The 288,358-nt window shown below is 42.1% G+C and overlaps 2 protein-coding genes and 2 long non-coding RNA genes across 4 annotated transcripts; 2 read left to right on the top strand and 2 right to left on the bottom strand.

Annotated features, from left to right (window-relative positions):
* Positions 1-104,596: 104,596 nt before the first annotated feature.
* On the bottom strand, positions 104,597-192,592 carry LOC131275964 (uncharacterized). The gene is made up of 3 exons (XR_011647464.1): positions 192,411-192,592; positions 181,513-181,654; positions 104,597-104,724 (listed from the first exon to the last, which is right to left on the bottom strand). It is a non-coding gene; the product is annotated as an uncharacterized lncRNA (long non-coding RNA).
* A 328-nt stretch (positions 192,593-192,920) lies between these two features.
* Positions 192,921-209,765, top strand: YPEL5 (yippee like 5). Its single transcript, XM_004452342.5, has 3 exons — positions 192,921-193,064; positions 206,119-206,283; positions 207,830-209,765. The coding sequence occupies exons 2-3, from the start codon at positions 206,143-206,145 to the stop codon at positions 208,052-208,054; spliced, it is 366 nt and encodes a 121-aa protein (XP_004452399.1). The 5' UTR covers positions 192,921-193,064; positions 206,119-206,142; the 3' UTR covers positions 208,055-209,765.
* Positions 209,766-221,740: 11,975 nt separating this feature from the next.
* On the top strand, positions 221,741-224,064 carry LOC131275963 (uncharacterized). The gene is made up of 3 exons (XR_009183431.2): positions 221,741-222,068; positions 223,013-223,152; positions 223,978-224,064. It is a non-coding gene; the product is annotated as an uncharacterized lncRNA (long non-coding RNA).
* A 3,493-nt stretch (positions 224,065-227,557) lies between these two features.
* Positions 227,558-254,419, bottom strand: LOC101438083 (tumor necrosis factor receptor superfamily member 10A). The gene is made up of 10 exons (XM_004452344.4): positions 254,146-254,419; positions 244,336-244,420; positions 241,334-241,447; positions 240,508-240,619; positions 239,531-239,604; positions 239,339-239,443; positions 238,680-238,711; positions 238,173-238,346; positions 236,566-236,641; positions 227,558-235,542 (listed from the first exon to the last, which is right to left on the bottom strand). Exons 1-10 carry the CDS (start codon positions 254,236-254,238, stop codon positions 235,181-235,183), a joined length of 1,227 nt encoding a protein of 408 aa, XP_004452401.2. The 5' UTR covers positions 254,239-254,419; the 3' UTR covers positions 227,558-235,180.
* Positions 254,420-288,358: the final 33,939 nt, after the last annotated feature.

Here is a 288,358-nt window from a genome sequence, read left to right as displayed (position 1 = left end):
AAAAAAATCAATGTACATACTTTCATTAAAATGTGACACAAAGACACAAAGTGAGGACGTGCTGTTGGAAAAATAGAGCCAATAGACTTGCTAGATGCAGGTTTGCCACCAACCTTCAATTTATATAAAAACACAATATCTGTGAAATGCAAAAAAGTGAAGCACAATAAAATGAGGTATGCAGGTACTAAGAACACCAGGGTTTTCACTTTTGGCTCATATCAAGTCAACACCCCTAGCAGAAGCACTGCTGTTTTTCCTGGCCAGGTCAACACTGATGAAGCTACAGTTCTTGTCAAAACATCTTTGTGGGTGGCGGACTTGGCTCAGTGGTTAGGGCATCCGTTTACCACACGGGAGGTCCACAGTTCAAACCCCGGGCCTCCTTGACCCGTGTGTAGAACTGGTCCATTCGCAGTGCTGATGGTGCGCAAGGAGTGCCCTGCCACACAAGGTGTCCCCCACACAGGGGAGCCCCACCCGCAAGGAGTGCGCCCCATAAGGAGAGCCGCCCAGCACGAAAGAAAGTGCAGCCTGCCTGGGAATGGTGCTGCACACACAGAGAGCTGACACACAAGATGACACAACAAAAAGAGACACAGATTCCTGTGCCACTGACAACAACAGAAGTGGACAAAGAAGACGCAGCAAATAGACACAGAGAACAGACAACGGGGGGGGGGGGGGAGAAATAAATAAATAAATCTTTAAAAAAAAACACTTTGTGTGTGGCTTGGGAGGGGGTGATGGTAGCAGCCTGAGCAAGTAGGTTGCACACTCTGCTGTTCTTACCCAGTGCTCTGGCAGATTTTATGAATAAATGTTTCTCAATCTGTTGTCTGCTGATGGTTGATTTCTAGATCCCTAAAATGATTTTTATTACAATTTTGTTCAGTTTTATGCTTATATTTGGGGGATAGAATATGCCAACTTCTTGTTGCCACCACAGCCAGAAATTCCACTCTCCTGGGCCATTTCAAGTTTAGTCCTTTGGGTGATAAAGAACTAATTTTGTCTTTTACTAGATGGCTATCTAGTTGTCCCACATTATTTATTAAAATATGCATCTTTTCCTCAAGGATTCCATGTGCCATACAGTAAATTTCCACGTGCACTTGGCCTATTTATGGACTTTTTATTTTATTCCATTGCTCTATTTGTATTACTGTATTACATTTTTAATTACAGCCACTTTGTAGTATATTTAATATCTGATAAGACCCTCCCTCTCCTCTTCCCCCTTACCCCCCAAATCACCATCACATGGCTACTGCATAGCTACAAAAAAAGCATGTTAGCATTTTTATCTGGATTGCATTAAATTTGTACATTAACTTAAGAGGAATGAATATATTGGAGTTATTGAGACATCCTATCTAAAAGCATGGTGTGTTTTCCACATGTTCAAGTCTACTTTTATGTCACACAGAAGCATTTTATGGTGTTCTACTTATAGGATTTGCACATTTATTCCTATGCTTACTCCAAAATATTTAATGTGTTTGGTTTAAAAGTCTAACAGCATGACCAAGATGGCAGCATAAGATGATCCACAGTATTGTTTTCCCCAACTATGTCAGAGTCATCTTCCTCAAAACTCCAGAAAACAATTTAAAGGTAACTGGGTGAGAGCCAAATCAAGAAAATTCAGCTTTGAAAACAGTAGGAGAGGCTTGAGGTGCCTTGCTGACTCCTTTCCCACTCACTGTCTGGTGCGGTGTAAAGCCAGCCTGTGTTCCCACTGCAGGTCCCTGGTTCTGGTCTGAAGAGAGCGCAATAACCCCGATGCACCTACTGGGCACCTGTATGTTGGTGCCAAGCTATCAGGTGGAAGCCTGAAGACTGCACAAGGAAACTCATCTCTGACTCACCCTTAAGTCCACTCAATGAAGAAAGAATAGTCTGTTCAAAAAACGGTACTGGGAAAACTGGATATTCACATGCAAATGAATGAAGGTAGATCCCTACCTAACACTATGTACAAAAATTAACTCAAAATGGATCAAGATCTAAATATAAGTACCAAAACTATAAAACTCCTATAATAAAACATAAGTAAGCATCTTCAGGACCTTGTGTTAGGCAATGGTTTCTTGGACTTTATATCAAAAACATGAGCAGCAAAAGAAAAAGTAGATAAATGGGACTTTATCAAAATTTAAAACTTTTGTGCATCAAAGGACTTCATCATGAAATTTAAAAAGACAACCTATAGAATGGGAGAAAATATTGGAAAACCACATATCTGATAAGGGTTTAATATCCAGAAAGTATAAAGAAATCCTATAACTCAACAATGAAAAAGCAAACAACCCAATGAAAAATGGGCAAAAGACTTGAATAGACATTTCTCTAAAGAAGCTATACAAATGACCAATAAGCACATGAGAAGATACTCAACATCATTAGCCACTAGGAAAATGCAAATCAAAACCACAATGAGATACCATTTCACACATATTATGACTACTATCAAAAATAAACAAAACAGAAAATAACAAGTGTTGGATAGAACATGAAGAAATAGAAACACTCATTCATTGTTGAGAATGTGAAATGGTACCTCCCCTGAGGAAAACAGTTTGGTGGTTCCTCAGAAAGTTACATATAGAATTACCATATGACCTGGCAATCCCAATTCTAGGATATACCCACAAGAATTGAAAGCAGGAAGTTGAACAGATAATTGTGCATCAATGATCCCAATTGCCAAAAGCAACCCAAATGTCTATGAACAGATGAATGGATAAACAAACTGTGGTATATACATGCAATGGAATACTATTCAACCATAAAAAGGAATGAAGTTCTGATATATGAAACTACAGAGATGAACCTTGAAGACAACATGTTGAGTGAAATAAGTCAGATGCAAATGGATGAATATTGTATGATCTCACTGATATGAAATAATTAAAATAAAAATTCATAGAGTCAGAAATTAGAATACAGGTTACCAGGGGTTGGCATGGGAGTTGAGGATAGAGAGCTAATATTTAATTGGTACAGAGTTTTTCTTGGGGTGATAGAAAGGTCTTGGTAATGGATAATGTTGAGGGTAGCACAACAATATAAATGTAATTAACACCAATGAATTATGTATTTGAATGTGGCTATAAAGGAAATTTTTAGCTTGGGTATATGTTACTGAAATGAAAACTAAAAAAAAAAAAAACCATGCAACTGTACAACACAAACAGGGAACCCTAATATAAACTATGGGCTACAGTTAATCTTATAATAATCTTGATTGATCAATATTAACAAAGGTACCACACTAACACGGTGTTAATAACAAGGAACACTGAATGTGTGCGGAGTTTATATGGGAACTCTGTTTTCTGCATGACTTTCCTGTAAAACTACAACTTCTCTAATAAAAAAAAAAATTTTTTAATATATAAAAAAGGTAAGCCTAACACATTGACCTTCAGCCTCAAACCCAAACTCAAGCATGGTAGGATAAAAAGAACACGGCTTTCACAGTCAACTAAACCTGGATTCAAATCCTGCGTCTTCCTCTTCTTTACCATGTGACCTTGAATAAATTATGACCTCTCTGAGCCTCAGTTATTCATTTGTAAATTGGGGACAATGGTACCCACCTCTAAAGGGTATCATGGAGATGCAATGAGATGATCTATATAAAATGACCAGCACCCAAAAGTATCATTCTCCCTCTCCTTTATGATGCAATTGCTTATTCTTGAACTCTGAGCTTTTAAGCTTCTCTAGTTCAGATTTTGTTGCTTGTCTGAGGATAAGTTCTACCTGCTGGCTTTCTTGCTGAGGTCTTATGAATGAATTGGTGGGAGTAAACAAACACAGCATGTTTTTATTCATTATTATCAGGAACTATTCAACGGGGGGAATGTGCTTGCTTTTCAGACTGTTAGTAATCATGCAGCCCCTGCTTTAGGATTATTTCATTGGGGATATTTTGAGGAATGAGAAATGAAATTCAAAAGCACATGCTCACCCCTTTCCACAAACGGGTTAAAAAAGAAAAGGAAGAGAACCCATCAATTTCCAACAGCACTTCAAGGTCTCCTGGGGCCTCAGGATTCCTTCACCACTCACATTCCCCTCACCATCTCATCCAGCAGGCTCTGTTCCCTCCTCTCTTTTCTCTCTAGACGGCTGAAGTAATCACCCTTCTTGCCAGGGAAGGTGCTTTGAGATCCCAACATGAAGGGATTGGGTGCATGAAACAAGGAGTTTGGGACTTTCTGACAGCGTAAGTCGCCGAGCCCCTCGTTCAGCCCTGATCATCTCTGTAATCCTGCTCCCTTTCAAAGCAAACGTACCACGTGGGAGCTGGCGCTCTACTGCCTTTAAAGACATCAAATGTCCTATTTTCAGAAAACAGCCTGTTCGTTTCTGAGGCAGCCCTTGGCTGCTGCTCCGGCCTCTCGAAGCCAAACAAAACCTCCCAGAGCAGCTGGGAGAGGCAGGTGCTTCCCGGCTCCTCCAGTTTTACACCTGGTCCCACTCTTTGCTGGCCCCTGCCTTCCCGCCGCCCCGGCTGCCCAAGCCCTGCGCGACCCCCGCCCCCGTCACAGGCCTGGCACGGGGGATTGTTTCCTTTAAGGGGGGGGGGGGCGGTTTATACTCTATTTTTCGGGTGTGGAATCTCTTTTCAAATTCAATTTTCTTGTGAAACCCCAGACTATAGGAGAAAAAAAAATTAGAGCAGTTCTACATAAAGGGAAGCCAAGGATGCGGCACCTGCTGATTCGCAGCCCCTCCAGACCCTCTGGCTCCACAAAGTCACGTGGTGCGGCCAAGTCACCTTCACACAGCTCTGGGTCTCTTTGGAACATAATCGAAAAATTCCCGGGAGGGAGGAAAAAAAACCACAGTCAGCTCTCTAAGTGAGGTATGAAAAAGAAATGAAGGATGATGTAGCACCAGATGACGTTCTTGACAAAATTGACAGCAATAAGCAGCATTTTAACTTTAGAGACCAGAGGCGGCTTGGAAGTCAGGGCCTTAGCTTGCACAAGCCTCCCTGCCACTGCTGCACTGTACGACCTCGGTCAGGTTACTAAAGTTTTCCAGGCTTCTGTGCCTTCTTCAGGGAAGGGTTACTCTTGTCCCATCCTCTTAGGTCTTCGCAGAGCAGTCATTTGCAAAAGGCTTTTTTCTTCCAATAATATTCTACAGTGAACAATGGGAACTGGTGACAAAATGTCTTTACTGCATAAAATTCACTGTTTACAATATCTTGTGTGAGCCAAAACGTAATCCTGATTATAGCTGTATTTAAAGTAATTATTCACTCACATATAATCCTTCTCCTTTATTGCAGTCTAAGGTTGCACATGCAGGTGATTAAGGTTTCTATATTTTATAACTTTTCTCTATATGATGTATGTATTCTCTTTGCTTTGCAATAATATATCCCCACTAAAATTTGTTCAAGGTAAGTCTGACATCTTTAGGACGTGATTTTTAAGTGGTATCTATGTGCAAATTACATTAGCACATCCAATTAAATTATTTTTCCTTTAATGCATAGTGTCAAACAGATAAATGCCTAATTTGCATTCTTGGGAAGAGAGCGATATAAAAAATATCAACATAATAACATGCTTAAAATCAGAAGTTCAAGGAAAGTGAAAAATATACAATGGGGTTTTGCCTCATAAAATCCTTTTCATCTTAAAACTGGTTTTGAGGTTTCTGGACCAAATAAGTCAGCGCCGTCCATGCAGAGAGATCAGCAAGTAGACAGAGGATGGAGGGAGAGGAGGGGAGAAAACCAGCTCCACAGTAACACTTTTTCTTCTTACCTTTTTGTTCTACTCAGTAAATTTACCCCAATCTAGTCTTCGGCTTGCCTCGATGTTAATTTTGCTATTCATTTAATAGTTGTTTACAATTTCCAAAATGCTTTCACTCCTCTTGTTTAATTTTATTCTTACAACAATCCCAGGACAGCTGGGGAACAGCTCTTTGCATTTCCATTCTTCAGAGGAGGAAGCAGGCTCAGTGGAGTAATTTGACTGCCTCAGCAGCCAGGCCAAATGGGGGTGCACAGCCCTTTCAGTGTCCTGCCCAGCCTCCCATGTCCTCAGGTGGCAGGTGCTGGGCCCAGCTGCCTTCCAGGGCCTCTGGGAGATCCCATCCTGGGAGTGGAGGAGACCTCTGGCGGGCGGTCCCCGGGCCTGCCTGCTGCCTTATGGCAAGCCAAGCCCTAAGTTCTGCTCGAGCGGTGGCCCTGCCTCCACCCCCTCAGCAACCTTGAGCTCCTCAGGCCTGGTCCTTAGTCCTCCCACCCCCATCCATGACCTGGGGCTGTCATCGTCCTGCCCACAGCGCAGCCGTATTAGGGAGCTCTACACGGTGCACAACACACGTGGGGTGCTTCCCTAGGCCGTGTTTCCACTTCATTGCACCCCGGGAGAGGCCCTCCTTGGAGGCCCAAGTCTAGGGACTCAGAGTCACCCAAGCCCCTCCGGGTACCCCCCAGGCAGAGGACCTTGGGGATTGGAAGTGCTGCTTTGATGCTCTGACCTTGCCCTAAGGGACTCTTCCTGGAGGCTGCTCCCAGAGGGTGCAGCCCTGTCAGTCCAGCCCTTCCCCAATTACATCACTGATTGGTCCCCACCCAGCGCCCCTGCCTCAGCCACAGGGAGCAGGGACTTGATGGAAGCTGCAGCCAGCGCGCAGACGAGGTGAGTGGGTCCCAGCGCATGCCCCCAGCGAGCCTGCTTCAGAGTCACGCCTCCAAAGGGAGCTAGGTGGGAGCTGAGCAGGGAGAGCCAAGCAGAAGCCGCTTCTCCAGCTCTGGTCCCAGGCTTGCTCCCAGAGGTCTGCTCCGCTCTCTCCTGACACCCTAGAGACAAAGGGCTCACTGTGCTACGCGCTCATTAAATCTGGGTTAAGCTTCAAAGGCTGGGATTAAGCAGGTCCCAGCTCAACTCAGGAAATCTGCAATGCTAATCCGGGAACTGGCCAAGCAGGATATCGGAGTAAGGAGAGTGAGGGGAGTGAAGAGGTAGGTGGGGGGCGGATTAGTGGGGTGGGAGGCCCTGGGGCAGGGGTAGGAGTGAGACCGAGAGAGGAAACCTGTGCTTGGTTGAAGGGCCAGGGGTTCAGACATGCCTTCCGTGTTACAGGCATGACGCTGCCCTGGTCCACCTCCATCCCAGGCCCCTTTTGCTTTCATCCCGGCTGGGGGAACAAGCTCAGAGATGGCAGCAGAAGCATCTGCAGGGAGAGCAATATCTCAGACACCCCAGGGAGCTCCTCCTTTGGCAGATCCTCACTGTCATCTGTCTAGGGTTTTCATGGGATAGTAATTGAGCCCGTAATAGTTGGCTCTGATTGAGAGTTTACAAGGCACTGAGCCGCTGTACCCTTGGCATTTAGTATTTCATTTGCTCTTCACAGTGGCCCTACGAAGTCAGAACAATGAGGAAACTGAGCTCAAATGTGCACGTCGATACAGCCTGTAAGTGGCAGATTGGCGCAAGTGTAGGGATCTGACTTCAGAGCCCGCACTCCTGACCCGTGTAGTGCTTTGCACTGCCTCCCAGGAAGAACGGGCTATACTAAATGATCGCTAGAGGCTCTTTCAAGGAGAAAGGCCAGAATGTGTCTTGATCACCTACTTTGTGCTAGGCATTTAATATTCATTCCTTCACACAATCCTACATGGTACCTACTCATCTCCAGTTTGCAGATTTAAAAACTGAGCCACATATGGCAAATGACTCACCCAAGTTATCAGACTGAGAACCAAACCCAGGTCGGTCTGACTCCAGTGTCTGTACTCTTTCCATTCGGCTGCTCTATGTTTGATGATTTGTAATTCTCACTCAGCTTCAGGAGCTCCCATAGCCCCTTAGTAAACCATTAAAGGAGAGGAAGCCTCTGAGGATGCATGAGATTAAGAGGGAAAGAGATCATGAATTCAGACTGGGTAGTGACATTCCAGGGAAGTTTTCTACAAATCCCCAAATTCCAGGACTTACTGACCCACATTTTGAAAATCTCATTTTCAGAGCCATTAACCCAGAGTACGCGGAGACAGAGTCATGTCTTTCTGAAAAGCTCTCCAGGGAGAAAATAGCAGTCAGAACTTGGGTTAGATTCTCCCACTAACTCTTGGAGTGAATTTGGATAATTCACTTATCCTCTCTGGGTCTGTTTTCTATTAAGACCTCGTAAAGACCCTTCCAACTCTCTTCTCTGATCCTCTGATAGTTGAATCTCTTTTAGCCTGTGCAAGCGACCCCCAAGAGAGATGACCTGACATGTTCATTGAAACACATATTGAAAATAGTTTGCTACTAATTTTAGGTTAGACACAATTCAAGTAACAACATCACTCTCACTCATGACGATGGTGAGAAAGGAGTGGCATTACAGCTAACATGAGGAATGGCATAGGTACAAATTGCTCGTGGTCCAAGGCAGATGCAGGTGAAGGATCAGAGAATTGCAGAGTTGAGGCCTCAAGAAAGGATGACCCAAAAGAAGCGTCATTTGTGCTGGGTGTTGAAGACAAGGAGTTTTCCAGGAAGGAAGGGCCTTCCAGATAGAGGCCACATTAGATATAGATGCTTTTTACCAGCCATTTTGACACTATTCTGTCTTACCCAAGATTGAACCACTCCTACAGCACCCTCAGGGGAGACCTTTGAACTTGCACTACCCTTGCCAGAGTTCACAGCCTACAGTGGATCTAGGACAGGCTGAATCCAGATACCCAGGGGAGGATGCATTCTGGGGTCATAGTTTCTAGGGACTTCTTAGACTAGAGGACATTCTTCCTTTAGCAACTCCATTCCACAGTCCAAGACCTTGTCCTGCTAAGCCTCGTTCCCTTCCCAGGCCTGCCCAGCCTTGTTCAGTCCTGCCCAGCCCTGCCCAGATCTTCTCTGACCTGCACAACCCTGTCCAGTCCTGCTGAATGCTGACCTGCTCTGATTAGTTCTGCTCAGCCCAGGCGTCCCTGCCCAGTCCTGCTCAGCGCAACGCTACCTCATCCAGTCAGCGTCCTGCTGAATTCTGTTCTGCACAGACCTGCCCTGCCAGTTCAGTCCTGCCCAGCCAGCCCCGCCCTGCCCTGATCATTCAGCCCTGCCTTCCCCTGCCCTCCCCTACCACGCCCTGTGCAGCCCTGTTAGCCCAGTTTTCTGCCTTGGTTTGCTCTGTCTTGCTTTGCCTTGGTTCAGGACACCACCACCCCACCTTTTCCAGGGGCATAAAGGAAGCCTCCTTTCTCCAAATCCTATTCCTTCTCCAAGGCTGTATTTGGGGACATCTGAAGAACCAGCCCTGTGAAACCCACTACGGCATGTACTACATCCTTGAGGACATTGTTTACTGAATGGGCTTTCTTTATGGAAACCCTTGGGAGGTGTTTCCCTCTGGACTCAATAAGGTAACAGTTATGTGCTCTGTGAATTGTTGCATGAGCGGGGTCCTGCTCGTTTGCACATCTGGTCATGGCACATGGGAATTTCTCCTGGTGACTGTGGTTCTCACTCCACACAATCCCTGTGGACTAGACTGGCCTCCAGGCAGAGGGAAGAACTTCACTCAGCAGGGAAAGATGGCTCCCACAGGGGAGAACGACACGTTGTCAGCACCTAAATACTGGCTGTACTTGCTTTAGGGGTTTTAAAAGAATCAGCTCTGAAAAAAAAATTCTGTAAAAGATGAAATGATTGACAGCTTTGGGTTTCCTAGAGGCAAAGCTCACAAAATGAGTGATCATTGTCTGATAATTAGTTATCTTAAGGCAGAGGGAAAGAGGAGGTGATCAGACACAGAAGGGAAAAAATACAAATGAACCTCAATTTGTATGCAGTAGGCAAAATATATACTTCAGTACATCTTTATCATCAAAAATGACCAGAATTGGGAAGTGGACTTGGCCCAGTGGTTAGGGCATCCGTCTATCACATAGGAGGTCTGGGGTTCAAACCCCGGGCTTCCTTGACCCATGTGGAGCTGGCCCATGTGTGGTGCTGATGCACACAAGGAGTGCCCTGCCACGCAGGGGTGTCCCCCACATAGGGGACCCCCAAGCGCAAGGAGTGGACCCGTAAGGAGAGCCGCCCAGCGCGAAAGAAAGTGCAGCCTGCCCAGGAATGGTGCCGCCCACACGGACAGCTGACACAACAAGATGATGCGACAAAAAGAAACACAGATTCTGGGTGCCGCTGACAACAGCAGAAGCGGACAAAGAACACGCAGCAAATGGACACAGAGAACAGGTAACTGGGGCGCAGGGGAGAAGGGGAGATAAATAAATAAATAAATAAATAAATCTTTTTTTAAAAAAAAAAGACCAGAATTTGTAGTGTTAGCACTAAGGGAGAGTCTGAGGGTACAGAGGGTCAAAAAGATGATTTCTGTCCTCAAAGATCTCATATTCTGGTTGGGGAAAGAAGTCAAAAGGTTAAAAAAAATTTTCATAGTACAAAGTTGTCTGTGCTGAGTGTCCAAATGGTGATTGCAGACCAGAGACAAATCTTTCATCGAGGAGGTAATGATTGCGAAACATTTTAGGAGCTTTATTTGACTCCAGTGTGAAGAATGGATGGGGGCATGGAGAGACCAGAGCAGGAGGCCAGCTCTCCAGGACTCTAGCAGAATCCAGGAGAGTGCAGCAGGGTGGTGATGGGGGGGTGGCAGAAAGGAGGTGACCAGTGACAAAATAGGAGTCACATCATGCATACATTTAATCTACATATATTCAAATATAGGATAGAGTATGCACTTGCATGTGAGGGTGAGGAGAAAATTAAATATGCAATTTCCTCTGTCTGCTTCTCCTTTCAGTGAACATGTTTTAGGAAGTGAGCATGAACCAAAGATCTAATTCTTTCACTTTGTCTCAGATCCCACATGCTTCTTGGAATGTGAGCATCTCACAGTAGGACTGTGTGAGCCTAATGTTTAAAGCTACTTTTTTATATGTGACATGGATCCCAAACTCAAGTCCCTGTGTCTTCATAAAACCACATAAATAGTATTTTATGGGGGAGAGCTAAGGAATTTTCGGGGGTAACTGTGACTCTGTATAATTTCCTACTGTCTCCACTTCAGACATTAGAGCCCGATCCCTGAATAAGATGGAACACAGTAAAAATATCAAATAAGTGGTAATAAAATTTTGATGAATGAATGAATCAATCAATCAATGACCAGAGAGGAGAAGGCAGAGATGAAAATAAGCCTGGGGTTGTGATCTGGTATGACTGAAAGTGTCAATGACAGACTCATAGATGTCCAGAGCTGGAGCTGGTTTTGAAGAAATGTCAGCAAGTTGCACTCTTGCGGCCTTTATACCATTGCATATGTCATTTCCTCAGCCTAAAGTGCCTATCCTTCTTCTATCTCTAAAGTACTTCTACTCATCCTTCAAGGCTCAGCCTAAACATCACACCATTAATTAAGTCTTTTCTGAACTCATTGTGGAAATTCAGTGACTGTGTCCCCTTAGCACATGGACATACTTCTTTTGTCGGACCTGTTTATAAGAGCTTTATGATAATTTATTGCAGTGTGTCCACCTCTACTAGTCTGGGAACACATCAGGAGCCACATATGATCCATTGTTTATTATCGGTTCCCCAAAACAGCACGTGGAACATAATATAAATGAAGCGAATGAGTCTGGTTAGAGACAAGCTGAGATTGCTAGAACACCCACCATGGTACACTGAATTATTCTCCTAATATTTCACTCCTCTGAGTAGCACACTTGCACCATGGCCTCAGGGAGGGCAGAGTGTACTGCCCTGCCATTTGATTTTGATCTTCTCCAGTAGCTTTAAAGGTGTGGGTGCCCTCATCAGGAGGGAGGGGGTTCCCTTTCAGGGCTCTGTGAGTTCAAAGCTATTTTCATAATAATACAAAGACATTATTTGCTCTTTTCAGTGAGCTGACATTTGCATTGATATGCAGAAGCAATTTTGGATATAACTTCTGGAAAACATGTTGTTACCAGTATAATAAAATGTCTGACTCCATTTTTTTATGTTTGGCAGGCCCCACCCCTCTTTTTCCCTTCTTGACCCCACTTGGGCAAGCCAATAAGAAGCCCAGGCACCTTTCCCTGAGTACCAGGGAAAACCCCAGTCCATGCATGGGAGTGTTCACTCTGGTCCCAACCACAATAAAAACCAAAGCCAATCTCCCCTTGCTTCACTCAAGCCATTTCAGGTCAGAATTTACCCTGATATCACCAGAAAGCTTCAATATATGACTAATACTTCTTTCATATTCTCTTGGTGCATGTGTGGCATCATCAGTCTTGATGTACAAATCAATTTTGGGTGAGTTGTTGATTCAGCCCTCTGTGGGCAACCACAAGACAACTGGCACTGTGAGCAGGATGGTCTAGACAATGACCACCATTACCTGGTGGCCATTCTTTGCTTGCTGTTTGGCTTACTAACTAGCTCTGCTGCCTGCTGGAGAGAGTGATCTCTAAGCTGTGCTGCTGCCTGCTGGTGAACTTGCATTTTGGAGCCAGGCTACTTTGTGCTGCATTTGCTGAGTCAGAGAGACTCTGTTATAAATTTAACTGACCTAAATTGGGAGTTTCAATAAATGGCATATAGGGACAGGAGACTGGTGCCTTCCTTAAAATGGCTGTGGGTAGCATGTCTTTACCCAAAGCTATCCCTGTCCCTCAGACTGAATCATGTGCCTCCATTCTAGCATAAGCCAGGACTGACTGACTCTGGGCCCAGGGGAAGTACTCTCACCATGTGACCTATGGTTGTGTGTACCAACCAGGAGTTGACCCCTGTTTTTCATGGAGTGGTTGGGGGAAGACGATACCCCCTGCAATGTGTGAGGAAGAGCAACTAACATGTGACACGCTGAGGTCCAAGCCGCAAAGGGCACCTGGCTCATCAAGACTCTGTGAGACACTCAGCTAAGATGGAGTTGAAGAAGGACAACCACCACACCATGGAGCCTAGAGTGATTACAACTGAAAATGGGAGGATTGCATCCAGCATCCAGGTGGAATCTGACCCTCCTCTTGACATAGAGGTGCAATGGACACAACCAATCCAATGTCCACATAGAAGAGGTGGCATTGGATTGGGAAAAGTGGACATAATGGACAAAGGGTATGGGGAAAGGCAGGAAGAGATGAGAGGTGGAGGCGTCTTCGGGACATGGAGCTGCCCTGGATGGTGCTTCAGAGGTAATCACCGGACATTGTAAATCCTCACAGGGCCCACTTGATGGAATAGAGGAGAGTATGGGCCATGATGTGAACCAATGTATATGAGGTGCAGAGGTGCCCAAAGATGTACTTACCAAATCCAATGGATGTGTCATGATAATGGGAACGAGTGTTGTTGGGGGGGGGGAGAGGGGGGGTGGGGGGGGTGGGGTTGAATGGGACCTCACATATATATTTTTAATGTAATATTATTACAAAGTCAATAAAAAATAAAAAAATTAAAAAAAAAAAAAAAAAAAAAGACTCTGTGAGACTTAAAGTGCGTTCCCTGTTGTTCCTCGCTTCGGTCACACAAAGATCTTGATCCTTAGTCTTAGAGAGGAAAACGTACATCAGAATGTTTCACCCCAGCCTCCATAAAGGGGCCGGGGAAAGCTATGAATTTACTGGAAAATAGTAAAAGTGACCACCAAAGACTCTGGGTCTGGTTGAGTGCCTCTACCTATCAGTAGGCTCAGTGGCTATTCTAACTTAGAAAGTATGGGGAGGGGGTTTTGGGGAGAGGGGGGAAGATTCCTGACCCTGATGACATTACCTGGGATTACCTGCATAAAGAAGCTTACAAATATGAATAGGCAAGAGCCCCCTTGAAGTCGTCCCCATAGCCACTCAAAAACCTTTTGCTTAGGCAGAGGAAAGAGAAACTGAAACAGAGGTCTGCAATTTGACCTAATTGGAAATTCTAAGTTTACTAAAAGAATGTATGCAACAAGAGGATAAAAAGGGAGACAATTGACCTTGCACCTCGATAACAGAAGGGCAGAATTAACTTTAACACCTACTGAGATGCAATAATTGGCAGGGATATCTTGTAGTCCCAAAATTAATTATTTATTAGGAAATCCATTAAATTTATTGAAATGGGCCCATAATACATGCCCTTTGAAGCATTTAGAGCTCACCTCTCTGTCTTTCCTCTCATCTGTGTGTCATGGCATAGATGATAACCCATCCTTCTGCCACCATTGTAAATGCTCATGCCTTCATTAGTTGGAAAATCTTAGGGAAAAGACCTAATGTTGAGGAAAATTGGCATGGTACAATGGATTTATTATTATTTTGCTGAACATTCCAATAGATGAGAGGCCCTTACTAGGTTCAGGCAAGCCTTTTTTATGCCAATACAAGGCAATTATTTTTTAGAGGGGCACCACCAAATTATCAGACAACCTTACTTTCCTTCTCAGCCAGGCTGCCACTATTAGAGAAGCGGAGATGGCCTAAGTTATTAATTGTCCATGAAAGACAAAAGGAAATCTAAATAAAGTTTTGCCTCTCAGAAAACAATCTAGTATATAAAATTTGTAGAGAAGGAAAAGTCCTCAAAAGGAACCTGTAGGCAATTACCCTCCTCCAAGCTAAGTTCCTAACCAAAAGGTCTGGAGTATTACAGACTCCAAGCTCAGGGGTTCCCAAATCACTTGATCTAATGCAAAGCCCCTAAAAAGTACAAGCTTTACTGCAACAGATTATGGGGAGACTGCAAAGGCCTCAATGCCAGGGCTCACCAGATACGCTGTAAGGTGCCTGCAGACCTCTCACCACCACCAGGGCCCATCTCCCAGGATCTTCATTTTAGGCAATGGCAATCACCACAGGCCTGTTAGCTACTCAGTATGTCACCAGAGCTCCAGCCACCACCCACCAATAATTGTCCCTATACCTCTCTGGTGGTTCATAGATCTCCCCACAATCAGCATTAGAACTCCCTTTATTGCCTTAATTTATATTGGGTTCAAGTTACAGTTACATCTAGGGATACCACCAAGTTTAAACAAGCTACCCTATATGCTCTTACAGGAGTTAAGAGACATAAAATATTGGACAAACTGGTATGCCTCACCTTAACCATCAGAACTATTACCTCACCAGAACCTTAATGCTATAGTACCTACAATTAAGGCACCCATACCTAAAATCATTGAAATTACTGAGTCTATCCAATCAGCAGCTAGAAAGCACTTTGTGTTAGAGGTTTGGATAATGTATTATTTTCAATTTGCCTTCATCTTTGAGGGAGAGAATATACCTTCACTTGCTTCCCCATGGGGTATCTTAACAGCCCTGACATCATACTCAGTCTTTTCAAGCAATATCTTAACCATATCCAACTTTCTCCAGGAATACAAGTATGAAATCACACTAATGGCATTATCTGCCAAGGAGATACAAAGGATACTCTCTCACAGAATATATACATATCTGTCACAGACATTTCCAATTGGGGCTGGCCATTGTAACCCATAAGTTTCAAGGCCATAAAAACCAGTTGTGTTTCTATACACTAGCAATGAACAATCTGAAGAGGAAATTAAGAAAACAATTCCATTTACAATAGCATCCGAATGAATAAAATATCTAAAAATACATTAACCAAGGATGTGAAAGACTTGTCTATGAAAACTGTTGTACAAAACACTGTAAGAAATTAAAGAAAACCTAAATAAATAGCAGGATGTCCCACGTTCATGGATTGGAGGACTTAATATTGTTAATATGTCCTATTACCCAAAGTGATCTACAGATTCAATGCAATCCCTATCAAAATTCCAGCAACCCATTTTGCAGAAATGTTCAAATTTGTATGGAACTTCAAGGGGCCCCAAATAGCCAAAACAATTTTGAAAAAGAATAACAAAGTTGGAGGACTCACGTTCCCTGATTTCAAAACTTACTACAAAGCCACAGTAGTAGCTTTGCATGTATGAGGTCCCAGATTCAATCCCTGGTGCCTCCTAAAAAACAACAACAACAACCAAAAAAAAAAAAACCTGTGTGTTGCTGGCATAAGAATAGGCATCTAGAACAATGGAATAGAACTGAAAGCCCAGAAATAGACCTACCCATCAATAGCCAATTGATTTTCAACAAGGATGGCAGCAAAGTACCTGCAATGGGGAAAGAATAGTCTCTCTAACAAATGGTATGGAACATTGGATATCCACATGCAAAAGAATGAAGTTGAATCCCTACCTTACACCATATACAAAAATATCAAAATGATCAAGGGTCTTAATATAAATATTAAAACCAACCATAAAACTCTATGAGATAACATAGGGGGAAATCTTTAGGACATTGGATTCAGCAATGAATTCTTAAATATGACACAAAAAGCAAAAGCAACAAGAAAACAATAAATTGGACTTCATTAAATTTAAAAGTTTTGTGCATGCAAAGTATATTATCAAGACAGTGAAAAGGCAACATACACAATGGGAGATAATAGTTGCAAATCATATATCTGATAAGGACTTACTATACAGAATATATAAAGAACTCTACAACTCAATAATGAAAAGACAAACAACCCAGTTAAAAGATAGGTAAAAGACTTGAACAGAAAATATTTCTAAAGAGCATATACAAATTGCCAATAAGCATATGAAAAGATGTTCAACAGCATGAACGATTAGAGAAATGCAATCAAAACCACAACAAATATCACTTCACAACCACAAAGATGGATATTATTTTCTTTTAAAAGGGAAATAAGTATTGTAGAAGATGAGGGGAGATTGAAACCTTCATGCTTTGTTGATGGGAATGTAAAATGATACAGCCACTGTAGAAAGCAGCATGGCAGCTCTTCAAAAGTAGAACTTAGAATTACCATATGACCCAGCAATTTCACCCTTAGATATATACCCAAAAGAACTGAAAACAGGGGCTCAATAGGTATTTGTACACCAATGTTCGTAGCATCATTCTTCACAATAGCCAAAAGATGAAAGCATTACAGAGTCCATCAACAAATGAATGGATAAATAAAATGTGTTACATACACAATGGAATGTTGTTTGACCATAATAAAATATGAGGTTAGGAAACATGCTGCAACATGGAAGAATCTTGAAAAAATTATACTCCACAAAATAAATATGCAAGACATATGAAGGCAAATTCTATGGTGTCACTTCTAAGAGGGTCCACCAACCAAATAATGAATAAGCAAAATATAGTATATCCATACAACGGAATATCAGCTATAAGAAGGGATAAAGTTATGGGGCATGTTGTAACACGGATGAACCTTGAAAACATTATACTGAGTGAAATAAGAAAGGCACATAAAGCAACATTTAATCGGGATAGCTCCCTCTCAGTCTGATCTCCAGACTTTATAGAAAACTCCAATCACACAAGGGCTGGCAGCTCTATTGCTAAGGGAAACAGAGAAACTGTTCTTTGCCCACCTCCCCCTCTGGTCCCACCTGGCCCCTGCCCCTGCATTTTGCCTCCACTCAGCAGTCATAGGGGAAAAAACATTGTAATTAGTTCTTTTTAAAATTTTTATTGGGATATAATTAACATACCATAAAATTCATAAAAGTGTACATTGTATTCATATATTCAAAGTCGTGCCACCCTCACCACTCTCTAATTCCAGAGCATTTTCATGATCCCAACAGGAAAGCCTATACCCATTAGCTATCACCACTCCCCATTTTCCTCCAACCCCCCAGCCCCTGACCACCACTAACGTACTTTCTCTTTGGCTTCATCCATGCTGGATATTTCCTGTGACCAAATATTGCCTCTCAATGTATGGCTTCTGTGTCTGGCTTCTTTCACTTAGCATAATGTAGAAGCCCACTCATGATACAGGAGTGATCAGCACTTCATTCCTTTTCATTGCTTAGTCATGTTCCAGGGTATGGCTAGACCACATTTTGGCCCCTCTGCATCCTTCCCAGGGAGGCTGTCTTGTGTCCACAATATGATGGTGTGCACATATTTACAGGAAAATTGTGAAAAGTATTTGTAAGGAGGCTGGAGAGGGCATTTATAACAAGAAAGACATTCCAGAAGCTATCAAAGGAAAAGAAAATGTTTGACATCTTTTAATTTATATGGAAAATGATATAAACAATGTCAAAAGATAAAAGATAGGTGAGGGGAAATATTGCAAATCATGATACATTGCATCATGCTATGGATAAGGTATTTCAGTTTGGAGAGAAAATGGCTTAGGGCTATGAAAAGGCAAGTTGCAAAGATGTCTTATCTAAATGGCTAGTAGATACCTGGAAGAACGTCCAACCTTCTAAATAGGCAGGAAGTGAAAATAATGTGATAGCACTTTGGGCTCTGCAGATTTAGAAATAATTAAGAATAGTGGGGGGGGTGGGGTTGGACTTCCGGGAAAATGGCGACGGAGTAGGTAGGCAGGGACTGACCCTCTCACACAAAAAAAAGCCAAGAGAAGGCAGGGACTTATCTAAAGCAGGTGCTTTGGATATGTATAAAACAGGAACATGCTATAAATCATCTAGGAGGGTAATGCAAAGATAAAGAAGCCAAACCAAAACCATGAGTTTCTCACCCCTGTGGGTGGAAATGGCACATATACCCTACCCTCAGGGTAAGTAGCCTTGGTGCCCCTGGCTTGCTGCTGTCAAGGGACTGGGAGGGAGCACTCCCTGGGAAGAAGAGGGGTCTGGCAGAGGATGAAGGTTGGTTTCTTTGCAGTGAGTTTGGCCAGCTGAGCCCCCTTTGAATCTCAGAAGGGACCCGACCTGGAGAGGGGAGGGGGATCTGCTCAGGCAGGCCAGGGGAGAGTAAGCGACTAGAGAGGGGATAGGGACAGGTGCCTAATAAGTGGGACTCTAGTAAACTGTAGAAGTCTAAAAATGCCTGGGGGAAAGGGAGTAGATAGATCTCTGAAGACTGACCTAAGGAGACAACTTAGCTCAATGGAGGAATTCCTGCCTTGCATATACAAAGCACCTGGTTGGATTCTCAGGTCTCTCAAAGAGTGATCCATCTAGTTATCAGGCGTCCAGCTGATACTTTATGAGAGGGACTATATAGACATTCTTTTTGTTTTAGGCTTTCTTGGATCCGTTATTTTTTTAAAAAGGGGGGGGGAATCCTTTTTTTTATTTTATTTTAATTTTTAAAATTTTAATTGCTAAAACTCGATACATCACTTGCAGAGGGCAGGCTGCAGGGTAACTGATGAACATGAGCAGCCTGAGGACCTCTTTAGTGGTCTAAAGGGGAGGTTGTTTTTCCTTGGTTGTTTGTTGGTGTTGTTGTTGCTGCTGCTGTTTTGTTTCTTGTTTGTTGTGTTTCCCCTTTCTCTGTTTCCCCCATTTTTTTCCTTTCACCAATTTTTTCTACCTACACCTTTTATTTTCTTTCCTCCATTTTTCTATCTTCTGTTTTCTGTTGTTTCTCATTCATTCCACCTCTTTTTGTTTGGTCTTCAATTTTTTTTTATTTTATTTCTCTCTCACATGCTTGCTTTCTATTTTCCTTCCTTATATTTTCACTTTTTCTTTTCTATTTTTTATTTTCTTTTTTCTTTTCCTCTCTTCTCATCATTCTGGCCTTTCAATTAATTATGTATCTTTTTCTCTATTTTGTTTCTCATTTCATTTTTTCCATTCCAATTTTTAAATCTTATTTCTCTGTACTTCTTACGATTTTTCACTTGTGTTAATTATTTATTTTCCTAAGTCTTGTGCAGCTCCTCTTCTATGTTTTTTATTTCTATTACTATTATTCTTTTCCTCTTCTTATCTCTTTCATTTTCTCTGGTCCTAAATTTTTTCCAAGGGAAAACAAACAACAGCAAGGAAATAGAATAAGAGGAATAAAGTGTCAAAGTGAAACCTTACAACACACAAAAACAACAACAAAACAAAACCTTAGAGTAGAAAGAGAAGCTAATCAACTGAATAAACCCGTCAAGATAAACAGATGCCTAGAAATCAACAAAAAATTACAAGTGATACTAAGAAGCAGGAGGACATGGCCCAGGCTACTGAACAAACTAAAAACAGGAGGAGATGTAGAACATGGAACAAGTAATCAAAAATGTCTGAACAAATATCATGAATCAACTTAATGAAGTGAAGGAAGAGATTAAGGATATTAAGAAGACACTGTGACAACATACTGAAGAAATTGTAAACATACATAAAAAGATAATGGATATGATAATAATGAATGGCACAATGCAAGAAACTAAAAATACACTGAAAGCACATAACAGCAGATTTGAACAGGCAAAAGAAAGAATCAGTGATGTGGAAGACAGTACATCTGAAATCAGACAGATAGTAGAACAGATAGATAAAAAGATAGAAAAAATCCAGCAGGGACTTAGGGATTTGAATGACAACTTGAAATATACAAACATATGCATTATAGGCATCTCAGAGGGAGAAGAGAAGGGAAAAGGGGCAGAAGGAGTGTTGGAGGAAATAATGGTTGAAATGTTCCCAACACCATTGAGGGAGATGGACGTACACATCCAGGAAGCACAATGCACACCAAACAGTATAAACCCTAATAGGTCTACCCCAAGACATATACTTGTCAAATTGTCCAATGCTCAAGACAAAGAGAATACAGAAAGCAGCAAGAGAAAAGAGGTCCATCAGATACAAGGGAACCCCAATAAGAATAAGTACTGACTTCTCATCTGAAACCATTGAGGCAAGAAGGCAGTGTGTTTAAAAAAAAAAAAAAAAAAAAAAAAAGGCAGTTGTATGACATAGTTAAGGTGCTAAAAGACAAATACTTCTAGCCAAGAATTTTCTATCCAGCAAAACTGACATTCAAAAATTAGGGAGAGTTCAAAATATTCACAGGTAAACAGTAATTAAAAGAGTTTGTCAATAAGAAGCCTGCCCTTCAAGAAATACTAAAGGGACTTCTGCAGGATGAAAGGAAAAGACAAGAGAGAGTTGGAGAAGAGTGTAAGTATAAGTAAAAAGATAAAAAGAGAAATAAAAACAACATATGGCATACATAAACCTAAAGAAAATATGGCTAATGTAAGTAATTCCTTGACAGTAATAACACTGAATGTTAATGGCTTAAACTCTCTAATCAAGAGACACAGATTGGTAGAATGGATAAAGAAATATGACCCATCTATATGCTAGCTACAAGAAACTCACCTTAGACCCAGGGATGCAAGGAGGCTAAAAGTGAATGGTAGGAAAATAATTTTACATGCAAACAATAACCAAAAAAGGGCAGGAGTAACTAATATCAGGCAAAATAAACTTTAAATGCAAAATCGTTTTTAAGAGACAAAGGACACTATATAAAATAAAAGGGGAAATCGATCAAGAAGAAAGAGCAATCATAAACATTTATACACCTAACCAGGGTGCCTCAGAATACATGAGGCAAACATTGGAAAAACAAAGTGGAGAAATAGATGCCTCTACAATTATAGTGGGGCACTTTAATGCACTATTATAACCATTGGACAGACCATCTTGACAGAGAATCAATAAAGAAATAAAGACCTTAAATAATACATTAAAAGATCTGGATCTAATAGACATATACAGAACATTACACCCAAATATAGTGGGATATACATTCTTCTCTAGTACACATGGATCATTCTCCAAGATAAACCACATGCTAGGCCACAAAACAACTCTCAATTAATTCAGAAAGATTGAAATTATATAAAGTAATTTCTCTTACCACAATGCAATGAAACTGGAAATTAATAAGGTCAGAGAGGCAGATTAGGCACAAAGATATGGAATTTAAACAACGCACTCTTAGTCAGTGGGCCAAGGAGGAAGTTGCAAAAGAAATCAGCAACTACCATGAAACAAATGAAGCTGACAACACAATGTATTGAAACCTATGGGATGCATCAAAAGCTGTACTAGGAGGGAAATTCATAGCCACAAATGCCTATATTAAAAAAGAAGAAAGAGCTAAAATCAAATACCTAACTGCATACCTGGGGGAACTAGAAAAAGAACAACAAATTAACCCCAAAGAAAGTAGAAAGAAGGAAATAATAAAGATTTGAGCAGAGCTAAATCAAACTGAAAATAAGAAAGCACTAGAAAAGATAAACAAAAGTGAAAGCTGGTTCTTTGAGAAGATTAATAAAATTAATAAACCCTTAGCTTGACTGACAAAGAAAAAAAAAGAGAGAGAGGATGCAAATACATAAAATAAGAAACAAGGAAGGGGATGTCACCACTGACCCTACAGAAATAAAGAGTATCATAAGAGGATACTTTGAAAAATTGTATGCCAACAAGATGGATAATTTAGAGGAAATGGACAAATTCTTAGAAACACTCAACAGCCTACATTGATAAAAGAAGAAATTGATGACTTCAAAAGGCTAATCTCAAGCAAGAAAATTGAATTAGTCATCAGAAACCTCCCAACTAAGAAAAGCCCAGGACCAGATGGTGCCACAGGTGAATTCTACCAAAAATTCCAGAAAGAACTAAGACCAATCTTGCTTAAACCCTTCCAAAAATAGAGGGAACATTGTCCAACTCATTCTATGATGCCAACATCACCCTAATACCAAAGCCAAACAAAAACACCACAAGAAAGGAAAACTATAGACCAATCTCTCTAATGAACCTAGATGCTACTAAAATCCTCAAGAAAATACCTGCTAATCACATTCAAAAACACACTGAACAAATTATACACTGTGATCAAGTGGGTTTCATCCCTGGTATGCAAGGATGTTTTGACATAAGAAAATCACACCACATTAACAGATCAAAAGAAAAAAAAATCACATGATCATCTGTATAGATGCAGAAAAAGCATTTGACAAAATACAGCACCCTTTCCTGATAAAAAACACTTCAAAAGATAGGGCTAGAAGGAAACTTCCTCAACATGATAAAGAGTATTATGAAAAACTCACAGTTAACATCATATTCAATAGGGAAATTCCTCTAAGATCTGGAAGAAGACAAGGATGCCCACTGTCACTGCTCTTATTTAACATTGTGTTAGAAGTACTTGCTCAAGCACTTAGGGGAGAAAAAAGGCATCAAAAAAAAAAAAAAAAAAGGAATCCAAATTGGAAAGAAAGAAGTAAAAATTTCACTATTTGCGGATGACATGAACCTACACCTCAAAAGCCCTGAAAAATCTACAACAAAGCTTCTAAAGCTTATAAATGAGTTCAGTAAAGTGGCAGGTTATAAGATCAATGTGCAAAAATCAGTAGTATTTGGGTAGACCAATAATGAGCAATCTGAAGAGGAAACCAAGAAAAGAAAAACTTTTACAATAGGAACTAAAAGAATCAAATACCTAGGAATAAATTTAACTAAAAATGTAAATGACTTGTATGCAGAAAACTACACAACACTATTAGAGGAACTCAAAGAAGACCTAAATAAACAGAAGAATATTCCCTAGTCATGGATTGGAAGACTAAACATCATTAAGATTTCTATCCTACCCAAACTGATTTACAGATTTAATGCAATCCCAATAAAAATTGCCACAGCATTATTTACTGAACTGAGAATTTTTTTGGTAAGTTATGATAAGATATATAATGGCCTGATCTGTCATTGCAATGTCATTCAGGACAATTCCCAAGTCTGAAAAATGCCCCCATATTACATCTATTTTTTCCCTCTTCCTCACCTCAGAACCTCCAGTGACCACTGACCACACCAATGATAAAAGTTCTTCCATTGCCAGAATCACAATAAGTCTATAGTAGAATAACAATAAGTCTGCTCTAGTCCATCATTCATTCCCCTATCCTAAGAATTCTGGGATGGTGATGTCCACTCTAACTTTAATTGAGAGGGGGCTTCGATCCCATAGGGCAGAGGGATGGGGCTCTCTTGCTTGTGGTTGTAGACTCTCTCAGTTCCTTGAGATGGTCATTTTCCATCATTATCTCCTTGTTAGTTGTCCTGGGTGAGTCCAATGAACAGGAGAGTAGGTGTTGCAACTCCATTGAGATTCAGGGTCCAGCTGGTGTATGGGCAGCCCAGAGGTTTTAGTCTCTTGGACATATACCTATCAACTCTAGTACTAACTATAGGTTCAAACAGAAGGGACAGAAGAGCCATGTATAGGGAAACCACAACCAAGTCCAACCCTGTTACATGCGGGAGCATAAATTCCAAATGGGGCCCACCTGGTGGAGCACCAAAGTCCTGAGCTTTCTGCCCTGCCCATAGTGTCTGGATGTCTCCAGATCCCTCAGGAGCCCTGCTATTTGAGGCAATATTTACTTTGGCTGAGACATACATAAGCGTAACCTCTGGAATGACCTCCTGACTCACTTTGAAATCTCTTAGCCATAAAAACTCATTTGCTTTACCACTTCTCCATTTTGGTCAAGGTCTTTTTCCAGTTGCATTGCTAGTTGATTCTTGGTAGTAATCCTTTGGTGCCAGGGAGGCTCATCCACAGGAGTTATGACCCACCAGCAATAGTTATTTTTAAAGTACAAATACTCAGTCCTCTTAACCCTTAACCAGATGCTGGCAGCCACATTTCAGCATAAGCAGCCAACAGGAATGCTTAAATAAAGTAAAGTGGGGTCTTTCTGCAAAAAAAAAAAAAAAAAAAAAAGAAAGGCACCTAAGGACAAAAACTGTATATCACTTATATGAAGTATCTAAAAATAACAAATTCATAGAGATAGAAAGTAGTTTTAGAGTTACCAGAGAATGAGGGGAGGGGAGAAGAGGGATCTTTGCCTGAAAAGTATAGAGTATTTATAAGTTTTGCAAATTTAAAAAAGATTTAAGGCCTTGCCATTTCAGTAAAATTTTTGGCCATTATTTGTCACAGTGGGATGATCCATACACAATGCAATGATAAATCAACTCCTTACCACATCAGCACCCATTACTTAAAGCAGACCCAATACTTATTTGGTCTATTTGAGATTTGAAGGCACATATTTCTCATTTGTAGATCTGTATACCATTTATGCCGTTACTCACAAATAAGCCCACTCTGAATGGGCATCCCTACAACAAAAGTCTCTACAATCTGTCCAAATAACAATATAACAGGCAACCACATTAATCCCTCTCCCCCAAGAGACCTCTTCACTGTAAAGGAGTTAGCAGCCTCTGGAGTCTCTGGACCACCCATGATGGCCACAAAATGCCCATGGGTTTCTGGTGCAAGAAAACCCTTAGTCATGTACCAAACACACTATTATAGCAACAACTCCTGACAGCATACCGAGTCCTTCAGGAGATGGAAGCTCTCAGAGGTACAGAGCCTATGATTCTCTTTTCCCAGGTGCCTATTATGCCTTTGGATCATGGAGGCAGGACCCCGCAGGGTCAGCATGGCCACAGAGGCCTCCTTATTGAAATAGAAATAGTATTTACACAATAGAGCCCAACCTAGCCTTCTGACATGTCCCACCTGCAGAAGGAAGTGGCTTCTCCAGTCCTCAGTTCCTTGCCAGATGGAGGTCACCCATTACCAAACCCATTGGTCACCTCGGGAATGCTTTGGGATCAACTGAATGATCAGAAAAGGGAGTCTGGATACTTTATGAATGTAGTGCCACCATCACATATGTTAGAATCCTCTAGAGGCTGCTACTTTCGGTCACCTAACCAGGATATTCCTGATCAAGGATGGGATCCAAGGGTCAGCACAGTTGATGATGAAATGTCAGGCATGTACCTTAGCACTAGAAAATACCCTGGCCAACAATCATGTATTACAGAACCTTGGACATTTGCCCAAGTTTTTACAGAATCTGCATGTTTTTTTAACAGAATCTTGGGCCATGGCCAATGATGTGGCTTTCTGATATGACCAATGGCAACAATAGCAATTCTTTATCTGAGGTCACATCCTTTGTGATAAAGAACTCTGGAAATGTCTTGCCTCATGAATATCCAAAATATAAATCAAGGCCACACATTTCTGTACATACTAAAGCCACAAAGCAAGACCTCACTGAGATGTTCCAAACATTATTGATAGTAGCAGAGGCACTAATTCCACTTCTCAAAATGAAAAATACTGGTCTTGTAATCATATTTTTATACACTACTAATTCATTCATCCTTCAATTATTCATTGAACATCAGCTATATGCCAGGCACTGTGTTAGGTCCTGGGAATGCAATAATCAATAAGACAGGCATGGTTTTTGCCACTACAAGTTCAGAATTCTGAAGGGGAAAAAGTCAAGTCAGTAATAAATTACAGTACTGATAAAGGTGAGCATGGAGTGCTAAGAATACTCAGAGGGGAGATATCTAGGTTGAACTGAATAATGAATAGAAGTTAGTCATGTTTAGGAGGAAAGAGAGAAAACTGTTTCAGGCAAGCAAGAATTCATGGTTTATTCCAGGAATTAAAAGATGTTCCTCAGTTAGAGAATAGAATGCTAGAAAGATTTAGTAGCCAAGAAAATAGAAACAGCTCTAGATATCTAAAATAGAAGAAATTTAACAGAGGGAAATATTTATAATGGTGATGGAAGACTTGAGAAGATAAGCAAATGATGGGGAAGTAACTCAGAGATCAGTAAGAGCTGGAAGCCAGGAAGGAGTGGGTTTACCAGAGCCCTAAACTGGAAGCTCCTGACAAGGGCACACCATGTTGGTGACTGCCAGCAGGAGGGGGCTTCAGAGGAGATGGCAGAAATGTAGGCATTTCTGGAGATAGAGTGGGGGGTGGGCAGAAATACTCTCCCACTCTTCATCTCCCACCAGTGCCTCTTTTCAGGAGTCAACTCCACTGTGGTACAGAGCTAAGCAGGGGAAGGAACAGATCAGAGGACCTACAGGCAAGAGACTAATGCTGTAAAACTGGGCAGTGGTTTCCTCACTTAGGGTCTTGTAAGCTTTTTATCCTAAAAACCACTGAAGAGCTATTGAAGAGTTTAAGCAGAGAATAGATCATTGGGTTTGTGTCTTTAAAAGAGTACTAAATCTGTCAATAATTTATTTTAGCTTTTAATAATGAGCATAAAAAAATAAAGGCATCATTGTAGTGGATGCGGTCAGAAGACATCTGAAACCATGATATCCCCATTTAAAAGCTACACTGGTACGTTAAGCTGTATCTAGAGACTGGAAACAAGAATAATGAGGCATCTGGGAACCGTGACATTGAAGAAACCATTTGAGGGTATTAGTCACATTTTGCCTGGAGAAGAGAACTCTGACGGCAGGCATGACAGCTGTTTCATATTATGTCAAGAGCTGCCATGGAGAAGGAGATGCAGATTTCTCCTTTGATTATCTAGAGGGAAGAATGAGGAGTCAAGGGGAATGATGGGAAAGCAGATTTTATTTCAATTTTGAACGAAGAGCTTCCCAACAATTGGAACTTTCTAGCAGTGGAACAGACTCCTTTCAATTTCTAAGTCTCTCACATGATAGTAAGCTCCCCATGAAGAAAGGGGATTAGATGGAACTTTGCTTTAGTTGGGGAGGGCCAGGTTATAGGACCGTCGCAACACCATGAAATTTCAGCAGCTTAACATGACAAAAGTTTAATTTCCCTCTCACAATATAGGTCCAATGTGGGGCAGCCTTTGCCCACTGTGGCTACTTGTCAAGCCACAATGGGCACAAGAGCATCCTCAAGCATTCCCTCAAACGTGGAAAGGGAAAGGTCTTCTAAGAGCCTCTATCCCTAAGTGACATATGCTATTTCCTCCTTGAATTTCTTTGGTCAGAGGATGTCACAATGGCACAACTACTTAAAAGAGATCTGTTTAGAAAGCAGAAAGAAAGATTTTTGAAATAGCACTAATGACCATCATAAACTCCAGTCTCTTGAGTTATGCTTATCCTGCCTTCTTTGCAGCATGATTGAAAGGATAAAATTGTGTGCATGAAAGTTCTTCATAAACAGAAAAGTGCTATGGAAATGAATGACATGCTGATGATGTGCAGCATCTATTTTACTGCTCTGTTCTCAGGGCATAGCACCAAGTCTGGCAAGTAGTAGAGGCTCAATAAATGTTTACTGAAAAAATTATATGGATTAACAAACATTTTTAGTCAATCTGATATCGTACTTGGGAAGTGAAATATGTACTTAAGAAATGTACTTAAGAAAAGGTGGCTCAGCCACCATCATTGGTTGGGATGTTGAAAAACAGATTACTGTATTCAGAGGGAATATGAATTACAAGATTTCATAGGTACTTTTTAACAACAACAAAATGCTAACTGCACAGTTTCCTCCTGGAGAGATAAAAATACAGTGGTTATCCTGAAAACTAGGTTTCATGACTTGTGAAAGAGTTTTTATTCTTTCTAATAAACCTCTTTCCCAGCCACTCTTTACTGTGGTGCCTTGTTTTACTACCTTGATGGCTGGAAACACTTTCTGAACTTTGTTTACCTCCATCCATAGAGCATAGTAATAGCACGAAGCAGGACATTGTTTACTTCTCTCTGGTAACCCCACTGTCAGAAGAGTGCTGGCCACATAGTAGATGTTCAGTGTTTGTTGAATGTTTGCTGCTTCACCCAATAAGAAGTGAGAAATTTGAAGCTTAGAAAACCAAATTAAAAGCCAAGGATTCGGATGTAGAGATGTACACAGCCTAAGAGTTGATTGAGCTTCTTGGGCTGTGAAACAGTCTCTGACCTCCAAACATCCAAGAAATGTCCTGGGCAAATGGAACTTTGCTCCCAAGCCCAGTCATTTCACCCATCAAAGAGAAACAGGGACCTCACTGGTAAACACAACCTCTTTGGGGAAAGAACCTTGGCCTTCACAATAGCCTTTTTCTGCCGAGGTGGCATTTTTCCCAACATATTATGCAAAAGCCAGTTGGAGAAGATGCTGAGGACTGTTATTTCCTAATTTGATTCTGCCATTTCCAGTAATGGAAAGCTGCGCTCTAGCCATCCATCTTAATAAGTGACAGATGCATTTCATTAAAACTTCTTTAAATAATTTCGTGTGGTTTTAGAAGGAGAGAAAAACAAGAAAGAGTGCTGTTTTGTGTTCCCATGGATGTCAACATGTTGAGAGCCATTAAATACAGAAAGAGCTTGTCTTAGGCTGAGAATTAAGTGGTTAACCGATGCCAACCCAAGTGTGTTTCTCAAATGCTGTTGCTCATTGAACAAAGTCATGAAAGACTGCTAGACTGTTGGCAAATGAATAATAATAGTAATTACACAGGATTTGACAATTCATATTGTACTTTCTGTCCCTAAACACTTTGCAGAATGGAGATAGGTCATTCTCTAAATGGACTCCTCCCAACTTTGCAGCTCTCTGCAGGTAAATAGATATATAAAAAATCCAGTATTGTGAAAAAAGATTACATTGGACTCAGGAGATTTCAATTCTAGTCTTGTTTCTACTACTTAGGAGCAATGTGACCTTGCCCAAGTCAATTAATTAATCTCCTTCAGTCTCTTTCTCCTCCTTTGTATGGTGAAGATACAATAATTATTGAAACAACCTCACAGGATTATTATGAGGATTAAATGAGACAATAAAGAGAAAGAACATGCTAAACTTTAAAGAAACTTTCACCAAAAAAAAAAATTTTCATAAGGAAAGGGATTTCTTTCTTTTTCCTGCTTTTATTTTTTACTTCCTTAACCCCAGTGCCTAGAGCAATACCCAGCACACAAGAGGTACTCAGTGAAAAATTTTGGATTCATGAATACAACACAATAAAATGTGTTATTATTAAGAAGGCATTAGAGTTGACCTGAGCTTCTAAGATGTAGTCTCAAAGAACTTAATGTTGAATCTAAATAAGAGAAATATGGCAAGAAAGTTCAATTTAAGTCAGGACACTTGAATTCCTGGGAAGTGCCCTTCAAGGTTTGTAGTTTATGTCAGTGCTTTTGTGCTACCTTTTATTGAGCTCTCACTATATGCTTAGCCGTTTACATGCATTATCTCCTTAATCCTCCCAAGCTAATTATTGTTTTTACTTTGCATATGAAAAATACTGAATCTCAGAACTTCCAAATAACTCACTCGATGTCACAGAGCTGGTGATGGAGTGGTAGAGCTAGCAGCCTATCCACTAAGCCTCTGCCTCTCAGTTTACAGATTTGAGGGCAGAATTGTGCCTGTATCGCTTAGTGTATATTCTGTTGAGTATTAAAAATTCCAAATCAAACTAGAATGCATTCCTTCATAAGCTTTGATTCAGGTTTCTCTGCTTCTGCCCCCTGGCACGTGCTGATTTCATCTCTGATTGACTTCCCTCGTGGAAGCAAACTGGTACAGGGATTCTAACATGCTACTCATGTTCTACATCATCCAGAGGGAAGAGACAAAATGGAATCTTCTCTAACCTTGGAAAAGACTGCTAAATGTCTCTCAAATTTGGAGCAACTTGAAAGAATCACAAGGACCAAGGTATGGATATGCACTGATTAGTTTAGGCCTGGGTCATCACCTGGCCTTAGACCAACACTGAGGTATGGAAGACAAGATTGTGCTAATTGGCTGAGGGCCAGGTAATCCCCGCCTAAGCCACATGTAGAAACGTCTGGGTGTGATTAGTGAGAGGGAAGGGCAGGAGTAGATGGTAGGAGAGCAACCAACAGGTGCCTACTAAGACATCCAAACTCCTGACTCACCAGGAGTCAGGACCATCTTTTGAGAAATGACAAATGGCTATGTTTTTCTCAGTCCTCTATGCCAGCTGTGTTCTGACAACTCAACATCTATCTTCTCTTCCATTCATTCAACAGTCCAATAAACATGCATTAAACACCTTAGCTCCGTACAAGCACCCGTGGATTGATGTTCAAAGACAAATAAGGAAAGATGCTTCTCCTCAGAGGACTTGCAGTCTTGTAGAACTGGAAACTGGCCACAATGAGTGTGGAAGAGAAGAAGAGGAAATAACTGAGCAGAGGATAGATGGACATAGATGCATGGAGTCTTATAAATCTGAAATTGAAACAGACGCTTCAAGTATTTCTTCTGCAGGAGAATCAGCCTGACACTTTTAACCTGCCTTCAGAGAACTCATTTTACCATTTTCACTACTTTCCTTTGGACTGCTGCCTAGTTCCCCATCTCTTTTTTCAGACTTAGAGCCCCACAGCATATGCAGTGCTCTGTAAGGCTCCTGGTTCATGCTGAGTCTAATCTCACCCCCCTTCTACCCTAGGGCTTCTCTCCATTTATTCATGCCTGGCTTGTTTTTTTGTTTTGTTTTGTTTTTTATCTTTAATTGTAGACACTGGGGAGGGGCTGTTTTTAAATGCTGTTACCTGTAGCCTGCCTGGAGCATAGCTGTTTTTTAATACATGTCTATTAACAATAGTAACTACTGATAAAGGATTTCAGTTCCTGGAGCTGTTAATCAAATGCCTTTTGACCCATTATAAATTCATTTTTTCCTGCGATATTTACTGCTCTCGATCATTGGCAAGTTGCTCTGGCTGGTTATTTTCTACTTGCTGATACAGTGAGATTAGAGACTGGCCTCTTCTCTTTCCTCATTGTTCTATGGCTTTTTCAGTACCAGAAGCTAAGCACATTTGCCAAGCCTTGTGAGGTTAGAAGGGTGTAGACCTAACTCCCTACATTTTTATGGATGGAAAAAAAACCAATGCGCAGAACTATGGCAGAACCAAGATTACAGGTTCAGTTGCCAGGTATGTCTTACCAGCCACCCACAGTACCTTCATCTCCAGGGACAGAGTTGAGGAATAGTTGAGTGCATTGCAGAAAAGAACATAGAAGGAAGCAGGTGTTTATTGAGTACTTGCTACATGTCACATTCTTTGCCAGATTATTTATGTGAACCATGTCATGTATTCTTCACAACAGTCTTAGAAAGACAGTTATGTTATTCATACTACACATAGAAGACAGTAAATTTCAGAATTATTTAACTAAGTTGCACAGAGGAAATAACTGGTAGAACTAGGATTCAAACCCCAGTCTTACTCCAAGTTCTGCCCTTTCTCTGTACCCTGATTCCCAGTATCAACAAACCCCAGAACTTGAAAACTCTTTGAAAATGGCATCTGAGAACTGATTAAATGAGCAGCCCTCAAGGCTGGACCCCACCATCTTTCCATGATGATCTCTGTTAATGGTTTGATGATGGCAATGAGAGCAGCTGGGGTCTAATCATTCTCTGCCACTACCTGGCTGAGTAACAAGAAGCAACTAACATCACCTCCCCACCCCATCTCCATCGCCCCAGACTTACAAATAAAGAGATTGAACTAGATCATTGCAACGTCCCTTCCAATAACAAAGTGTCTGCGATTCTAAATAGGTTGAGCCATTCCTGTGTTGCTAACCCACGAGGAAAGTTTCAGGGTAACCATCCCCTTCTGTTCCCATCCTCCCTAAAGGAAGGGCAATGACCCCTTACACTGCAGAGGTAAAAGTGCTTCTGAGCTCTGAATGAGTATCACTTTGTCAACAGGAGCATGAGTCCAGCAACCTGGAGCTCAGAACCCGCACACATCTCTTGGAAACTGGAGCAGATATTGGAAGAGAATATGAGCCCCCTAGGAAATAATAGATATGACTCCCCCAGCTTCACAACTCACAGAGCAGTCTCCAGGGAAGGGGTTGTGGAATATTAATCAAGACTGTCAGCACTGGAAGTCATCGAGCAAGCATCTAGCTCAGTGGTTGGCAGACATTTTCTGTAAAGAGGCAGAGAGTAAATATTTTAGGATGTGTGGCCACGTGGTCTCTGTTGTAGTGCTAAAACATCCAGAGACAATAGGTAAAATTTATTTATGAAAACAGGCAGTGGCAGGATTTGGCCCATGGGCTATATCTTGCTAATCCCTGACCTAGCCCAATGCTCTCATTTTATAAATGAGCAAACCAAGGTTCAGGATGGTCAAGTGACTTGCCCAAAGTCACACAGTAAGTTAAGGATGGTGGGACTCTCCACAGAACAATTTAATTGGTGTGTAAAGATGCTTCTTTTCCCACTAACACTCTATTTTGGAGGGGTCAACAAACAGTTTTTGAGCATCTACTACATGTAAATCTGATAGGATACAAAATTATGAAATAATACTCTGAACCATTTTCAGAAATGGGAATACCTACCTATACACATATCTCATTTAATAGTAAAACAAGTTTGGAACTTTGGTGGGTAGAACAATGACCCCCAAAGATGTCCACATCCTAATCCCCAGAACCTGTGAAGATGTTAGATGCTTTCATTTCCTAGGCTGATTAAGCAAATACATGTAATGGGTTGGGTTCAACAATGAGAATTTATTCACTCACTGTTTTGAGGCTGAGGAAATGTCAAAATCAAGGCATCATCAAGGTGATGCTTTCTCCCCAAAGACTGTGGCATTCTGAGGCTGGCTGCCAGCAATCCTTGGCTCCTTCGTCACATGGCAAGGCACATGGTGGTGTCTCCTGGTCTCTGCCTTCTCTTCTGTGTTCTGTTGATTTCAGCATCTGGCTGCTGCCCTGTGGCTTTCTCGCTATCTGTCTGAATTTCACCTGCTTATAAAGGACTCCAATAATAGAATTACAATCCATCGTGGCTGAGATGGGCCACACCTTAACTGAAGTAACCTCATCACAAGGTCCTACTTATAATGGGTTCATACCCATGAGAATTGATTAAGTTTAAGAACATGTTTTTCTGGGGTATATACAGCTTCACATAACACATCTGGTTACATGGCAGAAGGGAATCAAGTCTGCGAATGAAATTAAATTTGCTAATCAGCTGACCTTGACATGGGGAGATTATCCTGGAATATCTGGGTGGGTCCAATGTGATCACAAGGGTCCTTATAAGTGGAAGAAGAAGGCAAAAGAGAGATGGCAGCATGAGATAAATACTGCCTAGTGCTGCTGGCTTTGGAGATGCCCCAGTGAATGGGACAATCTCGAGAAGATGGAAGAAGGAAAAGAAGCAGATTCTGCCCTAGAACCACCAAAGGTAATGCACCCCTGATAATAACTTGATTTTATCCCATTTGGGGCTTCTGGCCTCCAGAATTTAAGATAATAAATTTGTGTTGCTTTTAGCCACTATGTTTTTGGCAATTTGTTACAGCAGAAATAGGAAACTAATACATGAACTTGGTTTGGTTTGGTTTTGTATTTAAGTTGGGAATACAGTCCTTCCAATAACCTTTGCAGTTAGGTCTCTTTTTTTCTAAATGTTTTTGTCTCTGAGTCTTTCTCGACAGTCACCATTAAGAACTAATTTTCTACCAATGAAATGGCAGCCAGAATATAAGATATATGTTACAGTTATCTATCACTGCTAAGATATATGTTTGAGCTACTTATTACAAATTACCCCACAATTAAGTGGGCAAAATAGACATTTATTATGCTCGTGGATTTTGTAGGTCAGGAATTCAGACAGGGCACAGTAGGGATGCCTTCCAGCCTGTGGGTCCTCAGCTGGAAGGCTAGAAGCCTGGAAGTATCTTGACAGCTGTGGCTAGAATTTTCTGAAGGCCCATACACTCATATGTCTCACAGTTGATGCTATCTGTCACCAGGGACATTAGCTGGCACTGTTAAATGAAATTCATCTCATGGTCTCTCCCTGCAGCTGGGACTTCCTTACAAAATGGTGATGAGGTTCCCGGGGCAAGCATCCCAACAAAAGGAACAAGTGAGAACTGTACTGCTTTTGTAATCTAGCCTTGTTTTCGTTTACTAAAAGCTTCCTGAATGCAATATACCAGAAATGGGTTTGCTTTTACAATGGGGATTTATTAACATATAAGCTTACAGGTCTAAGACTGTAAAAATGCCTAAATCAAGGCTTCATCAGGCAATGCTTTTCTCCCTGAAGACTAGCTACCAGCAAGTCTGGACCTCTCCCTTCATGGCAAGGCACATGGCAGCATCTGCCGGTTTCTGCCTTCTCCTACACTTCCGTGTTCCATTGTTTTCAGCTTCTGGCCTCCTGGACTTTCTCTCTCAGCTTCTGGGGGTTTCTCTGTCTCTGAGGCTCTTTCTCTCCATATTCATCTGGTTTATAAAGAACTCCAATAAGAAGATTAAGACTCATCCTGGGGCATGCCCAACTGAAGTAATTTAATCAAAGGCATTTCCTACCCACAATAGGTCTTTACCCACAGGAATGGATTAGCTCTAAAGACATGATCTTCTAGGTACATGCAGTCTCAAACTGTCACATAGGTCACGTGGCATCACTTCTGCCTCATTCTTTCCACTGAGGCAGTCACAAAGGTCCACCCAGTTTCAAGAAAAAAGAAATAAACTCACCCTTGATGGGGGAGTGGCAAGTTTTTGGAAAAGGATATGGAATCAAATATATTATTGTAGTCATTTTAAAAATAGACCTTATTTTTCTAAATGATTTTAGCTTTACAGATATTTGGCCAGCTAGTACAGAGAGTTCCCACATACTCTTTCTCCCCCACTCAGAGTGTCCCCTATTATTAATATCTTGCCTTAGTGTGGTTCATTTGTCACAAATAATGAACCAATATTGATACATGATTATTAACTAAAGTCCATAGTTTACATTAGGCTTCATGCTCTTTTTCTGTTCTATGGATTTTAGCAAATACATAATGCTATGTATCCACCATTACAGTATCATACAGAATAGTTTATCTGCCCTAAAAATTTCTGGGTTGCACCTATCCATTATCCCCACTCCTAAACCAGTGGAAACTACTGATGTTTTTACTGTCTCCATAGTTTTGCTTTTTCCAGAATGTCATATAGTTGAAATAAGTTTATGTTCAGTTTTCTAAGAAACTGCCCAACTGTCTTCCAAAGAGGCTGTACCATTTTGTATTCCACCAGTAATGCAAGAGTTCCCATTGCTCCACATCTTCTCCAGCATTTGTTATATTGTCAGTTTTTTTTTAATTTGAGCCATTCTAATAGGTGTGTAATGGTATCTTATTTTAATTTATAGTTCTCAATGGCATAAGATGTTGAGCATTGTTTCATATGCTTATTTTCCCTATGCATATCTTCTTTGTTTTTTTTTTAAGATTTATTTTATTTATTTCTCTCCCATTCCCCGCCCCAGTTGTCTGTGTCCATTTGCTGCGTGTTCTTCTTTTTGTCCGCCTCTGTTGTTGTCAGCAGCATGGGAATCTGTGTTTCTTTTTTTTGCGTCATCTTGTTGTGCCAGCTCTCCGTGTGTGTGGCACCATTCTTGGGCAGGCTGCACTTTCTTTCGCACTGGGCAGCTCTCCTTACGGGGTGCACTCCTTATGCGTGGGGCTCCCCTACACGGGGGACACCCCTGTGTGCCACGGCACTCCTTGCATGCATCAGCACTGCGCATGGGCCAGCTCCACACGGGTCAAGGAGGCCTGGGGTTTGAACCACGGACCTCCCTTGTGGTAGACGGACACCCTATCCACTGGGCCAAGTCCACTTTCCTGTGCATATCTTCTTTAGTGATTTGTCTGTTCAGCTCTTTGGCCCATTTTTAATTGAGTTGCTGTTTTCTTACTGTTGAGCTTTAAGTGTTCTTTGTATATTTTGGATACAAGTCCTTTATCAGGTATGTGTTATGCAATTTTTTCTCCCATTCTGTAGCTTGTGCTTTCATTCTCTTAGCAGTGTTTTTCACAGAGCAGAAGCTTTTAATTTTAATGAAGTCTAATATCAATTTTTTCTCTCATGGGTTGTGCTTTTGCTGTGTGTCTGAAAGTTCACCGTCAAGCCAAAAGTCACCTAGATTTTCTCCTATGTTATCTTCTAGAAGTTTTAGTTTTTCATTTTACATTTAGGACTGTGGTGGTTAATTTCATGTGTCAAATTGAGTAGGTTATGGTGTCCAGTTTTGGTCAAGCAAGCACTGGCCTCAGGATTACTGTGGGAGTATTTCATCAGCAGATTTAACTCATTAACCGATTGATTGACTCTATGACTGATTACATAACAAGTAACAAAGGAGATTGCCATCAGCAATGAGAGAAGTCTCTTCCTTCAATCACTTGGAGACCTTCAAGGAAGAAATGAAGATTTCAGAGTCAGAAAGAAAAATTTCTACCTCTACTTCAGTCAGCTAGCTTCTCTTGGGGAATTCATTGTCACCTTCATTGGAATTCCCAATCTGCCACTTCTCCTGTGGAATTTGATGCTGATGTCACATCACTGAGCGTCCAACTTATGCCCTGCCCTACAGATTTGTCAATCTTCATGGTCATGTGAGCCAATTTCTATAATAAATCTCTTTATAGTTAAACATACAAATATATACATACATATATATATACATACTATATATGTGTGTATAGACATATATATATACTGCCAATAACTTGATTAATACAAGATCTGTGATCTATTTTGAGTTAATTTTTTGTGGAAGGTGTAAGGTCTGTTTCTAAATTCTTTTTTTTTTTCTTTTTTTTTGCATGTGGGTGGCCAGTTATTCCAGCACCATTTGCTGAAAACACTATTCTCCCTCCATTGAGTTGCCTTTGCTCCTTTGCCAAAAATCTGTTGACTTTATTTGTGTAGGTCTATTTCTGAGATCCCTATTCTCTTCCATTGATCTATTTGTTGATCCTTTCACCGATACTGCACTTTCTTGATTGCTGTAGCATTAGAGAAGCCTTGAAGTGAGGTAGTGTAAGTCCTCTGACTTTATTCTTTTTCTTCAGTATTGTATTGGCAATTCTGAATCTTTTACCTTTCCATATAAACTTTAGAATCAGTTTAGTCAACATTCACAAAATATCTTGCTGGGATTTTGATTGGGGTTGTGTTGAATTATAGATCATATAGATCAAGTTAGGGAGAGTTGATATCTTATCTTAACAATATTGAACCATTTCGGAAAATAAATCTGTCCACTTTATGTGGGCAGGGATGTTTGACTATTTTATGTACTATCCCTACAATCTGGAATTTCACTCAGCACATAAAAGTGCTTAATAAATGTTATTGCATGAATATATGAGTCTTCCCCACTCAATACCCAACCATGCACTCTATATTTTCAAAGGTATCACCCTGCCCCCAAGCTCTGGGCCAAACCTGGAGACAGTAGTCTCTATGTTCATTTGGACCTCTCTGAGTCCTACTGGTAGAATCCAGAGCCTGAAGCTAAAACCCATTCCCATCAAGGAGCACAGCATGGAAGTAATTATCATATGTATGTTACATCCATCCTCTTCTTAGCAGCAACATCAAGTAGATGCAGGTCTCTTGTCCTGACCGTCAGGACAGGCATCTATCTTCTGTGATTACGTCCATGTGCCTTATCGGGAAAGGGCTGTCACCAAAATTGCCCACTGACATCTGCTCCCCACCCAATAGGGCTATCTCTTACCAGAGGCTCGTGATATCAGTCCTTCATGCCCCTCTATCTTGGGAAGAGGTTCAATTTTTCTTCATTTGTTTGTTTTTAGAAATAAAATCAGAGAGGGGGCATTCTGTCATCCAAAACTTTTTTAATATTCTCTTGGGAATTTCAGAGAAAAATAACATTGTCCATATAATCTAAACAAGGCTAGGTTTGTGTTCTCTTCCCTCTCAGCTTTCTTTGTAAGCTACCTTGCATCAAACCAGAGGATTTAAACCATTCTATAGAACTCTTTTAAACTCAGTTTATCACTAGTGCATAATGTTCTCCAAATCAACAGTGATCTTCTGAGAATTTATACTCATCTCTGCCCACCAGTTTTCCAATAGGACTACAGCCATCACTTAAAAATGAACTGGTCCCACTGCTAGGGTCAAAATCAATCTGTGGTACAGATATGTTCTGCACCGGAATTCTTAGCAGTCCTAGATGAGGTCACCATGTGTAGTGGGTATGAATTTTCTCACAGCATGAGACATAAGAAATTTTATATTATCTCCTGAATGAAAAGTTAATCTTCTCTGAGCCCCATGCCACTGGGTTGGTGACAAATTTAATTTTAGTTACTACTGAGCAGTGCTTTCCTCATTCAGGTCTGGCAAAGTTTCCATGGATCTTACACAGTGCATATCATTCAGGAATGGTTCTTTAGTCCGTGGGCCATCACAATGAAACTGCACAAAGCCAAGGCTGAGTGTTTAGAGCCCCAGGTCCAGCCTCCTTGCATGCCTCCAAGTAGCCATTCTCTTTTGAGATCCTGCCACCTCCCTGTAGTAACTTTAGGGACAAGACATTCTTGCCTACTACCCTAAGAACCCGAAAACTTTTCTTTCTCTCCTAGTCTTAGGGTGTACTCTAAACATCTCTTCCTTATATGGCAGCCTCAAATGATTTGAGCCTCTTGGAAGTCAAGTGCTTTCCTCCCTCCTCTTCCCTTCACAGCTCAGCGCATTTTCTTTTGGAGCATAGACTTTGGCAAAACAAAAGATAGAAGAGCCATTGTCTTCTGGGATCCTGGGCATTGCTGCTTCCTGCAGAAACATATAGAGCCAGGGAACAGAGGCCTTGGCAAGGTACAGAAGATGCCAGCTGTATAGCATCCCCATTGCTATTTCAGTAAATCATCCTGCCACAAGTAAATTAGTGTAATTATAGGAAAGAACCTCTTCCCCAAGGGTTCTTATCACCTGTACATCCCAGATTCATTTGGAAAGGCCTTGTAGCTATCTGCCATCTGAATCATCAGGCCTTCCTCTGTCCACCAGCAGGTTGCCTTCAGTCTGCCTCTGATTAGAGGTGGTTTTTTTCTGGGGCTATCTCTCCTACTGGAGTGTGAATTTCTAAAGGTCAGAAGCTGAGTTTTTCTGTATCAGTCAGATCCCAGTAGAAAACAGATGAGACTTTGAATTGGAAAATGCAAAGAGGGTTTATTTACAAAGGAACTAATTCAAAGGTATGGAAAGGATGTTAAGAATCTCAAGGGATGTGTGTGGGAATACAGAGAGGGCAGAGACCCAAAGAGAAGCGAGATGGCCAGGTTAATGGAACCCTGAAGGAAAGCATGGGAAAGAGTCAGTCTCCAGGCCAAGGGGACCATAGGGAGGAAGTCATGGAAGACCAATGCCCTGGCCTCACTCTCTTCCCTCCCTCTGACTTGAGCTCTCCATCGACCAAACCCAACCAGAAACCAGAGAACATGGGGCGCCATTAATGCCACCAACAGAGCTCAGCCTTGGGACAGGGAGCAAGGTAGTCTCTGTGGGTTCTAAATACTGTAAGTAGATTTTCTCTCAGTTGAATCAGGTCTAGTCTGTGTTGTTGGGAGTCTTACAGTCTAGTGATGGAGAGGGATTCTAACTCAGATCTTTTCACTGAAAGTCCATGGTTTGTTCCATTCTTTCTTTGCTGAACTAACCCACCTCCATCCTGGTGATTCTGAACCCTACAGTACTTAGTCTGAGGTATGCTATCCATCATATTTCATGAGCTGTTTTGTACAATGCATGGACTATTTTGAACCCCAAAACAACTCTAAGCTCTGTAAGGGCAAGAACTGTGTCATATACCTTCTTTTATTTCTTATAGCTCTGAACGTAGTGCTGGGCAAAGAGTGGGCACTTGATCCTCATCAAATGAATGAGTCATTGAAGGGATCTTAGAGTGTCCAGACAGATTTGAGCTGCAAGAGTGAGGAGGAAGGTATCCTTTGAATGATGGTTACACCCTGTTGCTGTAGAGGTTTCCCAGGGAAAGAACCACCTAGGATCATGCATAGCTTCCCTCCAGCAACTGAAGGTCCAGAAGAGTTCCAGACATGCCTCAAGAATAGAAAGCTGTTTCAGGAACATGGAATCATTCATTCAGCCATTCATTTATTCATTCACTTAACAAATAATTATTGAAGATCTCCTAGGTTCTAGACACTGAGCTAGGTACCAAGACAGACTTTAAACCTTTCCTTGTGCAGCTTAAGTGCTGTGATAGAAAAGACATTAAACATACTGTATTAGTCAGCAAATACCATAAATTGGTTGGTTTTATAAAGGTATTTATTTGGGGTAGGCGCTTACAGATACCAGCCATAAAACATAAGTTACTTCCCTCACCAAAGTCAGTTTTCAAGTTTTGGAGCAAGATGACTGCTGACATCTGAGAGGGTTCAGGCTTCCTGGGTTCCTCTCTTCTTGGTGCTTGCTTCTCTTTCCTCTCTGTGCTTACTTCCTGGGGCTTCAGCTTAAGGTTTCAGCATCAAATTCCAACATCAAAACTCCAACATAAAAAACCCTCACCTCTGTCCTTTGCCTTGCCTTTTATCAGTGAGTCCTCACCCCTTGGTTCCCTAATGACATGGCCCAGTCATAACTCAGTCACACCCAGGTACAGACCAGATTACAAAATAATCCACTATCTATTTTTGGAATTCATAACCGTATCAAATTGCTACACATACACATTTTCAAATTAATGTAAAATTGAAAGGTGTCATATGTACAGTGAATTAAAAAAAAAAAAAAGAATGGCCTAAGAAAGACTAACAGAAATATGGCCAAGGCTGGCAGTGTGTGCCCATACCCCCAGCTTTCCCTGGAGAGAAACAACTGTCTCTTTCTCTCCACAGAAACACAGAGCTCAGTTTCTTTTCACAGCCTCATGGGCCATTTACATCGGGCAAGGCTGAGGTGAGCATACTATTACAGCAAATGATGCTACATGTGGGTTTCCTTCAACAGACTCAAAGAACTGGACTACTCATGATCTTGCTTACTGTTTATGTTTAATTACTCCACCACTCCTGGTGTTAAATTTTGGGGGAAATATTGTTAGCAATTTTTCTGATGACCAAGAGCACATCTTATTTCATCTTTTAGACCCCATTTGCCAGTGCTGGGAAAGAAGGTATTAAAACATGTTTGATGGACAAATGAATGAGTACAGAAGGTGAGTGTGGAGAGCATGTTTCCTCCCCTCTCTAGGTTTTCTTCCTTGTGGAGGGAGCTCCATTTACACTGCATTTCTGGCTCTCCCCACCCTTTCTCACTGTGCCCTGGGAGATACTGATTGACCCATATGATCACTGAGTTTAGAAGAACTTGGGCAGGAGTAGCCTGGCCCTTTCTTCTATGCTTTCTCTTCATGCATTCTCAGCTCTAGCACCTCGTGGACAGGGTGGGCAAGTCAGCCTAATTCTGGAGGTCAGCCTTCATCTATGGCAATAGCCATGTTCTCCACCACCAGCTATATTATTAATAAGAGCAATATTTTGTCTCCCCTCCATTAACTTTTTCATCGTATCTCTTAATATTCAATTGGTTCAATGCCCAACATTACAGAAAGAGAATTGGCATCACTTTCACGGAACAAGTTTGCTCTGTCTTCCTCTTACTAGTTGAGTAAAGTTAGGGTTTGTTTTACTTTACTTCTCTGGCACTCAGTTTCCTCACTGTTACAAGTGGTGCACGAAAGAATTTCCAAGGTCCCTTCCATGATTCTAAGCATCTAGGATTTGCGGCGTTTTCTGGGAAGCTTTCCCTGTGCCATGTAGTATGTGTTGGCGGCCCCTTCTTTGTGCAGCCTGCTCTCTCCCTCATGACAGCATTTACCACATTGTTTGCAGTTGCCTGTATCCTTGGCTGGCCATCCCCACTGAGGCAGGAGCCATGCCTGCCTTATTCCCTGCTGTGTCCCCAGTACCTGGTACATCTCGTGGTGGGTATTTAGTAAATAATGGCTGGATTCATAACTGTGACATAATTCAGGGGGCCAGAGGTTTGTGGCACAAGCAGCCACTCCTTTGCTTTGGGATGGGAAAAAAAAAGGATCACTGTGGTCCATCTAGCCACATCTCTCATGCCATGTATCTTGCTAAACTTTAACCCAAAGAATCTGGTACATCAAAGGCTAGAAAGCAAGGGTCTAGATGATGTGTCTATTTCTGAAAGGAAAAACTATCTTCTTATATTGCTTTGCAGGTTAATTTGCTAATGCTGGGGAAACAGCAAGTCATCTTTAGAGGAGAGGCAACTTCCTCACTCCCACTGATTCATTCATATTTATGGGCATCTGGGTTGTGGCTATTTACTGTGATGTGCTCAGATTGTCAGTGAGGCTTTTAGCCATTTGGAGAGCACAGTCATCTCCTCTCTGCCTCCATCTGCACAAGGCCATGCTGTCGTCATTCTCCTCAGCAAAGTCTACCCACCATCACAAGACTTCCTTCCCTTGGATTGGAGGAAATGAGCAAATCAACCCCATCATGCTTCAGGTGACTCTGTGACCTTGCATTCCTCCCAGTAACCTTTCTCAGGTTGCTCTTTGCATGGGCAACTCCAGCCATTACATTAGCAACACACAATTACACCTTCAAGGTAGATTCAAGTTCAGGCTCTGCAAGAACATAAATACCTTAATGAGGTGACAGCCATGCAAAATTTCCAAGTGGTGTAAATCAGGGTTCTGAAAGAAAGCAAAGATGTCTTGGCAGGTTCGTGCTCCAACACACACAAAGAAAAAAAGAAAGAAGAGAGAACTAAAGAGAGAGCAAGAGAAAGGAAGTGGGCCTTTCTATGATTATTACAACGCAATTGTCATTAACTACTCAGAGTTCATCCAAGTTCACAAATATGGGGGTTCCTACCACCACATCAGTTTCGATGATTTGCTAGAATGGCTCACAGAACTCAGGAAAGTGTTATACTTACGATTGCAGTTTTATTATAGCAAACAAGATACAAATAAGAAGGAGCCTAGAGCAGAGGCACATAGGGTGGGGTCTGGAAGGGTCTCAAATGCAAAGTTTCCGCCGTCCTCTCCACATGGAGTCAGGATGCATCACCCACGTGGCATATCAAAGTGTATTGTCAACCAGGAACACGCACCTGAACCAGTGTCAAATTTGTATTTGGGTTGCATTACATAGATATGATGATTGAATAAAATGGCCAGCAGTTGAGCTCAATCTTTACCTGACTGAGAGCTCCAACCTTCTAATCACAGAGTCAGTGCTACCAGTATGGCCAGCCCCATCCTAAGACTCCTTGTCTGGTGGCCCTTCCTGGAGTCATCTCATTAGCATAAACTGTCAGGTGTGAGGGGCGGCCCATCAAGAATAATCAAGGGAATGGTTGTGGCTCAAGCAGTTGGGCACCTGCCTCCCACGTGGGAGTTCCCAGGTTTGGTTCCTGGTGCTTCCTAAAGAGAAAAACAGACAAAAAGCACAAACAATGAGCAAAAACAATGAGCAAGCAGAAGAGAGAGCCATCTGGGGGATGGGCAGAATTACCAAGACGCTCATATCATGTGGGGTATTCCAGAGATTACCAGCCAGGAACCAGGGAAAGGCCAGACCTCTCTAATTTATAGGCCAAATTCCTGACACTACAATTATGCTGCTGGTAGCATGCAGCATGATGTTTTTAAGTGGTTTTTAATGTTTTCATCTAATACCCTTGCATCCTCATCCTTATTGCTTTGATTCCTCTGCTAGTTGGAATTCCTGCTGGCCATTCAGGGCTAAGACATCCTTCAGCTGTAGTTTTTCTTTGCCTTTATAGGCACCCCCACATACTTTGACCCATGGAGTGGGGTGTGACGTAGGGTCTCTATTGCATGGACTCCTAATTTCTGCACAGCCGGGAAGGGGACACTGATGCCAGTGCTCTGGCTGTAGGGTGATAGAAGGGTCTTCTCATCCCTGAACCTGCGCACTCAGACTCAAACAGCAGGTGGGCCAGTTGTGTATCATCTGCAGAACTGAAGGACTGTTATTCGAAACAGCCTGGCCTCTCCCACAAACATTCAGTCCAAACACGGAGCTGTGACTTGTGCCAGATCCTGAGATAGAAGTAAAAGGGAGACTCAGAGCCAAAGGCCAAAATAAAAGGAATAGCAAGTAAGAGCTCTGTGGCGATGTCATCAGCCTGGAGTTGTCTCCTTGGACTGCCACTTCCTTTAAGGATTTGGCGTCCACTCTCCCTCTATGGGCATACATTCACTCATCTTAAAGACACAGTTGTCTAAGGTGATGTCTGACCTTTCTAGACCTGCTTATTCCCCTCCCAACAGCTCCACCCTCTCCCATAAGCTGTAGAGTGGTTGTTCCCAGGATGATGAGAACAGAATGCGCAACTGCCCTAACTCAACTTACCCTGGGAAGCGGGGGCCTGTGCAGCATGGCCCAATCTAATATCATGTGTGCCACATATGTAATTTTAAATTTTATAGTTGCCACATGAAAAAACGCAAAAGCCAACAGGTAAAAATTCATTTTAATAATATATTTTATTTTACCTAATATATCCAAAATGTCATCACTTCAACATGTAAGCAATCGTCACAATTATTTATGAGATATTTTGCACTCTCTTTTTCCTAGCAAGGCCTTTGAAACCTGGTGTGCAGGTAATTTCTACCTAATGGCACATTTCAATTCGGACTAGCAACATCTCAATTGCTCAGTAGTCATCACATGTGTCCAGCGCTGTCATAGTGGACATTACAATTTTAGCAGGATTTCCAGAGCATCGCGCTCTGTTCTGGTCTCCAGCCATTCTAGAGGTGCCCGCTCCTGGTGTATGAGCAGAGGGAGGAGGAGGGGGCTACAGGGAAAGCAAGAGCAGGAAGTATGTTGGGCCACATGAACCAGGAACAGCAAGTAAGTGCATGTCGGTCTGATCCCACGCAAGAGGAACAATTTCAACTCCAGCAGAGACGCGCTAAGGCTCCCTAAGGGCCGAAGGTACAGCGAGGCTCCCACAGGCTTTCAAACCTGGCCTCCAAGCCAACGATGTCTGGGTCCTTTTTACTGGTTGCAAAATGTGTTGGCTGCAACTGGTGGCTTACAGGTTTATTTGATTTGGTCTGCAGACCAATAGCCCACCCATTCTTTAAAAATAATAATGAGTAGGGTGCACACTTAAAAATGAAGTGATTTTTCGGGGCTTTTGAAAATTCAGAGGATTTAAAACACCTGGCCCACATCACTACATGGCAACAGTCTGTGGGGCCAAGACTCCTGCTGACCTCAGGCGAGCACCTGGCTGTCCTGGTCACCCCAGACCCCATCCGTTTCTATTGTCTCCTACTGTCTGCACTGCAGTCAGGATGCCAATTATCATTGCGTTTGCACTGCCACTTGTTTTGAGTTAAGAGAGTATGATATTTCTGGTCCCATGTGTTATAGTGAAAGTGGGAGAATCAAGACTGACCAAGCAGTCCCCGTGTTTTCTACGACTGGCCTTTCCAGTCACGATCTGCTCTGGCCCCTGTGCGCTTTGAGCTTGTGACTCTGTGATGACTCTGTGCTCACAGTCACCACTGAGAGGACAGATGCAGTGGGGTCTCATGCCACTCTACTTAACTCCTCCATTTCTCTGGAAATTTTTATTTTTTCCTCTAAATGTACTAGCTCTTCTTTCTAGCAATGAAATGATCTCAGAGGCTGCATTGCTCTGTGTTGAGCCTTGGAAAGAAAGAAAGGAGAGGAAACTGAAGAAAGAGGAAAGTTGTCCTTCCCTTTTTCCAAACCCAAAAGAAAGCAGGGGCTCTGGCCCTTTAAATAAAGGGCCCTTTAAAGACAGACCACACAGCAACAAAGCTCACTGGGCCCTGCTAGCATCCCACTTTCCTGGTAATACTCAGATCCATTGCAAAGTAGAGAGAATTTTCCCCTTCCCAGGCTCCACTCCTCACCCTCATCACCACCCTCACTTCTGCACTCCAGCTGTCCCCAGTACAAGAATCTAGGACAGCACCTGTTCTGCTCTGTCTCATTTGTTTGCAGGTCTCTTTCCCTCTACTGAGTGAATTACTTGAGAACAGGGTCCAGGGCTTATCTCTCTTATTCATTTTTGCATCCTTTGCATCCCTGTCATCTGACATAGGGACACTCTTTCAAGGGATAAAAATAAAGCAAAACAGAACAACTTAGGGTCAGTCAGCCCTAGAGTTACATCCTTGCTCTATTATTTTATTAGTTGCATGAAATCAATACTCATTCTAAGCCTCAGTTTTCTCATCCATAAAGTGAGACCACTGATTCTATCTCTTGGGTTAAGGTAAAGATTTGGTGGAAAACTCCCTTAGAGCACCTTAGTCCAACTCATGATATATGATTCAGTAAAAGTGAGTTCACCTTTCCCTTTATCTGTGGCCAATGGAGAGAAACAAGAAGTAATAGGAGCTGGGATGAGTTGAATACCAGCCCTCCTCTGGCCACCCATAGGGTGCCCGCACTGATACGCATCTCTGTTCAGTCCTTTATAGCCAGGTTGTTCTGACCCTCGGTCTAATTTGATCCTGGCTAAAGAGGCAAGTAGCAAGAGATGTCTTCCCAATTTGTGCCATGATGTAGAGAGCACCCTGCAGTTCGAAAACATGAACAGTAATATAAATTTAAAATATATATATATATATTTATAACAGTAATATAAAATAAAAGAGTAAAAGATGAGAATATAATTTCCTTGCCTTGGTGGCCATCTATGTTGTTTTCTTATTTTCTTATTTTGATGCATGTTCATTAGCTTGCTTATCTGTTTTGCTCCATTTCACTATATGTGTTTTTTATGTCTCTCTCTATATATATGTATTAGCTAAAGGGGTGCTGATGCAAAATACCAGAAATCAGTTGGTTTTTATAAAGGGTATTTATTTGGGGTAGGAGCTTACAGATACCAGGCCCTAAAGCACAAGTTACTTCCCTCACCAAAGTCTGTTTTCATGTGTTGGAGCAAGATGGCTGCCGACATCTGACAGGGTTCAGGCTTCCTGGGTTCCTCCCTTCCTCAGGCTTCTTTTTCCTAGGTTCAGGGTTTCTTTCTTCCTGGGGCTTGCTTCTGTTTCCTCTGTGAGCTTACTTCCCAGGGCTCCAGCTTAAGGCTTCAGCATCAAACTCCAATTTCAAAAACCCTCAACTCTGTCCTTTGCCATGCCTTTTATCTATGAGTCCTCCCTCCCCCCCCCCCATTGAGTGGCTTTTACCTGTTGAGTCCTCACCCACACGGTGGGGACCCAATGCCCTAATGATGTGGCCTAATCAAAGCCCTAATCATAACTTAATCACGCCCAAGTTCAGACCAGTTTACCAACATAATCCAATATCAATTTTTGGAATTTACAACTATGTCAAACTACTACAATATAAGTCTCCCTCACTCCCCACCCCCAGTGTCTGTCTTTACATAATTTTCCTCCATCTCTCTCTAACAAAGCCTTCTTTTTTCTGTTGTTGATTTTTTTTTCATTGTTTTTCTCTCTCTAGCACACTTTTCCTCCTTGTCTGGCCATTATATAGAAATAAATACATACTTTAAACTTATTTTATGTATTACTTGAATATGATAAATTTTACAGTGGAATGGTTTATATTTTTCTCTCTCAGAAAAAAAAGATCATATATATTTTTGTTTTTGTGTGTTTCATTTCATTGGTTATTTTCTGCATGCCAGTATTTCTCAGTAATAATAATAATAATAGACATTTGTCTGGCACTTACTATATGTCAGATACTGTTCGAAGCATATATTTCTCCTTTGATCCTGACAAAATCCTATGAGGTGTTATTATCCCCATTTCACAAAATAAGAAGCTGGAGTATCTGAACAGCCTATAAACTAGCACTCTCCTCCTTTCTCTGGGAACTGCTCCTTCTCATCTGAGCCCCCAAACAGACACTTAGCCATATTTACGCTGAGGAAATCCAGACCTTAGCTACAGCTCATTTGACTGGAAGAAAATACTTGATTCAAGCTGGGCACTCAGATTCTCTTCTCCTAGGGTTTGGAAATGACACAGTGAGAGACTCCAGTCAATTGCTGTGTGGAGTTGGATGCATATTGCATAAATTTGTGAGCTGAATGGTGGAGTGGGCATAGCTCAGTGGTTGAGTGCCTGTTTCACACATATGATGTCCCAGATTCAATCCCCGGTACCTTCTAAATATGTATATTTGAGCTGTGAGGGGGGCCATATTCTAGCTCATGGACCTGAGAAGGAGAGAGAAAGCAGATATGCAGAGAAAGAGAAGAAGGGAGAAACATGCAAAGGAGATAGAGCTGGGAGAAGAGGACTGAGAGCAAGCTCCGACATCTTTCCAGTTCTAACTCCTGCACTTACTGGGGCAGTGCTTTCCTGCTCTCAGATCCCTTGGGACATGCTTTGCCCTGTGTCGTAATAATAATGTTCCCCTTTTTGTTTGACTTCTTAAGATTGCTTCACTTGCATCCAAAGAGTCTGGCCAAGTACACACATTTATCTATAACTGAAATGTGGACTGTCCTCTGTCATATTCTTTCAGCTTCCCTACCACCACTCAGCAGCATGCACTGCTGTTGTCCTGTCTGCTGCCCTTGCAAACCTAAGAGCCAATCAGACTCCTCTCTCTCCTTGGGCAGTTTGTCTCTGAATCATGCCAGTTCACCCTCTGAGGTCCTTCTCAACACCACTCTTTTCTATCCATATCCAGAGCCCAGTGCCATACTCTAAGCAGGATCCACCCCAATCTGGGATGACTCTCTTTATAGGGCTCTCTGCTTCCAGTTTCCCTAGACAGGAGGGGAAGCTGATGTAGTGTGAGTTTAAGATGACAGAGTGCAAAAGACTGTACAGCACACTTTTGCAATTACATGAAAAAAGAGGAGAAAGAGAGGATGGTACCTGGAAGGAGATAGAGCATTATGGAAGGTTTTCTTTGAAGGTGGAAACCATTTGAGACTATTTCCAGGATGAGAAGTTTAGCCATCATTCTAAACCTGGCCACTTTTAGGAGCATGTAACCTGACTACCTCTCAAAGCCACTCCCCTTTCCTGTCTAAGTATAAGCCCTCCTTCCTTTAAAATTTGATGAAGTCATTCCACATTAACTCCCTCTTTAACTACAACCATTTCTGCCTTCTGGTATAATCCTTGGAACGAATTATTGTTGTATTTGCTATGTAGAAAGACTACCTGGTAATGTAAACAAAAATTATACACACACACATACAGATACAGATACATTGCATGCATATGTAGATACATACACACACACATACATATATATAAGAAATGTATTTTTAAGGAATTAGCTCACATAATTGTGGGTACTGGCCAGTAGGAAATCTGTAGAGCAGGTCAACAGGCTTGAAACTTAGGCAGGAGTTGTGGCTGCAATCTTAAGGAAGACTATCTTCTTCTCCAGGAAACCTCCATTTTCAGTCCTAAGGCCTGCAAATGATTGGACAAGGCCACCAACAGTATTGAGGGTCATCACCCTTATTTAAATTCAGTTGATGGTGGATGTTAACCACATCTATAAAATACCTTCGCAGCAACATCTAAATTAGTTTTTGATTAAATAAATGGATGCTATAGCCTAGCCATGTGACACATAAAACTAATCATTACGGGGGCCTTGAAACACTGTGACATGTTCTTGGGAATCTAGAAAGCCAGGCAGTATGCATGCCCAGGTCTATGTACATGCTCAGGAAAGACCTGAGAGGGGCCTCTGGCTAAATTTGAGACCGAACAAGCAGGAAGTAAAGGTTAAGGCAAAGTTGTATAGTGCCTGGCTAAGGGCTGAAGGCATGCACCAACATGTACAAAGAACCCCTATCAAAGCCTGGAAGATTGATTGGTTCTGGGCATGTAAGGAAATCTTTATCTGTATTAGATGACCACTAAGTAAATCAAGAAGAGACTTCAGTGAACTAAGCACAGACTTAGTTCAGAAACTTCACTAAGCCAACCAACAACAACAAACAGCACCAATAATAGATCCAGAGGAGGAGGAGGCTCTAATCTCCAGAGTTTCCACATTACATTATTTTAAATGTCCATTTTTCAACAACAACAAAAAAAAAAAAAAAAAAAAACCATGAGACATGTAAAGAAACAAAAAAGTATATCCCATACACAGGGGTAGGGGTGAGAGAAAGAAGGGGGAATCAATCAATAGAAACTGTGCCTGAGAAAGCCAAGATGTTGGACTTACTTGCCAAAGACTTTAAATCAACCATTTCAAATATATTTAAAGAATGAAAGCAAACCATAAATAAAGCACTAAAGAAAAGTATGAAACTAATAGCTCACCAAATAGAGAATATTGATAAACAGCTAAAAATTGTGTTTAAAAAAGGAAGGAGTTGAGAAGTACAATAACTGAAATGCAAAACTCACTAGATGGGCTCAACAGCAGATTTGAGCAGACACAGAAAGAAATAGAGAATAGAAACACAATACAGAAAAATCAATAAAACTAAAAGTTGTTCTTAGGCCAGATCAGTAAAACTGGCAAAACTTTAGGTGAACTGATCAAGGGGGAAAAAAAAGAGAACAGACTCAAATTACTAAAATCAAGAATAAAAGAGGGGACATGACCACAGCTCTTACAGAAATAATAAATGAACAATTGCATGCCAAGAAATTAGACTATCTATATGAAATGGACAAATTCCTAGAGAGACTCAAACTTTCAAATTTGACTCAAGAAGAAATAATCTGAATATAACTATAACCAGTAAAAAGATTGGCTTAGTAATCAAAAAACTTCCCATGAAGAAAAGCCCAGACCCAATGGCTTCACTTCAAACATCTAAAGAAGAATTAACACCAATCCTTCATAAACCTTTGCAAAAAATGGAAGAGGAGGGAACGCTTCCCAACTTATTCTATGAGGCCATTATTACCCTAATAACAAAAGGAGTCAAAGACATCTCAAGAAAAGAAAACTACAGACAAGCATCCCTTATGAATATAGACTAAAAACTTCTTAATAAAATGCTATCACACTAAATCAGGCAACCTACAGACATGATTATACACCATGACTGGGTGAAATTATTTAAACCTACAAAATTCAATCAAGAAAATACACCATATTAACAGAATAAAGGATAAAAATCACATCATCTCAGGAGACACAGAGAATGCATTTAACAAAATCCAACATCTCTTCAAGATAAAACACTCAACAAATTAGGAATAGAAGGCAAGAGCATGGCAGAGGACTTAGTGGTAGTTTTTTTGATGCTGAAGCCCTGGGAAGTAAACACATAGGAGAAGAACACAGAGGAATAGAGACAGATCCATAGACATGACAGAGGTCCTAGGAAGAGAAAGCCTGATAGTCTACAGCTGACCTTTTGGAGAGAACAGAGCAGCTGGGCCCAGAAAGGATCAAGGCCTGGGGAGAAATACAAAGCCTGAAGGAGTTGGGACCATGGAGCATTAGGAGGAAGAAGGAAGCTGAATCCTCACAGAGACCAGCAGCCATCTTTCTCCAACACGTGACTACAGACTTTGGTGAGGGAAGCAACTTACACTTACACTGACTGTAAGCTTCTACCCCAAATAAATACCCTTTATAAGGGCCAAAAGAAAAAAATTTAAAAATAAATAAATAAAAGCCAAAAGACTTCTGGTACTTTTGCATCGGTACCCCTTTTGACTGACTAATACAGCAACGTCCTCAACCAGATGAAGGACATCTAAAAGAACCCCACAGCTAGCATAATACTCAATGATGAAAGACTCAATGGCAAAAGTTGAGCAAGGTTGCAGGATATAAAATCAATACAGAAAAACCTATTGTACTTGTATATACTACCAATGAGCAATCCAAAAATAAAATCAAGAAAACAATTCAATTGATAATATCAAAAAGAATAAAATACTTAGCAAAGAACTTAGCAAAAGAAGGGCAAACTTGTACTTTGAAAACTACAAAACCTATTGAAAGAAATTAATTAAGAAAAATGGAGAAAGACCCCATGTTCATGGATTGGAAAACTTAATATTGTAAAGACGCCAAATACTCCCCAAGTTGATCTACAGATTCAACACAATCCCTGCAAAATCCCAGTTGCCTTTTTTGTACAAACTGACAAACTGGTACTAAAATTTATATGAATAAATAAAGGATTAAGAACAACACAAATTCAAAACAGAAAAACAAAGTTGGAGGAATTGCACATGATGATTTCAAGACTTATTACAGGAAAGCAGACGTGACTAAAGCAGTTGGGTACCCACCTACCACAAGGGAGGTCCTGTGTTCGGTTCCCCATGCCTCCTAAAAAGACAAGCAAGACAGCGAGATGATGCAATGGTCTGGCATGGCGAGCTGACACAAAGAGATGATGCAATAAGGAGACACAAAGTGGATGTGGCTCAAGTGATTGGGTGCCTCCCTCCTACATGAGAGGTCCCAGGTTCGGTTTCCAGTGCCTCCTAAAAGAAGACAAGAAGACACAGAGAGCAGACAGTGAGTGCAAACACCAGCAGGGGGAGATAAATAAATAAAAAATAAATATTTTTTTAAAAAGACTTACTTCAAAGCTTCAGTTATTAAGATAGTGTAGAACTGCCATAAAATAGACAGATAAATCAATAGAATAGAACTTAGAGAACAAAAATAAATACTCACATTTATGATTAAATGATTTTTTACATAGATGCCAGGACAACTCAATGGAGAAAGAATGGTTTTCTCAACAAAATGGTTCTGATATACCTGGATATCCACATACAGTGGAGTAAAGTTGGACCCTTATCCTAAATCATATACAAAAATTAACCCAGGATAAATCAGAGTTAAATGTAAAAGCTCTTAGGCACCCTGCAGCTCTGGGTCTAGTGCCTCCTGAGAACCTTCATGTTGCTCAAATGTGGCCAATCTCAAAGCCAAACTCAGCATGTAAATGCATTGCTTCCCCCCGCCCCCCCCCCCCAGCATGGGACATGACTCCCGGGGATGAGCCACCCTGGCACTGAGGGATTACTACCAAGTACCAGCTGATGATGTAACTAGAAAACGACCTTGAATAAAAGGGTCAACTCAGACCAGCAGAATATCTCAGCCTACATATAATATCAGGAGTTAAAAATACTTTTTGACCATGAATAAAAGGGGGAAATGGAAAGGACAAATGAGTTTATATGGCTATGAATCTCCAAAAAAGAGCCGGGAGGTCATCAGAAGTGTTGCCCTTACACACACCTCAGCAGAGTCCCAGAGACAGCTAAAGTATATACTAGTATTGGTTCTTCTGAGGGCTACAGAGACCCACAGGTTCTATGATCATGGCAGATGGAGTTCGGTGCCATGTCAGTTGACTCTACTTTGGAGTTTGTGTTCCTGAGTGTGATGGAGATGGATTCAGATGTGATTTTTGTTCACAAGCCTCTCCTGTTACTTTTACCAGACCTGTGGTTGGTGCTGGCATTTAGTGCATACTCAGGGGACCTGAATCTCTGGACTGTCCATGTGATAGCCAGGCTCCTGAGCCTCAACAGACTTGCAACTCCTACCCTCTGGTTTATTGGACTTACCCCAGCCAGCTTACAGGAAGGTGAAGAAGGTCAACCACCATACCAGGGAGCTAAAAGTACCTACAACTGCAAGCAGGAGAATTGCATCCATCATCCAAATGGAATCTAAGCTCCCTTTCAATATAGAGGTGGAGTGGACATAACCATTCCAGGGTCCACAGGATGGAGGAATAGAGTATGGATTAGAGTGGACTTACTGATATTCTATTCTGGAACTATTGTGATTAGGAATGGAAGAAAATATAGCACTGATGTGGAGAAAGTGGCCATGGTAGCTGCTGAGGGTAGGGAGTGGGAAGAAGAGATGTGATATGGGGGCATTTTCAGGACTTGGAGTTTTCCTGGGTAGTACTGCAGGGACAGTTACTGGACATTGTATATCCTCCCATGGTCCACTGAGTGGACTGAGGGAGAGTGTAAACTATAATGTGGACCATTGACCATGTGGTGCAGCAGTGCTCAGAGATGTATTCACCAAGTGCAATGAATGTCCCATGATGGTGGAAGAGGTTGTTGTTATAGGAAGAGTAGGGTGAGGGGGGTGGGGGGTTTATGGGGACCTCATATTTTTTTAATGTAACATTTGAAAAAATTTAAAAATAAATTTAAAAAATGTAAAAACTAAAACTACAAAACTCCTAGAAGAAAACATAGAGGTAAATCTTAATGAGCTAGGATTTGGAAATGGTTTCTTAGATAAGACACCAAAAGCACAAGCAACCAAAGAAAAAATAGATAAGTTGAGCTTCACCAGAATTTAAAAAATTGTGGACCTCAAAGGACATCATTAAGAAAGTGAATAAACAACAATGGAATGAGAGAAAGCATTTTCAAATCATGTATCTGATAAGGACTTTGTATTAGTCAGCCAAAGGAGTTCTGATGCAGAATACCAAAAATCTTTTGAGCTTTACAAAGGGTATTTATTTGGGATAGAAGCTTACAGTTATCAGGCTGTAAAGCATAAGTTACTTCCCTCATCAAAGTCTTTTGCCACGTGTTGGGGCAAGATGGCTGCCAATGTCTGCCATGAGCTCAGGCTTCTTGGGTTCCTCTCTTCCTTCCATTTCTCTGTGGGCTCAGCTGCTATGCTCTCTCCACAAGGTCAGCTGTAGACTATCAGGCGAATGGCTCTATCTCTCTTCCTGGGGCATCTGCCATGTCTAAGGAGCCATCTCTATTCCTCTGAGTTCTTCTCCTGTGTGTTCACTTCCCAGGCTCCAGCTCAAAACTCCCAACTCTGTCCTTTGCCATGTCATTTTCCCCTTGGTGGGTGGGGACTCAATGCCCTACTGACGTGGCCCAATCAAAGTGCTAATCATAATTTAATCAATTAAAAGTGATACCTCTGACAGACTAGTTTACAAACATAATCCAATAACTATTTTTGGAATTCATAAACAATATCAAGTGCTACAGGTTTTATATACAAAATATACAGAGAACTCTTACAACTCAACAATATAAGGACAAATAATCCAGTTTTTAAATGGGTAAATGATTTGAGTATATATTTCTCCAAAGGTGATATATGTGTGGCCAATAAACACATGAAAATATGCTCAACATCATTAGTCACCAGAAAAATGCAACTCAAAACCAAAATGAGATACCACATCACACCCACTATGCTAGGTATAATTTTAAAATATGGACAATAATAATAAGTGTTGACAAGACTGTGGAAAATTGTAACCCTCATACATTTCCAGTAGTAATTAAAAATGGCCCATTGCTTTGGAAAACAGTATGGCAACTCCCCCAAAAGTTAAACATATTTACCACATGAAATAGTCATTCGACTCTCAGCTACATACCCCAAAGATATGAAAACATGTCCACATAAAAATTTGCACATGAATATTCTTTGCAGAATTATTTATAATAGCCAAAACATGAAAATAAGCCCAATGCTCATCAATTGATGAATAAATAAATAAAATGTGGTATATCCTTACAATGAAAAATTATTCAATCATATAAAGTACTAATTCATACTACAACATGAATGACAGACACAAAAGGCCACATATTGAATGATTCCATTTGTATGAGATGCCCATAATAAGCAAATCTATAGAGACCAGAGTGGTTTAGTGATTATCAAGGGCTGACGGGAGAGGAGTAGGACATGGCTGATAATGGGTACAAATTTCTTTTGGGGGTGATGAGGATTTTCTGGAATTAGTAGTAATGGTTGCACAGCTCTCAGAATATACTAAAATCCACTAAATTGTACATTTTCAAAGGACTGATTTTATGGTATGTGAATTATATCTCAATTTTTTTTTAAATGCCTCCCTTTGGGCCAAGTGCCATTCAGCTACCTACCCCTCCTTGTCAATGCTCTAGTCAACTGGACAGTTGGATACTCCTTTCCTTCACATAAAACTTGGGGACCTTCTCACCATAATCCCACCAGTCATTTGGTTTCGCTTCCTCAATTTCCTCAACTTCCTAGTACTCACATGGCACCCACTCTCAGCAGATGACCTTACTTCTTGTTTCTGTGAAACCAAAGCCATCATGACTGATCTTCCTTAAGATTCCCCCACTCAATTATTAAAACCCAGACCCATCCTAAAAAACTTCCACCCCATTATTGGGACATGAGATGCCCTCCTCCTTTCCGAGGACGTTCTGTCGCCAGTGCCTGCCCACACCCCCTTCAGCCTCCAGGATCTTGATCCATCCCCAAACTCTCTAATTTTGCATATTAAATCATCCCTTTTCTAGCGGGTCTTTCTTACCTGTCCTCCTAGAAATATGCAAAAGTGACTTTCACCTTTAAGAGAAAACAATTTCTAGTTACTATCCCATCTTTCTCCTCTCTTTTCAGGTAATCTTCTCAAAGACTGGTAATTGTTAGTATGTACCTTTAATTCTTTCCACTCTGACTCCCCCTTCCACCCTATGTGTATTGAACCCACTTTAAGAGCATCAGACAACTTCCTTACTCACAAGCACAAAAGATAGTATTAAAGTACAAAATTTTTTTCTAGGCGCTTCTGCTGCAGTACTATGATCACTCCCTCGGTCTTGAAGTACTAGCCCTCTGACTTTTGGGATACCACACTTCTCCTGTCTTTCCAACCATTCCTTCATGGCCTCTTTTGGGGATTCTTTTCCTTTAGCACAATGATTCTCTATCAGTGTACCCTGGCTTTTTCTTGAATGAGCTGATTTTTATATCCCATTTTTCTTCCCTAGCCAATCTCATGGCTTCAACTATATGCTAAGATTCCTAAATGTCTCTCCTCTCCAGTCTAATGTCAGGCCATGAAGTCACACACCCAACTGCCTGCTGGGCGTGTCTTTTAGGTTGTTTCCCATTACCTAAAATTCAGCATGTCCAAAACAAAATTTGTCATCTCAGTTTGCAATCTATGTTCACTAGTAACATAAGCCAAAAAAATTGCTCTTTTATTTTCCTCACCTTCACATCCAAGCACAAGAACTACAAAGCTTACCTGAAAAATATTTTCTTAGTCTCCATTTGTCTCTCCAAACTTGATTTTGACTGTTATCTCCCATAAGAGTTAGGACAAGACCGCTTAACTTGTCTCCTTCCCTCCAAGTGTGTCTTTTTCAAATCCATTCTCCATATAGCTACTGGAATGACCTTTCAAAACACTTCCCTGCTGTCTTATTTTATACACTTCAATGGAGCCCCATGACCTGCAGAATGAAGTGAAAACCCTCTAACATGCAGTAGAAGTCCCAAATCCCTTCATGGCTAAAAGTCTTCCCTGGCTCCTGTCATCATTCCACCATTTTCATTATTCTCTCCAGAAACTTAGACTTTGTCATAGTTCTCTTCTGCACCTCAACCTTATACACACACACACACACACAAATATTCATAGACAAAAACACACATATCTCATTCTATGTATCACAGAGATAAGATAAGTAGGTATCTTCTTTCCTTTCCTTCATTCCTTAGCTACTTCCTACTCAGTCCTGAAGTAGCCTCTGAAGGTTTACCTCCTCAAGTAGGCTTTCCCACACTTGGCCCACTCTTAGATGAGTTGAGTACTTCCACCTTATTATCTTCAATAACTCATACATACATCATTCGTCATATTTACTAGGTTGTATTTTGATAATATATCTCTCCTGCCGGTTTGCAAGCTCCATGAGTGGAGAACCCATGTCTTATTTATCACAACTCCCTGCACAGGGCCTGACACAAAGAGGTATATTTTGTAGTGAGGAATTAATCTTACCCAAAAAGGTATCTGGCCTTTGCCCTCGACTACTGGGAGGTAATTTTTACAGTATTGGAAAGTCATGTTTGATAGGCATATGTTTACCTGGGGACCTTGGCCACCAGGAACTGGAGACTAAAGGTATCAGCCTGACTTCCAGAAGTTCTAGAGACTAGGGATCAGCCATGTGGGTAGTATATGATCAATCTGCAATAAAAACTCTAGACGTCTAGACTTGGGTACATTTCCCTGGTTGGCAATGGTCACACATCAATGCCAGGAAAGTAATGCTATCCTAATATATATACCTCTCAGACTCTGCCCTTTGTATCTCTTCCTTTAACTGATTTTATTCTGTTTCCTTTCCCTGTAATAAACTATAAACATGAGTAAAACAACTTTCTGTGACTTCTGTGAGTCTTTCTAGTGAATTATCAAACCTGAAGGTGATTTGGGGAACCCCCATCCTGAACTAGCAATTGATGTCAGAAGGGGGTTGTGTGGATTGTTCCTTAACTTCACTGTTGATTAATTCTTTGCAGTTGGTGTCAGAAGTGGGACTTATTAGAACAACTCTCACTCACTGAAACATGTAGTCTGGAAAGAGGAAAGATGAGAAGGTGGAGGATGATGAACTTATAGTCACCCACTTGTACAGAACTACAGTCATGCTGCATTCAGAGTTACTGGAGGTAAAAGTTACCAATGGAATAGAAATGATGGATCCACTCTTGAGGACTTGGCTCACTGTATAAAGAAATGCAAAGTAACAAGAAACAAGCTAAGTGTACAATCCCTTGGTTATTTTAACTGTAATAGCTAAAATAAAGGTAGGGGAGTGTGCTGGGGATAGATCCTGAACCTGGGCCCAACTTGGATTTCAGCTGGTCAGAGTGACAGCCACTAAACTCAGGGCCACTATCAAAGGGAAAAGTTATGCTAAACAACAGATAATTACGAATGTGATTCACAACAGAATGGGAAAATAGAAAGGGGAGGGTAAAGGGACTCATTCCAGAAGGGTGAAAATCATTAACCAGTTATTAAAAAATGAGATGAATAAAGTGAGCATTGATGGGGGCAAAACAAAGGTCTTAATGCAGCATTATAAGAGGTTGGGTGGACAGATAGGAAAACTTACTGGTCCTCCAACATTCAAGGGTCTAACAAATCAGATCTATGTACTCTAGTTTGGGGGAATTTAACAAGCCAGAAGGCAAAGACGTCAATGAGAAACACTGTCCCCTGAATTGATGAAAGAGTTGTCTGGTGGCCAAAGGTCATACGGACATGACTGCCTAAAATTAGCAAGAGATAGAGGAGTTTTCTGGGAATCCTTTTTTTTTTTTTTTTAGTTTTTTTTTTTTAATTTATTTATTTAAATCCCCCTCCTCCCCTGGTTGTCTGTTCTCTGTGTCTATTTGCTACATCTTATTGTCTTGTTTCTTTGTCCGCTTCTGTTGTCATTAGCGGCACGGGAAGTGTGGGTGGCGCCATTCCTGGGCAGGCTGCACTCTCTTTCACGCTGGGCGGTTCTCCTTACGGGGTGCACTCCTTGCGCGTGGGGCTCCCCTACGCGCGGGACACCCCTGCGTGGCGCGGCACTCCTTGTGTGCATCAGCACTGCGCATGGGCCAGCTCCACACGGGTCAAGGAGGCCTGGGGTTTGAACCGCGGACCTCCCATGTGGTAGACGGACGCCCTAACCACTGGGCCAAGTCTGCTTCCCTGGGAATCCTTGATTTGGGAAACCTATGCAATATGATTTCAAAACCTGTTGATGGCCTCCTGGTGAAGGCAAGCTGGACCACACAGTGAGGAGGCCTGAGCGGAGAGCTGGCCCATGCAGAATGCTGAACCACATGGCATGCTGACCCATGCAGGAGTGCTGACCCACACAAAAAGCTGGTACAGCAAGATTATGCAACGAAAAGAGACACAGAGGAGAAACAATAAGAGATGCAGCAGACCAGGGAGCTGAGGTGAAGCAAGAGATTGAGTACCTCTCTCCCACTCTAGAAGGTCCCAGGATCAGTTCCTGGTGCCACTTAAAGAGAAGAAAAGCAGACACAGAAGAACACAAGCGAATCGACACAGAAAACAGACAGCAAACATAAAACAACAAGGGGGTGGGGGAGAGAAATAAATAAATCTTAAAAAAAAAATTTCTTGCTGCTTATTAGAAATTAATGGTAACTGCCCCTATGACTGAACAACATAATCTTGAAATCTGAAATATACATAATGTGTTGGGTGATGTTAGAGAAATGCTTTAATAGGCAAGGAAGTGCCTAGAGGAGTTCTACTATGAAATGGAAATGGTTTATATAGGAACATGCTACCAGGGGAATTCAAGGAAGTTCTTGAAAGCAGGTAGCCTTTTTTTTCCCCTAGAAAACCAATGTTGGAACCACTTGGAGTTGGCAGATCCTATTGTCACTTGGGTGGTGCCCTATGAACAGCTCTTGATTGACCAGCAAAAAGCTACTTGATTTATGGATAGCAGCTCCAAAATGAACAGACAGCATCCTGTTTTGGAGGTCAACACTTTTATTAGAGAAGGTAAAAACTGATCTGTGGGTTAAATTGCATGTTGTTTGCTCCTGTTTGGGTTTTTACCAACTCATGAGCAGTGGCCAATGGCCTGGCCATATGGCCAGGCAGATGAACTATCAAAACCTAGACAATTAGGGAAGCGGATTTGGCGCAACTGATAGAGTGTCCGCCTACGACATAGGAGGTCCAGCATTCAAAACCAGAGCTTCCTGACCCATGTGGTGTGCTGGCCCACACACAGTGCTGGTGATTTATTTAAAAATAAATCTTTTTTTAAAAAACTAGACAATTAAAGGGATTCCATAGTTGGGCACAGTCCCATGGAAATCACTATGGGAATTTAAGATATGCACTAAAGTAGGACATGTCAATGCCCATTAGAAGCACTCCCTTCCAGGATCAGGACGTGATTGGAGTTGGCAAGTGGATATCCTGATGCACTCATTTGAGGTGGCCACATGGGTCCATGAAATGAGTGGACATGAGGGTTCTACAGCAATGCAGCCACAGGCTGAATCTACACATATTCTTCTTGTACCCTCTGAGGCATACATTCCTAAAAAGAGATGGATACTGCGATGCCTAGGGGGCAGACTCCCTGTGGGGCAGGCCCTGCACCTAGCTGGCAAGTCAGACTGATGCCAGTAGCCCCCAGGAGGCTAAAACGGGTCCTGAAGAGACAGTTACTCTGGCCTGGGCTTTGCTTACCCCACTGTGGATGAAAGTGTTTGGTGCATTATAAAAGGACTGCAACAGAAGACACCACACTGATTTGGACCACTGCGCCACATATCTCCAGACCAAGGAACACACTTGACAGTCCATAATGTTCAGTGATGGGCAGATAGTGATCATCCTCAGAGTCATGGCTTGATGGAGAGTGGGAACAGGCAACTAAAGCAGCTGTGCTCTAAAATGGAACCTATTAGTTTCCCAGGGCTGCTGTAACAAATTACCACAAACTGGGTGGTTTAAAACAATAGTAATTTATTCCCTCCGAGTTAGGGTGACTAGAAGTCTGAAATCAAGGTGTTGGCAGGGCCATACCGCCTCTGAAACCTGCAGGGGAGAAGCCTTCCTTGCCTCTTCCTAGCTCCTGGTGCTTGCTGGAAATCCCTGACTTTGCCCGGATTGTAGATGCATCACTTCAACCTGCTTCTGTCTTCACACGGCTTTCTTCCCTGTATCTCTGTGTCTGGGTCCAAATTTTACTCTTCTTACAAGATCATTAGTCATTAGCCCACCTTTTCCTCTTCTTGTAAATTTACCCCTCATTACCCCACCCTAATCCAGTGTGAGCTCATCTTAAGTTGATTGCCTCTGCAAAGATCCATTTTCCAAATTTGGTCACATTCACAGGTACTGTGGCTTAGCTCTTGAACATATCTTTCTGGGGGACCCACCTCTACCTCCTACATGGGGTGGGGGGAGATAAAGGCATAAGGGACTGACTTACATTACTTCACGATTACGTACTCACACTAAACAGAGGTACCCCGCTAGATAGATGCTGCAGCTTTTCTGGGGGACCTGGGAAAGAGAGGGCAAGGGAAGCTATGGGTATCACTATACAATTCAACTCATAGGGGAGGATAATGATACGATTACCATTTTTTTCTTTTTTCCCTACATCACCTCAACTTTCTTTTTCCAATGGTCCCACATGCCAGAAGCAGGGATGATCTGCAAGCAAGAAACTCTAACTATCCCTTTAAATCATGTCTTAATTCCTAAGGGCCTGATGGGGTAGATTATGCTCTTATACTTTACAATCTGGAAAAGTTGGGGTTGAGGGAAATATGGCTGTGTCACCTAGCGGTCGACATAGCCAGTAGTCCTGCACCTATGTGGCCCTCCCCTGTGTGGATGGGGGGTGTGTGGAGGCACTTGTTAGACTAGTATTTCTCCAGCAGAGTGAACCAGCCCAGGGGCTGAACCTACTAACATCCCTCCTAAAGGTGGAAAGGTTTGGGTAAATAAATGACAAATGGAGAGAAAGAAGAATAATAGCTAAGGATAAAGGAATGAATAAATGCATTATGTAGTGAGGAAAACCCCATATTACATTGTTTCTTGAGAGAGGCTCAGAGAAAGAAATGCTATCACCTTTAAGCTCAATTATGTCAGATGCCTAAAGAGGGCAGCCACATGTTATTGAGACCACTCCTGCTTTTGGAACCTGCAAGGCTGAATGGAAGCCTGCAAACCTCAGTGGCATGACTTTGGGAGACGTTTTGATCATACAGTGTGATGATGGACTGGACTAATTGTTTATGACTGAGTGGGAAACTAGTAATGTACAGAAATCTTTGACTCTGGTTTTTCGGGTTACATCTACCACCATACTGTGATACAGCATAACATTGACATGGTTGGTAAAATTCAACCCCCCTGTGTAAATAAGTACTGGATTTAGTTACCATCAGCTAATTTCTATATTAAATAGTTCTGTACAAGTTTATCATGAGGTAAAAATAGTGGTAGATCAAGGGGGGAAATAAGTAATTAAATGAGTATAAAAATACGAAAAAATGTATGTGATGGCTTTATAGAATGGATCAGCTGTTTCTTTAAATCTAGCCCTACTTCACACTGGTTCCTTCAAATATTAGGCATTTAACACTGATACTATTGCTGCATCTGTCATATAAACACTACACTAAATGTTGATGCCCAGAGAAACATGATCATTTTGCTGTAAGAAAGTGTTGGCCAAAATCCAGGAAGAGTAGTGAAGAATTCACCTTACCTGAAGACAGATACGGCCTTTGCCCTCGGCTACTTGAAGGTGATCTCTACACCTTTGGAATGCCATGTGTGACAGGCGTGTCTTTTTTTGCCTGGGGGACTTGGCCCCCATACTGTCTAACAGTGTGATTTATGATGGGGACTTTGAGCCACTTGGTATCTGCCTGACCTGCAGAAGGGCCAAAGGCCAAGGTGAGCCGTGTGGGCAGTATGTGATCAAGCCCCAATAAGAATAAGAATTCTGGACACCTAGGCTCAGGTGAACTTCCTGGTTAGCAATGGTCACTCTTCAATGCCAGGAAAGTAATGCTGTCCTGAGTCCATGAGGGCAGGAGCACTGGCAGCCTTTCCTGCCTTTAACTGAGTTTCATCTATATCCTTTCCCTGTAATAAACTGTACCCTTCCTTGAGTGTAACAGCTTTCGGTGAGTTCTGTGGATCTTTGTAATAAATTATCACACCTGAAGGTGGTTTTGCCCCCTTCCATCCCCACACCCTCTGCCTCAGAACTTGCAATCAGTGTCAGAAATGAAGATGATCACATGGACCATGTGGCTTGTTCCCTAACGTCACCATTGGCTAACTCTTTGCAGAACCCTACAAGTTTGTGTGGGCTAAAAGAACACACACTGCCATAGCTTGTTATATGGCTATGTATAATATGTTCCTGACTGGATTAAAAAGGAAAAAAAAAAAAGAGTTGGTTGTTTGGGATAATGTCAAAGTCCAATGGAAGCTTCAGGCTCAGGTGGATCCAGGTGTGCAGAAATATCACTAAGAAGTTATTTCTGGACACCTTGGGGCTCAGGAAAAGGCTTTTGTCTCAATATTGAGCAAGAGCTCTGCACCTGACTTTCAAAAGGCCAAACTGACCTGCCCACCCTAGAACCAACCACAATGGCTCTGAGAGAAGGCCTGGGTTATGTGCCCACTTCTGGAGCAGAGGGCTGAGACCAGCCTCGCCCAAATACCATGTGGACAAGAGTGGGGGGAGGGTGTTTCACAGAAGGAAATTGGGGTTTTCTTATCAGAAGAGGGAGAATGAAACCCATGACAGGTCTCTGAGGTTTCCTGCGTCTTTGTGTTCTTCTCATCCACTCACTGAGCTTGTCATTTCTTTAGGACAACGTATATCCTTCCTTTGTAATCGTCTACAGATCCCTGCAAGCTGCTCCATACACAGGGGCCATTAACTCAGTGCTGTTGACAGACTGATAGACGGGTCGCTGGAGGCGGCGCCAGCAGCGTGTGGCCAGGCCCGTTAACACGCTTGTCAGGCAAGCAGCACAGAGCAGGTGGGATCTCTGGCTCAGGAACATTTTGCTTTGCAGAGGACACAAACTGAGTATTTATTTGGATTAATGGCTTTCAGGGTTGCTAGATTTTGAATGTAAATCAAATGTTTATTGGTGGTAGGTGACAAGGAGAAAAATTACACTTTGGGGATAATTATTCGTGTACTACCACTCATCTGTCATTGGAGCAGCTGAACTTCAATATCATAAACTGGGGACCCAAACGATAATAATCATATTAATAATTCCTCCCACTTATATGGTGATTTAGCATTTACATGTTATTTCATTTTGTCTTTAAGGCACACAGTTGTGCAAGGTGGGATATGTTACCCCCATTTCCCGGACGAGGAATAGGAAACTCCAGGGGCTAAGTGATTTATCCACAGGAGGCAGAGTGGGGATTAGAACCCATGCCATGCCACATGCAACCTTGCCAAAGCCACAGCTCTCACCAAGATGTCATTCTGCCCCCTTGCCAGTCCCCCTACAATGTTAGTTGAGGGTTTTCATGCACAAAATCGCATTTTGTTTTAACAGCCTGTGAGCTGAATATTACTATCCCTGTTTTTTCCAACAAGGGCTCCCAGCCCAGGGATTGTGACTGTGATTAGACTACAGAGGTGAGTCAGAGACAGAAGGTATTGCTTGACCAGTTACCATTTTCCTCAAAAATAATTTACTGTGCCCATCTCCCCTTGAACGATCCAGATGAATGACAAGTCTTGATTGTTTCTGATGATTCATCAAAAGCATAGCACAGTCATCACAGAAACTGCCTTCCTTGGACCTTCTCCCCAAATAAATCTGTTCTTTCATCTAAATTTAAGTCCTCAACCGTCATTCTCACAGATAATTCTCTATTTGTACAAACCAAATTTCTGACCTTTTTGAATTTTCATCAGTCTTGCAAATGATGGCCCGCCACTTCAAGTTTGTGTCTGACCTCTATAAATCCCTCAATGTCTGCCAACAAATTCTTCTTTGACCCACTTAAGCTTCCTTTTACATGTCAAGTATCTCATTTGAAGATTTATTTAACTACACAGAGAATTTGATATGAATTCTTTGCTCTTGATAATAGCCAATCATTTTCCACCTTCATGAAATCAAGCATCTCTCCTTGCTGTGGCTGCAGTACTAGGCTTACTTGTCGACCTTGGACGACCTCCTATAGCGTAAGATCAGCCACATTCCCACATGACTCGGCTGGGACCGTTCCCGAGTCTACAAGTGACAAGGGAAGTCATTCTTTTTACTTCATATCACGTTATATTAGATTTTTTTAAAAGATACATTTTATTTATTTCTCTCCCCCCCACATACCCCTGTTGTCTGTTCTCTGTGTCTATTTGCTGTGTCTTCTTTGAACTCTTCTGTTGTCAACGGCACAGGAATCTGTGTTTCTTTTGGTTGCGTCATCTTCTTGTGTCAGCTCTCCATGTGTGCGGCGCCATTCCTGGGCAGGCTGCACTTTCTTTCGCGCTGGGTGGCTCTCTTTACGGGGTGCACTCCTTGCGCGTGGGGCTCCCCTACGCGGGGGACACCCCTGTATGGCACAGCACTCCTTGCGTGCAATAGCACTGTGCATGGACCAGTTGCACACGGGTCAAGGAGGACTGGGGTTTGAACCAGGGACCTCCCATGTGGTAGACAGATGCCCTAACCACTGGGCCAAGTCCACCGCCTATATTAGATTTTTATATCATAGAATGCTAGTGTTGGAAAGGGCCAATCATACTCCAACATTTCCTCTCTTTAGGTGATGAAACTAAGTTCCTCTTCATGTAGCTGATGGAAAAGTTGGCTGAAAGGTAAAACCAAGACTTGCCAAGGTTACAGATAGGAACCATCTTCTTTAGGTTCTCTGGAAAAATAATCCCTTAGGGACAACTTGATCTATTATGAGATCTGAGCCTTGCACATTCTCACACATGTTTCTTTTCTACCAGTGCCATAATGGCTTTTTTTTTTTTCATATTTTGCTTTGGTTATATTTTCGCCTGATATTAACATCTTGTAACATTAACATACATTTGTTCAGTTTCAAAGAAAAAGTCTTATGTATGATATAATACCCATATTCACATTTCACATGAGGTTTTGCTATGCTATACTGTTCCATGTTATACTTTGTAGTTTTCCTTCTAGTAAAACACATGACTTTGGACTTTCCCTTTCAAACACTGTCATGCCTATATATTAGCTCTGCTAGTTACAAATACTATGATGTGCTCTCACCCAGTGAGTAATGTCTTAACAAGATAAGCAGGCAGTATTTTATTGTGGAAGGAAGAATGCTAAGCCTGGACATGTCAGATCTGAGTTCCAGTCCTGGCTCTGCCACATCTGACCTTGGGAAACCAGAGAGCCTCTATGAGTCTCCACTTCCGGACTCTAAATCTGGGGTGATGCATCAGTCTTCAAGGGATTGTTGTGGCATTGGATGAGGTCATGTATGTAGGTGGAAGACTCCACTGCAACTGCCACCAGCACTCCCCTCTGGAGGATTGTGATAGGCTGGGGGAGGATGACATCGCACTGGAGAACTTGTTTGGGCCAAAGGTCAAGAAAAAGTGATAACTTCTAAATAAATGAATGAATAAATAACACTAACAGTCTTTGGCCATCTTTCTTTTTAGAGCAGTGGACTGGGATATAGGAGGCTGAACGAGGAACAACTGGCCCTGTACTCTCTAAGCTGCTGGCAGAGCCATCTATGCAGGTGATGCTGCAGCAAAGAGAAATGTTGCTTTTTCCCTGATAGGGATTTATATCACTGTCTCAGAAATATGGTGCATCTCTGTGAGATGTCCATTGTGTGTTTGTGTGTGCAGGTTGGAGGACTAGGAATAAAGAAAGGCCATAGCTTCATCCTGGCAGGACTCCCCAGCCCTCCCTGGACTTACCTTTATGCTGTTAGGAGACAACTCCTTGGATTGAGGCATGGTGTACCCTGAAGTGAAACCATTCCATGGGCTAGAGAATGTGTATTTTAATTTTGGGGGGAAAAGGATGTGTTACATGTTGGGTACGTGATGAAGTCTCTCAGAAAGGGGGTGAAGAAGAAGCCTCAAGAACCAGGAGCAATGAGGTTGCAGAGTGTACCCAAAAGGGACTCCTGTGAAAGTCTAATTATTTGGTTGTTTTTTTCCCTTGCATTATGGAAACAGGCAAAACAAGCATTGGTTTGTCTTTTTTGCTCCAACTCGATAATTTCCTTCAGTTATTGAGCCATTCAGCCTTGTGTTGTGATAGGGCCGGGGATAGAGTGGGCATGGAAGTGGATGGAAGTATGGCCTTCCCTCCTTCCCCCTCTACTGGGTTCCAGCTAGTGACAGCAACAAGGGTCCCAAGGGGAAACCATAGCAAAGCTGGGAGGGAGCGAGGCAGTTCTGCCATGGAGAAGTGGATGCCGATGGACCACTCAGCAGCAGCTGCTAGTCAAACCCCCTTGTCCTCTGCACTTACCTGGGGAAGGTGCATCTTGACAGGGCGGAGGCTGACACAGGTAACAGGTATGTGACCGTGTTCTCTGAAACGCTAAGCCTCCCCTGGTGAGGAATATTAGCAGAGTGGCAAAGTTCTCCCTCCTGTGGCCCCAACCCCCAGGCCTCCAATGGTGCCATCTAATTGTCAGGGAGCAGCCACCTGCTCCCAACCCCTCCACAGCCCCTGCTCCCAAAGGTTCCAAATGATGCTCTCCTGGTCCCCAGCAGGATGGTGGAAACTCAGCCTGCTGGGATGATATAGGTGACTGTCCAGGTTTTCCCATTTCAGTCACTGGGCATGGACAGAGGACTTCTGGGCACTCAGCTATTCCTGTCTTAGGTGACCTTGCTATTCCCACTGCCTAGAACAACAGCGCACATCAATTATGGTCAAATAGCTCCTGTCCCCTGGCTCCCCAATGCCACGAGGCCCTCTTGGGAGCAATAAACTGTGTGCTGATCTGAGACAATCATTGCACTTCCTCTTGATTAACCTTTTTAAAAACCAAGCACTATTCCCCTGAGCAGAAAGTCCCTCCTTGAAGTGAAGTCATGAGCCATCTCCAGTGCCTCTCTGTGCTCCCATCTCCAAATTGACACACCTGAATAAAGCCACTGCAGTGCCAGGACAGCCATCCCAGGGCGATTTCCCATCTTGCAGAGGCACCAAGGGATCATGGCGCTTAGCTGAGGTCACAGAGCTGGGACAAGGGCACTTACCCATAGCAGGGATCAATAGACGATGCCTGAAGTTCATAAATCAAGAAATGGAAATGCACACATTATTCAACGGTATAGAAATAACCTCCAGGAGAAGTAAGACCAGATATAGGCATGAATAGTAGTCTCTGGGGAGTAATATTAAGGAGGAGAAGAAGTAGAGAGCAGGGCACTGTTTTTCATTTTCAGCACTTGTGTATTATTCAAGGTTTTAGCCACATGCATTGATTTAATTTTTAGGACTGATCCAAACAAAAAGAAAAGTTAATAAAGGAGATGCAAAAAGTCAAAATATAATGAAACAAAAGGCTGAAAATATAATCGCGTGTGTATTTTAGATTCTGAGAATAGGGAGTTGGAAAAGATAATGTCTAATGAGTTCCTCTTCCAGTTCACCCTTAGCCCACTACTGATTTACAGATGGGGAAAAGTAGGTTCAGAGGAGGAGAAATTACTTGCCTAAGGTCTCCCAGGGAGTTGTTGTGCAATAAGTTTATTTCAACAACACAGTCCAGGAGCAGGGGCTGAGGCAGGAATGTAGAACAAAGAAGACCGAAGACCAAAATCCTCCTCCGTCATTGCTCCCTGATAGTCACGCGGGTTGTATTAGCAGAACTAACCCCCACTCTAGCGACCTCAGGCTCCGGTTGCAGGCTTTGAAGCAGTGGAGGGATGCTGCCCTGGGGAGTTGATGCTGCTGAGGCTGGGCTCCCTGGCTGATAAGGAGAAGAATGCAAAGGGACACTTCATAACTGGATTTGAAACAACTTAGTTTGGAAATACTCTGGTTTCATGATCTTGGGGAAGCCACTTAACATCTCTGTGCCTCACACTTCTGATCTATAAGATGGGACTAAACAATAAAACCTACCTCATAAGGATGTTGTAAGGAAGGAATAGATTAGTATATATTAAGCAATTTAGAACAGTACGTGGCAGATTGTAAGTGTTATAAAAGCATTCATTTTCCCGTCCACCCACCCCAAAACCCTCAGATTTTATTTTTGGGGAAGAGAGAGAGAGAGAGAGAGGAATTTTGGGTGGATCTGAAACTGAAAAAAAAAAAGCAGATGTGATAAACTGAGCTGTAACAAATACCCAGAAATCAGGACAGAGATGAAGAGCAGAGCATATAAAATATGATTGTGGAATCTAAGCCCCCTCTTGATATAGATGTGGAGTGGACACAACCATTCCAAGGTCCACAAGATGGAGGAATAGAGTATGGATTAGAGTGGACTTCCTGATATTCTATTCATGAACTATTGTGATTAGTAATCAAAGAAAATGTGGCATTGGTGTAGAGAAAGTGGCCATGGTGGCTGCTGGGGGTAGGGAATGGGAGGAAGAGATGAGATGTGGGGGTGTTTTCGGGACTTGGAATTGTCCTGGGTGGTGCTGCAGGGACAGTTACCGGATATTGTATGTCCTCCCATGGCCTACTGGGTAGAATGTGGGAGAGTGAGGGCTATGATGTGGATCATTGACCATGAGGTGCAGCGGTGCTCAGAGATGTATTCACCAAATGCAATGAATGTCTCATGATGATGGAGGAGATTGTTGTTATGGGGGGAGGAGTGGGGTGAGAGGGGTGGGGGGTATGTGAGGACCTCATATTTTTTTAATGTAATATTAAAAAAATAAATAAAGACAAAAAAAATAAAATAAAATAAGATTGTGGTTGTGGTGGTTTGAAGCTGTATATACCCATTAGATTTAGATGTCCTTAAATCTAGTCCATTCACTCCTGTGGGTATAAACTCGTAAGTAGGACCTTTTGAAGAGGCCACTTGAGTTAAAGTGTGACCCACCTCATGCAAGGTGGGTCTTACTGGTGTCCTTTATAAATAGACAGGGAGAGAGCAAACCATGGAAGCAAGAAGCTAAAAGCAATGAAACCCAGAAGAGAAGGGAGAGACCAGCAGACACATTGCCGTGTGGCAGAGGAGCCCAGGATCACTGGCAGCTGGTCTTCAGGAAGAAAGCATTGCCTTGATGATGCCTTGATTTGGACACTTCTCAGCCTCATAACCGTAAGCTAATCAATTCCTGTTGTTCAAGCAAACCATCACATGGTGTCCTCTGTAAGCAGCCTACTAAACTGAAACAGTGGTAGATTAACAAGGATGTTGAGAAACAGGGTAGTATTTCCCCACAAGATTTTATTAATAACAAATTAATAAATTAATGAATTCTTATTAATTACAAGGTGAAAAGTAGCGATTTTACAATAGAGAAGCCTGGTAACCCCATCCTATCAAAGTTAACATTACCAGTAAAAAGACAAAATCAACATCATGTTTCCCCCAGATATAATGCACTGAGAAAGGTACATAATCACATCTGTGGTATTCTTGGCAAAATATTTAAGCTCAATCTATTTCCAACAGAACATCAGACAACTATAAATTGAGGGACACTCCACAGAATAATTAGGATGAGTTCTTCAATTGTTGAGGTTATGAAAGACAAGGAAAGTCCAAGGAGCTATAACAGATCAAAGGAGTCAGGGAGCTATGCCAGTTCAATGTGGAATCCTGGATTAGATACTGAACCAGAAAAAGGATGTTGGTGGGAAAACTGGAGAAAATTCAAATAATGTCTGTAGAGTAACTGGTATTATTACATCAATATAAATTTCCTGGTTTTGTTAATTGTACAATGGTTATATAAGATGTTAAAATTAGAGGAAGCTGGATGGAAGTTATATTAAAACTCTATGGGGGAAGCAGATGTGGCTCAAATGATAAGGTAGGCCTCTGCTGACCATATGGGAGGACCCAGGTTTGATCCCTGGGACCTCCAGGTGAAAAAGAAGAAGAGAAATCTGCCTGTATGGCAAGCCAGTACCCATGTGGCGAGCCAAGTACCCACACAGTGAGCCAAGTGCCCACATGGCAAGCCAAGTGCCCATGTGTGTGTCCACGTAGTGAGCCAGTGCCCACATGGTAAGCCGAGTGCCCGCATGGGTGCCTGCATGGTTAGCTAGTGCCTGCACAGCAAGCCAGAGCCCACGTGGCAAGCCAAGTGCCCACACAGAAAGCCAAGTGCCCGCAAATGAGGCATGCAGCAAGATGATGACACAAGGAAGGAGAGACAAAGGGGAGAGTCAAGGTGAAGTGCAGCAGAAACCAGAAACTGAGGTGGTGCAGATTACCCGGAAGCTCTCTCCACATCAGAGGTCCCCAGGATTGAATCACAGTGAATCCTAGAGGAGAAAAAAACAAAAAGAGAAATAGGTACAGAAGATCACACAGCAATTGGACACAGACAGTAAAATAGCAGGGCAGGGGCAGGGGAGGGGAAGAGAAAAAAGTCTAGGGAAAACAGATGTGGCTCAAGCAGTTGAGCAACCACCTCCCACATGGGAGGTCCCAGGTTCGATTTCTGGTGTGTTCTGAAAAAAAACAAAAACAAACAACTGCAGAGACAACCAGACAGATGGCAGGGGAGTAAGGAGCTCCTGGAGTCAGCTCCTGCTACAGGGCAGTTGGTGGACACCCAGAGCTCTCTGGAGCTAGCTGATGCACCTGTTTGGGGCTCCAGACCAGAAGAGCATCCTGCAACATTCTTGAAGGAATGGAAGGAGGAGACTGCCCATTTGCAGAGAAGATTCATAAGTAGAGGGCTCCATGCCACAAAGGCTGGTGCCCATCCTCCACTGGAGGCACAAACCACCTCAGGAGCTGTTCTGCAGCTGGAATTGAGAGCTCCACTTCCCAAAAATGGGAGAGGAAGAGACAGTTGGGCACCAACTTCAGCTACTGATGAGTAAATTCAGCGGGCTACAGTATAATCCTGAGAACAGCTAAAGTTTGAGCCTGTCCAAGTCAGAAAGAGGCCAGTAGCCGCCATCTTAACTCCAAGCCTGGCATGAGGGGAAGCAGGGTGGACTGAAAATCACAGTGCTCGTAGGGACAGGCTTCTTTCCACCCAAATCAGATTGCAGTTCTAGCCTGGGCCCTAGTCCCTCCTCTAGCAGGGAGGAAGCTGGGGGGACCTGCACCAGCCTCTCTGGGAAGTTACTGGTCAAGCCATGAAGCCAGTCATTATTCTACTTTGGCAGCAGAGGCCACCCCAGGCGCTATTCTGTGGCTGGAATTGAAAGCTCCATTTCCCAAAAACAGAGGAGGAAGAAAATGACTTGCCACCGATTTCAGCTACTGATTAGTAGACTCAGCTGGCTAATGTATAATCTGAGGAACAACTGGGATGTGAATCTGTCCAAGTTGGAAAGAGGCTGGTGGCCGCCATTTTTACTCCACCCCCAGCATGAGGGGAAGCCAGGCTGACTGAAAATCACAGTGATGGCAGGAACCGATTTCTTTGACCCAGATTGCCCTGGAACCACAGGCTAAGTAAGCTTCAGTCCCACCTCTGGCAGGGAGGAGGCTGGCGGGCCCTGCACCAGCCTATCCAGGTGACTGTAAATACATTTAGCTGGCACAGACCAAATAATCAGAAGTCTGCCAGGGCAACTGTGGTCATCTTGGACCCACACTGCATAGATTGCTGCCCACACCTGCAGCTCCATCCCCACCCCAGGCAGGGGAGAAAGGATGTGAAGCTTCATCAGTCTCTCTGGGCAACTACAGTCTAGGCCTGCATGACTTGGATTATTCCACACAACTGTGACTCTGTCTTTACCCCTAGCAAAGGAAAAGTTGGGAGAAGATTCATCGGTCCCTGGGGCAACAAGGGCAGCTTGAGCCTCCACAGCTTATAGCACCAACTACATCCTTGGCTCCTACTGCACAACCAGCAAGCAAGAAAGGGCAGGAAGGCCTAAACCAAAAAGAAAAACTGCACCCAGAATAAACACTCCAGTAAGCCAGATGCAAAGACACCACAAAAAATTGCCATCCTCACCAAGAAACAGGAAGATATGGCCCAGTTAAAGGAACACAATAAGCCTCCAGATGACATAAAGGAGTTGAGACAACTAATCATCAATATTCAAACAAATCTTCTTAATAAATTCAATGAGATGGCTAAAGAGATTAAGGATATTAAGAAGACATGGGGGTGGCGGACTTGGCCCAGTGGTTAGGGCATCTGTCTACCACATGGGAGATCCACGGTTCAAACCCCGGGCCTCCTTGACCCATGCGCAGTGCTGATGCACACAAGGAGTGCCGTGCCACGCAGGGGTGTCCCCCGCATAGGGGAGCACCACACGCAAGAAGTGCGCCCCGTAAGGAGAGCCGCCCAACATGAAAGAAAGTGCAGCCTGCCCAGGAATGGTGCCGCACACATGGAGAGCTGACACAACAAGATGACGCAACCAAAAGAAACGCAGATTCCCGTGGCACTGACAACAACAGAAACAACAAAGAAGATGCAGCAAATAGACACAGAGAACAGACAAACAGGGTGGGGGCGGGGGGGAAGGGGAGAGAAATAAACAAATTAATAAATCTTAAAAAAAGACATGGGATGAGCACAAAGAAGAATTTGAAAGCATACATAGAAAAATAGCAGATCTTGGGGAAACGGACTTTGGCCCAGTGGTTAGGGCGTCCGTCTACCATATGGGAGGTCCGCAGTTCAAACCCCGGGCCTCCTTGACCCGTGTGGAGCTGGCCATGCGCAGTGCTGATGCGCGCAAGGAGTGCCGTGCCACGCAAGGGTGTCCCCCGCGTGGGGGAGCCCCACGCGCAAGGAGTGCGCCCGTGAGGAAAGCCGCCCAGCGTGAAAAGAAAGTGCAGCCTGCCCAGGAATGGCGCCGCCCACACTTCCTGTGCCGCTGACGACAACAGAAGCGGACAAAGAAACAAAAGCAGACAAAGAAACAAGACGCAGCAAATAGACACCAAGAACAGACAACCAGGGGAAGGGGGGAAATTAAATAAATAAATAAATCTTTAAAAAAAGAAAAATAGCAGATCTTATGGGAATGAAAGGCACAATAAATGAAATTTTTAAAAATATTGGAATAATAGCAGATTTGAGGAGGCAGAAGAAAGGATTGGTGAACTTGAAGAAATGGCCTCTGAAAATCAATATACAAAAAAACAGGTGAAGAAAAGAATGGGAAAAAATGAACAAGATCTCAGGGAACTAAATGACAGCAGAAGACTTGCTAACATACATGCCATGGGTGTCCCAGAAGGAGAAGAGAAGGGAAAAGGAGCAGAAGGAATTTTTAAAGAATTAATGGTAGAAAATTTCCCAACCCTATTGAAGGGCCTAGATATCCATGTCCAAGAAACACAACATACTCCCATCTGAAAAAATCTGAATAGACCAACTCCAAGACACATTGATTCAGAATGTCAAATGCTGAAGTCAAAAGAGAATTCTGAGAAAAGCAAGAGAAAAGTAATGCATAACATATAAGGGATACCCAAAAAGATTAAGTGCTGATTTCTCACCAGAAACCATGGAGGCAAGATGACAGTGGTCTGATATATTTAAGATACCACAAGAGAAGCACTTCCAGTCAAGAATCTTATATCCATCAAGACTATCTTTCAAAAATGAGGGCAAGATTAGAATATTCACAGATAAACAGAAAGTGAGAGAATTTCTAAGCAAGAGACCAGATTTTCAGGAAATACTAAAGGGTATGCTAGAGCCCGAAAAGAAAAAACAGGAGAGAGAGGCCTGGAAGAAAGTCTAGAAATGAAGATTATATCAATAAAAATAACCAAAAGTGTCAAAAGAGTGATGAAAATAAAATATGACAGATAAAACTCAAATAGTCAGGAATAAACCAACAATGTAAAGCACTTGTATCCAGAAAACTGCAACTCAACGTTAAAAGAAATCAAAAAGTCCTAAATAATTGGAAGAGCATTCCATACTCATGGATTGTAAGACTAAATATCATTAAGATGGCATTTCTACTCAAATTGATACACAGATTCAATGCAATCCCAATAAAAATTCCACCAGCATTTTTTTCAAAATTGGAAACACGATTATCAAATTTATTTGAAAGGGTAAGGGGCCCTGAATAGTCAGAAACATCATATAAAGGAAAAGTAACCCTCATCTCCAGACTTTAAATCATATTACCTAGCTATAGTGGTAAACACAGCATGGTACTAGCATAAAAATAGACACATAGACCAATGGGACCAAACTGATGGTTCAGAAACAGACCCTCATATGTATGGTCAAGTGATTTTTTACTGGCCTGTCAAACCCACACAGCTCAGGCAAAACAGTCCATTCAACAAATGGTTCTGAAAGAACTGGATATCCATAGCTGAAGGAAAGAAAGAGGACTCCTATCTCACACTTTATCCAAAAATTAACTCAAAATGGATCAAAAACATAAAAAACAAGAACCATAAAGCTTCTAGAAGAAATTGTAGGAAAATATCTTCAAGACCTGGTGGTAGGTGGTAGATTCTTAAAGGAGATAAGGGAAGGACTGAAATGGACTACTGATGTTTAATGTACATAGAAGTTTTAATTAGCTTTACTGTACAAGTGTGGAAATGTATAGAGTGGATGGTAACAAATAGTGATTAACAGGTATTTTATAAACGGGGATGTGACTGAAAATGGTAGGCTAGGTATGTAAATGCCAATTGACAGAATGCTAGAGAATAATCTAGAAACTGAATAGCACAGTAAACCAAGAGGTGGATGAGAATTGTGGTTGATGGTACAGATGCAAGAGTGTTCTTTGTGAGCGAGAGCAAATGTACAACACTACTGCAAGGTGGTAGGAATGTGGAGAAGCATGGGAAAAATACAACTGGAGTGACCTAGGGACTGTGGTTAGCAGTAATAATATAATATTCTTGCAACTATGCTAAAGATGTACTGTGCTGATAATGGGATAGTATGGAAAATGTGAGCCAAATGTACACTGCAGACATGGTATCAATCAGATATTACCTTATCTGTAACAAATATTCCATTACAGTGTGGTGTGTTGATAGAGGGGTATTGTTTGGGAATTCTGCACTTGTGCATGATTGTTTTATAAGTTTACAACTCCTGTCATAAAAAATACATTAAAAAAATAATAATAGTGTGGGTTGAAGGAAAAACACATCAAATGTAAGATAAGAACTATACTTAGTAATAAGATTTTGACAATATTCTTTCATAATTTGTATCATATGTCTCACAACAATGCAAGGTGTTGGTGGAGGGGTGATGTATGCGACCCCTGTATGATGTTTTGCATGTTTGCTTTGTAAATTCACAACTTTTCCTATACACTTATTGTTTATGCGTGTTCAAATATAAACACTATAAAGATAATCATAATAATAGGGTGGGTTGGAGGAAAATATTTTGGTTAGTAGTAATATTTTGCTCTTTAATCATCAGTTAAAAAGGTTTAACAACAATGCAAGGTACTGGTGGTAGGGTGAGTTATAAGAGTCCTGTATGATGTTATATATATTTGTTTTATAAGTTCACAACTATTACTATACACGTATTGTTTATGTATGTTTATGTATGAGTGATATACTTCAATAAATTTTTAAAAAGATAAAAAGAAAAAATTAACAAGCAAGACAAATGAAAAAACCTACTCAAGGAAGCCCGTGTGGCTCAGTAGTTGAGCGCTGGCTTCCCATATACAAGGTCGACGGGTTCAATCCCAGGTCCCCAGAACCTCAAAAAACAAACAAACAAACCAAACCTTATGTACTATTTTTACAAGTTTTCTATAAGTCTTATATAAAAATAAAGACTTTTTTAAAAATCCTTAAAGCAGTGCCTAACACAGAGTAAGCACACAATATTTTTGTTTTTGTTGTTGTTTGGTTATTTGGGGACGTGATATTCAAGAAGCTTGCCTTACATAAGGAAAGTTGCTAACCTGTGAGCTGAGATTTCTAAAATTCACCTGAACACCAAATATTGTCTGTAAATAGAATATGTATTAATATTTTTAAAAGTCTTTGTTGATTAAAAAAAATGCATACACTTTAAAAATATATCCACAATATTTTGTACTTTCAGTACCAAGAGGCTGAGCCTCTTTCCCACCCTCTGAATCTGGGCTAACTTTGTTACAAGTTTTGACCAACAGCATGTGGTGAAAGGGATGTTTCACCAGGTTCAGAGCATAGACCTCAAGAGCCCTTGAAGCTTCTGCCTCTTGGAAAACTCCCACCACCATGTAAGGAAGACCAAGATTGACCAAGGAAACCAAGGAATACCAGGATATATACAACGCAAGTGTGAGAGACCACATGAAGAAAGAGGCACAACCAAGGCACAGAGAGTGAAAATAAATCATTTTTATTTTAATCCACTGAGTATAGGGTGATTTGTTAAGCAGGAACATAAAACTGATTCACAGAGCTAAGCAATATGATAGAGTTAAAAGACTCTAAGCGATAGCTAATCAGGGGTCCAGCAAGGCATGCTACAGAAATGGGGAAGAGGCAATAAGGGAAAAGATAATGACCTAGAAATTTTCATAGCACATTAAGACACAAGGGGTTCAACCAAACCCAAGAAAGAAAAGTGTTTAATAATCTACATCTACACATATAGTAATGAAGCAGATACCCCAAAGATAAAGTGATTTCAAAAACTGCACAGAGGCTTGCAGGTTGGCATGAAAGGGATGACAATTAGTCTAACAGTTGACTTCTAAATAGCAATAATGGAAGCCTGAAGACAGTGGAATAAGATCTTCAATAGGCTAAAAGAAAATATCTGTTAAATTAGAAAATGACGTTGAAAACAAAATCGACATTTTCAGACACAAAAAAAAAAAAGATGAAAAAATTTGATAAAATAGACACTACACAGAATCCAAAAGAATTTAATTCAGATTAAGGAAAGTGACCTGAGATATAAGAAGAAACACAGAGTACAGATATGGTAAAAATGCAGGTAAATCTAAAGAAATATGGTCCGTATAGTATAATAACAAAACATCTTGTGGGGTTGGAAATAAACAAGAAAAATTCACAACAAAAACAGAAATAAGTTAGGGAAGGGGTGAGCAGAATTAAACTGTTTTAAGATACTTTTATTGTTCTGTAAAATGAATTGGCTACAGCCGTTCTTAACCTTTTCTGTCCCATGGACCCCTCTGCCAGTCAGGTAAAAACCACAGACCCCTTGCTAATACTGCGTATTATTTAATAAATATATCACACCCACACCAACACATCCCCACAAACATAATGTTTTTGAATTTCAATTCAAGCTCACATGCCCCTTGTTAACCCTTGGCTAGGGATTGGAAGCAATTTCACACATATATGTTTAAAGCAAAATTTTATCTGTACATGTTGAAATCACCCACACATACCTAAGACAATTTATCTGTGAGTCAAGTTATCTGAGACTCTCCAACCTTGCACAGCTACGAGGACATTTTGACATTCATTGAATCAGGGTCTTGATTTCCTGGAAACCAGGACTTTGTTTCAAAGTTGAATAAATTTTATCAGTTAGCATTCCTTCATTCCATTCCTTTGTAAGGCTTGCTTTGATTTTTTGGGGGGGAGGGAGGGCAGGTGGTCCTGGGGCCAGGAATTGAACCCAGGACCTCGTACCTCGTATGTGGGAAGCTGGTGCTCAACTGCTTAGCCACATCAGCTACCCTGAGTTGGTTTTTTTTGTTTACTTGTTATTTGTTTTTTGTTGTTGTTGTTGTTTATTTTTTAGGAGGCACCGGGGACCAAACCCAGGACCTCCCATGTAGGAAGCAGGCGCTCAACTTCTTGAGTACATCTGCTCCCCTGATTTTTTTTTTCTTAACAAATCATATTTTCCTTGTGTAACCTCATTGTATTTACTATATAAACTGCCTGTTTCTCGGGGGGGGAGGGGGTGGGTATGGAACACGTTGGGCATATAACACTCCCCAATTAACAAATTGTCTCCTTTTGATAAATAAATGTTTCTTTTCTAAATTCTTAAAATTTGTCTTTTATTTGACTGTTCTAAAGGGGGTAAAAATACTGATAAACTTTAGATTTCATAAGTTAAGTATAAACGTTCAAAATTCTAGAGAAATTACTAAAAATAGAAATAGATGGGAAATCTGGAATGAGAAATTATACTCAAACCATCTGTATTCGTTTCTTGCTTACTAAAACAAATATCATAAAATGGATTGGCTTACCAGCAGGAATTTATTGGCATAAGGTTTCACAGCCTAGATGTCCAGGATTGGTATCTTCTGGCTAGCTGGCCATCTTCGGGGTGCCTTGGTTTTTCCATCATATGGCAAACATAGCAACGTTTTCTCCTTATTCCTCTGGGTTCCACTGACTTCCAGCTACTGGCTGCTCCCTGAGGCTTCTCTCTCTATGGCCTTCTCTGTATTGTCTCCAGTAATAAGATTAATACTTATCTTGATTCATTGGGCCACACCTTAACTGAAAACCTCTCAAAAGGTCCTATTTACAATGGGTTCACACACACAGGCATGGATTAAGATTAAGAACCTGTCTTTCTGGGGGACATAATTCTAAACAACCACAGGCCACTCTGGACCCCAAAAAGACATGTTCTTTCCACATGCAAGGAAATAGTCATTCTATCACAGCATCCCAAAAGCCTTATGCCATTTTAGAAGGATGCTAAATCCAAAGTCTTATTAAAATCATTTATGGGTCTAGTTTGTCTTATGGCAAAATTCCTCTGTCTAATGGAAATGTGAAACCTAGAAAAAAGGCTATCTGCTTCCAATATAATATAGTGGGACAGGCAAAGAATAAACATTCCCATCCCAGAAGAGAGAAATCGAAAGAAAACAGAGGCCATGGGGCCCACACAAATCTAAAACCCAGCAGGGCAAACTCTACTAGATTTTAAGGTCTCAGAGTAAGTCATGAATCAATGTTTTGTCCTCTAGACCCGATGGAGAGGCATTCCCACACTTTCTAAGCTCCTGTTCAGCAACCATGCTCTCACCCAACATGGGGGGAAGGCCTCATCCTCTCCGAGCTTTGGAATAGTGGTCATGCTCTCCCCAGACAATGGATAAAGGCCCCACCCTCTCTGAGCATTGAAATGCTAGGCAGGCTCTCCAAGAATGCCTGGGCCCCACCTCCTCCAAGCATCGGGTGGTAGCAATCTCCCTAAACAAGAGGCCCAAGCCCACCCCCTCTAAGTTCTGGGGCAGATGGCTTGTCCCTTCCAAGCAAAGGACTGCCTTTCCCACACACATGGGTGGGCCTGTGCTCTTGACCTGAGGAGATCTTTTTGGTCCAGATCTTTGCTTCCTTGGTTCTCCCTTGAAGTCATTCTTCCTTTAATTTTACTCTGCTCATAAAGGACTCCAATGACAGGATTAAGACCCATTCCTAATTGAGGTGACCCACACCTTAACTGAAGTAACCTCATCAAAAGTTTGTTTATAACGGGTTCAGAAACACTGGCATGGATTGAGATTAAGAGCAGGTCTTTTCTTTTTCCTTTTTTTTCAGTTGAAAAGTTGTGAGTTTACAAAACCATCAGGCATGCCATATAGGATCCTCATACATTGTCCCACCAACAACACCTTACATTGTTGTGACACATTGGTTACAATTGATGAAAGAACATTGTCATAATATTACTGCTATCTATAGTTCATAGCTTATATTTGGTGTATGATTCCCATAAACCATCCTATTATTAACACCATGAATTAGTATTGTATATTTATTATAGTTTGTGAGAGAAGGTTCTCATATTTGTACTATTAACTACAGTCCATCATTCACCTCGGAGTTCCCTGTGTTATATGGTAAACTGCCTTGCTCAATCTATCCAAAGTGTACCCTCAGTGGCTCTCAGTTTCATCACAGAGATGTGCTGTCATCAGTTCAGCCCATTTCAGATCATTTTCATTACTCCAAAATGAAAATCCCATGCCCTTTTATACACCCCCATTACTGACCCCTAGCACTGATACAATAGCTTCTTTGCCATTGCTGTGAAAATATTACAGTACTGCTATTCACTATAGTCTCTGTGTAACCCTTGCTGTATTTTTCATGTATTTCCATATTCTTTAAACCTTATAATAGAGGAATATTCTTGTGTTTGTACTATTAACCACAGTCCCCATCCACCAGTGAAATCACTATGTTATACAGTCCCTAGATTAGCCTCTAGCTTTCTTTCAATTGACATTAACTTGCCTAGATTACCCCCATTATCTTCTCTATAATGTGTTAACATCAACTCTATTCATTTCTCCACATTTACAATCTACCTTATTAAACATTCTACATACATTCAGCATCAGCTCCCTATCTCAATTCACATTCTATCTCCTAGCAACCTATACTCTAGAGTTTAAGTCCATGAGTTTACTCATTGTATTTTGATTCATACTAGTGTAAATGGACTAAAATATTATATAAAAGACAAAGATTGTCACATTCATTATAATATATAGTTCATTTAGAACACTGCACATCAGTAGGAAAAAGTTGACCTTTTCAATAATATTGTTGAGACTGTTGGTTTTCTATTTAAAAAAAAAAAAATGAAATAGAACACCAAACCTCACACAACACATAAAATTCAGTTCTAGAATGATTAAAGATTTAACAGTGAAAGCAAAACTTTTCAAAGATAGTATAAGGAGGATATCTATATGTCCTCAGGGTGAGGAAAGGATTCTTAAAAATTACACCAAAAGCAAAAATTACGAAGGTCAAAATTTTTAAATCAACTACATAAAATTGAATTGATTTTGATTTTGATCATCAAAACATAAAGAGAATGAAAAGACAATACTCAAAATTCATAATGCATAAAACTAAAAAAGATTAAGGTGCCATATATATATACACACACACACACATATATATATACATATATATATTAGCATTTTATTTTTCCCCTTCCCATTCCCTTCCCCCCACCCTACTGTTTTTTGCTGTCTGTGTCTATTCACTGTGTGATCTTCTGTATCTGTTTCTCCTTTTTTGGTCTTCTCTTCTTGTTTTTTCTCCTCTAGGATTCACCAGGATTCAAACCTGGAGACCTCTGATGTGGAGAGAGGTTCCCTGTAACCTGTGACACCTCAGTTCCTGGGTTCTGCTGCACATCACCTTGACTCTCCCCTTTATCTCTCTTTTGTTGTGCCATCATCTTGCTGCATGACTCACTTGTGCGGGCACTGGCTCACCACGCGGGCGCTGGGCTCGCCATGAGGGCACTCAGTTCACAGTGCAGGCACACTTTTCTTCTTAACATCAGGAGGCCCCAGGGATCAAACCCAGGTCCTCCCATATGATAGGTGGAAGCCCTATCACTTGAGCCACATCCGCTTCCCACTGTATATTTTTAAAAACACTTCTAAATAGCAGTAAAAGAAAACAGAATCGAAAATGAGAAAAATATTTGAATAGGCACTACACAGAAGAAACAAGATTGCAAGGACCAGTAAACAAATAAGAATAATGGGGTAATTGCATTAGAAATCAGAGAAGCAAAAAATAAATCATAAAAAGGTACTATTATACAATATATATACTATTATGGAAAATTTTTAAAAAGCAAACCATGCTCAAAGTGTAATTATTGCAGCCACTGTAGAAAAAAACCTGGCATTATTACTAGCTGAGAATGTTCATACCCTATGATTCAGCATGTGCACACAGCCACCAGAGGGCATGTGTTGGGATATTCACAGCAGCACTCATTGAAATAGTCAAAAATGTCCTTTAGCTGTTATATGGATAAATAAATTGTGGCATATTTATACAACAATAATAAACAATCTTTATAAAGTTTTTATAATATAACAGGCATTGGTCTAAATACTTATAGTTTTTTAACTCATTCACAACCAACCCTGTGTGGTAGGTATTAACACCCATTTTACACATGAGAAAACTGGAGCACAAAGAGATTCAAAAATTTGCCAATGTCACAAAGTGAATAAATAAATGATGGACACAGGATTTGGACCAAGGTAAGAGGGCCCTTGAGACTTCTCTAAACCGCTAATATTTCCTCCCCCACGTAATCAACCATGGAACACAATACAACAGTGCAAATTGAAGAATTAAAGCCAAAGGGGAAAATGTGGATAACCTTAGAAACATAATGTTAAGCATAGGAAAAGTACACAGCAGAAGAATACATAATGTGTGAATTATTTACATAAAATTTAAAACTTCTAAAACTTAATAAAAGTTTAAGGATATAATGTAATAAAGAATGATTTCATTTATTTAAAAGTAACCTTGCAAATATAATGCTTACAGATATAAATAACAACTTAAAATGCATTAGTGGGAAGTGAACTTGGCCCAGTGGATAGGGCGTCTGTCTACCACATGGGAGGTCCACGGTTCAAACCCCGGGTTTCCTTGACCCGTGAGGAGCTGGCCCACACGTGATGCTGATGCACACAGGGAGTGCCGTGCCAAGCGGGGGTGCTCCCCGCCTAGGGGAGCCCCACGCACAAGGAGTGCACCCCGTAAGGAGAGCCACCCAGCGCAAAAGAAAGTGCAACCTGCCCAAGAATGGTGCCACACACACGGAGAGCTGACATAACAAGATGACACAACAAAAAGAAACACAGATTCTTGTGTCACTGATAACAACAGAAGTAGACAAAAAAAAGAAGAACACACAGCAAATGGTCACAAAGAACGGACAGCTGAGGCGGGGGGGAAGGGGAGAGAAAGAAATAAAATAAATCTTTAAAAAATATAAATAAATAAAATAAAATAAAATGCATTAGTAAAAACCTTGAGGGAAAGAAAGGGAATGATAAACATAAAATGTGGAAAACGCTTGCCTTTGAGTGGGGGAAAAGGAAAAGAACAAGGAAGGTCACAGATAAGACTTCAAATGTGGTAATGTTCTTTTCTTTACCCTGGATTTTGAGTATTTATGTGCTCATCGTATTTTTTGTACCTTATACACTTTTATAAATATTATTTTGTATATACAAATAAATAATTTAAAATAATGTTAAATTGTAATGACGTTGGGAAGCAAATGTAGTTCAGCGACTGAGCACCTGCTTCCCATGTAAGAGGTCCTAGGTTCAATCCCCAGTATCTCCCAACAGAAACATCATAATGATGTTAATAAATTCAAGTTTATAAAGAAATAGTGGTCAGGAAGCAGACTTGGCTCAATGGATAGAGCATCCGCCTACTACATGGGAGGTCCACGGTTCAAGCCCAGGATCTCCTTGACTTGTGTGGAGCTGGCCCATGTGCAGTGCTGATGCGCGCAAGGAGTGCCCTGCCATGCAGGGGTGTCCCCTGCATAGGGGAGCCCCACGCAAGGAGTACCCCATAAGGAGAGTTGCCCAGCATGAAAGAAAGTCCAGCCTGCCCAGGAGCGGCACTGCACACAAGGAGAACTGATGCAGCAAGAGGACGTAACAAAAAGAGACACAGATTCCCAGGCCACTGACAAGAATAGAAGCAGACACAGAAGAAAACACAGCAAATGGACACAGAGAGCAAAACAACTGGGAGAGGGGAGAAAAATAAATAAATAAATCTTTAAAAAGAAGTAATGGTAATGGAAAACTCAGAAAAGCTTATTTTTAAATCTAAATAAGTATTGATTGTAAAAGAAAAAGAGTTTTTAATAAAAATCTGAACCCAAAATTCCAGCCAATGGCAACATGGGGTTTGAGTAATGGAAAGCAAATAAAGGGATGCTTTTTTCCGTATTCATAGAAAGAAATATAAATGCTAATTAACTCTAGATTTTTTTTGCTTTATTTTTTTGTCTTTATTTTTTTAATGTTACATTAAAAAAATATGAGGTCCCCTTATATGCCCCACCCCCCTCACCCGACTCCTCCCCCCATAACAACAACCTCCTCAATCATCATGAGACATTCATTGCATTTGGTGACTACATCTCTGACCACCACTGCTGCAGGGACAGTTAACTCTAGATTTTGCTAGAAAAATATGTATTTATGTATTAAGTCAAAATGGAAGAGAGACCTTGAAAAATTCAAATAAAGTATATAACTTTCTAAACAGTGTAGGAAATTTTTCAAAAAAAATTTTTTTAATTATAGTACAAGCATGAAATTTTAAAATATAGAAGCAATACAAGAAAAAAACTGCCAAAAGAATTGGAAACTGGTTGCCTCAGAGAAGGGGGAGTAGGAGTTGGGAAAGATACGGTTAGGAAAACTTTTTTTTTAAATTATAAGCCTTATAGAACTATTTTCTTTCTAACATATATACATGTATAACTTTGAAAAAAATTAAAATACAAATTAAGATTATCTCCAAAAATACCAAAAAGTCTTTAATACAATTCAATACTTATTTATTATCCCTTAAACTTTTAGCAAATGAGGAATAGAATTTAAAACCCTTAATTTGATGAAAATACCTATCAATATCAGGAAAGACAAGAATGATTATTGTCACTGTTATTATTTAACATTATATTGGAGTAGTAGCCAGTGACCAAATAAAATGCAAGAGAAAGAAATAAGAAGTATAAAAAATTGGAGGGAAGCAGACCTGGCTTAAGCATTTGGGCTCCTATTTACCACATGGGAGGTCCAGAGTTTGATTCCCTGGGCCTCCTGGTTAAGGCAAGCTGGCCTGCATGGCAAGCTGGCCCAAGTGGAGAACTGGCCCATGTGGAGTGCTGGCCTGCACGGCAAGCTGGCCTGAGTAGATAGCTGGTGCAGCCAGATGATGCAACAAAAAGAGACACAGAAAAGACAAAAAGAGACACAACAGACAAGGGAGATAAGGTGGTGCAAGATATTGAGCACCTCTCTCCCACTCTGGAAGGTCCCAGGATCAGTTCCTGGTGCCATCTGAAGAGAAGACAATCAGACACAGAAAAATGCACAGCAAACAGACATAGAGAGCAGACAATGAGGGGCAGAGAAGAAATAAATAAATCTTTGAAAAAATTTAAAAATTTTAAAATTATTAAAAATTGGAAAGAAGAATATAAAACCATCATTATTTGCAAAGGAAATTATTGGAAAATTGAAGAAAGTAAACTGGAAAACCACTAACACTCATAAAAGAATTCAGCAAAGCATGATGCAAAATCACCACACAAAAATCAATAACTTTTCTATAAACTAGCATTTACCAATTTAAAATATTTGAGAAGAGATCTCATTCATGACAGAAACAAGAGCTATCAGCTACTGTGGCAGTTTGAGATTATTTATGAATCCCAAAAAAGAGAAGGACTATGTTCATGAACTGGTCTGTCCCTCTGGGTGTGATGCCCTTTGATTGTATTAGAGTCTGTGAGGGCCTCTGATTAAGTTTACCAGATAAAATCAGTTTGGGACTTCTGATTGGGCTATGTCAGTAAGGTATAGCTCGAGTTGAATCCCCGCCCCCTTGTCCTATATAAATGGACACTCACTCAAGAAGGCACGCAGAAGACACAGAAAGAGAGAGAGCTCCATAGATGCCAGAGGAGAGAACTTTGTCATTTGACAGAAAGGAGATGCTCAAACAGCTAAAGCCCTGGGAGAGATGAGCCATTTGCCTGATAGTTTGCAGCTGAGCAGCGAGAAATGCACTTTATGTCAGACTGATATAGGAAATCCTGAGAGATGAGCCCCATGGCAGCCTATAGCTAAGATTAGAAGAATCTGAGCCCATGGAGCCTTAAGAGGAAGAAGGAAGGAAAGACCAGGCAGAGATCGCCCGCCATCTTGCTTCAACATGTGGCAGCTGACTTTGGTGAGAAAGCAGCCTTGTATTGGACTCTTTTCAGCCTTGTAGCTGTAAGCTTTCACCCCAAATAAATACCCTTTATAAAAGTCAACAGATCTCTGGTACTTTGCATCAGCACCCCTGTGGCTGACTAGTACAGCTACCTATGGAGAAATCTAACAAAAATAAGCAAAAACTTTTGAGAGAAAAAAAAACATTTTTTTGAAAGACATGATTAAAAGAAAAAATCTAGAGTGTTCATGGATGGAGAGACTCACTATTGTATTTCATTTCTCCCCTAAACAATCTATATATTCAATGCAGTCTCAGTCAGAATCTCCATGAGGCTGTATGAGTCAGGAATCAAGCAGGAAGCTAATAGAATGCTCAGATGAGCATGATTCAAGAAGGTTTTAATAAAGGGACCATTTATACAAGGTGTTATAGACAGGATGTAGTGAAAGCAGACGGAAAAGTGCCAGGAATCAGGACAAGGGCCAGCAGGGGTATTACCACTCCAAGGATGAAGGGGCAAAGGGAGAGAGCAGTTACCAGAACCCACAAGGAAGGGGTCAGGAGTAGAGGGCTGCCTCAAGATGAGCTACAGCCTTCAGCTGAGGTTCACAGCCAGCCTGAAGCAGAGATCCAGGGGAATAAATCCCCCAGGTCCAATCTCCTCACTACTTCTATCTTCTATTAGAAATTCCCATTGGCCCAACCCACCTGGAAGTCCCACGGTGCCCCTCGATGTGATCCATAAGTTGCATACGATTTCCAGGAGATCAGGCAGGTAAAGAAGGGTAGAGAGTGGACCTGGAGGCATAAATAAAACCTATTTTATATCATGAGGACTAGATCAATGGAACAGATACAGAGTCAGAAAAAGGTCTTTGTATATATGGGAAGTTGATAAATTATAGAGGTGGCATTTCATATAAGAAGAGGAAAAATGGATTACTCAAAAATGGTATGAGAACAGTAGGCCCTCTCTTTGGGAAAAGAGAAACAGTTAGATACCTATCTAATATTGTAATAAAAATAACCTCTAGGTGGAATAAATGTATCTATAAAAATAAAATAAAAAACTATAAAAGAAGTAGAAGAAAATATACGAATATGTTCTTGGGCTAGGGATGCAAAAAGCAAAAATCATAAAAGACACTTTCATGAGACAAGGTGTTGGAAACTGAGGCACAGTGGTCTCACAAGGAGAGACGTGCTGTTTCCATGGCTACGCATGCAACCTAAGGACTGCAGTAATTAAGAGTTCCTGGCAAATGGGATGAAGCTGTTAAAAGCTGGAAGAAACGATGAGCACATACATTTTGTAGTAAATAGAACACTTAGACTTTACCTTGAGATAAATTTTTTTTTAATTCCTCAGACTATGAGTAATGCTGATAGTTAACTGCATGTTGCTGCTTGTTGTCACATAGCTTACATGTTGCTGCTTCTTGTCACATAGACTGGGGTGTATAGAGAGCCCCTTGTAAACAATAAAGTTGTCTGACGAGTCTCTACTCACAGACCCCCTGATCCCAGCTCTCTCGTTCTTTCTCTCTCTCTCTCTCTCTCTCTCTCTCTCTCTCTCTCTCTCTCTCTCTCTCTCTCTCTCTCCCTTTTCTCTTTCTTTCATTCCTGATACCGTTCGGGTCCAAATCTCCAACAACAGAGGTTAGGACTTATATACAATTTTTTTTTTTTGAGAACTCCATTCAACCCACAACAGATGTCAATTGGCAGTACCTCTTAAAACTAAAACTGTGCCTACCTACTGACCCTCTTATTCCATTATTTATCCTAGCCATTATATGTAAGATTTGTATTTGCAAGAAACACAAGACTGCACAAAGAAACAAGTAAAAAGATGCCCATAATGGCATTGTTGTACTACCAAAAAAGTGGAATTAAACCTCTCTGTATCCATACCTATCAAAGGGAAACAAACAGATAATCTGTAATAAATCCATATACTGGGGTACTGTGCAGCAGTTAAAAGGAAAGATCTAGGTCTGTGTACAACAACATGGATATTTTTCTCAAGATATGTTGTTGAGGTTAAAAAATAAGCAAATTTCAGAATAGAGATATAGAATTCAACCAATGAATGGATAAACAAATACGTTATATGCATACAATGGAGTACTATTCAGCCATTAAAAGGAAAGATGTTCCACTGCCCAACTACACACCCTTCTACCATATCATAGATTTAGCCCATATGGTATCAGCTGACCACCCTCTTCTCCCTTTCTGTCTCCTCTAAACCTATCTTCCAGACTCTGCCTCTGTGAGTCTGCTCAATTTTCTTAATTCTTATCAGTGAGGTCATGTAATATTTGTCCTTCAGTGACTGACTCGCTTCACTCAACACAAGGTTTTAAGATTCGTCAATGTTATCCCATGTGTTAGTACTTTAATCCTGTCTGTATATACCACATTCTGCTTATCCATTCATCTGTTGATGGACATTTGGGTTGCTTCCAACTTTTGGCAATAGTGAATAATGCTGCCATGAACATGGGTGTGCATATATCTGTCCATGTCCCTGCTTTCAGTTCCTCTGAAACTGTTCTACAGTTAACTTCCTGAGGAACTGCCAAAGTGTTCTCCATAGTGGCTTTACCATTCCGCATTCCCAACAGCAGTAGCTAAGCGTTCCCATTCCTCCACATCCTCTGCAACACTTGGAGTCCTCTGGTTTTTAATGGCCGCCAGTCTAACGGGTGAAAGGTGATATCTCGTTGTACTTTTGATTTGCATTTCCCTAATAGCTAGTGATGTTGAGCATCTTTTCATGTGCTTTTTAGCCATTTGTATTTCTTCTCTGGAGAAGTGTCTGTTCAAATCACTTACCCATTTTTAAAGGGGGTTGTTTGTCTTTTTATTTTCAAGATATAGGCTCTTTGTATGTGCTGGATATTAGGCCCTATCAGATAGATGGTTCCCAAATATTTTCTTCCATTTAGTAGGCTGTCGTTTCACTCTCTTGGCAAACTCCTTTGAGGCACAAAAGGTTTTCATTTTGACGAGGTCTCATTTATCTATTTTTTTCTTTCATTGCTCATGCTTTGAGTATAAAGTTTATGAAACCTTTTCCTACTAAAGGTCTTGTAGTAGATGCTTCCCTACATTATCTTCCAGGAACTTTATGGTCTTGGCTTTTTTTTTTTTTTTAAGATTTATTTATTTAATTACCCCCACCCCCACCCCGGTTGTCTGTTCTTGGTGTCTATTTGCTGCGTCTTGTTTCTTTGTCTGCTTCTGTTGTCGTCAGTGGCACAGGAAGTGTGGGCGGCGCCATTCCTGGGCAGGCTGCACTTTCTTTCACGCTGGGCGGCTCTCCTTACGGGTGCACTCCTTGCACATGGGGCTCCCCTACGCGGGGGACACCCCTGCGTGGCAGGGCACTCCTTGCGCGCATCAGCACTGCGCATGGGCCAGCTCCACACGGGTCAAGGAGGCCCGGGGTTTGAACCGCGGACCTCCCATGTGGTAGACGGATGCCCTAACCACTGGGCCAAGTCCGTTTCCCTGGTCTTGGCTCTTATATTTAGATCTTTGATCCATCTTGAGTTAATTTTTATATGGGGTGTGAGATGGTAATCCTCTCTCATTCTTATATAAATAAAAGGAAATATTTGTGAAGAATACAAATCAAACTTAAAACAGCAATTACCTCTGGGAATCAAGGAAGGGGATTAGGATTTGGGATGGTGGTTGGAAAGTCTTTAGGTTTATCATTAATTTATTATTTTGTCACTTTATTTTTTTTAAGAAAATTGTATTAGTAAGTTTTTTGTATCAATTAAGATGCCTTGGGAAGTAGATGTGACGCAAGTGATAAGGCCTCCACCTAGCATATGGGAGGACCCAGGTTCAATCCCTGGGGACTTCTGTGAAAAAGAAAAAGAGAAAGCATGCCTGTGTGGCGAGCCAGTGCCTGTATGGCAAACCAAGTGCCTGCATGGTGAGCCACGTGCCCATGCGACGAGCCGAGTTCCCACGTAGCAAGCCAAGTGTCCACGTGAGTGCCCGCATGAGCCAAGTGCCTGCGTGGTGAGCTGAGTGCCTGTGCGAATACCCACATGGTGAGCTGAGCACCTGCATGAGTGCCTGTGTGGTGAGCCAGTGCCCACATAGCAAGCCGAGTGCCCACATGGTGAGCTAAGTGCCCACATAGCAAGCCGAGTGCCCGCATGGTGAGCCAGTGCCCGCACAAGTGAGCCACGCAGCAAGATGATGACACAACAAAAGAGAGTCGAAGGGGAGAGTCAAGGTGAAGCACAGCCGAAAACAGGAACTAAGGTGGCACAATTGACAATGAACCTCTCTTCTCATCAGAGGTCCCTAGGATCGAATCCCAGTGAATCCAAGAGGAGAAAGATGAGAAAAGAAGACCAAAAGAGAAATAGATACAGAAGATCACACAGCAAATGGACACAGCAAAAACAGCAGGGCAAGGGAGGGGCAAAAAAGAAAATAAAAAAAGATGCCTTAGGTTGCTCATAGTGGAAACCTCAACTCAAGCAAACAGAAACAATAAAGGGGGACTTAATGGTTTATATAACATATAGACTCAGTTTGATGAGGGCTCTGAATCCCTTTCTCTGAAAGTGTCAGCTGTGCCATCCTCCAAGGTCATCTTTAGCCTCAGGGTGAGGGTGACTTTCCTCAGTGTGGTAGTTTGAAATTACTTTAAGACTCCCAAAAAGAAAAAGATTATGTTTATAAACTAATCTATTCCTGTGGGTGTGACACCCTTTGTATTAAACTCACTGAGGGGCCTTTGATTAGATTACGTGTTCAGATTAGAGCTTTTTGATTCAGCTATGTCAGTAAGGCATCACTCAGGTTGAGCTCCTGTCCCCTTGCTGGGTCTGATATAAATGGACACTACTCAGGAAGACACACGGAGGAGAGAACTCTTTCGTTTTTGATCCTGCCATGTGACAGGTAGCCCTGGGGAGAGATGAATCTCATTGCCTGAGAGCTCACAGCTGATCTCGGAAAGAGAGCTGAGACTGATGGAGGAAGCCCTGAGAGACAAGCCCTATGCCAGCCTGTAGCTGAAAATGGGAAGAAGCAGATCCTCAAGAGGAAGAGGAAGCCCAGAAGAGGAAGACAGAGAGCAGCCAGAGATGGGCGACAATCTTGCTTCAACAAGTGGCAACTGACTTTGGTGAGAAAGCAAACTTGAGTTGGACTTTTCACAGCCTTGGGACTATAAGCTTTTACCCCAAATAAATACCCTTTATAAAAGCCAACCAATTTCTGGTGCATTGGCAGCATTTTGGCAGACTAATACACTCATGGTCCCAAAGTGGCTGTTTAAATTCCAGACATCACATCTACATTTTACACTTGTCCAGAGAAAATGCTCTCAGAATTCCTAATCTAAATCCTGAGCTTTGTGCATGTTGAATTACCTTAAACCAGTCCCTGTAGCCAAGAGAATGTTAGGTGGTCTTCTGCCTCCATTATCTGAACCAATCAATGTGCTAAAGTGGAATGAGATTTCCTTTATTGATTAATAACAATTCAGAAACCACACCTGAAGGTGGGTAGGGGCCCATTGCTCTCTATAATAGAGAGGGATGATTCCCCAAAGGAAAATATTTCTTAGGAAGGGGAACAAATACTCATGCACCTGCCCAATTTAAGACTAATTCCTTTTTATTTAATATATTCTAGGGTCTCACACAGAGCAGAAACTTCAGCAAAAGGGATTTTCCTTCTCCCTTTGTTTTTCTTCAGCCCTTTCCTATTCCATGACACTTATTAAATATTACCCCTTAATTGGCTTTTATCTGGGGATTTCTCAAACTGGGATTCCAAGACTTCTAATAAATTCTAGGAGTTTTCTACAAGTCTTTTAAATTTTGTATTTCCAATTTGATAATAGGAGAGAAAGAGAGAGAAAGCATGAGAGAGAGAGAAACCAACCAATCAGAGGTAAAAGCAAACTTTTTTTATTAAAAGGCCAGACAGTAAATATTTTAGGCTTTGTGGGCCATTCAGTCTCTATTGCAACCACTCAAGTCTGCCATTGTAGATGAAAGCAGCCACAGACAATATGTAAAAGAATGGGCAGTGAGTCCTAATACAAACTTCTTTCTTTTTTGCCCACAAAAACAGGCGGCAGCCTCTCTCAGGCCACAGTTTGCCAATCCCTGATATATACAATAGATAGATATATGTTCAGAATCGTATGGATGTGCTTCTTAGAACCAACCTTTGAGAAGAGATTTCAGTGCCTGCAAATAGGCTTTGCCTAATGGCACAGCTAATGGTCTCCTCTCAATCCTCCAAGTACCCCATGACATCCATCATTTCTCCCAGTCTTGTATTTTGTGACTTACAGATATCTGCGTGTGCCCAAACTTGACTGAGAGCTCCCTGCAGTGGACAGATATGGTTACTTTCACCACCCAGCATCTATTTCCTTTATTTTGGTAACAATATGAAATTTTCCCTTTGTGGACTTACCCGCTTTCCCACGCTGAGCTGCAATGCTTGGATATAGCTGACTGCACCCCAAGTCTAGGAGTGGGCAAGTATCTTACACCTAAGCCAATCAGTGGATTCCATTTCCCTGCCCACAGAGATTGGTTAAGGGATGGGCATGCAATCAACATTGTCCACCTTTATATTACTTATATATAAAGCTCTAAGTGTTTTTATAAACTGTCCATTTAATCCTCACAACCACCTTATGAAGCAGATATTTATCATTTAGATGAGGCAACAGGCACAGAGAGATTAAGTAACTTCCCCAAGGTCAAACAGCTAGTAAATTACAGAGATAGAACTCTAATTCAGTCTAATTCCATCACTGCCTTTTATATTTACATATATTCTGCTGTACGTAACATCTGCTTGTCCAGTAGCTCAGCTTCCAAGAAACCATGGCTTTCTGAATACCTCTTTTTTGCCTTCCTGCTCTTTCACCCACCCTTTAAATCCAGGGTTCCTAACCTTTTTTTGTTCCATGGACCCCTTTGCCATTCAGGTAAAAACCACGGACCCCTTTCTAAGTCCACACTGTACTGGGTATTATTTAAGAAACATATTACACTCACACCAACACATCCCCACAAGAATGATGTGTTTTTGAATTTCAATTCAAGTTCACAGACGCCTTGTCAAGAACCCCTGTGTTACATGTTGGTCTCCCTTGTGATTCTGTCCTTGGCACTTTTCACTCCACACTCTCCTCCAAAATATGTCATCCATCCTTATAGTTCCAGTGGCCACCGATATGCTGATGATTCCCCAATCTGTATTTTCAGCCCTGCCCTCTTTCTTACGCTTCAGACTCACATGGTTATCTGCCTGCTGGATATCTCCACTTGAATTCCATCAGGATGATGGTGGCCTAGACTAGGGAAGGGGCAATGGAGATAGAGAAAGGGAGACTTCAGATATAATGTGGGAGGCTACGGACATTCACCTGAAGCTGTCAGGTGGACAGCTGGAGCTCAGAGGAAAGATCCCGGCTGGAGGTATAATTTGGGAGTCACTGGCAGATTGATGGGGTTTAAAGCTCAGGGGATACGTGATATCACATAGGGGGAGAGAGAGGAGAGCCCAGGACCCAGCACGGGGGCAGCCAATATTTAGAGTTCAGGAAGGAGAAGAGCCAGTGCAGGGAGCTGAGGTCAGCCAGGCAGGTAGCAAGAAAATCAGGCGATTGTGGTAGCACAAACAACCACTGTAAGAGGGTCTAAGTACAAAGGACTTGGAAGGCTAACAGTTTCTGTTCTCCTGACAGCTGGAGCAAAAGAGGTTCCGGATAACTGTTAGTTTCCTTTCCTCCCCTACCCTTGAATAGTTATACATTAATGAAGTCAAACCTTTACATCAAAGGAATTGTCCTCTGTAGAATTTTAAGCATTTGTCTACATGCAGGGAATTTAGGGGAAGGAAGAAAACAGTGATGATGAAAGTACATCCTATGTAATTGATTATAAATAAAATTGTTTGTAAATAAAATTTGTGTTGCCAGGAATGACCTCAGAAATTATCTCGTTGCTGCCTTTTAGGAGTAACACCAGCCAGGTGACAAGAGTAAGGAGTGGTCACATGACAAAGACACTCAGGTGCTCAGAATGTGTGAATCTACACTCGCTGTGGAGGTGGGGCCAGCAATCTGTTTACACAAGCCCTACAGATGATTCTGATGCACACTCAAGTTTGAGAACCACTGTATTATAAGTCTCCTGGACTGTTATACCATTCTCAGCTCTTTGGTATCACAATGGCCACTCAGGAGTTGATCATCAGGCAACTCTTCGCAGTCAATGGCGAGATAACAAAGGGAGCCCTGCTAGGAGCTACCCGGGGGTCTTTGGACAGACCCTGGAGGTAGCAGAGCAGTGAGGTTTCCTGAGCTGCAATCCCTCCTCAGTGGCGCTGCTATACCAAGGACTATGGCCAAATAGAAACAGAGTAAATTGTAAGTCACCTTCCCAGAACAGGGCCAAGAAAAGTCCTGGAAGAATTCATTAAAGTCTAATGACACCTGCACCTGTCATTTTTGCACACCTCACCCAGGTAGGCCGAAGAATACAGATTATTCACCCCAAATACAGTCACTTTGTAATGAGCTCCTCCAGGGTTGCCTCCTGCTGCAGTGATGGGAAGAGGGAGGCAGCTACTTGCAGCAAAATGTTTCCAGAGCAGCAAGGAAGCTGGGCTGGAAGTCTCGTGCCATCTCCATGCTCGCTCACTGCGTGTCCATTCTGGTCTCTGTTTCCTCAACTGTGAAAAGAATTGTTTCCAGTGCCTCAGGCTTTACAGTCTAAAAGCCACCTCAAAGGGTGACCGGCCAAGTAGGTTTCCTGGAGCCAAGGGGGCTCCTGGGAGGCAGGCGTTTTGGTGCCAAAATCAGGCGAGGCCCCGGAGAACTGGTCACCTTATACCTGGAGGGCTTTTGAAACAGAGTGCTGTCTGTTTCCTGTCTGTGTCCTGTCCCAGAGATTCTTATTTAGTGGGTCTGGGCTGGGGCCCTTCAGTTTGCATTTCCAGCAAGTTCTGGGGACGCACTGTTACAGACTAGATGGTGGCTCCTAAATGCCTTTTTGCAGTCCAGCTACAATAGATGCACCTGAAGAGCTGGTTAAAAGTATAGATTCCTAGGCTCCAGCATCAGAGTATCTCATTCAGCGGGGCTTGAGTTGAGCCCAGGAATCTATGCTTTTAACAAGCTTCCTCGGTGATGCCAGGTTTGAGAATTACTGAACTATGTCATCTTGAAGGTTCCTTCCAATTTGGACATTCTATTGTATTTTAAATATCTGTGCCCATCTTGGTAAAAACCCTCCACAAGTTAGACAGACAATCCCCACGTCGTTTGTGCTGTACCCAGATCAGTCAGCCTGGCATCAGGCAGTTCCGTTTTTGCCCTGAGCAAATGCAGCTGTTGGAAACAGCACGGGGGACCCCAGGAGGCAGGAATGCACGCTCAGATTGGGCCAGCACACACTTACTCAGGGAGATAGCTCTCGTTTGCCCTCGGGGAGCCCCAAGCCTGCGTCAAGGAGCTCCAGCGGGCTGCCCGGATACGAGCCGGTCACTGGGGCCTCGTTGGGGATGAATGTGCCCTGCATGTGTCATGCCAGGTGAAGTCAGCTGCAGGCAGAGAGGGAGCAGCAAGAGCTTCCTGTGCCCAGGGCTTGGCACGCATGCCGGGATCCATCTAATGACCCAGCAGATTACAAACAACTTGCAATGGAACATAACTAAAGAGTACAAATGGGAGTTGCGCGTGATGTACACCCCAGCCTTACAGATGACAGCCCGGCGGCTACAGCGACGCCACCTCCTGGCAGCAACTCGGGCTGAGCCACAGCAGTCTTTCTCAGATGCATCTGAAATCTTAAATCAGGATTCCTGGACTGCTTGACCTAGAAAAGAGCTCAGAGCGCACCCAGCCTCCCCACCAACCCTCATGGATAGAAGAGGAAATCGGGCCCCTTATCTGTTGATGGGTTTCACGTATCCCAGTGTGTGGCAGAGCTAGAGTAAAGCCCCATCGGGTGCTCTTTCCCCAGCACCTTGCTGATTTCCTGCTTCTTTAAACCAAATCACTATATCCCAACAATCTCAGCCACAAAGTGAGGTGGGTTTGTAGAAGTGAGGTGGGTTTAGTAAGAAGAAAGCCTTGGTTCCTATTCACCGTAATACCAACTTGCCTCCTCCCTGGAGATGGCCAGGGAAGATCACCTGTTGCTTCTCAGAGAGAGAAATGAACACTCCACAGATGCATATTTTCCATTAGTAAACTCCAAAGCATTAGTATGCACTGTATGGAAAAGGATCCCGATTTCCCTGAGACCAGACTACTTTGAGTATACAGGTTCTTTGTCATTGTTTTCTTTAAAAGTTGTCTTGGGACCATGGCAAGCTCCCCGTCATGGGTGGGCAGCAGCCTGGAGAGATGGAGTGTGCCTACAGAACTATTTAGAGTGCCAAGATTTGGGGCAGGTGAAATAAAAAAGAAGGAAAAAAAAAGATAAAGAGAGAAAAGGGAAGATCAAAAAAAGGGGGATTAAAAAGTAGGAAGGACAGATGAAATATTGGGTGCCATCCAGGGCCAAAGACTGCTAACCCTTGCCTCAGTAAACCTCTCATTCAGTCAGTCAATATTTTGGGGTACCTACTTTGCCCAAGGCAGCCTGCCTGACCCAGAGTGGACACAACTGTTTTCAAAGAACATATGAGGTAAGGCATGCAGATGGAAGAGTAACTCTTCCAAGCAACTTTAATATAAAGTAGAAGGCAAAGGTTATTATGATAAGAAAGATATAGTCATGTGGGAGTCCAGAGGAGGAAGGGGTGGTTTCTAGTCAGGGGAGAGAAATCAAAGAAAGAGGTATCATTTCAATAAGGCTCTAAAACAGGAGGAAGAATAGGGGCAGACAACCATGGATTAGGGCATTTCAGGAAGGAAAGAAAGGAAAGGCCTGCCCTGGAGATGGAGGGGGGGAGAGCAGAGGTTGGGCTCAGGACCACAGCGGGTCCTTCTGGCTGAAACACAGCGCCCTCTTAAGACAGGAAGTGTGGGCAAGAAGGTGGACAGGCAGGCAGGGGACCAGTGAAGGAGCTGGATGGGGAAGCAAATGTGAATGCCAAGCTAGCTAGCTCCATGCCTTCCATAAGCCAGAGGGAGCTCCTGCAGGCCCCGTTTGGAAGGAGCGCAAGATCCCGGGGCGCCTGGGGAAAACTATTTCGGCGGCAGGGTAAAAGAGAACTCTTCTGTGAGCGCGGCAGCGCGTGCAAGGCGAGGGCATGAGTTCACGGGAAGGGGGGTCCCGTCCACGGGGATTTTTATTCTGCAATTCAACTTAAACGGCTGAACAGGGTGTCCCTGTGTTCATATTGCTGGGGCTACATCCACCAGTTACCGCTTCCTTGTGCGCTCACGGCCAGGATTTCTCCGACACGAGCAGCCCCAGAGAACAATGACAATATTCTCCGCTTCCTCCTCGGCGCGCGCTGCTGTACTGTCTGAAGGCGGCGCTTGTCTCTGCCCCTCGCTGGGAGAGGACTGTGCTGCTGATCGCTCTGACAACCCGTGTCAACGGCAACTGCCCTGGAGTGGCTGCCGCCGCGGCACCGCCACAGATAGAGACCCGGGGCCCCTCGCACCCACGGGAAGCCAGTGGGAGCCCACGTGATGGGGCGTGCTGGGCTCCTCGGACGCCTTGCCTTCCCCACTCCTCGTCAAACGGTGGCACCGAACAATTAGAATACCTAAGAAAGCATCTCAGAACGTCCAGGGAGGGAAGATGAAGTAAATCTCATCAGGGAGGGCCATGACAATTCACAAGGGATTGGGCAAACCTGCCAAACGGCTGAACTCTGATTTTACATGACTAGGTCCCCTTGTCATTCCCAGTCAGGTAATCAGATTCAGCTTGTTGGAAATGTGTTTCGGTCTTCTCTTGGTTGTTCTTTATTTTCTCCAGTTTTACATAGATAAGGGTTTCTTTCCAAGGCAGCGTTTTAGTTCCTTGCCTCCACAGCCTGATGAATGCACGGCTCAGCTCCACAAAAGCCAAGGGAAGAGAGGAAACAAGTGACGCCAGCCATCTCAGTTCTCCGCCCGCCTGCCCAGAGAGGTCTAACGCCCACCTCTGCCCCGAGACGTGGCCTGGGGCTCGGGCCTGACGTAGACCTCCTCGGGCAGGGGCAGGACCAGCCTACGTAGGGGCTGAGCTCATTATCCTTGGGGGTCTGGGCTGATCAATCATCTGAAAAGCCAGGCGGAAAGCACCAGGATGCCACCGACCCCTGACTCCTGGCTTGGCATTTCCGTTTGTGGGATACATCTGAAGTGGTCATGAGCTGGCACAGAGCGTGGTGGATTTGGAGGGAGAGCCTGGCTTGGAGACTCAGGTCTCCACCGTCAGTGGGATTTCAGCCAAGTCACTTACCACTCTGTACTTCAGCTTCTTCTTCTCTGAAAAGGAGCTTCTCTCAGGCTTGTCAGAAGCATTAAATAAAGTGGGCAAAAGCACGATGCAAAAATACGCTATGAAGGCGGACGAAATGCATCTTCTTCCTACCACGGGAGAGGCTCACATCTGTCAAGGGTGCTGAAATCTTTATAAGTTTCCCTTAGAAACAGCATGGTGTAGTGGAAGCAGCTTAGGATTGGAAGTCAAACCAACCTCATTTAGCGGCCTGGTCCTGTTGCGTTAACTCAAACAACTCACAACCCATTCCTGACTGTAAGTACGTAAAACGAGACTAATGATCCCCACTTCGCGGTGTTTAAAAGCTGATGGTGCCCAATCTCCTCTCCAGGAAGGTCGTTTTTGTAGTAAAACGTCCCTGAGAAGCTAACCTGACTTACACGCATCCTATGGGGCACAGATATCACTGGTGTAAAGTGCTCGGGAAAAGTGGCAAAACTCTCCATGAAGAGGAAACCGTGAGGGGGCGGGGGGGGAGGGCCAGGGAGGTGGCCAGAGGCCATGATGGGCAGGAGGCACCTGCCACCCCCCACTCCCCACCCTACTGGCCCCTCGGTTCCTCAGATCTATAGTAAAATTACCCAAAAACAAACAAACAAAAATCCTTAGTGTAAGTGGAGTGTGTGAAAGCGTGATGAGGCTGCCTTTTACATCTGACCATTTCAGCTCAGCTTAGAGGTAGCACCAAGACTTAGCGGAAAGGACATGAGAGAGTGAGCCTGCAAGAATTTGCAGAAATCTTGAGGACAGGCTTAGGGCTTCACCAGGCTGTGGAGGCACCAGTTGACATCTGTGTTGTATTATTATTGTTGCAATAAGAAATGAGTGTGACAAAACAGGAGCACTTGATTCAATAGTCAAATTTCCAAAGAACGGACTTACGTTGGACAGAATGTTGACACATCTCTATTCCTTTTTTTTTTCAATTTTTCATTTATTATGCATGTAGTTTTTTTCATGTCCTTTTTTTTTTATTATCATCTCCCCCCGCCTTTGTGGCTTTTTGCGTGCTGCTTTCTGTGTCCATTTGCTGTGTGTTCTTCTGTATTTATTTCCCCTCCCCACTTGCAGTTTGCTTGCTGTCTGCTCTCTGTGTCCATTCGCTGCACACTCTTCTGTGTTTTTGCTTGTCTCCCTTTTTTTTGTTGTTGCATCACCTTGCTGAGTCTGCTCTCCATGGCATCTGCGGGCTGGGTGGCTCTCAGTAGCGTGTGAGCCTGCCTTCACAAGGAGGTCCCGGGACACTAACCCAAGGCCTCCCATATGGTAGATGGGAGCCCGACTAATTGAGCCACAGCTGCTTCCCTCCATTCCATTTTGCACCATTTCCTGGTGAACACAGAATGGCTCGGAAACCTGCCCTGGACAAAGTAGAATCAGGTGACTCATTTCCATTTTCAGTCTATATTAAAATTCTAATGGGGAAAGAACACAGTACTAACACATGGGATAACATGGATGAATCTTGAGGACCTTAGGTTGAGTGAAGCAAGCCAGGCATTGAAGAACAAATATTACATGACCTCTCTGATATGAATTAAATAAATCAAACTGTCTCAGAGAGTTAGAGACTGGATGATAGGCTTACAGGAAATGGGGGAGAGGAAGATTGTGAGCTGATGCCTACATAGACAAAATCTATGATAAAGTGGATTTAAAGAGTTGTGCAGTGAAGGAATAAAACAGGAGCATAGGGATACTATTGGGTTAGGCTTTTCAGCTTTGAGGGGGGCTAAGGTTGGCAGGATGGGTCAGATGGCCCATGGAATTGGGGGAAGGGTTTGGAGGGAGCAGAAGAACACGGGAGATTGTCAGGAACGTGGTTGAAACTCTATTGTTGAGAAAACTCTTTAGAAAATATAATAAGGAATGGCTACTTGTTTAAGGTATTTGACGGGGGGCATCTAGCACAGGATGCACCTGAGGCAGGCTTCTAGGGAGTGTGTGAGTGCTCCTCTTGTCATAGTGTGTTCTGTCAGTGGGTGGAGACCCATACAATGAGTGGGAAGTTGTTGTACCCCCATCCTGGGAAGGCCTGATATTCTCAAACAGAGAAAAGTGTGTCTCTTGAGAGCATGGGTGGCTCCCAATGTGGAAGGACAGGTGTCAAGCCCTCAGCATCGTTGCAAGTATCTATGACTCTTGTCCTTCAATCAGTGAAGCTTGGTTGTCACTGTGGGCCCTGAGGGGAGAGGGAGAAAGGAATAGAATAGTTGGAAGAGGGGGCAATGCGGGGCAATGGAAGTGCCCATAAGATCATGCAACAATGGATATAGACCATGTTAAATGTCATCAAAAATTTATAGAAGTGTATAGTCTAAAATGTAAACCATAATGTAAACTATAACGTAGCCAAAAATTTATAAAAGTGTACAGTCTAAAAGATAAACCATAATGTAAACCATAATGGAACCATGGTTAGTAGCTATGTTTCAATATCTGTACATCAGCTGTAGTAAATATAACATCTACATGTAAAAAGATCATTGCTGGGGAAGGGGGAAAAGGGTTTGACATTGGGTATATGGGAGTCCCCTATATTGTATGTGTGACCTTACTGTGATCTAAAACTTTTTGAAGACAAAATTTAAAATTAAAAAATAAAAGGATGTAGACACTGAGGAAGGAATGGAAGAGATTGCCTTGCCACTGTACCTACAGGGCAACACCTATCACAGTGATGAAAGGCAAAATGTCAAAAACAAAGTTTTATGATATTTTTCATTTTTTAATACCCCAATTTATTTTTTACTTTATTTTAGCTTTTCTAAATTATTATGCATTCTATTTCTAATCTTTAAACCTATAATTACTATTTCATTTTCCTACTAATTTAATTTGGCAATATGCTAGGCTTCATTTTTTAAGAAGTTTTGGATCACAGAGGGGTTCAACTATGGCAGGGGAGGAGCACGGGTATGGGGTGTCATTGATGGGGATGCATGGGTGGGAGGGAGTTCTCCAAGGCAAGTATATAGGGTATATAAATATGTTCAGATAGTCATTGGGTGTTGTCATAGTAGGTAGAGTTACACACGACAACTGAGGGAGTGCTGAGTTCCTAGCCAAGGGAGCCTCTGTCACATTCCCCAAAGGAACAACAATCCCCCAAGTGCAGGGGCAAATACCAGTGAAGAAGGATGGTTGAATGAGGGGCCCTTGATACTTATGACTATACTTATGAGCCTGTGTGCTTGAAATTTCAACTAGGCCTAGAGCTGCAGGGTGCCTAAGAGTTACCTCCTGAGAGCCTCTGTGTTGCTCAAATGTGGCCACTGTCTAAACCAAGCTCAGCACATAAATACATTACCTTCCCCCCAGCATGGGACATGACTCCTGGGTATAAGCCTCCCTGGCGTCAAGGGATTACTACCAACCACCAGCTGGTGATGCAACTAGAAAAAGACCTTGCATAAAAGGGGGAAATGGTAAAGACAAATGACTTCATATGGCTAAAAGACTTCAAAATGAATCAGGAGGTCATCAGAGGAGTCGCACTTATACACATGTCAGCAGGATCCCAGAGACAGCCAAAGTTGATACAACCCCAGGTACTGGTGATCCTAAGGGCTACAGAGACATACAGGTTCTATGGTCATAGCAGATGGCTCTGGAGTTCAGTGCCTTGTCAGTGGGCCCTACTTTGGAATTTGTGCTCCTCAGTGCGATGGAGTTGGACTCAGATGTGACCTCTCTATGCATGCCTCTTCTGTCACTTTTACTGAACCTGGGGTTAGTGCTGGGATTGGTGTATACTTAGGAGACTTGAATCTCTGGGCTGTCCATGTGCCAGCTGGGCCCTGAGCCTTGGCAGAGTTGCAACACCTACTCACCAGTTCGTTGGACTTACTCAGGTCAGCTAACAGGGAGGTAAGGATGGTCAACCACCACACAAGAGAACCAACAGAGTCTACAACTGCAAGCAAGAGAATCACATCCATCAGACATGTGGGATCTAAGCCCCCTCTCAATTTAGAAGTGGAATGGACATTGCCATCCCAGGATCTACAGGATGAAGGAATAAAATATGGATTAGAGTAGACTTACTGGTATTCTACTATAGAACTTTTGTATCATTACAATAATATTGTAATTGTATCATTGATGTGGAGACAGTGGAGACAGTGGCCATGGGAGTTGCTAAGGCAGAACAAGGGAAGAAGAGGTGTAATATGGTGACATTTTGGGGACTTGGAATTGTCCTGAATGATATTGCAGGGACAGATGTAGGCATTATATATTTTGCCATAACCCATTGAATGGACTGGGGGAGAATGTAAACTACAATGTAAACTATAATCCATGAGATGTAGCAGTGCTCCAAAATGTATTCGCCAAATGCAATGCATGTGTCACACTGACGAGCAAGGTTGTTGATGTGGGAGGAGTGGGGGGGGAGTAGGGTATATGGGAACTTCTTATATATTTTCATGTAACATTTTGTGTGATCTATGTAACTTTATTTTTTAAAAAGACAATAAATTTTTTTCTAAAAAAAAAAATTCTGGTGGGAAGAAGACGGAGCCTCTGCTTCTGGGTCTCAAATGGTAAGGGATGGAGCTTCCCCTGTGGAGAGAAAGAAAAGAAATTCAATCCCATTTCATGAGGAAACAGAACTAACCATTTTTCTGGCAAGTTGGTTTTACATTGCACCTGTTCTATAGTCTACCTTATTTCTGCTTCAGTGACATTTTGCATATTTTACCCATCGTGCCTTGCAGCGGTTTCACTTTCAATGGATTGCTTTTTGGCAGTTCTCCTACCCTAATTAGGTATCTGCCTAAACCAAGGGAGTGACACTTTTTTTCTGGCTGAAGTTGCCTTCCACAGGCCATGGGCTCACAGGCCCAACCCATCGGATCCAGGCTTCTGGTGGACGTGGCTTACATAGCTCCACAAAGAAGGCCTGGATCTCTCCTCTCTGCCTGATGTCTATAGTCTATTCAACCTCATTTGGAGAACATTAGCCATGGTACTGCCTGGCAAATTATTTATCCATTGGGTTATTGTAGTAAACGTGTAAGCAGATGGGGTTTTAGATTTTCCATCTTGTCTCAAAGAAAAATGAACAAGGAGCGCGAGACATCTAAAGTCCCTCATCCATCATCACCAGCTGGCAGGTGATCTGCTTTAGCTATTCAGGCTGCACGCATCTCCTGCAATTCTCTTTCATTCTGCTACAAGGGAGAGATGTGAATCAACAGCTCCTCCGATGTCAGCAATACCCAGCTGTAGGGCCTGCTCCTCTCCCCGTGTAGCCCACGTTTTCTGGCCTCTCCTGCTTGTTTTTACAGAGCCCCGGCCCTGACATTCTCTTATAAGCCCCAGCTCTGACTCTCCTCGCTTTCCTCCTCACAGCCCCAATCCTGGCTTCATCTTCAAAGCTTCTTAGTGCTCTGCTCTGACAGACCCAAATTCCCTTACTTCCATCAGGTCTGTCTATACTGGGTCACTAATTACCTTCTGGCTCTCCAAGTTACAGGGCTCATTTGCTGACTCACAAGAGACAGCCAAAGGAAGCCCTTCATTAGCGTTCCTCAGCTGTTCATTAGCCACTGGGAGAATCACACCATCTAGCCTGTCAAACCCACTGACTGCACGATGGAAAATCTCTCAACTTGGATGAAAGGCACCTTAGCTCGACAACCCAGGCATCTCCCAGGGAGGGATATGAAGTCAGCAAAGCAAACCCCTGCCCTCCAGAGTACAGGGGCTAGACCCACAAGCATGAAGCAAATACAGTACAATACAATGCAGCATATAAAAGACTTAAACTGGTACAGACTTTCTTTTGGGGATGATGGAAAAGGTTTGGTAATGGATGGGGAAGATTAGGGCACAACTTTGTGAATGTATTTAACACCACTGAATTGCACATTTGAAGTGAATAAAATTGATTAATTTTAAGTTGTATATATGCTACCAGAGTAGAACTGTACAACATGGTGAACCCTAATGTAAACTATAGACTATAGTTAATGATCTAATTTTATCAGTTATGTTTCATCAGTTGTAGCAAAGATACCACAAGTGCAAAATGTTAATAATAGGGAAAACTGTGTGTGTGTGGCTGGGGAGTATATTGGAACTCTGTATGTCATAACCTGTAACTGCTCTCATGAAAAAAAAATTTTTTCTAGGTTATGGATCCCTCATTCCCCCTAATACCTCAGTGCCTATAGATAGTAAATAAATAATTGCTGCATTTATTATGTTGAGGTTAACTTTGAAGGATAGACAGAGAACTGTGACTAAAGAGATTTCATGGCAAAGGTTTGGCTGACAATATTCCAAATTGACTAAGGGTCAAATCCCCAGCCTGGAGCAGGAGCCCCGAGGACCCCCATAGAGCTGGCTTCTGCCACCACCACTGCTCACAACTCTCCATCCATCCTGGTCTTCGTTCATTCCTTGAACTTGTCACAATCACTCCTCCCTGGCATCCCTTTCCCCCAATTTTCTCCTGGTTGGTATTTATTCATCTTTCAGGGCCTCCATTGAAATTGCTTCATAAAAGCCTTTCCTGACCTCCCAATCTAAATGAGTACTCCTCACACATTTTCACAGTGCCAGTACTTGTCTTTTATAGCATTTAGCACAGACTGTAGATTAATATATTTGTGAAATAATGTGTTTAATGAATGTTGAGGTGGGACTGAAGAGGGCCCCAGGGAGGATAGTGGGGACCAGGTCTACTTCCCTGTCCTATAGAAATGTGACTTAGTTGACCTCTTATGGCACTGCTATTGGGCAACCAGGCTGGCCCACATGCATTCCTTTCTACATTTTTTACTCATTTCCATCTCTTGCCCAGGATTTTCTCAATACTAAATTGTTCTCCTTTATATACCTCCTAGGACTGCCAGGAGTAGGGTTTTAGCAAATAAAAATACAGGATGTCCATTAAATTTGAATCTCAGATAAACAATGAATAATGTTTCAGTATGTCTCATACAATATTTGGGATATACTTATACCAAAAAAATTGTGATTTATCTGAATTTCAAATTTAACTATTTGTCCTGTATTTTATCTGGCAGCTCTCTGCTAAGAGCTTTTCTAGAACAGTTCCTAACAATGAAGATACTAAAGAGGTGACTGTATGACCATGGATTTTTCATTGTCCTTTTCTTAATTTTTTTTAGATTGGAATGCCCAGGGAAGGATTGTACACTCTTCTCTGCTCAGGACAGCCCCTAGCTTCTCTCTGGTTTTTCAGATACAAGCCATCATCATAACAAGATATTTCAACAATAGTGGGAGGTAGGAGCCTGACAGCAATATCACAACTATATCCAAGGTTTGTTTTCTCTGATCTCTGGCTTCCCCAGAGGCCAAATCCACTTCCATGATTAAGGTGAGTCATGCTTTCCCTTAGCCCCTCTGATCTTGAAAGAACATCAGGGATTCCCTTCCTTTAGAAAGGTTGTTTAAGGTTACATGTAGGGCTTTGGCCAAAAGAAGGAAAAATTCATGCTAAGAATAAATGGCCGCTTCCACAGAAGAGAGACAAGGAAAATGGAAGAATAGGAACACATGAGAAGAAAAGGTAATGAAAGAAGGGGGACAAAGGTCAGACCACTCGAGGATATAGATCCTCCTGTGCAGTGTGTCAGAGGGAATGAACTGGAGGTGGGAAAAACCACACAGAATGTATAACCCATTGGGTATATTAAACCCAAAGGAACTTGACTAAAGTGATGTGACTTCTCCACTCAACTGACAATGGAACCTTGTTTGTTTTTTGTTTTGTTTTTGTTTTTTAGCAAAATTTTTATTAGCTTTTTTTTTAAAGACACATAGATCACAAAAAAGTTTACATTCAAAAATATAAGAAGTTCCCATTTACCCCACTCCCTCCCCGCCCCCTCCCCCACTCCTCTCACATCAACAACCTCTTTTATCATTGTGGCACATTCATTGCATTTGGTGAATACATTTTGGAGCACTGCTACATCGCATGGATTATAGCTTACATTGTAGTTTACACTCTCCCCAAGTCCATTCAGTGGGTTATGGCAGGATATATAATGTCCTGCATCTGTCCCTGCAGTATCATTTAAGGACAACTCCAAGTCCTGAAAATGCCACCATATCACACCTCTTTTTCCCTCTTCCTGCCCTCAGCAACTCCCATGGCCACTGTCTCCACTGTCTCCACATCAATGATACAATTATAATATTATTGTAATGATACAAAAGTTCTATAGTAGAATACCAGTAAGTCTACTCTAATCCATATTTCATTCCTCCATTCTGTAGACCCTGAGATGTGATGTCCACTCCACCTCTAAATCAAGAGGGGGCTTAGATTCCACATGGCTGATGGATGCAATTCTCCTGCTTGCAGTTGTAGACTCTCTCGGTTCCCTGGTGTGGTGGTTGACCATCCTCACCTCCCTGTTAGCTGACCTGGGTAAGTCCAATGAACTGGAGAGTAGGTGTTGCAACTCTGCCAAGGCTCAGGGCCCAGCTGGCACATGGACAGCCCAGAGATTCAAGTCTCCTGAGCATACACCAACCCCAGCACCAACCACAGGTTCAGTAAAAGTGACAGAAGAGGCATGCAGAGAGAGGACACATCTGAGTCCAACTCCATCACACTCAGGAGCACAAATTCCAAAGTAGGGCCCACTGACAAGGCACTGAACTCTAGAGCCATCTGCTATGACCATAGAACCTGTGTATCTCTGTAGCCCTCAGGAGCACCTCTACATGGGTTTGTATCTACTTTGGCTATCTCTGGGATCCTGCTGGCACATGTATAAGCATGACCCCTCTGATGACCTCCATAGGGATACTACTGGGTGGGACTTTGCAGCCTTGAGGAGGACTAGGGTTGGGAGGATGGGTCAGATGGTCCATGGAATTGGGGGAAGCGTTTGGGGGAGCAGGTGAATACAGGAGATTGTCAGGAACGTGGTTGAAACTCTAATGTTGAGAAAACTCTTTAGAAAATATAATAAGGAAAGGCTACTTATTTAAGGTGTTTGACAGGGGGCATCTGGCACAGGGTGCCCGTGGGGCAGGCTTCTAGGCAGTATGTGAGTGCTCATCTTGTCATAGTGGTTTTATCAGCGGATGGAGACCCATACAATGAGTGGGAAAGGGTTGTACCCCCATCCTGGGGAGGCCTGATGTTCTCAAACGGAGGAGAGGGTGTCTCTTGAGAGCATAGGTGGCTCCCAATGGGGGAGGGCAGACTAGTGAGTCAAGCGCTCAGCATTGTTGCAAATATCTATGAATCTCAGAGTCTTAAAAATGATGACCAGTTACAGAGGCTGCTGCTTGTCCCTGAAGAGGTTAAAAAAGCAAAAGTAAATGGCAACTTGTTATTTTGTAAGTGGGAATGTGCTAGAGAGTGCCAGTGTGATGTTTTGTTTCTTAAAGTGTGGTTCAAAAGTCCTATCCAAGATGGTATGGTGGTTTCACCCAGAAATCCTGAGACCTACTCCCAACGCACAGAAATGATGGACATCAGAGTTTAAAGACTTAAACTGCTCAGAAGCAATGTAAGCATTTTGAAAAAAAGAAATGGAAGAGAAATGACCAGAAGAAATAAGGGCTATAGCCGTAGATCTCCTGGGTATAGGAGGAGCAATGAGCAGAGGCTGTGGGGACTCACCACACCTCAAGATGGGAAATCAGAGCTAGATTACCTTTGTGAAACCTGGAGTTGAAACTGAAGTATCCCCATAAACAAAAAGAGACTTAAAAAAAAAATCTGCAACATTTTTCCCAAGGTACAGAAGATTCAGACTGTTGCCTGGATTAACAAAATGGTGCAGAGAGAACCAAGAAGCTGGGATCTAAGCAAGCCTCCTGCTGGCTCAGGACCAGGTTCTATGACACTCCCAGACGAGAGTCCTGAGCTGCAACCTTAAAACCTCCTGGCACAGAGGGTATAGATAGAGGTGGAAAACAAGCATACAAGCAAAAACTCTTCACTCAAGATGGGCTGGCTTGTAAATGTAAATTTCAACCAGGAGTTAGAAAACAAAAACATGAAGATAGAAATCAAATGCAGATGGCTATAAAAAAAAAAAAGCCAATTAGAAATTCCAGAAATATAGAGTCTTTGAAATTAAAAACTAAATAGACAGAATAAACACCATTTTAAATATCCAGAGAGAATTCATGAATTAAAGATAGAACTTAAGAACTGACAGAGGATACAATACGAAAAGAGAAAGAGATAGAAAAGATGGAAAATAATTACTAAAATGCATGGAGATTAGATTAAGAAGTGTCAGCATACACTTGGAAAACTATTCTTGCTTTCTCTCATTTCCCCAGAGCTTGCTCAAAGAAATTGAATAATAAAAAATATTTAATCAATTCAAAGCCAAGAAAAGAGTTTTCAAAGTATGTTCAGATATAGTATTTTGTTTTATTTCTTGATCTACTTTATAAAGTTGGCAGAGACTGTATTTTTCCTTTCTTATTCATTATAAAGATAAGCATTTTTTTTCAAGGAATTTGGAAATTAGAAGAAAAGAAAAAACTATCCATAGGTCACCATCTTTAACATTTTGTTATAGTATTTCATGTTGTATGAATTGGTTTTGTGGGTTTCTTTTCCTCTTTTAAGTTGTAAATCATATTAAATATGACAATATGACAATGATTATTATGCCCATTTAAAAGATGAGTAACCTGTGGCTCAAAGAAGTTAAATTACTTGTCCAAAGACACGGGACTACTGAGTGAAAAAGTCTCTGTTCTGATGAATTTGTGAGACAATAGAATTTCATTTCTTAGTTATCCTACCAGCTCAGGCAAGTCATTTCCTCTTTTATCTGCCTTTCCTGGCAGGAAAAGAAGGAAAACACAAAGTCTCCACCAAGAAGAGCCAGAAAGGCAGCTGCTGGGGAACTGGAATGGCAGTGGTGGCAGCAAGTCACACAGTTTGCTTCCTACTCTTCCTCCTTTGGACATGCATTAGTCAGGGGCTTGGCAGTAAACAGATGCCCCCTTTAAAGCAGGTAAGTCACAGGACTTTGTCAAAAGGGTGAAGAGGCAGCCAACTCAATGGGAGAAAATATTTGGAAATCACATATCCAATAAGGGTTTAATATCCAGGATATATAAAGAGATGCTACAACTCAAAAAGAAGACAAATGACCCAATTTAAAAATGGGCAAAAGCCTTGAATAGACATTTGTCCAAAGAAGAAATACAAATGGCAAAAAAAAAAAAAAACACATGAAGAAATGCTCAACATCACTAATGATTACAGAAATGCAAACCAAAACTACAATGAGATATCATTTCACACCTGTCAGAATGGCCATTATTAAAAAAGACAGAGAACTACAAGTGTTGGAGAAGATGTGGAGAGATAGGAACACTTATTCACCATTGGTGGGAATGCAGAATGGTACAGCCACTGTGGAGGACTGTTTGGCAGTTCCTAAAAAAGCTTAACATAGGTTTGCCATGTGACCCTGCAATACCACTACTGGGTATATACCCAGAAGAACTGAGAGCAGTGACACAAACAGACATCCACACACTGATGTTCAGAGCAGCATTATTTACGATTGCCAAAAGTTCAACAGATGAATGGATAAACACACTGTGGTGTATTCACACAATGGAATATTATGCAGCTATAAGGAGAAATGAAGTTGTAAAGTATATGACAACCTGGATGAACCAGGAGGACATTATGTTGAGTGAAGCAAGCCAGATTCAAAAGGACAAATACTCTATGATCACATTACTATGAACCAAATATATTATGTAACATATTGTATGATTTTTTTAAATTTTTATATGTATCCAGTACATTTGAGAAATGTACATTTTCATTCAACTGTTTTCTTTTTATTTTTTAATTGTTTATATTTTCAATTTTTAAATATAGAAAATAAAGTTAAAAAGAAAAAAAAGCAGGTGAGTAAAGCAAGTTTAATGAAGGGATGATTTACAGAAGTGTGGAAAGAATTAAAAGAACTTGCCACTGGGATTCCTGTCCTGGGGTTATATGATGGCCAAGCACCCAGCACCCAACACTGGGCACAGGAGATCAGAGATGACAGCAGTTAATCACATATACTCACAGTCTGGGGGAGGAGGACACCCCACGCCATGCAGGGCACATAGGGGTTGCACTAGAGAAAGGTAAGCATTGCAATATCAAGAGGGTGAGTTGCCCCCAGTTCCTTTAGAAGGATGTGATTGACTTGAATGAATAATTCTGTGAACTGGCAGGAAACTGAAACCCACTACTAAGGAGTAAGCACCTGGTCTATTTGATAAGGGGGCTCAGGGACTTTATCCAGGGAGCAGAGTGGAGAGAGTTAATTGCGGTTAGGCCAGTCAAGGCCCCCAGTTTCACCAGATGCCAAGGCAGCACATAATATTGGATCTTAATGTTAGGCCTTACACCCCAAGAACTAATCAAAAATGAAAAAGCATCCAAGCCTAGACACAGTAGGAACAGAACCTTAAGAGAACAGGGCTGAAGGAGAGCAACTCAGCCTCCCCAAACCACAGCCGGCAGGAAAGGAGCCGGGACATATACACCCCAACCTCTCTCTCCTTTTGTGGTCTGAATTCCTGGCAGTGCCTCTCAGGGACTGAAATCAACCAGAAGCAAAAGGCAGAAGAATTCAGATGAAGCTCATTTAGAAGTCAGCCTCCTGGAACAGGGATGGGGTGGGGAAGGGAGGAGAGTGCTTCTGGAGGGGCAAAGAGAGCATATCCAGGAGGAGTTTTCCTGTTTCTTCTTCATCTAAGAGGCCAAATGGGCTGTTCCTGCAAATAGAATGACTCCTAAGACATAACACATGAGAAATTAGAAACACTGAATGCATCTACATAGGGGACAGAAAAACTACAACCTGTGAGCCAAATCTAGCTATAGGTCTGATTTCAAAAATAAAGTTTTATTGGAACACAGCCCCACCCATTTGTTTATGTATTGTCCAATTGGGGCTGCTTTCATGCTATAGCAGCAGAGTTGAGTAGTTGCAACCAGACTCCATGTTTTAGGCCTGCAAAGCCTGAAGTATTTACTATCTGGTACTTTACAGTAAAAGGCCATTGATTTCTGGTCTACAAAATTCACATTCATTCTCCAAGTATTTATGGAATGCCTACTATGTACCAGATTCTGTTACTGACACTGGGGATATAGGAGTAAAAAAATGAACAAAAATCCTCCCTTTGCAGAGCTTATATGGGGGGAGATAGATGCTAAACAAAATCAATATCTAAACTATATAGAATTGTAAAAATTGATGACTGCTATGAAAACATAGAGTTGAGTAAAGGGAAATGGGACTTGCTGCAGTATGGAGGGGAGATTGTAATACAATGCCTAATCTGCTAGATGCTTTATCAAAACCACTTCATTGAACCCCAACATAATGCAGTAAGGTGGTATTCTCCCACTTCACTGATGAAAAGATGAGACTCAAATACAAACTGGCCCAAGGCCACATAGCTAATCAATTATTGTGCTGGTACTTGAACCCAGGCCTGTCTGCTCTGAAGTCCATGCTTCACACCACAACTATGCCACCCCCCCAAAAAAATTAGAGCATAACTTCAGAAAAGTAAAGTGGCTTCTGATAACGTTTCTCTTTTGATGCTGAGAGCTACCCAGGGCTAGTCTTCTTTTTGAGGGTTATTTGCACAAGTTCACGCTGTGAATTACCAGTCAAGCAAGGCTGAAAAACCAGATCTTTAAAACCAAACCCAAAACATTTAATCTACAATAATCAAACAGAGTTCTTAGCAGGAAATGATTTGAGGGATTGATTGGAATTGAGAGAAGTTAAAGATGAATATGTAAGAGTCTTAGAAGGAAAGGGAGCCCTTTTTAGGCCATAAACCGGTTTGCCTAGGGATGCAATTAAGCACGTAAACCTACCAGGATAATTCTACTAAACATATACTTCCCCCAAGACAGAGTGAGGGTTCTAACAACATCATAGCTCTTAGTTTGCCAAGGTCAGGCTTTCCCAAATAGCTGTGATCAATCGTTCTCCATCTTCTAAAGGCCAGAGGGCAATCACCACGGCATATAGAATGTGGACCAGGGATGTGATGAGGAGGACTATCTCGGGATGCATAACAACATAAATACATTTTTATCTCTCAAATGCCCACTCCAAGATGGCAGCAGCCCCTGTCCTTAGAGGGCAAGGTCTAGGGAGCTCGAAGTAGGAAGCCCTAGGTCATAAAAAGCCTGCCATTGATTCTCCCTTCAGTTAATGAAGTCCCTAGGCTAGTGGAGCTATTACATTTCAGTGCCAAGTATTAGTTCCTTTTCCTGATTTTAATGATTCAACAGCCCCCAGTGAGGGTGAATCACAGGAAGAGTTGGAAAGCTGAATGTGGCCTTGGGGCCCAGGCAGTCATGTTCACAGACATCACCTGGCATTCACATAGGCCAAGCAGCTGGCGCTTGAAACAAATATCACCAGCATCATCCCTTTGGCACCATCCTTCCAGCAACCATGGCCGTTTGGTCCTTGCCCACAAAGCCAGGGCACACCAAGGTTGGGGCGCTTTCAGGACAGATGAAACGGAACGTACTGGGGACCATGTGGAGCGAGGAAATATATTTCTTTGAAGGCCATCCATGAATATTCTAATCTAAAGAGGAGAGATGAAAGCGTGAATGAGAAAGAGCTGAATTAAAGATTGAAGGGTAAAGGATACGACATAAATGGTCTCTGGATAATAGGGTTCATAGACAATGGGAGGGAAGAAAATGGGATTTTTATAACCAGGCGGAGGCAGTTTCTTAACAGAGCTGCACCAAGCCAGACAACAGGCCCCCTCACTTGGCACTTGTAATAGTGAGCTCTATAAAATACTTGCCATTCACATCACCTTCTTAGAGGCACTGCCCTACCCGCAGGCCAGGAGTAGACAGCCCATCCCAGATGCTGCAGTTTCTCTCCTGAATGAGACTGAGTCAGTCAATCTAGAGGAGGCAATCTACGGGTGGTTTCCATTCAGAGCCTCCACTTTGTGGTGGCCGTCGAGAGCTATGGACAAATAGATAGAGGAACAGATGCACAGGAGAGCTGCTCTGGAAGCAGAATGGAAAGTAGGCTTATAGCTTTAGGTTCATCTTTGTCCAGTTAGAAGCCAGATTCCATCATCAGAAGCTCCCCTAGGACTTGAGCTTGTTTGAATGAGCTCCTCTTCCTTGAAACTGAACAATCCTGGAATAAAGGGTGTTGTCCTCCATTGTCCCTTGTAGAGTTTTACGAATAAAAGACAATTGACCATTGTCCCTAAAACAAAAAGGAATATTTTGCATGATGATATCTTCTGGACTCTAACTACATTCCGACTACAGAATGATTTACTAGAATTTAGTTCCCTGAAATATTTTCATTTCTTTCAAACTTCAAGGTGCTAATACTAGTGTCACAAGAGCATCATAGCAGAACATCTGAGGAGACTACCTGGTACGCTCATCACCAGGGTTCTCTCTCCCCCTCGTGCACAGACACAAGACAATCCTCACTAAACAAATGTGCTTGGTTATGCTCATAGCCTTTGGAAAGAAACATTTCTTTGACAGCATGTGCAAATCATGTTTTGTTTTTGTCCTCCAAAATAATGTGCAGTGCAGAAATTCTTCCATATGTTGGTCTCATCATTTTGCTTGGGGGAGGGAGGTAGGGAAAAAGACTAAAGTTAAGGAGCTAGTTTAAGCCAGAGCAGGTATAAATATTGTAAAAAGATCCTCTTGGCATAACACTCGAGAACTTTCTGAGTGCTCCTGCAGGCTTCACCTTATTTCTAAAATGTAGGTTATTTTTGCATTAAACATCAGGTTCTGACATGAAAAATATGGCAATAGAGCTGAAATATGGCTTAATATCCTGAATTTTTATAAGACTCTCTCCTTAACTGTTATGGCACATTATACTTTCTATTAGCTAACTGATTCCCATAATAACACAGTGAGAAGTATTACCTCTCTGTATAAACTTGCATTGTTCTATAGATGGTTGTGCACAATATTTATCAACCCCACTTGATTGTAGGCATTTTGAGGGGAGGAACTGATGCCTGTTATATCCATTGAGCAATGTCGATGGGAGATGGGCCATATCATAAAATGTCAATGGGACCTGCCTCTCTCTCTTTTTTCTCTCTCTCTCAGTCTCTCAAACCTGGAAACTCAAGCACAGCAAGTGCTTTCACGACCACTCTCCACACACAGGTAGAACAAACAAGATCCAACCATGTCTCTACACTGTTCCAAATTCTTTGTCTGCAACTGCATGAGCAAGCCTGGATTTGGCAAGATATAGGTCTCTGCTCAGCAGTAAGGCTTTCCTTCCCCTACTGCTTTCCGTCTAAGAGCCTCCAACCCAGACACAATTCTGGGCTAACTGCAATGCACCGTTATTGATGGGGGGGGGGGGCGGAGTCAAGTTGGCATCTAATTAAATAGTGAAGAGCATGTAAACAAATATTTTGAATACTGCATCCTATACAGTGTCCTCATTTTGCTATCACTTGCATAACTTTGCATACACACCATTTTAAGTCTTCCTAAAAGATGTCTCTGTCAAAGCAGTTCATATCATGAACATCAGAAGGCAGCATCCAATCAGGATTCCAGGAGGACAGAAATCTTAGACCTTTCTGACCTGCCTGGAAGCCCCATGAGGCCAGCATGTTTCTTGCTCTTTCCTAGCTCCATGTCCGTTGCCTGGGGCCTGGGGCTGCTCTCACTGCCCTTTGGATCTCCAAGGCCGACAATCTTGCTCTGTGGGCTTCTATAAATCCAAGAGCCACTACACCCTTATGTCCCTGCATCCTATGTCCCCAAACCTTCACATAAGAACACTACCCATGGGATCAAGAAACTAGGAGGGTAGCCACCTGACACCATCCCTTGCACAGGTTCAGCCCGTCCTCCAAGCACAGTTCAATTCAGCTGCAGCAGTGTCTGCCACACCATCATTTTATCCCTCATTCTTGGCATTTCCCCTACCTTGCTTCCACAAAGCTATCACTATGGGCAGTCCCACTGCTGCCACCAAGACCTCTTCCCAACTGGTCAATTGAATTGTACACTAATGATCAAGCCCTCACATGTATCATAGTTTACTTAGGACATGGTTTATTAGCAGTTTCACAGCTGACTTAGCTTTAGTCCATTGGTTCTCAACCCTGATTGCACATTAAAATCACCTGGAGAGCTTTTAAAGCACAATGATGCTTAGACCTCACACCCAGAGATTCTGATTTTTTTTTTTATTTGAGTCGTTGTGAGTTTACAAAACAATCATGCATACCATCCAGGCAGAGATGCTGGGTTATGGCCTGGGCATTGCTATGCTGTACAAGGATTCTAACGTGCAACCAGGGTTGAGAACTACTACTTTATGATGCTTATGTCCCTACCTGTATGTGAGGTACAAACAGTGCCTATGAACTAAACAGGCCAAGCCAAACACATAAAGTTAATCAGATTCCCGTTCAACTTAGCATACATCTGCAACATCTTCCCAACTTTATGGCATTGCAAAGTTGCCCTTTGGTGTTCATGATGTAAACACCTCATGGGTGGAAAGCAGGGCACTTCTTTCAACATTATTCCCTTTGTGGCATCTCCTCCCAGAACTCTGAGGTCTTGGAAGCGATGACTAAAATTTATTCACATAGTTGGTCAACATAGAGCAAGACATCATCCATAAGCCCAAGAAGGTAATGAATTTTCATCTTCTATGATGACGATGAAGTTCTCCTAGGTGGATCTTTCTCTTACATTTAAGAGTGGTCTTCTACCACCTGTTCTCAGTAAATGGGGAGTGTAAAGATCGGATAATGTAGTCATAAGATAATTTGAGAGAGGCGAAGAATTTTTTGTTATTGTTGAAATCATAAAAATGCTCTAATAATTATTGGTGTGATGAATACACAGCTATGTGATTATACAAAATACCATTGATTGTACACTTTGGATGAACTGTAGGCTTTATTAATATGTACCAATAACATTGATTTGTTAAAAAAAAAAAAGTGAACTTGCTGCACCTGGATCTGACGGCCTGGTCTGAGCACCACAGTGGCTCCACAAAGAGGGCGTGACTGGGACGTGCCGCCGTGCATGAAGCTAGGCCCTACTCCAGGCTCGCTGGTCAGATTCATCTTTACTCTCTTGCAGGGAGCTGAGAGGTGACACAGCTTCAGGGTTAAGATCACAGACTCTGAAGTCCTAGGCAACATGCCTCTGTTTGAATTTCAGCTCCCATACTTCCTCCCTGTATAAATTGGAGGTAGCAGTGATCATCTAATTGCTAGATCTCATTTAAGGATTAAATGAGATCATCCATGTTAAGCTACTTAGCACAATGCCATGGTAAATAATCAATGTTTGCTAAAAGAGCATATAAAATGTTTCACTGGTGGCAGCGACTTGGCCGCTGGTTAGGGCGTCCATCTACCACATGGGAGGTCCTGGCGGTTCAAATCCCGGGCCTCCTGGACCGGTGTGGAGCTGGTCCATGCGCAGCACTGATGCGCACAAGGAGTGCCGTGCCACAAAGGAGTGTCCCCCACATGGCCCACGCACAAGGAGTGCACCCCACAAGGAGAGCCGCCCAGCACGAAAGAAAGTGCAGCCTGCCCAGGAATGGTGCCGCACACACAGAGAAATGACACAACAAGAGGACGCAGCAAAAAGAAACACAGATTCTGGTGCCGCTGACAACAAAAAAAAGCGGACAAAGAAGCAGCAGCAAATAGACACAGAGAACAGACAACCGGGGTGGGGGGAAGGGGAGAAAAATAAATAAATAAATCTTTCAAAAAACAAAAAAATGGTTCACTGGGTATAACTTTAAAAATCATTTAGGGGAATAAAAACACTGATAGGCAATGGGAAGACCTTAGCCTAAACATTATATTCACTGTTCATTTTTTAAACAATTTGGAAGTAGAAGCAGGGAAACCCTCTTGAGGAAGAAAAAAATTGACAGCAGGGGGGCGGGGGTAGAAGGTTTTTCTATTCCTTGTCCAACACCTTTCTCTTGTGAGTAGTGGGGGAAGCTCCTGCATTCGGCAGAAATCATCTCTGCAATTCTAGATCAGGGGGGTAGGGGTGAGTCTCCATGACCTCTGCTGGGTGCTCATTACACAGGCTGCTTCAATCTTCCCCATTTCAGCCGCTAACCTCCCAGAGGCCACAGCAGCTGGAACCACAAAGAAAAGTTAGCTTTGCTCACTAGACAGTAGCATGAGGTTGTTCCACTGCTCCACAAGGGCAGCCTCCCAAGTGTTTGTGGGCCAGGGCAGCAGAGCCAGGCTGTGATTATTCCAAATTGACTCCATCCAAACCTCTTAATGCCCTTAACTTTACTCGTAGCTGAACACTCAAGGAAGAGAAATTCTCTCTTACCTTTAGTAAATAAAAAGGAAAGAATCAATAAAATAATTTCCAATCTGTTCCTTACAGCTTGATGCCCCACTGATCAGAATGAGTTGGGAACAAATACATCAGCTCAGAGAGAAAACAGCTTTTAGAAATAAGATTTGATCTAGTTGACTGAGCAATCACTGTGCTTGAATTTCTCTGTGCCATGTTTGCCAGTCAATAGAGCACATGGGGATGGAGACCACAGGGACAGCTCCTTTTGTCAGGCACGAGCTCCCAGGCAGCATTTATAATTGCTATGAAGATCATCAAACCATCCAGCTACTTCGGGGAAAAGCTTAATTCTCACCAAAATGAAGCAACAACTAGTTCGTAACAAAATAATAGAGTGCCTCTTGGGGCCCAATTCTTCATTTGAGCTTCTCAAATTGGAAATGCTATCTTTTCTTTTTACTAAAGATTTAAATCTAAGTTTAGTTGCTGTTATCCCCTGCCTTACCCAGCCCTGTTCAACAAAGTCTTCAGGGCTCAGCCCCATGCAGTCCCTGAACCAAGCCTATCTAAGACAAGAAATGTCAGAAGTCCCATTGCTCTCAGCAGACAGGGTCAAAACAAGTTGAGCTGACATAGGTCCTGAGTTTGGAATTCTTGGGATGATCCCTGGACCCTTTGTGTCATGCTCTAGAATTACTATAATATTACCCGTCTGACCTGAAGCATGCCATTTTCAGGAAGTGGATATGGCTGATTGAGCACCTGCCTACTATATGGAAGGTTTGGGTTCCTAAAGAAGACAAGGACAACAAGCTGACACTACAGGCTGGCATGACAAGCTGACGCAACAAGATGACACAAGAGACACACAGAGGAAAACATAATGAGAGACACAACAAAGCAGGGAGCGGAGGTGGCTCAAGTGATTAGGTGCTTCCCTCCCACATGGGAGTCCCAGGTTTGGTTCCTGGTGCCTCCTAAAAAAAAGACCAACACACAACAAACAGAGACAGCAAATGCAAACAATGGTGGAGGAGGCAGGGGTGGAGTGGAGGAGGGAAAAATAAATAATCTTTTTTTTCTAAATGCCATTTTCTAGAGACCTCACTGTTGTGTCCAATTCACTGGATTAGACAATCTTTGGATATCGGCAGGCTTTCCTGTCCAGAGACTGTGCTCTACCTGGTCAGTTCCAGTAGGGCCAATCTTGACTTCATTCCCTTCTACTTTTGCCCACTGTCCACTCCCAGAATGCTTTGCCACCAAGCCTTCCTGAATTATGGCAAATGTTTGTTTGGTTTTGTTTTCCCTCCAATCCAAATAATTTAATCTCAGATAAAGCACTTGAATTATAACTATATGGCCTTGGGTAAATCAACAAATATCATATAAGCTAGGCTAAATTTTAAGGGATACAGGACTATATCTGAAAAGTTCTGGCTGTGGACTTCTAGTAAGTCAATTTACCAGCTGTCAGCATTGAATTTGGATTTGAGGTTTATCTAGCGTAATGAATGCAGCTAGCACCCAGCCCAGCCCCTTTACTGAAATGGGCTATCCATGCCCCAGCTGCTGTGAGTGGTGGCTGCTAGTGCTCACAGCTGCCCCCATCTTTGAAGAATTGCCCTTATCCTTCTCCTCACTACCCAGTCCATGGCTTGGATGAGGTACAAAAGGCCAACCCCATTGCCTCAAGGTGGGACCAACTGTGTGTGACCGTTTCTACTCAAGAGCCATGAGCCCAAGCTGAAGCTAGGCTCCAGCTGAGACCACATCCTCCCTCCCAACCCCCCAGGCCCTCACTCCCCTTCTCCTGAGAGCACACTCTCAATAAATCACTTCAACAATCCCCATCCTCCCCCTCAGGCTTTCCTTCTAACGACGCAAGACAACTATGAGGTGGTGTGGAAAATGGAGTGAAGCCGCGAAGAGTGAAGGTGTGGAAGCAAATTCGGAGGCAGCTGCAATCATCCAGTTTAGACATGATGGTTCTTTTCTGTTCTACTCCAAGATTCTGTAAGTCTCTGACTAGGGTCTGGCTGGTTGTCATAACAAGTTCATTAATTCTGTCCCATATGTTAGAACGGGTATAGGTCAAACAGGTAATGAGCTGTTTAATCAATTGAGGCTAATGGTCAGAGAAACAATAAGCAGAAAAAGACTGAAGTGTTTGATTTACCAGACAACCAGATTGGAAAAAACCCTCATCTCCCATTCTTCAATGAGAATTTAAAATTAAATTCTGCTGAAGTTCCAAAGACAGGTCTCTCAGCTTGGAATGCTGTTTACTATACACAGATTATCTAAGGACAATTCGCAGTCCTGAGCTATCTGCTCCCTGCCCTCAACACATTCTTCCCTGGAGACAGCAGGTATTATAAGAATGTAACTTAAAATTAACAGGAAAGTAAACCTATTTCAAAGACATCAAGATGCACCCAAAACCAGCAGGTTTAGGGATTATCTCTAATTTCCAATCAACTTGGAAGTTCATGTCTTTTTTTTTTTAATAATTCTGGATTAATTTTTAACTTATTTTGAAATACTTTGAAACTTAGAGAACAACAAAACACATATACACACAAACCCCATACAGAGACCTCCAGCATGCCCCATCCCCCACACACCCACATCTACCAATTTTAGCGTTTTACCACATTTGCCATATCATTTTCTCTCGATCCATCAATCCTCTTCCATCTTTCTGTTCATCAATCCACTTTCTGAACACGTGAGTCAGGGCTGTATGCATCATGCTCCCTGAACGTTTAATACGGCTAAGGCAGGTTAGTATAGGGAAAAAGGGAAGACGAGTCACAGCTGGGACCCAGCAGAGAACATGGCTGTGAGACCCCACCGGTAACCCCCTGAGGGAAGACCACTAAGAACAAAGCCAGAAAGACCCCACTAAGCCCCTGGCCACGTGGTCCCATTTGGAACTCCTTCGGGGTCAAGGGGAAGCCCTGGCCTCCCCATTGGTCCTGGATAACTCCAAAAAAAGCCTCCTCATTAGTCTCCTGAGAGCTAACAGGTGGGGGTCATAAGGCAACTAATCAGAACAGTGAACAGCTGGGGCCCCTCCCCTCCATTAGGAAAGGGGAGGAGGAAAGCTCTTAAAAAAAGAAGACTTATCCTGGGGCCCCATGTGCCCGTCTCACCCTGTAGCACTACCACACCCATGTCTGGGGTTGTGTACCTTTTTCTTTTCTTGTTTCTTAATAAACTCTTTACTCCCTTGCCTGTGCTATGCTGTGTGCTTAAATTCCTTTCTGCAACATGGCCAAGAACCTAGAAGCATAGAACCCAGAGCATTCCCCTTACACTGCCTTGCACATTTCCTACGACCAAGGATGTTCACCTTTGGATCCGCCTTTCATGCAGTTATCCAGTTCAAAGAAATTAACACTGATATAGAGCTTACAATCCATACTCCAATTTTTCATAGGTTCTAATAATGTCATTTTTGTTTTTTAAGTTTTTTTGCAATAATATGTTGTTTTGAGCCTTTTCACCTCCCTTGTTTGATCCCATCCAGGATCGTGTATTACATTTAAATGTCATTGTCTCTTTAGTTGCTTTTTGAAAAATTGTGGGAAGATATATGCAATATAAACTTTCCCATCTCAACTATCCCCAAGCATACCATTCAAAGGAATTTATCACCTTCACAATACTACGGTACCATCGCCACCTTCCATTACCGAAACTTCCCCATCTCCCCAAACAGAAACCATATATCCATTATTCATTAACTCTCCATGCTCCCTGCTCCCCACCCCTGGCAACCTGTACTCTAATTTCTGTCTCTACGACCTTATAGATTCTCTGATTTTTTTCTTTGTTGTTACAGTGGGGCTTAAATTTAACATCCTAAATCTATAAAAATCTCATTTGCTTTGATACCAAATTAACTTCAATAGTATATACAAACTATGTCCCTACACTCCTCCATCCCTCCACCTTAATGTAGTTCTTGTGACAAATTACATGTTTATACATTATGAGTCCAAACCACTGATTTAACATTATGAATTTGCCTTTTAGATACAGTAGGAAGTAAAAAGTGGAGTTACAAACCAGAAATACAACAGTACTGGCATTTATATTTACTCATGTCATTGCCCTCACTGGAGATCTTTATTTCTTTATGTGGCTTTGATCTACTATCTTGTCAACCTGCAGGCAGAACTATCTTTAGCATCTCTTGAAGGCCCAGGCTAGTGGTGTCAAACTCCCTCAGCTTTTGTTCATCTTGCAATGTCTTAATCTCTCCCTCATTTTTTAATACAATTTTGCCAGATGCAGAATTCTTGGTTCACAATTTTTTGCTTTCAGCACTTTAAATATGTCATCCCACTGTCTTCTTTCCTCCATGGATTCCAATGGGAAATTGGCATTTAATATTATTGCAACTCCTTTGTATGTGACACATTGCCTCTCTCTTGCTTCTCTCTTTATCTTTCACATTTGACAGTTTGATTATATTGCGTTGCATTGTTGGTCTATTTGGGTTTGGACTCTGGAGCTTGTTGCGCATTTGGATGTGTATATTCATGTCTTTCATTAAATTTGGGAAAATTTCAGCCATTATTTCTTTGAATATTCTCTCTGCCCTTTTCTCTCTTTTCCTTCTGGGACTTGCTTAATGCATATATTGGTATGCTTGATGGTGACACAGTTTCCTCAGGCTATGTTCTTTTTTCTTCATTCTTTCTTCTTTCTGCTCCTCAGATTGGATGATTTCAATTGCCTTATCTTCAAGTTTACCAATTCCCTCTCCTGCTAGCTCCAAGTTGCTGTCAAAACCCTCTAGCGAATCTTTCATTTCTATTACTATGGTCTTCAGCTCTGTTTTGTTCCTTTTCATAACTTCCATCTCTATACTGATATTTTCTTTATGTTCCTCTATTGTTTTCCTGAGTTTCTTTAGTTTTTTTGTCCATATTTTAACTCTTTGAGCATAGTTGGGACCATTTCTCCCCCCTGAGATGGCTCCCTCATCTGTTTGCTCATTGTTTTTGCTCATTGTTTGTGCTCATTGTTTGCGCTCATTGTTTTTTGCTCATTGTCTGCTCATTATTTGTTTGCTTTTTCTTTAGGAGGCACCAGGAACCAAGCCTGAAGCACCCATATGGGAGGCGGGTGCTCAACTGCTTGAGTCACATTCACTCCCTGCTTGTTTTTGTTCATTTTCTGCTCGTTATCCTGTTCATTATTTTTGCTCAATGTCTGCTCATTGTCTGTTTGTTGTTTGTCTTCTTTAGGAGGCACAAGGAACCAAACCCAGGACCTGCCATGTGGGAGGCAGACACTCAACTGCTTGAGCCACATCCACTCCCCAGGACCATTTTTTAAGTTTTTGACTGGCATGCCCAAGATCCAATCATCCTCATTGATGGTTTCTAACACTTTAGTCTTCTCCTTTGCCTGGTTCTTTATGTTTTGTAATCTTTTGCTGAAATCTGGATATTTTGATATTTTAGTGTGTTATTGCCATTATTTAGACTCTACAGCATCTGTTCCTTAAGCTTGTATCCAGCTAGTATTATTTAAAAAGATTTCCTTGAATACGAGGTGCTAAGAGGAAAAAAAAAAAAAAAAAGTAAAAAAAGAAAACTCCTTTCCTGGTCTTTGCAGATTGACCTGGTAAGTGCAGTCCATACAATAATCTTATTTTGGGCATGTGGGAAAGACCCTAGGAAATACCCTGTTTATAGGAATACAAATGTCCCTTCTTTCCTATGAAAGTTTCCTCCTGGTCCTAGGCACCAAAGTGTACATCCTACAGCCAGCAATCCTTTCCCCAGGCAGCTACAACTTAACTACTCTTCCACAACTTTCTATAGAAAAGCTCATCTCACCTTCTGCACTTAGGGCAAGTTCTGGGATAGCAAGCCAATGACAAATATCCTAGTTTAGACATTCATGCTGCCACCAGTCAGATTATGTCAGAAATACATATTCCCAATAAATATGCAAAGGCTATTCTGCTCTCTGGAACTGAGACCAGAGATCCACACAGGGAGCATGGGCCATCTCTGAGCTGAGCTGGTGAGGGGGTGGAAGGAGCTAGTCAGGGCATCAAGAGATTCTACCTCTTTTAAGTGGTCTTTTTCTTGATTCAGTGCTTGCCTTGTTTCTGCAAACTTTTAATTCTTTTCTGGGCCTTTGAGAAACATGTTTCTGCCAGTTCATAATGGCTGTTCAAGCCTTCTGTTGAGGGACAGAGCCCTGAAGCTTCTCACTCCACCATCTTGATCAGGGTAGAGTCCCAATGCCTTTCCTTTTTTTTTTAGGAGGTGCTGGAGATTGAACCCAGGACCTCGTACATGGGAAGAAGGCACTCAACCACTGAGTTACCTCCACTCCCCTATGACCAATGAGAGTTGTTTTTTTCATTTGTTTGTGTTTAGATGGTACTGGAGATAGAACCTGGGACCTTGTATATGGAAAGCAGGAGCTCAACCACTTGAACTACATCTGCTCCCCAATGCCCTTCCTTTGACAAAGGTATATACATCAGTGCTTCTCATACTGGGGTCTATAGATATATTCTTAGACATCTAAAGTTCTCTACGAGAAATTTTTCCTATTTTCATTTATTATAATACTTTAAAAACTAATCTAAATGTATATAATTAAGTACATAATACCCGAAAATTAATCTAAATGTACTCTGTACCTCATGGTTGGCCACTGATAACTGAATATTGCCATTAGAGTTCAGTATTAGGATTTTAATTGAGATTGATCACATTGATGCCAAATGATAACCCAGAGCTACAATTGCTTACCGTTTTTTGTGTTTTTTTTTTTTTATTCTCTCTTTAGGAGGTACCAGGGACTGAATCCAAGACCTCTTATATGGGAAGCAGGTGCTCAACCACTGAGCTATACCTTCTCCTCAAGTGCTTAACTTTTAATGCAGGGTGTGGTGGGCCACTGGGCCTGAGCCCCTTCCAAGCTGCATGGGACCAAACCAGGCAGAAGGAGTGGACCAGCAGGTCCAGGGTGGAAGTTTCCTACCCGGCGTTTTTCTCTTTCTTCGCTTCAGCATTTGTGGAGTCCTTCTCAAGTCTCTACAGATCTCCAGGGGCACGTCACAGCCTCACAATTAGGAGGCACTACAGATGTTTAGGGATGGAAAAAAAAGCAAGAAGGGAGCAGGGAAGAGAGCCATTCACTTGTTAAATAACATTTTATTAGATGCTTCATGATGTGATGGAGCCTGGGAAAAGAAAGAAGAGAGTTTTCTCTCTAGATTTCTGCATCTATTTCTGTTTCCTTTATTTGTTTCCTACCTAAACTTAATCTACCTAGGGATTATCTGATCAATTACAATACACTTTAATTAATGGCATTGTTCACACTGGTCTTTGTTCTCTCAAACCCCAAAAGAAAACCTCACGGATATAGTGGGGAACTGGAGACTCGGGAATTTCAGTATCCCTCCTGTCAGTCAGTCCTGGATCCTCATGGTGTGGACATCTTCCTGGAGAACAAGGTGAAGACAGGCTTTTGGGGCTGGTGGAGCCAGCAGGACCAAACTCAAAGGCCTCTGAGGAAGACGAGTCAGCAGACCTGTGTGAAGCTGGCAGGGGATAGGAGAGTAGGTGCTAGGCTGTTTGTGTGGGACACAAATATAATGAAGACCGCCTGGTGTCTATGCTTTTTATAACTTTGTGTGGAATTTCTCGTTAAACATGACAGATTAAAGCCGTGCATTTATCTCTGCTTCTTCTTCCAACCATAGTAAAGGGATAATAAAATAATTTTTTCAGTGTGAATCCATAAAGACAAAGAGAAAGAGAGAAAAGATGATGAGAAATAAAGGATATCGACATGACTAGGAAAGACGTAAGCGCTAGCTAACGTAGTAGTATAGAGAAAGCTGGAAATTACGCATCAAGGAAGGAAAGCCAGCAAGAGGCAAACCAATTTGCACCTCAGAACCAAAGGAAAGCATCCAATTTAGAGGAATCATATAACTCCAGTGGCTGGGGTAGGGAATAGAGCTGAAAACAGGAGGATTGAAAGCAGTTAAGGGCCTCATACCTAAGCAACTAAGTGAGTGTGCCTCCCTATTTGGGGAGAAGGCTAGAGATTTACCCATTTGATGTACTAGAAACAGAGAGACTCTCTCTTGAGCACACCATCAGAAAATGGCTGAGGTATATCACTGCAAACAGTGATATTACGGGAAAATCTACGTAATGAACACAGAGACCCGCCATAAAGGTTTTGCACATCTTTCTTTAAACTTATTCCTAATATTTGATATTTTTGATGTTATGACAAATGGTATGTTTTCAACATTCCATTTTCTAACTGTTTTTTTGCTTTTGACCACTGACCTTGTATCCAGCAACCTCGCTAAATTTACCTTATAACGCTAATCAAATATCTGTGGAGAGCAGATGTGGCTTAGGCAGTTGAGCACCCACCTCTCACATCGGAGGTTGTAGCAGTTTGATATTATTGATGAATTCCAAAAAGAAATATTGGATTATGTTTGTAAATTGGTCTTTTCCTCTGGGCATATTAGATTATATTGGATTCAGAGATTTACTTGATTAAGTAACCAAGTAAACCTCTTGCGCCAGTAGGGCATTGAGTCCCCACACCTTGGTGGGTGGGGACCCACAGATAAAAGATGTGGCAAAGGACAGAGTTGGGAGTTTTTGATGTTGCAGTTTGACTCTGAAGTCTTCAGCTGGAGCCCCAAGAAATAAGCACACAGAGGAAAGAGAAGCAAGCCCTGGGAAGAGAGAAACCCTGAGCCTAGAAAGAAGCAAGCCCCAGGAAGAGAGGAAGCCAGGAAGCCTGAACCCTGGCAGACGTAGGCAGCCATCTTGCTCCAACACATGGTACTTTGGTAAGGAAAGTAACTTATGCTTTATGGTCTGGTATCTGTAAGTTCCTATCCCAAATAAATACCCTTTATAAAAAACAATCAATTTCTGGTATTTTGCATCAGTACCCTTTTGGCTGACTAATACAGAGGTCTTGGGTTCAGATCCCAATACCTTCTAAAGAAAATAAACAACAAGCAAAACAAATGAAAAAAGCCAATTTATGCAGGCTGATGTGATTCAGTGGTTGACTGATGGCTTCCCACATACAAGGTTCCAGGTTCAATCCCCAGTACCTAAAAAAAAATTTTTTTTAATCTGTGAATTTTTGCATACACAATGATGTCATCTGCAAATCTGCAAATAAGAGTTTTATTTCTCCCTTTTCAATCATTTTGCCTTTTATTTCTTTTTCTTGAGTTATTGCCCTGGCTTGGACTTCTAGTACAATGTTGCAGAAGTGGTGTTAAGGGGCATTATTGTCTTCCTAATCTTATCGGGAACACTCTCAAAATTTCACCACTAATTACATTTGCTGTCAACTTTGATTTTTTTGTAAATTCCTTTTATCATAATAAGGAAGTTCCCTTTTTATTATGATTTTGCTAAGACTTTTTTCATGAATAGGCGTTAAACTTTATCAAGTATTTTATTTCAACTATTGAACTGATCTTATGAGAGTTCTCCATTACTGTGCTAATTTGGTAAATTGCATTGACTAATTTTTGAATGCTAAACCAACCTTGATTTCCTATATGACTCCAACTTGGTCATGATATATTATTTTCTACATTCTGTTGGATTAAGTTTACTAACATTTTGTTAGGATTTTTGTATCATAATTTAAGAGATTGATTCATCTATAATTTTCCTTTCTTAGAATGGTCCTTAATAGGTTTAGGTGCATTACTTAACATCTCTGAACTTCTATTTCCTCTTTTGTAAAATGGAGGCAATAACCAATATGTATGGGGTTTTATGAAGATTAAATGAGAAAATACATGTGAAATCAAAGATTACATTTCCTAGATGATAATAAGTGCTCAATAAATACTTAGTGAAAGACTAAAATGCATTCTGGCTCTAATCAGGGAAGACGTGAGAGTAAAATGTACACAAAACAATGCCAATAATATTCATAAATAAATGAAAGAAACAAAATTTTATTTCTAAAATCAATTAGTAGGATTTTGGAGCAGTTTGTCTTCTGTGAACCCCAGAAAATCCTGTTTGTAAAGCTAATCCATTCCTGTGCATGTAAACCTATTGTACGTAGGACCTTTTAATTAAATTACTTAAGGGCCTTTGATTAGACCATTTTACCCAGGGTGGGTCTTAATCATCTCACTGGAGTACTTTATAAACAGAGGAATAAAAAGCCACAGACATAGAAAAAAGCCACAGAGACAGAGAGAAGCCTCCAAAAGTTGAAATCACAAACCCAGAAGAGAGAAAAGCCACAGATGAATCAGCCAGAAGTTGGAGGCAACAAGGCCCAGAGCTGCCATGTGCCTGATCACTCAGAGCTGCAGCTTGGGGAGAAAGGATCTCTGGATGATGCCTTTATATGGACACTTTCACAGCCTCAGGACTGTAAGCTTTTAACCTCATACATTCCCATTGTAAAAATCAACCCATTTCTGGTATATGGCTTGAGCAGCATTTAGCAAACTAAAACAAATCGGAAACACAACAATCAAATTCATAGAAACCCAGTCTCTATGCATACCAGAACTTAAGATCTCTAGAGCCCAGTAAAGGCAAACTCCAGACCAGAAAGAATGGAAGAGAGAGGGTACAACCCTTACAAAACCCACTCTTTCACTCCCCAGGGAAAATTTCTAATTTCAGTTTTCATAAAACTGGACTGGTAAGAAGCAGCCTGAGCAGGCAAGCAGGAAACTATCCTTTATTAGCTCTATGACTTTGTACAAATCACCTAACCTTTTTGGGCCTCAGTTCCTTCTTCTGTCATAAAAGGAGCAATAATCCCCATCCTGCCCATCTCATAGAGTTGTTATTAGAATAAAATGAAATGCCAGTTAAAGAGCTTAAGTCAGCTCTATCCAAATATAAGGCATTATTATTATATTATAATCAATGGTATGCTAACTCCTTTATCAGGTAATGCTTAAATAAGCCTATATTAGTCAGCCAAAGGGGTGCTGATGCAAATACCAGAAATCAGTTGGTTTTTATAAAGGGTATTTATTTGGGGTAGGAGCTTACAGATACCAGGCCATAAAGCATTAGTTACTTCCCTCACAAAAGTCTATTTCACGTATTGGAGCAAGATGGCTGTCGACGTCTGTGAGGGTTCAGGCTTCTTGGGTTCCTCTGGGCTCAGCTCCTCTGTTTTCTCCAGAAGGTCAGCTGTAGACTATGAGGCTCTCTAGGCTTTGCCTCTCTCCATAAGGTCAACTGTAGACTACCAGGCAAACAGCTCTGTCTCTCCCCCTGGGGCTCCTACTTCAGCATCAAACCCCAATATCAAAACTCCAACATCAAAAACCCCCAACTCTGTCCTTTGCCATGGCTTTTATCTGTGAGTCCCCACCCTTTTGTGGGTGGGGACTCAATGCCCTACTGGCACAAGAGGTTTACCTAATTACTTAATCAAGTAAACCTATGAATCCAATATAATCTAATATGCCCAGAGGAAAAGATCAGTTTACAAACATAATTCAGTATTTCTTTTTGGAATTCATCAATAACATCAAACTGCTACAAAGTCTATGAGGAAGGTACCGATCTAAGGCACAGGAGATTAAGCAACTTGCCCAAGGTCCTAAAGCTAGTAGATGGTATAGCCAGGATTTGAATACAGACAGTCTGAAGCCAGAGTCTGTGTTTCTAGCCACTGTGTCATATAGACTAAGAAAAATACTGGTCTCCCCTTAAGTCGAAATCAAAATATCACATTATGATAAGATTCATAATCTTATGGTATTAAGATTTAACATCATTTAACACAAGAACACTAAGAGGAGAAAGAAAAAATGTTCCTTTTATGACTATCCTTTCTCTTTTTTTGAGAATCATTTTTTCTTTGACTAATAAAAAGAAAGGGAATTTTTTAAAATACAGGAAAAAAAGAAAAAGGGAAGAGAGGAAAAAATCCACCACTGTCAAAGGAAATGTTTCATCCCATAAAGCTCCACTAGTCCAAAGTTTCCTTGGCCAATTGCCACAGCTGTACAAGTAGAAGACATTAAGACTTGAGGGAAATCACAATTCTCCTGTTAATCTAATATGAAATTGTTCTAACATTTCATTGACTCAGAGATTGCTTTCCAACCTACAGTAGCTTCTGCCTCTGGACATTCTTTCTCAGGTCTCTCTTGTCTCATTGGAGTCTGCAAATAGCCACAGGTCTTCTCATGCACATCATCCCCAAGTACCTGATAGTGACAACTCAACGCAAGGGCCCACCTTAGAGAAAGAAGCTGTACCAGGCAGTGTTGCAGCCCTGGGGCATGGGAACTCCAGGCTCCCTAAGCCCAGAGTCTCCATTTGTTAAATGGGATTCATCTATCAACTCCACCTACTTCGCTGGGTTTTTGTGCAGACACAATGAGACAATGCTTGGGAAAGGATAAGAAACGGCAGGACACTGTTCAAAGTAAGCAACAACTGTGATCCACCCAGAAAAGAACACTGTTCTGGGATAGAGGAGTCCTGCTCTTTCATGCAAAAAGCTAAGTACGTATGCTTCTCTCATTTTCCTTGCTGTCTCCAAAGTTTAGGCTCTCTTTTGCTCTTGGCCTTCCCTCATTAACATCCTTTTTACTTGTTCAGTTAAAAACAAGCTGTTCCTTCTGCCCTCCGTCAGACACTCTCACAGCTAGAATCAGAAATCCAGACATTTGAACTCACTTCTTCATTCTACCCAATTCCCACCCTAACTCTTTTCGATTTTTCACAGAAGATAGAGTCATCTGTGATCGAGGCCTGATGAAAAATGGGGCATTTGTTTTCCACACTGGGTCTTCCTGACCCTCGCCCCTGCCTCCTCATGAAGCCTCAATCCCTCTCTCCATCCCTTTGCCATTTAGACAAGGTTCATTGGAGGCCTCTTATGTACCTGGCCCTGTGCTAGGAACAGAAGATTCAAAGTTGAATAAAACATAAACTCCTCAAGGAACTCAGAGTCTAGTGAGAAGGATGCATCCTTCAACAAAAAGATCGATACCATCCGATATGACTGGTGATGAATTCCATGATGGAGAGACCACTTTGGAGGACTCCCTAGCCCAGTCTGCAGCTGTGACTAGGGAAGGAATCACAGAGGAGGAGTCACTTGAGTTGGCTTTTAAAGCATGACTAGGAGTAAGTTAAGTGAAGGAGCGGGAAAGGGCACACCAGGTTGAGGGAACAACCAGGGCAGAGGCATAAAGGCAGGACAAGCATGGCCCCTGCAAGAAAATTACCAGCAACGGCTACACGGAGGCTGTGTTTGAGGAAGTTCTGGAAAAGAAGATTTAGAGATTAGGCAGAAATAAATCAATTCATGAAGAAGGTCATTTGCTAAAGAAGTTTGAACGTTATTTTGAAAGCCAAGGGGATCCAGTGAGGTAGGAGTTGTCAGATCAGATTTGTGTTTTAGAACGCTCACACGGGTGGTTGTGAGTGGGCAGGATGAAGAGGCCCTGGCTGGAGTCCCCAAAATTCATGAAATTACACACTTGGATGAATCTTACTGTACGAAAATACTTCAGTAAAGCTATTTTTAACACATGATGTACCTTGGGACACCCAGGTAGAGATGGCAATAGGCAGAGTTTGGATGTTAGATATGGATTTGGAACCAGAGTGAGAACATTGTATAGGCAAGAAGAAAGCTCGACAGCACCGTTAAGAAACGGTGACAGACAAGGGGAGGGAGCCTGGGGGAAGAGGAGCCGAGAAAGACAGCTGAGAAGGAACAACCAGGGAACTAAGGGACACACTAGGAGAAAAGAGTGACTAGAAGTTGAGGGAGGGGAACGATGTGGCTCAAGCAGTTGAGCACCCACCTCCCACACAGGAGGTCCCAGGTTCAGTTCCTGGTGCCTCTCAAAGAAAAAACAGGCAGTGAACAGACAACAAACAGACATCAAGCAAAAACAACAAGCAAACAATGAGCAAAAGCAAATGAACAGGGAGCAGATGTGGCTTGAGCAGTTGAGCACCCGCCTCCCACATGAGAAGTCCCAGGTTCGGTTTCTGGTGCCTCCTGAAGAAAAATTGGACAATGAGCAGACAAAGAGCAAAAAACAACCAGCAAAACAGACAAGGGAGCCATCTCAGGAGGTGGGGGGAAACATTCATCAGTGGATTAAAAGCACGTTTTTTTTAAAAATGTTGCGGGAAAAGAGAGTTTGTTGTTTATCGGAGCAGTTGTAGGTTTACAGAAAAGTCATCCTGCAAGTACAGAGTTCCCACATGCCCCCTCACCCATAGTTTTCCCTATGATTAACACTTTTTATCAGTGTGGCACTTTTGTTAAAACTGATGAAACCATATTATTATAGCTATGCTACTACCTATAGTACATAGTTTACATTAGGGTCCATTCTTTGTGTTGCATAGTTCTATGGGTTTGTCCACTTTTATTTTTATTCTGGTAACATACATACAACCTAAAATTTTCCATTTTATTCACCTTCAAACATACATTTCTGTGGTATTAATTACATTCCCAATGTTGTGTTGCCATCACTACCCTCCATTACCAAAACTTGAGAAGAGAGTTTTTAAAAGGGGAGGGGAATCGACAGAGAAAATGCCCCAGAGAGCTCCAGAAAGATAAAGCTAGGGTGTCCACTGGCTTTGTCAATCTTGAGGACTTTGGTGGAGGCGAAGCCAGAGACTTCCCTTGCCTGTGTGCTATATTAGGATAACCAGGCTGTCCTGAAGCAGTGGCTTTAAAACTTTTTTTTTTTTTGGTAGCAAAAACATGGAGAGGAAGTTGGTAAGGAACTTGCCAAAATGAATCCCAAATCTGCAGACATTTTAAAATTTACCGACCTTTGGTTCTGAAATTCAATTCATGAACATTTGGGCCATGGATAGGTGAAAATTGAAAAACTAAAATCGTACAGTCGCCCTTTCCCTGAGAGCAAAGGCCTAGATGGGTGCTGGGTGATGGCTCCAAGCATTGCTGCAGGAGTTTCTAAATTGTAAGAACACCCACGTAAAATCAAAGCGAGCCAGGCTCAATTCCGAGAACCAAGGCTGACCAGAAGAAAAAATTTACAGGGCCAGAGATATTACATTTTAAGACCAAGTGTGACACCCAGTGGTCATGGAAATCACTCCAGGCTCTCAACAGCTTCCCTTTTGGTTCAGGGAGCAGAAGAGTAGCCTTGCCATGAAGAGTGTGGGAGTGGGGGGGCAGGGCAGAGGCCAGAGGTACAGGACAGCAGGCAAGCTCACTGAAATCCGCAAAACACAGAATGACTGGCTCTTCCCTTCCCACGAGGCCTGGGGAGAGAGGGCTTTACCGTTTCCAAAAGACTTTCACGTTCATTTCCTCACTCGACCTTCACTACAACTTCATGAGGTAACAGCCTCACTTCATAGAAAGATTCAGATTACAGAAAGGTTCAGGTATTTATCTACAAACCAGGCCTCCTGATTCTAAGCCAGGAGCTCATTCCTTACCACTGCCTCATCAGGACCTAGCCAGGGAGATGACTTAGAGGTGGTAGCGGGTATCTAGAATCCCTCATCTAAGAGAACCCCAAACACTAAATAAGACACAGCTTCTGAGTCATCCCAAAGTCATTCAGTAAACAAATATTTCTTGACCATCCATTATGTGCCAGGCACTATTTGTACAAAACCAAAAGATAGTCTCTGCCCCGAAGTTTTTAGTCTAGCCAGGGAGGCCGACAGGCACGATGGGATGGGATGGGGTGTGGTGAGCAGACGTGGGGTGCAGCAGGAGCACAGCTTTCCAGAGGAGGACAGGGGGTTGGGTAGGGTGCCCCTGCACCACACACCCCATGAGGCCTCAGCCATGACCACCCCACAATGTGGCAGAGTAAAAGCATTCCTACACCCTCTCCTTTCCAGAACGAATGAAACACAGAGAAAAAAATTCATCCTTAATTAAACTAGGAAATAGCCAGAACCCTAACACTGGCAGAATAACTGCTGTTTGGGCCAATCAAGTGAGGAGGCAGAGAACGGCCAAGTACCTCTGCAGCCCTTGGGTCGTGTACAGTACTCTACCATCACAAAGGGCCAAACCAGCAGCCTTTAAGGCTCAGCAATAAAGGAGGAGCACCTGGGAACTCACTGGGCATCACTAAGAGGGCTGGGGAGCCAAGCAGAAGGAGAAACCAGGCAGGCATTCTATCTTTACAAAATGCAAGCTGTCAGTGAGGCGAGATGGCCAACAGCCCTGCCACTACTGATCAAAGATAGGTGAAAAGAAATAAATGCCAAGGCACCATCCAAAAATCCTGTGGCAATGCGATCGAGGATTTTATGTCAAGCAAGCAGACTTGCTGCACACTCCAAAAACAGGAAGACAGAAAATGGAAAGCATGAAGCAGTGGTCTACCCTCTGCAGAAGGCAGAGCAGAGCTGGGTAAAAGGTCGTCTGCAGACTTCCTCCTTTGATAAAAAGGTGACCAGATGGAGGTAAGGACCCTGTGCTATAAACACCCAAAAACATGATCGATCTAACAAATATCTTTCTAAATGCTCAACAGAGCACATAAGAAAGGGAAATTCACAGAGTCTGAAAATGAAGTGAGAACTGAAAGGAGATGGATGAGAGAGGCTTGGTTGGCCTGAGGTTTTCTACCCAGAACCAAGGGATGCTGTTTCAACAGCCACATGGAAGATCCAAGCCCAGGCTAAGAGCTACCCAACTTGGAAGCCGGAAGTGAGACCTCTATGAAGCCAGGATCTCTGAAGAGCTACATCCTTACGGAAACAGAAGCTGGGGGGTAGAGGGGGTGGGAATGGATGCAGGAGCTGACAAGGAAACTTGTCTCAGGCCCTAGCTCCAAGTTTAAAAAATAATCATAATAATAAGGCTCACTGGAAATTCATAAACACAAGCCTTCCCTCCCACAGGAGGGGTTTAAAAATACACTATCTGTATGCAGGGAACCCCACAGGGAAGGTCAATTTCAAGTGCTTCTCAGTCAAAAACACCCAGGATATCTGGCAGACACACACAAAAATCACTCATTCCCTCAGGATTCCTGGTCAGCAAAGTACGGTCAAATCAAAAATTATCAAAAACAAAAGAAAACATGAAACCACCTGGAAAAAAAATGAACAAAAAGCAATGTAAAGATTTAGATCCCAAATGATTCAGATCTTACCAGTTGAAGAATATAAAATAAGTAAAAATAGAAGAGGACATATGCCCACCAAATGGCTTGTCCAAGAGTGTTCTCCATAGGAGAATGGGTAAAAAAGTTGAGCTCTTCTCATTCAACAAAATACTACTCAACAACAAAATGAATGAATTATTGATACATGCTCCATGAATGAATCTCAGAAACAGTGTGTTGAGCAAAAGAAGGCAGATACAAAAGCCAGACACACACTGTATAATTCTGTGTATATAAAGTTCAAAAACTGGCAAAACTAATGTATAGGTGATAAAAATCAGTGCAGGGGGCTGGGGCAGAATTAACTGGAAGAGGCACAAGGGAGCTTTCTAGGATTATGGCAATGTCCTAGATGTTGATTGGAGTAGTGGTTTCATAGGCACTTAAAATTGTTAAAACTCATCAATATGTACCCTTTAGATTTGTGCATTTTATTGTATATTAATAACATCTCAATAAAATACACATACATTTAATGAAAGGGGGAATTGAAATCATGTACCAGTCTATAAAAATTATTGAAAATATTTGAAAAAGAACAAGAAAGAAATTCTAGAAATAAAATATATAATTACTGAATTCAAAAATTAAGTAGGTTCTGCTTCAAGCTGTGGTTTTTATCATACAAAGCCATCTATCAAGAACATCTTTTTTTAAAAGCATGATAACATTTTTATTTAAAAATACATTTTCCAAAAAATGAAAAAAAACAAAAATTTTTTTAAGTAAAAAGAAAAAAATATTTAAAAAAGAGAAAAATATGTTTTCAAACATCAGAGAGCTACCAAAACAGCGAGAACTTGTGCCTAGACCTCAGAGAGAAGAATAGAGATGTTAGTCAGATATTCAGCTATGATTTTTCTTCTCAAGGCATTTACGGAAATTTGTCAGCTGAGAACCTAGGAAACTAAGAAGAAAATAGCAACAAAAATGCTGAGAAGTTGAGCAAAGCTCTTGGTAGTCTCGAGAGCTAGGGAATTCAGACACCCTGTTAAATGCTCCGTGCTTTCAGGGAGGAGCTCATCAGGGCTACAGCCTCGGAGGAAGGAGGAAGAAAGGAAGCCCTCTCAAAGACTAAAACTAGTGTCAGAGCAGCTGAATTTCAAAACGGATCAAATCTTTGCCTAGCACAACTGCCTGCCTGAAGCAAAAGTAAATCAACTTTGGAGAAAGATCTAACCCAGAGATCCAAGCTATGCCTGTAATTTTTCATGCACAATATCTCTCATTCAGTGAAAAACTAGGCTAGGACTCCAGGCACAAGTCCAAGGCTAAGAGAAGTATAGTCACCCCCTCTCCAGTGCCTGCTTTGGCATCTCCAACACCTTCTCCAGGCTTATGATGGGCTATAAGATACTCTATCATGCCCAGAAGAGTAAAAGGAAACTTAAAATTCACACATGGAAAAAAGGAACTCTAAATGTTATCAGTCTTCATTCTTAGCAGATTCATACGAGAGCAAAAAACATGGTTAAAGACCACTCATTTGGTTTTGTGGTTGAATCTACAAAACAAATCCAGATGACAGAATCAGCCTCATTATCTGGGAGAGTGCTATTCCAGAACAGAGACTTGTTAAAACTAGGATTGCTTTTCAGGGATGATTTTCCCTTGTCACCTCCAAAATGTAAATTCGAACCATTAGTAATTCACACAAATGTATCTGTATTAGTCAGCCAAAAAGATGCCCAATGCAAAGTACCAGAAATCTGTTGGCTTTTATAAAGGGTATTTATTTGGGGGAGAAGCTTAGTTACAAGGCCCTAAAGAGTCCAACTCAAGGTTGCTTTCTCACCAAAGTCAGTTGCCACATGTCGAAGCAAGATGGTCCTTGAGCTCTGCCTGCTCTCCCCTCTCCCTCTGGGCTCCCAGTCTTCTCTTTCCTGGTTAAGGCTTGCCTCTCAGGGCTTCCTATATCTCAGCACAGGCTGGCATAGGACTTGTCTCTCAAGGATTCTTCTCTCTCCTCCTTGTTTCTTTCTGGGCATTCAGTGTCAGTCTCAGCTCCCTTCCCAACAGTCTCTGTAAGCTCTCAGGCAAATGGCTCTTCTCTCCTGGGCTGCAGGATTAAAAATGCAAAGTTGGGGAGTGGATGTGGCTCAAGCACTTGAGTGCCTGCTTCCCACATGGGAGGGCCCAGGTTCAGTTCCCAGTGCCTCCTAAAAACAGAAAAAACAAACAACAAGTAACAAACATGAAAACCAACTTGGGGAGGTAATGTGGCTCAGTGGTTGAGCGCCAGCTTCCCACAAACAAGATCCTGGGTTCAATCACTGACCCCAGTACCTTAAAAAAAATGACCAAGTTCTCTCCTCTTGCACACATCTTCTTGAGTGAGTGTACATTTATATAGGCTCACCAAAGGGGTGGGGACTCAACCTGAGTCACACCTTACTGACATGGCCAAACCAAAGCCTTAATCTTACCAGGTAAATTAATGAAGGTCCCCTCAGCTGAATCCAATATAATCAAAGGGTATCAGAATAGATTAGTTTATAAACATAATCTTTCCCTTTTGAAGATTCATAAATAATCTCAAACTGCCACAGTGTCATTTAGGCACAGTGTGTCTTCCCATCTTGGGGGAAGATAAGAATTTGTGTCCAGCAATCACAAGCCAAATAGGCAAGATTAAAATTATACAGAAGGTTTGAGAATTTACTGCCAAAATTTTTTTACTGAAAAAAAGAAGTTTATAAAAAGTTTATATCCTCCTACATACTAACCATGGCTTCTTAAAAAGGAATGGTATTGATTGTACACTTTGGATTGTTGATTGCATACTTTGGATGAAATGCATGGTATGTGAATATATCTCAATAAAACTGCTTTTAAAAAAATACTTAAAAAAGAAGGAATGGATACTTTGGGTAAGAATTTGCTTAGAAAATATTTGCAAAATCTAATTTTACTATCAACAACTACTATTAATTTGGTGGAACACTTGTATTTGTACCATTTCTCCATTTTTGTGATTTGTATGTAGTTCTAAATTTGCTGAAATGCCCTTAATCTTCTCATGCATGGTTTCTCCCTTGAGTATTTTCTACTTTCAGTTATTATTTAAAATTTGCTTTGGTAGTAGATGTGGTTTGAGCACATGGGAGGTTCCCAGTGCCTCCTAAAGAAGAAAAGCAAGACAGTGAGCTGATGCAAAGGGCTGGCGCAGCGAGCTGACACAAGATAATGCTATAAGATGATGCAACAAAGAGACACAATGACAAAACACAATGAGACACAACAAGCAGGAATGGAGGTGGCTCAATCCACTGGTTGCTTTCCCTCCCACATGGGAGGTCCCACATTTGGTTCCCAGGACCTCCTAAAAAGAAGACAAGCATACAACAAACAGACACAGAGAGCAGACAGCAAGTGTAAACAACATGGGGGAAGGGAATAAATAAATAGAAATAAATCTTTTAAAATTTTGCATTTATTTAATATTTATGTCAGTGTTTCAACTACTGTAAAATCATGCATTTTTATACTATAAATACCTAGTACTTGATTTCCTTTGCTCTCAGATTGCTCCAATCCCCCGCCCCCCCACCCCAAGATGGCTCCCTCGTCTGTTTGCTCACTGTTTTTGTTCATTGTCTCCTTGTAGTTTTTGTTCATTGTTTTTTTTTTTTTTTTTGCTTACTGTCTGCTTGTTACCTGCTCATTGTCTGTTGTTTCTTCTTTGAGAAGCACCAGTAACCAAACCCGGGGCCTCCCCTGTGGAAGGCAGGCACCCAACTGCTTAAGCCACATCCATTCCCTGCTCATTTTTTGTTTTTGTTCACTGTTTGCTCATTGTTTGCACTTTATCTTGCTCGTTGTTTTTGCTTGTTGTCTTTTGCTCTTTGTCCATTGTTTTTCTCAGTCTACTCATATTCTGCTCATGTTTTTGTTCATTTTGTTTTGTTTTGTTTTTGTTTTTTTGCTCATTATCTGTTTGTTCTTCTTTAGGAGGCACTGGGAACTGAACCCGGGACCTCCCTTGTAGGAGGCAGGCACCCAGCTGCTTGAGCCACATCCACTCCCTGCTTGTTTTTTTGTTTTTTCTCACTATATGCTCATTGTCTGCTCATTGTCTGCTCATTGTTTTTGCTCAATGTCTGCTCGTTGTTTGCTTCTCATTTGTTTGTCTTCTTTAGGAGGCACCAGGAACTGAACCTGGTACTTCCCATGTGGGAGGCAGGTGACCAACTGCTTGAGCCACATCCACTCCTAAAGAGTTTTTAAGGGCTCCATGAACTTGAATTGAAATTTTAAAAAAAAGAAAAAATTTTTCTTGTGTGGATGTGTTGGTAAAGGTGTCATATATTTATTAAGTAATACACAGTATACTGTGGGCTTTGGAAGGGGTCCGTGATTTTCACCTGACTGACAAAGGAGTCTGTGGGAAAAAAAGGTTAAGAACCCCTGCTGTAAACCAAATTTCTGCCTTCCCCCCAGGCTCCCTATGAGACTGCCACTAGGAGGTGCTAGAGGCAGACTGCAAGGATGGAAAGGAAAGAAGGGACTTCCTCCTGTCTGCTTCCTGTTCCTGTGAGCATCACCTTAGCAATGCGCCTTCACCCAGCAGCAGTTCTTTCCCACGGCAGCAGCTGCCTTCAGGTTGTAGTTTTTCCAGCTGGAGCAGAACAAGCCTCATTGGCCACCAGCGGAGATGCCAACACTAGCCAGCTGGGCCCCCTCTCAGAAGTCTGGGCCCTAGACCCAAGAAGCCCTTCCTCTGAGCTCAGAGACATCAGTACCAGATGAGCAGAGCCCATTCTTCAAAAGGGTAAGGTGAAGCTTCACAAAGATTCCCCAAGTATGTAAGATTTAGGGATTCCAACCTCTTAACATTGCTCCCCAGATTTAGGAGTGGTATCTACACTGGCTGCCTTTCCAACATTTGGGAGTCCTTATTCTGTTATGTTTTCAGAAACCTAGTTAACAAATATGTATCTAGTTAACAATTCTTCATATTAAATTATCTCAGTCGGAATAACTCGTTTGATTACTACATCATGCAAAAGGATTTTTTTTCCTCTGTCAAAAGTAAGATTTATTAGAAACACCAAAACTCAATTCCAACCCTATATTACATCCATCTGTAACTGAAAAAGCAGGGAGTAAAAGATTCCAGGGAGGCCCTTTTTAAAAAACCATCTGCATTTCAAGGCAAACCACCTCCCAACTAGGAAAGCTTCTTGGGGTGGGGGACCCGTGCAACAGAGATGGGAGCTCAGGGGACGTGAGACGTGAGTGTCCTGGCATCTTGTGATCTTTGTGGCCCACGCTGTCCACTAAAGAGGATTTGAGGAGCCTGGGTACGAAAACAAAGAAGAAAAATAGCTCTTCTCATTCCTCCCCACCCCCACCCCGTTTCTGGTGTGGGAGCTAAGACACAGGGAAGATGCAGCAATCCCAGCTGCTCAGCCCTGAAGAAGTTTTCATTTTGGTTTTTAAGAAATCAATAACCCAAGGTTTTCTTGTGCATATGACTTTTCTCCCTGTTTCTTGGGAAGTGTGATAGTTGTATGATGAGGGAGTACTGGCCTTGGAGTGGAGGGGCGGGGCTCTAGTCCAGTCCACACAGCAACATTGACTTTATGCTCTTGGACAGTTCAGGTAACCCCACTGGACCACAGAGTTTACCCCATGAGAGAGAAGAATTATACCTACAGAGATCAATAAAAGCAGCAAACCTTTAGCCAGACCGACAAAGAAGAAAAAAGTGAGGATACAAATAATGAAAATCAGAAGTGATTTTCTGACCATGCTTAAATAAAAAGGACTATAATGGATACTATGAACAACTGTATGCCAATAAATTAGATAACCTAGATGAAATCAACAAATACTTAGAAACACACAAACTACCTACATTGAATCAATAAGAAATAGAAGACTGCAACAAACCAACTACTAGGAAAGAGATTGAATCAAAACCTCCCAATGAAGGAAAGCCCAGGACCAGATGGCTTCAAGGGGACTTCAATCAATCATTCCAAGAAAACTTAACTTCAATTCTGCTCAATATCTTCCAAAAATTTGAAGAGGAAGGTATTCTCCAAGGCCAACATAATCCTCATTCCAAGGCCAGATAAAAATATCACAAGAAAAGACCAATATAGACAAATATTTCTTATGAATGTAGATGCAAAAACCCTTAACAAAATACCAGCAAACTGAATCAAACAGCATATTAAAAGAATCATACACCATGATCTTTTGGATTTATCCCTGGTATGCAAGGTTGGTTCAGCCTAAGAAAATCAATTAATGTAATATACTACATTACCAGAAAGAAGGGAAGGCTTTTGCAAGGTATAGCACCTTTTCTTGATAAAAACACTTGGAACACTAGGAATAGAAGGAAACTTACTCAACATGATAAAGGGAATATATGAAACGCCCACAGCTAACATCCTGTTTAATGGTGAAAGACTGAAAGCTTTCCTTCTAAGATCAGGAACAAGACAATGATGCCCATTGCCACCACTGTTATTCAACATTGCACTGGGAGTTCTTGCCAGAGCAATTAGTCAAGAAAAAGAAATAAAAGGCATCCATCTTGGAAAGGAAGAAATAAAACTCCCTATTTGCAAAAGGTATGATCCTATATATAGAAAGATGTGAAAAATCCACAACAAAACTCCTAGACCTAATACATGAATTCATCAAAACGGCAGAGTAAAAGATCAACACCCAAAAATTATTAATATTTCTATATACAAGGAATGAACAATCAGAAGAAGAAATCAAGAAAAAAATTCTATTTATAAGAGCAAATAATATAAATATATATATATAAATAATATAAATATAAAGAATCAAATATCTAGGAATAAATTTAACCAAGAATATAAAGGACTAGAATGCAGAAAAGTATAAAACATTGAAAATAAATTAAAGAATACCTAAATAAATGGAAAGATATTTCACGTTCATGGATTGGAAGGCCAAACATCATTAAGACATCAATACTACCCAAAGCAATTTATAGATTCCATGCAATAGTAATCACAATTCCAAAAACCTTCTTTGCAGAACTGGAAAAACCAATCATCAAGTATATATGGAAGGGTAAGGGGCCTTGAACAGCTAAAACCATCTTGAAAAAGAAGAATGAAGTTGGAGGACTCACATTTCCTGATCTTAAAATTTATAACAAAGCAACAGTAATCAAATCGCCTAGTATTGACACAAGGACAGACATACAGACCAATGGAACAGAACTGAGAACTCAGAAATCAACCCTCACATTTATGGTTAACTGATTTTTGACAAGTTGGCAAAGACCACTCAATTGGCAACCAGTTGTCTCTTCAATAAATGTGCTGGGGAACTGGATCACCATTTGCAAAAAAAAAAAAAAAAAAAAAGAGGAGCTCCCCTTACCTCACAGCATATATAAAAATCAACTCAAAATGGATCAAAGACCTAAATACAAGAGTTGGAACTACCAAACTCCTAGTAAAGAAAGCATAGGAAACATCTTCAGGACCTTGTGTTGGGAAATGGTTCCTTAGACTTCACACCCAAAGAACAAGCAACAAAAGAAAAAATAGATAAATGGTACCAAATTTAAAAAAAAAAAAAAATTTTTTTCCTCAAAGGACTTTGTCATGAAAGTGAGAGAAGAACCTACACAATAGAAAATATTTGGAAACCACATATCCTATATCCATATCCAGTTTATATAAAGAAATCCTTCAATTTAACAACAAAAAGACAACCCAATTAAGAAATGGGCAAAAGACTTAAACATTTCTCCAAAGAAGAAATACAAATGGCTGAAAAACACATGAAAAGATGCTCAACACCATTAATTATCAGGGAAGTGCAAATCAAAAGTACAATGTCAATGAGCTATCATTTCCTACCTACTAGAGTAGCCACTATTTAAAAGAAAAAGAAAAAAGAACAGAAAACTACAAGTGTCAGAAAGGACACAGAGAAATAGAAACACTTATTCATTGCTGGCAGCAATGTAAAATGGTGCAGCCACTGTGGAAGACAGTTTGGGAGTTCCTCAGGAAGCTAAATATAGAATTATCATATGATCCAGCAATCCCACTACTAGGTATACACCCAGAAGAACTGAAAACCAGGAGCTCAAACAAATATTTGCATACTGATGTTCATAGCAGGATTTTTCACAGTTACCAAAAGATGGAAACAACCCAAGTTCTCATCAACTGACAGTGAATAAATAAAATGTGGTATGTGCATACAATGGAATATTATTCGGCCATAAAAAGGAGTGAAGTCCTGATGCATGCGACATGGATGAAACTTGAGGACATCATGTAGCGTGAAATAAGCCAGACACAAAAGGGCAAATATTGTATTATCTCACCGATTTGACAAAATTAGAATAAGCAAAGTCATGGAGTCATTCTAGAATATAGGTTACCAAGGAATGAGGAAAGGGAATCTGAGGCTTAAAACATACAGGGTTCCTATTTGGAATGATGGAAATATTTTGGTAATGGATGGTGGTGATGGTAGCACAACACTGTGAACACAATTAACAGCACTGAAATATATATCTGAATATGATTAAAAGTGGAAATGTTGGGAAGCAGACTTGGCCCAATGGATAGGGCATCCTCCTACCACATGGGAGGTCCACGGTTACCCCAGGCCTCCTTGACCCGTGTGGAGCTGGCCCATGCGCAGTGCTGATGCACGCAAGGAGTGCCGTGCCACGCAGGGGTGTGCCTCACGTAGGGGAGCCCCGTGCGCAAGGACTGCACCCCATAAGGAGAGCTGCCCAGAGTGAAAGAAAGTGCAGCCTGCCCAAGAATGGTGCCACACACACACACGGAGAGCTGACACAACAAGATGATGCAACAAAAAGAAACACAGATTCCCATTGCCACTGATAAGGATAGAAGCGGTCACAGAAGAACACGCAGCGAATGGACACAGAGAGCAGACAACTGGGGGTGGGGGAGAGAAATAAATAAAAAATAAAAAATAAAAAAATAAAGTGGAAATGTTAGATTGTATATATGTTAACAGAATAAAAAAAATTTTTTTAAAGCCATGGAACTACACTATACAAGCAGTGAACCCTAAATTAAATCATGGACTTTAATAGTACAATTTTAAAATATGCTACCATTTGTTATAACAAATGTTCCACACCAATGCAAGGTGTTGGTAGTGGGGTGGTATAGTAGTTTGATATTATTTATGAATTCCAAAAAAAGAGATACTGATTATGTTTGTAAGCTGCTCTGTTCCTCTGGCTATGGATGCCCTTTAATTATATTAGATTCAGCTGAGATGACTTTGATTAAATTATGTTAAGATAGGGCTTTGATTCGACGATGGCATTCCGGTGACTCAGTTTGAGTCCATGTCCCTTTGATGGACTATATAAACAGATGCTCAATCAAGAACACAGAGAAGTAGATACACAGAGAAGACACACAGAGGAAGAATGACAGCTGCATAGATAGAGCAGAGGTCCCAGGAAGAGAGATGAACCATTCACCTGATAGTTTCCAGCAGATGTTGTAAAGAGAACAGAGCACCTGAGCCAGGAAAAAAACAAAGCCATAGAAGAGAGACAAGCCCTATCCCTGCCTACAGCTGACATCAGAAGAAGCTGGACCCACAAAGCCTTAAGAGGGAAGAGGAAGACTGAACCCTCACATACACTGCCCACCATCTTGCTTCAACACGTGACAACATAGGAGAGGGGCAAAATGGCGGCTGAGTGAACTTCCCTGTTAGGGTCTCCTGCGGGGAGTCGGCTGGGCAGCATTGGAGACTCTTTGGGACCGGGTTGTTTCGGGATTTTTGCTGGTCCGGAGGTGTCTGGACATCGATTTGGAGGGAAGGTAACAGAGAGGATCCATCTGTGAAATATACACGGAGATCCCGGCTACGTGTGGAGGATTCCCTCCTTGGGTAGGTGGAGCCGAGGCATGTAGCACCGCAGCGGCGGGGGGAGCCGAGCTGCGGCGGCCAGGGGAGCTGGGGGTTTCTGTTCTTTGTTTGTTTGTTTGTTTGTTTGTTTTTTTGGAGACTCTGCAGTACTGGGGAGTTAGTGGGCCCTGGGCGGCCTATTGGGGGGTTGGTGGGAAGGGAGGTGCTTGCAGACCCATTTGGGCAGACAGACGGGGGTTTTAGGGCAAAGCAGAGGGAATTTGTGATTGCGGGCACAAACAATAGCGTTTCCGCCTAGAGCCACGCCCCCCCCCAAGCCCGGCTGCTGACCTACAGCAGTCTCAAAGTGATAGCAACAAAAAGACGCTACCAGGGTCTCACGGGGTGGCAGACGTTTGGAAGCTGATTAGGGAAATATTTTGCGAAGCGTGGGAATTTCGGGTTTGGACTCTGTTATTAGCATTTCTGGCTGGAGCCCCTCCCCCGGACCTGGATATTTGATCTGAGTCATTAAATTGGCTGCAGCCTAGAGGAGCCCCCAGGTGGATGTTCCCGGGGACCACAGGGTGGGAGGGTTCCTGAAGTCAATTGGTGATATATCCACACAATAGACCCTAGTAAGTGAGTGAATTGTAGGACACAGAACACAGGATAGAGCTTGTGGATGAGACCTCACCCATAGGGCTGGCACCCAGCTGCGGGGATCCCTGAAGGCTGTGATACACTGTGGTGCTCCCAGGATTCCTGTTAACTGGACTCGAGGTTGCCAGGTCTGAGTTCCCTGGACTCTGGCGGCCCACACGCCAGAGACTCACACCTCTTGAGGCCTCAATACCTCAGACTGTCCATCCCTGAATCCACCATGCCCTGAGGTTCATCTGAGGCCCTTGAATGTCTTAGCCCTCAACGTTTGCATTTTTTCTTCTTTGTTTTATTTTGTTTTGTTTTTATTTTTATTCTATTTCTATTTTTTTTATTCTAGTTTTTTAATGTTCTGATTCCTGGCATTGCATTATCCCCTAGTCTTTTCTCCCAGCATATCCCCCAAAGTCTCTTTTTTTTTTTTTTTTAATCCTCTTTCTTGTCCCCGATCTTCTTCTTATTCTATTTTATCTTAACAATACAATAGGTCCTGCAGGAAACACCTCACATTTGCTGGGTTTCCTCATCCTCCACTGCCTCATTTCTCTGTGAATAGATTTAGGCTATCTACACTATCCCCTTTCCCCTACAACTTGATATCCTCCACCATCTGCTATCTCTCCTACATTCCACCTCCCTTTCTTTGATCCACAAAGCGTCTAACTCTTAATTTCTAATACCTTTGTTTAGTTTTCCATCTGGTATTCGCCCTTGAAACTATTACCATTCTTTTCTCTTTCCCTCTCTCACGAAAACAATAGCTTCTTAGTACGTACCATATCCCTCCCATATTCAGTCGTCTACCTCATTATAGGTACTTTCCTACTACTATAACTCTACACAATTTACATGATCTAACCTCCATCCTCCCAGAACTCATATTGATGCTTTGTTAACATATATCACCAATACTACTTTACACTTTTTCCTTCCTTACACAATTGCCTTTCCCCAGCACTAATACTTTCCTTGAAAGTGAACTTAACCAGCAATAAGAAATTGGAATAGGAAGAACAAAGTGACAAAGAGAAGATATAACACTTACGCAAAAACAACAGCTAATTAATCTCCAAGACTAGACAAAGAAGCTACGGAACTGATTAAACCCGTCAAGGAAAAATGATGACAAGATAGCAACAAAAATCTACAAACCAAACCAGTAATCAGGAAAACATGGCTGAATCCAATCAACAAACTAAAAATCAGGAAGGGGAGCAGAACTTCGCACAAGCAATGAAAGATCTCAGAACATTTATCACCAACAAATTTGATGAAGTAATGAAAGAGGTTAACAACATGAAGACAACACTTGGCGGAGAAATTGCAGACATGCGCAAAAAAATAACAGATATGATGGAAATGAACACCACAATTCAAGAAATCAAAAATACACTTGCAGCAAATATCAGCAGACTAGAAGAGGCAGAGCAGAGAATTAGTGATGTGGAAGACAGTGCATTAGAAATCAAACAGATAGTAGCAGTGGTCAATAAAAAGGTAGAAAAAATCCAGATAGGACTTAGGGACCTGAATGATAATGCAAAATGCTCAAACATACGTATTATAGGCATTCCAGAAGGAGAAGAGAAGGGAAAGGGGTCAGAAAGAGTGTTGCAGGAAATAATCACTGAAAACTTCCCAAATCTACTGAAAGAGACAGATGTACATATCCAAGAAGCACAGCGCACTCCACTGGTCATAAACCCCAACAGGCCCACCCCAAGACATATACTTGTCAAATTATCCAATGCTCGAGACAAAGAGAAAATTCTAAAAGCAGCAAGAGAAAAGAAAACTATCACATACAAGGGAAGCTCCATAAGATTAAGTGCTGATTTCTCATCTGAAACCATGGAGGCAAGAAGGCAGTGGTATGATATAGTCAAGGTACTAAAGGAAAAAAATTTCCAACCAAGAATACTCTATCCAGCTAAACTAGCATTCAAAAATGATGGAGAGTTCAAAATATTCACAGATAAACAGAAACTGAAAGAGTATATCAACAAGAAACCTCCCCTTCAAGAAATTCTTAAGGGAGTTCTGCAGGAAGAAAGGAAAAAACAGGACAGTCAGAGATGGAGGAGAGTGTAAGAGCAACAAAAAAGACAAAAATAGAAGGGGAAAATAAAATAATACAAACAAAATATAACAAACACAAATCCAACCAAAATATGGCTACCACAAATAATTCTCTGAACGTAATAACACTGAATGTCAACGGATTAAACTCACCTATCAAAAGATTCAGACTGGGACACTGGATAAGGAAATATGACCCATCTATATGCTGTCTACAAGAGACACATCTTAGACCCAGAGACGCATGGAGATTGAAAGTGAATGGCTGGAAAACAATCATACAAGCAAACAACAACCAAAAAAAGGCAGGAGTAGCTATATTAATATCAGACAAAATAGACTTTAAATGCGAAACAATTGTGAGAGACAAAGAAGGATACTACATTTTAGTGAAAGGGACAATCTGTCAAGAAGATCGAACGATCATAAATATTTATGCTCCTAACAAGGGTGCCTCTAAATACGTGAGACAAACGCTGGAAAAACTAAGTGAAAAAATAGATGCATCTACAATTATAGTGGGGGATTTTAATACACCACTATCAACTCTGGACAGAACATCTCAAAAGAGAATCACTAAAGAAACAAAACATTTGAATAGTATATTAGAAGAGCTGGATCTTATAGACATATATAGATCATTACACCCAAACACAGCAGGATATACATTTTTCTCAAGCGCACATGGAACATTCTCCAAGATAGACCATATGCTAGGCCACAAAGAAAGGCTTAATGAATTCAGAAAGATCGAAATCATACAAAACAATATCTCTGACCACAGTGGAGTGAAGCTGGAAATTCGCAAGGGACGGAGGCCCAGACTTCACACCACAATTTGGAAATTAAACAGCACACTCTTAGAAAAACAGTGGGTCAAAGAGGAAATCTCAAAAGAAATCAATGACTACCTTGAAACAAATGATAATGATAACACAACATACCAAAATTTATGGGATGCAGCAAAAGCAGTACTGAGAGGGAAATTTATAGCCATAAATTCACATATCAAAAAAGAAGAGCAAAAATTGAAGAACTAACTGCACTTTTGACGGAATTAGAAAAACAAAAACAAAGTAACCCAACGGGAAGAAGAAGGAAGGAAATAACAAAGATAAGAGCAGAACTAAATGAAATAGAAAATAAGAAAGCACTTGAAAAAATAAACAAGACAAAGAGCTGGTTTTTTGAGAAGATCAACAAAATTGACAAACCTTTAGCGAGACTAACAAAGAAAAAAAGAGAAAAGATGCAAATACACAAAATAAGAAATGAGAAAGGTGATATCACCACTGACCCCACAGAAATAAAGACCATCATAAGAGGATACTTTGAAAAACTATATTCCAACAAAAATGACAATTTAGAGGAAATGGACAAATTCCTAGAAACACATAAGCAGCCCATATTGACGAAAGAAGAAATTGATGATCTTAACAAACCAATCACAAGCAAAGAGAGAGAGTCAGTCATTAAAAATCTCCCAACTAAGAAGAGCCCAGGGCCAGACGGCTTCACAGGTGAATTCTACAAAACATTCCGGAAAGAACTAACACCAATTCTGTTGAAACTATTCCAAAAAATCGAAACAGAAGGAACATTGCCGAACTCCTTCTATGATGCCAACATTATCCTAGTACCAAAGCCAAACAAAGACACCACAAGAAAGGAAAATTACAGACCAATTTCTCTAATGAACCTAGACGCAAAAATACTTAACAAAATACTTGCTAATCGTATTCAACAACACATTAAATGAATTATACACCATGACCAAGTGGGATTTATTCCAGGTATGCAAGGATGGTTCAACATAAGAAAATCAATCAATGTGATACACCATATAAACAGATTGAAGGGAAAAAATCACATGATTATATCTATAGATGCAGAAAAGGCATTTGACAAAATACAGCACCCCTTCTTGATAAAAACACTCCAAAAGATCGGAATACAAGGAAACTTTTTGAACATGATAAAGAGTATATATGAAAAACCTACAGCCAACATTGTTTACAATGGCGAAATCCTGAAATCCTTCCCTCTAAACTCAGGAACAAGACAAGGATGCCCATTGTCTCCGCTCCTATTTAACATTGTCTTGGAAGTACTTGCTCGAGCACTGAGGCAAGAACCAGATATAAAAGGCATTCAAATTGGAAGGGAAGAAGTCAAAATTTCATTATTTGCAGATGACATGATCCTATACATAGAAAACCCTGAGAGATCTACAACAAAGCTTCTAGAACTCATAAATGAGTTCAGCAAAGTCGCAGGTTATAAGATCAATGCGCACAAATCAGTAGCATTTCTGTACACCAATAATGAGCAAGATCAGGAGGAAATCAAAAAACAAATACCATTCACAATAGTAAATTAAAAAATCAAATACTTAGGAATAAATTTAACTAAACAGGTAAAAAACTTATACACCGAGAACTATACAAGACTGTTCAAGGAAATCAAAGAAGACCTAAATAAATGGAAGAATATTCCTTGTTCATGGATAGGAAGACTGAATATTATTAAGATGTCTATCCTACCAAAACTGATCTACACATTCAATGCAATCCCAATAAAAATCAACACAGCCTTCTTTAAGGAACTAGAAAAACTAACTATGAAATTTATTTTCAAAGGAAAGAGGCCCCGAATAGCCAAAGACATATTGAAAAAGAAAAACGAAATAGGAGGAATCACACTTCCTGACTTCAAAACATACTACAAATCTACAGTAGTGAAAACAGCATGGTATTGGCATAAGGAGAGACACACAGACCAATGGAATCAAATTGAAAGTTCAGATATAGAACCTCATGTATATAGCCATATAATATGCGATAAAGCCACCAAACCCTCTCAACTGGGAGAGAATGGCCTATTCAACAAATGGCCTGGAGAACTGGATAGCCATATGTAGAAGAATGAAAGAGGATTACCATCTCACACCTTATACAAAGATCAACTCAAGATGGATCAAAGACCTAAATATAAGAGCCAAGACCATAAAGATCTTGGAAAGCAGTGTAGGGAAACATCTACAGGACCTTGTAATAGGAAATGGCTTCATGAATATCACACCAAAAGCACGAGCAGCAAAAGAACAAATAGATAAATGGGACTTCCTCAAAATTAAAGCCTTCTGCACCTCAAAGGAGTTTGTCAAGAAAGTAAAAAGGGAACCCACACAATGGGAGAAAATATTTGGCAACCATATATCTGATAAGAGACTTATAACTTGCATATATAAAGAACTCATATATCTTGAAAACAAAAAGATAAACAACCCATTTAAAAAATGGGAAAAAGATTTAAACAGACACTTCTCCAAAGAAGAAATACAAATGGCTAAAAAGCACATGAAAAAACACTCCAAATCTCTAGCTATCAGGGAAATGCAAATCAAAACTACAATGAGATACCATCTTACTCCCATAAGATTGGCAGCTATGAAAAAAACAGAAGAATACAAATGCTGGAGAGGATGTGAAGAAAGGGGAACACTCATCCACTGCTGGTGGGAATGCAGAAGGATCCAACCATTCTGGAGGACAGTTTGGCGGTTTCTCAAAAAACTAACCATAGATTTGCCATATGACCCAGCAATACCACTGCTGGGTATATACCCATCAGAACTGAAAACAAGGACACAAACCGATATATGTATACCAATGTTCATAGCAGCATTGTTCACTATCGCCAAAAGTTGGAATCAATCCAAATGTCCATCAACAGACGAGTGGATCAATAAAATGTGGTATATACACACAATGGAATACTACTCGGCTGTAAGAACAAATACACTACAATCACACGTGATAACATGGATGAACCTTGAGAATCTTATGTTGAGTGAAGCAACCCAGGCATTGAAGGACAAATACTACATGACCTCAATGATATGAAATAAGCAAACTGCCTCAGAGAGCTAGAGTCTGGAAAAGAGGCTTACAGGAAATCGGGGGGTGGAGGAAGTATGTGAGTTAACATCTGCAGGGGTGGAATCTGTGATGAGCTGGCGGTAAGTATGGGCACAAAGAAGGGACAAAATGGAGGCAAGGGGTTGCCTTCGGGTGGGGCTTTGTGGGTTTGAGGGGGGCTGGGGATGGGAAGAGGGGTAATATTGTCCAAAAACTGGGGGGAGGGAGGGGCAACATACGAACATGGGAGAGTGTCAGGTGTTCGTTGAGAACAAAATGTTGAGAAAATCGTATCAAAGTATAAGTAGTAGGGCTACCTGTTTAGGATGCTCAGGGGGTATGGTCTGATGCGGGACGGACTTCGGGGGAATAGCTGAAGGCTCATTTTGCCAAGGTGGGTTGTACCATTGGGAAGAGACCCAAGAAGTGAGAGTTGGGGTGGACCCACATCCTGGGGAGGACTAATGCCGTCAAATAGAGAGAACTGTATCTCTCGTGAGAAAGGATGGCTCCCAGGGCATTAGGGCAGTTGAGAAAGTCAGGTCCTGAACACTGCTGCAAGTATCTCTGGACATGGCTTCTTGGGAAACGGAGATTGGCTGGCGTTGTGGGCCCCAGGGGAGGGGGAAATGGATGTGGAATGGATGGAACCAAGGTAAATATGGGGGCAAGAGAGAAGTTCTGTGAGAGTGCACGAGGATGAATATAAAACATGCAATATTACACCAAAAACATATAGGGGACAACAGACTAATAATGTAAACCATAAGGCAAAACACAGGATAACTAAAAAATTTAGAAAACTGTACAATCTAAAGTATGGACCACATAGTAAGCACAGATGTCACCTTGTTTGAAAGCTATTGTCTCGGAACCTGTACATCAGTTTCAGGAAATATGATATGAATAAGCTAAAAGATTATCGCTGTGGAAGGGAAAAGGTTTTATGGTGGATCTGGGGAAGTACTGTATATTGCATATATGAATTTCGGTGATCTAAGACTCTTGTGAAGCTGACATTATGTTGGGATTCACTTTATAGGAAGTTTTGGATCACAGAGTGGTTCAACAATGGCAGCGGAGGAATACTGATATAGGATGTTATTGACAGGATATATATGGCTGACAGGGAGTTATACAGGGCATATGCCCAGGGTATATAGTAATGTCTAGATATACTCATAGTGGAAACAATTAAAAACAACAGCTGGGGGGGGTACTGGGCCCCTGGCCGGGGGGTCACTGTCATGGACCCTGGGGGAGCAGCGGCAGTCCCCCAGGTGCAACGGCAAGAACCAGGAAGGAAGGAGGGCCCAACAGTGGGCTCCTGATACTAATGGCTATGCTTTTGAGCCTATATACCTGTAATAAGAACAAGGCCTAGAGTACCACTGTGCTTGGGAGTTTCCTCCCGACAGCCTTCATGTTACTCAAATGTGGCCACTCTCACAGGCAAACTCAGCGTGTAGATGCAGTGCATTCCCCCCAGCGTAGGACATGACACCCGGGGATGAGCCTCCCTGGCACCGAGCGATCACTACCACATACCAGCTGAAGATGCAACTAGAAAATGACCTTGAATTAAAGGTTCAATACGGATCAGCAGAATATCCCTGTCTACATATAATAACATGACTTCAAAATGCTGTTTGACCTAATGGAAGGGGGAAATGGAAAGGAGAAATGAGATTATAAGGCTATGAGTCTCTAAAAAAGAGTCTGGAGGTTGTCAGAAGGAATGCCCTTATGCACAACTGAGCAGAGTCTAAGAGACAGATAAAGTGGATACAACCCCAGGTATTGGTTCTTTTGAGGGATAAGGAGACCCACAGGTTCTATGGTCATGGCAGATGGGGTTCACTGCCATGGCAGATGGCCCTTCTTTGGAGCTGGTGTTTCTGCATGATGGAATTGGACTCAGAGGGGATCTCTTCTCACAAGACTTGCATGCTACTTTATTGGAATTGTAGTTGGTGCTGGGGTTTAAGATATATTTAGGGGATTTGAATCTCTGGATTGATAATAAGACACCCAGGCCCAGAGCCTCAACAGACTTCAGCTCCTACACTTTGATTTACTGGACTTACCCCACTCAGCTAACATGGAGTTGAAGAAGGTCAACCACCACACCATGGAGCCTAGAGTGTCTACAACTGAAGGCAGGAGGAGTGCATCCAGTATCCATGTGGAATCTAAGCCCCCACTTAACATAGATGTGCAATGGACACAACCAATCCAATGTCCACAGAGAATATGTGGGAAGGGTAGCCATGGTGGCTGCTGGGTTTGGGGAATGGGAGGAAGAGATGAGATGTGGAGGCATTTTCGGGTCGTGGAGTTGTCCTGGGTGGTGCTTCATGGACAATTACGGGACATTGTAGATCCCCCCAGGGCCCACTGGATGGAACGTGGGAGAGTGTGGGCTATGATGTGGACCATTGACTACGGGGTGCAGTGATGTTCAGAGATGTACTTACCAGGTGCAATGGATGTGTCACGATGATGGGAGAGAGTGTTGCTGTGGGGGGAATGGGGGGTGGGGGCGGTGGGGTTGATTGGGACCTCATATTTTTTTAATGTAATTTTTAAAATAAATAAATAATTTTAATAAAAATAAAATAAATAAATGTCCTATGACACAATCATACAACAACATTTACCATTAAAAAAAAAAACACATGACAACAGAGTTTGGTAAGGAAGTACCCTTGAGCTGGACTCATTAGGGCCTTATAACTATAAGCTTTTACCCCAAATAAATACCCTTTATAAAAGCCAACATATTTCTGGTACTTTGCATCAGCACCCCTTTTGGCTGACTAATACAGGTGGTATTTGAGAATCCTGTATTTTACGTGTGATTGTTCTAAAACCCACAACTTCTCTAATAAAGGAAAAAATTTTCAACTAAGAAATATGGAGGATAGTAGCAGAAGTAAACAATGTCTGGAAACAGGAGCCCCAAAATAAGGGAAAAAAAGAAAAGGATGAAGAAATACTTGGAAAAAATAATGGAGATAAATTTCCTATAATAAAAGAAAATGAACCAAGATTGAGAGGACTCAAGGAATATCAAACATTATAGTGAAATTTAAGTATATAAAAATAGGGAGAAATAGATAAGTTAACATTTGTCGTTGGAGATTTTACTGCACCCTTCTCAGAAGCTGATAAATCAAGCAAACAAAAAATAAGTAAAGCTATTTGAGATTAAGCAATGCAATCAGTAAGCCTCAGGTACCAATAGAGTGACTCTATGTCCCTATTTGCCTGGGACAGTCCTAATTAATGCCTGTTGCCCTGGATAATTATTAATAGTGTCCCCTTTCACTCTCAAAAGTCCCAGAGTTTGGACAATATAAATATGGTCCCTCTAGCTATTAATACTATAGGCATTTTGAACTCTACACTCAACAGCAGGGAATACAATTTTTTAAAATCATATACAGAACAATTACAGAAATAGACCCTGTATTAGGTCACAAAAGAAACCTCAATAAATTCATTCAGTCATTCTTTTAGTTAACAAATATTTATTGAGCACCTACTACGTGAGAGACTTTGTTTTAGCACTAGGAATACAGTCTGGGCACTACACAGCAAAAAGTCTAGGGCAGTCATTCAGATTGTGGGCTAACAGAGAAATAGTCAAGAATGCTGGCGGTACAACTCAGGGCTGGATGTACTATGGGAGCAGCCACCTTGGAGTTTTGCAGCACACATAAGCAAGAGCTTTAGATACAGTAGGGAACAAAACAGTTAAAAATCCCTGTCCTAAAGGAAAATACGGTATGATTGCATTACTATGAACCAAATATATTGTGTAACATATTGTATAATTCAAAAAAAAATCTATATGTACCCAGTACATTAAAAAAAAAAAATCCCTGTTCTCATGAAGCGTAAAGTCTAAGGAGGAGAGACAGAAAATGAACAAAGAATTAATATATTTATAGTATATTAGAAGGTGACAAGTGATATGAACAAGAATAAAGTGGATCCTAGAGATAGAGAGTACCAGAAATCAGAGTTGAGGAAGGGGTGACAACCCCCTCTCAAGGGGGCTCCCTCATTTGTTCGTTGTGTATTCTCATTGTCTGCTGTCTCTGCTCTTCGTGTCTGCTCATTTTGTCTGTTCATTTGGTTCACTCATTGTCTCTGCTCATTGTGTCCACTCATTTTTCATTGTGTCCGCTTGTTGTCTGCTCATCTTCTTTAGGAGGGGCCTTCCATATGGGAGGCAGGTGCCCGACTGCCTGAGCTACATCCACTCTCTGCTCATTGTGTCTGCTCATTCGTCAGCTCATTGCATCAGCTTGTTGCATCAGCTCGTCTTCTTTAGGAGGCACTGGAAACCAAACCCAGGACCTCCCACATGGGAAGCAGGTGCCCAACTGCATGAGCCACATCTTCTCCCAACAATTTTAAATAGTGTCAGGAGAGGCCTACTGAGAAGGTGACATTTGAGCAAAGATTTAAATGAAGAGAGAATAACTGAGGGAAAAGTGTACCAGGCACAGGAACAGCCAATGCAGACGTTTCACATTCAAGAAAGAGCAAAGAAACCAATATGGCTCAAGGAAGTAAGAGGGAAAGCACTAGATGATAAAGTCAGAAAGGTAAGATGGGCCAGATGGCATTGACCCTCATAGGACTTTGTAAGGACTTCGGCTTTTACACTGAGTGAAATGGAAGGTATGCAGAGAATTTTGAATAGAAAAATGACATCATCTGACTCTTGCTTTAAAGACTCAATTAGGCTGCTGTGTTGAGAATAGGACTGTAGGAGCACAAAGATGAAAGCAGAGAAACCTGTTCAGAGGCTGTTGCAAAACTCTAGAAGAGAGATAAATATCGTGTGGTTGCAGTGTAGACCGTAAGAGTGGTCAAATTCTGGAAATACTTTGAAAGTAAAACCAATAGAATTCCCTGGCATCGAATATGGAATGGGAGAGAATCAAAGATGGCCCACAAAGATTTTTATCTGGAAACTGAAAGATTGAAGTTGTCCTTAACTCAGATACAAAAAGTCAAAGTAAAACAGGTTTTAGAGCAAAAGAGTTGTTTTGGGCATGTTAAATTTAAAATGCCTATTCAGCATCCAAGTAGGGACAATTTTGTCAGCACCCAGATAAATAAATGTGGTTCAGAAAAGAGGTCCAGGTTAGAGATATAAATTTCTATGTCACTAGCATATAGATAGTATTTTAACACTTGGGACTAGAAAAATCACCAGAGAAGTGTAGAAAGAGAAAAAGTCCAAGAACTGAGCCCTGGAGTGTTTCAACATTAAGAGGTTGAAGAGGACACTGAGGGACACACAGGAAGGTCAGAGATAAACCAGGAGTGTGAGTTTCTGCTGTGGATCATGGCAGGAACAGATTAATACTTCCTCCAACCACGTACCCTCTCAGCCTGAAGTCCTCTTCCGGAGCCTGCCTTCTCACCCTGATAGAGCCCTGCACGTTGCCCAACATACGACCAGCAGTGAGGGAACTGCTCCTGTCTCCATGAGCTTTCCTGATTAAATGCTGTGCCAACCTAGTATAGGTGCCTATGGTCCTTTGCCCTTCTTTACTTAATAGAGTGGTAAAAAGAAAAGTTAAGTTTGAGATTCACTCCAGAGAGAAACACTAAGGAGGAAATTTAGCTCTGAATAAAAGCTTTTTCCTTCAAGAAGAGAAGTACATCAGATGGGCATGTCTGAAAATACAAACAAGGAAGCTGCAAAGGAGTTTTCTCTGCTTTGTGGAGGGTGTAGACTGCATTACTGTTCACCACTTATTAGTCAGCCAAACAGGTGCTGAAGCAAAGTACCCAAAATCTGTTGGCTTCGTAAAGGGTACTTATTTGGAGTAAAAACTTACAGTTACGAGGCCCTGAGGAGTCCAACTCGAGGCTGCTTCCTCACCAAAGTCAGTTGCCACATGGGCACTCAGCTCGCTGCACGGGCACTCAGCTCACCACATGGACACTGGCTCACCACACAGGCACATTTTCTATTCTTTTTCACTAGGAGGCCCCAGGATCGAACCCAGGTCCTCCTATATGGTAGGTGGAGGCCTTATCACTTGAGCCACATCCACTTCCCCCATATGTCTTCTTGAGTGGGTATCCATTCATATCAGTCCACTAAAGGGGCAGGGACTCAACCTGAGTCATGCCCTACTGACATGGTCGCATCAAAAGCCCTAAACTGCTTTTATCAAGTAAACTTAAAACCTTTGAATTTAGTACAATCAAAGGGTATCACACCCAAAGGAACAGGCCAGTTTGCAAACATAGTCTTTCTCTTTTTTGAGATTCATAAATAATATCACACTGCCACAATGGCTATGGCTGCTTGTAGGAGGATTTTACTTCTCCACAGTGTTAAAGTCAAGCTTGGCAGTGTGGCTTGCTCTGGCTCCTTGTTTAGATCTGTTTCTCCTCTTTCTCATGCTGTATTGCAGTAAGATGGATCCTGGTAAAGGAGACCTATTCACACCCCAAGGACAAGAGCAACCAAAGTGGGGTCCAGCAGAAAGGAGTCATGGAGAGGGACTTGGGCTACTTCAAAGAGGCCTGAGGCAGGAGGGCTGTCTTACTCCAGTTTCTGTTATCTACTAAGCTCATGAGGGCCAACGCCACATGGGCCTCAGAGGGAGGGCACATTGAGCAATCGCTGGCCTGCGTGTAGTCTGAATATTAGGCTAAAGAGCAAAGCAGGTCCTTGAGCTTCTCCTGTGGTTAAGCAGTGCACTGGGCTTTAACCAGTGAAAAGAGCCTGCGTTTGCACACACCAACTGCAGGCTCACTGTGCAGTTGTCCGGCTTTGAGACATAGCCTGAGCAGAAGCTGCTCTTGATTCAGTGTTCATCAAAGCTCAAGTGTTTTCCTCATAAGAGAAATTCTCAGTTTCATGCTTTCAAAGAAAAATAATTATTGGGTGCTGACTGAATACTGTTTTACTTGCAATAAAACATAATGCAAGGAAGTGCAGCCTTCATAACAACTAGATTCCACAACACATAGAGAAGACTGTAGTACAAATTGTCGCATGGCAGTTAATGGCTTTGGTTGGATGACACTTGGATCCTTTTGACAAAAGACATAAGTTCCTTGTCTTGTCTCAGAATGCAAACACTTTAGGATGGCTCAATAACCCATGGCTTATCTCTCATAATGAAAGGCTTTTGAAAATGTAAATATTTTCTATCTTATACTCGAAGTTAGGGCTAGGCAAAGGGCAAAAATGACACTTTTATTTTTTCAGAACCAAAGTTTCAAAGACAAGCAGTAATTTAAAGGAAAAAAAGCATTGTTGATGGACAGATTTAGCAGAGGCTCTAAATGCCCTGCCCCTTGGCAACTTCCCTCTATGTGTGACTCTGTCCAAGGCTCTTCTCTGATATCTGGAGCATGCTCACCACCCCCCCACAAGGCAAGGGGTGATGAGGGGTGATGCCCCAGTAGAAGCCCTCAAAGAAGAATGGGTGGACAGTAGTAAATAAATACTCCAGCTTCCTTACCCCTTGATGGGAATAACTCTGAGATGGTCTATGCTGTCTTCCAGGATTCCCCAGCAGGACTGAGTTCCAGTTGTGCACAGTAGTAACCTACTTGGTAATTAACCCTACCTTGTCTTCTTTCCCATCCCCGTTTCACTTTCCCACTCCTCTGTGAATATTTCCTGGTATCACCTCCCAAATAAAGTCCTGGCACTCAGATTTTTGTCTGCTTCTGGGAGAAGACAAATTAAGACAGCAGGTGCATCACAGAGGCATAGGTGCACAGATATCAAAACTGGAGGGGAAAGCAGGTGTGGCTCAAGCAGTTGGGTGCCAACCTACCATATGGAAGGTCCCAGGTTTGGTACCCAGTGCCTCTTAAAGAAGATGAGCAAGACAGCGAGCTGACACGACAGACTAGTGTGGTGAGCTGATGCAAGAAGATGATGCAACAAGGTGGTGCAATGAGGAGACACAACAAGGAAACACAATGAGAGACACAACAAGCAGGGAGCGAGCGGATGTGGCTCAAGTGATTGGGTGCCTCCCTCCCACATAAGAGTTCCCAGGTTTGGTTCCCAGTGCCTCCTAAAAAGAAGATGAGCAGACACAGAGCACATAATGAGCAGACACAGCGGACAAGGAGTACAAACAATGAAGTGTGTGTGTGTAATAAATAAATCTTAAAAAAAAAAAAAAAACAACCAGAGGGGTGCTCAGAGACCACTTAGTCCACCTCTAACATTTTATAGATAAATGAATTGAGACCCAGGGAACACAGAGTTAGGGCAGAGTCATTGACAGTGATGAAAGCTGGCAGCATGGCCTGAAAAGAAGGTGCTGATGAGCACTTACCAGAAGCAGGCTTAAGAACTCAAAAACTCAGGACCTGCTTCCAGAATGCTAAGGATTGGTTATGTTTGTGTTTGAGTGTATGTACAAATATGTAGGTAATTTTGTAGTTACTCTCAGTAAATGTCATTGATAAATTGGTTATTTTCCTCTTAATAACTTCAATCTATTTCTGTACCAAACTGCCTGCTTAAAAAACTTCTGGCTTATGCTTAAAGAGAAAAATTGAAAAGAGAGAATGGATGGTTTATTTGCAGGATTCTGTGGGCATTTCAGAAAGCCTACTCAAACAGTTGAAGGAATTCAGCAAAGAATTAGAAGGGACTTCCTCATACCCACCTTTCTCTCAGCCACTTTCCACACCTCATCCCCCAGGCTGTGAGAAGACATGGATTTGTGTCTGCCTTTGTGGTATAAATACACGCTGCAGAGGATCCCTGTATAGTTAGTTGTCTGCCTGAAGTAAGTATATTTCCACAATGAGAATTTCACAACAGGCAAATGCTGTTAGAGTCTGCAAGAGTAATAGAACAACAAGTCCCTTGAGTAAGGAAACCTGGGTTTAGTCCCAGCTCACTCACTAGCAGGCAAATCACCTGACTTAGCTGAGTCTTTGTTTTCTCATCTGTAAAACAGGATGCTACCTGATCTGCCCACTTCACAGGGTTGTCACAATGATATAAACTCTAGGGGAGCCAAGAGTGTGTCTATCTTATTCCTTATTTGAACCCCTGTGCCTTGCACAGTACCACACCCAGAGTACACTCGACATAGATTGATAATTGAGAGTTCACATAAGATCATGGATATGAGAGGACTTTTGTAAACTAGAAAGTACTATGCAAATGTAAAAAAAAAAATCTGCATTCCTTTTCTGACTTGGGCTCCCTCCTTTCCCTCCATTATTATTGCTCCCGCAATACCCCTATAATCAACCTACCCTTCATCCTAAAAGTTTCCCCCACCTGCCCCCGGCCAGGGTAATTCACCCAGGTATCCAGGCAAACCAGCCCACAGTCGAGGACAACAGGGGTTCCAGCATCCCCCAGTGCAGTTAAGATCTGTCAGACCACTCAGCCTCTCTGTGCTCCCAGCCTCTTTTTTCTCTTAGTAAATCCCATGGACCCCTCCAGCACAGAAGCCTCTCCTCTGCAGGTTCCTGGGAATATCTAAAAGGTCTGAGCCCCAAAAGGCCCTCCCCAGGCAGGCAAGTCTTGCTTAGGATGGCACTGTTTTCTGCTTCTCCAGCCCACCCGGCCCTTCAGCCCCCTTCTCTTCCCACTTTAGCCCAACACTCAAATCTCTTTAGATAACCCGCCCTCCAAGGAGATGGGAGAGGGAATGGAATAAATTACTCACACTTTCCTCCACACCTTTTAGCAGGCTCTAAAATTGATGTCTTGAGGTAATGTAGGGGTAAACCAAGATTAACTCAACAGAATACTTACCCTTGCTAGCACTAATCAGATGCATATGACACAGAGTGGGGAATAAAAGAGAGATCAAAGTTCAAAAACTGACACTCCCTCCTACTTGAAGCCCTATTTGTTGTGTGTTATGTCGCTTAACAGTCTCCAAACTTCCGCTTCATCATTATAAAGTGAGAATCCTTTTGCACAGGATTGTTGAGAAAGTTTAAGGAAATAGTTTAAATCCCTAGCACAATGCCTGGCACTTTATAACTCAGTGAATGTCAGGTTCCCTCCTCTCCATCTCAATGCGTCCAGTTGCATCTGCCACCACTGACCCATGTGGAAGTCAGGCTCTTAATGCTTCCTCAGTGAATTTTTCTTCATCATATTTCTACTTTCTCCTTATCTGGCCCTTGTTAGAATCACCTGGTATCACCTCTTCTCTCACAGAGACTCAGGATGTCAGATGAATTTCTCAAGGTGACGTAGCTCCTAAAAGGCTCACCTGGAATTCAACCTTAATCCTCTGGAATTCCAAAATCTATATTTAATGCTGTCCATAGCACTTTCTTTCAAAATAATGCATATGAATCAGAATCAGAAATTTGCTAAAGTAATTATACAACAACAGTCAAAGAAAGTCATCATCCCGGAAGGGCAGTTTACTCAGGGAACATCTTTACCACGTTTTCTGATAGCCCTCTGTCCTTGAATCACATTATCTTCTCTGAGTTTCCCTCTCTCTCCACAAGGTGGCAATATTCAATAAAGTTATTTGTTAGGCAATTCCATGTTTAGCAGAAGTCCCTGAGGTTATCAACCCCTCAACCTTATTTAGGCACCTGAGCGGGAAGACATTCACTCTAAATACCCTGAAATACGCTGGGGGTGGGGGACAAACAAGAGTATCCTAATAGAAAAGCTTCCTTCAACTCCCTCTGCCCCACCCTCACCATGCCCTATCCTGTCCCCCAGGACAGAGGGGGAAATGATGCATTCTCAGGGGCTTGCATGACATTTTGTTCCTACATTGCAAGTAAAGTCAGGAAAACAACAAGAATAAAGGAATGAAAATGGGATAAGAAAAGGGTAGAGCAAAAGGCAAAAGAGCAGGGCAAATAATAAGAAACAGGGCCAGGGTTAATGCTAAGGAAAGGAAAAAAGAAAGAGAAAACAAAGTATTCTGAGATTGAAGAGGCTACATTTCCAGCAACCACAGGGGCCAACACCCAAGTCAGTATAATCCCTGCCTCTTATGCATAGGAAACCAGGGTCAGAGAGAGACAACAACTTGCCAGGGTCACACAGCATTAAGAACAGAGTGATCATTTAGGTAAAATAACCTAATCCATGTTAACTTCACATGGCTTCACGATCAAATACACAAGATTGCTAGAGTGAAAACTGATACTATGACACTGTTTCCAGAAAGATGGAGTAGATATACTTCACCCTATTATTCCTGCCAAGTATAGTTTAAAATCCTGGACATTAAAATAAATACAAGACTCTGCAAGGTAGAGAGAAGAAGGCAGATGGGCTAGGGACCTCAAGACCCAAGGGGCATCACTGTGGTGAGTTGCCTAAGTTTTCTTTTTGCTTCCAGACTGGGTCCTGGAGAAGCTGGCAACCTGGAAATGCCAGTAAGCACAGACCAAAAAAGTAAAGAAAAGAAAAGAAAAAAAAAAAAAAAACCACCAAGTAAAACCTGTTCTCTCCAGACAAAGGAAGAGCCTAAGCAAGACAGAAAACTTTTAGACAATAACTACTCAACTCCAGCCAAACACCAAAAAAAAAAAAAAAAAAAAAACACTGCAGCCCCACCCTTACTGGCAAAGGCCAAGTGGGGAGCCTAAACTTCCACCCTTACCTGGCTGTAATAGAGTATCCTAATTGCCCTTTCCTCCCCTCCCCTTTCTTCACCTTGGGTACTAACAGAGAAGGCCACTCTTGCTGGGTGGTAACAAGCCCCTACCCCACCACTTCCCCTGTACTAAGATATTAGTGAAGACCACATGGAGAACCTGGACTTCTACCTTCACCTGGTGTTTTCAAGGTGCCCCTCCTCTCCCTCTGGGGTGATGTCAGAGGATTAGAGAAGACCTAATAGAGGGTGGGTACTTACACCATCACCCAGTAATAATGAGGCCACACACCCTTATAATTGTCAGTAGAGGCCACTTGAGGAACCTGAACTCCCACCACTGACCAACAGTAATGAGAAGTCCCTCTTCCCCACAAGTGTCAACTTGCCTAAGAAAAGACAATCAACAAACATGAACCATGAATACCACAATGACACGATGTCTAACAAAGATCTTAAAGCAGCCACCATTAAAAAATGCTTCAACAAGAAATTCTGAACAAAATCGAAACAAATAAAATCATAGAAAGCCTAAGCAAAGAAACAGTCTCAGCAAAGAAATAGAAACTTGTTGAGCTGAAAAGTACAATAACTAAAATTTTAAAAATCTAAATGGGTTTACTCAACAGCAGAATGGAAAGGACCGAGAGAAATCTAACCTTGAAGACAGAATCTACAGCAACAGAGAGAAAATAGACTGGGGAAAAAGGAAAAAAAAAAAAAAAGAACAATGCCTCAAGGACCTGTGAGACTATAATAAAAGACCTAACATTCATTTCCTTGGAGTTACAAGTGGAGAGGGAGGAAAAGGTTGAGCTAAAAAAAAAAGTATTCAAAGAAATTTGGCAAAATACACAAAACAAAAGATAAAAAACTGTGCAACCATCCAATAGGATAAACCCAAAGAAATGTATGCCAAGGTATATTATAAACAATCCTCTGGAAAACTAAAGACAAAGAAATAATCTTAAAGAGCAGTGACAGAGAAACAACACCTTACCTAGAGAAGGAAAAACAAATCAAATGACAGGAGCTTTCAGAAGAGAAGCTTAGGAGGCCAGAAGTAAAGTGAAATAACAGTTTTCAAGTGCTGAATGAAAAGAAATGTCAACCCAAAATTCTATATTCAGTGAAAATATCCTCCAGGAAAGAAGAGGGGGGGGAATCAAGACATTCCAAGACGAAGTAAAATTAGATAATTTGTCACCATTAAAAATTCCCCCCACCCTAAACAAATGGCTAAAGGAACTCCCTTAAACAGAAAAGAAATGGTAAAAAGGAGTAAATTTGGAATATCAGGATAGAAGAAATAACACAGTAAGCAAAAATACGAGTAAATAGAATATAGATTTTCCTCCTTTTGAGTTTTCTAAATTACGTTTGATGGTTGAAGCAAAGATTATAACACTGAATTGTTTCTAAATTATGTTTGATGGTTGAAGCAAAGATTATAACACTAAATTGTTTCTAAATTGTATTATAAACAGGAGAACGTAAAGATATGTAAAGGAAGTTAAGGTTTTTATACTTCAGTTGAACTTGTAAAATGTCAAAAATGATAGATGGTGATAAGTTATGTATATATATAAAATAACACCTAGAGCAACCACTATTAAAGGTAACACAGTAAAAAAAAAGTAGAAAAACAAAATCAATTTTTAAAATATATTCAAGTAACCCATAAGAAGAGAGGAATATGGAAACTAAGAAATAAAAAACAGAGAAAACAAACAGAAAACAAAAATAAAATGGAAGCCTTAAGCCCTAATATATAAATATTGCACTAAATGTAAATGTTCTAAATAAAGACAGATTGACAGAGGAATTAAAACAGAACTATATGCTATCTATCAGAAACTTCCTTCAAATATAATGAAATAGGTAGTTTGAAAGTAAAAGAATGGAAAAAAGTATACTATGAAAAGATTAATCAAAAGAACACAGGTGTGGCTATACTACTAGCAGATAAAGTAAATTTCAGAGCAAAGAAAATTACCAGGGATGGAGAGGAACATTACATAATGACAGAAGGGTCACTCCATCAAGAAAACATAGCAATTCTAAATGTGTGCACCAGAAAACAGAGCTGCAAAATATGTGATACAAAAACTGATAGACCTAAAAGAAGAAATAGACAAATCTATAATTATAGCTGGAGACGTAAACACCTATCTCTCAAGAGCTGATAGAACAAGAGGTAGAAAATCAGAAAGGATGTAGAAGAACTAAACAATAACATCAACTAATAAGGTCTAATTGGCATCTAGAGAACAGTCTATCCGACAACAGCAAAATATACATTCTTTTCAAGAGCCCCTGGGATATATACCAAGATAGAACATAGTCTGGGCCATAAAGCAAAGTTCAAAAAATTTTAAAACTTGAAAATATACAGCATGTGTTCTCTTACCACAAGGGAATCAAACTAGAAATCAATAAGAGAAAGATAACAAGAAAATCTCCAAATACACAGACACTAAACACAATTCTAAATAATCCATAGGCCAAAGAGGAAATCTACAGGGGAAGAAATCTAGATGGACTCTTTTACACAGAAACACAGACATAGTCTGAGAATATCTTTTTTCTATCATCTCCTGGTACTATCCTTACAAAATCTTACTGACATTACACAAAAGCACCATGCATTTTCACACTTTGATGCACCAGAGATTCCTTCTTCCTGTAACACCCTCCCCTCAACCTTGTCCTCTTGGAGAACTACTAATTCTTCAAGCTTCAGCTCAAGCATTATTGCCCCTGGGAAATATTTTCAATTAATGCCCCACAGGAAGTTAGACTCTGGCAAACCCTAACAGATTGCACAGTTGCTGGATAACAATTAATATACTGTATTCTTTTTTTTAAGATTTATTTTATTTATTTATTCTCCCCACCCACCCCCTTTATTGTTTGTGCTTGCTGTCTGCTCCCTAAGTCTGTTCATTGTGTGCTTGTCTTCTTTTTTCTTTTAGGCGACACCAGGAACCAAACCCAGTACCTCCCGTGTGGGAGGGAGGTGCCCAGTGGCTTGAGCCACCTCTGCTCCCTGTACTGTAAGTCTTTTTTTTTTTTTTTCATTTTTTTTAAAATATTACATTCAAAAAATATGAGGTCCCCATTCACCCTCACCGCCCCCACCCCACCACTCCCCCCATAGCAACACTCTCCCCCATCATCATGACACATCCATTGCATTTGGTGAGTACATCTCTGGGCATCACTGCACCCCATGGCCAATGGTCCACACCATAGCCCACACTCTCCCATGTTCCATCCCGTACTGTAAGTCTTAATGTCTGATTCTCCACTAGATTGTCAACTTGAGGAAAGTCTAGACATCTTTTTCATATTTCTATCTCCAGGTCCTAAAACACTGCCTAACTAGTATGTTCCTAATGTCTATTAAAAGAATATGGTTTAATATTTTTTTAAACTGACCCTAGAGGTCTTCTAATGAAAGCCTTTCATTTTGCTGATAAGGAAGCCAAGGTGACTTACCCAAGGTGATCCAGTCAGTGCCAAAGCTGAACTGGAACCTAATCCCACTGCCTTTGCCTGACTAGGAGAACAAAACCAGGAAAAATTTTCACATTGGGTGCAAAGGATGATTTACAAAAAAGGTAACTCTATATCTTTTCGTGTTTTTTGTTACATACAATAATAGAAGGAGGTTGAGAAGAAATCGTTTTTCATCCCCAAGCTAATGTTAGGAAGGACTGTCCAAGCTGAATTGGTCTCTCGAGCAATAAACTGCCTTAGTCTAGAGAACCTTGAAATTATTTGGGCTTTAAGAAGAGAGAGAGATGCATCTCTGACAGATCTGGAGCAGTTAATAAAGGCTGCTAAGGTTTCCACTACAGATGTAAGAAAAAGAAGGTCCTCGTGCTTTCTGTCAGTCTGGTTGTGGCAGCCAAAATTGAATAGAGGAATAAGAGAAATTCTAAAAATACAGGGAAGGGGAAATAATCTTCGCCACTCGAATATAAACATAAAAACATCAAATAGCCTTTTTACTCCACAAAACGAAGAAAAGAGAGAGAGAGAGAGACAACCTAAGTTGAAATGTTTTCCTTCTGGGAAAAAAATGTAATGTATCTTTTGGCCTAATCCAATCTAAACATTCTCCTGAATCATTAGTCTGTGAAATAGTTATGATTAAAATATTGGTTCCTTAATCTGTTTCACTGCCTGAAGAATAGTCAGTTTCCCCCCAAAGTAACATAACATTCAAAAAGATCAAACTCAGTGTCAAATATTAGCTGACGGTTAGAGCTATCGCTTCATGGTATGTACTAGTGCATTGTAATGACACCTCTGGGAAAACAACCCTCCCCTGAGAAATAAGTCAATGCTCCTGTTGCTTGAGGAGGCCACAGTGAGGCTACTCAGAGCTTGGATAGAGTAGAAAGTTTCCCCCTTGAGAGTTAAAATATAAAACCAACACATAACAAGTAGACACAGAAATAAGCAGTCACCTTAAAAGACAGAATGAAACAGAAAACCTAGTACTATAATTTGTTTTGTGCTATTCTGGGGAAAGAATGTAGGTTGGAAAAGGAGCATTCAGAACTGGAGCACAGAAAGAAGAATCAAAGAGGCAGCTTCGCTCAACAAATATTTAAGCACCTCTTATATGCCTGCCCCAGCCATGGGCTTGAGAACCAGCCTCTACCTCCAAGCACCTTATGGCCAGAAGGAAAGACTGAAAAATAAGCAAGAAAATATAATGAATTAGATATTGACACTGATAACAGAGGTGCACAGTGTTCCAGAAGTACAGGTGAAAGCTGGAAAGTGATAAGAACTAAACAGGATAATGGGGTGGGCTCAGGGGAGGTGAGAGGAGAGGGTTCCCAGCAGAGAGAGTGCTCTGAGACTAAACACAGCAGGCTAGAAAATAACCAGACAGGGACCCTAACATGTTCAGAGCCTGGGATAAGACACAAGCAGATTTACTTTCTACAACATTTCCCTGACTACGAGGAGGAGGGTTGGCTGGAGGTGACCAGATAGGAGATTCGGGAAGCTTTAGGAGGCAGACGGTGATCTGAACAAGGGTAGTAACTACGGAGATGGCAAGAAGTGATAAGGAGGCAGTGGAGAAGGCAGGACTTGGTGAATAGGTGGCTACGGGGGATGAGAGAGAAAGACAAGCTAGGATGATTCCCAGTTGACCAACTGGGTAGAAGGCGATGCCAAGGGCTGGGTTAGAGAATCCAGGAAGAGGTGAGATTTGGGGTATAGACAATGAATTTTGTGTTAAGTGTGATGACTTTTGAGGTTTTACAAGATATCCAAATGGTTCTGGAGCTCAAGAGAGGAGTCAGGTGCCTTTAAGCTCTGCCCAGATGAGAAAGTAACCAGTCAGTCTGCTTGAGTTGCCCTTGCGGTAGCCTTCAAATGTGACAACTAATTCTCAGTGTTTGGAGTCCATGCTCTCCAAGACACCTTCTGATCATCTTGCTTCATGTGGTCTTTAAGAAAAGAATGCACTGGTCTGGACAATATGAATGCTTAGCATAAAATGGTGTGTGTTAAGAATTGTGGCTTAATCGTTGTGGGTCAGAATGTTCAAGGCCAAAACATTCTGGCCCACCAAAGGGTCACATTTCTAAACCTACCAAACGAAGAGCCAGATTCTGGACCCTGGTGAATTCGCTGCAATACACACAACCTTGTGAAGTTTCCTGATGACCAGCCACCCTCTCCAGTTGAATATTCCTCTACACCAAGAGTTTCCATCTAGCCTGGCTCAGTTAGAAGGAAACAAGTTCACTTGCCCAGACAAACAGGATAGGCAAAGTACCAGAGTACAAAGAAAAAGGACTTAGGAACAGACCATTGCAGTCCATGTGAACTCCCCCTGGAGTTGTGTAGCGTACAACCTGCGCTACTGTATACAGAGGCCCTGCTTACAGTCAACAAAGCAAAGTTCAAATGCCAATGTCCTCACCTATCTGTGGGGTCCTTGGCAAATCACTAACTTCTCTGTTAAAATAGGAAAACTAACAACCTCAAAAGAATGGATTGAGAAGAATTGTGTGCCAAGTGTTTAGCCCAGTACCTGGTATTTGGTAGGCAGTCAAAAATGATGGCTATTCTTATTTCTAGTGGGGAAGAAGGCAAAGGGGAAATAAGAGGCATGGAAGAAGCATTGTGCATTTTTATGAGTATATGATTTCCACTACGCTCAACCACGTACTGGGGCGAAATGGTTATTTGGAGCTACTCTTGCAAGGGACCAGGGGAAGTAAGGAGGAGGGCAGTAAATGGGACTGCCACGAAATGGCATGGAATCTATGGTTCTGCCCAAAGGCGACACACTTTCTATTCTGACCTTCACCGTCCCCAGTTAGGAAGATTCTTTTCCTTAAAATGCAATTACAAATGTGCCCTAATCGTCATGAGGAATATTCCAGGAGTAATAAATTCATCATCTTGAATGTAGTGATGACTTCGTGGGTGTGGATATACGGCAAACTTCAAATTGTACAGTTTAAATATGTGTACTCTATGGTACCTCAATTATACCTCAATAAAGGTAGGTGGTTTTTTTTTAATGCCCCTAATCATCACCACAGTTTGCCAAACACTGATGCAGGCAGAAAACACCACATAAAAAGAAAAATATTAAAAAACTGATATGCAAGATAAAAAGTACACAAGGTAGTGAGAGAGCGTCAGCATTTTGAAGCACATATTTAAAAAGAACAACCCTCCTGGGGAAATGGGAAATGATTGAGAAAGACAGCAGTTAAAATGAGCTTGGGGGAAGTGGATTTGGCTCAACTGATAGAGCATCTGCCTACCACATGGGAGATCCAGGGTTCAAATCCAGGGCCTCTTGACCCATGTGATGAGCTGGCCCATGCACAGTGCTGATGTGCACAAGGAGTGCTGTGCCATACAGGGGTGTCCCCCACGTAGGGGAGCCCCATACTCAAGGAGTGCGCTCTGCAAGGAGAGTTGCCCCACATGAAAAAAAAGCACAGCCTGCCCAGGAGTGGTGCCGCACACACAGAGAGCTGATGGAGCAAGATGATGCAACAAAAAGAGACACAGATTCCTGGTGCCACTGACAAAGAATGCAAGCAGACAAAGAAGAACACACAGCGAATAGACACAGAGAGCAGACAACAGGGGGAGAGGGGCAGGAGAAAGAGAGAGAATTAAATTTTTTTTAAAAAGAGCTTAGAACATTTATAATTGCAAAGACTGAAAACAATTTTAATATAGTATTAAAGACCCTGAAAAGCAAAGTTCCATCCCCCACAGAATGGGACAGAAATGACATGGGACACAGCAAAACCCCAAGGAGAGAAGTCCTCTGCCAGTCTCTGGCTCCCTAACCCATCCTGCATTCCACTGTCAGAATAATCTTTTTCAGAGAACGCTTTCATATGAGCTCTTGCTTTCCAATCTCCCACTGTCTGCATGGCTTACGAGGCCAAACACAATGCTGACCTTTTCTTCTCTCCCATTTTTCTCCCCTGCAATCTGGCCCACTCACTGCTTCCCCAGCACATCCCCAGGTGGTCCTTCCCCCTTCTCTCCTAGAATCCAAGCTCCATCCATCCTTTAAACCAAGCTTAATTTTGTATCCTCCGCAAATCCTTTCTGGCTTCATCACTAGGCAGTAATTTATCTTTCCTTTCATTAAAAACCTATCTATAGAGACTATATTTCTGAACCCAAAGTTGGGACATGTGGATATAGTTTTGTGCTGTTATCAGATGTTAAAGACAGTCTGAAAATGTTGTTTGAATGCTCAAAAACTGGACTTTGGAAAATATTTTGATAGTTTCTGGGGCCAGAGAACAAATTCTTTGAAATACTGATTGTGTAAGGCACCCAAGATGCAAGGTTATTTCTGTGATTTGGCTTTTGGCATGGGCTACACACAGTGCGTTGCTATTTATTAAATTCTTTTATTCAAATCTTTTTTATATAACTAAACTCTAATCATCTTGGGGACAGGAAATATGTAAACACCTCTCCAATCATATAGGCAGGTTCTGACTATGCTGTATAGCAAATAAATGGTTATGAAGGAACAGTTCACATCCATGATCTCTGTGGGAAAATGACTCCCAGAACAGTCAGCAGCATTCACATTTCCTGATCCCTCCCCCTGGGATGCAGCTCATGGAGTGACAGAGTGGGTGAGGTGGAGTCAGGAGTGGACTTCCAGGTCTCGTGTCCTTTGCATCATCCTCCACCCAATGCTTTAAGGAGGGTAAGAAAAAGTGAGGCACTGCTATAATGCAAAGCAAGTTTCTGGAACTTTAATATGCATGAGAACCATCTGGAGAGCTTGGAAAATACAGGTTATGGGGCCCCACCCTCCACAGATTTAGTAGGTTTGGTTTGGTACCTGGAAATTTGCATTTCTCATAATTTCATGATGCAGATGCTGCTGATCTTCCCACCACACTTCGAGTAGCATTTACATAAGGCACAACTATGAAGGAAACAAGCATTATCAAGGCCTCTTCGTGAAAGGAAAGGTAGAAACTCACATAGGTCTACCTTAAGCAAGAAAATGGATTTGTTGGAAGGAAACTGGGGTAGGTGGCTCACAGTGAGTGAAAGAACTACAGAGGCAGAAGACCTGAGGACCAGTGAACTTGAGAACTTGATCATTACTGGAGCTCTTTCTTCACTTTCACTGCTGCATGTTTCCGTTTGGGGTCATTCCGTATTACTACCAATTAACTTTCTTCCCATATTAGGGACCTGGCTGCTGGAAATTCCAAATTCTTATTTACCAAGTTCCTTGTTTCAGTTGTTTGTTGCTGCATAACAAACCACTCCAAACGTCGTGGCTTTAATGCAACTATCATTTATTTTGCTCATGCAGCTGTAATGTGGGCAGGGTTCAGAGGGGACATCTCATCTCTAATATTTGTGGTGCCACCTTGGGCAGCTCAAGGGTGAAGGGTGACTTGAAAGCTGGGAGCTGGAATCATCTGAGGGGCCCTCACTCACTAGTTTAACAGTTGGTGCTACCTGCTAACTAGGACCACAGCTGGGACTGTCAGCCAAAACACCTACCAGGAGGCCGCTTGGGCTTCCTTTTATCACCTAGCTTCAGAAATCGAAAGGAATTATTTCCACCATAGTCCCAAATTTAACCAGATTCAAGGAAAGGGGACTTCAATTATACCTCTCAATAGTAGAAGTGATAAAGTCACAATAGAAAGAGTCATGGGGGAAACGGACTTTGGCCCAGTGGTTAGGGCGTCCGTCTACCACATGGGAGGTCCGCGGTTCAAACACCGGGCCTCCTTGACCCGTGTGGAGCTGGCCATGCGCAGTGCTGATGCGCGCAAGGAGTGCCGTGCCACGCAAGAGTGTCCCCCGCATGGGGAAGCCCCACGCGCAAGGAGTGCGCCCGTGAGGAAAGCCGCCCAGCATGAAAAGAAAGTGCAGCCTGCCCAGGAATGGCGCCGCCCACACTTCCCGTGTCGCTGACGACAACAGAAGCGGACAAAGAAACAAGACGCGGCAAATAGACACCAAGAGCAGACAACCAGGGGAGGGGGGGAAATTAAATAAATAAATAAATCTTTTTAAAAAAAGAGAGAGAGTCATGGAATGGGAGAAATTGTTATCGCCCTCTTTGAAAATATAATCTGTCACATTCTATAACCCGAAAAGTCAGATTTTCTTAATTGCTGCATGAAAACTTCCAGGGAAGAGCTTTGATTGGCCTGACCTGGGTCAATGTTTGCCAATGACTAATTATTGTAGCCATGAGGGTGAAGTACAATGACTAGCCCAGCCTGGCTCTCGTCATTCTGTGGCCAGCTAGAGGGAACAGCCAAAAATGACATATAGCCATTATAAAACGGGTCTTCCCAGGTTTACTCATTCTGGATACTAAGATTAACTACAATAATCAAGACGGGTCTGCAGAGTTCAGATAGGAAGAGAGGAAAACATCCGGGGAGGATCAGTCTCAGAAATAGAGAGGCAATGAAAAAGCCCAGTGATGGGGGGCGTATGACGAGGTGTGTTGGGCCAGTCAGGAGAGTCCTGGCACCCTGTACATCAGGTATGTCAGGTCAAGTCCTGGAAGAGGAGACAGGACCAGAAAGAATTTCAGCTGGACAGATTGGGACAGCCATGTGCCATAGGGGTGGCAAGCAAGAGGCTAAATCTAGAGGAATCAGATGGGGGAGGTTGGTGAATTCTGTGTGGGAAGGGGGGGTGGGCCTCAAGGCAAATGGACACTGTGAGGTGCTCTGGTTTATATCAGATACATATTAAATAATATAAGCAACCCATGATGTAGTCACTATTTCCATTTCTCAAATGAGAGATATTAAATAATTTTCCCCAGGTCACCCAAGAAGTAAGCAGTCAAGGTTTAAACTAGGACAAATTCAGGTTCTGAGAGTGAATCAGAGCTCACAGCAGGGGGTGGGAGACACAGAGGCGCAGTCTAGTTCCAGAGCAGTTCTTGACTTCTCTCCACGCCAGCACTGCTCACACTATGTGGCCCACAGACCCACCACCTCTGAATCACCTGGGGCTTGTTAGAAATGCAAATCCACACTCCCCCCAAACCTAGAGACTCACAATCTCTAGGGATGAGACGCATGGATATTTTTTAATGGAGGATTTTGAGCACACTAAAGCTTGAAAGTCTGAGATGCCCTGCTCGACTCCATTTTATACCCAAGACTTATTCAAAATAACCTGGGTCCACCAGTGTTAGCTGCTACCAGAATACAGGAGACTAGCAGCCAACCTCCCAAAAGGTTAAAAGCTCTTCAAAGACAGACACGCAGGCCTGGCCCCCTGTTAATGGGAGTATTCCCCTAGTGCCTCAGACTGACGCTCTCAAGTAGGGTTTCTCTTTTAAAGTTAACATTTGTAAGCACTCAACAAGCATTTTGGCTAAATGCATTATATGCATTATCTTGTTTAATCTGCAAACTTATAAGGAAGTTGTTACCTTGCGGAAATTGAGACTCAGAGGTGTTAAGTAACTCATGCAGGCCACCCATCAGTGGGAGCAATGGAGCCAGGACCAAATCCAGGCCCATGTGATACCAAGTGCCTTCTTTTTGCCCAGAATAAGACAGAATTCACAGATTTATTATGTTAAGGTGTCATTGCAGGTAACTTGTACAGAGTGGGTAATAAAAGGTTGTGTGACTCTTTGGAAATGAATAGAAAAAGTGAAAGCACAACATAACATAGTGACTGGCAGTGGTATTACATGGGTATGACAATGATTGAAAGAGAAAGTCTAAGATCATGTATATTACTAAAAGGAAGGCTAAAAAATGTAACATGGGACTGTATAACATAGTAAAACCTCGTGTGAAATATGAATATGGGTAATATTGCATATATAGGATTGTTTTTCTTTGAAACTGAACAAGTGTTATGTATGTTAATGTTACAAGATGTTAATATCATGGGGAGGTGGTGTAGCTCAGTGGTTGAACACCAGCTCAGCTCAACCCATGATATTAACATACAAGGTCCCAGGTTCAATCCCTGGCCCTAGTACCTCAAAAAAATAAAATTTAATTTAAAAAACCAATATGTTAATATCAGGCCAAAAGAAAAAAAACATTATGCTAAGTGAAAGAAACCAGACACAAAGCACAACATATTGTATGATTCCATTTACATAAAAAGTAAATAAAAATTACTTGTAGAGATGACATTAGATTAGTGGTTATGTATGGCAGGGGAAGGGTTGAGGGATTCAGAGGTAACTGTTAAGGGGTATGAAGTTTTCTTTTTTGGATTAACAAAATTGTTCTAAAAATTTATGTGGTGGTGAAAACTCAACACTGTGATTATACTAAAACCCACTGATTGTATACTTTGGATAGACTGTATGGTATATGAATATATCTCAATAAAACTTTTAAATTAAAAAAAAAAGTGTCATTACAAAAACAACCCTAAGTGGTAGGTAAAAACCCTATTGTTATCCCTAATTTTATAGGTGAAGAAACTTCACTCCTCTACTTCCCACCACTTAGTTCACATCCATCTAGTCTGAAACATTCCCATCAACGCTGCTGTTCAGGGCTGCCCTCAACTCATGCCTGGTCAGAATCCCACCTCTAGGGTAGACACAAAGTAAAAACCTTCCTCCAGTACCAAAGAGTCTGGAAAAAGCTGATGTGATACTATCACATTCCCAATCTCTGAAGGACAAAAAGCAGCTACAATATCTGAACTGAAGTTCTTCAGTGATACCTCTTCCAAACTTTCTCCTCAAAACTTCTTCATCTTCTACACTTGTCACTCAACTCCAGGTTCACAATTCTGGAGACTTCTTTTGAATTGCTCTTCTCAGTTCAGAGGACTTGGGATCCAGAAAAGGAAAAGTGTGTCTTCTGAGTGGACACTGTCAGGAGCACCCATGTCCACTTCAGTTTTATCATCCTGAGTAAGTAGCTCCAGGTGAAGGTTGTTGTTTGACTTGACCTCCCTGGTCCTATAAAAGTGATTGGTGGTCTTCAGATTTGTATTTTCAATAAAATAATTTATTTTCAAATAAATCTTTTGAGAGATAAAAGTGATAACAGGGAAGCAGATATGGCTCAAGTGATTGAGCTCCCACCTACCACATGGGAGGTCCCAGGTTTGATTCCAGGTGCCTCCTGAAGAAGATGAGCAAGACAGCGAGGTGGCGCAACAGGCAGGCATGGCGAACTGACTTAACAAGATGACAGAACAAGGAGACACAAAGAGGAGAGACAGTGAGAGACACAACAAAGCAGGGAGCTGAAGTGGCTTAAGCAATTGAGCGCCTCTCTCCCACATGGGAGGTCCCATGTTCAGTTCCCAGTGCCTCTTAAAGAGAAAATGAGCAGATACAGAAGAATACACAGCAAATGAACACAGAGAGCAGACAGTGAGTTCAAACAATAAATAAAATAAATCTTTAAAAAAAAAGTGATAACAGTTTCTTCAGGCATTTTCAGTGTTCTATGCTCAGAATAAAATGCATCCTTGTTTAAGGAAACCCTAGGGTAACTCTGTGGATAGTTAAAACTCTCCCACAGTTTGAAAACCCCCTAAACCCCTGGGCCACTGAGGGGTTTAGGGGGTTAACAAGGCAGTGTGTTAATCCTCAACTCAAGCAAGGGTTATGTAGTATAACATGTTCATTGCTGGTTAGTTGTTACTGGGACTTAAGGGTAGAAGATGATTAGGAGAAAATTGCTCAGACACTGTGTTCTCCATGAAAAATCCTGAGGGCTCGCTCACCAAGCCCTTGTAACATGATCCATTTCAAGCTAACTGCAGGCCCACCCCAAAATGAAGCCACTCTGCTCGCCCATCCTCCCCCACCCTGCCATTGCCATTCCCTCCTGCCACCCCCAGCACCACAGTGCACTTTCCTCAGAATATAAATTTAGCTCTTCTAGGGGGATGAGCAAGACTCATGCCAACTGTGTTCCCTGCAGGTGGCATGAGTCACCCGGCCTCGGGAGGGGGCCTCTCCTCAGGCTTGTCAGCAGGCCTGCGGGTTAACCTCACCGGGAGGGATGATCACCCAGGGAACCAAAGCCGCCATGACATAGACCAGAAGACGTTCCCTGAGGTGGCTTTTCTAACTTAGGTTTTTCTCCTTCATACAATTTATTTACATGTTATTCTGGTGGTAAAAACAGACCCTCTTGCAATGAAATATAATATGCCATTCTAACTATCTCAACTTTGAAAGGCTGCAATGGTCTTAAGCCAAATCTGGTACTTTCGCTTCTTACCATGGGAACCTCACACTGGCCTGCCCATTCCAGTCTGTCCCACAACATACATATTTCTCTTCTCTTCCTCTTACTCCTCCGCCAGGGTTTTCCCCTCAGATGACTCCCATTCCCAGACAACCTTGGAGTGATATTATAGTCTTGTTTTTTTTTTTTTTAAACGAGAGGAGAGGTGGCCATCTTGTGGTAAAAAGCAGAAATGTACCCATAAAGCCAGCCAACTGTGTCGGACCCCTGCTCCTGACCCAGGCATTTCTGGAGCATTGGGGATAGTTTGTCACACCATCAGATGCAGGCTGCGGACATTAAGCAGCTAAAGAAATGGTGTGAGGGTGAGAAGGAATATTCTCTGCCCTCCGCTGGGATATGATGATCAACTGTCCCAGTTTACCTGGGACTGATGGGGTGCCTGGGATGCAGGAGTTTCAATACTAAAACCTGGAAAGTTCTGGAAACAGAGATGCGTTGATCACCCTACCTGAAGAGATGAAATGGCTCTGGGGGTAGAAACAATAAAAAAGAAGAGACATCAGGCTCCTGACCCTCTACTTGAGAAAGAGTTTTGCTTTTGTAGAAGATGAAGGGAAGAAGAGACCAGACTGTGTGGATATCAGAGGAAGGAGGCTCATCCAGGAAGCAGGGAGATTACTTGAGGAACTATAGACAAATACCCCAGATCAGGGAGAACGGGCTGAATTCAGGGGATTCTATGGTGGCATCTAGACTCAGGCATCTCGGTTAAAATCTATCTTGTCTCCTACTGGGGCAAGGGAAGATTCTGTATTTGCTCTTAAAGACTTGAACTTGCTGATATGGGCAATATGTCATTTGTATAAATCCCTAATATAACCTCGAGGCTTCAAGTAAAAACAACAGGCTATACATAAGAAGTGGTCTCAGAACTTGTTGCTTCACTGACCATTCGGGAATTCCCCAGTGATTTTTAAGCCTTGGGCTCACGTCACAGTTCAGGCATTAACTAGCTGTGTGACACTGAGCAAGCTACTCGACTGTTCTGAAGCTCCTTTTCCTCAACGGGTTGCTGTGCAGATTGGATGAAGCATGACTATAAAGCGCTCTTAGCCCAGTGCCTGGCATTTGGTTTGCACCTGGTAAACCCTGCCTGGGCACCCCAGAAACCATAATACCTCCAAACCCTGTGGCCAGAGCCCTGCCTTCCCTTTCCTTGAGCAAACTGAACCTGCCTTTCTTTATTTAAAGCTGCCACCACCCTTTCCTGGTTTTCTCCCCACCTATCTCCCCTCCCCACCTCAGTCCCCCTTCTGCCTCCCTCCCTGTCCCCAGGCCTGATTACACCATGGAGATAATAAAAGCAGTTGTGGGATGAAATGAGGTAATTCTCGTGAAGAGTCTGACAGAATAAGAGCTCAAAAACGTTCACTAGACAAAAGTTATAGTTATCCTGCCTTCCCCTTCCTAGCCACAAGCCCTGCTCATTTCAACCATTTCTGAAGTCAACGAAACAAAAGATCAAGAGATCTCACAAATTTCCCCCTAAAATCTATGCAATACCAAAGAGTATCAAAGACCTTCTTCATTCATAGCTCTATCCTGTCAGTAAAGATTTGTGGGTGCCATGCCACGTATTGGGCTAGGCATAGGGAATAGGGATAAGCAATCCCTGCCCTTGGGCTACAGGCAACAGGAAAGGCAAATTTACAAGGTGCAAGAGAAGGGGAGGTGCGGAGGGCTGCGGGAACAGGAAACAAGAACCTGGGTCCCAGGTAGGATCTCTGTGACAGTCATTTTTCAACTGAAATCTGAGCCAGAAGGATGTGAAAGAGTTTGCCTGTGCAAGAGTGGGGTGAAGGAAATGGTGGAGAGAATTCTCAGCTACAGGAAAGAAGTGAGGATGGCCAAAACCAGGGACTAACAGGTACCTGGAAGATAGTGCAAGAGAAGCAGAACAGTGGGGGATAAAGCTGGAAGGGAGGCAGTGCGAGGACTTGTAGGACCTTAAAGTATTTGTGAGGACTTTGAACTTTCTTCTGAAGGTGACGGGGAAGCCCCAGAAGAGGTTTAAGCAGTGGAGTAAGATCATATTTGAATTTGTAAACTTACCCCTTCATCCCTAAGAGTGGAGTTTCTCAAACTTTACTCCTTCCTCATGAGGCTTTCCTTTCACTATTTTCTTCAGAAAAGATATAATTAGGAAGGAGCCACAGGTGTGAAGTGCAGACGTTCTGCCATAGGTGCCTGTTCAGATAGGTAAAGCTAATCCCCAAAAGACTTCCAGACTTGGAGATTCCGGTGGTTTGGAGCTGTCTGCACCCCAGAAAAACATGTCCTTAAACTTAATCCATGTCTGTGGGTGTGAACCCATTGTAAGTAGGACCTTTTGAAGAAGTTACTTCAGTTCAAATGTGGCCCACCTCAATCAGGATGGGTCTTAATCCTTTGACTGGAGCCCTTTCTTAGCAGAATGAAATTCAGACAGAAAGAAAGCCACAGGAAGCAAGAAGCTGAAATTCAATGATTCCCAAGAGAGAATGAAGAAACCAGGAGAGGCTGCCCTGTATATTGCCATGTGACAGTGGAGCCCAAGACCAAGGATCACTGGCAGCCAGCCCCAGAAGGCCCATCTCCAGGAGGGTATGGGGGGAGCAAGGAGCATCGCCTTGATGATGCCTTGATTTGAGTTTTCTCTTAGCCTCAAATCCATGAGCTAATAAATTCCCATTGTTTTTCTGTAACTCATCCCTGAAGGACAGGATTGGAGAGTGGGGCTCTGCCCCCTAGCCCCAGATGGTGGGAAATCTGGGAGCTAGCAGCCAGCTAGCCCACACATGCCACCTTTTTCTTTTTATAGTATATTTTATTGCTGATTTTTACAGTTTGTCAACAAATCCAGCTTATTCTAACCCTTATGTATTTCTTAAATCCATACCTTCTATATCAGTTGATGTGGCATTACAACAAAAACTTAGACTCCACATTGTCCTTTTCGGTGTGGGTGGGTAGATGGGTTGATGATGTGGAGAAGTTAAATATAAAACAGAGACTTCATTCGTTGTCACAGAGCTTACAATCTAGCAAGGAAGAGAAAACAAAGGATTTAGCAGGAGAGAAGGACAGGTCCAAACTCTGTACTTCAAGAATGGGAAAACCAAGGCTGGGAATGCAGGGGCCACTTGTCCAAAGGTGGGATGGAGTCAGTGCCAGGGTTGGAACCCAGCACACCATGCTAGCTGGCACACTCAGGCCTCGGGGGATGGGTCTGTCCCCTTTCCTGCTCTGGGGACTGTGGGAGGAAGGGCGCCCCGCTTGCCACAGTAGCAAACAGTGCGGCAAGAGGTGATACCGCCTCTGCCCACTGGGCCTAGATAAGGTGACCACGCCTGACTAGGCCTTTGCTGCTAGCAGCTGGCCGGCGCTGCCCTCCCCCTTTCTATCTCCCGCCTAGCCCAACATCCGGCCAGCTCTCACTCCCCCTTTCCCCTCCCCTATTCCTAACCTCTCAGCCAGCCCTCTGCCTAGCAACCGCTTACATTCACCTATCAGGAAGCAGTACCCGCCCGCACCTATCAAATCCCTCCACGCAGTCCCTAACCCTATAAAGCTGTGTCCCCTTCCGCAATAGACCAGACTTGCGCACAGACCTGGTCTCCGCGGCTTTCTTCCTCCCCTTGCCGTGCGTCCTCCACACCTGAGAGCCCCTCTGAGGCTGTCTGCCGCAGCCTCAGACGCCGCTGCGGTCTAGCCTAACCCCTCCAGACCACCCCCGTCAGCGTCGGGGTTAAACAAACCCCAGCCGCAGGGGACTGCTAAAGTAAGCCACAGGCCAAACTCCTAGCCATGGTCCACCAACCTCACAAGAGCCCCTGGCTTCTTCTGGTCCCTCAAGCAGGCCAAGTCCATTCCCATGTCAGCATGTTTGCTCTGATGGTTCTCTCTTATTGGAATGTTCTGACCACCCCTCACCCCTTCAGAAAATTCCCTCCAAAGATCCATCCTGCACACATACTGAGTCTCCCCCTCCCCTTACATTATGTTTTTAATCTTCGTGGTACTTAACCACCATTTGAAATGATCTTGTTCAGTTAGTTCTCTCTCCCATCCTCCATCTGCCCCACCCCAACTATTAAATCCCAAGAAAATGGGCTCTTGTCTGTTTTGTTCACCGCTGTGTCCCTAGTCATGGGAGAAGACCTGGGGCATGGTAGGTACTCAATTGTTTTGCAGTGAATTAATGAAAGCAATACTATATAAACAAATTTCACTTCAAATGGACCTAGAAATGATTGTAAGATAACTACATTCAGGGATTGTATACTGGAAGGAAAACCAGGTCAAGCAATCATAAGGCATAAATTTAACTCCTCAAGTTACTTTTTTCTAGCTGTGGTGGTCAATGTACTGAAAATTCTGAATCTCAGGCTAGTTCAGTGCCTGTAAAAAGAAGAAAGAGGGAAGCATAAAGAGATTGTGAGGTGAGGAATTTTCTTGTTTGTTTCTTTTTTGGGTGTTGTTTTTATTGTTGTTGTTGTTTAATACTGAAATAATGAAAATGCTCTAATAATGATTGAAGTGATGAATGCACAACTGTGTGATTATAGCAAATACCATTGATTATACACCTTGGAGGAACTATATGCTTTATTAATATGTATCAATAAAATTGATTATTAAAAAAAAAAGGAAAGAAAGTGTTGCCTCTCACATCATTGTTGGGAGGCAAAATAAGAAAATATATATTCAAATGCTTTGTGAACTGCAAAGTACAGATATATGTATTATGATTTCACAAATGAACTTACTGTAGTATTTATTTATATAGGTACTTTCCCTAGCCTATTTAAAATAGGCTTCAACTTAGAAAAAAACTAATTTAGAATCAACATTTCAGAAACTCATCTAGGATATAAATTGAGTCATTTCCACAAATGAGGGCAGAATATATAAACTGTGTCTATATTTGAACCCTGTTGTTTTTCTTTCACTCTGTGCCCACTGACAGCTGGCCTCTCTTTTAAAGCAATTTCTGTGACTGCTTATTTTCTTTTTTAAAAGTCTTTTTCCTATTTCTGCACATATGTTGTAAAATTTTTAGAAAATGCTGGAAAATATAGAAGAAAACAAAATCACCTGTAATCCTGTTGCCTAGAGATAACCAAAGTTAATATTTTGATATATTCTCTTCCAAACTTTTAAAACTGTAGTTACTTATGACAGTTTGATTTAACAGAGCATGTAGAACAAGTGTACTACATAACAATGGCTCTGTTAAACTGGCTGAGCCCCTAATGAACTGAAGACAGAAAACACAGTATAGTGGGAAAAGGCTCCTAACTCTACTTCTCTGCATTTTGGAGACTTTGGGCTAGTTAATTAACTTCTCTGAGCCCCATCTTCCTCATTGGCAAAATGAAGTGTAACACTTTCTACCATATAGAGTGGTTATGAGCACGCAACAAAATCTGTAGATAGAAACACAATTATGTGCAATAAATTACAGTTGTATTATTAGTACTGCCAACAATAATGTCTTTAAAGCTGGCATCTCAGTCTTGAAGAAAGAAGAGTTTCCTAGTTGAAGCAAAGTTGGCTGGAGCCAGTCACAATGGAAAAGGACAGAGTAATAATTCAGAACTCAGAGCGAGAATCCAGTCTCCTGTAGCCAGGGAAAGCCCTCCATATCCAAAATTTACCCCTTTCTTGATAACAGTGATAAAGACAATAGAGTATCTAAGGGGAACCAACAAAACCCCAGTCTGGCCACAACTGGAGGATAACATTCAGAACACTCTGTCACTAGCCTACTGCAGGAGGCTAATTGTGATGAAAGCTGTGATGTGTCACCCAGATCACCTTCAGGAGGAAGAACACATTCTCCCAGCCCTGGAAGTGCCACTGGCTGACCATCTGCAGCTGTCAGCCGCCTCAACTAAAGAAAATTCAGGATGCTCCAATCCCATGACCAGTGACCTGGGAGTATGAAGGCCTGGTCTTCTCTTCCTAACTCAGGACAGCTCTGAAAGGTCATCCTGTCTTCAGAATGTCCAATATGGTTGGCTGAGGCCCACTTTGTATGGGACATGTTAAGTGGTATGAGGTTTCCCAGGGCCACCTTGGGCCACGGTGCTGGGGAAAGAGAAGGCTATTTACCATTTAATAGACAGTCATTCATCTATACTTCTATCTACTCTGTGGCCATTATCTTTATGCCTTTAATTCTATACTTTTACTCTTGCCAAGAAGCTACCAGTTTGATCATTCCCCAAAGTCCTTTATTTTGGAGGCAGAGAACACAACCTGAGATATGAAAAATGTGCTAGCCATGCACCACCTTCTCGCTTACTGATATATTTATTAACTTTTGTCAAAATAAAGGACTTCTATGAACTCCACAGGATGAAACCTTTTCAGATACAAGTTTATTCAGCTGGTACCAGATAAATTACAAGATGACAATAAAGATGTAAGAGTATCTTGCTAGAACTCCAAGTCAGTCAGCCCTATCATTAATATTTGTTTAATAAATGTATTTAATTGACATTCAATGAGGATTTGCATATAGCATTCCCCTTCCAATAGTGAAACTTCTATTCCTAAAAACAAGGTTTGGGAAAATTTTTAAGTTGAGGATCTAAAGATCTTAAAGTCTTTGGGATAAAACTAAAACTTCTGAGTTATCAAATTGTTAAAGAAATGCATTGCCCACTGGATGGAATGTGGGAGAGTGTGGGTTATGATGTGGACCATTGACCATGAGGTGCAGCAATGCTCAGAAATGTATTCTCCAAATGCAATGAATGTCTCATGATGATGGAGGAGAATGTTGCTTTGGGGGGAGTAGTGGGGTGAGGGGGGTGGGGATATATGGGGACCACATATTTTTTTAATGTAATATTTAAAAAATGAATTTAAAAAAAAAAAAAGAAATGCATTGGTCCAAGTCAAATTTCTTGGACTTGTACTTATGGTTCATTTACTCTCCGTTCTCAACCTAGGTTTCCATCCCTAACTCTGGCTGCTACCCTTTAGGGATGCTATTTAGTTCAACAGTATCCTTCAGTCTTCCCATCTTCCCCAAGCACACTGACATTTCTATCTCCTAGCCTTCGTTCAAGGGCAAATTAACCACCAAGTAAATTTTCTACAGACACTGTGTGCATCTCAGACAATATCCAGAAATAATCATATATGGCTCTGTCTACACAGAACAGGACCACCCTTCTTTTGGAGAACACCGCTTTCCCCACCCCAACCTTTTAGTACAAGACTCAAAACACCTGGCAGTGGTGACTGGTCGCTGATCCAGTCAGGCCAATCAGAATCCTTCTCTAGGACTTTACTAACTGGAGCTTGCAAGGAAAAGACTAACATTTCAGGTCAGAAAGTCATGAAGATGTAAAGGCAGAGCTGCTTGTAGCCATGATTTCAAACAGAAAAGTATAAGAAGTCAACATGCAGAGTAAGAGAAGTAGAGACAGAGAGCCAGTCTTAACTGCATCTGAGTTCCCATGAGCCAGATCTAACTACCCTTCTGGCTCTTCGGTAATGGGGGCCAATACGTTTCTCTCTTATGCTTCAGCTACTTCACGCTGGATTTCTGCTTCTCACAACCTACCCACCTTAATGGCACCACAGTTTTGCAGAAGATGCAAATTCTTCTCATGATCGTTTTTGTATTGGTCTTCAGTAAAAGACAAGGTCAAACTAAACTTACAAATATTTGTGGCATTAAAATTTATCTTTATCAGTTTTCTGAGTGCTAAAGCTAAACATATGCATTATAAAATATGTTTATGAGACCTAGGACAATTTGGAAAATGAATATTTTAGATTTTTGTCTGTACATACAGAAATGCATATAATGACATTATTTTACAAAAATTAGATCAGACTATGGATATAATCCTACAATGTTCATTTTCCATTTCATGTGTTTTGGATGTCGTGATATTATCAGTTTGCATAGATCTGTTCTGTGAACCGCTACTTGGCGGTGCATAAAATAAAAAATGTTTATTTTATGTTCAAATTATGCCTCCTAAATTATTGCCATTGGTGATGGCAGTAAATATGAGTGTGTGTTATCCCATTGATGCAATCCTAGCTCAGAAACCAGAGACCTTTGCGATAGACTTTTTGTGTGCAGACAGGTTTTCAAAGAAGTTGAATGGCTCATTTTTCATTTCCATGACGTTAGTCACGTCAGACTATTGGCAGTATTTCAAGTACTCTCCTGATTCAGGGTTAAACTACACCAGAGAGCTATCAGGCATTTTCCTGGCAGTCTGTAACGTGACCTTAACTTTCTCTAATATGGATGGTACAGAGAAAACAGTAAAGCCTGCTCACCCGGGACTCAGCTTCACAATCAAGGGTCATGGAAATAACAAGAACACAACGGCCAATTTTATTAAGCATTTAATATATGTTCGGGACACTGCCTCCTCACTGAGATTGTTGCATTATTTAATATTCATAATAACCAAAAAAATTATCACTGTTTTTAATAATTAAATTGAAGTTCATCAGACAGCTAGAAAGTGACAGAACTGGAGCTTGACTTTAGGCTAAATAACTCTAACATCCAAGCCCCTCACCATCATTTACACTATGCCCCTATTTGCCCACACTTACTTGTGCCATTTATCCATAGTTACCCTAAGACTCAGATTTTGAGATATAAAACTTTTATTGTTAGGAACTTCGTGGAAATTTCACTAACATGTTTTTTTGTGGGTTTTTTTGTTGTTGTTTTTTATGTTTAAAAAATAAATTTAGGAAAGATATTATAATATGCTCTTGGTTGGTGTGACCTGATACAACCAAGGGCTCTGGATCTGTAACCTGAGGTTCTGTTTCCTGATCGCTTCAAGATTTTCTTGATTCAAATTTATAGAAATAATATAAACAGAAAGAATATAGTTTTGTGTGTTAACAAAATTAAAACTAATTATAAACAAGACCAAGTAATTCATTTAAAAACTCAATAGAGTGGAGTAGGTATAGCTCAGTGGTTGAGCACCTGCTTTGCACATATAAGGTCCCAGTTTCAATCCCTGGTATCACCCTCCCAAATAAATAAACAGATAGACAGACAGACAGACAGACAGACAGACAGACAGATAGATAGATAGAGATAGATAAAGCAAAGTCAATACCAAATATGACTTTAGGAGAACCTGGTAATGTCTTAATATCCTACTGCTGCTGTAACACATCACCACAATTTTTGTGGCTTAAAACTATACAAATTTATTATTTTCCTGTTCTGGAGGTCAGAAGTCAAAGTCAGTCTTATAAGGCAATGGTTGAGGTGTCAGCAGAGCTGTGCTCCTTCTGGAGGCTCTAGGGGAGCACCTGTTTCCTCACCTTTTCCATCTTCTAGAGGTGGCCCACATTCCTTGGCTCATGGTGCACCAATCTGATCTCTGCTTCTGTCGTCATGATATCTCCTTCTCTGACCCTCATTCCCCTGCCTCCTTAATGTGATGACATCAGGCCCACCCAGTTAATCCAGGATGACTTCCTCATCTCAAGAGTCTTAATTTAATCACATCTGCAAAGCCCCTGTTGCCAAGCAAGGTAATGCAGTCACAGGTTATTGAGATTAGGCATAGACATCTCTGGGGATGGTATTCTATCTACCACAGCTGGTCAAAGTCAGAAGAAGGCAAAATTTTTAAACTGAATGTTTGTTTTTGACAATATTCTTTCATAAATTGTAACAAACATTTCACAACAACGCAAGGTGTTGATGGAGGGTTGATGTATGGGACCCCTGTGTGATGCTTTGTAAGTTCACAACTTTTATGATACACTTGTTTATGTATGTTCATATATAAATTATATAAAGATAGTAACAATAGGGTTTGTTGGGGAAAAAATACTTTGGTTAGTAGGAATATTTTGACAATGTTCTTTAATCATTAGTTAAAAAGGTTTAATAGCAATGCAAGTTATTGGTGGTAGGGTGAGTTATGAGAGCCCTATATGATGTAATGTATGTTTGTTTTATAAATTTACAACTATTGTTATACACTAATTGTTCATGTATGTTTTTGTATGAGTGATATACATCAGTAAACTAATTTTTTTTAAGTAAAAAAAAAAAAAAACTGAATGTTTGAGACACGTGGGTGGAGGCCCACATGTTTCAGGCCTTGAGGAACAAGGAGGAGGTTCACCAGACTGTAAGAAGTATGAGGAGACAATAGATTGAACATGAAGCAACCCCTTAAAACGTGGTCACACCTCTAAAGGAGCAACTCCAATGTGGAGGACCTTCAAAGTAAGAGAAGAAACAACAGAGGAAAAGGGAGATCCATGGAATCAGTGCCAAGAAGGGCATTCTCAAAGCCTTAACCAGAGTCCATAGTTATTAAACTGAAATCACCTATTTGGGGCATATTATTCCGTTTCAGACAGAGTATATTTAGTAACAAGAATAAAGCACCAGGGTGTATATACTACTAAGATACTCATGTTTCTGATTTTATGCAATCAAAGAATTTTAGAGTTAGAACCTGTCAAGTGATAAAGGAGCTTTTGTCCCAGAAACTGAAAGCTGGTTTAATGCTGGAAATGGGTTACTGTAACACATGATATAAAGAGATAGAAAAGGAGGAGGAGACATGATTATCTCAATACTGTTATCTCAAACAAATATTATGAAATGGTTGGTTTAAACAACAGGAATTTATTGGTGCACGGTTTTTGAGGTTAGAAGTCCTAACTCGAGGTATCAGCAAGGCTGTGCTTTCTCCTCGTAGGCTGTAGCATTCAGCTCTTCTGTCACATGGCAATGCATTTCTTCTTTCTCTTCTGGTCCCACCGACTTGCAGCTTCTGGATCTTTCCATGGCTTTTTCCTAACTCTGAATTTCAATTTACTTATAAAAGACTCCAGTAATCTGGATTAAAGCCCAATTTGACTGAGTTTGCCACACCTTAACAAAAAATAACATCTTCAAAAGATGTTATTCATACCTATAGGAATGTAGGTTTCTACTTACAGGAATGGATTAAGAGGTTTTTATTTTCTGGTTTACATGCTTCAATCTGCCAGAGACACTAAAAAGGCACTTGACAAGGAAAAAAGTAAGAGAGGGAGGAAGAGGAAGGAGGGAAAGAAAAAAGAAATTTTAAAAGCTAGCAGTAGGTGACTGCTAAGGGGTGGAGTTTTACTCTTTGGAGTAATGCAATTGCTCTAAAATTTTTTGTAGTGATGAATGCACAACATTGTTACAAGATTAAAGCCATTGATAGTACACTTTGGATAGATTGCATGGAATGTGGCTATATCAATAAAACACCTTTTAAAATAAAATAGTAATAACTAGCAGAACTCCTAGGAACTTTTAAACAGATAGTCACACAAGTACTCAAAAATATATGACCAAGGAGACTTGGCAGAAATAAAAGGCAAAATGATTGGAAAGAAATAGGCAAATTGCTTGCAGACAGAAGAATTTCTATCCAGAAAATCCAATAAAATAAATTACAAAATTATTAGAGATCAAAAAATCACTTCTTCAAAAAAATTTATTTGAAATTATCTTTCCTACAAAACAACAATAACCAGAGTTATAATATATAATAGGGGGAAGTTTACTCCTAGAAAACGTAAAACACCTAAACATAGCCCTGAGAAGATACGTGAACAAACTAGAATACAGAAATATCATGAACTTTTACTAAAAGACATAAAAGAACACTTAAAGGAGAAAAAACACCATATTCTTGGTGGAAACATCTCAGTATTATAAACTGAAAATTTGTTCCAAATTAATTTATAACACGATTTTGTATAAAACAATGTTAATCAAAAGCCCAAATCTTTTGTTCTTATTCACTTCTCTCCCACATTTGTTACATTATACTTAATTGTATTTTATTTTGAATAGGTTACCACCTGCAGCTCAGACCCATCATCTTTTACCACAAATCAACCCTCCCTATTACCCTATATTTAGCAAGAGGAAACCATCGCACTTCTAGGTCACCTAGGATTAAAACTGTTTTTTGTTTCTGTTTTAATTCCTTCTACTTAGCTCACCTATAAACAGTCAGTACTGTCCAGACATTCTTCTTAAAGTTAAAACTGTCCCTTCCGTTCCATTTCTATTACCTAATCACCTTAACTTATATTTGTATAATATTCTGCACACCATTATCCATATTAATGTTTCTAAAATACTACTTTCATCATTTTTTTCCAGGTTTTCAAATTACATTTAATAACTCTACTGGGTGACCTTAAACAAGTCATTTAATCACTGGGCCCCAGTTTATTCATTTGTATAATGGGGATGAAATCAGTACCTAACTCCTAGGGTTTTGATGAAAATTAAATAAATTAATAATTTTAAAGACAATTTTTTAAAGCATTTAAAACAGTTAAGTGTTTTATATGCATAATTGTTCTGTAAATCCACAATGTCTCTAATAAGAAATTTAAAAAACAATAAAGATAGTGAAATCATACTATGGAAAACTACCGAGACAGTGGTAAATTTGTAAAAGGCAGATAGATTTGGCATGGAAGGACGGCCACAACGTATTTTTGAGTGAAAGAAGGTTGAAGATTTCTATCATACACATACACAAATTCCTGGAAGAATAGAAGGGTACATAGGAGGCTAGTTACAGAGGACAGCATTTACTCCAATGGAATGACTTTGTATGACCATCCTATAATAAGCATGTGTTACTTCTGTACTTAAAGCTAACCAAAAACAAAGGGGCAGTGAGGAGGAGAAAAAGCTAAAAAAAAAATTTTAACTTTATTAGCTCTTATCTTACTTATCAAGAGACAACTTAGCAAGGGAAGAAATTGTATCATTGATGAGGAGACAGTGGCCACAGGAGTTGCTGAGGGCAGAGAGAGGGAAGAAGAGGTGTGATATGGGGCATTTTCGGGACTTGGAGATGTCCTGAATGATATTGCAGGGACAGATGCAGGACATTGTATATCCTGCCATAACCCACTGGATGGACTAGGGGAGAGTGTGAACTACAATGTAACCTATGGTTCAAGCGGTGTGGTATGGCAGTGCTCCAGGGTGTGTTCACCAAATGCAATGGATGTGCCACACTGATGAAAAGGGATGTTCTTGTGGGAGGACGGGTGAAGGAGAGCGGGGTAGATGGGAACCTCTTAAGTTTTTAAATGTAACATTTTGTGTGATCTATTTATCTTTAAAAAAAAATTTAAAATTTTTTAATTAAAAAAAGATAGCTCACTCATCAAAAGATAACTCTTTTGCCTTTAGTGGTTCAGATTAACCTTATTTGAATTGAATGAAACATACTGGTGACTTTTAGGTTGACAAGGAGTCAAATACTTGATTTGCAAATTAATCTTAAAGGCTACAGGGGGTTTTGTTTGTTTTTAATCCTGGGATATAGGCATCCTGAACGTTAGTCAGTAATCATTTAAGTAGTTTTGTGGGATATTCTAAAGGGATGAGACACAAAGGTTTCGATCTTAAGTATTGATGAAGATTAAGGGAACGCTCCCCTTTTCTTCAAACAACAAATCTCACTCTGACGCGGAAAATCTCCACAGAGACTTCCTGAATTTCCTCATCCCCTTGGGAATCTCTCTTTTTCAGAATCACTTCCACAAGCAAGAGAAAACATTCAGCGAGTTGTAAGTAAAGTCGAGTACATTTGAGCAATCCTTCCTCTCCACGGTTGTTCTCATTTAGGAGGTGCGGTCCCAGAGGGTTTGGGGTCTGTAAGGGGAGCCCCCGTTTATGAGGAGTGGCAGGAAGGAATTGTTCTCAAAGAAATGAATTACACCGTGCCCTCTAACCACTTAGGCACCTGCCTTGTCTTGAAATCCAGCGTGCTGTTTTCATCTGTCATCACCGGGTTTCCTTGGGCCCCAGGAAGCTAGGCCTCCGCCACCACCTCGGTGACGCGGCTAATGCCAAGTCTCCCAGCTGCCGCAATTACAACCACCCAGCCGACTCCTTTAAGAAGCTGACTCACGTGGATACTGTGTTGTGTGCGCTCAGCTGGGAAGGGGGTGGATCTTAAGCCTCGCCTCATTGGCCGGCTCAGGAGAGGGGCAGAGCTAGCCTCTTTGATTGGCTGTGCGCAGCCTAGCGGCTGGGTCGGGGGCGGGGCGAGTTGCCCCTTGCATAGCCTAGGTCTGAGGTTTCTGGGAGGGGTGGGCCGCGAAGCAAAGCGGAGCTGAGTGGGGGAGGGTGAGCCCGGGTAGGGGCGGGGCCGGGCGGAAGGGACTGAGTGCCCTGCGCGGGGCGGGGCCTTAGCCATGAAGGGTGTTTGGGGCCAACCAGGAGCGCATACTGCCTGGGGGGCGGAGCTACACCGGATGATTGACGCTGAGGCCCAACCAAGGGGAGGCGGGACCGAGGCCCGGGCCTGATCAAAGCTGAAGACTCGGGCGGCGGAGGGGCTTGGTCCCAGCCGAGGAGCGAGGAGCCGTCGAGGGCCGCGGGCCTCCCAGCCGCTCGGGGTGAGTACGCGAGCGGGGCTGGGCGCGGAACCTGTCAGGGGCGGGCGTCCTCGAAGCGCTCGGGCAGCGGTCCGGGGCGGGGGTCCGCGGCGGGAGGTGCCCCTTCCTCCACCCGCGGCCTCCTGCGGGCGGGCCCCCGGACCGACGGGCCGACCGCTTCCTCTTTGTGAGGCCGGGCCCCGCCGCTGCCCTCCCCCCAGCGCTGCCCGGCGGCCTCAGGCGCCGTGTCCGCGGGCTGTTCGGCCGGCGCCCCGCCCCCACCCGCCGCAGTGTCGGGGGCGCGCGCTCCGGGCCCCGCGCAGTCGAGGTCGCCGCCGCCCGCGCCCCTGGGAGAAGGCCTGAGGAGTTGTGGAGTCGGGGGGTGTTTGGTGATTATGCCGCGGCCCTGCCTTCCATGGGGCCGCCCGTGGGGCAGGGGGCACGTCAGCCGTCCTAGCCTCTGGCTCCCGCAGAGCCCAGGCTGCCCGCGGCGGGAGGGCCTGCGGCGACTCCGGCGCTGGGCGCGGGGGTTGGGCTTCGCGGCCCGCGAGCGCCGGGGCGGGGCCAGGGCCCGGCGCGCTGGGACCCCCGCCCCGCGGTCTCGGCCGCTGTTTGTTGTGCGGGAGGAGGCCCTGCCGCCGCCGCCTGCGGCCGGGCACCGCCCTGCGCGATTGGCTCGCGGGCGTCACGTGCCGCCATCAGCTGTGGCTGCCCCGGCTGCGGGGGCGCTGGTGCGTCTTCCGGCGTCGGCCCGCGGGGCGCTCCCTCAATTGTCGCCGGTGGGCGTACTGTTGGCACCTCGGTGTTGCCCGCCGCTCTGCAGACAGTCAGGCCCCGCGAGTGTTGGCAACAGTGGAGGAGCTGGAAAACTGGAATACTACAAAGATCTGTCTATGCCTGACACCTTTCAGGCCTCCTTGCAAGGGAGAGCTCCTAAAGTCTGGAATTTGTGTAGAGCTCATTTATTTTAGAAGTATTCCTGTTTACAGAACCTTGCTGGAAATCCGAGGATTTTTATTCCCGATCTCTTGACAGATGGGAAACCTGAAGTAACCTCAGGCGAGCCTTGTGTTCTTGGAAAACAAGTAGATTTGCTGATGAAGCAACCGGGGGTAATAGGATATTCGTAACTTTACTCAGCTACGATATGGTAGCTGCAGTAGAACAAATACAACCTAAAAGGCACGCAGTGTTTCCTGGGTACGCATTTGTGCCAGATGTGAAGTGCTTGTGGATTTTTTTAAAACATACCTGTACTTGGCTTAAGTAAGAAGGAAATTAAAAAGAATTTACAACTTTTTCTCTGGAAGTTAACAGTTGGTAAAACTATAGACAAGTAACAACACAAAGTTATATTTTAGTAGATTATGAAATGACTCCCATAGGATTTGAAAAATGGAGCAGTGAGAAGTGTGAGCAGGAGTGGATAGGAGGTATTCTGAAGTGGGTTGGTATTGATTAGACCTGGAAACTATTAGAGGCAGTGGGTCACTGCTGGGCAGATGGGATGTTAGGAAAAACAGGCCTGAAGCATTCACAAACTGGGAAGGTTGAAGCCTGTAGAGTTTGGCAGGCAAACTTTTTCCATGTATCCCTTTTGTCTTTTTGTGTGTCTATTTAGAACACCAGGAAGAACATAAACTCCTCGGAAGGGACTGATGTCTACATTTATTTCACCCTCACCAGCCCAGTGCTTAATACGGGCTTAGAGGTTGACCTTTTTTTTTTTTTTAAGCTTATCCCTAGCAACCATATTATCTCTAGGACAGAGAGGTGATGAAAAGTGCTCAAGTAAATTGTTGAACTCTGTATGGGGAAACTAAACTAATTTTTAAATGTATCTTTTCTAAACAAGGTTGGTAAAACATGTGACTTTCACAATAATGATATCTGGTTGGATCGTTGAGAATTTTTCCCTAGACTTTTGTTATTTGACTTCTTTTGCTCTACTTAAGTAATGGGAGACAAGAACAGGGAAAGGAAATAAGGCAAAAACTACATCTAAAAAGAAATTATCTATGTATGTTTCTTTTAAAAAAAGAAATACAATAAAAAGAAATTAAACCAGCTGCTACTCCTCAAAAAACAGCCCATGAGACAAAAAGCTGCTCCTAAGTATAGCCATAAGGTGTGAAGATAGTCCTAAATATATTTTTGTCTGGAATATCATATTTTTGTTTATAAAAGCAATTTTATGGAGATATTCACATACTGTACAGTCCATCCAAAGTGTACAACCAAGGGCTTTTTCTATAATCATAGTGTTGTGCTCTCATCACCACAGATAATTTTAGAACAATTTCGTTACTCAAAAAAAAAAAAACTCCACACCCCCTTAGCAGTCAGTCGCCTCTCAATCCCTCTGTTCTTCCCCAGCTCTACATAACACTAATTCCATCTTTATAAATTGATCTATATTTACATTTATATAAATGGAATCATGCAATATGTGGAATATCATTTTAAGTTCTACATTGCCTAAATAGTTATATAAATTAATATCATTTCTCTGGTAATCCTGCATAGTAATTTCTGGGTACTATAGGAACTGAACCTTAACTTGACACCTGAATCAGGAAGCCAGGTGGTTAAGTTAAAGTCCATTCCAACCAATTAGAGGACTGTTTGATTTATAGTATATTTATAGCATATTTATATATATTTTTATATATAAATATATAGCATATTTATAGTATATTTATAGCATCACAACAAATGGGATAGTGAACTTGCCATTTCAGACAGCGTTTTGGGGAGATTGCAAATTCAGGTTGTTCAGCTGACTCAGTTACATGACTCATCTTATTTTCTAGTAATGACTAAGCAAATAAATATTACAGAAATATGTAAGCTTGGGAAAAAAACTTAAGTATATTTTGGGGGTGAGGGAAGGAATTAAAACATACATGTAACATGTAAGAATTTACAGTCAAATGAAGACTTCATTCTATAAACAGCATAATTTGTCCCAGCAAAGTAACCTGGTCCAGTATTGTAAAAATTAGCAAAAGGAAAGCACAGCTTTCTTGTGTCACTAAAACCTTCATGACTTGGTAAATATTTTGTACGAAAGCTGGGAAAGTGGTTTTATGGATCCAACTCAATTTATTATTTTCCCTTGTAGATTTTATTTATTTAAGAACTATATATTCACACATAAACATATGTAAACAATAAATGTATAGTAATAGTTGTGAACTTTTAAAACATACATAGCATCGTACAGGACTCTGATAACTCACCCTACCACCAATACTTGCATTGTTAAACATTTTGAACTAATGATTAAAGAGCATTGTTAAAATATTTTACTACTAACCAAAGTATTTTCCCCAACCCATCTTATTATAATTATCTTTATAGAATTTAACCCAAAATCAGCTATAGAAATAGTTGATGAAGTTACAGTAGCATTAAGTATTGATTATTATGGTAGCTAATCCAGCACTGTTAAAATTTCTTTGGATTTTGTTCCTTTGTGTAGAAGAGGAAAGAGACAAAAACCAGATATACAAGTGTGCTTCTACGTTTCCATTTTAGCAGAATCCTTGCAAAACAAACCTCCCCTGAAAAAGGCAGATTCTTTTAACCCTTTGTGCATTAAGCTCCTGCATGCTTAAATCCTGACTAGGAAAGTCTTTGTACTTTGCCCTTACCCACCACTTTCTGGAGTTGTATCTGTCCAAGGATGGAGCTCCCTGGTGGAGTGTACAGATCTGTAGTCTGTGGAAATGTCCTAGGGGGGATTGTTCCTTTACTGAGTAAAATCCTCGCTTTAAACTGGTTGTTATCCCATCAGAGGGTCCTCAGAGATGGAAATAGACAACCTTATTCTTCTCATACCTCCTGTTTGGGGCCTGGGATGTGGTGTCAAGTTTGAATGGGATTACTATTATAGGGAGGATTAGGGAGGACAAGTTTGTTTTTTTTGTTGTTGTTGTTTTGTTTTGTTTTTTTAGCAAATCACTTTTATTGATACATATTAATAAAACAGTCCATCTAAACTGTACAATCAATGGTATTTGGCATAATCACATAGGTGTACATTCATTAATTCAGTCATTATTAGAAGAACATTTTCATTATTTCAGTAATAAAAAACAAAAAAATTCATCACCTCTCAATCTCTATGCTTCTGCTATACATAGCTGCTATGGCTGACTATTCTTGCATATTTATTTATCTATTTCAAAGCAGTTTTATTGAGATATAGTCATATACAGTCCATCCAATGTGTATAATCATTGGCTTTTGGTCATTCATCGCCACAAACGAGTGCCTATTTTTAGACCTAAAACTGACTCCGAATTTGAGCTGTGTATTAGTCAGCCAAAGGGGTGCTGATGAAAAGTATCAGAAATCTGTGGGCTTTTATAAAGAGTATTTATTTGGGCTAAAAGCTGACAGTTACAAGGACCTGAAGAGTTCAACTCAAGGCACCATAAGAGGTACTTTCTCACCAGTCACCTGCCACATGTTGAAGCAAGATGGCAGGCATCTGTGACTGGTCTGCCCATCCTTCTTCCTTTTAAGGCCCAGCTGCTTTTGATCTCAGCTGTAGGCTGGCATAGGGTTCATTTCTTTCCAGGCTTGCTCAGTTGCTCAGCTGCAAACTATCAGATGAATGGCTCCTCTCTCCCTAGGGCTCTAGGATCAAAACTGACAAAAGTTCTCTTCTTGTGAGGGCGGGATTCTATCAGCCTGCCAAGGGGGTGGGGACTTAATCCAAGTCATACCTTACTTAGGTTGCATAAAAGGCCCCAAATTGATTTGATCAAGTAAACTTAAAACCTTTGAATTTAACACAATCAGAGGGTATCACACCCAGAAGAAGAATAATCCAGTTTACAAACACAGTCCTCTTTTTGGAGGTTCATAAATAATCTCAAACTGCCACAAACTGCCTCAAAAGATTTCTAATTTTATTCATGCTTGTGATTCCTGTCATCTGGTCACTTAGCTTTGCAGTATTTAACAGGAGGTAAAGCTGGTAAATTGTTACTGTTTAGTTTCATCTCCTTTCTGGTCCTTGCTTTCCTCATCTATAATTGGGGGTGGAAATGGGAGTGCTAAGCACTAAAGGTAATCTAGTTTTGCTGACCTTTTTTTTTTTTTTAAAGATTTATTTTATTTCTCTCCCCTCCCCCTGTTGTCTGCTTTCTGTGTCCATTCACTGTGTGTTTTTCTGCGTCCACTTGCATTATCAGGTGGCATCAGGAAACTGCGTCTCTTTTTTGTTGTGTCATCTTGCAGCGTCAGTTCTCAGTGTATGCAGCGCCACTCCTGGGCAGGCTGCGCTTTTTTCACACGAGGCAGCTCGCCTTGCGGGGGCGCATTTCTTGCGCGTGGGGCAGCAGCACTGCCCGTGGGCCAGCTTACCACACGGCTCAGGAGACCCTGGGTATCGAACCCTGGACCCTCCATAGGGTGGGCAGATGCCCTATCGGTTGCGCCATGTCCCGTTCCTTTGCTGACCTTTTGATTTAGCACTGACTGTGTGCCTGGCACTGATCTCAGGATGTATTTTTCCCCACTGAATTCTCACAGCTCACAAGTGGATATTGCTATGGCCATTTTACAGATTAAGATGCAGAAGATACCTTGCCCATAATTTATCCTGCTATATGGGGCCGAACTGAGATTTTAACCCAGATGGTCTGATACCAGAGGTCGTGCCCTTAATCACCACAGTGTATATCACCTAAAAATCTACTCTTTACCATCATGAACATTATATTTTTGACTAAAATAAACCGTAGTCTTCCTGGAAGAAAAACACACACACGAGTTAGTGTTATGTGTTTTAGGGTGCTATGGCATCATTTTGTAAATAACCATTTCAAAGTACTAATCAGTACCTTGTTGCAAGGTTTCTCTACCGGTGCAGAACAGTACTTAAGTAAGTGAAAATAAGCATTTCTAGTATCCCTTTAAGAATCTGGACTACATTGTTTAAGTCCTGGGGGTGAGGAGAGGAGGAGGCAGCAGCTTTTTATAGTTAATAGTCATCCTGCTGAGCTGGTTACAGTAAATTAAGGATTTTAGCTAGAAAATTCATGAGAAACTGAGTGGAATTAAACTCATGGTCAGATACCCTTAGTGATCCTTAAACCTGAATGCCAGCAAGTGTTCTATTTTTCTGGGAAAGGCTTTCTGCTTTCCAGGTGAAATATTCTTTCCCTGTCAGAATATGTTTTTAAGCAGCAGTCAGCAAATTTTTTTTTTTTTAATGTAAAGGGCCAGATAGTAAATACTTTGGACTTTGCAAACTACAGGGTCTCTGTTAAAATTATATTTGTGAATACTGAAATTTGAATTTTGTATAATTTTCAAGTGTTCACAAAATATTTTTATTTTTCCCCCCAACCACTTAAGAGTATATAAAAACTTGTTAGTTTGTGATATATACAAAAACCACGTTATAAGCCAGATTTGGACCACTGTCCTTAGTTTGCTAACGCCATTTTTTGAGGAAAATACTTAACAATGAGCTAGACTATTGAACAAGATGCTATATTTCATATTAGTATATGGTTAAGAAACTAATAGCCTTTTTAGAAATTAGCTTTATTGAACCGGAATCAAATTAGGAAATTAGATAGTCCATAATGTCTCATATGAAAAATAATGCATTCCCGGAGACTGTCTTTCATGGGTTCCTGAAAGAAAAATCCTAATTGGATATGTATCAGGCAATTCTATATGAAGTTAGAGGTCCTAAAAATATGATTATGTCACCAGTGTCTCCGGGTAAAATAGAAACTGAAAGTTCTAGAAAGCTAAATGTGCTTTTTGTTGGAAGGAGAGGAAATTGAAAACAATTACTAAAATGTGATTTACATATCCTTTATGAATCTTATTTATTTTCAGCCTGGCCTCACTGTCCTCAGTAATTTCAAGTAAATCAGGAATAAACCCCAGTTAAATAACCAAATTTGCTGTTTTTTAAATTGTGACCTTTTGAGGATTTTAATAACCTGGAATTTAGGAAAAGCTAGTCCCAAGTTGACCTTATTTATAAAACTTAAGAATATTAAGTTACTGTTTTTTTACTGCAAATGTTGAAAATGAAGAGAGTATTTTAACTTAAGCTTTAACTATGTATGAGTTTGGTTTAATTTTGGCCTTTATAAACATGAACTTCTACAGTGACAGATACCAAAGCTCATATTTTTATTATTATTTAGGGACAAAGTAACATTAGCCATCTCTGAAAACAGTTCACTCTCAAGGTGTTTTAGAAATATGTAACTGAAGAGATTTGGAACTCCCCAAAATCCAAGCAAGGTGGTCTTGGTATCTGGGGAATATTTTGGATGTAAAAAAACAGAGCAGAGGGAAGCAGATGTGGCTCAAGAGATTGGGCTCCTGTCTGCCATGGGGCAACTGAGGCAACAGAAAGAGACACAGAGGAGAGGCAATAAGAGACACAGCAGACCAGGGAGCTGAGGTGGTGCGAGAGATTGAGCGCCTCTCTCCCGCTCCGGAAGGTCATAAGATCAGTTCCCAGCGCTGCCCAAATAGAAGACAAGCAAACACAGAAGAACACAGCAAGTGAACACAGAAAGCAGAGGTGGCAAGCCCAAAAACAGTGGGGGGAGTGGGGGAGAGGTACATAAATAAATAATCTTTTTAAAAAGAAACAAAAACAGAGCAGATCAGTGGTTGCCTGTGGGCTAGAGGTGAGAAAGGAGATTGCAGACAGGTGTGAGAATTTTGGAGGGGCCTGGTGATGGAAACATTCTAAGCTGGTTTGTGGTGATGTAGCACAGCTTTGTATAAATTTACTAAAAGACATTTGTACACTTAAAAGTTTTTAAAACAATCAGCTGTATTCTGTCCTGTCAGAAAAAAAGTTTTCAATGTTTGCAGAGGAGCAGTCTCAGCTTTTAGAAGGATATGGCTGAAGCACCTGTCTTTAACCATATTTTTGTAGTGCACAAATATACTGACACCTATGAATGTATGTTGGACTTAAAATAGTACATAATTCCTCTACAAGAGGTTGATTTATCTAGAAGTGAAGAGAGCTTGAATTAAGTCACTGATGAGGGGGAAAGAGGGAAGATCTTCAAAAGTGATTTAAGAGGTATTATCAATTTTGCAAGAGTTAAAGAAGCTGGCAGAGTTTAGGTCTAGTTCAGGAGATTGCATAATTAGGATTGCCACAAACCAAAATATAGAGAGGTACAAGAGGAGGGAGGAACGGTGTGTAATAAATCTGAGGGAGCAAGACAGTGAATTGGGCAGCCCCAAGCATTCTGATCTCTAGAGAGTAAGTAATGAAAATAATCTGGAGCAAGCTTTATTCCGATCTCAGCTTATCTACTTTTAGAGAGTTGCACAATTTCTTCTGTAAAATTGGGGTAATAAATACCTACTTTTTAAAAAATTGTCCAGATTAAATGAATTATATGAAGTACCAAGTTCAGGGTCTCATACATTAGACACTAAATAATTACTAGGTCTAAGGGAGAGGTTGATCTGTCACCTAGATCCAGAGAAGCCTGATCAATCATATTTAAGTGGCGTGTCTTTTTTTTTTTTTCCTGGTATGGGGGTCAGGAATTGAACCCGGGACCTCATAAGTGGGAAGCTAGCATTCAACCACTGAGCTATACCAGCTCCCCGAGTTGGTTCTTTTGTTTGTTTTTAGTTTTTAGGAGGTACTAGGTATCGAACCCGGGACCTCATACATGGGAAGTGGGCGCTCAGCCTTTGAGCTACCACTCCCCAAAATATGTTTGTTTGTTTTTTGGAGGTACAAGGCATCAAACCATGAACTCATGTATGGGAAACAGGCACTCAACCTCTTGAGCTACATCTGCTCCCTGAAGTGCTATGCCTTAAGTGTTTTAATGACTTTCCTCCTTAAATTAATAAAGTATCATCCCAATTGATCTCACCCTCTTGAGACTTTGGCTAGTAAGTCAATACAAGGTGAGTTTCTGACCTTTTTTGAGGTACCATGGTCAGGATTGAACCCTGGATCTCGTATGTGGGAAGCTGGTGCTCAACCACTGAGCCACATTGGCTGGCTTCCCTGAGTTGTTTGTTTTTGTTTGTTTTTGTTTTTGTTTTTTCCAGGAGGCACTAGTAACCAAATCCAGGACCTCCCGTGTGGGAGGCAGGCGTTCACCAGCTTGAGCCACATCTGCTTCCTCCAGAGATATTTCTACATCCTAAAATCCTTTCACAGCACATGATGTTTTGCCTGCTTCTTCTGCTAAGTTCCATGGCATTCTAGATTTATCTTTTTGACAAAAACTGCATTTTACTGTTATATATATATGGTATTCTATAAATGGCAACTACAGCCAGGAATAGCATAACATAAGGGTCTGCCCAGATATTTCTGGTCCTGGTAATGAATCATATAATTGAGTCCAATAAAAATACTTTGTTAAAAGAGTAAAAAATAGACTGACTTTAAAGCAGTGGTCAAGTGAAGCAGAGAAGAGACTGAACAGATGAAGAAGGCATTGGGGCAGTTGCAGCTTCCACTCAACTCCAGTCACTTATTGCCATACATGCCTCGTGTTGCCAGGTCTCCCTGTTGTTAAAAATTAGAATCCCAAAATACAGGCTTTTTAATGAAATCTCCGAATTTTTCATATAGTCAGCTCAAGTGATTTTAATAAAATAAAAACTTGTTTCCCAAATAAAACATGTCCACATATGTTTTGTGAGGGTAGGGTTTTTTGCTGTTTTGCTCACTGCTGTATTCTTAGGCCCCCACCTGAATTCAGCCTGCAGGCCTTAAGTTTGCTAACTCTGATCTATAGTAAAAGCAATGTGTGTTGCTAAGTATCTGGAAAAAGCAATTCTATAATCTTAATAAATGAAAGTACCAGCATTAAGCCTTATCTTTTGTTATTTTGAAGAAATGTAATCAGAACACTAGATACAGTATCTTTTTTTTTTCCTATCCCTTCTTCCCCCCTTCTCCCTTTGTCTGCTGTGTCCTTTCCCTGTGTGTTCTTCTGTATCCACTGGCATTATCTTGTGGCACTGGGAAGCTGCGTCTCTTTTTTGTTGCATAATCTTGCTATGTCAGCTCTCCATGTATGCAGTGCCTCTCTTGGGCAGGCTATGCTTTTTTCATGCAGGGTGGTTCTCCTTGTGGGGTGCACTCCTTGTGTGGGGGGGACCCCTATGCGAGGATGCCCCTGCGTGGCAGGGCACTCCTTGCACGCGGCAGCACTGCATGTGGGCCAGCTTACCACAAGGGTCAGGAGGCCCTGGGGATTGAACCCCGGAGTCTCCATATGGTAGATGGACACTCTATCAGTTGAGCCACGTCCACTTCCCATAAATACAGTATCTTAAGCCCTGTGTTTTCAGCCCTGGGTCTGTTAAGTCGTTCCTGTTAGTGCACTGGTGTTCCTTTTACTGCTATGAGTTGTTAATTATTCACCATTTGTTTCTTGGGTTTTTTGTTGTTGTTGGTTTTTGTTGTTTGTGTGTTTTTAACAACTTTCTTTCAATTCACAAAAAAAGAACAGAAAAAGGCAGCACAGAAAGTTATGGAAACATTACTCCTAAAAAGTTCTTTTTAAGGCACTTTTATCTCATCTGACTCTTGATGGCTAACTCAGTTATTCCTCTAGTGTTCAGAAAGATATAGAGATGAACATAATATTAAATGACATAGTCAAGGCTTCATATTAATGGGGGAAAAAAAAACAGAAAAAATGCTTATTCATACCACTTTGCTTTTGCTACCATCACCGTTTGTTTTTTATTCCTTATTAAACTTCCATTACATGTTTAAGGGGAATCATAATAATCTTCATGATAATGACATATCTAATGATATTAAAACTGTCTAATGACTGGAGAGGTTCATAGATCTAAAAGGGAATGGAATTTCCTTGTTTTAATTTGTAAGGAAATTTCCCCAGATTTAAATTGGCAAAGATTCTGGAATTTTTTTCACAGTACGACTATATCACCTCTGCATGTTGTTTTATAGAAGGTAATGTTAAATACTTAAAATACAGGAGCTGATAATCACAACCAGAAGTAAATTCTTTTTTAAATAAAGCTATGGTATATTCCCCCCCCCCCACTCCCCACAGTTTCTCCTAGTTTTTATTACACAAAGAAAGGGGGCTCAGTCTTTCTTGGCAGCTGCTTTCCTCATGGTAGCCAGGACATTGCTCAGCTCTCTTCCTTGGCATGGATGTGTGTCCCCACCCTTTTCTTGATGAATTTGAGGGCCCGCTTGTCCTTGGAAACCTCGAGCAGCTCAGGGTAAAGCAGCCCACACACCTCTATGATCATGTCCACACAAACTTGGTGTGCTCGATAAGGTGCCCATGGCAGCAACGGTGCCTTCACTTGTTCCCATTCTTTGTCACCTTACGACCCTTGTTGAAGCCCATGATCTTGGGGTAGTGCAGAGCCATGGCTACTGCCCCTTCAATGGCTGCCACGGTGGAAGGCTGTGGTATATTCTTGACTATTCCCAAATCTTTAAAAATACTGTTTAGGGAAGCAGATGTGGCTCAACTGATAGAGCTTCTGCCTACCATATGGGAGGTCCTGGGTTCGATCCCTGGGGCCTGCTGGTGAAAAAGGAGAGAAAGTGTGCCTGCACAGCAAGCCAGTCCCTAAGTGAGCCAGTGCCCCGCAAGTGAGTCACGCAGCAAGATGATGACCATCAAAAGAGAGACAAGGGGAGAGTTGAGGTGAAGTGCAGCAGAAACCAGCAGCTGAAATGGCTTTCTCCCCATCAGAGGTCTCCAGGATTGAATCCTGGTGAACCCTAGAGGAGAGAAAATGAGAAGAGAAGACAACACAGACAGCAAAAACAGCAGGGAGGGAGGAGGGGAAGGGGGGAAATAAAAAAAAACAAAACTACTTTAAATTCAGTGCAGTTAATTTTCCTAATGAGTTGTATATATCATTAACTCTCCTAACTTTTGAAACACTGAATTATGATTATCTTAGTTTCAGAAGTTTATTTCAAAGCTTTCATTTTCAATACTGCACTATTTGTCTTGACTGTTGAATTGATAAGATTCTATCGTGGGTCATCTTTCCTTTCTTCTCTGTTCTTGTCCTGGGTTTATGCCAAGTCTCATGAGCACCTTTTTTTTTTTTCAGGTGCCTGGGTCGGCGATTGGACCCGGGGCCTTGTATATAGGAAGCCAGTGCACATCCACTGAGTCGCATCAGGGTTTTTCATTTGTTTGTTTTTAGAAGGCACTAGGAAACAAACCCGGGACCTCCCATGTGGGAAGCAGGTGCTCAGCCATTTGAGCCACATCTGCTCCCTCTTGAGCATCTTTTGTTCCCTCTTCTTGGTGCAAGGGTGCCAGGGTGGCAGTGTAAGGTGATGGAAGAGCTTTTGGCTTTGAGTCAGATGATCTGCATTCTAGTCCTGACTTTTTTATTTGAAAGTTGTGTTACTTTGACCAGTTAGTAATCTTTTCAGACTTGCTTTGGATAATCTGAGATGGGGTTGTTGTGAGGATTAGGAAAGAAGTAAGGCACCTAGTACAGTGCTTCAAAGATACCAGGCTCACTTACTAACATTCATGCTGTCACCCCTGAAACAGTTGTTGAAGCACTCAACGACCCCAGGCCTGCCTATTCTATGTTCTTGCTTTTTCCCTGTTTGCTCTTCTTGGGTACTTGATGGCCCCTTAATCTGATCATCCCACTCAAATTACACATGCTCAGGATGCATCATTTGTATACTTACACTTAAACTGTTAACCTTTTTCTCACCTCTCTGCCTGTACTTTTCATCTTCTTTTCCTGAAATTCCACTTTCTCCCAAACTTTTCAGAACAACCTAAGGAGAAGCAGCACCATTCCTTTGCCTTGCCTAAGTATATTTACTTCCCTGGCTCTCTGCTTCTAAAATGTTCTCATTTGGGGTATGGCTATTTGTTAAGTGCAAGAGCTTTGGATCCTTTTGTCCAAGGTCAGGTGTTTCACATATTTGAGAGTTGCAAAGCAGAGGTTACACCTAAATGGTTCTCTATGATGACACCCACAAAGTAGGTGCTAACAAATGTTTTTTATTATAACTTATTTCTTTTCCTTTTCCATTTGCTCCTAGGTTTTTAAAACTTCAGCTATAAAAATGGGCAGAATTTTCCTTGATCATATTGGTGGTACCCGTCTGTTTTCTTGTGCAAACTGTGATACGATCCTGACCAACCGCTCAGAACTCATCTCCACTCGTTTCACAGGCGCCACTGGCAGAGCATTTCTTTTTAACAAGGTTGGTGAGAAAACCAGTTTCATTTCCGAAGTCAATTCATTGGTATACTTGACATTAATGCCAAGACACCTGCCAGAGCTTGGAAGTTCCAGGAAGAGTCAAAATGAGGCTCTGAAAATATCGAAATGGTTGCCCACTAGCTCATCTAAGAGGGGACTTCAGGAAGACATTATTATAATGTGACTTCTGACCTTGAAAGTCTAAAAAATGTGCTATAAGAAGAAGGGTAGTCTCTGTTGCTTCCAGAAACGATCAGTGTCAGGATTTGGCAGTGACTTCAGCCCAGACTGGATGAAGTAGCTAAGATACCTCCTGCTCTATGTCACTGATGTATCTATATAGGGAGATAGCTGCATTAAGCTATCATAGGCTGACAGTGCTGTAAATCAGGATCATCCACTGAATTTACCTAGCTGTAGTTCTTGCTCACCAAGCATCCTAATGATTATAATTTGGCTTCTTACATTGGCTTGCCAATGGGAAGAATGTTTCCTGATTTGCAAAAATGAGTGTTCAGTCTGTCTGATTTTCTAATTTATGTCTCACTCTGAAACTAGTTGGTGTGATTTTGCCACTGGAGTCTAATGTGTACTAGTGAAATTGAATTTCCAAATCTTTTAGACTAAGGAACAGAACTAGTCCAAGATATTTCTCTTAGAAGTCCAGCTAAACTTTCTCAATTGGACATCCCTCTGATCCTTGTAGAAAGACTTTTTCTCTTCAAAGAATTGATAGTGTGTACCTCTTGATCTTTATTTAAGTGTGGAGCAGGGCTTGGTACACTAAGGCCCATAGGCCTTCCACTTATTTTTATAAATAAAGTTTCTTGGAGCATAGCCTTGATCATCACATGGGTATGGTTGTTTTCATGCTGCAAAAGTAGAGTTGAATAGTTGCAAAACAAAGTCCATATAGCTCTCAAAGTCAAAAAATATTTACTATCCTGCCTCTTAACAGAAAAGCAAAGTGTAGAGGGTTGTCATTTGTTCAGAATCACTGGAGATCTTATAACCACTGTTTTTAAACCCACTTGAAAACTATGCATTACAATATGTGGTCCTTGGTAGGCTTAGAGTATCCCGGTCTGTTTGTGTATATAAAGTTGACAGACTTTTCAATGGAATGAGTTTGTGTACAAGTTCTTTTATGTTGATTGCCTTATCTACACTCTTAAAATGTAGATCATTGAAATTGTGAAGGATTATAATTAGAGCCAAACCTGCATACTATGACTCCAAATACAGGACCCTTTGCAACAACACGGGAATGTAACCAGGATATGTAAATAGTGTGGCTTGGCCTAGTATAGTAATATATGATTGCATTAGTGTCCAGTGCAGTGCAAGTTCCAAAAGTCTACCTGTCCCAGCAGTTTCTCAGAATAGCACTTGGGATAGGTGTTGCAGGTTTGACAAAAGTAACAACTTCTGTTTGCTTTTCTGATGTTGTCTGTTATGGCACCAACCATAATACTGTGTACTTGTTTGGAAATAATTTACATGTTAACCTTACATGTATTTGCAATTTGTTTTGACATATTTCTTAGGTAGTTAACCTGCAGTACAGTGAAGTTCAAGACCGGGTCATGCTCACTGGCCGCCACATGGTTCGAGATGTAAGCTGCAAAAACTGCAATAGCAAACTGGGATGGATCTATGAGTTTGCCACTGAAGACAGCCAGCGCTATAAGGAAGGGCGTGTGATCCTGGAACGAGCCCTAGTTCGAGAGAGTGAGGGCTTTGAGGAGCATGTACCGTCTGATAACTCTTGAAGAAAAAGAGATAAATGCCATCTTTTCCCAGGTCTCCTTCACTGAAAACAAAAATCTACTTACATGCACTGTCACCTTAGCATCAGAGTCGGATTCATGAACTGTGGGACAAGAGGTTGTGAGAATCTTAAGATGGAACCTTTCTTCCTTTTTTTTTTTTTAATTTTCTATTTCCCATCCAACAGCTGTTGTAGAAAGAATATTATGCAGATACCTTTTTTTTTTTTCCTTATGTTTACATCTTGAGGCAAAATAGTCTTATCTGCAGCTATATTGTGGGCTATGTGAGGAGAAAATCTGGGCTATTAGAGTGAAAAACAGTGTGTTTCATGTACATTTTGAGAGGAAAATATGTCAAGAGCATGTTTTTTAAACTTATTTCAGCTTCATTTTTAAACTTTTTTTAAAAACCCAGTATTTCACCTGATTTGCTAGCTTCAGAGAAGAGATCCGAGTTTGTAACCAGCGCTAAAGGTTCAGTGTTAGTATGGCTTGTGCTGGCCGTTGTGCCATATTCTTGTTGGAGATGAACCATAGCACCAGAGCCCATTCTTCCTTGTCAGTCTTGACCCAGAGATGTCACCATTCCTAATTATTTATCACCACATAATTAGTGTTGATTGGAAAGTTTTTCTGAAATGGGGCAGAACTGCCGGTTGTCTTTCTTTTCTTGTAACTTAAGCATAGTAATATAAATAAAGAAATAGTTGGATGTTTTTGGTCCTGTGTTACTTAAAAAATCACTTTTTATAAGAGAGGAATATTTGTTAAGTAATTTTCATAGTGGTAAGTGTTTCTTTTCCTCTCTAAGCTAAATTTGACTATGTATAAGATATTACTCTTTGTTAAAGTCAAAGCGTACTGTTTAAACCCCACTGTGTTGCATTTAAAAAACAGTTGAACAGAATGTCAATGTGCACTCATGCAGGAAGCATTTAATCTGCATCTATTTTTAAAGAAGGGGGGGAAATAAAGCAGCCTGTCTAAAAATACTACTTTGCAGCACATTTAAGCTTTTCCCCCCTCAGTTTTGCATTCATTTTGACAAGTCTGTAGGGCCTAATAGTACCACGAAAGACTAGATCTCTCTCATTTGCATTATTTGTTCAGATTTTCCCTTAAAAGTTCAGCTATTGAAATTGAGACTGTACTTGGTCCCCTTGGTAGACAGGGATCAAATTTGACTCAGGGTATTGTTTTATCCCCAAATTCATGACATTATGAAGTATTAAAATATAAATGTTTCTTTACTCAAACTACTTCTAGATATTCTAGTATTTGCTTCTGGCAGAATAAATGGCACTAAGATTGGCTAATAATTTAAATGAATGAATGGCATTTTGAGTGCTCATTTTCTAGGTCTTTGTTTAGAAAATTTGCTTCAATTTAATTAGTGAAATCTTCCTGTCTTCGATATTAGAACTAACTTCTGAGTACAGTTAAGATTAAGTTCCTCTTATTTGCATTTGGACTCTGTTGGTTAGAGGCATAGGTCTCTGGTGAAGTATAATTTTGCATTTGAGATAAGTGGACAGAAATTCTTCCCATCCTCCCTTAACCTTTGGCAAAATCTGCAATCATTAAGAAACTGACCTTCATTCCCATTTGTTTGCATATACTGGTCTTTGATTATATGCAGATTCCTAGTAGCATGCCTTACCTACAGCACTGTGTGCATAAACTGTCATAATAAAGTATATTTTGTCTTGCATTGGTGCAATATTGCTAATTATTTTTCTACTGATCTTTTGTCTAGTGCTCATCTTGTCTTAATTTTATCTAAGAACACAAACATCCTACCTTTTGAGTGCTTATAACCTCAGTAAAATAGTAGTCTGTCTTTACCTCTGCTTAATTTACACCTGGAGACATTCAATGTGCCAGTATTAACTTTCCTAAGATTATTTTAACTCAGATACTAACAACTACAGTTTAGTATAAATGAAAAATAAAATGCCTTATTTGCTAGGTCACCTTTTAGGTATGGCAGGTAACACAGCAAGGAATCCCTCCCTCAATGCCTTCCTTTTAAAAACTATAGTACAATTCATCCTGTAGCATGCCCGCAGTCCATGTCTCCGTGTCTAGAACTATGTACTCTCTTCTTGCTTCTTAATAAACTTTTTACTCCCTTGCCTTAAAAAACAATTGGCAAAATAATAACTATGGAAAATCCAGTCAAATTGGATTCTTTGCTTGTAGAAAAACAAAAACACAGTTTACCATCCTTCCCTGTCTACATTTTTTTTTCTTTTTCTGTTCCTAGGTTTATTCAATACAATTCTTTAATTCTGTACAACAAAGTACAAATACGACATTATCTAAAGTGCTACAGAGTTACAAAACTCAAAACAGAAACCACTAATTAGAATGATTTTGCTTTGGGGTGGAAAGATTAACTAAACCAAATACAAGTGAACCTGTATTTATATACTGAAGTGTATGCAGATATAAGCTTTCCCTTTGAGGACTCCTTCAATCCTTCCAGTTTTCTTAGTTTTGAGTGGCAGTGGCTGTTGTGATCGTAAACCCTAATGGGAATATTTTGAATGTTAATTATGGAAAGATTTAAATTACAATTATGAGTGACTGTTTTGAAATTAGAGGGGAAAATAGCAGTATCTTACTTATTTCCTAAATTTACCCATTCATAAAAGTCACCTAGGATGTTTATATACAGTTGGGCCTCAGCCAGGATTAAGTCAGTCTCTAATTTTTGATGGGGAAGGATTGGGAAACTACCAATTATAAGACATTCAAAGACATGTCTGTGATGGTTCATTTCCACAATGGAGAAATATCCCACAGTTTAACCTGATGCCCACTAATTGCATGTCTTCTCATTGTCTTCCCAGCAGGAGCCATATGAAACCGAAACTCTTCTCCTAATCTAGAGAAGGTATAGGTGGGACGGGAGCAGGTCAAGATTAAACTGATAAACTCCTTTTAGGCTAGTATTTTGCATTGTTATGAAAATAATCTGTTTCTTGAAATAAGGCAGAGCTAAGAGTAGTGAATTGGATAAGTGGAAATAATATAAACTAGATGTTAATTATATGATTATTTTAAAATATTGGGACTTCCAAATTGAAACCTCTACAATAAGGTGTAAAATATAAATCCCAAAGAATTTCTGTGGTACTAGATACCACTTTACTAAGGTATTTTTATTGGTTTGTTTTGTTTATTTTAACTCATCCTCAAGTTTCTCAACAGTATGGAACTTGACCACCTGTGTGGCTTGTTAAATGTATGACTTATACCCCCATCACCTCCCCCAAAATTGAACTGGTGTCTGAGTTGGAGGCAAGAAATCCTTACTTTACCAAGTTCCAAAGGTAATTAATGGCTGCTTAATACAGGAGAATCACTAATCAAAGAGTTATTCATAACTCAACGTAATCTATAGTTTTGGTAGGTTACCATCTGTTAAAAATAGGTGTTTGTCACAGAAGTCTAACAGGCTTAGAAATGTGAAAAGAAAACAAGATTAGCCACCGCTGCCACAGTTACCTAGCAGAGCAGAGAAGGATCCTTGGCTGAGAGGAGGGAGAAGGAGGAGGAAGAGATGTATGACCTTGGGCAGATTCCTGGTACTTAGATGAATCTTGTAAGAATTTCTTAGAACAGCATGGTCAGTATTTCAACAGACACTGTGTGAGTACAAGCTAGTGGTCCTTGGTTCAGGAGGCATGGGGAAGTCTGCTTTCACAGTTCAGTTTGTTCAGGGAATTTTTGTTGAAAAATATGATCAAACAATAGACATTCCTACAGAAAGCAAGTTCAAGTAGATTGCCAACAGTGTATGCTCGAAATCCTGGATGCAGCAGAGACAGCAATTTATATCAGTGAGGGATTTGTATGTGAAGAATTGCCAAGGGTTTGCACTGGTATTACAGCTCAGGCCGTATTTAATAACTTACAGGACCTAAGGGAACAGATTTTATGGGCTGAGGACAGAAGATGTTCCAGTGATTTTGGTTGGCAATAAATGGGACATGGATGATGAACAAGAAGTTGGCAAAGAACGGGGTCAGAATTTAGCAAGACCATGGTATGACTCTAAGTCAAAGATCAACATTAATGAGATATTTATTTTATGATCTGATCAGACCGGTAAATAGAAAAACACCAGTCGGAAAGAACCTAAAAAAGAAATGTCTGCTGCTCTAGACCCACAGTAAGCAGCAGCTCTGAGCCAGAATACAGGAATGTAGAACTGTTGCCTAATTGGAAAGTCTCAGCATTGCAGACTTTAAAAACTAAATCTGAAGAGCTTTCTCCTGTTTATGTATTAATATGTAAGGAATTTAGATCTTATATTGGTTGGCACAAATTCCCTGGAGAAAAAAATTGCTGTGTATATCACTTGGAAAATAAGACACTATTTCTCCTGTGCAATAGCAATTTCTAACAGATATGAAAATAAATATGCTCAACTCAATACAAAAGAGCATGGATGCATTTCAAATGTTAGATATTGCTACTAAAATCAAATGATTTCATATTGACCTTTTTATTATGATTCTTCCCTGTCAAACACTGAAAAGTTGAACCATTATACTTTATATCTGTAATGACACAGATTATGAAATTTCTCCTCAACTCATGCAGCCAATAACTTGAGTCATTGACTTCATTTTATATTTTTTTAATTGCGAAATATTCTGTCATTATATTCTAATTAAAATTGTGCATAATGCTTTGGAAAAATGGATCTTTTATAGGAAAAAATGGATAATTTCTATAGCTTTCAGAGCTAAAATATCTACTAAACCAACTCTAATATCACTTCTTGTGTTTTATTATCAGATTAAATTATAGCTTTCATGGATGATTAAATTTTAGTACATTAAAAAAAAAACACAGGTTAATGTGCTTTTTACCCACTTAAAAACAATGTAAAACATAAGTACAACAATTTGATGAACTGATATTTAAAGGACAGGAAAGATCTCTGGAAAAGAGGAGCCTATTTTCTAGAAATATCATGACTTAAAATCTAAAGACCTGTGTTCATTGCTGACTAATTTATTGGTTCTGTAACTAGGAAATGGCTTAACTTCTGAATCTTAGCTTTTTAGTTTTTTCAAGTATGTAAAAATAAGCTATACCTTAAGTGGAACTTACTAGGATAAGGTGAGTTAGAGGCTATAAAAACATTGATAAGTGTTACGCAAATATATACAATAATTACTATTTTTCAGTGATCCAGAACAAACACTCACAATTTAATTTTTATCTGTGACTTAGTTCTTTAAATCCTTTCTGGGCTTGAAATGTGGTGCTAAACTTTAATAGGGAAATTAGGGCATGAAATCTTTATCAAATGTTACTGTCTTGACCCTTCACCGCAAGAAATCTTAATTATCTGCTACAACAGATATTTTACATTGCTTTTTAAAATCTTCCTACCATGGAACAGAAGGAAGAAAAGGTAAAAAGTCATGGAATGCAACCTCATTAATCATAAAGTAATTAAATAAAAAATCACCATTGTTTTTCCAATCAGACAAGCTAACTTTTTTGCAAAACATCTTGCAAGAATTTCCACTAATAGCTGCTGACTAGTTAATTTTCAGATCCAAATTTTCTGTCCTGAATTTGCCTCAGCTTGCCTGCTCATAGTATTGCTGTAAGGGTATTAGTCCATTTTCAAAGAATCCTAAGGTGGTGAAAAAAATTATTTACATGCCAAATCACTTCATTTTAACCCCTTTGTGCTGATTTGCTCTAAAGATTAATAGATTTTATCTTTTTCCTCGAGTTATAGCACATACAAATTCCATCTAGAGGTTCAAAAGAATATGTATCCAGAGCAGATGTGAAAGCCTGGCTTTGAAAAATGTTGTTAGTTGTGTCCCTGAGGATCAGACAGATGTTGTCATGAACTGGTGGACTGGTGCAGTTTGGAAAAACCCACTGGATGCCTCTTAGTAAAAGAGCGTGGTTTCAGCCATTGCCCAGAATTTTACTCCTCTTCCACCAACTGCTGAGCAACCATAGAGTGAGCTGTCAGCAACTGACCGTCCTTACCTTCTGGCCACCACTTCCTCAGATCACTCATTCTCTACCATCGTCCTCCCAGAAAATGCTGGACAAAGCAGAGGCACTAACTGAATCATGAACTCATGAAAATTCCACAGGTGTCCCCAGCTAGGCCCAGTCAACCTTCCCCCAGTTCCAAGCCAATTGGAAGGTCTTGGAGACATTCTGAAACCTGTTAATATGCCAAAATGAATACAAAGTTTTTTAATCCCTTTTCTAAGTAAGTCTTATTCCCTGTTTTACAGTAGGCTTCTTAGGCAAACAACAACAGAAAACTCAAGTTTAAAAGATTGGAAAGGGGAGTATTTTTAAATATTTTTAAAGGACTTGAGTAATAGGGAAGTAGGGTATTTCTAAGTCCTTAAAACATTTACATGGTCCTGTTGATGTTTATACTGAAGGAAAAGTGATGTTTTTAAACAATATAAAATTGGGGGTGGGGCAACCGATGTAGCTCAAGCTCAAGTGATTGAGTGCCTACTTCCCACGTACAAGGTCCTGGGTTCATTTCCTAGTACCTACTGAAAACAAAAAACAACAAAAACAAAAAGTCAGAGGGAACCTGTACCACCAGAAAAGTTCCAGTAGATGGCATGAGTATGCAAGAAATTCCATTCTTAACTGCCATTCTGACCTGCCTCTAGGAAAAGAGTAATATCTGGGGCTGTCAGTTATTGTTGCTGTCACTCTGTTTCAGGCTCTGTGAAGTGAGAGACCATTTTACTCCAGTGGTGCAGAGACCATGTGGGGATCAGAGGAAACTGGGAGAAAATGCTTTGCAAACCCTGAAGTGCTATACAAACAATAGTACAGTTCCCAGTTTTTGTGATAGGTAATTTTTTTACCCTACCATATCTGTTTTAGTATCTCCAAAGCTTCAGCTTGTACAACTTCAAAAAATATTTTTTAACATTGGCTTTTCACTCTCAAAGTCTCATTCCTTCAACTTCAAGAAAATAGAGAAGATAGCCTCTGAGAGAACATGTGTGAAAACTGTAAGCCCTATGGTAGAAATAAAAATAAAATATATTCCTATAACTTGAGTGTCTGAGGTTCAATGAGTTACTTAACCAGTCTAGACTCCCAGTTGCTGCAAACGGTTTGCCGGCTGGTTTTTCCGTTCAGCAGTATTTGAGGGCCTGTAGTGTCAGGCAGTGTGCTAAGAATGCATCAGCGTCTGGCACCTACTTCCAGAGGCCATGTGAAGGACATGGGGAAGGCCCCTTAAAAATTCTCAAGGCCAGTATGTCAATGCTGAGTGCATCCCTACTGCAGGAAATGCAGGAAGTCATGAAGCAGAATAAATGGTCTTCATTCTTTCTGCAATTGATGAACTTAGAAAAGAGAAAACCTTTCAAATTAAATGGAAACAAATCTCTCTATGTGCAGTGGATTCTGAAATTGGATGAACCTTCCATTCTAAAACTAGCTTCATCTCCCTTACTGAAGCAGATATAAATCAGCATTTCAGGGCACACAGCAATATATACTAGCTTACCTCTGGCAGCCATGCCACGTGGACAACTAGTTTTAACAGAGTGAGAGGCAGGGAGCAAGGGCTCAGAATCTTCTTTGCTCAAGAAACGGTCCTAGTAAAGTGTTCTTTAAGTTGTATAGGAGGCAAGAAGAAAGGTGAAAGTGAAAAAATAGTGAATTGATAGGACCTCATATTTAAACATTGTCTGATCAGTGATCCCAAGCACATACCTGTGGGTGCTAGGTGGTTGATGAAAATAAAGTGGGCTGGGTATAAGATAACTGAAAGTGCTGGTTACAGGGTGCCCAGGGGTGGGTACACAGTGCGTAAAGGCAATCACTTTCAATTTAAAAGAAAAAAACTGGCCAAACAGCTAAATCTTTGGGACTTAGAGGCTCCAGTTATATCCCTCATCTAGCACATCCTCTCATTTTAAATATTTGGAAACCAAGGCAGGAAGAGGAGACATGACCAGGCCGAGTTCCCCAGAAGTAGCAATGAAGCAGGCTAGTAAGATAGGGAATCAGTAGATGAATCTTGAACCTGGCGGATGTTAATAACCCCAAAATAGCTGATGGAAGACCCTCCCCAAGATTCTGCCACTCAGAAGAGGACTTCCTCCAGAAGCCAGGAGAAGCCCTGGATATTCCCCAAGGACTTTATCATTGGGCCCTCCTGGGAGATTGATGGGAGAAAGAAATCAAAATGGTAAACAGCTGGATCTCCTCCCCTGCCATTAGCAAAGGGGTGGAATAAGGAACAATTCAAAAGGCAGGCGCAAGGTCTAAGCTCGCTCTCTCATGCACTCTCTCGCCTAACCAGCAAGAAGTAGCTACAAAAGAAAGAGCATCTCCCTTTAGCACCCTTTAAGAATAAAGGTGTAAACTCTCTGAGGGGAGAATGAAGCAGGCTAGTAAGATAGGGAATCAACAGATGGATCTGGAACCTAGCAAGAAGTCTATGTGGACATCAGTAACCCCAAGATGCTGGAAGACCCTCCCCAAGATTCTGCCACTCAAAAGAAGACTTCCTCCAGAAGCCAGGAGCATCCCTGGATATTCCCCAAGGACTTTATCTTTGGGCCCTCCTGGGAGATTAATGGGAGAAATAAGCAATCAAAACAGAGAACAGCTGGAACTCCTCCCCTGCCATTAGCAAAGGGTGGGATAGTTAATAGTTCAAAAAGGCAGGCACAAGGCCTAACTAAGCTCTCTCTCTCATGCGCTCTCTTGCCTGTGGACCCCTGTTCCTGCCCTCTGCACACCACTCTTGCCATTTTTCCTCTGCCATGTGGCCACACAAGTAAACCTGAGGATTTCTAATCTATAATGGGAAATTGTAGCCTGTAAGTCCACCCACTTGACCACTTTTCAACCCCTTCCATTCTACCTGGGACCCCTGATCTGTTACTTTCTCCTATTTCTTGTCCCTTTCTACCTAAATAATTTACTGGCCTAACTCACCTGATGTGCTCTTGAAATTCATTTCTGCAGCATAGTCAAGAACCTAGCCAAAATCCGGTAACAGCAGAGAGACTATAATCAGGGTGAGGTGTTTCAACTCAACAAAGTGCACAACACAGCACGTTAAATGCTTCACACATTTATTAACACTTTCAAAACAACCTTATGAGGTGGGCACTGTAGCACAATGGTTAAGAGCATGGACTCTGCAGCCAGCTTGCCCGTGCTGGCATCCCAGCTCTCAAGCTTAATAACTGTGTGCCCTTGGGCAGCTTTCTTAACCTTTCTGTGCCTCATTTATCTACTTCACGGGAACGTTGTGGAGATCAAATGAACTTATGTGTGTAAAATGCTTAGGCCAGTGACTGATCCGTAAGTGTTATCATCACTCTCATTTACAGATGAGGATGCACTTGCTTAGAGGTCAAAGTCACACAACTTTGCTTAGAGGTCAAGGTCACATGGTTGCCTTGGGAAGCTTCCCTCCCAGACACACAGATTTCAAAGCCGACTTCTTTAAATCCCTACACTTTTTTTGTTACAAACAAGAGCAGGGGCTGGAGCAGAGGTAAGAGCTAGGTGGATGGTCAAGGGTTTTTTTCTGCTTTTCAGGAGTGTAGGCTTCTAGAAAAGCAAGCACACAGGTGGTTGTGGTGAGACTGGTGCAATGAAGCTATTTATATAGACGGTGTTTCTCAAACTTGAGTATGCATCAGAATCCCCTGGAGGACTTGTCATAGCAGATTGCTGGCACCACTCCCAGAGTTTCTGATTCAGCAGGTCTGGGGTAGCACCCAAGAATTTGCATTTCTGACAAGTTCCCAGGTGAAGTGCTGGTGCTGATCCAGAGCACACCTAGGGAAAGGCTGACGAACATTTTCTCTAGTGCTCAAAATCTTACATGCTTGGCATTTTCTCCATTTTACAGTGGAGGAAACCAAAATCGGAGAATGTGGCTGACTCCCGTATCTTCCACTGTGTGTAAGGAATGATGGGACTGGGTCTTGAATCGAGGTGTTCTGACTCTGGAGCCTGTGCTCCTTCTACCTCACCGTGGCCTTTCCTCTACTGAGCATCTAGTCTCTGCCAAGCAAAGAGGTGTGAGCCAGAGGCCCAAAAGGGTCAGGATCGGTATTCGTCATGGCTCGACCCTCCCGTAGGTTCGGCCACCCTAAGCTCCGAGCCCATCCCCAAACGGGACAAAGTAACATGCTCTCACCAGCTCACTGTGCTGTGTTCACTTTTCCCTCTTACTGGAATCCTGCCCCACGCCCCACCACCACCCACCCCCCTTATTTGCCTGGAATAATCCTCTAAGACTTGCCTTCTTTGACCACCTATCCTTATAAGCACCAGTTTTGTGTCCGTCCTGTGCCTTCCCAAGAAAACCTTGACTTTTCTCTCTCGCAGCATGTAGATACATTATTACCTTAGTGTCTATTTACTGACCTATTTCTCCTCCTATACTAAGTTTTCCATCTAGACCAATTTTCTCTCTAAGTCCCCAGGGCCCATTACAATAGCTGGTCCAGACTGGGGTAGTTGTTCCCAAACTTTTCTGCACATTAGTATCACCTGGGGAGGTTTAAAATTTCAGAAGCCCAGGACATAATCCCAACCAATTAAATCACAGTCTCTGAAGGTGAGACGGGGCATCAGGATTTTTCAAAGCTCCCCGGGTGATTCCAATGTGGGGAATCCAATGGGGATCCAAGTTAGGGAAGCACTAGAGCAAAGGTTCAATAAATGAGAGCTGAGATAGACGGATGGATGGTGGATGGATAACCAAGGTAAAGGTTAAATAGAAGAGTATCAAGCAGAAAGGGGAAGAAAGGATTTTCAAGGAGAAGTAACAGCAAAAGCAAAAGCCCAAGGGTAACAAAATGCACAAAAACTGATAGAAGATAACACTAAAAAGGTACTGAGGGGGCAGATCAGGAAGGGCCTACCCTGCCATGCTCAGGAATTTGGAGCGTATACTATAGGTAGATGGGAACCACTGAAAGATTTTATTTTTTTATTTTTTTATTTTTTAAAGATTTATTTATTTATTTAATTCCCCCCCCCTCCCCTGGTTGTCTGTTCTTGGTGTCTTTTTGCTGCGTCTTGTTTCTTTGTCCGCTTCTGTTGTCGTCAGCGGCACGGGAAGTGTGGGCGGCGCCATTCCTGGGCAGGCTGCTCTTTCTTTTCACGCTGGGCGGCTTTCCTCACGGGCGCACTCCTTGCGCGTGGGGCTCCCCCACGCGGGGGACACCCTTGCGTGGCACGGCACTCCTTGCGCACATCAGCACTGCGCATTGCCAGCTCCACACGGGTCAAGGAGGCCCGGGGTTTGAACCGCGGACCTCCCATATGGTAGACGGACGCCCTAACCACTGGGCCAAAGTCCGTTTCCCTGAAAGATTTTAAGTAGAAGAGTGAAATGATCAAATATATATATATATATATTTTTTTAAATTCATTTCTCTCCCCTTCCCCCTACCCCCCGCTTGTCTGCTCTCTGTGTCCATTTGCTGTGTGTTCTTCTGTGTCCATTTGCATTCTTGTCAGGCAGCACTGGGATTCTGTGTCTCTTTTTGTTGCATCATCTTGCTACGTCAGCTCTCCGTGTATGCGGTGCCACTCCTGGACAGGCTGCGCTTTTTTGCGTGGGGCGGCTCTCCTGTGGGGGCGCACTCCTTGCGCATGGGCCACCCCTACGCAGGGGAACTCCTGCGTGGACGGCACTCCTTGCACGCAGTAGCACTGCATGTGGGCCAGCTCACCACACAGCCAGGAGGCCCTGGGGATCGAACCCTGGGCCTCCTATATGGTAGGAGGACACTCTATCAGTTTAGCCACATCTGCTTCCCGAAATATATTTTTCAGAAGGCTAGGTGGCAACTGTGACCTTGCTGGAGCAGGAAGAGGATGGAGGCAGAAAAGAGGCAATTTTTTCTGCTTCTTCTTCCTTTACCCATTACATAGCAGCACCCAGTTTGTATTGAATAGGACTGGCCTCTAGCAAGGTGCTGAACTTTCTGGAGAGCAGCCCACATACAGCTTGATTGTGGGAGCATTTGAGCCTATTGGGTGGGGAATGAGGATATCTCCTTCACAGCAACTGGCAAAGTACGACTCACATCCAGGTCTTTCTGTCTCCCAATCACATTATTTTTTCATGCTTCAACCTCTAGGTGGTTTCTGATTCAATATCTTTGTGTGAAAATAAAACTTGACGAATTCAACCACAAAGGCAAGCAAACATAAACTCATAAATGGCTGCCAATAATCAAAGCCCCGCCTGCCAATTAAACAAACAGCTCTGGGAATCAAACTGCAAAGAGAAGCACAGTGGTGACGCCACTGATTATTTTTTCCAATTTTATCTTCTACTTAGTCAGTGGGCTCTCTGACGCTGTGGCGATTGTCCTCTGGATTGGGTTTCCCTGTGTCATCTAGGAGGCTGCTCCTCCATTTTTACCAGAAACAAGGTCTTCCTCTGGCCAGCTGCTCTCTGGAATGTCTTTTCTTCTCCCCTTTCCCCCAGATGAGTAACCCAGGCTGGAACCTGTGCACGGAGCCAGCAGAGGCTATCTGCAGGGTCCTTTGCCTCCCTGGCCTTGGTGGCACTTCCTTGTCACACACGGAGAAACCCCAAGCATACCTTGGGAAAACCAATCAGGCCCCACAACTTTGTCTTTTATCCTTTCTTTTGCCCTCTTTTCTTGTTTCTTATTTTCCTCTCTCCCATATCCTTGCTTGCTGTTTGTTATTCCCCACCCCCCTTCTTCCTCTTTCCCCTTCAGACATCCTCTTACACTTACGTTTGCCAGTTCTCTCCCCTTAGTCTTAGAGCCACCATATTCAGTTGTGCAGATTGTGCCCTAGCTAGGAGTGCCTGGCCAAGGAGAGTGGAACAGAGCTGGCCAAGGCGAGCCTGCAGAATTACAGCCACCCAGAGGGGGGAGCCCTTTTCCAGTAGGCACAACGGCATTTGGGGGTGGCTACTCTGTTCCTTTGCATTCATCTGTCCCGTGTCTCTCCCTTCTGTTCCAGAGAAGTGAAGGGGCAGGGTACAGCTGCTGAAGTCAGCCCTGTGTTCCAATCCTGGCTCTGTCCCTTACCAACTCTGTGGTTGTGTGTATGTTATTGGACCTCTCTGAACCTCAGTTTCCTCATCTGTGACCTCTCCTTGATTGTTAGCTCTAATTGAGAAGGGAAGCATTCAAGCATGGTAGCCAAGCACAGTCTTAGGATGTTGAATGCTGACTCAGCCACTTACTAGCTGTGTGAAAAGTCAATTATCTAACCTTCGAGCCCCATTTCCTAATCTGTTCAATGGGGTAATAGTAAGACCAAGCTTGTAGAGTGGTTGTGACGATAAATGAGGTAACTCAGGGAAAGTACTTAGCGTCTGGGCACCTAGTAAACATAAAGTAAATGTCCATTATATATTATGATTGCTGCAGTTTATATTATTTGGGCATTCCCTAGCACATGATGGTGCTTGTCAGAGCCATGGGCCCGAGGGATGCTCTCCTTCTGGAATTCGTGCCCTGTGTAGTTTCCTCCCACATTCACAGCTGGTTTGGGTAACCATGGAGGAAGTGGCACTGTGTGACTCATAAAAGGCAGTGCAGTTACCGCGTGGGCGCCTGCATCATGAGCTCAGCATTCTGTTCGTGGAGAGACACTAAGGGGACACTGAAGCCACCAACAGCTTGTCAGCCATAATGTGCCACCTTGGAGGTGGATCCTCCAACTCCATTCAAGCCTGGCGATGACTGACGCCCTGGCTGACATCTCAGGACAACTTCACGGGACAGCCTGAGCCAGAACCGCCCAGCCACGCCCAATCTGTGACCCACAGAACCTGGGAGAAGTCATGTGTTTCTTCTTTTTTTTTTTTCCTCTTTATTTATTGTGTTTTTTTCAAATGCCACATTCAAAACATATAAGAGGTCCCACATACCCCCACGCCCCTCACCCCGCTCCTCCCACATCTACAACCTCTTTCATCATCATGGCACGTTCATTGCATTTGGTGAGTACATGTTGGAGCACTGCTGCCCCGCATGGATAATGATTTGAATTGTAGTTTACACTCTCCCCCAGCACATTCAGTGGGTTAGGCAGGATGTTGTTTTAAGCCGCTAACTTGTCATGCAGCAATTGTTAACAAACTTCGTACTTAACAGAAAAGCCAGTCCCCTCTCCCTTCTGAGTAGGAAACGGTGGCATTTCCTTCTGGGAATCCATGTTGTGTAGCGTGTGAACAGCAGGGGGTGCCATTGGACCGCTTTCGTCACTAACGCAGGGGTCACACCGAGCGCTGGGCCAGAGAACATGCCAGCAGGCAGGAAACAGGCAGCCCCCACGGCCCTGCGCCTCGCGGGCGGAACTGAGAGTAGCTTTCTCTGCTGGAATTTCATTCTTATAAAGGACTCCAGTAAGAGGAGTAAAACCCATTCTGATTGTGGCGGGTCACGCCTTACCTGAAGTAATCTCAGATGAGCCTACTCACTTACTTTGTGACTTTATACCGGCAGGAATGAATTCGATTTAAGAACATGTATTTTGGGGGGTACACAGTTTCAAACCACCACAGTAACCATCACCCAAATCAAGACAGTATGTCCACCACCCCAGAAAGTATTCGCTGCCCCACTGACTCAATCCCCACCCACCCCCAACAAAAAGATGACCCATTACTCAGAGACCCTTTTTGAGATTCAAGTGGAGGGATAAGTAGGAAGTCACTGGAATACTGAACCCCAAGAATGTGGGAGTTCTTTACTAATAAAAAGGTACCGTTCATTATTTAAGCCATTATGTAAGGCAACAGTGGAACAAGAAAATGAAAATATCAGATAAGTCTCAATTGAGGCTGAAAAGGCATGTGTGAAATTAAACACCAATGTGATTTTTAAAAACACCTCAGAATAGGGGGATGCAACCATATTGATAAAAATCTGTATATGAAAACAGGAGTCAAGGTCATTCCTAGCAGTGAAACATAAAGGCCTTCCCAAGAAAGCAAATCAAGACCAAAAGTCCTGCCTGATCAAAGCATCACTGAGCATTCTTCTGAAAGTTCTCACCTGTGCAACCAGACGTGAATCAAAAATGTGAGTACAGGGGAGCAGGGGGAGCTCAGAGGCTGAGCACCTGCTTCCCATGTACGAGGTCCCAGGTTCAATCCCAGGTACCTCCTGAAAAAAAAAAAAGTGATTGTACGTCCTGGAAAGGAGCAGATGATACAATCATTAGTTTAGATAGGATTTTATCCTTTTTGTTTATTGTGGGTTTTTTTTTAAGTTTTTATCTTTGCTTTTTGTATTTTTTCTTTTAGTTTTCATTCCATCTTTTAAAAAAACACTAAAAGCACATCTAGGTAAATATTTTTTTAAAATTTAGCAGAAACAACCAGCTAGAAAATGTAATTAATTGTAAGACGATCCAGCTAATAATGGTTATAAACTACCTGAAACACAAGAAAAATCATTCACAATAGGAATACTTTATCTGAAGGAAAACACAAATCTTAGTTGAGTTATAATAAAGTATTTCAATTGATGAAAAATATCTTCCTCAATAAGTCTTGGATATGAAGTGATCTCAATTCTTCATAAATCAACTTACACATTAAAAGTTAAATTAATCAAACTATCTGGTGATATTTTTTGAAGGAAAAGGGAATATTATTAAATTTAAAATTTCAGGTGGGTAAAAATAAAGAAATTTGAAATGAATAAGAATTATTTATTCTGTTAGATATTGAAACATATTAGACAAAGTACCTTTTTTTTTTTTTTTTTTTTGAGGTACTGGGGGCTGGGGATTGAACCTGGGACCTTGTTATGTGGGAAGCTGGCACTCAAACACTGTGCTATATCAGCTGCCCTAAGTTGGCTTTTTTTGGTTGCTTTCCTTGTTTGTTTTTGTTTTTTCAGGAGGCGCTGGGAACTGAATCCGGGTCCTCCCATGTGGGAGGCAGGTGCTCAACTGCTTGAGCCACATCCGCTCCCCACAGACAAGTGCATTTTGTAGAGAAATGTATAATAGGGAAACGGACTTGGCCCAGTGGTTAGGGCGTCCGTCTCCCACATGGGAGGTCCGCGGTTCAAACCCCGGGCCTCCTTGACCCGTGTGGAGCTGGCCCATGCGCAGCGCTGATGCGCGCAAGGAGTGCCCTGCCACGCAGGGGTGTCCCCCGCATAGGGGAGCCCCACGCGCGAGGAGTGCGCCCCGCAAGGAGACCCGCCCAGCAGGAAAGAAAGTGCTGCCTGCCCAGGAATGGCGCCGCCCACACTTCCCGTGCCACTAACGACAACAGAAGCGGACAAAGAAACAAGACGCAGCAAAAAGACACAGAGAACAGACAATCGGGGGAGGAGGGGGGATTAAATAAATAAATCTTTTTTAAAAAATGTATAATAAAACCTCTTTCATTAAAATATAGATATGCATGTTTATGTGTGTGTATATATATTCATGGTATATGCATGAAGATTTGAGCAAAGTATGACAAGAAATTGTCTATGACTGAGTAGTTGCCTTAAATAAAAAAGAATCAAGGGGCAGAGGATGAATTGGGTGGGCGAGCTTTCTATTCCCTGAGCATTTCCTATACCACTTACATCTTCTACCTATGGACGTGTATAAACATCTTTTTTTTTTTTTAAAGATTTTCTTTATTTCTCTCCCATTCCCCTCCCTCCCTGTTGTCTGTTCTCTGTGTCCATTTGCTGCATTTGTTGCGTGTTCTTTCTTTGTCTGCTTCTGTTGTTGTCAGCGGCACGGGTGGGAATCTGTTTCTTTTTGGTTGCGTTATCTTGCTGTGTCAGCTCTCCATGTGGGCAGCGCCATTCCTGGGCAGGCTGCACTTTCTTTCGCGCTGGGCGGCTCTCCTTACGGGGCACACTCCTTGCGCGTGGGGCTCCCCTATGCGGGGACCGGCACTCCTTGTGCGCATCAGCACTGCACGTGGGCCAGCTGCACACGGGTCAAGGAGGCCCGGGGTTTGAACCGCGGACCTCCCATGTGGTAGACGGGCACCCTAACCACTGGGCCAAGTCCGCTTCCCTAAACATCTCTTTAAATATGTAAACACTGGGGAGGGGGTGTAGCTCAGTGGTTGAGCACCTGCTTCCCATGTATAAGGTCCTGGTTCAATCCCTGGTACCTCCTTTAAAAAATCTAGCACTAATAGATTGGGATGAGTGGTTATTGGCCAATTTTATCTTTTCAGTTTAAAAAAATGGTATTGATGCAGGATAGGTAATGGAACAGGGAGTCTGAGTGGAAAGAAATCACTATCTCTAAGACGATCTGACATTTGGCAAATGACAGACAAAAAGCAGTGGGAAGTGGAAGAAAGGGTTGCTAAATGGTGTTGGATGAATGATGTGGTTACTCAACAATTGAGAGTAGCTTCTCACTCATACTATAGCAGAAAATGAATTCCATTGTAATTATATAGCTGTATGCTGAAAATAAACTCATTAAAATATCCTCCTTAAGAAACTAGAGAAGTTCATCTTATGTTTTATTGGGGAAAGACTCTCTAAGCTTATGAGCAATAATCAGTTATGTAATAGTTCTAACTGCATAAAATTTAAATTGTATATTGAAATAGTAGACAAAATGAAAATACAGTAAAAAAAAAAATTAGGTATCTATTATCTGTGAGAAAATACCCAGGCATGAGAACAAGAACAAGACGTCATAGAAAGACACTAACGAACAAATCAAAGATCAAAAACAGTCAATTTTTTAAAAGAGATTCAAACAACTAATAAAGATATGAAATATAAATCTGTAAATTGAGAAAAACATAATAAAACTAGTTAGCAAAAAGAAAAACAGATGTGCACTCAATGTCAGGTCAAAACTGATTAAATCCTATTGGGAACCAATACTCTGAGCGTGTGTGCGTGTGTATGGAGTAAAAAAGTACATCGACCCAGGAATTCTATTTCTTCAAGGATGCTACCCTACGAGATGACTAGAAACCTGGACAAACATTTATTTCAAAATGGTGCCAAGTTCTCGGCCCTCAATGCTGGTGACTGTGGTTTCCTGGGGGAGGGGAGGTGGGGCAGGCTCAGGTTTGTCACAGCGTTGGCCCCTGGCCTTCGCCCATCCTGAGAGTGCAGGCTACCTTCTTGACCTTCAGAGGGGGGCCCCTTAGAGGTTTAATGTGTGTTTGCTGGGGTTCGGTGTATGGGTCAAAAGTCAGAAAAAAGGCCAGTGACCTGGAGAGTGGCGTCCCCTGTATTGGAGGATCATGGGACAGAGCCCTAGAGCTGGTTTTGGGTAAAAGGAGGAAAAAAAGGGATAAAAGCAAGGATGACCCAGAGACGATCAAGAATGAGACTTGAGGATTGTGGAAGATAAAACAGAAGCTTTCAGCACCTGCAAACCAAAGTGGGAGTCAACTGACCCTTGGTGTTTTCTATTCCTGGCCCATACCTCACGCTCTCACCTTTTTTAGACCTGAGAATCAGGTTCCCCGCGTGGGGAGCAGAGCCAGGGCTGCACCGAGGCCTTGGGCTTGGCGCACAGGAGTCACCTTGGCTGAGAGAAAAGCTTTAAGAAGAGGGACTTCGGTCCCAGGTTCTGGCTTGGGGTCCAGCACCAGAATTCTGCCTTGAAGTCAGGCATCACATAAACCAGGAATAAGGACAACGTGTGCAAGGATTTTGTGATTCAAGACAGAGATTTCGGGTTAAATCTTCTTCCAGAAGGAACAGCAGCTGGCAGGTGGAGGGTCCCCAGAGGCCTTACAAGGCTATGGCTGCCCCTCTCAGGCGGCCGGACCAGAAGCCACGCGGGTGCTGCCCTCTGCTGGCCCGTCAGCCTCCCTGCAGGGCGGTGGAAGCTCCAGTCCCGTGACTCCAGGGAACAGGCCAGCGGCAAGGGCAAGGGCGGGACACAAAGCAGGGAGCACGAGGGAGGAGTGCAGCGGGGCCTCCCGCGCCAGGGAGCAGGGGACGAGGCAAGTCCCGGGCTCCAGTGCCTCAGAAGCGTAGATGGTTCTTCTGGGCACCTGCAGAGTCGAGCACGGCAGGTCCCGAGGAGGAGGAGGAAAGGCCGGGGCAGGGAGAAAGCGCGGATGGCCGAGGAGCAGGATCGCGGCGTGGGAAGCCCCCGGCAGCCAGGACCGGCGGACCCCCCGGGGAGCCAGCGCCCCTTCCCCAGCGGCGCTGCCAGAGCCAGTGCACACCGCGCGGAGCCCCGCAGCCCCGGGCCACGCAGAGAACCCGCCGACGGCCCTGGCCTGAGCCCGGCCGAGGCTGGCTGCTCCTCTCTCCAGCAGCGAAGGGCAGGCGGGACGGGGAGGAGGTGCTGAATTTCTATTTCCCAGGAACAGGCACTTGGAGATCCAGGGAGTCAAGAGCCTGAAATCCGACCACGCAGGGAAAGAGCGAAGGCATAAAGGGAGAAAGATGGCGTGAGTTCCAGGGAATATACACGACCGAATTTATGGCAGAGGTTGCCAAGGAAGGAAAACACAGAGGAGAAAACTCACACGTTTTAAAATTATTTTTTATTCTTTTTTAAAAAAGATATATTTAGGAACATGAAATGTTTCTATATACACCACTCCCCACCCCCCCTACAACTCATATAAACTTCATGTTTAATTTGGTCACAAATTATAAATTCATAAGTATTTTGTACTTCATAGCCTTCCTTGTATTTTAGATATTACCATCACATTCTTTAAGGATGGGGTTTTCTTTGGAGAGAACCGTGAAAGGATACTCCACAGTTAAAGATATACATCGTGATAGGGTCGCCATTTGTAACGGGATTTGTATAAAACAACCAGGAAATGTCAAGCTCTCGTGAAGCTTCCTTTCCAGTAAAAGCAAAAGTGGCATAAGTAAACATGACGGACACAGATCAGGCTGATACATTAGATGAGCAGTGTAGCAGTTTGATATAGTTGTGAATTCCAAAAATAGATGTCAGATTATGTTTGTAATCTGGTCTGTACCTGGGTGTGAGTTATGATTAGGGCTTTGACTGGGCCATGTCATAGGGCATTGAGCCCCACCCCTTGGTGGGTGGGGACTCACAGATAAAAGGCATGGCAAAGGACAGAGTTAAGGGTTTTTTGATGTTGGAGTTTTCGTGTTGGAGTTTGATGCTGAAGCCTTAAGCTGGAGCCCCGGGAAGTAAGCTCCCAGAGAAAAGAAAAGCCAGCCCCAAGAAGAGAAGAACGCTGAGTCCAGGAAGAAGCAAGCCCTGGGAAGAAAGGAACCTTGAACCCAGAGAGAAGCCCCAGGAAGGAAGGAACCCAGTAAGCCTGAACCCTCACAGACATCGGCAGCCATCTTGCTCCAACACATGAAAATAGACTTACGCTTTATGGCCTGGTATCTGTAAGCTCCTACTCCAAATATATACCCTTTATAAAAACCAACCAATCTCTGGTATTTCGCATTAGCACCCCTTTGGCTCACTAATACAAGCAGTCAAGAAAGTCCACTGAGAAAAGTATAATTGAGTAGAAACTGATAGGCAAAAATACATTGGTCCTAGCACACCGATGTTCAGCAGTTTTAGTCACAATAGCAAAAAGATGGAAGCAACCCAAGTATCCATCCACTGATAAATGGATAAACAAATGTGGGACATATATACCATGGAATATTATTCAGCCATAAAAAGGAATGAAGCCCTGACAGCATGTTGAGTGAAATAAGCCAGACACAAAAGGTCAAATATTGTATGATCTCACAGACATGAAATAATTGAAATAGGTAAATTCAGAGTAAAAAATAGGACAAAGTTTACCAGGGGCAGGGGTGGGGGTATGGAATGGGGAGGTAATGCTTAGTTGGCCCAGAGATTCTGTTTGGGTTGGGGGGAAAGTTTTGGAAATGGATGGTGGTAATGGTAGCACCTGTGAATGTAATTAACACCACTGAATAATATATTCAAATATGGTTAAAAGAGGGAAATTTTAGGTTGTATGTAAATTACTGGAATAAAAATTCTTAAAGAAGAAACCATAGGCCTGTACACCCTAATGTAAGCAATGGACTATAATTAATAGTGCAAGTATGATACTATTGTTTTAATTGTAACAAAGGGACCAAACTCATGCAAGGCTTAATACTGGATGTGGAGCCTATGGAAACTTCTACATGGTTTTTATGTAAAGCTAAAAAATTGAAATACATAGAGCAATAGGTCAGTGTGAAGATGAGAGCAGTGAAAGGTTGGAAAAAGATACACCATGCAAACAGTAACCAAAAAAGAACAGAGGTAGGTATACTAACACAGATAAAACAGACTTTAAATGCAAAAAAAGTTTAAAGAGATACAGAAGGACATATATTAATAAAAGGGACAATCCACCAATCATAAATATTTATGCACCTAACCAGGGTGCCCCAAAATACATGAGACGACCTCTAGCAAAACTGAAGGAACAGACATCTCTACAATAATCCTTGGAGACTTCAATACCCCATTCACATCATTAGACAGAACTACACTGAAAATCAACAAGGAAACAGAGAACTTGAGCATATGATAAACGAGCTAGACCTACCAGACTTACCTTCTCAGATCATAATGGAATGACACTGGCAATCAGTAATAGACAGGAAAAAAGTAAATTCACAAATGTTTGAGGCTGAAAATCACACTCCTAAATAATCAGTGGGTCAAAGGAGAAATTGCAAGTGAAATCGGTAAATAAGTTGGGACAAATGAAAGTGAGAACACGATATATCAAAATTTATGGGATACAAGAAAGGCAGTCTTGAAAGGGAAATTTATAGCCCTGAATGCCTACATTAAAAAAAAAAAAAAAGACCTAAATTCAAGATTTAACTGAACAAAAAAACAGCAAACCAATCCCAAAGCAAGCAGAAGGAAAATGATAAAGATTAGAGCAGAAATAAATGAAATTGAGAAAAAAAAAGAGAAAATCAACAAAACCAAAAGTTGGTTCTTTGAGATAAAAAAAATTGACAAACCCCTAGCAAGACTAACAAAGAAAAAGAGAAGATGCAAATAAATACAATCAGAAATGAAAGAGGGGAAGTTACGACTGACCCCACAGAAATACAAAGGATCAGAAGAGGATATTATAAGAAACTATATGCCAACAAACTAGACCACCTAGATGAGATAGACAAATTCCTAGAAATACACAACCTACACTGACGCTGCAAGAAATACAAGAACTTAACAAGCCAATCACATTTAAAGAGATTGAATCTGTCATCAAAAATCTCTCAGCAAAGAAAAGTCCAGGACCTTTGAAAAGAATTAACACCAATCCTGTTTAAACTCTTCCAAAAAATTGAAGAGGGGGGAAAATTACCCAACACATTTTATGAAGCCAGTATCACCCTAATACCAAAGCCAGATAAAGATACTACAAGAAAAGAAAATTACAGACCAATCTCGCTAATGAACATAGATGCAAAATTTCTCAACAAAATACTTGCAAATAGACTCCAACAGCATATAAAAAGGCTTATACACCACAACCAAGTGGAATTTATTCCTGGTTCAACATAAGAAAATCAGTCAATGTAATACACCACATTAAAAAATGGAAAGAAAAAAACCACATGATCATCTCAATCGATGCAGAAAAGGCATTTGACAAAATCCAGCATCCTTTTTACTATAAAAACACTTCAAAAGATAGGAATAAAAGGAAAATTCCTCAATCTGATAAAAGGCATATATGTAAAACCCACTGCAAACATCATACTCAATGGGGAAAAGTTGAAAGCTTTTCAACTAAGATCGGGAACAAGACAAAGATGCCCACTGTCACCATTGTTATTTAATATTGTACTAGAAGTTCTAGCTAGGGAAATTAGACAAGAAAATTAAAGGAATCCAAACAGGAAAAGAGGAAGTAAAACTCACTGTTTGCAGATGACATGATCACGTACTTAGAAAATCCTGAAGTATCCACGACAAAGCTACTTGAGCTAATGAGTTCAGCAAAGCGGCAAGATACAAGAAAACATCCAAAAATCAGTAATGTTTTTATACACTAGTACTGAACAATCTGAGGAGGAAATCAGGGGGAAAATTCCATTTTGTTAAAAGACTCAAATATACCTAGGAATTAATTCAACCAAAAAAGTATAGAACCTATAAGCAGAAAACTATAAAACAATGCTAAAGGAAATTTAAAGGACCTAAAAAAAAAGGGAAGACAGTCCATGTTCATAGATTGGAATAAATATTGTACAATATCAATCTTACCCAAACTTGTTTATAGATTCAATGCAATACCAATCAAAATTTCAATAGCCTACTTTACAGAATTAAAAATTCATTGGGAGGGAAGCGGACTTGGCCCAGTGATTAGGGTGTCCGTCTACCACATGGGAGGTCTGTGGTTCAAACCCTGGGCCTCCTGGACCCATGTGGAGCTGGCCCATGAGCAGTGCTGATGTGGGCAAGGAGTGCTGTGCCACGCAGGGGTGTCCCCCCACGTAGGGGAGCCCCACGCACAAGGAGTGCGCCCCATAAAGAGAGCCGCCCAGCGCGAAAGGAAGTGCAGCCTGCCCAAGAATGGTGCTGCACACACGGAGAGCTGACACAATAAGATGACGCAACAAAAAGAAACACAGATTCCCATGCTGCTGACAACAACAGAAGAGGACGAAGACGACGACGCAGCAAATAGACACAGAGAACAAACAGGAGGGTGGGGAGAGAAATAAATAAATAAATCTTTAAAAAAAAAAATTCATTTGGAGGGAAGCAGACTTGGCCCAGTGGTTAGAGCGTCCGTCTACCACATGGGAGGTCTGCGGTTCAAATCCCGGGCCTCCTGGACCCATGTGGAGCTGGCCCATGCTCAGTGCTCATGCACTCAAGGAGTGCTGTGCCATGCAGGGGTGTCCCCCGCATAGGGGAGCCCCACACACAAGGAGTGCACCCCATAAGGAGAGCCGCCCAGCGCGAAAAGAAGTGCAGCCTGCCCAGGAATGGTGCCACACACACGGAGAGCTGACACAACAAGATGATGCAACAAAAAGAAACACAGATTCCCATGCCGCTGACAACAACAGAAGCGGACGAAGAAGACAATGCAGCAAACAGACACAGAGAACAGACAGCCAGGGCGGGGGTGGGGGGAGAGAAATAAATAAATAAATAAATCTTAAAAAAAAAATTCATTTGGAAGGGAAAGTGTACCCAAATAGCCAAAAGCTTTCTAAAAGAAGGGTGACATGGGAGGAATTTCACTGCCTGTACTTGAAACATATTACAAAGCTACAGTGGTCAAAACAGCATGGTACTGGCATAAAGACAGACACATCAATCAATGGAATAGAATTGAGAATCCAGAAATAAACCCTCACCTATATGTCAATTGGTTTTTGACAAACCTATCAAGCCCATGTTAACGGAACAAAACAGTCTCTTCAGCAAATGGTGCTGGAAGGCCTGGATATCTATAACCAAAAGAATGAAAGAGGACCCTTATCTCACTCCCTATATAAGAACAACTCAAAATGGATCAAAGGCCTAAATATAAAAGCCAGGACCTTAAAACTACCAAAAGAAAATGTGAGGATACCTCTTAAAGACCTTGTGGTAGGTGATGGTTTCTTGGACCTTACACCCAAAGAATGTGCAACAAAAGAAAAAATAAATGGTACTTCCTCAAAGTTAAACACTTTTGCACCTCCCAGGACTTTATCAAAAGGGTGAGAAGGCAGCTGACTCCATGTGAGAAAATATTTGGAATCGCTTGTCAGATAAGGATTTAATATTCAGAACATATAAAGAGAAGTTACAGCTTAACTATAAAAAGACAAACAACCCAATTAAAAAATGGACAAAAGAATAGACATTTGTCCAAAAAACAAAGACAAATGGCAAAAAAACACACATGAAGAAATGCTCACCATTACTAATGATTAGGGAAATGCAAATCAAAACTACAATGAGATATCATTTCACACCTACCAGAATGGCCACTATTAAAAAGCCAGAGATCTACAATTGTTGGAGAGGATGTGGAGAGATGGGAACACTTGGTGGGAATGTAGAATGGTACAGCCACTGTGGAGGACTGTTTGGCAGTTCCTAAAGAAGCTGAATATAGACTTGCCACATGGCCATACAATGCCACTACTGGGTATATACCCAGAAGAACTGAAAGCAATGACATGAACAGACATCTAAACACTGATGTCCACAGAGTCATTATTCATGATTGCCAAAAGCTGGAAAACAACCCAGGTCCCCAGCAACAGATGAATGGATAAACAAACTGTGGTGTATTCACACCATGGAATATTACGCAGCTGTAAGAAGAAATGAAGTCGTAAAGCATATGACAACATGGATGAATCTGGAGCACGTTATGTTGAGCAAAGCGAGCCAGACACAAAAGGACTAAATACTGTATGATTGTGTTACTACAAATCAAAAATATTGTGTAACGGATTGTATGATTCAAAAAATTTTTCTATGTTCTTACGTTTTTATTCAACTATGTTTTCTTTTTCTTTTTAAATTATTGTGTATATTTTCAATTATTAAATGTACACAATAAAGTTCAAAATAAAAATATGTACAGAGGCGGCAGCAAATGCAAAGACCTTGAACAAGAAAAACCGTGGTCTTCTAGGAAATGACCCTCAGCCAGCATGGCTGGACTCCAGGGAGTCAGCAGGAGAGGGAGGAGCACGAGAGCCGTGCGGCCACCCCCTCCCACAAAGCCCAGCGAAACGCCAATACCCTTGAGGTGACCAATTTCCAGGCAATTCTAATGTTAGTGCGACTAACCCACCCCTGGAACAAGAGTTCAGATGGAAAAGAATTTAAACCCCCAGAACTGCTAACGTGGTGATTGGATGCCATGGAGAAAGTTTTGCCCGAAGGAGAATCAAAATGGTTACTGAGGATTTTAAAAAATAAGACAAAATCAAAAAACCACAAAGCCCTAATGCATCAGCCGTTTCAGCGACCGTCATCACAGTAGGTCAAAAGTGGTTGTTCGTGAGGTGCTCTTTTGGCTAAAGTCAGATGTTCACAGAGGGGTCCTCAAATATGCGATCCATACCCCAGAAGTAAACACTGGGGCTCAGAATCACAGAGCAGCAGAAGTGAGAGGGACCACCTAGTCCTGAGTTAGTAAATATTTAAAACAAACTCAGTGCACTGTCCACTCTCTCCTTGATCTCAGGGCAGACCGAGGAAAGAGACCACCGTCCTCTCTCCCCTGAACCCAGATGGGCTCCAGTTTCAGGGGTGCCGGGGAAGAGCCACTGGCCTCTGTTAGGCCAGCGCAAGCTGTAAACCCTCTTTGCCATCTCAGCTTTACCACTGCTACTCTCCCCGCCCCTTCCGCAGAGGTCAAGGACCCCAAGCGGCCTGCCCCGTCCAGGAATACAGGAGACCCGGGCTTCTCACAGACACTGTTTCTTTAATGCCTATTAAATTAAACTATTTATACCTATACGCTACCTATAAATTCGTTTTAAAAACCATATTCTTGTAAAACTGTCACGTTTAAAAGCCTGCTCCATCTAGAAGTCGTCTGTCACAAAGTGCATACACGGGGAATGTACCAGGCAGTGCAACCAGCAGAGTTGGGTGTGCTCCTCCTCCCCCTTACATTTCTTCAGATTTCTTGGCTATCTGCTCACAAACAGGTAACCCAGGAACACAACCGAATTCATCATTTTTCCAGGAGCTTATTATCGGATACAACATAAAAACACTTATCTTATCGCATTAAGTAATAGATATGACATAACTACACCTGTCATTATGAAAAACTTTCAAAAAATAACACTTTTTAAAATAATTAAGGAAAAGGAGCGAAGCTTTAGCTTCAATATTAACAACCGAAAATAAATATAACACTCGTAAAAATAATTTCTATTAGGGGAGAGACGTAGCTCTAGTGGTTGAGCACCTGCTTATCATGTTTGAGGTCCTGGATTCAATCTCTGGTACCTCCTAAAAACAAACCAAACAAATGAAAAAACCAACTCTCATTGCAGAGTAGATGCTTGAGAACATTCGAATCATGAGATGACATTGGATGACAGAGTTTCCTTAGGTACCATTCATGTGAGATTTGAACTGTTTATTCCAGGACCGTATCCAGATGTTTTCTGTTTCTAGCAATGAAGTTCAATGAGCAAAACTCTGATTTCCAGAAGCAGTATTTTCATCCCCAGGCTCACAGCACAGGCTGTCTGTCCCGCATTCTTGGTAGACGTACAGTCCGGAGTTCACCAGGTCGTCCTGAATTTTCTCCATCGCCTCTCTCTCCCCCCGTCTTTCCAAGGCGCACAGCAGTGTGTTGACTGAGGCATCCCGCCCCATTGTCCTCAGCCACCTGCTCAGCATTTCATACAGTTCGTCCTCGCAGGACCCCGCTTTCTTCTTGGCCACTTCCACCTCGTTGTCAGTCAGGCCCACCAGCCGCATGAATGGAGTCCAGGAGTTAATCGGCACTCGGTGGGTGAAGTAGCTGAAGGACAACCTCAGCGCTACGTGGGAGAAAAGTCAGAGACAGAAGTTGGGTCAGAGCGCCCTCCAGAAAGGACAGAGGATCCTCCATCAGGCCTAGAACCCAAGGGTGGAACTCAATGACCCCCGTACTGTGGGAAACCTGCTCCAAGGCTCCCAACCTGCTTCCCCATCAACAGGGCATCAGAGCTCGATCAAGCCCGAGGCACTGTGGGTTAGGCAAGGTCAAGAGAGAATCCTGCCTCGCAGGCGGGTAGCTCTCCAGGGCAGCAAGCAGGGCAGCTACAGAGAAAGCAAGCCACACCCAGCTTGGGCTCACTGACCCTGGGGCAAAGCTGGAGGGGGTGGGGGGCAAATGAACCCAGGACCAATCAAGCCTATAGAAAGAGCCAAATCTCCCCCATCTCAGGGCACAGTGGTGGCGAATGAATGAGATGGGTGTAAAAGACACTGGACACCTCCGCCCAATGAAACTATAAGAGGAGCCATAAACACAATTTTATATTTTATAACAGCTGCATTAAAAAATTAAAAAGAAACTGTGATATTGTTTAAAAATACATTTTCAGTAACAATCAAAAATATTATTGGTTTAACATATAACCAATAATCAAATATTACGAAGAACTACTTACATTCTTTTTGCACTACATCTTTGAAATCTGCAGTGTAGTGTACACTTAACAGTACTCAAATTCGACTTAGAAACAGGGCAGAGCTGGTGGCTGCCACATAGCACAGTCCCGGAGAGGCCGTCAGGGTTGGCTCACTCTAGGCCCTGGTCCACAAGGGAAGTGGGGAGAATGATGGCAGAAGGCAAGGACATAGAGCTGGAGAACAGTTTTAGGGTACAGTGTAGGTAGGGTGGAGGGGGAGAAAGACAGGTGGGGAGAAGATTTAGGGTGGGTGGTCCAAGAACCATTAGCGTAAGTGGCCCTGCTTCCCACATCCCACGCACTGCTGGGCCGCAGGCAGCGGTGGGGACAGCAGTGAGGACACAGCCCCGGCTGCCCGCATGCCCTCCGCAAGAGACAAATGCTTACTTTCACTGGGGTCTGCACCATTCACTACAACCAGCACCATCTTTCTCCTCTGAGGCTTTTGGTCCTTCTTCTGGTCCTGCAAAATACAGCAGAGAATATCCTTGATCCTAAGCAAGAGTCCTGGATTCCAGAACTGACTCCGACAACCGGCGAGCTGTGAGCCTTGGGGCACCCCACGTACTGTCTCGGGGTCTGATGGTAACAGAGTTAAAACCCAACCTGCGACCCCGCGCAGGCTTTGTCTGCAGTTTCTCACTAAGGCCTAAGCTACATGCCATCATCCGCGCAGTTCTCAAGTGTTCCACCCCAGTGCCGTGCATAACCATCACCCAAATCAGACAGAGTTCCAGTCCAGAAAGTTCCCCGCAGCCACACCTAGTCAATATCTACCAGCTCCAAACAGGGAACAGCACTTTCTCTTTTTTATGAGATTCAAATAGGAGAATATATGAGGGCACTTTGGAATATTTCAAGTAGAGTTTATTCCAAAAATACAAAGAATGCCTTACTAATAATGATATATCAGCACACTAAATAAAAGAAAACAAAACATCAAATTGTCCAATGGAGGTTGAAAAGGCACTTGGTAAAATGAAACTCAAAATCTGAGAAATGAGAAAGTTACTCAGAATAATTCGGGTAGCTCCTCACACTGTTTCACAAAACAAATTTCCTTGAAATTATATAGCTAAATGATACCAAAAAACACTAAAAATAAACTCTACCTAAGAAAGAAGTAGAGTAGTTTGTTCTATCCTAGGTTGGGGGAAGGATTTTCTAAGCTTATAAACAATAAGAAAATTAATTTATCAAGAGATTTAATTAAAAAGGAAGTAAAACAATGTTACATTGAAATAGCGGACAAAATAAAAAGACAAACAAAGAATTAAGAATGTATAATTTATATAAGGGAAAATGCAAGGAGGCCAGGCCATGTCTTCTAGAAAGATTCTGAGACAATACAAAACCATAAGGGGTCAATTAAAAAAGAGAGTGATGAAAAAAGTCAATAAATATGTGAAACATAAATCAATAAACAGAAAAATTCATTATTTAAATCAATCATTTTTGTTATCACTGTGCTTTTTACACAGTGGAACACTCAATGCCAGATTAAAACTGATAAAATCTTGATAGGAGACAAAACTGGGTGACTGGGGGGGGGTGTGAATGGGTGTACAGTAAAAAGTACTTCTACACATTGACGCAGAGAATCTACATCTGTAGATGCCACTCATCCAACATGGTCCCAGACACCTAGGCTGATTCCTTTTCAAATACCATCATTATAATAATTTCAAGAATTTGAAGTTTATAAAATCACGAGGGAAAAATTCCAAGACTACGTTGTAATCACAAATCTGGATATCATGCAGCCCTTAGGCATTCAACGAACAAGGAGTGCCCATTTTTCTAGGTTCTGTAGAGAACACTGAGCACAAGAGAGCATAAAAAGGAGAACGGCCGTAGAACTGTCATCTGTTCCGTCCGGTCCGGTGAGCTCTGGACCCTGCGCTGATGGTTCACTCCCGCTTCTGGCCCTCCCCCCACCCCATCCCCACGTCACCCCTCCCACCCTCCCAGGAGCACCCGGCCCACCCCCTCACTAGGAGAGGCTCCCCTTCCCCGGGGATCTGGGCGGCGGCTTCCGGCAGGTCTGCCTTCTCCTGGCCTTGGTTTCCCTGCGCAGAGTCCAGGGTGGACAGCGAGTCGCTCAGCATCTGGTTGGTGGCATTGTCCTGAGCCTCCCGCCCTCTGGAGAAACTCCAACAGAATATGACCTTGGGAAGGCAAAGACCTCGGCTCAGAACCCCGGGCTGTGGCGCTTTCGACCTGCCATCCCCCCGCTCCCAGGGGTGCCCCTCGGGGTGGCACAGGCTCCCCATGCCCAGGCCTCTGCTGCTGGCGCCGCGACGTGGTGCTGCCCTGGGGGGCTTCCTACCCTCGGCTGCCACCCACCCCAGTCCCAGGAGCAGGGCGAGTCTCATAAGCAGCAGGAAGGGCATGGCTGCGCCCTTGGCCTCTTACAGCCACCCAGAGCCACCCCAGGGGAGAGGAGCACAGGAGAAATTCAGGGGCCCCGGGACCCGCCAGGAGAGGGACGGACAACTCACTCTCGCCAGGCACTTGGACTCCTCTCCACAGCCTAGAAGAGAAGAGGGTTTCCTTTAGGGAGTGAATGGGAGGGGAGGTCCCTGTGCCCCCCCCCTTACCCCCCATTCACAAGGGCAGGGAGGCTGGGGGCATCACCCGGGGCTCAAAAGAGACAACGAGCACCTGGGACAGGAGGCAGGACGGGGGAGGTCGAGAAGGGACCAGTCCCAACTCGGGGAAGCCTCAGGGGCAGAGAGACCAAGCGGAAGTAAAGGAAATAGCCCGTATGAAACTCTCCTGCTTCTGCTCCTAAAACCCTGAGCCCTCCCCTCCTCTTGACGCGTCACCCATCCAGGGAGGCGACGGCCGCTCTGAGCTGACAGGCCCATCCGTGGAGACTGGCAGGGAGGGGAGGCGGCCCCGATGGCCATGGCGAGGGCTGGGTGGGATCCAGGCCCCATGTGGGGTGCAGGTGGGGTGGGAAGAGGGCCCCACCCCAGGGAGACGGGGGTGGGGGGGGCGGTGATGGCAGGGTCAAGAGCAGATCTGGGTCTTGGAGACCAGTGGCACTTGGCAGGCAGAGTGGAGGGCATTTCTGTCCACCGGAAATAAAGCTGAGCCAGGGACGCGGCCGCAGGTGGCCCTGGAGCCCCGCCTCCTGCCCCCTCCTTCCCCTCACCTGGACGGGTGCCCTTCTTCCATAGGACCAGCAGGCACGTGACAATCAGGCCCACGAGAATCAGGCCGACTACACATCCGATCACGATCATGATGGTCTGACCACCTGAGGGAGGAGAGGGAGAGGCAGGAGACCCCAGGTCGCGGGTTCCTGGCTCCCTAGAAACAGTGGCTTCCCCGGTGGCCCTGGTACCTGATCCTTGGTGGACACACTGGAGGTCTTTCCAGGGGGTACAGGGACTCGCCTCCACCATCTCATCAGGGCACCTGGGCACGGACACAGGGGGAGAGAAGGGGGCTCGTGACCGAGGGCCGGCAGAGAAGAAGAAAAAGGGCTGCGCTCTCCCCAGGTCCCCGGCGAGACAGCAGAGGAAGACCCTGCTTCTCGGGACTCCAGGTGGGAGGGTCCCCGCCTCTCCCTTGCTGTTCTGGGCAAGGTCCTGAGGCTGCCCTCGGCCCACCTGCCTTCCTGGGCAGCGGAGGGGGTGGCTTCCCTCTCAGGAAGGTGTCAGGGAGCCCCTCCGGCCACGCGGCTGAGCCACGTCCTCCCTGCTCGTACAACTCTCCCTTTGCCCCCACCTGCGTCCCCTGTGCCTGCCTCAGCTGAGCACGCGCTAGAGGGTGGGAGCAGGGTGAGCCATCCCAAGCCCCCGAAACCCACCAACAGGGGCAAGCCAAGTCTTATGGAGGGAACAGGGGCTGAGGGCGAGGCAGGCTGAGCTGGTCGGGCCTTGGAGGGAAGCTCCGAGGAGCTGCACACCTGGCCTCGCGGTGACCGCGTGGGGCGTGGCCTTCACGGCCTGCTTCCTACATCAAGAACGTTTAAGTTGTGTCTCATCACTGCCTCGGTACAAAAAATAAAAAGATGAATATAACCCAGGACAGATGCTCATCCATTCTTTGGATTACGGAAGAAATTAAACATGTCCACTAGCAGGCTCGTGGCCCTGAGTACTGCCCAGCAGAGGTGAGTGGAGACGTGAGTGGGAGGCGCAGGGGGCAGGGTGGGAACACGCAGCTGGGCGAGGAGCGGCTGCCCCGGGCGTGGGAGAGCCCCCAGGCCCAGGCAGTCTGGAGGGGTGGAGGGCTCCATGGAAGCAGTGGGGAAGGGGTGGAGGGTGGCTCTGGGGCCCTCCTGCTGTCGGGAGCCCCTTGGCTCCTGGGTCTCACCTAGTTTTGCACTTCTGGCAGAACTCCGGGACGTCCACTCCACGGAAGGTGCCATCTTTACATCGGCACTCTGTGTCCCTAGTCGGGGTGCACGGACCTGTCTCATCTTCATCTGGGGACAAAGGACAAGGTTTGAGAGCTGGAGTGGGTTTCTCTGACTTGCCCCTCAACCCTTCTTCACTCCCCAAATCCCTCACTCTCAGCTCAGCTCAGGTCATCAGGTAGTCCCAAGGGCCAGTTTCTAGCTAGGGCTACACCGACGAGGTCCAGGAAGCGTGTGGCATGCGTGCTGGCACCTGCGCACGCTCACGGGACAGCTGGACAGGCTGCATCACATAGTGCATGAGGCTCGGGAGGAGGAATTTCATCACAGAGTCAGCGGCAGGGGGTGAGTGATAACCCAAGGGACCCTGACAGAGACGAGCTCTTGGGTGACGTCCCCAGGGGCCAGCCCTCTGGAGAGGCAGAGGCTGCGGGAGTGAGGCTGAGAGGCCGAGCACCTGCCCAGAGCCCGGAGCCTGGAGCCCAGGACGGAGCCCTGTCCCAGCCGTCCGCCAAGCTCTCTTCTCGGCTGCCGCGCCCTCTCCTCCGCTGTCACCACACTGGCCTCCACACCAGGAATGATTTAAAAGATTTTCCCTACCAAATGGCATGTAATCAATAATAAATGACTGTTTCCTTTTTTCTTTTTTAGCTTAAAATATAATTATGCAACAAGGTATGATGAAGATCGTGTGGGGAATCCAGGGTTTCTGACTCAATGCCAGCTACAACCCCCCCTCATCGTCCTGCACCCCGACCCGAGGCAAGCTCCCCATATCGGTACCTGGTTTGCAAACCGTACAGGGCAAGCAGGAAGAGAGCGAATTCCAATGGCTTGTGTACTCCACACCATTCTGGCATAGGGTACAGTTTCTACCGTCATCTGCAACATGTGATCCTGGAAGAGGAGAGAAAAACTGGTCAATGGTCTCTGCAGGGTCCCCAGGGGTGGGGCACGGTGGGGGACAGGGTCCCCTCCAGGCACTCAGTGGAAACCAAACGGAACACACACTCTACCCAGATCTGGCCGGCCCCCTCAGCTCTGCAGCTACCACACACCCCAGCCCAGCACTGCCCACATTCATGTGATAGAAGCTGCACAGTAAAATCGCATTTTAGAGTAGCCACATTAGAAAAGGAAAAGGATGCAAGGCCAGATTAACTTGACGGTGTATTTTATTTTTCCCAATATATGCAAAATATTACCGTTTCAATGTGTAATCAACATAAAAAATGAGATATATTCCATTTTCTATTCCTCGTAAGTCTCTGAATTTGATGTGACTCTTCCACTCACAGCATATCTCAATATGGATTAGCCCCATTTCAAGGACTCAGCGGTCACATGTGCCCAACGGTTAATGCCTGGGACAGCACTGCCCTAGACACTGGAAACCTGCCGAGGAAACCGCGATCCCTGTCCTGAATGAGCTCACAGGAAGTAAACACACCAACAAACAGGCAGAAGCAATAGAACAATGAGAGGAAAGTCATCAAATGCAGCTTGTGACCTCTACTCGGGAGGTGCGTGGAGGGAAAAACGGATCCTGCGTGCAGAGAGTCAGCCAAAGCAAGGGGCCCCGGGCTGCCATTGAGAGAAGGGCATTTCAGGCCCTGAGTCCAGCTGCCAGGAGCTGCCGGGCGAGGGGGGCAGCCTCAGGCTGGACCCCCACCTCCAGGCCTGGCTGCCTTCAGCAAACCTCACTCCCCCGTCAACCTGCCCTTTCCATGACTCGCATTCATCAGTACTGAAAGGCACCCTAAAACCACAACCTAATTTTAAAATAGTCTTAATGAATGTACAATGAAATGATTCTGCATAATACTGGTAAGATGTGATGACTGAATAAATGGTGTTGGGAAACTAAGGAGGCTGCTGGAAAATAGTAAGATGCCCCCTCTAATCTCCTCATGGGAAAATAAATCCCGGGGAAAAGCAGTGCCGTAATTGTAAAATATGAAACTATTAAACACTGCAAATAAATTTAAGAAAGTTTTCTTACAAGTCAAGAGGATAGAACTTTCTTAGTATGACAAGAAACTATAAAAGTTTGGATAAGCACAGAAAACAGAGAGAGACTGAGAGGTGAAGAATTTTCTTGTCTTTTTTATTATTATTATTATTGAAATAATGAGAATGCTCTAATAATGCCTGAAGTGATGAATGCACAACTATGTGATCATACCAAATACCACTGATTGAACACTTTGGATGAACTGTGTGCTTTATTAATATGTATCAATAAAATGATTTGTTAAAAAAATTTGGATAAAGCTAACTATATGAAAATTAAGATGGAAACTCTGTATGACAGAAATCACAACAAAGATGAAAATCTAACAACCTAGAAGAAAATACTTGCAACAGCAATCACACTTAAAAGCATACTTTCCGGAACCTGTAAGAATTCATATGTCTCAACAATAAAAGAACACTACACCTTAATAACAGAAATGCAAATTTAGAGGAGACTCCATTTCTCAATCCAGCGCCATTTGCTGCGGTGACCGCTCCTGGGAAGGACCCTGCTTCCACAACACACCCTCTCCACCCCCTCTTGGCCGTGCCTCCTCAGCGCCTTTACAGACCATCTCCCTGAACGTCGTGTCCTCCTGGGGACCCACTCAGAACTGGGACTTCAAGTCCCATGCTGATGAGCCCCGTGGTGCCTCTCGGGCCCTAACCGTGACACGCCAGACCCTTGGTGGTTCTGCTCCAACCCGAGCAGTCCTGGCTGCCCGCCCCCCCCCTCTCCCCACATAAGACCTATGGGCAAGAGTTAATAGCTACGCCCCCCCAAAATGCCCCGAGCCCTTCCCATTGTCCCCACGGCTCTGCCACAGGGCCCCTGGACCCTGACAACAGGCAGCCGAAGCTCTCCTGCCTCCTCAGCTCTGAGAGCGTGTTTGGGGCGGGGCGTCCCTCTGCGCTCTGACACCTGGACAAGCACACCTGTCCACTGTGGGCTTCCTAAGGTAAGGGCACGGGCGGCCTTTCCTATGATGCCACCCTCCAAAAGCGAACTGCCAATCCTTTACAAGCATTTTAACAACGACTACACGTTCTACTTGCTGGCTCTGGAAGTGCTTGCCCAAGAGACCATCGGTTCCTCCCTCCCAGGTGTGAGGCAAAAAACACACCCAGGGGTGGCTCCTGCTGCCCCCAGCTCAGAGGATCACACATAATCAGGGGCACACAAGGGTCTGCTCCAGAGCCACAGCCACACACTGCCAGGAAGCCACGGCGGCCCCTCCTGCCTTGGCCTTCCCCCTCTCCAGCCAGGAGTGGGCACTCACAAGGACAAAGCAGATGCCAGTCCCCTGCTGAAAGCTCTCAGGGACCTGGCTTGTTGGTAAAATGAAGGCAGAGCTCCCCGCAGGGTGCCCAAGGCCTGTGTGATCCGACCCCCACCCCATCCCTCTGACCATCGCCCTCCTCTCCCCTCAGCTGCCCCAGCCTTGGCCCGAGCACCCCAGGCTCCTGCCACTCGGAAGCTCTACACTTGCAGGCCCTTCCTTTGGTGTGCTCTGGCCTGGCGCACTGCCCGCTGGCACTGCCGCCTAAGGATTTCAGCCTCCAGTCTGCATTCCAGCTCTACCCGGCCCTGTCCCACGTCCTGCTTGTCCTGATACCATCCCAGCAGGACAGCTGCGGGAGGGCAGGGCCTCTGCCCTGCAGAGCATACGCCGGACACCCAGAGGAAACCAGCCAATGTCTGTGGAATAAAAGAACGGGTGCCCAGGACAAGGCTGGTACCAAGGGCAGAGGTCAAGGCTAGAATGTACCTGCGGGGCACAACCCCTCCGATGGGGCACGCATCCATCGCTGAACTTCGGACTGCTGCGTGATTGGTGCCGAGTTCACTCGGACCTGTGCGGATGAAGGGGACAGATGAGTGGCTTCTGGACTCTCACTGCAACCAGGATGCATACCACACCCCTTCCCACCTCCAAGACCAAACTTGCCTCCAGCTCCAAACTCTCAAATGTTCTTTAAATTCATGTTTGTCCCCCTGCTTTTGGGGACTAGCCAAGCTAAGTAACTTGAAAAATTCTCCTTTACTCTTTTATCTTATTGTAAAATAAAACACTTTTTTTTCCAGAAAACACAGGCAGGTATAGTCAAGTTGTTTCTGTTTAGTTTTGTTTTTAAATACAAAAATCACATCACCAGCACAACCAGAGATCACACCCATAATATTTTGGTTTATGTTGTTTCACATTTTAATGTGGGTCTGAGGATTAAATAGTTGCAATGCATCGATGTTAATTTTCTTTATATGATGGTTGTATTGTAATCACAGGAGTATGTCCTTGTGTGTCAGAAATACACACTTGGGAAGCGGGGCGTCCGTCTACCACGTGGGAGGTCCGCAGTTCAAACCCTGGGCCTCCTTGACCCATGTGCAGCTGGCCCACGTGCAGTGCTGATGCGCGCAAGGAGTGCCCTGCCACGCAGGGGTGTCCCCCGCATAGGGGAGCCCCACGCGCAAGGAGTGCGCCCTGTAAGGAGAGCCACCGAGCGCAAAAGAAAGTGCAGCCTGCCCAGGAATGATGCTGCACACTCGGAGAGCTGACACAACAAAAAGAAACACAGATTCCCAGTGCCACTGATAATAAGGATAGAAGCGTCACAGAAGAACATGCAGCGAATGGACACAGAGGGCAGACGGGGGCGGGGAGGGGAAAGGAAAGGGGAGAGAAATAAATAATAAATCTTAAAAAAAAGAAATACACACTCAAGTATTCAGAAATGTGTATAATATGGGCAGCTAGTTTTCAGATGGTCTGTGAGGCGCAAATGATGTGCACATGGTTGGCAGCTAGTTTTCTTTTTACAGTTTTTCAGCTTTTCTTTAATTGTGAGTGTATTTTCAAATAGAAAATTAATTTAAGAAAAAATAAAAGGTTAAAGCAAAAACAATTTAGGTTGAGAAATAAGTAAGATAGTATAAGTATGAAATAAGTAAGATAGTCCTCTTCCCTAACTAAAAAGAATCAAATATCTAGGAATAAATTTAACCAAGGATGTAAGGGACTTGTACATGTAAACATGGCTAAAAGAAACTAGTTAAGACCAAAGAAATGGAAAGATATGCCATGTTCATGGATTAAAAGAATAAATATTGTTAAGATGTAATTCTTAACAACTTACAGATTCAATGCAATCTCAATCAAAATTCCAACAGCTCTCTTTTCAGAAATGGAAAAGCCAATCACCCAATTTATATTCAAGGGTAAGGGGCCCCAAAGAGCCAAAACTATCTTGAGAAGTAATTACAAAGTTGGAGGACTCATACTTCCCAATATTCAAACACCTTACAAAGCTACCATCATCCAAACACTGTAGTAGAGTAAGGAGAACAGACTTATAGAACAATGGAATTGAACTGAGTGTTCAGAGATAAGCCCTCATATCTGTGGCGACTGACCTTTGACAAGGTTGTCAATTGAGAAAGCAATAGTCTCTTTAACATATGATACCAGGAAAACTGTATATTCACATGCAAAAGAAAGAAAATGAACCCCTATCTCACAGCATATACAAAAATTAACTCAAAAGGGACCAAAGATGTAAATACAAGAACTAATACTTGTTATTTTGAGTTTGTTATTGTTTTAGTAAGGTCCATTCTTTTGAGTATGAAGTGGTGATTTTATTTTGTGAATAAAATTTGTCTAATTGTGATTTTAATTTGGCTATTACTAAAAAAATTAAAAAGAAAATAACAAGTATTGGAAGAGGATGCAGAAAAATTGGAACTCCAGTACAGCGTTAGTGGAAATATAAAATGGTACAGCTACTGTGGAAAGCAATATGGCAGTTCCTCAAAAAGCTAAATATTATTGCTATTTGACTCAAAACAAATGAAAACTGGGTCACAAACAGACACATGTACACCAATGTTTATTGCAGTATTACTGACAATAGCTAAATACTGGAAACAATACAAGTGTCCATTAACAAATGAATGGACAAACAAAAAGTGGTACAATTGGACAATGGAATTTTCTTCAGCATGAGAAAAAAATGGAGTTATGAGACATGCTGTAAAATGGAAGAACCTTGATGTTTTTTCAGTAAAACAAGCAGGACAGACATACAAGGACAGAAATTTTTGAAATCGTTAAAGATATGACTATAAGTAGCCAAATATGCAGAGATACAAAACAGATTTGAGGTTTTTAAGGGAGTTGGAGGAAGGAAGGGGGAGAGGAGTTCGTTTAAAAAAAAAATCCATTTGTAATAAAATAAAATATTGATGAATTTGACTAAATAAAAATTATATTACTATAATATACATAAAATTCTTCAACTTTGGAGAAAATTTTAAAATAAAAAAATAGAATAAATAAAAAAGAACTAAAATTATGAAACTAGAAAAACATAGGGAAACATCTTCAGGACCTTGTGTTAGGCAATGGTTTCAAAAGCATGAGCAGCAAAAAAAAAAAAAAAAGATAAATGGAACATCGAAATCAAAAACTTCTGTGTTCAATGGATATTAAGAAAATGAAAAGACAAGACAACCTACAGAATGGGAAAAAATATTTGGAAACCATATACCTGATAAGGGTTTAATATCCAGAAAATAAAAAGAAATACTACAACTAAACAACAAAAAGACAACCAATCAATGGCAGTTTGAGATTTTATGTTTGTAAACTGTGTGTGTGATCCCCTTTGATTGTAATAGATTCCGCTGAGATGTCCTTGATTAAATTATGTTAAGATAAGGGCTTTATTCGATCATGTCAGTAGAGTGTAAATTAAGTCCCCATCTTATTGTTGGGCTGATATAAACTGGCACTCACTCAAGAAGACACAGAAGAAGATACATGAGAAGAGGGAGCTCCATAGATGCCAGAGGAGAGAACTTTGATCCTGCAGCCCTGGAAAGACAGTCAAGTCCTACGCCAGCCTGTAGTAGAGAGAGAGGAAGGCTGAACCCTTGCAGAGATCAGCAACCATCTTGCTTCAACACATAGCAACTGACTTTGGTGGGAAAGCAAGCTTGAACTGGACGGTTTAGGGCCTTGTAACTGTAAGCTTTTACCCCCCAAAAAAAGCCCTTTATAAAAGCCAACGGATTTCTAGTACTTTGCATCGGCATCTCTTTGGCTAACTAATACACAACCCAATTAGAAAATAGGCAAAAAACCTTGAATAGACATTTATGCAAATGGCCAATAAGTACATGGAAAACGTCAACATCATTAACTAGTAGAGAAATGCAAGTCAAAACCACAATGAAATACCATTTTACACACACTACAATGGCTACTATTTTAAAAACTGAAAAATTAAACCTAGGCAAGGACATGGGAAAAAAAAGCAACCTTCATATATTTCTGATGGGAATGTAAAATGATACAGCCACTGTGGAAAACAGTTTGGTGGCTCCTTAGAAAGTTAAGTATAGAATTACCATATGACCTGGCAATCCTACCTGTAGGTATATAACCTAAAGAATTGAAAGCAAAGAGTCAACAGATATTTACACACAGGTATTCCTAGCAGCATTATTCACAATTGCCAAACTACGGAAGAAACAAAAGTGTCCATCAACAGATGAATGGATAAATAAAATGATGTATATACATACAATGGAATATTATTCAACTGTAAATAAGAATGAAGTTCTGATACATGTGACAACATGAACTTTGAGCCAGCAGATAGAGTAAAACAAGCCAGATAAAAAGGGCAGAGTATATGACCTCATTTATATGAAATAATTAGAATATGCAAATTTATAGACTTTAGAATACAGGTTACCAGGGTAGGGGTGGAAGTGGGGAATTGAGAATTAATGCTTAATCGATACTGAAGTTTCTGTTTGGAGTGATGGAAAAGTTTTGGCATTTTACCCAATTGTATACTTGAAAGTGTTTAAAATGATGGGGAGGGTTGGGTAGGTTGTATATGGGCCACCAGAATAAAAAAAAAGTTTTTATGAACTGTATAACACAAAGAGTGAATCCCAATGTAGACTACGAGTCATAGTTAACAACATAATATTGTTTCATCAATTCTAAGAAAGGTACCACAGTAATGCAAAATGTTAACAGGGAAAACTGGGGGGAGGGGGGTAACTGAACTTTCTGCTTGACTTTTCTGTAAACCTACTACTTCTCTAAAAAAAAAATTAAGACAAGCATTTGTTACAACAGACTACTTCTCTACATTAAAAATATAAATCCATAGAAAAGACAAAAAAAGAAAAGAAAAAAAGGTTGGTATAGGGAATGCAATGAATTTATACACCAGTTTGGGGAGGACTGTACAGCATGGAGTTTTCCAAACCATGAGTTTCCATTTATTTGGATCTTCTTTAATTTTTCTCAGCAATATTTTGTAGTTTTCTTTATAGGGATCTTGTGTGTTTATGATTTTATGGTTTTTAATGGTCTTTTAAATGGAATTTTAACATTTACTTCCCCAATAGCTTCCTACTAGTATGTAGAAATACAACTGGTTTTTATATGGTGGCCTTGTATCCTGTGATGTGCTAGATTCGGTCCAGTAGTTGTTCTCTAAAAATGAAGAAAATTCCACCTCTTCCTTCTTGGTCTTGTACCTTCTTCCCCTGCCTTCCTGCACTGGCTAGAGGGACCTGCACAGTTTTCAATAGATGTGATGAGCCCGAACACCCTCCGTGTTTTTCCCAATCTTCACCAGAAAGCATTCAATATCTTACCATTACAAATGATGTTTGCTGTAGCTTTTCCCCTCATTACCTTTTTCAGACTGAGGAAGTTCCCTTCTGTTCCTAACATAATGAACGGTGTTAAATTTTGTCAAATGCTTTTTCCACATTGATTAAGATGTTTATATAGTTTTTCTTCTTTACACTGTTAATATAGTCAATAACACTGATTAATTTTCAGATGATAAACCAGCTTGCATCCCCGGGATAAACCCAGCTTGATATATTATCTTTTTAAAAAGTTGCTGGATTCAATTGGCTATTGTTTTACTAAGGACTTCTGCACCTATGGTTATGAGGGATATTGATCGGTATTTTTCCCTTTAATTTTTTTATTTTATTTTTTAAGGAGGTACCAGAGATTGAACCCAGGACCTCATATATGGGAAGTCGGCAAAATGGCAGGTTACAGGATCAATAGGTGAAAATCAGTAGTGTTTCTATACACTAGGAATAAACAGTCTGAAAAGGAAATCAAGAAAAAAAATTCCATTTACAATAGTAACTAAAAGAATCAATTTTTTAGGAATAAATTTAAACAAGGATGTAAAGGACTTATAAACAGAAAACTATAAAACAATGCTGAAAGAAATCAAAGAACTAAATAAACAGAAAGACATACCTTGTTCGTGTATTGGAAGACTCAATATTGCTGATGTCAATTCTATCCAAATCAATTTACAGATTTGATACAATCCTAATAAAAATTCCAACAGCCTTCTTTGCAGAAATGGAAAAGCCAATCCTCAAATTCATATAGAAGGGCAAGGGGGCCCTGAATACCCAAAGCCATCTTGAAAAAAAAGAATGACGTTGGAGGACCCACAATTCCTGATTTTCAAGCTTATTACATAGCTACCATAATCAAAACGCACATGGACAGACATACAGACCAACGGAAGTAAAGAATTGTGAGTTCAGAAATAAACTCTCGTATCTATGGCCAATTAATTTTTGACAAGGGTGCCAAATCTACTCATTGGGGAAAATAGTCTCTTCCACAAACACTACCAGGAAAACTGGATATCCACATGCAAAAGAATGAAGGTGGACCCTTACCTCACAGCATATACAAAAATGAACTCAGAATGGATCAGAGACCTTAAATAAGAACTAAAACTATAAATTCCTATAAGAAAATATAGAACATCTTTAAGACCTTGTATTAAGTAGTGGATTCTTAAACTTTATACCAATGTATGAGCCACAAAGAAAGATGAATTATACTTCATCAAAAAAAAAAATTGTACAAAGGACATTATCAAGAAAGTTAAAAGACAACCTACAAGAAAAAAAAGATTAAAAAAAAAAAGACAACCTACAAATGGGAGAATATATTTGGAAATCAGAATTCCAGAATACACAAAACTCCTATAAATACATATAAGAACACTGACAACTCAACCACAAAAAAAAAAGATAAAGACTTGATCATTTATATGAAATAACTAGAATATGCAAATTCAGAGTCAGAATTAGAATACAAGTTACCAAGGGCAGGGATGAGGATGGGAAATGAGGAGTTAATACTAAATGGGTACAGAATCTGTTTGGGGAGATCAACATGTTTTGGTAATGGATGGTAGTGATAGTAGCACAACATATGAATTAACATCACTGGAGGGGAAAAAAACACTGAATTGTATATTTGGAAACTATTAAAATGGGAAATTTTGTGTTGTATATGTATGTCTATGTTACCACAATAAAAATGGAAAAAACAAACCACAGAACAGGACAACATAAGAATGAACCAAATGTAAACTATGGATTTCTTTTCTTTTTTTAAGAAAAGATTTATTTTTTTATTTCTCCCTACCCCCTCATTGTTTGCATTTGCTGTGTGCTGTGTCTTTAAGGGGCACCAAGAATGGAACCTAGGACCTCTGATGTGGGAGCGAGGGGCCTAATTCTCCAGGCCACCTCCCTTCCTTGCTTTGTTGCATCTCTCATTATGATTTTTCTTCTTGTGTCTCTTGTTGCACCAGCTTGTTGTATAAGCTCACAGTCTTCATTAGGAAGCACCGCAAATTGAAACACAGACCTACCATGTGGTAGCAACTTAATCTCCTGAGCCATATCCACTTCCCTAAACTATGGATTTCAGTCAAAAGTATAATATTGGTTCATCAATTATAAAAAAGGTACCACATTAACATAAAATGCTGACAACAGGGAAAACTGTGTGTAAGGTAGGAGAGGGTATATAAGAACTGTAATTTCTGCATGATTTCTCTGTAAACTTAAAACTGCTTTAATCAGAAAATAAAACAAAATGAGAACCATCGAAAATCAAAAGGCTGAGCAATAATCAAGGCTCCCCCAAAGCTAGGAATGTTTCCAGTTCCATTTGACACAGGGAAGATGAGCGAGCATTATAAGGAATTAACTATACTACAGCCTTAGTGTTTATCTGAATTAGACACAAAATAGGCAATGGAGGCCAGACATAAAGCTGAAATACTTTTCTTGGAAGGATCAAACTGATGCTCAGTTTTCTTAATTGTGCACCAGGATACTACAGCACTTTAAAATAGTACACGTTACTCTAATTTCCGGGTTCAGCTGCAGCGCCAGAACGTGTGCTTACGCAAAACTGGGGTTCCCCGACCCTACCATGGCGCCTTCAACCTCGAACCACAAGGTGGCGGGGCTGCCCACGGGACAAACTGCGCAGAGAGTTTGGGACGACCCAGGCTGCAGCCCCGAGGGCTGGAATTCTGGGGTGAGGATAGGGTCATAAAAAATAATAACTTAAAAAAAAAACCTAACACCCAAGAATGTAAAATTCACAATATCTGTCCTCTAATAAAACAATTACCAGGCATGGAAAGGAGAAAAATATTCCCCATAGCCTAAATAAATAAATAAAAACAAAAATCTCAGATGATGGAATAATGGACAGTGATCTTAAAAGTTATTACAAGAGGGAAACGGACTTTGGCCCAGTGGTTAGGACGTCCGTCTACCATATGGGAGGTCCGCGGTTCAAACCCCGGACCTCCTTGACCCGTGTGGAGCTGGCCATGCGCAGCGCTGATGCGCGCAAGGAGTGCCCTGCCATGCCACGCAAGGGTGTCCCCCGCGTGGGGGAGACCCACGCGCAAGGAGTGCACCCGTAAGGAGAGCCGCCCAGCGTGAAAAGAAAGAGCAGCCTGCCCAGGAATGGCACTGCCCACACTTCCCATGCCGCTGATGACAACAGAAGCGGACAAAGAAACAAGACGCAGCAAATAGACACCAAGAACAGACAACCAGGGGAGGGGGGGAAATTAAATAAATAAATAAATCTTAAAAAAAAAAAAAATCCTTTAAAAAAAAAGTTATTACAAGAAATAAAAAGTAAATAAAAATAACAAAAGAAAAATAAACAAACAAACAAAAAAAAACCAGTTATCACAAATCTTATAAATATGCTAAAGGATGGAAGGGAAACAAGGACATGATGAGGACAGAGACGAAAGATACCAAAAAGAATCAAACGGAACTTCTTAGAGATTGAAAATATACAATATTGAAGATAAAAAATATACTGGATGCAATTAACAACAGATTAGAGGCTGCAAAAGATAAATGAACTTGAAGATAGAGCAATAGGATTTACTCAAAATGAAAGAGAGAGAAAACAGTGAACAGATCTTTCAGTCTGCTAGGGAACAACATGGAACATTTTAAGGTAAGTGTGATGGAGGAGGCCTTAGAAGATGAGAGGGGGCAGAAGACTATTTGAAGAAATTATGGCCGAACAATGTCCAAGGCCCAAGAAATTCAACAAACCTCAACAAAAGAAATCACCAAGAATTAAATAAGGGGATTGCTGATGCAACCTCGCCAAGGCAAATCATCACCCAGCTGCTGCCAGGAAGCCAGGGAGACATGGCTCAGTACCTCGGGAAAAGCAAAGCAAAATGGCAGCAGGGAGCCACAGACCACTCAATGGAAAGCATTCAAGACATCAACACAAACCCCAGCCCCTCAACACCGAAATCGTCTTTGTATTTTATTTTTCAAAAGCAGTCGTTCCTATTTTCCCCTCTCGCTAGAGGCCCTGCTCTCCAGGCTTGAGTTTAATCCCAGCCCAGGCACGTTTCCTCGCTGGGCCCCGCGGTTTCCTCACCCTGCCGTCAACCTCAGCAAGTCAGTCTCACGGTGCCCCCAGAAGCCGGTGGCAGCCACTGCTGGGGAGGCGTGCACTGTACCCACAGTGACAGCCACCAGTCCTGGTGGCGTGATTTTCCCTCCACACAGCCTCATACGTCTGCCATCACAGCTCCCAGGTCTCCCCGACATTTTACTGAAGCAGCTGGGGCCGAACAGGGGTCACCACGGTGGAAAGGGACAGGGGAGGGCGGGCTGGACCCTTTACAGCCGGCCTGAGCTTCTGCGCCGAGCTCCGCTCTAGACCTCACTGAAAAAGTCCTTTTAAGAGCTCAAGTTCAAAGATGATTAGCTCCACGGGTGCAGGCAGGCTGGGCGGCTGGAAAGCCCCAGGGGACAGTTTTCAAGGGCGGAGCTGGGATTCCTAACACCACCCGCCCCCTCCCCCCCGTAATGGTTTGGGGTCTCCTGGCTGACTTGCTTCCAGTCTCGCACAAAAAGAAAAAAGAATCTTTCTGTAGCTCCCTTTCAGGCAACCAGGCCCCTTCTCAGTGAGCTGGGGGCAATACCAACGTCACTGCTCTCGCCCCATCGGGTTTGAAATTGGCCCTTACAGTCGCGCAGCCCGGGGTGGGGGGGGCGGGACGGAGAGGTGCGTCCCCGACTCGACCCCGGCCCCGTCCTGCCTCTACTCCGCCGACGGGATCTTCTCGCCCGGGCATGCCCGGCCTCGGGTGGCGGGCGACCTGGGCACCAGCACTCCCCTGCCCGCCGCGGGATGACTCACCAGCAGCAGGTGGCAGGTGACCAGGAAGAGGGTACCGGGGCCCCAGAGCGCGCTGCTGGAGCCCCGGAACCGATGCCTGGGCCTTGGAGCCATCGCGGCCGGGGCCCCGAGCCCTGCCCCCGAAGCGTCCAGCGCGCTCGGGCCCCGCTGTGTCCTTAAGTCCGGTAGCGCTCCGGGTCTTCGGCCCGCGGCGGGCCTTAAACTCCGCGAACTAAGTCCTGAAGGAGCAGCGTATTCCACAGGATGTGCACTCTTCCGACGCTCGGCTCCGACTGCCCCCTCCTTCGCCCGCCGTAGGCACTAGTCTAAGTTTTTGGATTGCGCAACCCGGGAAAGGATTCGCAGCCTGATCGGAAATCCAGCCAATAGCTGTTGACTAAGGTGTGGCCAAAGGACAGGCCACTCGGCTCTGATCAAGAATTCCTCCGCAGGCACCCGAGGCAGAAAAAAAGGTGGAGCAAAGCCTTGCCCGGGGGTGGCGGACCCTGGGCGAGTGGTTGGGCGGGGCTTTCTGGAGAGTTCTGCCGGCCGCGGGTGGGGAGGGGCGCTCGGCGCTGGGTCGTCGTGGGTGCTAGTTGTAGACTGACCCGTCTGGCTTCTGCAGGTGCTCCTGACACAGCCCCTATGTCAGAAACACCTGACCTAACGCCTTAAAAACCCTAATCCCCACACCCCACACCCCCGCTCCTTCCGTCCAGTCTCCAGTTTCGGTTTCTCTGCTCCACCGCCACCGAGGTTTCAATGAATGGAACGGTGGACCAAATATTGAACACACAAGCCATGAACTAAAGATTATTTTAAATAAAGGAAACACAGGCCATGAACTAATTAACCAAGGTTGTTTTTAAATCTTGGGCACACAGGCCGTGAACTAACAACTAACCAAAATATTTTAAAATATTGGACAGACAGGAAATTAACTAATCAAGGTTATTATTAAATATTGGACTCTCAGGCCATGAACTAACTAACCAAAATATTGGACACACAGGTCATGAACATACTAACCAAGTTTATTTTAAAATATTGTTGACCATGAGGTGCAGCGGTGCTCAGAGATATATTCACCAAATGCAATGAAATGTCTCATGATGATGGAGAGGTTGTTGTTATGGGGGGAGGAGTGGGGTAAGGGGGGTGGGAGGTATATGGGTACCTCATATTTTTTGAATGAAATATTAAAAAATAAAGACAATAAAATAAAATAAAATATTGGACACACAGGCCATTAACTAATAAACTAAGGTTATTTTTAAAAATTAAACTCACCAACCATGAACTAACAAACCAAAATATTTTAAAATATTGGGCATACAGGCCATGAAATAACTAACCAAAATATTTTAAAATAGTGAAGACAGAGGATATGATCTAACTAACCAAAATATTTTAAAATATTGCACACTTAGGTAATGAAATAACTAACCAAGGTGATTTTTAAATATTGGACTCAAAGGCCATGAACTAAATAACTAAAATAGGTGAAAATATTTAACACACTGGCCATGAACTAAGTAACCAAGGTTATTTTTAAATATTGGACTCATCCGCCATGAAGTAACTAACCAAAATATTTTAAAATATTGGAGACAGGAGCCCATGAACTAACCAAAATATTTTAAAGCATTGGACACACAGGCCATGAACTTACTAACCAAGTTTATTTTAAATATTGGACACACAAGCCATGAACTAACTAACCAAGATTATTTTAAATAAAGGACACACAGGCCAAGATGTAACCAAGAATTTTTTTAGTGTTTTTTTCTTTTTTTTCATTGTCTTATTTTAAAAGACACATAGATCACACAAAATGTTATATTAAAAGATATAAGCGGTTCCCCTCTACTCTCCCCCCCCCCCACCCGCGCACTCCTCCCACATCAGCAGCCTCTCCCATCAGTGTGGCACACTCGCTGCCTTCGGGGGATACGTGCGGGAGCACTGCTCCACTGCACCCACCGCTGTAGTTCACACTCTCTCCCAGTCCATTCCGTGGGTATGGCACGATATATAATGTCCTGCATCTGTCCCTGCGACGTCATTCAGGACATCTCCAAGTCCGGAAATTGCTCCCCTATCACAACGTTCCGCCGTGCCCCTCGCGCCGCATACCTGCTTCCTCCCTCACTCCGACGATCCAAACTAATCTTGTAACTGGAGGAGTGCAAGAAACAATACATACGATTGCGTAAAAGGAAAAGGAAAACGGAAGGGGAAAAGAAAAGGAAATTACTTCAGATCCCAGCTCTAACAAGTTTTCATCCTCACCCAGAAACCCCTCCCGTGTTTCACCTAAGAGCCCTCTGCTGCTTTTCCCTTGCCTTCCCCGACTGTAAAACTGGACCACCCCGCCGTCCTCCTCGCAGGTGCCTTCTGTTTTCTCTCCCCTACCGTGGCGGCTGTAAATAGTCATCCTTGCCAGTTTAGCACTGAAAGGTGCAGTTTTTTTATTGGACAAGTCTGAATCCAGAGTTAACAGAGACTTCATCACCGCCTTCAGCCTTCTGACAAGCCCAGGTCTGTCAACTTTTTTTTTTTTTTTTTTTGGCCTCAAGGTTTTATGGCAATTGCGAAGCCAATCCTCATCCTTCTGCCTCTGATGTCAAGCCGCCTGAGCAACCCAAGCGTGTCTTCTGGATTTTCCTTCCCTGTTAGATTCTTTAAAGCCCCTGGAAAGCAGAACCGCCGGGGACTCTTCGTCACCTGAAACCCGATGCCCTTAGAGAGGGGTCCCAGGTGAGCCAGACCCTCCCAGCCGTGCCTCCGCGGCAAACCGAGCGCGCGGGGGAATCCAGTATCCCTAACGCCTGTCCAGCCCAGTCGTGCTTCCCGGTGCCCACGGAGCGATTTAGGGGCTGGAGAGTAGGTGGGAGGGGAAGGAAACCCCCGAGGTGGCCCCAGCCCCGGGCCCTGTCTCGGTCCGGCGTGGCCACGGGCACACGCGCTCCGTTGCTCAGGTCGCGGGCACCGCCCGGCCGAGGCAGCGAGGAAGGCGCGGGGGTGGCATCGTTGACCAAACGCCAAGTCGGGGTGTGCCCGAGCCCGGGATCTGACCTCAAACCACAGCGCGCGCCTCGCCCCGCGGGGTTAAGCGCAAAGGCTGCTGTGAGGACCGCCCGGAGAGAGCGGCCGAGTGAGGAAACACGTGCTACGGCGACGTTTTGCCACTCCTCAGAGCCTGGAGGCGAGTTCGTCACTGTATAAACAAGTTTTCCGGGCTCCCCGAATTGTAGTTCGAGCAAAGCTGACGTGGCGCTCCCTAACCCGCGCCGGCCCCCGTTAGGGAGCGCGGAAGTTCGGCTCCGGCAGAAGACAGCGTGGTCGCTGAGGAAGAAGTTTCTGGTGACGAGGTGGCCGCGGGAGGGGAGTTATGTCACCCTAGCCTGCTAAACCCTGGAGGGCGTGATTCAGGGGTGCTCTGCAGAGCGCCTTCCGCCGCGCCAGGCACCCGCCGTGAGGGGCGAGCGTCCTTCCCGCGCGTCTTTGGGCGGGAAGGGCGCGGGCCCGCGAGGGTCAAGAGGGACGCGCCTCCAGCCACCCCGGAGCCTATCCTGGAGCCGCGGCTCTGGGTTGAGGGCGTTTGTTCTCATCTTTAGTCTCCTGGTGACGAACGGACGCACGTTTATTATAAACAAAATCAAATTACCCAAAACCATGAAAATTGGGACGCCATGTTTCCCCTAACCACACACCCGAGATCTAAGGGGTTAAAGTCGTGGGGAACGTTCCTCAGCGTTCGCTACGTACACCTGCAACACGTGACACCCTTCAACCTTGTTCTGCACGTTCATGCTTTTTACGCTTGGCACATCGTGACTATCTTTCCTTATCTGTTCTTGTAAATCGACCTCCCTCTTTTTTTTTCTAGAAAGCTTTCAAAGAGCAGTTTATTTTTTCAACCAATCAATTTTATTATACATATTAATAAAGCGTTCATCCAAAGTGTTCAATCAATGGTATTTGGTATGATCACATCCTTGTGCATTCATCATTTCAATCATTATTAGAGCATTTTCATTATTTCAGTAATAATAATAAACAAAGAAAAAATTCTTCACCTCAGTCTCTCTATGCTTCCTCTGCTGTACATAGCTGCTATTTCTGGCTAACCTTACAAAACTTTGTTTATTAAGCAGTTTTATTGAGATATATTCACATACCATATGATCTATCCAAAGTGTATAATCACCATGTTGTGCAGTCATCACCACACAAAAAGAAATTTAGAACAATTTCATTACTCCAAAAAGAAAAACTCCACACCCCTTAGCAGCCCTTTTGCACACATAACCTAATCTAATTTCATTTTTATAAATTGATTTATATTTATATTTATATAAATGGAATCATACAATATGTAGCACTTTGTGTCTCGTTTCTTTCATTTAGCACAATTTTTTATTCTATTAACATCTTGTAGTATTAACATACATTTGTTGAGTTTCAAAGAAAGATGATCATATTACCTATGCACTTTTACCCATATCATATTTTACATGTGGTTTTACTATACCATACTGTCCCATGATACATTTTTTAGCTTTCCTTTTAATACTATTGTTAGGCCTCAAAATAAGGCCTTTATGGATAACCAGAAATGGCATGAAGAAAACTTCAACACGAGAGTTAGGCAAACTCACATTTATTACATCTGCAGAGGTGAGGAGCCAAGGCCAGTCCAAAGTGACTCAGACCCGACACCCCGTGCTGCAGTTTCACTCTTGTTTAAATACCCAAGTTACTACTTAGCTTTTGCTTTGATTATGCATTAGTTTTTATGCATATGGATGAACACACATAGCTGGTTATATAATTGTATGATGAGTATGTTCAGGAAATCACGCTTGCACATACATTGCATGGTCAAGAAAGGGGCGGATAACTCCACCCCTGGGTGGGAATTTTACTATGTTAATTAAGCAAGTTGAAGTGGGCCAGCAAAGGGCTGCTTCTGGGCAGGTCCAACCAACTGGTTGAAGCTGGTTTTCATACTTCATTGCTTCAACAGGATATTCTTAACCACCCAAAAGTGCATTTTGGCCCAAAGAGAGGGTTGCATTTCATTACCTTCTGATTTACATACAGTTCTTTTCTTTGTATCCCAGCAACAGGGAGGGAAACAAGTTACTTTCAGGTATTCGGTCATCCTACGTCCATCACTTCCCTCCTTCTAGTTTTTGGCGGTATTCTTATCACAGGAGAAAGGGACGAAGGTCAGATCTTCTGTAACTACTTCCTCTGACATTAAGGGCGTTGAGCTCTTAGGAAACTATTGTAATAGGTTGGTGTAAGCAGGAAAAGTCGGTCTGTTAAAGCATGCAATTGCTTCTGAATAAAGCATTGCATGCATGATATAAGTAAAGGTACAAGTGCTAAAAGAATTAAGACAGTAATTAATGGTCCTATGTAGGGGAGCAGCCATTTGGAAAAGTTAGATGGGTTCAAAAATGAAAAATTACTTTCCCATGTTATGAGGTTATTGGCTTTGTTCTTTAGTTTCTCAATGCTTTCAAGGACCTTGCCTGATTCATTTACATAGTAACAGCTCTCTTCTTTGAGGAATAAACATGTTCCTCCTTTTGCAGCTGTTAGCAAATCAAGTGCCCGGTGTTTTTGCAGCACTACTGCAGTTAAGGAGTTTATTTGCTTTTGCACTGTAAAGATAGTGTCTGCTATCTGAGCTGTTTGCTCCCATTTCTTTGGAGAGATTAGTAGCTAGGTACAAAGATGCAGCTGCAGTTCCAGTGGATGCTGCGATTTCTAAGAAGGTAAACAAGGGGATTAATGGGATTGCTCTCTTGGTTCCGGGGCTAAATTGTGTTGTTACTGGGAAGGGTAGGTGGTGCTGTCCTTCATTGCGAACACGGCAGGGAAAACATATCCAAGACTACAAAGTTCTTTCCAATATGGTGGAAGGGATAGATAAACAGAATTTCCTCGAAGAAAATATGTTCTTAATTTGGGGTTTAAAGTAGCAGTAAAAGTTATATTTATTGCACTTTGTTTCCATTCTCATTTGCTTGACTGCCAGGAGTGGGATATAAAAAAAGGAAACTTCTCCTTGAGTTAGGGCAGCACTAAGCAATGGGTCTATATTTGGGTGATGGGATTGCTTTTCACTAGGAGTTTTAAAAAAGAACATAGATTAGCTTCATCATAATACATGTTAGGGTGATTTACATAGGAAGAATTCAGTCCCCGGCAACTTTGATCGTTTGTGGTGTTAATGAGGATGCTGTACATACCCTGGGGTTTGCCTTTACAAAAGCTTGTAGGATTTTGTTCTAAATTTCCTATGGAAGCATGAGTATATGGTTGTTTCTGGAGATGTTTCTGGAGATGCAAAATAAGACGATAATTTGTTGAGCTGGTAGTTATAGTATGGACATTTGTCCTTCTGCTTTTAACATTTTAGGGGGATACCCACGCACTCAAGTTACACTGATTTGGGTACAGTGAGCTAAGTTGGGGCCCAGGTCTCGTAGAGTTGGCTAAAATGCACATGCTATATTTATGATTACTATTATCTACAGTAAACATTTCTCCAATTATTGGAGATTTTGCAACGATTTGACGTGTAGCATTTAGATGCTGCACAAGGCGGCGGACTTGGCCCAGTGGTTAGGGCACCCGTCTACCACATGGGAGGTCCACGGTTCAAACCCTGGGCCTCCTTGACCCATGTGAAGCTGGCCCATGTGCAGTGCTGATGCGCGCAAGGAGTGCCATGCCACGCAGGGGTGTCCCCCGCGTAGGGGAGCCCCACGCGCAAGGAGTGTGCCCCGTAAGGAGAGCTGACCAGTGTGAAAGAAAGTGCAGCCTGCCCAGGAATGGCACCACACACACGGAGAAGTGACACAACAAGAGGACACAACAAAAACACAGATTTCCGTGCCGCTGACAACAATAGAAGCGGACAAAGAAGACGCAGCAAATAGACACAGAGAGCAGACAACCGGGGTGAGGGGGGAAGAGGAGAGAAATAATAAAATAAATAAATCTTAAAAAAAAAAAATAGATGCTGCACAAGTGAGTCAAATGAACTTTGTTTAAGTGGGTTTTCCTGACTGCTGCTCTCAAGATGTAGATCGACTGAAGCATTCCATAATATAGTTGGTTTAGGCATCACTTGATATTGATGTTGCAAATTTATACAGTACCAACACTTGATTCTATTATAGAGGTTTTGGATGATTTGCAAAATATGTGTGAGGAATGAGTGATATCTTCCCTCAGGGCTAGTTACTGGTAGGTTCTGTAGAAGAAAGAACAAGATTAGTATTTGGTGGAGATTTTTTTTTTCTTGAACAGGAACCGCAGGTTCTCAACTGGCTCCATCTCATATTTTGCTTCATGCTCTGGTGTGATCTCCAGCTCAGGACCTTTTTTATCTGCTGGCTCTGATAAGTAGTAGGGTTTTGCTCTGGTGATGGACCGAGGGCTTGATTCCCTGCAACTTAAGAGAAGAATGAGAGGTTAACAGTACTGTGTAAGGTTCCTTCCATTTGGGTTTAAGCTGATCTTCAGGATGTTTGTTTTTCCAAACTTTTAAAAGAACCTGATCCCCGATTGAGAAGAGGTGGAGAAGCTGGTCAGTGGGGTATTTGAGGCACATTTTTGCATATCCGTGCATGGTGGTAAGGATCTCTCTTAATTGCAAAGCCCACTTATGGAGGGCTCCCTCTAAGGTCACTGGTGAATTGGGTTTTTCCCTCGGGTTGCTTAGAAAGGGCCTTTCATACATAAGTTCAAAAGGACTTAATTCAAGTCCTCTTCTAGGGGCCACCCTAACCCAAAGGAGGGCTAGGTTAAGTGCTTCTGTTCATTTCAACTGTGTTTTTTGACAAATTTTACTTAAGGTTTTCTTTAAAGTATAGTTCATTCTTTCTACCTTTCCTGATAACTCAGGTCTCCAGGCTGCATGTAGTTTCCACTTAATTCCAAGACAATGATTGACACCCTGTACCACAGCTGAAATAAAAGCAGGTTCATTATCTGACTGAATTGTTTGGGGCAGTCCAAACCTCGGGATGATTTCCTGGAGGAGGAATTTAGTTACCGTGGAGTGCTATTTTGTGCGGCAGGGAAAGTCTTCCACTCATCCAGAAAAGGTGTCTACAAATACCAAAAGATACTTAAAATTTCCTGTGGTTTTTGGCATTACTATGAAGTCTACTTGCCAATCTTCCGCTGGGGCAAGCCCTCGACTTTGTGTTCCAAAAGAAGTCCACAATGTTCCCTTTGGGTTATTTTTTTAGCAAGTAAGACACTGGTTAGAGACCTTTTGTACAGCTCGAGCAAGGTGGGGTCCCACCACCAGTCGGTGGAGAAGCCTCAGTAATACTTGCTGTTTCAAATGTGTGGTTTAGTGGTAATAAGAGACTAGGGGATATATTAGATTTTCAAGCAGATAAAATTGTTCTTGGCTGTTTTTCAGCCACTTACCCCCTTTTTCTGATTTTTCTGAATTCTCTTGAAATTCCCATTCTCTTGCACATTCAAGATCTGCAGGGGTATAGACTGGACAGAAAACTTCCTCTATATGTTGAGGAATCTGAGGTTTAATGGGTGCAGCTACTTGACTAGGAGGGTAGCTTTTTCTTGCAGCCTCTATTGCCACTTGGTCTGCCTGGCTGTTAATTAGGACTACATAGGAGTCTCCCTTTTGATGTCCCCGGCAGTGCATTCCAGCTACTTCTGCTGGTAGTATTACTGCTTCTAAAAGTTCAGTTATTTGTGTGGCATGCTTAATGGCTTTCCGCTCAGATGACAAAAGTCCTCTCTCCTTCCAAATGGCTCCATGTGCATGCAAGATAAGAAAAGCGTATTTTGAATCAGTGTAAATGTTCACTCTTTTTCCATCCACTTTTTGGAGGGCACTAAGAAGGGCAATAAGCTCAGCTTTTTGTGCAGCGCTCCCTGGGGGCAGTGGTGCAGCCTCTATTCCCCGGCTGTTACAAGAGCATATCCAGCTTTTCGAATACCTCCTTCAATGAAGCTACTTCCATCCGTGAAGATTTCTAAATCTGGATTTAGTAGAGGTGTATCCTGCAAGTCTTCCTGGAAGAAAAGACTTCCTCCAGCGTTTTTATACAGTCATGAATAGGTATTTCTTCGGTGCTTGATGGGAGTAGAGAAGCTGGATTTAAGGTTGCACAGACTTTTAATTTAACTTCTGGGTTGTTTAGGAGTGCTGCTTGATATTTTCCAAGCCTCCCTTGGGTTAGCCAAAGATTCCCCTTTCCTTCAAGCAGTGTGAGTACTCGATGGGGGTGTGAATGGTGAGGGGCTGTCCTTTTTTCAGCTTCTTGTAATAAGACACAGGTTGCAGCAACCGCTCTTAACCATGCCAGCCACCCTTTTGCAGTATTGTCTAGTAATTTTGAGAAGTGTGCTACCGGACGATGCTCACCTCCCAATTTCTGAGTTAATACTCCAAGGGCTACAGCTTGTTTTTCATGGACAAATAAATTAAAAAGTTTTCTGAGATATGGTAGTCCCAGGGCAGGGGCATTCATTAGCTCCCTCTTCAATTGGCAAAAGGCTTGCTCACATTCAGAGGTCCACTGGAGGGGCTCTGCATCCTCACCAACCAAAGCTGTGTGCAGGGGCTTAGCTATTAGCCCAAAATTTGGAATTTAGATTCGGCAGAACCCAGCCATCCCTAAAAATCCCCACAGCTGGCAACGGCTCTTCGGGCTTTTTATTTTTAAAATAGCTTTTACTCTAGCAGTAGTCAAGGTCTTTGTTCTTTGTTTTTAGTTTAAACCCAAGAGAGCGGACTGATTTCTGGACTAATCTGCGCTTTACTCTTTGAGACTTTATACCCTAAGGTTGCTAAGCTATTTAGCATTTCAGTTGTATCCTTAACACATTCGTCTTGGCTTGGGCTTGCAATTAAAATGTCATCTACGTACTGAAGATATTGCCTATTTAACGTAACTGTCTTTCACAAGTCCTGGGCTAATTGTTCACCAAAAATAGTAGGGGGATTTTTGAACCCTTGGGGCAGCACAGTCCAGGTATATTGTTGCTTATGTCCTGCCCTTGGTTCTTCTCACTCAAAGGCAAAAATTTCTTGAGAGGAGCTATCCAGAGGAATGCAAAAGAAGGAGTCTTTTAAATCTAATACTGAAAACCATTCATTTTCTGCATTGAGAGTAGTAAGCAAGGTATATGGGTTTGGCACAACTGGGTGGATGTCTTTAACTATTTTATTTATAGCCCTTAATCTTGGACAAAGCGGTACTCTCCACTTCTACCAGCCTTTAAAACAGGTGGAACTGGAGTGTTATATGGTGATCTGCAAGTTGGGATAAGTCCCACGGCCAATAGCCATTGAATTAGCCAAGCTAATCCTATTTTTGCTTTAAAAGGAAGCAGGTTCTGCTTGATGCGAATTGGCTGGGCATGAGGTTTTAATTATACTTTTACTGAATTTGCACACGCAGCGCGGCCAGGGAGTCCTGTTGCCCAAACTGCTGCATTTACCTGAGAGTCTATTTGAAGGGGATAGTTATGATTCTCTTTATGCTCTCCTTCTGCTTCAGCTAAGAGGGCAGCCTGGAGGGCCCGTGCTTGGTTTGTTGGGACTCTTACATTTAGATATCCTTTTTTTAAAAGTGATTTCTGCTTGAAGTTTAGCTAAAAGGTCCCTTCCTGAAAGCGGGATTGGACAATCAGGCATGTATAGAAATTGGTGATGAACCTGGTTTTTTTCTAATCTGGCAGCTTAAAGGGGCTAAAAACTGCGGTTGTGAAGTTTTTCCCATAGCTCCAGAAATGGTGGTTTCTTTTTTAGTAAGAGGGCCTAATTGTTCGTTAACCACTGAGTAAGTAGTAAGTAGCTCCTGTATCCATGAGAAACTTTACTTGCTTTCCTCCCACTGTTGCAATTACCCGGGGCTCTTGTTCCGAGATGGGGATACTGGGTGGGAGGCTCTAGTCCCCGAGCTCCGGGCTCCATCACTCAGAGTCACTGTGGGTTTCCTCAGCTACCATCATTTGGGGTTTTCCTGCTTTTAGCTGGGGCACTCCTTTTTCCAGTGGCCTTTACCTTTGCAACAGGCACACTGTTGTCGTCCTAAGGCTGGGTGCTCAGAACCCTTCTGCCATCCTGGCTTTGCATGCCCAGGATTGCCTGCACACCTTGGCCTCCCCTGTGCCACTGCCAGTGCTAATAGCGCCGCTTGCTGCTTCATCTGCTTGTGCTGTTTTTTCCTCCATGGCTTGGTTTCTATTCATGTACACTTTAAAGGCGATTTCTACTAACTGCGAGATAGGCATACCAAGTCCTCCATCTACCTTCTGCAATTTCCGGCGAATATCAGGGGCACTTTGACTAATAAAGGTTAAATTTACCATACGTGCATTTTCAGGCTTTTCTGGACCTATGTCTGTATATTTGCGAAAAGCATTAAAGATAGGCTCAAGAAAGGTTGAGGGACTTTCCTGCGGTTTTTGTTGGACCTCCTGTAATTTAGTGATTGATTTTTGCTTTGGAGCACCTTTCTGCAGCCCATCAAGAATGCAAACTTTATAATGGTGAAGGCGGTTCATTTGGCCTTGGTCATTAGGATTCCAATGAAGATCAGCTTCAGGGACTGCCTCATTTGGGGAACTGTAAATAGGGTTATGAGGTGCTGCCTGCCGCAATGCCTCTGTTGTAGAATTTGAGAGAGGTTCAATTATTTGTGTGTAGAGAGGCCAGGACTCAGGAATGATTTTGAGAAGGAAAAATGGTTTATTGATGGCCGGTCTTACTCGGGAGCTTTCTGTTTCAATCCCAAGCCCTGAACAAGATTTTTGAGTCCCTTTTACACAGAGAGGAAAGGCCAAATGGTCCTTTTGTTTCAATTCTCAATAGGCTTGAATAAGCAAATATCTTCCACATCCTAGGTAAGCTTTTAGCATGGACTTCATACATTCTAGATAAGCTTTTAGCACATTTGGTTTGCATTTTCCCTGAATATTTAAAGTTTATAGACTTTGCATTGTTAAACTGTTTCCTGGGACTGGAATCGTTGCCATGGTCACCAAGGGCAGGACTGCAGCCTCTTACCGCACCACACCCACAAGTCAGGACAGACAGCTTAGGTTAAGGTTATCTCTGAAGAGACAAAGAGCCTCCCACCCATAGCCCACATTATTTCCCCCCTTATGCCAAAGTTTAACTTGCTAAGCTTTGGCATAATTTTTTTTTTTTTTTTTTTTTTTTTAAAGATTTATTTATTTATTTAATTTCCCCCCCTCCCCTGGTTGTCTGTTCTTGGTGTCTATTTGATGTGTCTTGTTTCTTTATCCGCTTCTGTTGTCGTCAGCGGCATGAGAAGTGTGGGCGGCGCCATTCCTGGGCAGGCTGCACTTTCTTTTCACGCTGGGCGGCTCTCCTCATGGGCGCACTCCTTGTGTGTGGGTCTCCCCCACGCGGGGGACACCCTTGCGTGGCACGGCACTCCTTGCGCGCATCAGCACTGCGCATGGCCAGCTCCACATGGGTCAAGGAGGCCCGGGGTTTGAACCACAGACCTCCCATATGGTAGACGGACGCCCTAACCACTGGGCCAAAGTCCGTTTCCCTTTTTTTTTAATATTTATATATTATTATTATTTTTTAATTACATTTAAAAAAATATATGAGGTCCCATTCAACCCCACCGCCCCTGCCCCCCAATCCCCCCACAGCAACACTCTCTCCCATCATCGTGGTACATCCATTGCACCTGGTAAGTTCATCTCTGAGCATCACTGCACCCCATAGTCAATGGTCCACATCATAGCCCAGACTCTCTCACGTTCCATCCAGTGGGCCCTGGGGGGATCTACAGTGTCCCGTAATTGTCCGTGAAGCACTATCCAGGACAACTCCACGTCCCGAAAACGCCTCCACATCTCATCTCTTCCTCCCGTTCCCCACACCCAGCAGCCCCCATGGCTACCGTTCCCACACCCATTTCACATTTCCTCTGTGGACATTGGATTGGTTGTGTCCATTGCACATCTATGTCAAGTGAGGGCTTAGATTCCACATGGGTACTGGATGCACTCTTCCCGCTTCTAGTTGTAGACACTCTAGGCTCCATGTTGTGGTGGTTGACCTTCTTCAACTCCATGTTACCTGGGTGGAGTAAGTCCAATAAGTCAAAGTGTAGGAGCTGAAGTCTGTTGAGGCTCTGGGCCTGGGTGTCATATTATCAGTCCAGAGATTCAAATCCCCTACATATATCTTAAACTCAGCACCAACTACAATTCCAATAAAGTAGCATGCAAGTCTTGTGAAAAGAGATCCCCTCTGAGTCCATTTCCATCACGCAGAAACACCAGCTCCAAAGAAGGGCCATCTGTCATGGCAGTGAACCCCTTCTGCCATGACCATAGAACCCGTGGGTCTCTTTATCCCTCAAAAGAACCAATACCTGGGGTTGTATCTACCTTATCTGTCTCTTAGACTCTGTTCAGTTGTACATAGGGGTATTCCTTCTGACAACCTCCAGACTCTTTTTTAGAGACTCACAGCCTTATAATCTCATTTCTCCTTTCCATTTCCCCCTTACATTAGGTCAAACCGCTTCCCGAAGTCATGTTATTATATGTAGACAGGTATATTCTGCTGTTCCGCATTGAATCTTTAATTCAAGGTCATTTTCTAGTTGCTTCTTCAGCTGGTATGTGGTAGTGATCCCTCGGTGCCAGGGAGGCTCATCCCCGGGTGTCGTGTCCCACGCTGGGGGGAATGCATCACATCTACACGCTGAGTTTGGCTGTGATGGCATAATTTTTGTTGGAGCTATGAGGTGGATAGCTGTTTGTTGTTTTATTGATTACTTTACTTATCAATTTTCAGTGTAGCATCCAGGAGCCTGTTTCCAGAAGTTTATAAGTTTTCACTCCGGACAGTAGAATTCTGGGGCAGGGGCCCCCTGCAGTCATCCCAGGGCCACCGGCACCCATGTAGATCTTTAGCCAGTCTCCAGATTTATCTATTAATTTTGTTTTACCCTTAAAGAATTTACACCTTTAATCTTAAAGGGGTGCTGAAGGGAGATGATCTCTTTTCTGTAACTGCTTCCTGCTAGCCATGGGCTGTAGTCATTGCCTAACAAGGTGTAAAACTCTATTTTATTTTAACTGGAGGAAGATGGATCTGGCCTTCTGTATGAAGTTGGATGAAGTTTTTATATGGTTAATAAGATGTTCACTCTGAAAGAAACAAACTTAATAAAAAATTTGGAATACCCGTTTTTAAAAGAAGACACTGGATTACAGAGGTAGACAAGGTTAGGTGCTTATAAAGATGGCACTCCTTTTTAAAAGCTGGTGGGAACAGTATATATATATATATATATTTTTTTTAAGTTATTTATTTTTAGAAAGAAATTGCAATAGATACTTAGCTTTGTTTGAAGACACATTTCAAGCTGTTTAATGATTGGCACTCATGTGCTCTGTCAGATGCTCCTGGTGAACTGGCACCCTTTGGGCAATTGGTTTCATTCAGGATTAGTACACCAAATTGGAAATTTTCTTAGTTTTTAGCTGTGGGAGTGATCAGAACTACAGAATAAAGGTTTTTTTTACATTTTGGTTTTAATTGTACAATTTCTGGTAATTTTTACTTGTTTAATAGGTGACTCATTATTAGCAAGCAAGCCTCGTTTTTGCTACACAGTAGAGTACAGTAGAATATAGTAAGTTGACTGAGCCTGGCTGAGACTGCCACCTTATTCTATAGACATGTTTATTAACTGTTAGAAAATGAACTTACTAGGAATTTAACATGTCTAATATACTTTTGCACTTGATCCAAAATAGAAAAGATAACATTATAATTATTAGGCATATATTTAGTACAGGATAAAAGTACAGCACTTAATATTAATTAATGTATTATTTAATGCAAAGGATTCGGAGTTGCAATTAATAGTTTTAAGTTTCAGGTTTGTAATACTTTACATGTTATCTCTCCATGGGAGCAGGCCATAATGCCAATTGTGTTTAAGTTTTATTTACAGTATTCTGGTATCATGGCTCCACTTAGCATGTTTTTCACAGTGAGCCAGTCGCAGCATCGTTGATTCTAGAGAGAGTTTTCAGTATTTTACCAGCCTGGTACATAGAGCTCTCTGACACTATGAAACAGTGCCAGTCTGGAGGCGATGTCTATTGTACACTTGGCTGTACTGAGTCATCATTGGCTGCTGCAGGAGCTTGAAACTGCAACGTAGTTTCCATCGACTTCAGGAGCAGAACCAGAGGCTGATATAGCAAATATTTTTAAATGAGGGGTCAGTGACTAGCTTAGTCAATAACTTACATGGAGAGGCAACTTGTAATGTATTCAAGGCCTGGTTTGAATGCACAAAAGAGTTTGACAATATTAAAGTTTATTCCTTGTTTTTATATATATTTTAAACAATTTAATACAACACATCATATATCAAATGACTGTTTATTTATACAATTTTACTATGAAGATAATAGTAGGTATTTTACTTTAGTGATAGAGGGAAAAAATTATTTTTCATTGTTAAAATGAATACAAGATTCTCAATAGAATCAAGATAACTTTTTATTACCATTTACTTAAATATGTACCTTGCGGTAGCCTTCAGACAGGTTTTATTACCACAAAGTTATTTTTTGCAACCAATACCAATTCAAGTTTTTAGTTAACAATGACTTTTAGAACTAGAACTGTTTAAATGTTTTCAGTTTGGAAGATGTTTTACAAACTTTTTATAAGTGACTACAACTACATTGACTAGTTACTTTACATTTAAATAAACTTATTAAATTATAATTACTAACTAAAGAAATTTACTTTATTTATTTAAGAGAGCATATCTACAATTTTTCTTTATCTTAATTTCATTAATGTGAACTTACAATTTTTATTATTTTAAAGATTTTGTATATGTTAATTTATCTAATGGGTATTTTATAAACTAAGGGAGATTATACCCAAGATAATAAAATTGAAACCATTATAGTTTATGTAACAAATGTTCCTTTTTTTCCTTTACAGGAAGCTAAAAACTTTTCTTTAAGTTATGAAAATGAATAATTTTTTAAAAGCACATTGACTACCAAGTTTCAAAACAAATTACACAATTACTTAATTTATTTAATCATAATCCCAGAAAGATCTCTCCATAGTTTTTATGGACTTTTCTTTACTTACTGAAATTTGTCAACAGATCCACTAACTACCCTTATTTTATGGCTGACAAAAGGTTTCAACTGGGAAATTATAGGGCAAACTGATTCTTATTTCCTTGGCCTAGTAGATAGGTTTAATCTGCCACACCTAGTCTTGCCTTCAAAACTCTTGCAAAGAAGAGGGTCTTTCCCAATAGTTCCTATAATTAGATTTCTATATGACTTTTTCATCCTTCTTAGTCTAATTTGGGCTCCAAGAATATTTATTCACATATATAACTGCATATTTAATTTTTAACAATTTGAATAGAGCTCTTTTAGGAATTTTCACTTGTTAATTTGATATTATTACCCTGATGTATGAAGACATACACTGAGCAAATGGGCAGACACAATTAGAGTTAGACACAGAAACACAACTCATTGATGTTACTTATAATTTGCATTATTTTATATACTATTTAGCTTAATTTGGGGTCCAGAAATATATATTACTTATATAACTGCATATCTAACCTCAACAATTTGAGCAAATAGGCAGACATGAATAGTTTGACACAAAAACCTACCTTTAGTTACTTAAAACTTCCATTTTTTACAAAATAAGTGTGACTGCAAAACATTTCAAAGACTCCTGAAACTTTTCTTAATTTGCACTATGACCATGCAGTTTTACACAAGAATTTTGTTTCTTAACTAATGACTTGTAACCAAAATATTCCCAATGTTTTAACACAATTCTCTTTTGTTTCAGAACCTTATATTTTACTTTGAATTTAGCAGAATTTTGATAAGCAACAAGATTAATTCTATGTATATTTACTGAGGCTATTGGAAGCCTCAGGGAGACAAACTGGTTTCTCTCATGAATTGCCACTCTTAGGAACACTGACAGTTAAGACAGGAGACTTCTCCCCCCACCTCCCCCTTTTTTTTTTTCAGTTCTTGGAGATAATAAAACTCCAGGTGTCATTTAAATCCAAGGGCTAAGAATTCCACCAGGCAGCAATTTAGTTTACACTTGGATTCATGAGAGAAAGCAGGGTTACTAATACCTGCAGGACAGGAGCTGTTATGAAATAACCATAGGCAAAGGCAAGGGGTGAGGCTAGGCTTGAAGTAACTATAAATGAAGGTAAGGTTAGTTTAGAATTTACACTTACAGTAATAGTTTCAGGCTAAATTCACCCAGTTATAATTTCAGTTATTATCTTTCCACTGTTTTATAATATAAATGCATTTATAAATGATCTTAACTCTTAGTTACAGTTTTTATTAATTTTTTAACCTTAAGGTGAATTGGATACCTTTATTAATTAAGCTACAAGAATTTTATTAGTAACAATTCTTTGAAGTCCTGCTTTTTCTTAGTAATGGAACAAATTCTCATCTGCAAGTTATGCATTTAATTCACCAGCAAGAGAGTATTGGCATTTAAAGATTCATTTTAAACTACGTTTTTACCTTTTTACCATGAATTTTTAGGCACCAGCAACTGACAAAAGCCAAACATAAATTTTAAAGTGGCATTTCATTCTTTTTTTTCTTTCTCTTTTTCTTCAAGTCTCACAACTCTGAAGTTCCCAGCCAGACCTTTGAAAAAGCTATCAAGTGATTAGAGGTCTATTGTTTCAAGTGATAGCCTCCTTTCTTCAGACAACTTTACAGTTGTAAAACATTTCAAAGTATTTCTTCAGTCTTACAGAGAGATTCTGAAAAGTAAAGAACCTGGGCAGAATGCAAATGTATTTCCACCTTTTGACACCCTAGGGAGGGAAATTTACTGCATTTATTTTGATTTTGCTTTTCATCCCCTTCAACTTCCCCCTTCCAGGCAGTTGGATACACAATAATCAAATAGGAATGTGGCTTATGAATAGAAGGTGTGGACTCACTGGAAAGGGGCAAGCCGCTCCCGCCTTTCCACCTTTCTGCCAAAATGGGCAGACAGAACCTATTTAAATTTGGCATCCCTCCTGGGGACCCAGCCACCCTGACTGGGGCAGCCCCAAAAGACCCGGGTGCGTGGCTCAGACACAGACAGCCTCCAAGCCCTGGCAAAGGTGCAGACTCAGACGAGACAGCAGAGCATGCGCAAACATCTAGACTCTGCAAACATCCAGACTCATCAGTTTTGCCCATGATCAATTCACTCCCTTGCCAATGACAAGGGAGGGTTCCAGCTCAGTTAAATTTCACTACTTTACATAACCACACAACTCCAACACCAGCATTGAGCTGACACAGACAGAAGCACAAAGGTCACTAATTTGACCCACAAGTTCTATATATATATTTTTCCAGCATGGCTGCTCCCATAGCCATCACAAACTTTAGAGAGAATGATTAACATTATCATCTGGTATAAAGACAATTCATTTACAATTCAGCATCATAATAAAAGATTCCAGCTAGACCTTTTTTACTGTTTAACTTTACACCCAGACCAAGCTTCACAATCCATTTTCCTGTAGCCAAGATTTTTTTTAAAAATCCAGACCAATTTCCAGGACATTAGGACTCGAACCTATAAATAGCCCTTCCTATTAAAATCAAGCCTCCACTCCTTTAGTGGATATAAGACCAGTACTAGATTCTAACATGCAGTTAGACAAACCCAAAACACCAGGCTTTTTACCGGTTTTCCTCCTTTTTCCAGACCTAGAGAGAACGGCTTCCCCCCAATTTTCTGGGGCTACTAGGGTTCTCTCGGGAGGTGATCAGCCTCCCTCCCTAGCAATTAAAGCTAGGGTTCTCCAGACTGTGCTCACCCAGGGAGTCTTATCTTCTTCCATGTTCAGAGTTCTTTTTTGTTCCCAGAATTTTTCTCTTCAGAACTTCCATTGCCCTCGATTTTTGTCAGGAAGGTTCTGGTGGAGCCCACATCTTTTCTGGATTAAATTTAATCCAGAGGTGCCTAGATTTGGCCCAAGTCCTCCCGGCTTCCTCAGGGATTTGGAAGGGGCAGCAAAATGCTACTATCTCTGACCTTAGTTTGCAATCCCGGGAGAGCCCCCAAAAATGTTGTAGAATTTGAGAGAGGTTCAATTATTTGTGTATAGAGAGGCTAGGACTCAGGAATGATTTTGAGAAGGAAAAATGATTTATTGACAGCTGGCTGGACTCAGGAGCTTTCTGTTTCAATCCCGAGCCCTGAACAAGATTTTTGAGTCCCTTTTATACAGAGAGGAAAGGCCAAATGGTCCTTTTGTTTCAGTTCTCAATAGGCTTGAATTAGCATACATCTTCCACATCCTAGGTAAGCTTTGGTTTGCATTTTCCCTGAATATTACAGTTTATAGACTTTGCATTGTTAAACTGTTTCCTGGGACTGGAGTTGTTGCCATGGTCACCAAGGGCAGGACTGCAGCCTCTTACCGTTCCACACCCACAAGTCAGGACATACAGTTTAGGTTAAGGTTATCTCTGAAGAGACAAAGAGCTTCCCACCCATAGCCCACATTACCTCGGCTTCTTGTTGTGCTTTTTTAAGGACCATACGTCTTTTCTCAGGGGTGAGGAGGACGTTTATAAGGGCTTGTATATCAGCCCATGTTGGATTGTGTGTGGCAAAAATGGAAACAAACAGGGCTGTTACTTTCTCAGGATCTGCACGATAAGCAGGAGTGTTATTTTTCCAATGAAATAAATCAGAGGTGGTGAAGGGAGTGTGGACGAAAAGAAAGCCTTGGGGTCATCCTTGATCATCAATTCCGTTTGGAACTTGCCGGAGTGGGAACTGACCTACAGTCTCCTTTGGGTAGGGGGGCTACCCTGGCCAAAAACAGCTCCACTCCAAGTATGGGAGGGAGATTAGAGGAAAGACCCTTATGGGAGGGAAGGGGGGCCTGATATCTCTAAGGGAAGAGTGGGTTTTGGCAGTGGCCCTGGTAGGGGAGGAGGCAGGGAGGGTCTAGAATAATGCGGGGGGTGGGGGTACTTAAGTTGAGGAGTTCATCAATGGGTTCCAAGGGAGGGGATCCCAGGACCTCAACTGTTTTTGTAACCAGGGCTGAAGGGGGCCCACACAACATTAATCTACAACTCTTTCTAGTTTCTTTATCTTTCCACAACTCAAAGAAGACTTGAACATATGGGATTTCTGCCCATTTCTCTTGCTGTTTACAAAACAAGTCCAATTGCAGTATAGTATTAAAATTCAAAGACCCATTTTCTGGCCAAATTTCTCTGTCATCTAATCTATATCTAGGCCAAGCTTCATTACAAAAAGTAATTAATTTATTTTTCTATAACCCAGATCCCCCAAATTTAGACCAATTTTTCAGGATGCATCCTAGTGGGGAGCACTCAGGTACCGACGCCTCGTTCCCTGTGGTGGCAGAAAGAGAGAGAGAGAGAGAACAGCCAAAAGTAAAGGCACAAGAGGCAGCAGGCTTTCCTTCAAAGAGAATGAGGGAGTGGGACTCAAACCCACGAAACCTCTCCCACTACCACCAAACCTTTGCTACCTTAGCGAAGTTAAAACCAAATGCTAGCTCACAGTTAGCCAAAACCAAACAGCAGGTTTCCCCTTTAAGGGAGTGAGGGAGTGGGACTCAAACCCACAAAACCTCTCCCCCTGTAACCAGACCTCCACTGCCTGAGTGAAAGTAAGCCAAATGCTAACTCACAGTTAGCTAAAAGAAAAAGAGTAATGAATAAAGGAACGAACTCACCCGCCAAGGGAAGGAGACAACCCCGTCCTCCGTCCTAACCTCGTGAGCCTTGGTTCCTTTGGCAGCTGGAAAGGGGCTCTGCCCCAGGGAACCCCTGAGTCCTCGGGAAGATCCCAAGCGGCTGCTGGAGTCAGGGATGCCTCGGTGCAGACAACCACCTCTGCAGCTCACCTTGGAAGCATTCTCTGGTTATTATTTTTATTTATTTATTTAGTCCCATCCGGGGTGCCAATTTGTTAGGCTTCAAAGCAAGGCCTTTATGGATAACCAGAGATGGCATGAAGAAAACTTCAACACAAGAGTTAGGCAAACTCACATTTATTACGTCTGCAGAGGTAAGGAGCCAAGGCCAGTCCAACGTGACTGGGACCCGACTCCCCGTGCTGCAGTTTCACTCTTGTTTAAATACCCAAGTTACTACTTAGCATTTGCTTTGATTATGCATTAGTTTTTATGCATATGGATGAACACACATAGCTGGTTATATAATTCTATGATTAGTATGTTCAGGAAATCACACTTGCACATACATTGCATGATCAAGAAAGGGGCGGATAACTCCACCCCTGGGTGGGAATTTTACTATGTTAATTAAGCAAGTTGAAGTGAGGCCAGCAAGGGGCTGCTTCTACACAGGTCCAACCAACTGGTTGAAGCTGGTTTTCTTACTTCATTGCTTCAACAGGATATTCTTGACCACCCAAAAGAGGATTTTGGCCCAAAGAGGGGCTTGCATTTCATTACCTTCTGATTTACATACAATTCTTTTCTTTGTATCCTAGCAACAGGGACAGAAACAAGTTACTTTCAGGTATTCGGTCATCCTACATCCATCACTATCATGACCTTAGACTTTCCCCTTAAACCACTTTCCTACCCACATAGTAGTACTGCTAGGTACTAACATTTCGTTGTGTTCTAATCTCTTCTATTCATTTCCAAAGATTAACACACAGCCTTTTTACCAATTCTGTACAAGTTAACCCTCAGCTTTCCATTCTAACCTCATTCTATTTTCTGGTGTCGACCTCCCTCTTTTTAACAGTTGCACGTAATTTCCTCAGAGCCCGAGGACAGCTGAGAACTACAGAGAGCGCTGTGCGAAGGCTGCAATAAGGGGAGTTTGGTGGAGAGGAGGAGGGTGCCAGGGGTGGTCATCGGGGGGCCATCAGAGGCTCCCCCACTCCCGACTCTGTTTCTGCAGGCAGAATGGCCCCCGGACCCTCTCCTGTCCCTGAAAGGCGAGCAGGTCTGCTTGCCTTCTACAAGGCGTTTCCGGGCAGAACCCACCAAAGGCAGAGCCTCCTGCATGGGAAGGGGTAGGTGGGGACCGCAGGCCTCGGAATGGTGGGAGGAGCTCCTTGAAATACGCATTCCAGGCCAGTGTTCATCTAGGGAAGACCTGCTTTCGAAATTATTGCACAGTCTCAGGATACATGTAGTTTTAAAAACCCGGTTAAGATTCTAGGTGCTTGGCCTACCCTAAAGATTCCCTTTCCCAAGCCAGTACTGGGGAAAGCTCATACACACGCGATAGCTTTCAAGAACTGAAAACTATGCTACACTTAAGAAATCTTTATTTGCTCTCAGGCTCAGTGGATTGATAGGTTCGGTTTTACTTTAAAGAATTTAAATAGTTCACAAATAAGTCAAGCTGGTTGGGGCTTTTGGCCCAGGCATATAAAAATAAGTATTTGTTAATTAATGACCAATTTACCATTGACTTAAAAAGAAGATTTTATTTACAAACAAAGGATTGTGTTTTCCTGTTGAGAAGTCAGCATTTTCGGGACTTTATGAATAATCTGATAAATTTACTTTCCTGTAATTTATAAAATTAGAGCTCTATGTGATTGTATTAGTCAGCCAAAGGGGTGGTGATGCAAAATACCAGAAATTAGTTGGTTTTTATAAAGGGTATTTATTTGGGGTAGGAACTTATAGATACCAGGTCATAAAGCATAAGTTACTTCCCTCACCAAAGTCTATTTGGAGCAAGATGGCTGCGAATGTCTGCCAGGGTTCAGGCTTCCTGGGTTTCTACATTCCTGGGGCTTGCTTTCCTCTGGGCTCAAGGTTCCTTTCTTCCTGGGGCTGGCTTCTCTTTCCTCTGTGAGCTTACTTCCCAGCTCTTCAGCATCAAACTCCAACATCAAAACTCCAACATCAGAAAACCCTCAACTTAGTTCTTTGCCATGCCTTTTATCTGAGTCCCCATCCCTTGATGGGTGGGGACTCAATGCCCTAATCATAACTCAATCATGCCCAGGTACAGATCAGATTACAAGCATAATCCAATATTTCTTTTTGAATTCATCAATAATATGAAACTGCTACAGTGATAGAATGTTTGAAGCATGGTAAACAGACTTCTTTTTCTTCCTCCCTCCTCCCCATCTTTCTCTGCTGTGTTGTCTCATTGTGTCTCCTCTTTGTGTCTCCTTTGTTGTGTCATCTTTTTACATCATCTCGCCATGCCAGCTTGTTGTCTTGCTCGTCTTCTCCAGGAGGCACCAAGAACTGAACCCAGGACCTCCCATGTGGTAGGCAGGAGCTCAATCACTTGAGCCACATCCACTTCCTGGGATCTTTCCAGCAGCCATCCCCTCAGAAGATTTCCAGGAAGAGTCTCTTCCCCATGTAGTCTGCCAGGGAGCTGAAGCACAATGGTCATCCTTCCATAGCAGCTTCCTGCTGGTTAGGGGTAGTAGTCCCTGCCCGACAGGGTGTAAACCCTCTGGCTAATCTATTGAAGTTGAGGGAAGACAGATCCAGCACCATGGTTGGAACTGGTTGAAATCTCCACATGACTGATATCTTTTCCCCCATCCTACGTAGCTTTTTCTTTTTTTAGGTACCGGGGCTGGAGTTTGAACCTGAGACCTTGTATGTGGGAAGCCAGTGCTCAACCACTGAGCCACATCAGCTTCCCTGCATTGGTTTTCCCATTTGCTTGTTTGTTTTTTTGTTTTTTGGAGTCACTGGGAATCAAATCTAGGACCTCTCATGTGGAAAGCAGGCGCTCACCTGCGTGAGCCACATCTGCTCCCTACATAGCTTTTTACAGCTACCTCTTTTTTCCATTTCATCTTCCAGTATGTGGGTGAGGCCTCCCATATGTGCATCTGCTACTACCATTTCCATATTGTTATCCTCAACCCTGTGTCCCTCTCCTCCACTTCCTGCTGGGCAGGACCCCAGGACATGAATTCTGCAAGAAGCACCCGGAAGGAAATGAGGATCTGCCCCTGGGTAAGGCTGACTTCGTATCCTACAGGGTTTGTGATGATTTGATGATAAGTCAAAAGTAAGTTTTGTAAAAAGCTCTATCAGAATTTTACTGATACTGTTATGAACATATTTCATCTTTGAAGATGCAAAATTTTAAAGATCAAAGAACCCTGTAAACCTTTCACCATTCCAAGCAAACATGCAATCCACAGGTGGACCTAGAGGCAGAAGTAGGATTGTGGGTTGTCGGGTAGTGACCCTCAGCCAGTGGCACCAAAACACATCAGAGGGGTTGGCCTGGGGCCCTGTATGCTGGACACGCGGTAAGGGGTCAACAATGCAGGCCACCTCTTCTCCAACCATGTGCTGGTGCTGAGTGGTGAAGACAGACCCACTCTCCTGTCCCCAGGAGGCTGGCAGGAGCGACAGATTGGAAATCTGTCATTTGAACAGATTGCCCTGGAGAAGGGTGCTACAAGGGAGGAAGGCGCCTGGGTTCTATCCATTGCGGCACAGCCCCACCCCCTCATCCCTCTTCCCCTCTCCACCAGTCCTCCTGCAGGGAACACCTGTTTATCTGTGACTTTACAGCCCCACCCAGCTTTTCCAAGAACTTCTTTTGATCTTGGCCAGCAAAGGGAGAGCAAACAAAAAGAGGAGGCCCATAGCCCGGTTTCCTTTCTGTGCATCGAGGCTGTGTGAACAATACATTTAAGTGTTTTTCAAAGTCCCTGCAGAGTTAGGATTTCCGGCTTACGAATCTGTACAGGACGTAGCAGAATGCTTTCCTGTTAGCTCCATTTAGTAAGTGAAAATATCATGAGGGGCTTTGTGCTAAAGCCAGGCATGCCGAGGACTTGTGCCTGTGTCCTGTAAATGCCTTCAGACTCAGGACTCTGCAGAGCCCCCCGCCCCCTCCCCTCCCCTCCACACAGTCCACAGCCCCAGGAGGGAGGCCTGGACCAGGTCCCATTTCTTGGTTTGGCTGCTACAAGGTGGAAGCATTTGCAATTCTTGTTTAATAGGCAAAAGCAAAAACTGGAAATTGTTGTCCCTTTTTCTTTCTTTCTTTTTGGAAAAAGCAAAGCAAGGAGATGGTAAAATAGTTTGATATTTATGACTTCTAAAGTATGATATAGGATTCATTGAAGTTATGGATTTGAGGGTGCCTACTATATAGAAAGATTAAATAAATTCATTCTGTTATTACTGAGTAAGACCAAACGCTGTAATGTCAGTACATGACTTCTGAAATCGGCTGGAATTTCCCTTTCACGAATGGGTGTGACTCATGACGAAAAGACTTTTATACTCCTCTTCCACGGGGTATTCTCTTTTAAGTACTTGATTTTTGTATGTAAGGACTAGTTACAAAAAGGTAAATTTTCTCAGTGCTAAAGAAATGTCTTTTACAAAAAGGGCAGAACATTTTATATTTTTAAATAATATTTGTCATAAAATATCATGATCACCTTCTCAGTCTCAGGCTTCCTGTCATCTGGGTCATATTAAGCTTTAATGCTAGAGTACATACCTAGGATACTAAAATAAGGCAACAAATGCTTCATGCCACGTGTGTGGGAGAGAAAGATTGAGGTCTTTGGGGTGGGGTGAGGGCATCAGCCATCCATTTCTAGAAGCACAGGAGTGGCTCCCTGATCAAAGGTGACAACATCTGCAAGGACAATTGAAAGCAATAAAATACATAACACACAGCTAACATCTTCTGTTGTTTATATTTTGACAGAATCAAGCCCATACTTTCTAGTCTGACGTTCAAGCCCCTTTGTATTTTGCTTTTCAATCCATTTCCTTCCGTGTTTCCTCTTTTAGCCTATTTTTCTTTTCTTTTCTTTTCTTTTTTTTTTAAGTTAGCTAAGTCCAAAAGTGAGGGAGGGTGGCTCCTGAAACTTACTGTGGAAGTTCCCTAATGTTCCTCCTCCTTCCTGTTTGAGGAAAGTCTTTGCCCATTTTCTGACTAATTTTGGAGCTCCCTGCTTGCTGGCACCCAGAAGGCCCAAAGGGCCCCCGCCCCCACCCGCACCCCGGGCCTTCCTTCCTGGCCACAGCTCGCCTGAAAGAAGTAGAAATCCTATCACCCTCCCTCTGGTGCATGAAGCGGATGATGCTGCTGCGACAGAAGAGGAATTGCGCCTTGGGGAAATGTCCACAGGTGGCTTGGGATTTGTTGCCTTCCTGGCTTCCTGGGATTTGTTGGCTTCCTGAGGATGTGGGCAGAGGAGTGGCGGGTGGGGGGTGGCAGAGCAGGGCTGCTCTGTCCTCCAAGACACTTCCAGTGTCCCTGGCGATGGGGGACAGTGCCCAGGACCTTCTGTGGAGCTGCACGTGTGTTTCTTAGGGATGCCGATGATGTCAGTGCCTAAACATACGGGCGCAAACAGTGCTTGCAGAAGTAAGGGGTCCAACTTCTGTTGGCTCCTGATATTGACCAATTGTCTTAGTCAGTTCTTACGAGCATTGTGTAAGGAGGGATTAGCATGCCCATTACTGCAGGTGAGAAAAACTGGGGCCCTGGAAGGTAGTGTAACTTGCTCAGGTAAAGTCTTTAGCTTTAAATGATGGAGCTGCAATTTGAAACTTTATCTAATTCCAAATTCCTATTTTCTCTGTTCACCATGTTGTTTCCCTAAAAAGTTCCCCAGAGGACGGTGGCACAAAGTATACACATTTACCTGGTAGACAGCCTCCTCAGTGTGGGAGGAGCCTGCCTGCCAATAGAACCTTGCCCTACACGTAGGTTTGTGTTTGCATAAGGAATTATGGGAATGATGCCCACAAATCTAATAACGTGGTGACTCCTCATCCGGGGGTAAGGGTCGGGAGGGGGAAATCAAGTGGAAAGAGACACTTCTCACGTGCCTTATATAATTTGGATTCTTGACTCATGGTTGAATTACCTATTTAAGAAAGAAGATTAAACTTTAAAGCATCCTCAGGCCAACAGTCAGAATTAGGTGAATTATGCCACAACCCTTTATCTGTGTCCTAGAAATTGGGTTTAGACCCTGTGCCCCTGGGTCCAAACTCTATTCTTATGTCCAGGCTCCAGGAATTGTGTAACATCTAAACTCTGATGTAGCTCTTCACTGGTCTCTTGAATTCCATTCTCTAGAGATTGGTCCTCTAAGTCTGGTTTTCAAATAAAATGTAATTATATTTAAAATATTCTATAATCTTGCATTTTTACTAATTCAGTTTAGCCAATTCCCAGTTAACTGAAGTCCCTGAATCTGAACACTATTAAAACAGACTGTGTTAAGACATTTAAAAATATATCTTTTTTTTTTAAATTTTTTAAATTCATTTTTTAAAAACATTACATTAAAAAAAATATGAGGTCCCATTCAACCCCACTGCCCCCACCCCACCACTCCCCCCACAGCAACACTCTCTCCCATCATCATGACACATCCATTGCATTTGGTAAGTATATCTCTGGGCATCGCTGCACCTCATGGTCAATGGTCTACATCATAGCCCACACTTTCCCACGTTCCATCCAATGGGCCCAGGGAGGATCCACAATGTCTGGTAATTGTCCCTGAAGCACCACCCAGGACAACCCCAAGTCCGGAAAACGCCTCCACATCTCATCTCTTCCTCCCATTCCCCGCACCCAGCAGCCTCCATGGCCAAAAAATATATTTCTTTATTAATGTTTTTCAAATGTTTCAGAAGAAATGAGAATCTCGCCCCTTAATAAAATCAAAGACAACCACACAGAGTGAGAACTTTTCAGGATAGAAACAGTGCAGGAAACTACATCCCACTTAAAAGGTAAGAAAGCAGAAAGGACACCAACAGTTCCCTATCCTTGCTGAGCATCACACTCCAGGGGCTTTAAAAAGTACCCATGTCAGAGCCCTCATAATTGAGAGGTAATTGGTCTTAGGCTCAAATTTTTGTTTGTTTCTTTATTTCTTTTGAGCTCAAATTTTTGACACAGTTTTATTCATAGTTGGACAGTAGAAAAATCAGACTCAAATTTTTCCATCACAATATTCACTGTCATAAGCAATGGGAAAAGTGAAAAAAGTGGCTACAGTGTTTGGAGGGAAAGATTTTGAGGCTGGTGCAGAAATTCTCAAACATGAAAGAACCCAGAGACCTCAGGATCCAAATTCTTCCCTGAAAAAAATACTAAACTATCAAATGAATAGTAGTGTGATAAAATCTAACTACATACTGAACTAAGTCTGAACAAATGGGGGATTAACCAATGCAGGTGAGAGAGGAAGAATAATATAAGCAACAATATCATGAGGTCAGGGCAACAAAGTGGGAGGAAGTGTAAGAGTGTGATTTGCTTAACTTTCAAAGCAAGGAGTCAACCCATACTTCTAAATCTGAAACAATGGCTGCAACTTGCCAATAATGTATTTTTTTTCTTGACTTTAGAAGGTCAATCTCTTAGGAACTCTAATAATGATGAAACAGTATCTGAAATTCAGAAATTCTCAGTTTTACATTCATTTTATTTTTGTGTATATTTAACTGAATTTAAAATTAATATTCAACTTTTATCTTAATAACTCATATAGGGAAACGGACTTTGGCCCAGTGGTTGGGGCGTCCGTCTGCCATATGGGAGGTCGGCGGTTCAGACCCCGGGCCTCCTTGACCCGTGTGCAGCTGGCCCATGCGCAGTGCTGATGCGCGCAAGGAGTGCCGTGCCACGCAGGGGTGTCCCCCGCGTGGGGGAGCCCCACGCGCAGGGGGTGCGCCTGTGAGGAAAGCCGCCCAGCGTGAAAAGAAAGAGCAGCCTGCCCGGGAATGGCGCCGCCCACACTTCCCGTGCCGCTGACGACAACAGAAGCGGACAAAGAAACAAGACGCAGCGGATAGACACCAAGAACAGACAACCAGGGGAGGGGGGGAAATTAAATAAATAAATAAATCTTTAAAAAAAAAAACAACAACTCATATATACACAACCCATATTCTTTTGTATAACAAATATCACATAAGAATTTTTATTGAGGTAAAATTTACATACAGTAAATTGCACAGACATTCGTTTACAATTTGGTGAGTTTTTATAAATATAAAACAACTGTGTAACCAGCACCCCAAACAAGATATAGAACACATCTATCACCCAGAAAATTCCACTGGCCCCTATGAACATGGATGTCCCACCCCTCAATGGTAGCCACTGTTCTGATCGCTATCAACATAGATTACTTTTGCCCACTTTTTTAGAAAAAGAGGAATTCAAGGTAGCCAGTTTTATTCCACCATATGAAAATGATTAAAGACAATACTTGTACATGTAAAAATAATTTTCATTGAAAAACTCAAGCAAAATCTGATACTTTTATCAGAATAAGAACAAAATGAGTAATGAAAAAATAGCAGAAGTCATTACAAAAAATAGTAAATTTCTATTTAAATTCCTGTGTTTCCAGATTAAATATATTTATCAATTAATTATATTACACAGATTGTAGCATTCTTTCAACTATGATATAGGAAGTAGCATGGGAAATTTGAAATTTAAGCTGCAATTATCAAAATGGTTTTAACCTGAGACTTTGACTTCTTCTGAAATGCATTTTACGAAAATACATGATAAAGTATATTTAGTTATTTAGTAATATAATTCAAGGATATTTTAATTTGCTTTGCTCTTAAATGCTGCTTCTTTATAAATATTTCTTTAAAATTAAAATCATTTATTAACATTCTTGGGTTGCCTGAACACAATGGGAGTGTAGGAATTGAAAGCCTATTACTTTTTTCTGCTAAACAAGCATATTTCTTCTGAGTTCAAAACACTTGGAATTTAATATTATTTTCATATTTCAAGTTATTTTAGAACAAGTATAAAAGATGTAAAGATTATCATAGATACTTTATTAATATTCCTATGAAATATAATTTTCAGCTAAAAAAAAAACGGATGGGATTTGAATGTAGATCAATGGGAAGACTTAACATTTTAACAATATTGAGTCTCCAATTCATGAAGTGGACTTATTTATTAAGCTTCTTTTCTTAAGCTTGACAATATTGTATGAGTTGTCAGTGACAGGTCTTGCACATCTTTTTTCCCATTTTAAAAACAATTTATTCAAGTATATTATTCATGCATGAACAGACATAAACAATAAGTGTATAGTAACAGTTGTGAACATGCATAACGTTATACACAGAGCTCGCATATACCACCCCACCACAAAGACCTCGCACTGTTGTGAAACATTTGTAACAAAGTATGAAAGAGCATCATCAAATTGTTACTATTAACTATAGTCCATATCTTACATTTGGTGTCTTTTCCTGCCAACCCACCCTATTTTTTTTTGTTCATAAACCATACAATTTATCTAAAGTGTACAGTCAGTGGCATTTGGTATAATCACTGAGTTTTGCATTCGTCACTTCAGCTAATATTAGAGTATTTTCATTACTCAAAAAGAAAAAAAAAACTGGCAACAAAAAACAAACCACTTTCATACCCATATGTTAGCACTACTAATTACAAATCCTATGATGTGCTTTCACATTTCTGTTCATTTACAAGCATTTCCAAACAAGTTTTTACCAGTTTTACACAGATTAAACCTCAGCTTTCCCTTCTCTACCACATTCTATTTTCTAGTTACTTATATTTTAGCTATTATCTCCATGAGTTTGCTCATTATATTTAGTTCATTATAGTGAAACCATTTAATATTTGTCCTTTTGTGCCTGGCTTGCTTCACTCAACATAATGTCCTCCAGGTTCATCCATGTCGTCTTATGTTTCACAACTTCATCTCTTGTTACAGGTGAATAATATTTCATTGTGTATATATCACATTTTGCTTATCCATTCATCAGTTGATGGACACAGAGATGTTTCCATCTCTTGGCAATTATGAATAATGTCTCTATGAACATTGGTGTCTTGCACATCTTATGAACATGATTCCTGAGAAAGTACAGTTCCCAAATACTACCTGATTTATGCCTTGCATTAGTGGGGCAACATTTGTAACATTTCTATGATTGTGCTATTAACTGTAGTCCATCATTTACTATTGGTTTTACTCTCTGTATTATACAGTATATATGTTATACAGTTATTCTAGTAACAAATATACAACCTAAAATTTCCCCCCTTTAACTACATTCAAACATATAATTCAGTGCTGGTAATTACATTTACAATGTTGTGGTACTATCACCACTGTCCAATACCAAAACATTACCATCGTTTCAAATAGGAAACCAGTACGTTTTAAGCCTTAGTTTCTCATTCACTATCCCCACCCTCTTCTCTGGTAACCTACATTCATATCTCAGACTCTACAAGTTTGCTTATTCTAATTACCTCAAATCAGTGAGATCACACAATATCTGTCTTTTGTGTCTGGTATATTTCACTCAACACGATATCTTCAAGGCTCATCTATGTTGTTGCATGTATCAGGAATTCATTCCTTTTTAATGCTAAATAATATTCCATTGTGTGTATATACCACATTTTATTTATCTGTTTATTGGCTGAGGGACAGTTGGGTTGCTTCTGTCACTTGGTAATTGTGAATAACACCACTAGGAACTCCAGTGTGCAAGTATCTGTTCAGTTCCTCCTTTCAGTTCTTTTGAGTATATACCTAGTAGTGGATTGCTGGGTCATTCCTTACTTAGCTTTCTAAAGAACAGCCAAATGGTCTTCCACAGCAGCTGCCCCATTTTACATTGCCTCCTACTTTCATTTTTTTTTTTTTTCTTTTAATAGTAGACATTCCAGTGGGTGTGAAATGGTATCTCACTGTGGTTTTGATTTCCATTTCCCTAATGGCTAATGATGGTGAGCATCTTTTCATGTGTTTTTTTGGTCATTTTTATATACCTTTTTTTTGGAGAAATGTCTTTTCAAGCCTTTTGTCCAATTTTTATCTAGGTTGCTTGTCTCTTTGCTGTTGAATTGTAGGATTTTTAAAAAATTGTATTCTGGGGAAGCAGATGTGGCTCAACTGATTGGGCTCCCATCTACCATATGGGAGGCGCTGAGTTCGCTTCCCAGGGCCTCCTTGTGAAGGCAAGCTGGCCTGTGCTTACAGAGAGCTGACGGCCTGTGCCTGCAGAGAGCTGGCACAGCAAGATGACACAACAAAGGGAGACAAGCAGACACAGAAGAATACACAGTGAATGGACACAGAGAGCAGACAGCAAGCAAGCCACAAGGGGGGGTGGGGCGGATAAAATAAAAATTTTTTAAAAAATGGAATAAAGCAAATTAAAAAATATATGTATCTGGATGTTAAGCCCTTATCAGGTATGTGGTTTCCAAATATTTTCTCCCATCGAATAGGTGGTCTTTTTACTTTCATGATAAAGTCCTTTGATGCACAAACGTTTTTACTTTTTAAAAAAAGATTTATTTATTTATATCTACCCCGCCTCATTGTTTGTGCTGACTGTCTGTTCTGTGTCTGTTCCTGTGTGCTTGTCTTCTTTTTTTTAGGAGGCACTGGGAACCAAACCTGGGACCTCCCATGTGGGAGGGAACACCCAATTGCTTAAGACACCTCTGCTCCTAAAGTTTTTAATTTTGATGAGGTCCCATTTATCTATTTTTTTCTTTTGTTGCTTGTGCTTTGGGTATTAAGTCTAAGAAACCATTACCTAACACAAGGTCCTAAAGATGCTTCCCTATATGTTCTTCTGGAAGTTTCAGAGTTATGATTCTTAACATTTCAGTCTTTGACCCATTTTGAGTTGATTTTGTTTATGGTGTGAAGTAAGAGTCCACCCTCATTCTTTTGTAAATGAAGATCCAATTTTCCCAGTATCATTTGTTGAAGAGACTATTCTTCCCCAATTTAGTGGACTTGGCCCCCTTGTCAAAAATCAGTTGGCATCTACACTCCAGTTCATTGTACTCATCCAGGACAACTAACAAGGAGATGTTGATAGACAACGCCCATCCCAAGGAACAGAGAGTGTCTGCAACTACAAGCAAGATAATCCCTTCCATCTTCCCCATGGGATCTAAGCTCCCTTTCAATTAGAAGCAGAGTTGTTATCACTGTCCCCAAATCCTCAAATTGGGGAATGAACAATGGACTGAAGTACACTTGATATTATTCTACTCTAGACTTATTATTATTCCAGCAATGGAAGAACTCTTATCATTGATATAAAGGCAATGGACAGCAGAGGTTCTGAGGGATAGGAGAGGGAAGAATGGGTGTAATAGGGGGGCATTTTCAGGACATTGGAATTGTCCTACATGACACTGCAGTGATGGAAACAGATCATTGTATATTTTTTCATAACCTACAAAATTGTGTGGGACAGAGTGTAAATTATAATGTAAACTGTAATCCATGGTTAGTAGCAATGCTTCAATATGTGTTCATCAATTGTAACAAATGTACTGTAGTGGAGAAATCGGGTGTGCGCGGTATCGAAGGCCAGGACACGAGAATACCGAGAAGGAAGTTGGTTTATTTCGACCGGCCGGGCTCGGCGGACTCTTGTCCTAATAAAAACCGAGCCCCGAACAGCTTTTTCCAGACCCTTTTATACAGAGGATATAGGATTAGGAAGACTAACAGTGATGGTAAACAGACCTTTGGTTAGGTTCTTCAGTGTTTGATCTTAGTATCAGATAGATTATTTCCTCCAGGTGAGTTACTATTCTCCACATCCAAGCCAGTTTGGATTAGCATATCTTCCACATCGTCTGGAGGCAGCCCTGAATACACACTCAGTCTCACATCCCTTCTGAACATTCAAAGACTGTAGGGCCTATATTACTTATTTGGCCATCTTGGAGACTAGGTACTCTTGGAAATAATTTTGATTTAATGCACAGGCTATATCAGTACCACACTAGTGAGGGATGTTGTTAATGTGGGAAAGTATGGCAGGGGGACATATGGGATTCCCTTATATTTTTTATGTAACATTTATGTAATCTAAAGTTCCTTTAAAAATAAAAATAATTAATTAAAAAAATAAGATTATGATTGGATGTCAGCCGAGAACACAATAAGGAAATGAAAAAAACAAAAAAACAGTTGGCCATAAATGTGAGGGTTCATTTCCAACACTCAGTTCTACTCCATTGGTCTATATGTCTGTCCTTGAGCCAGTACCATGCGGTATCAATTACTGTGACTTTG

Source organism: Dasypus novemcinctus, chromosome 25 (genome assembly GCF_030445035.2).
Source record: "Dasypus novemcinctus isolate mDasNov1 chromosome 25, mDasNov1.1.hap2, whole genome shotgun sequence".
Lineage (NCBI taxonomy): Eukaryota > Metazoa > Chordata > Mammalia > Cingulata > Dasypodidae > Dasypus > Dasypus novemcinctus.
The sequence above is the reverse complement of the archived record's forward strand: the minus strand, read 5'-3'. Positions and strand labels throughout refer to the sequence as shown.

Coding starts and splice junctions, on each gene's coding strand:
- LOC101438083 (XM_004452344.4), bottom strand. CDS start 254,238: ATGGCTCCAAGGCCCAGGCATCGGTTCCGGGGCTCCAGCAGCGCGCTC. Junction 244,421..254,145: donor TCACCTGCCACCTGCTGCTG/GTGAGTCATCCC, acceptor TCATCCGCACAG/GTCCGAGTGAACTCGGCACC. Junction 235,543..236,565: donor TGGTGCAGACCCCAGTGAAA/GTAAGCATTTGT, acceptor TCTCCCACGTAG/CGCTGAGGTTGTCCTTCAGC.
- YPEL5 (XM_004452342.5), top strand. CDS start 206,143: ATGGGCAGAATTTTCCTTGATCATATTGGTGGTACCCGTCTGTTTTCT. Junction 206,284..207,829: donor GAGCATTTCTTTTTAACAAG/GTTGGTGAGAAA, acceptor CATATTTCTTAG/GTAGTTAACCTGCAGTACAG.